The 288,358-nt window shown below is 42.0% G+C and overlaps 3 protein-coding genes across 4 annotated transcripts in view; 2 read left to right on the top strand and 1 right to left on the bottom strand.

Annotated features, from left to right (window-relative positions):
* The window catches only part of ACACA (acetyl-CoA carboxylase alpha), a 454,335-nt gene extending 401,771 nt beyond the window's left edge, over positions 1 to 52,564 (top strand). For both annotated transcript variants that reach the window (XM_075853501.1, XM_075853500.1), the window contains exons 52-55: positions 12,795 to 12,949; positions 13,041 to 13,211; positions 44,169 to 44,305; positions 46,479 to 52,564. In XM_075853501.1, coding sequence (XP_075709616.1) covers positions 12,795 to 12,949; positions 13,041 to 13,211; positions 44,169 to 44,305; positions 46,479 to 46,605 — 590 coding nt within the window. In that variant the 3' untranslated portion in view covers positions 46,606 to 52,564. The remainder of the gene's footprint in view (positions 1 to 12,794; positions 12,950 to 13,040; positions 13,212 to 44,168; positions 44,306 to 46,478) is intronic.
* A 42,770-nt stretch (positions 52,565 to 95,334) lies between these two features.
* AATF (apoptosis antagonizing transcription factor) lies at positions 95,335 to 224,177 on the bottom strand. The gene is made up of 12 exons (XM_075853499.1): positions 224,072 to 224,177; positions 205,242 to 205,430; positions 204,375 to 204,671; positions 185,541 to 185,678; positions 153,939 to 154,053; positions 151,906 to 152,113; positions 149,349 to 149,516; positions 148,147 to 148,230; positions 131,653 to 131,720; positions 129,127 to 129,207; positions 123,642 to 123,713; positions 95,335 to 98,423 (listed from the first exon to the last, which is right to left on the bottom strand). The coding sequence occupies exons 1-12, from the start codon at positions 224,154 to 224,156 to the stop codon at positions 98,360 to 98,362; spliced, it is 1,569 nt and encodes a 522-aa protein (XP_075709614.1). The 5' UTR covers positions 224,157 to 224,177; the 3' UTR covers positions 95,335 to 98,359.
* A 20,522-nt stretch (positions 224,178 to 244,699) lies between these two features.
* Positions 244,700 to 246,437, top strand: LOC142741209 (uncharacterized). Its single transcript, XM_075850602.1, has 2 exons — positions 244,700 to 245,520; positions 245,636 to 246,437. The coding sequence occupies exons 1-2, from the start codon at positions 245,345 to 245,347 to the stop codon at positions 246,297 to 246,299; spliced, it is 840 nt and encodes a 279-aa protein (XP_075706717.1). The 5' UTR covers positions 244,700 to 245,344; the 3' UTR covers positions 246,300 to 246,437.
* Positions 246,438 to 288,358: the final 41,921 nt, after the last annotated feature.

Here is a 288,358-nt window from a genome sequence, read left to right as displayed (position 1 = left end):
ACGTACAGTTACTGCACAGTTCCCGGTGCACACTGTCGGCGATAGTGTGCACCGGGAACCGGGAGGCCAGCTGTCCCTGACAGCTGACACTCCACTGTATGCCGATCAGCGGCTTATTTCTGCTGACTTTGGCAATTAACCCCTTAATTGGGGTGATAGATTGCAATCGCCGCATTTTAGGGGTTTCTAGCACATCGGCAGACCTCACATTGAAATCGTGAGATTTGCAGATGGCTAGCATGGCGACCGGAGGCCAAGTAATCACCTCCGTGTCTGCCATGTACGGAAGCCTATCAGGACCAGCCTCCTGACAGGCTTCCTGTCAGAGTGACAGGACGTCACTGCTGTTCGCGATGCACACTGTCGGTGACAGTGTCTGTGACAGCTAACACTCCACTGTGTGCCGATCAGCGGCTCATTGACGCTGATTTCGGCAATTAACCCGTTAAATGCAGAGCTCAATTGCAATCTCTGGATGTAGGGGTTTGTAGCACATCAGCAGCCCCCATGCAATTGTGGGGGCTGCTGATGCTTGTGATGGCACCCGGGCACCAGATAACGGCCTCCGGGTCTGCCATGTATTCAAGCCTATGAAGACCAGCCTCTGGCTGGTCCTCGTAGACTGTCAGAGTATGACATCACACTGACAGTTGGAACACATTACACTACCTAGGTAGTATAATGTATTCTAGCAGCGATCAGAGCTGCAGGTAAAAAAAGAAAGTGTAAAAAGTAAAAAAAAAAGTGAATAAAAATGTTTTACAAAAGTGTAAAAATAAAATATATTTTTTTTCCTATAATAAGTCTCTTATTATAGTAAAAAAATGAAACCGTTAATAAACAGTACACATATTTGGTATCACCGCGTTCGTAACGACCCAATCTATAAAACTATAATGTTATTTTTACCGCACGGTGAACGCCGCAAAAAAAAACAAAACTAAAAAAAATACCAGAATCACTATTTTTTGGTCACCACCCCTCCCAAAATAAAGAATAAAAAGTGATAAAAATGTCGCATGTACCCCAAAATAGTACCAATAAAAACTACAACCCGTCCCGCAAAAAACAAGCCCTTACACCGCTTTTTTAAACTGAAAAATAATTAGGTCCGAAAATAAGCCGTGTGAACATACCCTTAAAGTTCTAAGCCATGTAACGTCCTAGAAAAATAAAAGGAGGTTCAAAAAACGATGCAAATATAATGTAGACATATGGGAAATGGTAACTAGTGACTATTTTGTGTAGTATTACTATCTGTTTTACAAGCAGATACATTTAAATTTAGAAAAATGCAAATTTTTGCAAATTTTCTCAAAATGTTGGTGTTTTTCACGAATAAATATTGAATTTATCGACCACATTTTTCCACTATCATAAAGTTCAATATGTCACGAGAAAACAATCTCCGAATCGCTTGGATAGGTAAAAGCATTCCCAAGTTATTACCACATAAATTGACACATCCCCGATTTGAAAAAATCTGCTGTGCCACAAGGCCAAAACAGGCTGCGTCCTGAAGGTGTTAACCACTTCCTGACTAGAGGCTTTACCCCCCTTCCTGACAAGGCCCATTTTCAAGTTTTAGCCATGTGCCAATTTAAAAGTGAATTGTTCTTCTGTTACTCTTCCAACCTACATGTATTTGGTCTCGTTTTTTTCAGAACATATTGGGCTTACATATTTTGTAAAAAAAAATAATAGCTATATTTTAGTTTTTTAAAAACGTAAAAGGAAAAAAAGGGAAATAAATGTAAAAAAAAGTTTGAATATGTGAATTTAGATGATGTTTTTTGACATCTGGTGCATGCCACTGGGTAAACACACACCTGAATACATATTTGGCAACTTCTGCCGACTTTAGTGATACTAAATGTGTACTCGTTTCTTACACACTGGGCGCAAGGCTGAGCTCACAATGAAGGGTGCGCAAACTGGCTTTTGGAGAGCAAATTTTCCAAAGTCAGTTTCAAAGATATCTTTGTGTATGGGACCAGAGTCACGGCCAAAGTCAAAGGGAGAAAAATCTCCAGCTCACCCGTCCAACGCCTGACACTCCGACCTCGCACGGATCTCTGCAACGGTCGACGGTGGATAGTAGAAAAAATGGAGAAAATGATCCAGCGCTGCAGGAGTGTATTTAAAAAGGAACGTATTCCTAAATTTATTAGCAAACAAATGTTAAAAAAGTATGGCAGGCAGACTTGGTAGCAAGGCAGCAACAGGTAGGTATATTGAGCCTACGCGTTTCAAGCATGTCAAGTGCTCTTACTCATGGCTATCATTCATTCAAAGTCGCCATGTATCCCCAGCCTAAGGCCCCCTGCTCACGGCCGTGCCCGTAATCCGGGTCGGTGATTACAGGCACGGCCGGCCCCGGACAGACATTCGCGTTTGCGGACCGTAAAATCAGGAGCACGGTCCGTAAAATCAAAAAATAGGACATGTCTTTTTTTTATATGTGGGTCATTTCTACGGCCTGGACACCTTCCTGTAAATATACGGGAAGGCGTTCGTGGGCAATAGAGTGAATTGGTCCGTACTTTGATCCGCAATTATGTTGATCCGCATATGATATATATATATATACATGTGATATGAAAGATATAAAGAGATAGGTAGATAGAAATAATAATCTTTATTTGCAATTTAGATATTTATATAAAGATATTATAATCATCTATCTATCTGTGTGTGTATCTATCTATCTATCTCATATCCAGGGCCGGCCCTAGAATAGATGGCGCCCTTTGCGAAATGATCTTTCGGCGCCCCACCCCATCGTTAAAAAAAAATGCCCCATAAAAAAATTATAATGCCCTTTTAGTGCCCCCATACAGTAATTCTAATTATTAATTATAATAATATTTAATAATATATTACAACCCCTTCAAGGACACCATATTTTGTCCTCTAATTGTGCCCACAGTATTATGCCACCTGTAGTACCCCTACACAGTATAATGTCCGCTTAGTGGCCCCCACACAGTATAGTGCCCCCCTGTAGATTTTGCCATATAGTCTCCCTGTAGACCAGAGGCGTAGCTAGGTTCTCCAGCACCCGGGGAAAAGGTTCAGTTTGGCGCCCCGCCCCCCCCAACCTCTTTCCCGACATCTCCTTCTCCCTCGCCGTGTTTGTTTTCTCTACCAATCAATGACATGTCATCTCTTTTCCACTTTTCTTTTTATGTAACTCGAGCATAAAAACATTTGCACATTTTACAAGCAATATAGTTCTATACACAACACCAGAACAAAGCTCAGTACATCTATACAGCACCAGAGCCAAGCTCAGTACATATATGCAACACCAGCACAAATACAGCTCAATTTAGTGCAACCCCTGCCGTATAGGTATGTACGGCGTAAAACTACAGCTCCCAGCATGGCCCGAACAACGATAAGGTTATGATGGGAGTTGATATTTCACAAAAAATAAATCATATCATAATCATACCACCCATCATCTCGCTGCAGATCATACAGTGACTACAGTGCTGATTAGAGGCAGAATAAACATTTACATTAAGTGGCTCACCGGTGACGTCTCAGATTCTAGTTCTTTTTCTCCATCCGGTCCAGACCTCTATGACGACTTCTCCCGGTCACAGCCCATTTCGTGCTGTTTGCTGCTCAGATGTCTTCAGCTTCTCACTTTTCCAACATTTCTACACCTATAAATAAAGATAAAGTTCTCATTATACCACACACTACGCCCCTAAATGTAATAGCGCCTTACACTGCACCTCTAATTATAATAGCACCATACATCGTGACCCACACACACTGTGCCCCCTGTGGATAGTGCCTGCCATAGAGACCCCTGTATATAGTGCCCCCATATAGCCCACCCTTGTATATAGTGTCCCACAAATAGCTCCCCCTATAGTGCTCCACAGATAGCCCACCCCTGTATATAGCCCCCCTGTAGATATAATCCACCCCTGTATATAGTGCTCCACATAAAGCCCACCCCTGTATATAGTGCTCCACATATAGTCCACCCCTGTATATAGTGCTCCACAGGTAGCCCACCCCTGTATATAGCCCCCCCGAATATAGTGCCTGCCATAGAGCCCCCTGTAGATAGTGCCCCCCATAGATAGTGCCCCCATATAGCCCACCCCTGTATATAGTGTCCCACAAATAGCTCCCCCTATAGTGCTCCACAGGTAGCCCACCCCTGTATATAGCCCCCCTGTAGATATAGCCCACCCCTGTATATAGTGCTCCACATATAGTCCACCCCTGTATATAGTGCTCCACAGATAGCCCACCCCTGTATATAGCTCCCTGGTAGATATAGCCCACCCCTTTATATAGTGCTCCATAGATAGCCCACCCCTGTATATAGCCCCCCTGTAGATATAGCCCATGCCTGTATATGGTGCTCTATAGATAGCCCACCCCTGTATATAGCCCACCCCTGTATATGGTGCTCATAGATAGCCCACCCCTGTATATAGCCCCCCTGTAGATATAGCCCACCCCTATATATGGTGCTCCATAGATAGCCCCCCCTGTAGATAAAGCCCCCCTTGTAGATAAAGCCACCCCCGTAGATAAAGCCACACTTTTTTATTACAATAAAATAACAAACAATTCAAACTCACCTTAATCCCGCTCCCACGCCAAGCCGGCAGCAATGGAGACCTGCTCTCTTCTTTTACGCAGGTCTCCTGGGGTTTGAACGAAGCGTCTATGAAAGGCGCTGATTGGCTGGGCAGGATGACTTTCCCTGTCAGTCAGCGCCTTTCATCGCTTCACTGGTACAAAAGAGCTGAATAGCCGGGCACGGAACGTACCCAGCCATTCATTGCTTCTAATTGTACCTGTGTCCTATAGACACAGGTACAATTATAGTGCAGGAGGAGGTGGCGCTGGCGCCCCCCTCTAAGTTGCACCCGGGGAACATGCCCTGCCTGGCCCCCCAGTTATGCCCCTGCTGTAGACAGTGCCATAATCCCCCACCTCCTACTTGTAGATCGTGCCATACAGCCCCTCCACCTCCCCCTTGTAGACAGTGCCATACAGTCCCCCACCTCCCCCTTGTAGACAGTGCCCCCAAACAAAAACAAAAATTGTACTCCCCTAGGCCCCATTCCCATGACGAACTGAGTTGCTCCACGGCGTGATCCTGTAGCCCAGTACAGAGTTTCCCAACCTTTTCAGACTCGAGGCAGCACTAGAAAAATTTAATTTCCTCAGGGCCCCCCTACCAAAAATAGTTTTGAGAAAGACAGAAAACGGCTAAGAACAAGCACTACACTCGTAGGGTATGTTCACACACGTTTTTTGTAAGGCAAAAAAAAATCTGCTTCAAAATTCCTTCAGCAACTGACAGCGTTGTTTGACCTTTTTTTTGTGTTTTTTCTTAAGCTGTTGAAGCGAATGCAAAAGAAGCAGGCAAAAAAGCTCCAAACGGGCGCCGCAGGTATTTTCTGCCTCCTGTTAATTTCAATTGGAGGTAGTGCTCCACATATAGTGCTCCACATATAGTCCACCCCTGTATATAGTGCTCCACAGATAGCCCACCCCTGTATATAGCCCCCTGGTAGATATAGCACACCCCTGTATATAGTGCTCCATAGATAGCCCCCCCTGTAGATATAGCCCATGCCTGTATATGGTGCTCTATAGATAGCCAGCCCCTGTATATAGCCCCCCTGTAGATATGGCGCTCCATAGATAGCCCCCCCTGTAGATAAAGCCCCCCCCGTAGATAAAGCCCCCCCGTAGATAAAGCCCCCCCTGTAGATAAAGCCCCCTTGTAGATAAAGCCACCCCCGTAGATAAAGCCACACACTTTTTTATTACAATAAAATAACAAACAATTCAAACTCCCCTTAATCCCGCTCCCACGCCAAGCCGGCAGCAATGGAGACCTGCTCTCTTCTTCTACGCAGGTCTCCTGGGGTTTGAACGAAGCGTCTATGAAAGGCGCTGATTGGCTGGGCAGGATGACTTTCCCTGTCAATCAGCGCCTTTCATCGCTTCACTGGTACAAAAGAGCTGAATAGCCGGGCACGGAAGGTACCCGGCCATTCATTGCTTCTAATTGTACCTGTGTCCTATAGACACAGGTGATATAGTGCAAGAGGAGGTGGCGCTGGCGCCCCCCTCTAAGTTGCGCTCGGGGAACATGCCCTGCCTGCCCCTCCCCTAGTTATGCCCCTGCTGTAGACCGTGCCATAATCCCCCACCTCCTACTTGTAGATTGTGCCATACAGTCCCCCACCTCCCCCTTGTAGACAGTGCCCCCAAACAAAAACAAAAATTGTACTCCCCTAGGCTCCGTTCCTATGACGAACTGAGCTGCTCCACGGCGTGATCCTGTAGCCCAGTACAGAGTTTCCCAACCTTTTCAGACTCGAGGCAGCACTGGAAAAATTGAATTTCCTCAGGGCCCCCTACCAAAAATTGTTTGGAGAAAGACAGAAAACAGCTAAGAACAAAACAAGCACTACACTCGTAGGGTATGTTCACACACGTTTTTTGTAAGGCAAAAAAAATCTACCTCAAAATTCCTTCATCAACTGACAGCGTTGTTTGACCTTTTTTTGTGTTTTTTTCTTAAGCTGTTGAAGCGAATGCAAAAGACGCAGGCAAAAAAGCTCCAAACGGGCGCCGCAGGTATTTTCTGCCTCCTGTTAATTTCAATTGGAGGTCAGAGGCGGAAACCACTTGAAGACCATCAGCCCCCACTCACAGTAAAATGACCATCAGCCCCCCACTCACAGTAAAACGACCATCAGCCCACCACTCACAGTAAAATGACCATCAGCCCACCACTCACAGATTCCCCCTGTAGGTAGCGCCACACAGCCCCTTGTAGGTAGCGCCACACAGCCCCTTGTGGGTAGCGCCACACAGCCCCCTTATGGGTAGCACCACACAGCCCCCTTGTAGGTAGCACCACACAGCCCCCTTGTAGGTAGCGCCACACAGCCCCCTTGTAGGTAGCGCCAGACAGCCTCCTTGTAGGTAGCGCCAGACAGCCCCCTTGTAGGTAGCGCCAGACAGCCCCCTTGTAGGTAGCGCCGGACAGCCCCCTTGTAGGTAGCGCCGGACAGCCCCCTTGTAGGTAGCGCCGGACAGCCCCCTTGTAGGTAGCGCCGGACAGCCCCCTTGTAGGTAGCGCCAGACAGCCCCCTTGTAGGTAGCGCCGGACAGCCCCCTTGTAGGTAGCGCCGGACAGCCCCCTTGGAGGTAGCGCCGGACAGCCCCCTTGGAGGTAGCGCCAGACAGCCCCCTTGGAGGTAGCGCCAGACAGCCCCCTTGGAGGTAGCGCCAGACAGCCCCCTTGGAGGTAGCGCCGCACAGCCCCCTTGGAGGTAGCGCCGCACAGCCCCCTTGGAGGTAGCGCCGCACAGCCCCCTTGGAGGTAGCGCCGCACAGCCCCCTTGTAGGTAGCGCCGCACAGCCCCCTTGTAGGTAGCGCCGCACAGCCCCCTTGTAGGTAGCGCCGCACAGCCCCCTTGTAGGTAGCGCCGCACAGCCCCCTTGTAGGTAGCGCCGCACAGCCCCCTTGTAGGTAGCGCCACACAGCCCCCTTGTAGGTATTGCCCCCTCGTTGGTAGTGCCACACAGCCCACCACCCCCTGGTTGGTAGTGCCTCACAGCCCACCACCCCCTGGTTGGTAGTGCCACACAGCCCACCACCCCCTGGTTGGTAGTGCCACACAGCCCACAGCCCCCTGGTTGGTAGTGCCACACAGCCACCCTGGTTGGTAGTGCCACACAGCCCCCTTGTAGGTAGTGCAAGTACTGCGAAATGACCCTGATAGCTGGCGGGCAATCGACATTCAAATAAGGACAACTGTGCAGGAGCACACAAAATACCCAGCTTTCCCAGCAATCAAATAAATTTCTGGAAATAAACTAAGATTTAACTATTATTTAGTCTAGCTAAAGGATTAATCCTTTTAGCTAGATTAAATAAAAGTTATATCTTAGTTTATTTCCACACATTTATTTGATAGCCGGGAAAGCTGGGTATTTTGTGTGCTCCTGCACAGTTGTCCTTTTTTGTAGGTAGTGCCACACAGCCCACAGCCCCCTTGTAGATAGCAACCCCCCCCCCCTTCCAGTATAGATAGCGCCACTGTAGATCCCTGAAGGAGCGTAATCCCCGTGTGGCCGGGGATTCCGCTCCTGGAGCGTTGCTTGATGTCTCTATCCATATATGTGACCGTCGATTCCACTCCAGGAGAAGCTCCTGTCGTCTGTGTCCATGACATCAAGCAGCGCTCCAGCAGCGGAATCCCCGGCCACACGGGATTCCGCTCCTTCAGGGAGCTACAGTGGCGCTAGTAGATAGCAGAGCAGGGAGATACCTCCCTGCTCTGCTATAGTGCCGTCACTATAGCAGCGGCTGATAGCGGCGCCACCGCCCTCATGCCCAGTGTCACCGCTAGCAGCCGCTATGGCTGCTACAGCGGTAGCGACGGCCACTAAGTGAAGAAGCACCCGGGCGGAAAGGCGACTGCCTAAGGCCGGCCCTAGGTGCAGTTAGCGAGTGCCACCTGGCCCGCTGGTAGTTGCAACGGCGCGGGGATAGACACACCCGCTGGCGCCACTTTTGCAGTGTGGAGGCTGGCGCCCTGTGCGACTGCACTGGTCGAATGTATCTAAGGCAGGCCATGCTCATATCTATCTATCTATTATCTCATATCTAACTATCAATCTCATATCTATCTATCTATCTCATATCGATCGATCGATCGATCTATCTCATAACTATCTATCTAAAAAGAAAAAATAAGAACAGCACTAAAGATATTGAAATAAATATAATTGTGTGTGCACAAGCCTTAGGACCTCAGACTCCAGTCCCACATTTGTATTTCCAAATGAATAGGCAGCACAACACAGGTTCCAATTCGGTGAAAAAAGGTTTTATTCACCCATACGACAGTGCAACGTTTCAGCCCCCATGGGCCTTTCTCAATCATGAAACGTTGCACTGTCGTATGGGTGAATGAAACCTTTTTTCACCGAATTGGAACCTGTGTTGTGCTGCCTACTCTTTTGGAAATATCTGTATGTCTGTCTCTGTCTGTCTGTCTGTCCGTCCATCCGCCTCACATCTGTCAGTCTCATATCTATTGCTAGATAGATAGATTGATAGATAGATAGATGGATGGATTTATTATTATTATTCTCCTTCCCTGACAGCCTGCCAGGAGAGGGAGAAGTTACGGGGGGGGGGGGGATGGAGGGTTGCCGCGGGGGTTTGCTGCGAGTATGGGGAGTAGTATTGTTCCCCTTTGACTGGGATAATATTGTGACAGGTTGTCACAATGATCACATGCCCAGAGACCACGCTGATTAGTCTCTGGGCAGAGCTCCGTGATGTCAGCTGTCCAGAGACCATTGTAAATTGCGGACCGCCCGGACGTTTATAGTCTATGGGCAGTCCGCAAGTGGTTAAACCACCTGCCTAATATTGTGTAGCTCCCCCTCTTGTCGCCAAAGCAGCTTTGACCTGTCAATTCACGGACTCCACAAGACCTTTGAATGTGATCTGACACCAAAACGTTAGCAGCAGATCCTATGTAAGTTGCGAGGTAGGGCCTCCATGATTTGCACTTTTTTTTCTCCAGCACATGCCAAAGGTGCTCAATTGGATTGGTATCTGGAGAATTTGGAAGCCAAATCAACACCTTGAGCTCTTTGTCATGTTCCTTAAACCATTCCTTAACCATTTTCGCAGTGTGGCAGAGCGCATTATCTCGCTAAATGGGGCACTGCCATTAAAGAATACCAATGTCATGAATGGGTGTAATTGGTCTTCAACAATATTTAGGTAGGTGATATGTGTCAAAGTAACATCCGCATTAATATCAGAACCCAAGGGGTTCCAGCAGAACATTTTCCAGAGCATCACACTGCCTTCGCCAGCTTGCCTAGTTCATCATGGTGCCATCTCTTCTCCAGGTAAGCAACGTACGCGCACCTGGCCATCCATATAATGTAAAACTTGATTCAACAGACCAGACCATCTTCTTCCATTTCCCCAAGCTCTAGTTGTGATGCTCATATGCCCATTGTAGGCGCTTTTGGCGGTTAACAGGGGTCAGCATGGGCACTCTGACCGGTCTGCCGCTACAGCCCCAAAAGCAGCAAGTTGCAATGTACTGTGTGTTTTAACACCAACTCTATCGTAGCCTTTTTTAGCAATTTGTGCTACAGTATTCCTTCTGTTGGATTGGGCCAGACAAGCTAGCCTTCGCTCCCCACACACATATCAATGAGCCTTGGGCGCACAGAACTCTTTTGCCGGTTTACCGTTTGTCCTTCCTTGGACCAATTTTAATAGGTACTAACCACTGCATACGGAAACACCTCACCAGACCGGCTATTGTGGAGATGCTCTGACCTAGTTATCTAGGACAATTTGGCCCTTGTCATAGCTGCTCAGATCCTTACGCTTTCCTTTTTCTCCTGCTTCAAACACATTAACTTCAAGAATTGACACTTGCTACCTAATATATCCCACTCCTTGACAAGTGCCATTGTAACAGAATAATCAATTTTATTCACTTCTCCTGTCAGTGATTTTAATGTTAAATCTTTTCAATAAAGCTGGATTTTTGTTTAAATATCACAAAATTACTTATCTTTCAAATCCCCCTCCGCTCCCACGCTAATGGTTAGGACAATACGTGACTGTGGCAGCCAATCACTGGCCACAGCAGTGACATCAGTAAGGTCAACACATAAATCCATTTTTCAAACATGGCAATTTGGTGTTGGTCAACTTTTCCCCTTCAATAAATTAGATGGTCACAGGATAGGTGATAAATATCTGATCGCTGGGGGCCCCGTCGCCGGGACCCCACCAATCACTAGAACAGTACAGCGCTTGGAGGTTTCCGTCAGTCCCATAGACATTAGAGCGTCAGGGGACAGCCCCTTTAAGATCTGAAAACAACTAAGTGTGACAAATTTGCAAGCAAAAAAGTTATCCGAATAGGGCGCTTTCTCTAGGCACTGCACATACTCATTTAGGTCTGTGCAAGGTACTGGCATGGTAGTGTGGTTCATTTGTTGTTGTTTTTTTTTGTCTGACCACTTTTTACATGACACATATCATTGACCACACTCACCAATCCGAAGTATGCTGTACCCCCAAAAAAAGCTATTTGCCTATACAATTACTAGCAGTTATGGAGACGGAAGCTAATGGGAGAGTAAACCTTACTTGATATTATTTTTTTTATACGTTTTAGTGTGGATTCACACGTGGCGTAATTTTATGCCACTAATTTGGCCGCAGTGAATACAGCATAAAATCTTCATGTTTACAGCGGATTTAGTTGCGGATTTGCCGTGGACATCTACCTTTCTATTGCGCAGTCACAGCCTCACTTGAGATAAACTTTGGCTTAATCCCTATAATCTTTGATATTTTACCTAACGCATTACATAGTTATCATTAACGGTAAATGACACCTTAATGCATAATTTCAATTAGCTTGTATTATCAACTTGCTTCACTGTCTATTAATATTTGTATAATGCAAGGAATAATGTACTTAAATGTGTAATGAGTTCTTTAATCCATATAAAAGATTATAGTTCTGTAAACCGTATAAATAACAATATATTTTATGGAAGGAGGTACGATATTCCCATTATATCACCTGCTATACCTCAGGCATCATCACTAGTTTTAGACTGCAGCTCATTCATTTGATCTAAGACTCCAAACTTATTAACCTGCTAGCTGTTTACTGCTATTGTATCTGACATTATTCTGCTGTACCAGCTATAGCATTGGCTTACTTTCCTAATATCAAATTCAATGCATGTGATGCTACATAAAAACTCCCCTGGAAGGGGGCAGGTTTTTTATGTAGAGCACCTCCTTATGTCTTAATAGAGGTCAACCCTACAGGCATATACCTGACCATTGAAGTTTACAGCACTGAACTCTGGCACCTGTCCTCGCTCGTCCGACACGATGAAGTTCCTGTGGGAGGAAGTGAGTGACGTCACAGCGTGATCTCTCGAGAACACGCTGTGTGTCTGTGCACTGCCAGAAGCTGGGTGGTAACGAAGAGAAGTGAATGATGCGGATTCGTCAGCATCATACACTTCTATTCACAACGCCCAGCTAGTAAAACAAGTAAAAACGCCCAGATGTACGCACACAATACACGCCCAGTTGTACTTTAACGTTAAACACGCCCAGTTGTACTTTAGAAAGCCTCATTTACATAAATATAAAAACGGTCATAACTTGGCCAAAAATGCTCGTTTTAAAAAAAACAAAACGTTACTCTTATCTACATTGCAGCGCCGATCTGCTGCAATAGGAGATAGGGGTTGCAAAATCTGGTGACAGAGACTCTTTAACACATTACTATAGTTACATTGAGTACATATACTGTGTGTTCCACCTGTTGTGTAGTAATTAAAACATGAACTCCTTAATGACCGTATAGTGTTTTTACGGCAGCCACTCTGGGTAGTTGTTCTGAAGCGCCACCTTTTCACGGTGCCATTTCAGAAGATGTAACCCCCGAATTTGGCGCTCTGCTCCTGATGCCCAGGCTGTTGCTAACAGCCTGGGGCTTCAGGGCAACGATCAGAGGCCAATAGCAGTGGTCTCCAGTCATGTGAGCCCGTTTAACCCCTCAGATGCTGCGGTCAATAGCGACTGCTGCATGTGAGTGGTTTTAGAGGGAGGGGGCTCCCTCTCTCACCCCATTATACCAGTGTTTAGAAAACTAGAATGCATAACCCCCTGCTGCTTTTATTCATGGATGTATATTTGCTCATCCTAGGAACACCAGAACTTAGTCCTGCTGACTGCAAAGAGTTGGAAAATAAGCTTAAGGAAAGAGAAGAATTTCTGATCCCTATTTACCACCAAGTTGCAGTGCAGTTTGCAGATCTGCATGATACACCAGGTAGAATGCAGGAAAAGGGAGTTATAACCGTAAGTACAACCTCATCATTTTCACCTGTAACGCTTAATATTTTCCTATTTCCTTCTCATAAGATTTTTTTTGCTGATTCATTCAATACAGGATATCCTGGAATGGAAAACATCAAGGACATTTTTTTACTGGAGGTTACGGAGACTACTTTTGGAAGATGTAGCAAAGCAGAAGATCCATGCTGCAAATCCAGAGTTAACAGATGGGCAGATTCAAGCTATGCTAAGGCGATGGTTTGTGGAAGTAGAAGGAACTGTCAAGGTAAGTGAGTAATCTGCAAATATTCCTTGCAATTTAAGCACACTCTTGAATACAGGTCTGAACCATACAACATGATGTCTTAGAGAGCAAAGAAGATATTCCTGTTCCGAATTTAATGAATTTGTGTACTGTACTAAATCATGGGTATGAAGCAAGTCTCCAGGAAGTATCTGTTCTATCAGGGAAAGCTGGATGAGATAGGAGGAAACCAGGAAAGCTGAATATCCCCAGCAAGGAGTAGTATTCTAAGGACTTTATATTTCAATCATTTTTATTGAAGGTTTACAAGAAAAGGAAAACTTCACATCAAACCATGCAAATAACAGTTGGGGGCATTCCCCGAAAATCGAATTATGACATACAAATATATGCCAAGAATTACCACTTGTTGTAAAAGCAGAGAGAGAATAAAAAAAAAAAAAAAAAGATAATAAGGAAGGGAGAGAGAGAGAGGGAAAAGAGGGGGGGGGGGAAGGATAGGAAAATGAGGGTCAGGTGTCCTCTAGGCAACATGAACCTAAGAGTTCGTCCCAAGGTATCTGAGCCATGGTTGCCAAACTTGAAGAAAGAGCTCCTCCTTGTCTGAGACCATACAGTGTAAATGGTCATTGACCATGATCCAATTCAGTTTAGTCTTTACCAGATAAAGAGGAATCACAGGGCTCTTCCAGGACGTAGCTATAGCTATTTTGGCTGCCAGGAAAAGAAAGGATACAAATTTATGAGAGGCTTTAGGTAATCCAGGGACGGTCTCATTAATCTGGGTTACAGAAAATAACATATTGATTCGTCGCCAAAACCGGCGTACCTTCAGGCAACCTTACCACGTATGCAGAGGGTCTCCCACACAACCACAGTGTCTAAAGCAAGAAGATGAGGTAGAAGGGAACATCTTGGCCAACCTAGAGGGAACTAAGTACCATCGTAAGAATACTTTATAATTGGCTTTTTAGTGGCTAAATTTTCGCCGTACGTTCTGCCATATCTTGCCATTCCCTAACCGTAAAGGATGTGTGTAAGTCCCTCTCCCACATAGACATATATGAGAGCTTGTCCGTCGGAGAAACAAAAAATGAGTAAATATTAGACAAAAGATGATGACCACTAGAATTATTCAAACATAGATGCTCAAATACTGAAGTATTCTGCAGAACCAAAGCAGGTTTAAATGAGGACATAAAATGGTGAATCTGGTGAAAGCTAAATATTTCAGAGTCAGGCATGTGGTGGATGGACTGGTAAAAATGACAGGGTTTTACGCCTAATCTATCACAAAAGTGTCCAAGTCGGTATAGACCTTTATGCTAAGGTAAGTTCAAATTTAGGGCCTGTATTTTTATAGAATGATAGGCAGGTTGGTAGTGGGGCCTTATCCTTCCTGTCCAGTACAGGATTTCTCTGCAGCTCTGAGCTGTTGCTACTCAGTTCAACACTGATCTATAAAGGTGTGCACTTTTATAACCTGTCTATCTGTCTAGTAATACTGATCTCTGCTAGCCTCCTGTTGGACATTTGTGGTTTGTGTAAGGTAACAGACAATTTTAATCTGGTTTTTGGGTGGTTTGTAGTATGCAACTCGTATAGTCAGGGAAAATCATGTTCAGTTAGTGCTCAGCCAAGCAGAGGTTAATTTGTGGGGGGTTTATATAGTGTGTATGTATGTCATGCCCTCCATTACTGTGCCCCTTTCTTGGTCATATTGTATATGAAATCTGTGACAAATCTATAAATAATTTTTCTATAAGTGTCGCAGGTGATCATCTATTCCCCCCGTTATTCTCATAAGCCTGCGTCTGGTTGTGAGGTAACTGGCTGCAGAAAGAGCCTTATCCTACTGCTCTGTTTGCAATAGGAGTCCAAGAATGCTAAGCCCTACCTTCTTAGCTAGGCCACACCCCTCAGCCGGAAGTGGATGAGAATCGGGAGGAAATGAACACCTGTGTTCTCTGAAAGCTTTCTTAAAGAATGTTTTAGGGTTATCCTGTAGACTGACAATACTGTGAACAAGTTTTTTTTATTTACTTTTCTCATGAATTTTTATGTTTAGTGTTCCCCTTTGCATCATATCATCCGCCATGTCCGCTACATGAAAAGTGCACAGGCTCAGGAGCTGCGCCTGCACTATACGCGGCGGGTTCTGACTGTTTTAAATAGCTGCCACTCACCTGTAACAGCCAGGATTGGAAATAACTCCGATCCCAGCCATATAACCCCTCAGATGCTGTGGTCAATAGTGACCACAGCATCTCGCGATTAGACAAAAAAAGAGAGCGTTCTCTGCCCCCCAGCGTTATGAAATCGCAAAGATACGATCAGTTGCCATGGTAGCCGGAGGCCTCCAGGTCTGTCATTAATGCTCTATTATTAAGTCTTGCCAGAGGCAATGCTTCATAGTAGAGCACAAATAAAGGCAATATATAAGTACATCAGTAGGGGGTCTAAAAAATTAATAATTAAAATATATACAAAAAAAATAATAACTTTTTTCCCATTTCTCCAGAAAATTATGTAAGCAATGAAAAAGTTAATACAATTGGTATTGCTGCATACATATAAAATTCTGAATGATTAAAACATCAAGTTTTTTAACCCGCAGGGTGAACAGCATAGGAAAAAAAATGTCAATGCCAGGATAGCTTTTTTGGTCCCCTCGATAAAAAGTTGTATGTACCCCAAAATGGTACCAATAAAAACTACAGCTCACGCCTCAGAAAACAAGCCCTAACACAGCTCCTTCAACAACAAAAAAGAAAAAATGGGCGATACAAAACAAATTCTTTTAACAGTGGTTTTGCTTTGTAAAAGATTATTAAAAACTCTAACAATTTGGTGTCGCCCTAATTGTATTGACCCGCAGAATAAAGTTAACCTGTCGTTCTTTACCGCACAGTGAATTCTTGTGGTTCCCATTTGACCTCACAAACTAATTTTACACATTTTCTCAGTACCTTATATGGTGCCTTAAAAAAATAGAACTCGTCCTGCTAAAAAACAAGCCCTCCTACCGCTATCTTGACGGAAAAATAAAAAAATGATTGCTCTTGGAATGCAACGAAATTGATAAAACAAAAATTGCCTGTGTCTCCAAGGGGTTAAGGTAAGCTGATGTTATCCCTATGGAGAATGAGAAGGATTTCTGCTTTAGAAAGTGAATTTCACTTTAGGCTCGTTCACATCTGCGTCGGAGGCTCGTTAGGAGCCTCCATCGCAGATTGTTGTTTTTGACGAGAAAAATAGAGCTGCATGCAATGCTATTTAACCCTGTCCAAACCGACATCTCAGCGGAACCTGATGTACCCCATTATAAGTAAATCGGGTCTATCGGGCGCCGCTGGTGTCTGTCATGCGACAGATCTGTTACTGCATTTTTCTTTCCTAGCAGTATTATTTTTGTAGTGAAGCAAATGTAATGGAGATTGAGATATAGTCAGTATAGGCATAGTTTTATTTAGTTAAGCCCCTATAATCCGGGTAGCAAAATAAATTTGAAACTAGTTGGTTTTTGTGGGCATGCTGCATAACAAACAGCACAGCAGCAATCAGATTGAAAGGTGTCTAAGGCCTCGTTCACATCTGCGTCGAGCTTCCATTCATGGGTAAAGCTTCCCATAGCTTCCATAGAGACCATAGCTTCCGTTTGTATTACCATTGATTTCAATAGTAATGCTTCCGTTGCAAATGGTTTCCGTTTGTCTCCGTTCTGTAAGGTTTCCCTTTTTTTAGCGGAAACAATAGCGCAGTCGACTACGCTATTGTTTCCGCTAAATAAAAGTAAGCCTTACAGAACAGAGACAAATGAAAACCATTTGCAACGGAAGCATTACTATTGAAATCAATGGTAATACAAACTGAAGATATGGTTTATGTTTGGCTTTCTGTTCATGGGTTCCCCTAACGGAAAGGTCGAACGGAACCCATGAACAGAAGCCCGAAAATCTAAAATAAGGAGAAGCAGCTCACCAAAATGAAAAAAACATGCTGCTTCTTATTTCTTTTTTAAAAATTAAAATAAAAAAAACAAACAACTAAATAGGGTATTTTATTATTTTTAATACTTTAACAAGTCATGTACAATCCATTTTTTTATGTGCTGTAAACCTCCTTATATGCAACAATTTTGGATTTAAGCTTTAGTGCCAGTTGGTATTTCCTTTTATAACATTTCACGAGATTCACAATGGTGTTTTTTCTTGCAGAATGTTTGTGTCCTGTAATTGTTCATCGTTGGCAGACCCCTTCAACATTTCACAATGACCATTCTCAAGCTAGCTGCTAGGCATTTCCAACAATTTAAGATAGATGTGGCTGAAAAGGTTGGGGTGGGGGCATGGCTGCTGGGGGAGTGCGTGAGCATTTACGGGCGATGCTTGCATGTGTTTAGGAGCTTGTGCCTTGTTAGCTAATACATTACACCAATCAAGGCAAGTTATCTTAAGCTACAATTAATCTGCTCCCTGGCATATGTTGATAGGAAAGCATCATGCTGTTTCTTAATTAAAAGCAAACGGATTAAAAATGATTAATAACAGTATTAAATATTCACCCAAACTAAAAGCTTTGGGATTCCTGGTTAAATCTTGCTTTGTGTAGGATTTTACAGCAAGTGTAATTTCTATCCAGATATTTAGCTTTTTTATTTAATTCTTTCTCTTCTTTTGCAATCTGTTTAGTGTAACTGCTTTTACATAAGATATATTTGAAATCAGAATTTTCCGGTATTAGTGCATAGCCTGTCCCTAGACTGATAAGGAAAGATGTGAGATATATATATGTGTGTGTGTGTGTGTGTGTGTGTGTGTGTGTGTATATATATGTGTGTGTGTGTGTGTGTGTGTGTGTGTATATATATATATATATGTATCACATAAACACAACAAAAATTTGAACAGCACATTCCAACAATGATACAAAACGTGTATGCAGGTCTCTTTCTGCTGTATATATATATATATATGTGTATATATATATATTTATATATATGTATGTGTGTATATATATGTATGTGTATATGTATATATGTGTATATGTATATATATGTATGTGCATATATGTGTATATGTATGTGTGTGTATATGTATGTATGCATATATGTATGTATGTGTATATATATATGTATGTGTATATGTATGTGTATATATATATATGTATGTGTGTGTGTGTATATATATATATATATATATATGTATATACACTACCGTTCAAAAGTTTAGGGTCACTTAGAAATTTCCTTATTTTTTAAAGAAAAGCACAGTTTTTTTCAATGAAGATAACATTAAATTAATCAGAATTACATTCTATACATTGTTAATGTGCTAAATGACTATTCTAGCTGCAAACGTCTGGTTTTTAATGCAATATCTACATAGGTGTATAGAGGCCCATTTCCAGCAACCATCACTCCAGTGTTCTAATGGTACATTGTGTTTGCTAATTGTGTTAGAAGGCTAATGGATGATTAGAAAACACTTGAAAACCCTTGTGCAATTATGTTAGCACCGCTGTAAACAGTTTTGCTGTTTAGAGGAACTATAAAACTGACCTTCCTTTGAGCTAGTTGAGAATCTGGAGCATTACATTTGTGGGTTCGATTAAACTCTCCAAATGGTTAGAAAAAGAGAGCTTTCATGTGAAACTCGACAGTCTATTCTTGTTCTTAGAAATGAAGGCTATTCCATGCGAGAAATTGCCAAGAAACTGAAGATTTCCTACAACGGTGTGTACTACTCCCTTCAGAGGACAGCACAAACAGGCTCTAACCAGAGTAGAAAGAGAAGTGGGAGGCCCCGCTGCAGAACTGAGCAACAAGACAAGTACAAGTCTCTAGTTTGAGAAATATACGCCTCACAGGTCCTCAACTGGCAGCTTAATTAAATAGTACCTGCAAAAGCCAGTGTCAACGTCTACAGTGAAGAGGCGACTCCGGGATGCTGGCCTTCAGGGCAGAGTGGCAAAGAAAAAGCCATATCTGAGATTGGCTAATAAAAGGAAAAGATTAATATGGGCAAAAGCACACAGACATTGGACAGAGGAAGATTGAAAAAAAGTGTTATGGACAGACGAATCGAAGTTTGAGGTGTTTGGATCACACAGAAGAACATTTGTGAGACGCAGAACAACTGAAAAGATGCTGGAAGAGTGCCTGACGCCATCTGTCAAGCATGGTGGAGGTAATGTGATGGTCTGGGGTTGCTTTGATGCTGGTAAAGTGGGAGATTTGTACAAGGTAAAAGGGCTTTTGAATAAGGAAGGCTATCACTCCATTTTGCAGCGCCATGCCATACCCTGTGGACAGCGCTTGATTGGAGCCAATTTCATCCTACAACAGGACAATGACCCAAAGCACACCTCCAAATTATGCAAGAACTATTTAGGGAAGAAGCAGGCAGCTGGTATTCTATCTGTAATGGTGTGGCCAGCGCAGTCACCAGATCTCAACCCCATAGAACTGTTGTGGGAGCAGCTTGACCGTATGGTACGCAAGAAGTGCCCATCAAGCCAATCCAACTTGTGGGAGGGTTTCTGGAAGCATGGGGTGAAATTTCTCCCGATTACCTCAGCAAATTAACAGCTAGAATGCCAAAGGTCTGCAATGCTGTAATTGCTGCAAATGGAGCATTCTTTGACGAAAGCAAAGTTTGAAGGAGAAAATTATTATTTCAAATAAAAATCATTATTTCTAACCTTGTCAATGTCTTGACTATATTTTCTAGTCATTTTGCAACTCATTTGATAAATATAAGTTTCATGGAAAACACAAAATTGTCTGGGTGACCGCAAACTTTTGAACGGTAGTGTATATATAATTTTTATATTTTTTTTTTTAATGTAATGTGCAATATTTAGCTTTTTTCATTCCCATATTCACAGTTAGCAGTGATATTGTTGATAAAAAAAATTCCGCAAATAATACAGTATTTGTATGAAATTTGTAATACCTGTTAAGCCGTAATGCAGCTGAATTTATCAACCGTGTTTTATATTGGAGTGTTAACCCCTTAACGACCGCCCACCGTCTTTTGACGTCAGGCGGTGCATGTACTCAGTCTACAGCGACGCCTTTTGGCGTCGCTGTAGTAGAGGGGGTTTATCGGCACCCTGGTGACATCTGCACTAAAAACCGGCTGTAAGTAACAGGTCCGGTTCTTAGTGCAGCCATCAGGACCTGCCGATTTCGTCGTAACAGCATGTGACCGCTGTGACAGCCAATCACAGCGGTCATATGCTGTTACTGCGTACAGAGCCGCCGGGAGTGTCTAAATGACAGCTCCTGCTCTAAGAACGAGCTGTTGCTAGAAGCTCTGTTCTTAGAGCAGTGATCAGGAGCCAATAGTATTGGTTCCTGATCTTTTGTGATTACTATGAGATCCAATCATAGTGATCACTACTGTAAAATAAAAGTAAAAACATGTATCTGTTTCTCCTCACTGTTCTAGCTGTGGAGAGAAACAGATACAAGTGTGTCAGTGTCCCCACACAAAATCACTTGTCCCTTACACAGTTTATTAAAAAAAATAACACATTTTTTTCAGTATTTTATAGTATATAGTATATACATATATATATAAATATATTTACTGTATATACTAAGAATCGTACTATAAACTACTTTCTTTTTAGGGTACGCTGTTAGACGGCATGTACGCTGTTAGGCCTCATGCACACGACCGTAGCCGTGTGCACGGCTGTGATTTTCGGGTCGGCCGGCTGCGGACTGTCCGCAGGCCGCCCGCAAATCGCGGGACATGCACATGGCCGCCACCATTGTTTTCAATGAGAAACAGGGCCGTAATAAGACATGCCCGTTCTTTCTGCGGTCCGGGCTCCCGGGCCGTGCAAGGACCGCAAAAACTACGGTCGTGTGCATGGCCCCATAGAAAAGAATGGGGCCGCAATTCTCCCGTGGATTTTCGGGGGAATTGCGGCCGCAAAAACACGTTCATGTGCATGGGGCCTTAGACGGCGTAGGGTGCTGTTCTGGGCTTGGGTTTACGGTTTGTGTTAGGCGTAGGGTTTAGGTTTAGGTTTTAAAAAAAAAAAACAATAAAAAAATTTAAAAAAAAGTCTAATTCTTTTAGTGTTCTTAGTTGATTAGGCTTCATGCACACGACCATGCTCGTAATTACGACTCGTAATTACGAGCACGGCCGGCCGCGGGCAGCCGGCCGCTTTTGCGAGCCGTGCTGTCATTATAAAGTATAGCAGCACGGCCCGTAAAATAGAAAAATAGAACATGTTCTATTTTTTTTAACGGCACGGGCACCTTCCCGTGAGAAAACGGGAAGGTACCCGTGGGCAACAGAAGTCTATGAGCCCGTTATTGCAGGTCGTAATTACGACCCGCAATAACGGGTGTTTTTACGGTCGTGTGCATGAGGCCTTAGTTTGATAAAAAAAATAATTTAAACCGCTAGTTCCATTTATTATTTGCGGTTTAGACTGTATTATCATTATGGCTGCCAGAAGATACAGCGTTGAGGAAGCCTATCAGATGCTATGCTCAGATACGGATTCTGCATCTGAAGTTGAGCTTTTAGGGTATGTGCACACGTAGTGACCAAAAACGTCTGAAAATACGGAGCTGTTTTCAAGGGAAAACAGACCCTGACTTTCAGAAATTTTTTGAGCAACTCACGGTTTTCGCTGCGTTTTTTACGTCCGTTTTTGGAGCTGTTTTCATTGGAGTCTATGAGAAAACAGCTCCAAAAACGTCCAAAGAAGTGTCCTGCACTTCTTTTGACGAGGCTGTATTTTTACGCGTCGTCGTTTGACAGCTGTCAAACGACGACGCGTAAATGACAGGTTGTCTGCACAGTACGTCGGCAAACCCATTCAAATGAATGGGCAGATGTTTGCCGACGTATTGTAGCCCTATTTTCAGACGAAAAACGAGGCATAATACGCCTCGTTTACGTCTGAAAATAGGTCGTGTGAACCCAGCCTTACTTGAAAGCGACAGCGAAAGTGTCACTTCAAGGGATTCAAGTTGCGATGCAGAACGCATTTGTCCTGTACAAAAAATCAGCGGGCAGGGCGACATTCTTTTAATTTCAGGAGAAAGTGATTGAAGATCTCATATTTCAATCTGCAGAGCAGAGAGTAGTCCATGAGTCAGAGGATGTACACCGACTTGTTGAAAAATATTTTTTACACCCCATCCCTTCAACATCTAACCAAAAATACCCCAAAAAACTGTGTCGGGTCTGCAGCAAACGAGGACAGCGAAGTGAGTCACGATATTATTGTTCCGCTTGTCCTTCCAACCCTGGTCTATGCATAAGTCCCTGTTTTGTCCTTATCAATACACTATGGGCTTTATTACAGTTTTGTTCGGGTTTTTGGTGGACCTCTTACACCCGACAATACTTCTAGAAATAGCGACATTAATTTGGGGAGTAGTGGTCCTTTACTGTATCTATACATACGGTGTGGGACACTGCCCCTTTATATATTCTACAGGTGATTGGTTGTTTTGTGCACATGGTGGTTCCTACCTTGCCGGGCAGGGGCTTGTTATGGTGTACCGCGTCACTTGGCACATTCGTCCCTTATATAGGGATTGATGGAGCTAAAGAGACGTTGTATGACCAGTCACTTTGAATAATAAAGTCATTACAGCCCTACAAATTTTCTTTCATCCTGTGAACATGCTCTAGTTTTCCACATAGCTGGATACATTCTTCCTCCTTTTTTTTTGATATATTGCCTTTTTCCGCCAACAGTTTAATACATTTTCCCACTCTAACTTACTATATATCAGAGCGGGTTGATATACATAATGTCTATGGACTGACATGATTTCAGGACAGCTGCTTTCTTAGCACGACATAGTCATAGGGTGTAGAAACTGTTAGGGACATATATTTCTCAATCTAGAAAAGTAGAATCCTCCCATTTTCAAAGCAAAATGTGTGCCCTGAAAGCCTCCGGGTGCTCCCTTCCTTTTGGGTCCTGCCGTGTGTCCAGAAAACACATTAGGGCCACAATGGGGATATTTTTGAACACAGGAGAAACAGGGTGATACATTTTCTGGTGCATTTCCTTATTCTCATGTCCTCTGTACAAGAAATCTGACCTTAAAATGACACATTTGTGAAAAAGAGTGAAATAAAATTTTCTTTCCACCTGCTGTGCATTAATTCCTGCGAAAACTGTGGGGTCAAAATACTTAGTACACACCTAGATGAATACCTAAAGCGGTCTAGTTTTCAAAATGGGGTCATTTATGGGGAGTTTCTATCTTTTTGGCCGCTCTGTGCCACTATAAATGTGTAATGGGACCTGAAACATTTTCAAGCAAAATGTGTGTCCTGAAAGTCTTCGGGCGCTACCTCCCTTTCGGGCCCTGCCGTGTGTCCAGGCAACGCATTAGGGTCACAATGGGGGCATTTTTGAAAATGGGAGAAACAGGGTGATAGATTTTGGGGTGTGTTTCTTCATTCTCATGGTCGCTTTACAAAGAAATCGGTCTTCAAAGTGATACTTTTATATAAAAAGTGTTTTTTTTTTTATTTCACCTGCTATGCATTCAATTTAGCAAAAAACTGTGGGGTCAAAATACTCACTACAGCCCTAGATTAATACCTTAAGGGGTCTAGTTTTCTAAATGGGGTCGTTTATGGGGAGTTTCTATCGTTCTGGTAGTTCAAAACCTCTCCAAATGTACAGTGGGGCCTAAAACATTTTCAAGCAAAAATGAGACCTGAATGCCTCCGGTTGCTCCCTTCCTTTCGGGCCCTGCCGTGTGTCCAGGCAACGCATTAGGGTCACAATGTGGGCATTTTTGAAAACAGGAGAAACAGGGTGATAGATTTTGGGGTGCATTTCTTCATTCTCATGGTCGCTTTACAAAGAAATCGGTCTTCAAAGTGATAATTTTATGAAAAAAGTGAAATTATATGTTTTTACGCCTGCTTTGCATGAATTCTTACAAAAAAACTGTGGGGTCAAAATACTTACAACACCCCTTAATAAATACCTTAAGGGGTGTAGTTTTCAAAATGGTGTCACTTGTGGGGGTTTCCACCATTCTGACACCTATGAGCCTCTGAAAACCTGGCTTGGTGCAGGAAAACAAAATGTATAAAATCATTACTAAACTTGTAAGTCTTCTAAATTGCTCAAAAAAAAATGTTTTCTTTTCAAAAGTGCTGCCAAAATAGAGTAAAGCGATGGAAATATATATTTAATAAAAAAAATTGTACAGTATGTATGTACATATGTGACATATTGCAGTTAAAAATAGGGAAAAATGATAATTTTTACAAAATTTCTTCAATTTTTCTATTTTTTCATTAATTTCCGCAAATCGTATCAGTCTACTTTTACCACTAAAATAAAGTACAACATGTGACGAAAAAACAATGTCAGAATTACTTGGATATTCAAAACTTTCGCACAGTTATTCTCTGATAAAGTCAGACATACCAGATTTAACAAATCTGGCTTGGTCATTAAGGTCTTTTCAGGCCCGGTCATTAAGGGGTTAATGTAACAATAGTGCAGTGAGATGTAATACATTATGACTGTTGTCATAATACAGTGCCTTGTACAAGTCTTCACCCCCCCCACGCCCCTTTGAGTTTCTCCTGTTTTGTTGCATTGAAACATTAAATTAAAATGGATTGTTGGGGGTTTGTACAATTTGATTTACACAACATGCCTTCTACTTTGATGGTGCAAAGTCAATACTGTGTGGAGCCCCCATTTGCTGCAATTACAGATACAAGTCTCTTGGGGAATGTCGCTATTAGCTTTGCACATGTAGAAACTGGGATTATTGCCCATTCTTCCAAGCAAAACTGCTCAAACTCCTTCAGGTTGGATGGGTTGGGTTGGTGTACAGCAGTCTTCAAGTCATACCACAGATTCTCAATTGGATTGAGGTCTGCGCTTAGACTCGGCCATTCCAAGACATTTAAATGTTGCCCTTGAATCACGCCAGTGTAGCTTTAGCAGTATGTTAAAGAGGCTCTGTCACCAGATTTTGCAACCCCTATCTCGTATTGCAGCAGATCGGCGCTGCAATGGAGATAAGAGTAACGTTTTTTGTTTTTTTTAAAACGAGCATTTTTGGCCAAGTTATGACCATTTTTATATTTATGTAAATGAGGCTTTCTAAAGTACAACTGGGCGTGTTTAAAGTAAAAGTACAACTGGGCGTGTATTATGTGCGTACATCTGGGCGTGTTTACTTCTTTTACTAGCTGGGCGTTGTGAATAGAAGTATCATCCACTTCTCTTCACAACACCCAGCTTCTGGCAGTGCAGACACACAGCGTGTTCTAGAGAGATCACGCTATGACGTCACTCACTTCCTGCCCCAGGTCCTGCATCGTGTCGGACGAGCGAGCACACATCGACACCAGAGGCCACAGTTGATTCTGCAGCAGCATCGGTGTTTGCAGGTAAGTAGCTACATCGACTTACCTGCAAACGCTGATGCTGCTGCAGAATCAACTGTAGCCTCTGGTGCCGATGTGTCCTCGCTCGTCCGACACGATGCAGGACCTGGGGCAGGAAGTGAGTGACGTCACAGCGTGATCTCTCGAGAACACGCTGTGTGTCTGTGCACTGCCAGAAGCTGGGCGTTGTGTGAGAAGTGGATGATACTTCTATTAGTAAAAGAAGTAAAAACGCCCAGATGTAACACACATAATACACGCCCAGTTGTACATAACTTTAAACACGCCCAGTTGGACTTTTGCAAGCCTCATTTGCATAAATACAAAAATGGTCATAACTTGGCCAAAAATGCTCGTTTTTTTAAAAAAAAAACGTCACTCTTATCTACATTGCAGCACCGATCTGTTGCAATAGGAGATAGGGGTTGCAAAATCTGGTGACATAGCCTCTTTAAGGAGGCTCTGTCACCAGATTAAAAATGCCCTATCTCCTACATCATTTTATAGGCGCTGGAATGTAGTTAACAGCAGTGTTTTTTATTTTGAGAAACAATCTTTTTTCAGCAAGTTATGACCTTTATTACATCTATGCAAATTTGTTTCTTAATGCCCAAGTGGGCGTTTTTTAACTTTTAACCAAGTGGGCGTATTACAAAGAACTGTATGACGCTGACCAATCAGCATCATACACGTCTCTCCATTACACCCAAGAAATGCACAAAAATAGCAGTCTAAGGCCTTATTCACACGAACGTATAATACGTCCGTGCTATGCGCGTGCAAATCACGCGCGTCGCACGGACCTATATTACTGAATGGGGCCGTTCAGACTGTCAGTGAATGTCACGCAGCGTATGTGCGCTGCGTGAAACGCACGACATGTCCTATATTTGGCCGTGTTTCGAGCTGCACGCACCCATTGAAGTCAATGGGTGCGTGCAAATCGCGCTCGGCACACAGAAGCACGTCCGTGTGACGCGCGTGATTCGCGCAACAGCAGTAAAAACAATGAATGAAAACAGAAAAGCATCACTTGCTTTTCTGTTTGTAAACATAAAACCAGAGTTTCATCAAGATGCCGGCTGCGCAAAAATCACGCAGCCGCGCACCATATGCTGATGACACAGGGACCTTTTGCGCGTGCAATACGCAGCATTTTTTGCGCGCGCAAAGCGGACACGTCCGTGTGAATAAGGCCTAAGAATGTAAACAAACGGCGCACAGGGTAAGTGAGAGCTGTAAAATATATATTTTCTTACATGTAATGGTCACTTAGGCTTCATGCACACGAACGTGTTTTTGCGTCCACAAGTCATCTGCAAAAATGCGGATGAATTGCGGACCCATTCATTTCTATGGGCCCATGTACCCGACCGTGGTTTACACGGTCCGTGCATTGGCCGGGAACCCAGACCGCCAAAAAATAGGACAAAGCATTTGCGGTCCAGGCTCATTGAAATCAATGTCTGCACGGTCCATGATTTGCGGACGTGCCATAATCACGGACCGTGCACACGGCTACAGGTGTGTGCATGAGGCCTTAGTGTATAGTGCAGTATGGGAATCACTTTGCCTGTGTTTGTTTGTTTTTTTGTTGTTTCTTTTACATAACTCGGAAAATGGGGTAAGGCCACAGACACTGAGACCAATTTCATAGGAATACAGTTAACTTATCAAAATTTTTCTGAAGTGACGGAGTATAATCAGAGTATCTGGAGAAAACAAAACCACTCACCGTTGGCGGTCTTGTATCCATTTCAATATAAGACTGCCCACTGTTGACTTGCATCATTCAATTTTTTATCTTTACTATTCTAATGTTATGTCACTGTTCTCACTTGTGCCGTTCCATGGTCCACCATTAGCTTTTTAGGCCTTATTCACACCTTGAAGGTGTTGCGAACATAAGATGGGCACAACTTGCATAGCTGCTGGGGGAAACCACGTTCAGCATTTCCTGTAGTGGGGTAAGTGCATCATTATTCCATTATTCTGTAAAAACTACACAAGGGAAATGGGATTCTATTTCTCGCGGCCCACCGTGTATTGACTGCATGTACTAATGTTATCCCCATATTAAGTGTCGCTGATGCATCATTACCCCATTTAATAAACCAATAAAGCAACGAAACCTGTTTCTTGGAGAATGTGGGAATGGCCACAGCTTTATTTAACACAACCAAACATTTTTGTATCACATGGCCCTGAAGTAACCACTTAATTTATTCACATCTCCTGTGATGCCGCCCACTGTGAAGCGGCGCGCATGTAGGTTCTTCTCCGGATTTTACTCTTCAGAGCCTATCTCCGCCAAGGAGGATACCGCGAACACCTACGCGGTACTCCGACCACCCCCACCACACAATGCCAAACCAGCCTCCACTCCATCTTGCAGACCCGACAGCATGATGTCGATCCCAATGTCATTTAAATGAACGCCGTCAGATAACAATAAGTCCCCATTGTCACCTTCCAACATCAAATGACGAATTGCTACCCCCCCAATGGAACGAACAAACCTGGAGATACGAACATTCAACAGCCGTCTTGACCGCTCGATGGCCACAGCACTTCTAGCTCCTCGCCAATGAGTTCGTGCAATCACCTCAGACCAGACAATCACACAATCAGAAAAAAGCTGTTTGAAATGACCTAAATCAGCCTTGATAAGGGACAACAACTCCGACAATTTCACATTTCCCAAATCATTTCCCCCAACATGTATAACGAGAACAATTGGACCACGGCATTCCCGACTAACTTCAACTATTAACGGCAACAGCTGAACCCACCTCAGCCCTCTGATACCTTTCCAGTGCACCTCGGCCGATGACACCCCAAGACTGAGGCCTAAAGGCCGATATTCAGCCCGAAGAGCTGCCCAGAAAATAAAAGAATGGCCAACTATCCATACTTCCGGCCGATGTTCTGAAATGACAAGGAAAATCAAAACAACACCAGATCCGGACGCACATAGGACCTATAACAAGTTGAACTCCACCTACCCAGACGTTTAATATCTTCCTCCCCCATACCTAAAGCATTAGCCTCCGTGGCTGCCCCTATTCTAAACGAATGAGTCCCAAGCTCAGCAGGATCAACGCCCAAATGCTCCAAACAAGACTTAAGAACGGCTCCAAATTGTAATCGAGTAAGCGGCAAAGAATTAGAATGTACCAAGAAAGGAACCCCATCAGCTCGAAAAGACAAAAACTCACGCACCAAATGAACTGGACAGAATTCACCACCCAATGAATTCACACACAACCAAACACCAACGCCCATCTGATCAGTCTTGGACCGTCTCACACATACCCGGACCACTTTTTCCTCCAATAAAACATCCGCAAACAGAAGACCCCCAAACCGCTTTGCGCTCGGTGACACCAATTCGCTCACCCGCAATGCTGCGAAAAAGGCCAAAGAAAAAGCAGTACGCAGCAAAACAGACTCATAAGGATTAAAGCAGCCGGAACAACCATCAGCATCCTTAGTAATAAAGCATATGTAATAGGCCTCCTAGCATCCTTCACAATATGCTCCTTCTTCCACCCCTTCAATGCCTGTCTAATAACAAACATTTTCGTCACATCAGTACAACCCCACAACTTCAACATAAACGCAATACCAGTCAAACCTTTTGAAACCGTGTACACCGAAGAACCATTAGTACGCATCCGAGACAAATACTCCAACGTGACCTCATAATGCCGCTCATCATTTGTAGGAAAAACCCCGCCAGATAATTCCAACCACTCCGCCCAAAACTTATTATGGCTCCGCCATGTACCTGGTACCACAGAACCTTGAACTAGCCGGGCAAGTTCCCCTCGACCAGGGCCCATAAGTGATTCGGGCAACGCTCCCCTTCAAGCCGTGCTCCCGGGTGAAGCTCCCGAAAAACCCCCATCTGCAAACGAGATAAGGCATCTGCGATTTTATTCTCAACACCCGGCACATGTGTAGCCCGAAACCAAATGTTACATTGCATGCAACGTAGAACTAGATGCCTAAGTAACGCCAAAACCGGCAATGATCCAGAAGACAAATTGTTAACAGCCTGCACCACTGCCATATTGTCCGTCCAAAAACGTATGCGACTATTCAACATCTTTGAACCCCACAACTCCACTGCAACCACAATGGGAAAGAGTTCTAAAAGTGTCAAATTCAATGTCAGACCCATACTACTCCAGCCCACAGGCCAACGTGCAAAACACCACTCCGCTCCAAAAACCGCACCGCAACTGACACTGCCAGCAGCATCCGTAAACAGCTGTAACTCAAAACTGGAAACCTCCTCCGACTGACAAATCGCCCTACCATTAAAAGATCGCAAAAAATTCTGCCACACGCGCAAATCATCTTTCATTTGCCTAGTGACACGAATGAAATGATTTGAGCGCGAAATACCCCTAGTCGCCAATGATAGGCGTCTAGAGAAAACGCGACCCATGGGAACGATCCTGCAAGCAAAAACCAGCAACCCTAACAGTGACTGAAGATGCTTCAGGGTAACCTTTTTTGATAAAACAAATTCGTCAATGGTACAAAGCAGACGCGCAAGCTTGTCGTCAGGTAATTTGAAAACCATCTCTTGCGTATCAATTTCAATACCCAGAAACGACAAAATCGTAGCCGGACCAACCGTCTTCTCTTCTGCTATCGGGACACCAAATTCGGACATTAAAACTCGAAAGGTTTTCAGCAAATAACCACATATTCCTGAATCACTTGGACCTACAAATAAAAAGTCGTCTAGATAATGAATGGCTGAAGAAATACCTGTCTTGAAACGAACCGTCCATTCCAGAAAGGAACCAAAAACTTCAAAATAGTAACATGAGATGGCACAACCCATAGGCAAACACATGTCTACAAAAAACTGCTCATCTAACCGACATCCCAACAAATGGAAACAGGCAGGATCCACAGGCAACAAACGAAAAGCTGACTCTATGTCCGATTTAGCAAGCAAGGCACCTACGCCTGCCTCCCGTACCAACCGCACAGCCACATCAAAAGACGTGTAAGACACTGCAGCCTCATCTCTGGAAATCCCATCGTTGACCGAATCCCCACGAGGGAAGGAAAGGTGATGAATCAACCTAAACTTCCTCGGTTCCTTTTTGGGGACCAAGCCAAGAGGAGAAACCCGTAAATTCGTATAAGGTGGCTCCCCAAAGGGGCCCGCCATCCTGCCTAAAGACACCTCATTCAGCACTTTTTCCCGTGCCAAACACATGTTTTCTTTCACCGATTTTAAATTATCTGACATCAAAACCGAAGAAAAAACATGCGGAATGAAAAAACCTTCACTGAAGCCCCGACCTAACAAGTCTGCTTCCTGTCTCTTGGGATACCTGGCGAGCCACGGTTCCATCGCGAGAGCGCTCACCGGAGTTCTCCGCTGCACCGGCAGGACCCACCTTGGAAGGTTGTTTTGCCCGTTGGAAACAGCGAAGCGCGGAATGGGCACCCCCGCAGATGGAGCACTCATGACGAAACTTGCAGGAAGAATAGAACCTGCAATGTCCCTCATTGTAGAGCCAACATGCTCCTGTTGGGCGCTGCGCCGCAATCCCGGGTGCTGAACCCGAAACTGCGACTCCTGCCTGAAAGGGCCGAGCCTGCTTTAGAGCCAAAATTAGCTGTAACCACACATCCGTCGCCTTCGACGCCCAACCAATGTCAGGCGTCATCGCCAACCGACGGCGAAATTCCTCGTCATATCTCCACCAAGCTGCACCTCCGTGCAATTTGTGGGCACTGAATATAGTGTCTACATACACAAACAGCTCGGCCCCTTTTTCCGGAAAACGTTGACAGATGACATGAGCCAAGGTAGAAAAACCCTGGAGCCAATTGCCAAAAGTTTTCGCGACTTTTACCTTTTTCTCCGAACCTCTTTCGAAAACACGCTCCTTATCTATCGTCACATGATCGACCGACACCAAGGACCAAACATCCACAAAGTCATGTGCCCATATCTTGTCCTTGCTCTCAGCAGACAGGTGAGTACCTAAAGGAGCAACACCACAAAACAGCGAATCACGGAATGCCAAGCCAGACATACTGGCCGCCCGCTCAGGCGGAGGCTGAGCCCCCCCTGGCAAAACCAACGGAACCGAAGCTCCGCCTTTTGTACCCAAACCATCCAACAAGCTTTTTAATGCCGAAACTAAATCAATAGCAGATAAATCACCCTTAGGTAGCCATGCGTTCCCACATGGAGACTCACCGGAGAAGGGCGTCCTCGTCACTTCCGAGGGTGCATCAACTCTCCCAGATACCGGAACCACAGACAGATCCCCACCAGGTGGACAGGCTGAGGCGACTTCTGGAACTGGAACCAGCGAAGACTAATGACGATCCCTGTGCTCCCGCCGATGACTCCTCGTGTATCTCCTTCCCGTGCGGCTGGGTGTACTAGCTCCCGACGACGACTGGGACGGCGAAGAAGATGCTGTACTGGAAGACACACTCCTACTCCGGGAACGGCGACGTCTCTCAACCTGATGGCGTGGACGCCCGTGACCACCACGACGATGTCCTCTTCCATGCCGTCTCCTTCGCCGTCTGCGTCTCGCCGACACCGCACCTGGAAGAGAAAACTCCGAAAGAGAAACTGGCAAATCACGTTGCTCCGCAGACTGCCTGCACGGCAACAGATCACTGCTACCGCACGACAATCCACCCAGCGCACTCCTCTCATTCACAGTGCCTGTGCCTGGAAAAAACAGGCCACTCACCAGCTCTCTCCCCAGCTCTGTGTCATTTTCAGAACCACCAGCAGGTGGCAGCAACTGCACACCTAACCTGCTGGTGCCTGAGGCCTGCGTCTCTGCTCTCCTGAGACCGCCCCCTCCAGCTCCCCTCTCAACCATGGCCTGCTGTGAGAGGGAAAAAGCTGTCGGGCCGGGAAGAAGAACCAGCGGTGCACTAATCACGGCCCCGGCTTCTGCGGCTGCTTGCGGCCTTGCACTGCCTGCAGCCCGGATGGGGAGAACTGCAGAAGCTCCCCCAGCCAGGGGAGTGGGTGGCACGACGTCGGGACCGGGTGAAGGGGAGAGCAGGCGACGGCGCCTCCGTCCCGCTCCTGAAGAGCGAACGGTGCCGGCCCGCCTCTGGGTGGCTGAAGGTGGACTGGGGCTCAAACGGGGAGGAGGCCGAGAAACCCGGCGCGGCCTACCTCTAACTGCCGACGCCGACGGGACTCCACCGCTGCTGACACCGACGACCGCCGCAGGTAACACCTCTTGCCTGCGATCCCCTGCCAGGAACACCTCCAGCCAGCTTGTACCCTCCGTGGCAACCCGCTGTGCCACCTGCCTCATCAGCTCATCAGCTCATCCGCCATCTGTACTCCGGAAAACGCCCTGGACCGCAGAGGAAGATCTCTCACAGGACCAGACGTCTGACGTTTGCAGCTCCAGCAGGTAAGATAGTGAACTGCCCTTGACCTCAACTATTTATCTGCTCCTAACCCCTCCTCTATCCCCTTGTCCCACCAATCCCTGCTCCTGATTTTTTCCCGCACTTTTTTCCCCCCTTCCATCCCCCTATCACATACAGTCCCAGGCACTTTCTCTATTTGATTTAGTGCCTCAAAACTAGTAGTTTTTTGTTGTTCTTATGTAAATTTATTTTATTAGTTGAAAAGTCCTGCAACTTTGTAATATACTTTGTTTTTTTCATTTCTCACCATCTTCCTAATCTCTGCTTCATGTCAGTGGATGGAAACCAGAGAGAGTACTCATACACTTAATGAGCCACCAATATATTTGCAAGTAGAGCAGTACAAGTGTATCCTTTTCTAATATGATAGCTCAGGGACTAGGCACACTTGACCTTAAAGAGGCTCTGTCACCAGATTTTGCAACCCCTATCTGCTATTGCAGCAGATAGGCGCTGCAATGTAGATTACAGTAACGTTTTTATTTTTAAAAAACGAGCATTTTTGGCCAAGTTATGACCATTTTCGTATTTATGCAAATGAGGCTTGCAAAAGTACAACTGGGCGTGTTGAAAAGTAAAAGTACAACTGGGCGTGTATTATGTGCGTACATCGGGGCGTGTTTACTACTTTTACTAGCTGGGCGTTGTGTATAGAAGTGTCATCCACTTCTCTTCACAACGCCCAGCTTCTGGCAGTGCAGACACAGCCGTGTTCTCCAGAGATCACGCTGTGACGTCACTCACAGGTCCTGCATCGTGTCGGCACCAGAGGCTACAGATGATTCTGCAGCAGCATCGGCGTTTGCAGGTAAGTCGATGTAGCTACTTACCTGCAAATGCTGATGCTGCTGCAGAATCAACTGTAGCCTCTGGTGCCGACACGATGCAGGACCTGTGAGTGACGTCACAGATCTGCACTGCCAGAAGCTGGGCGTTCTGAAGAGAAGTGGATGATACTTCTCATCAGAGCGCCCAGCTAGTAAAAGTAGTAAACACGCCCCGATGTACGCACATAATACACGCCCAGTTGTACTTTTACTTTTCAACACGCCCAGTTGTACTTTTGCAAGCCTCATTTGCATAAATACGAAAATGGTCATAACTTGGCCAAAAATGCTCGTTTTTTAAAAATAAAAACGTTACTGTAATCTACATTGCAGCGCCTATCTGCTGCAATAGCAGATAGGGGCTGCAAAATCTGGTGACAGAGCCTCTTTAAAGAACTGGATAATGTAGCAAAAAAGGACCATTGGAGTTGTGTGTTATCTGTATTTTATACTGGCACTGGACTTCCCCATTCATGGCACCAGGCATTTCAAATGGCACCAGGCATTTAAAAATATATTCTGGTGGAATTGAGTTTTACCTTTCAGTGTATGTTTGCCCACCATCTTTTACATCTATATTCAGTAAACCACTCTCCTGCATGTTGGAATATATCAATATCTTGGGCATCCTTATTTATAAAGATTACATACTCTGATATATTCACACAGTAAACAGAATATTTCGCACTCAAATTCTGTGTTAAGTAAAGCATATTCTCTTCTTTTACAGCAGTCTTGTGTCCTGTTTTATATCACATAGGATAATGTATGCAAAGCTCCCCAGGCTGCACTTTTCTGCATTACAATAGGTTTATGATGTAGTTAATCATAGCAGCTCACTATGGGATTTTACTGTATGAATGGTAAAGCATCACTTTCACATCTCGGCACAAACATTTTCTTAGTTGGGGTGGATTTGCTAGCTGTTATAAACAGTAGATTCCTCTGGTATTAATAAAAATGAATATACTTCGCAAGGGATAGCAGAGCTTTCTGCAATGTTTTTCCATTTTTGTTTTTGTATGGAAGATGTTCTGCAATTTCTTCAAAAATTTAAAGCATTTTAAAGCAATTAATACAAAGTATGTTGCTTGTTTTTCCTTTGAACATATAAAGGTGGTGTCCCTAAGGAATATCGAACACTTTAAGACATTATATAGAGAATAAAGAATCGGTACAGGACTGGACAAATCTAAGGTGCCAGGGTAGCATGTTCCTAGAAATTTGCTTCTTGCCCCTAACGGTTTGGGTTGTTTTCTACTGATTTCCATGGGAGTTGGTGTTGACTACTTCATTGGCTCTCTAGTCAGAAAATTGAAAATATATATTTTCATGGCCCTTTAAGCGGTTTTTACTTGTTGTCCGCCCATCTGTGCAGTGTATAAAAGATACATTTCCTGCTCCTGTCTGGAAATTGTGACAAGTTGCTGTTGATGGATCTCCTATTCTTACTTTGTGTCTATACTTTAAATGCATAATGGTGTGGTGCTGTCAATAACCTGTGGGTCTTATTCCCTAGTTAAAACCTTAAGGCTAGGATCACACATTGTTTTGGTGCATTTTTTGTCTAGTTTTTTTTTTAAGACAAAGCCAGAAGTGGATTCAAAAGTTAGGAAACATATTAAGAAAATACTGATCTCCTTTCTTTATTGTCCACTCCTGTGTTTGGCTCAAAAAACTAAGAATATTTATACACATGGCAGATATTTTGCAGAAATTTCTGCATGTGAAAATCCGTTTGATTAATCTGAATGGGGTTGCTTATGCAGCAGGCAGGTGGGTCTCTGCAAGCCCCATTCAGTTAAATGGGACCATCGCAGAAATGTCCACAATAAATCTGTCATGTATGAATTTACCCTAATACCTCTGTAACTAAGTTCAACTATTCGGTATTTATTGTTACTAAAAGTATAACATAGGCATCCGTTATTCATATGTAAATCAGCCCGGGTATTCAGACAAGCCAATGTTGGACTAGAAATAAACCCATAGATCTGATTTTCTTAACATCAGCTAGGCTATTTATGGACTATTTCCAGCTGGTCTGTACGCTGTAACATTATCTAAGTGTTGATCCAGAGGAGGAAAAACATCCCCCATGAGACAGAAGCCAATTTTCATAATCTTCAGGTAATAATAAAATCTTTCTGGACTCTAAATATGGATAAATGCATGAATATCAGAAAAAATCCTTGGATCAACAGCCCATCTCCAGTGATCTAATACACATAACGTGTAATATTTTTTCTTCTAAGAAAGGCATCTAGGCCCCTTTTAAAATCTTTCAACTAGATTTTTATTTTTCCTGATAAAGAGCTTCAATTATCATAGAGTAGTTTGATAAAATTCTGTCTGCCTACAGCCATAACTAAGAGGAGCTCAATGCTTACAGATTTATATAATGACATCATTGACCAGGGAACCCTCCCTCGCTTACCTCTCTGATTTACAGGTAGCAGTAGATTATACTTACACTACACACCGTAACTATGACTGGTGAAAACATCAAAAAATGGAGTGGAGATATATAGCAACATGCTGCATTTTACATTTATAGCTACAGTGAAGGAAATAAGTATTTGATCCCTTGCTGATTTTGTAAGCTTGCCCACTGTCAAAGACATAAACAGTCTAGAATTTTTAGGCTAGGTTCATTTTACCAGTGAGAAATAGATGATATAAAAAAAAAACCATATCATTTTGATAATGTGATTTTCTATTTATTTGCATTTTGCACAGAGAAATAAGTATTTGATCCCCTACCAACCATTAAGAGTTCAGCCTCCTCCAGACCAGTTACACGCTCCAAATCAACTTGGTGCCTGCATTAAAGACAGCTGTCTTAAATGGTCACCTGTATAAAAGACTCCTGTCCACAGACTCAATTAATCAGTCTGACTCTAACCTCTACAACATGGGCAAGACCAAAGAGCTTTCTAAGGATGTCAGGGACAAGATCATAGACCTGCACAAGGCTGGAATGGGCTACAAAACCATAAGTAATACGCTGGGTGAGAAGGAGACAACTGTTGGTGCAATAGTAAGAAAATGGAAGACATACAAAATGACTGTCAATCGACATCGATCTGGGGCTCCATGCAAAATCTCACTTCGTGGGGTATCCTTGATCCTGAGGAAGGTGAGAGCTCAGCCGAAAACTACACGGGGGGAACTCGGTAATGTTCTCAAGGCAACTGGCACCACAGTCACCAAGAAAACCATTGGTAACCCATTACGCCGAAATGGATTAAAATCCTGCAGTGCCCGCAAGGTCCCCCTGCTCAAGAAGGCACATGTACAGGCCCGTCTGAAGTTTGCAAATGAACATCTGGATGATTCTGAGAGTGATTGGGAGAAGGTGCTGTGGTCAGATGAGACTAAAATAGAGCTCTTTGGCATTAACTCAACTCGCCGTGTTTGGAGGAAGAGAAATGCTGCCTATGACCCAAAGAACACCGTCCGCACTGTCAAGCATGGAGGTGGAAACATTATGTTTTGGGGGTGTTTCTCTGCTAAGGGCACAGGACTACTTCACTGCATCAATGGGAGAATGGATGGAGCCATGTACCGTCAAATCCTGAGTGACAACCTCCTTCCCTCCACCAGGACATTAAAAATGGCTCGTGGTTGGGTCTTCGAGCACGACAATGACCCGAAACATACAGCCAAGGCAACAAAGGAGTGGCTCAAAAAGAAGCACATTAAGGTCATGGAGTGGCCTAGCCAGTCTCCAGACCTTAATCCCATCGAAAACTTATGGAGGGAGCTGAAGATCCGAGTTGCCAAGCTACAGCCTCGAAATCTTAATGATTTACAGATGATCTGCAAAGAGGAGTGGGCCAAAATTCCATCTAACATGTGTGCAAACATCATCCACTACAAAAAAAGTCTGACTGCTGTGCTTGCCAACAAGGGTTTTGCCACCAAGTATTAAGTCTTGTTTGCCAAAGGGATCAAATACTTATTTCCCTGTGCACAATGCAAATAAATATATATAATTTTGACAATGTTATTTTCTGTTTGTTTTTTTTATATAATCTATCTCTCACTGGTAAAATTAACCTAGCCTAAAAATTCTAGACTGTTCATGTCTTTGACAGTGAGCAAACTTACAAAATCAGCAAGGGATCAAATACTTATTTCCTTCACTGTATATAGCCACTGTTAATCTTAGACCTATGCTTAGAAGTGGGGTTGTCTACAGTAAAGTTCCATCCGTCTAATAACCAGGTATTTTCTTTGGTTTTCTGCGCGATACTACAGGTGCAGTCATCTGTTTGATATAGGTAAATAAAAATAGCAAAAGACAAAATATCCTCAAATGACTCTAAAGCTGGCAAAACAAATTACATTTTGGCAGGATCAGCCAACTATCTATTTGGTATGGGAACCTCTTGACTCTCTCCCCCGATGGCAGATGATGTGGAAAAGAAGGGTCTTGTATGTTGGATTTGTTCCAGCGGTAGATAAGCCGGTGCAACAGGGGGTCTAGCAGCGTATTTCAATCTCCCCATCTGAAAACAATATGCACGCTTAAAGAGGCTCTGTCACCAGATTTTGCAGCCCCTATCTGCTATTGCAGCAGATAGGCGCTGCAATGTAGATTACAGTAACGTTTTTATTTTTAAAAAACGAGCATTTTTGGCCAAGTTACGACCATTTTCGTATTTATGCAAATGAGGCTTGCAAAAGTACAACTGGGCGTGTTGAAAAGTAAAAGTACAACTGGGCGTGTATTATGTGCGTACATCGGGGCGTGTTTACTACTTTTACTAGCTGGGCGTTCTGATGAGAAGTATCATCCACTTCTCTTCAGAACGCCCAGCTTCTGGCAGTGCAGCACTGTGACGTCACTCACAGGTCCTGCATCGTGTCGGCCACATCGGCACCAGAGGCTACAGTTGATTCTGCAGCAGCATCAGCATTTGCAGGTAAGTAGCTACATCGACTTACCTGCAAACGCCGATGCTGCTGCAGAATCATCTGTAGCCTCTGGTGCCGACACGATGCAGGACCTGTGAGTGACGTCACAGCGTTATCTCTCGAGAACACGGCTGTGTCTGCACTGCCAGAAGCTGGGCGTTGTGAAGAGAAGTGGATGACACTTCTATACACAACGCCCAGCTAGTAAAAGTAGTAAACACGCCCCGATGTACGCACATAATACACGCCAAGTTGTACTTTTACTTTTCAACACGCCCAGTTGTACTTTTGCAAGCCTCATTTGCATAAATACAAAAATGGTCATAACTTGGCCAAAAATGCTCGTTTTTTAAAAATAAAAACGTTACTGTAATCTACATTGCAGCGCCTATCTGCTGCAATAGCAGATAGGGGCTGCAAAATCTGGTGACAGAGCCTCTTTAAGAGTACATGCTTATGGTGGAGGTATATAGCTGTCACCTGACAGCTATCCTGTGTATGGCCAGCTTAAGTGGTAAGTATAATATCCTATATGAAGAAGCCTAAAAATCTGTTTGCCTTATCAAGCTGATAAAAAAATGTGATCTCAGTTTGTTCTGCTTAAAATGTTAATTTTCCCGTTCTATTTGCATGTGCTCCGTGCAGCTAATACATGAATAGATGTCCTTTTCTTTACTGGCAGATCATGTATATGTAAATATAAGTGTAGAGTATGTGAGGGACTGAAAGAGGTTGGTTAATATTTGATGATTTGACAAAGAATGACTGGTTTCATTGTAGAGGCAGGATTAAGAGCAGCCAGAGGAAATCAACTCCGTGATACTAATAAAAGCCAAGGCATGATTCTCTGTCAGTCATTTGTATGAAAAGGAGAATGGTTGTTACTATTAATAGCTGAAATACAGTACGTATTGGTATAGTATGGATGGTGGAAATGTGAATCTTCTCAAGATCTGCTCAAAATGTAGAATGTCTGCAGAGATCAACCAGTAATACGTTTTATAATAAAAACTAATATGATAGAAAATATGTTGTTGTGACTGAACACTCGAAAAAGGTCAGAATAACATTTACAGAAAGTTTCAGTTAGACATAGTGGGTTTGCTGAATTATACTAGTGGAATATTTGTCCTGAAACCATAGTTCCTATGTATCCTAAATTTTCCATTATAGTAATGGTTTTGTGGTTTTTCTTTTCTACCCCAATCGTTACCTGTAACCAAATATAACATAACCAGATCCTATTATCAATATTACTATGTTCTATATCTGTAAGTTGCATTTATGACCTGAGCTGTACTATCACTAGCTCTTACACTGGAGTTCAGCGAATTAGTGGATTTCCAGTGTTGGGTGAGCAGGCAGACGGTGGTGAATGACGTTCCCATCCTCCCCTTAGAGGAGGCTGTGCTAATTTTGGGCATCAGCACAGTTTCTGGAGGTGATTTCAGGCTAGCACTTCCCCCTATATCCCATAGATGGAAACTAGTCTAAGGTTATGTTGACATCCATCACCATGACTACCACAGACATAAAATATGCCTTTTTTTTTTTTTTTTTTAAACGAACAATGACAAGCTACTGTATGAATATGTATAATTATTGTCTTTCAAAATTATGCACCATATCACATTTAAACATTTTTAGGCAGATAAAGTTTGCGTGTTTTTGTCCATGTTTTTGTTTGGGTGTTTTTGTTTGGGTTGATGCTGCCCTGTGACATCGTATGCAAAGGCCAAAATCCTTTTAAATAACTGGAAATGCATTACAATCTCAGTGGCATTCATCCAGTAGCTGGTGCAAGTGAGCCTACAACTGCCAGTAGACGGCACCAGGGATTCCCAGCTAGCCTTCCACACTGGTTCTCACCAGGCTTGAAGCTGGGCAACGTCTCCAATCTGAGTAGGACAGCATACTCCAATTTCACTATAGAATGACCATTGACAACATTGACCATGTCAACTGCCATTCTTAACTAAATTTGTCTGCTATGATCAAATCGCAGATGTCATTCAGCTACAAGTACTATAATGGTAGACTGGCTTGGAATCCCAGGTGGCGCTGACTTACAGTAGGGATAAAAATGTCTATTCATTTTTGGAAGTTTGATGTCCTGTATTCTTTTAAAAGTAGCAATAATGATGATCATAAGTTGTGGGCAAGAACAGGGTTTTAAATGGGATATCCAACTGCTTGATACTTCAGAAAGCCTTCTATGTAATGTTTGGGTGCAAAATGAGAGAGGTTTATAAAAACTTTCAACGTGGTGAAGTTTTTAAAAATAACCATATTCCAGCAATCATTTTGATTAGTAGCAATGGGCAACATATAAAAAAATGTTTCCTTGCTTCAGCTTTTATAAATCTCCCCCAATGTCAGTTCTGTGTAATTTATGTACATAAATTGATTTTATTACAACATTCCCTGTCCATATGCTCCACTAGGCCAGCACTGGGGTCATGGATTCAAATCCAACCAAGAGCAACATTTCATGGCGTTTGTAGGTTCTCCCCATGTTTGCGTAGGTTTCCTCCAGGTACTCCGGTTTCCTCCCACACCCCAAATCATACAGATAGAGAATTGAGATTCCCAGCTCCAATGGGGACAGTGAGTGAGGACAACCTCAGTACAGCGCTGCGAAATATGTTGGCGCTATATAAATAACATAAATAAATACCCTCTCTATGAGCTACCAACTCTCATTCAGAAAGACCCAGCCTGCCCATGTATTACATAGATGGCCATTCATTGAATTGGCTAACAATACGTTGGCCAATTAAATCAATTTCCATCTTTTCATCTTCATTTCCCCTGCAGCAGCTGCTTCAGGAAGAATGTATGGCCAGCTGGATTGCCGGGGTCTCTGAAGCCAGTTCCGGCATCTGATCCCTGGGCCTACTTGAGTATAGAAAGAGCTCATCACCAGACAACGTCTTTAACATTTACCACATTTCATTAAAAAAAATGCCATAACTTTTTAATTTTCCGTTGATGTAGTAATATGTGTGCTCGTTTTTTGCAGTCATACTTTTGAATAGAACCATTTATGGGTTCATATACATTATTGGTTACTTTTATTATAATTTTGGGGGAGGGGAATAGAATAAAAGTGATTCCATCGTTTGTTGGTTTTGCAGGTTTTTTTTTTACGCCGTTCAACTTGTGATTTAAATGATATGATCATTTTATTATTCCGTTCGTGTACATTAGCAGTGCGCATTACTCTTCCTCTACCCATGAAAACTCTATTCATCACACACAAACACTTTTTCAAAGATTGAGGTTTCAGATTGTTCATAGATTCTTATTCAATACGGAGCGTTGATCTATTTTTCCTTTTCACTACCTTACTAATGCTAATAGGTTGAAACTATTAAGTGCGGTCCCCTTGTATGGCTTAATAACCTGGAACAAGCAGAAGCAAATCTTATTTTCATTGTCAGTCATCTCTTCAGTGCCTAAATTCACCCCCAAAAAAAAAATGTTGTTCTTTTTTGGAATGATATTGTATTCTAAACTCAATGACATAAAGATTTCCATTTACAAATACCAGAGACTTCTGCTCTTAAAGCCCGAGCTTTGTGTTTAATTACCCAAACAAAATTGCATAAATATGAATGAGCGCTAATGGTAGTAACTTGGCTTGGTGGTAGGCAAAACAAACTGATTTCTAAATGATTTGTAAAGAAGTGAGAGCAGCTATTAGGTTTTAAACACTCTTAAATGATAATGTGGTCATCCATCCGTCAAGATAGAAAGTTGGAAACTGAGAGATAACTGCACAAAATGCCTTGCCTGTCGATGTAAATGAGCTTAATGTTTTAACTAGGTATTGCAGACATTGTTACATTGTGTCCTAAGTGGTTCATGTATAAATGTAACACGTCTCCGTTTATAATTCGAGAATTTTTCTGTGCAAGATGATCAAGCTCTATTTCTTAGGCTCTGTTCACATTTGCGTAAAGAGCCCCCATCTAGGGTTTTGTCTACCTTTCCAGGTTTTTTGACGGCAAGAATAGTGCAGCTTGCAGCACTATTCTTGCAATCAAAAAAAACGGAAGCCCCAACGGACCCTATTAAAGTCAATAGGTTTTTTTTCCAAACGAATCTGGCATTGCTGTTGGCTCCATTATAAATGGGAAAAAGTGACACTAGTCTGAACAGAGCCTAATATACATGTATGATGCTGCATTTTTTTATTAATATTTCTGCGATGATGAATTATCTGGTAACAAACTTTGAAAGTTTTAAGTATCATTCTGGCTCTAGACTAAAGATTTATTTACACAGCCATATTAAGACTGTGAATTTTATTCCATCATGGCAAAGTGGGAAGGTCTATCCCAGAAAACTTCAATAATTTAAACTTTTCATCATAGCACCGCCCACCTGATTGTCTATCAAACTTCTAAGTCAGAAATACTATCTATATTTCAGCTTTCATTGACTTATATATGGTCCTGTAGTTCACAACCACCTTTCCCCCACTGTTGAAACACAGACAAGGCAGATGTTCAAAGATTTGCTCATCTCAGCCCTTTTACACGGTCCAACTATCGGGAAAACAAGAGTTCACAGAATGCTCATTCCCAATCATTGACCTGTGTAAACAGGGCAACGATCAGCCGATTAATGAGCAAATGCTTGATCATCGGCTGAATGTATCGTTTATGCAGCCGAAAATAATATCGTTATCAGCAGCACATCTCCCTGTGTAAACAGGGAGACGTGTTACCAAAATAATAAAATGTTTGGGGACGAGCAATCGTACTAGGAGCGCTCGTCCCTATGCATAGTTTCTTCTGAAAGGAGCAAACGATTGCCGATCAACCAGCTGTCTCGTTAATTGTCGCTCGTTTACACGGCCCACGTCGGGCCGTATAAGCGGACCCTAAGAAAATCTAGCACCAGAGAGGCTGAACTGTGATCTTTATTATAAATGTGTGACAGGAATCTGTCTAATCATCATCAGTAACTGTGATAGGAGATTGTGTCCCCGTGTGGAGAGTCTTTGTAGAACATTCCATGTGAGAAAACGGCTAGAGCTTGTATTTACATCATACAGAAAGTTCTGAGGCCTGTAGGAGTGACACAGATGTGTCCCTATTGACTTATGGAAGTGTCACTGAAGCCTGCACAAGCTAGAAGAAATGTCATGGTCCAAATTGGTTTCCATTCTTGTTAAACAAATTACACCACTTCCAAAAATAGAACAAAAAACTGTATTTTTAGTAAAACAAAAAATAACTTCATCCCATAATCACACTAACCAGACTCAACAGTGGAATATTGTAATATGTCACCGAAGGAAAGCCTGAGACATAATAGAAATATTTTTGTATTTACAGGCTTACCTATGGGATAATAATAAGGATGTGGTGGAATGGCTGGAGAAACAATTGACTGAAGAAGAGGGGAGCCGTTCTGTTGTTGATGAAAATATCAAATACATTTCTAGAGATTATATCCTCAAACAAATTCGCAGGTAACATAATTCAGTTACTTTTATTACAAATTATTATACAGTCTGCGGTTGTGTATAGTTCTGATAGGAATGAAAGCTTAAACACAGCTCGAATAACTGAACAATGAATGTACTTCAACTTTGTAATATACTATATGTCAAAATTGAATCCCATAGTTTAGAATTGTAGGGCTACATCTGTAGTTGTGTAATCTAAATGCTCACGTACTTGTAGCAGACTGTATGGACGCAGATGCATGCATTATTTTCTGTGCACATTGTCCATAAATAATAACCATAGCCAATACTTGCAGCTGCGTTTACCAAGGTCCTCATTTTTGGACCAGTTTGTGGTACAAATTACGATCTAATATTTAGGAAGATATACATTCTCATAGTTGTAGACTACCAGTTATGACATTTTATTTAAAAAATTTCAGTGAGTGTTCCAGCATTATTATTTATTTCTAAATTATTTATTCCTCTTCCTCCTTCATTTAAATACATAAATAGAGGTGTATATACTAGTCCTTCTCAATAAATTAGAATATCATCAAAAAGCCTGTGTCACTGCTGAGGTGTTATGGAAGCCCAGGTTGTATGATAGCAGCCTTCAGCTCGTCTGCATTGTTGGGCCTGGTGTTATATCATGTCCAGAGTCAACGCTGCCGTCTACCAGGAAATTTTCGAGCACTTCATGCTTCCCTGCTGACCAGCTTTATGGAGATGCGGATTTCATTTCCAGCAGGACTTGGCATCTGCCCACACTGCCAAAAGTACTATTACCTGGTTTAATAACCACAGTATCACTGCGCTTGATTGGCCAGCAAACTCACCTGACCTAAACCCCATAGAGAATCTATGGAGTATTGTCAAGAGGAAGATGAGACACCAGACCCAAGAATGCAGACGAGCTGAAGGCCGCTATCAAAGCAACCTGGGCTTCCATAACACCTCAGCAGTGCCACAGGCTGATCGCCTCCATGCCACGCAGCATTGATGTGGTAATTCATGCAAAAGGAGCCCCGACCAAGTATTGAGGGCATATACTGTACACACTTTTCAGTAAGCCAACATTTCGGTATTAAAAATAATTCTTGAAATTGGACTTATATAATAATCTAATTTTCTGAGACTCTAAATTTGTGGTTTTCATTAACTGTTAACCATAATCTTCAACATTAAAAGAAAAAAATGCTGGAAATAGATCACTCTGTGTGTAGTGAATCTATATAATATATGAGTTTCGCTTTTTGAAATAAATTACTGAAATAAATTTTTGGATGATATTCTAATTCATTGAGAAGGACTAGTATGTCACACAGAAATATTTGTGCTATAAATATTCTTATAGTTATAGTATTTTTTAAACTGCTTTTAGTAAAGCATTTTGACATTTTTATGTAGCCCTCTACGAAGGTAGTAAAAATCGATGGGTGAAGGAGAAGATGATAGGTGCGGAGGACCCAATGTCCGGTGTTGATGGTTTTTGTATTGTCTGACCCTTCTCAGGCAAGGGATTATTGTAGCCAGGTGCTGGAGTATAGTTTTAGTATCTCCTATGTCAATATATCAGTTCTGATAATTCATTTTTCATCTCGTTTATCTTTGTTATTGGATCATTAGTTGAAGTTTTTTGCCCCTTTTTAAGTGTAGTTTTATTCTCCCTTAGGGGGAGTTCACACTGAGCTTTTTGACAAGCTTTTTTTTACACGGAAACTGCGCCGCAAAACGCTCCAAAAAACGGCTGAAAATGCCTCCCATTGATTTCAATGGGAAACGGAGACGTTTTTTTCCGCGAGCGGAAAAACCGGCTCGCGGGAAAAAGTACGGTCATGCCCTATCTCCGGATGTTTACGCCTCTGACCTCCCAATGACCTCAATGGGAGGCAGAGAAAGCGTATTTCGTGGCGTTTTATGCCCGCGGCGCTCAATGGCCGTGGGCGAAAAACGCAGCAGGCAGAGGAAAATTCAAAACAAAATTTTGAGGCAGATTTTCCTCCTGCAAAAAACTCTGTGTGAACCCAGCCTTAGATTTGCTGCATTCTATTTCAAATTCTGTCAATTGCTTCTCATTGTCTCCTTACCAACAGACTACAGACTGTTACTTTGTTAGCGTTCTCTGCTAAAACCACTTTGTTTTTCTTTTAATAAAATAGTTTCATACATTTATAATATTTGGTTATCCTTACAGCTTGGTGCAAGAAAACCCAGAAGTTGCCATGGATTCTATTGTTCATATGACACAACACATTTCACCAACACAAAGAGCAGAAATTGTACGAATTCTGTCAACCATGGACTCCCCGACATCTACATAAAGCTCCTATAGCATGAAGTTCAATCTTCACATATGAAACCATACTATTGAGGAACTAAAACACACAGCCCAAAATTATGTATGAATATATAGCGCCTTGCCATATTTTTATTTCTTCTAAAGTTTTTTTTATGTACGTTGGTTATGTGATGCAAAAGTGTAAAATGACAACACACCTCCAGTATATAGTGTAGCTTGAAAGAGAAAAAAAAACGCAGAGCTGCCATCCTTTAGTCCTGATTTCCATTTTTCAAAGAGGTATAGTCTACTAGAGGTGTAACCAGAGGCGCAAGCTTTCTAGACATAGGATATGATTGACTCATTGCCTGAGATTTATCTCCATAATTCAGTCTGGAATGCTGGGAGGTTAGTTTTTAGCTATGGATGTCTGTGGGGGTATCCAAACTGGGTTTCAAATTCATGACTTGTCCTGCGAATATGAAAACCGGGAGACAAAGGAGAGGTTTTTTTTGGTATTCACAGAGGTCTTGTTGTAATTTCCTCTATTTTTTTTTAGTTATTTTTCTTTGTCCCCAAAAGTACTTACACTACAAGCTATTTGCATGTATTTAAACATGGTTCCCCATTAAAACATATATCTACAACTTTTCTTAAAGCACCCTTAGTCCAATGCATACATCCCGAGTCAATATTAGTCTTATAGTGTATTGGAGTGTGCGTCTCATGCTATATATGTAATAGTAAGCTACAAATGTATGAGTACCGTCAGTGAGGACCATGTATCTTGTCATCTGACTGCTACGGAGTGTTAACTGACAAACGGGACTTGAGGTGAGATGTTTGTGTTGGTAGTAGTGTAGGTTGTGTGTGTGGAAAAAGACAGTAGACTATGCCATGGCCACTTAGGAGTGCTGAAAATCTCATAGTTACCTTGGAATTTATGGTTATACTAAAATTCTTCTTTAAAAGTAAAAGGATAGTCAGGATGCTGCCTCACTGTATAACACCAACTGACCAAACCTGATAAAGATAGGGATCAACTTTTGCTTGTATGTGGTCTGCTTTTCTCTTCACACAAAAACAAGTAAAATGAGATTCAAACTACTAAACAGTAGATATAGGATGAGTAATACGAATAAGATAAGAGGTAACAAAAAATTGGAATATAAATGATATATAATAGAGCCTTTCATGTAACATTGTTTTTTTAGGGGCTAAACTGACAAATGAAAATAATATACATAATAATAAAATTGTACTCCTGGAGAAAACATCTGACCGTGTTCTAAGGAAAAAAGCACTTATATGTATTCACAATAGAGTATAAAAAATAACCTCATATGACCAACTTCTATAATTGTGTTCCTGAACATCAGCAAAAAAGGCTACTAGAAGAGTAGCCTGTAGTGCCAGCCTGAAACAATAAGCATATTTGCAAATCATCCAAGTTATAAAATAGGATATATCCTCCTTCCCAGAATCTCATGTCCCAGCATCTCATTACTAGAAATAACAATTGTATAATATTCATTGACCTTTGTAAAATAACACTCCTACACATCAAATTATACAAATGCATAGGGAGAAATGTGTCAGTGCCTGTCTGCGCCGTGTCAGCACTAAATTAAAGGACACTTCAAATGTTTAAAATGTATCAAATCCATCTCTCCATGGAGTATTAAACACAATTTATTTTCATTTGCTCAGGTGACTGCATCTCTTGTCAGTGGTTTCTGTGTCTCGCTGCCACTCATAAGTATCGGTAGCCACAGCAACAATGAAATAAAAATGTATTTAATAGTGTGGAGAGGGAAGCAGCCTCACATTCAGCACATTTGTATTTCGGAAAATATATATCACGGATAGGTTATAAGACGTTTTTAAAGTGGAGCATGACAATTCTTCGCAATAAATCGTCAGCCTTCTATCTGGTAGAGACGGCAGAGATGGAACAAAGTATGAATAGAATGACATTTCATAAATGCATGCTAAATCCTCAACATAGACTTAGCAAAGCAGGAAAAAGTGTTAATGATGTATTGAATGAAGACAATGTGGTATTAGATTTCAATCATGACTGCCGAGGAACTGTTAGCAGAAGCCGGCAAAGCACTACAATAATAGACCGCCACATACACGCTGCTATAAGAAGTACACACACAATCGAATTTAGAACCAGGTTATTTGCCAGTAATTTTTTCTGCATTTTAAGAAAACTTTTTAGCAGATTTGTTTTAATAATGTTTTAATATTTCAGTATTCTTAGAAATTTATTTATTGTATATGTGTTTGTATTTTACATTTGGATTTGTAGTTGAAGATTTGCTCTCCTTCATCCTTATGTCTTTAGAAACCAGGTACTTTCCATTGTTTATTTTCTTCTCCGCTTCTTCTCAATATTTCTTCCTATTGCTTTTATCACCCCCCAGTCTTGCAGTATATCATTTTTTCTTATCTCCTCTTCTCACACCAGTTGACCTATAGTGAAACCACTCAGCCTGTTTTTTTTCAGCCCCATTACAAAACAATGTAGTGGATTGCCAGTTTTGTTGTTTTTTTGTTTTGTTTTTTACTTCAGTGCTTGAAATGTTACATTAATTGCAGTTTACATATAAAGATGCGGCCACAGTTCTGCTCTTCTATCTGTCATAAGAATCTTACAGGAACAGTACTAGCTGGATAGCACAAATTTCAGTAAGTTCAGAAAAAAAAAATCCTTATTGCAGAATGAACTTTCCTGGCTTTATTTATTTAAAAAATGTTTGTATTGTTAGTTTACACCTTTGCAGTAATAATTAGTATTTATATTGAAACCTATCTGTCACTTACTACACAATTGCTGTTACCAGACAAGTTGCATTCTTCTACTAAATACAACATTTAATAAAGATACTGTCCCGGATATGCTGGTCAGATCTGAGGTTTGATGGCCTGTTATACTACCTGTCACATTCCATTCTGGGTTATGATGTGATTCGATGCACTGATATTTAGTTTTGTGTGACATGTACGTGTAGGTCTATTTTCGAGTATAGGTCATTTGTGATGAAGTTGTAACTTGTATTCATTTCATTTTGATATACTGTGCCAGCTGGATTGTAGGACCACACAACAAGCAGATCCTGGAAGTTAGGCCTTAGCCAAATGTTGCCGATTTGGTCAGTATTTATCATCCGTAATTTGAAGCCAAAATCAGGAGTAGAAGAGAAGTCTTTCTATTATATTTCCCCTGTGTTTTGTATCTATTCCTGGTTTTGGCTTCCAAATGCTGATGCAAAACGGTGACCAAATCTGCAATGTGTGAATAAACTTTAACTGTGCCTGGCCCGCCAGCAGCATAGGATGGTTAACAATGCATTCAGAGGTCTCAAAGTCAAGAAGTAGGCCATCACTAAATAAATATGAAAGACTATGAATACCTTTAAATCCATTTTTTATAATGTATGGGTTTGGGCATTTTAACTATTTTTTTAAAATATAGTTTTATTAAAAATGTTACTATACATAGAAACTGCATAATGCCATTGTAAGCCTGAATCTGTTAGTAAGCTGGACTGACGGCTTGACTGACAGGTGCTCCTGTGCGCCCCTGACACCACATCTAACCCTAAAACCGATCAATAGATTTGATCTTTTTTAGGGTTATATTGTGTGTTAGAGGCACATAGGAGCTTGTCTGCGGAGCCGTCAGTCCAGCTTACAGCGGCGTTATGCAGCTTCTGTGCATAGTGGATACATAGAAGCTGCAGAGCAAAAACGAAATCACATTTATAATAAAACCGTATTATAAAAATGTTTTAAATGGCAAAACACATACATTACACAAAAAAATAGCTTTGAAAGTTTTCATAGCATTTAATGTGTTCTTAATCAAGTCCGCCAGAAACAAAGATTATTGATTATTTGACACACAAGAGAAGAGGGAATAAGCATTAAACATGGACCTGCTTATTATAATAGTTATTTGTCATACATAAAATTGCCCGATCATGGCCATCTTTATAATTCCTGGCAGAGTAGTGCTACATATTATGCTTTTTTTTGTAAATTTAGTTTGTATTGACTTTTTTTTACGTTTTTTAAGCATGTTTGAATAGTTCACTAAATGTATGGTATAATAAAGTAATGGAATAAAGCTTAGGATTTTTGTATTGACCTGATAGTAAAGGTTGTTTGAAATATCCTGATGTGACAATAATTGCATTGATGAGTCTTAATATGATGCTGAGCATTAGACTGACATCACTGAGTATATATAGATGGGCCTGTGTAGGATAGCAGTAAATACCTGTTTATTTTGTGTGACACTATTCTTGTTCATAGCCTATACTAATTTACAGTAAATTATTAACTATCTTTTCCATAAGGGTAACACACTACTGGTACCTTATATCAGCAGCTACAGGTATGTTAAGTGGGGTACGGTAGTAGAAACTAGCAGTATGGTTTTTACTGAATACGACAATGTATTTTACTAATTTAGTGGGTACAAATGAAGCAATAGTTGTCTCAGAGAACTGGATTGAATGCATTCTGTATTCCTAGGTGGTAGCTAGAGTAAAACCGTTCCTGAGAAGATAAGTTGTGTCTCTGGAACATTTTTTTCAATTTCATTGTTTTAAGGTTGTTGTTTAAAAAAATCTATTTATGTCAACTTAAATATTCAATAAACACACAATTTAAATATCTCATCCCTCTAACCTGGAGATTAAATGCTGACACCTACTAGACTAATGTATCTTAATGGTCTTGTTCACACATTGGACACCAAAGACGTTAAGAGTTCAGCACTTCTGCACCAAAAAAAAGTTAAAAATGTTTGGCCAATTGTGTTGTTATTCGTTTTGTTTTTCATTTCAAGAAATAAGAAACTTCCTAGAATTGTTTCATTGGAAATATTCATTGGGTCACACTGCATAAAACAAATGTATTTGCCATTTTTTCCCCATTGAACTTGTTGTGTGACCAGAACATTTTTTCCCATTCACTTGCAGTTAACATCTGCCCGCTGAGGTTTTTCACATTGAAACGCCCAAAAAATTAAAATAAAAACCCAACCCATGTGAATCAGACATATAGGAAAACTCCACTTTTGAAAAACACTTTTAATTTCTCAGCTTAAATGTACAAAAATGTCAAGTAAGATTGCAAGCGTTTTCTCCTCTTCTTTTCAGGCCTCATTGCCACAAGCATATTTTATGGGGCTTAAGTTGGTCAAGGACCTATTCACACTGAGTTATTTTTTACATTATTAGAATGGTCAATTAAGCCTAAATATTATGTTACCTCGTATTTTGTTATGTATTTGCAGTTGGGCAGAAGGTGAAATGTAGCTGAGATATAAAGCAATTCCATATTTTGTGTCTGTATTTAGGTCTGTACTTCAATCATAAATGTTATCCTCTTCATTCACATACAAAGCCTTCCTGTTACCAGGGTGCAAAGCATCATGTGATTAGATGACAGTAAGGGTGCTTTTACACTGGCCGGCCAAGACTGGGCGCCGATCGATGATACAGCATGTTGATCGTTGCTCCATTCACAAAGAGCAGAGATCGTTAATGTATGGGGACGAACAATCACTAATACGATCGTTCGTCACCTTGCATTTGTATCATGTCTGCAGCACATCTCCCTCTTTACACAGGGAGATGTACTGCTGACTAGCCGATAAATGAGCGTTTGCTCGTTCATAGGCTGATCATTGCCCTGCTTACACACAGCAAAGTACAAAGCTCTCTTTTGCCCAATCATTGGCTCGGGAAAAAGGCCTTCAGGTCTCGAGAGCAGAATTTTTACTTTGCATGTGAATAGAGGACTACATAATATAACTCGAAGACAGTATGAAACAACTAGAGCTGCATACTTTTTTTGAGTGCACTTGTGAACTAAAATGTTTTAAAAATTGTAGATTATTATATCTGGAAATACTGGAATGCCATATATTACTGTATTTGTAAATACCTCAACAAACAATAAAAGACAGTTTACCTACTGAATTTGCATTATTTATTCCAAAAAAGAACTTCAAAAATATTCTATTTGTTTGCTCTGCATCAATGCCTCCTCAAATGTCTTCTACTCTTCGTCTACATCACATTACACATTTTTACAGTTTTACATAACGTGTACCTATAGATCACTTTTTGACCGAATTAAATTTAAAAAAAACACTGAACTAAAACAAATTCATATGTTTGATAAATTTATGTTCATTTTGGTCAGATGACTTGATTTGTCATTTCCAGAAGCCATTTTAACAGGAATTATGACCTGGCCAAAAAACTGCTGCTGACATATTCTGATGTATTTTAAAATTCCTAACCTCCATGGTTCCTGAGGTATTAGTTTTGGCACCCGATATACTAATGAGGCCTTTCACTGTTGAGAGGGCGGTTAACACCACTTGTGTGCCATGGGGGAGTGAACCTTGTCGCTCTGATGCCATCCAATCAGAGCAAACAGCGTCAGAGCCGCTCTAACGCTGTCTGCTCTGATTGGATGAAGTCAGCAAGGTTCACTCCCTCTTGGCAAGTGAGCAATCAAAGGCCTCATTTGCTTGTCATACGCCAAAACTAATGGCACCAATATCTCAGTAAAGGTGGGGCTAGAGGAAAGAAATAACGCCAGAATCTGTGAGGCGCCGGTAATCTAACGGAGATGTCAGCTGCAGTTTTTTGTTCAGGTGAAAATCCCCCTTCAAGAAATCTGCTGAATCGCGACTGTATGCCCCAGACAAATGACACTTATACAGGAAAAACAATTAAGTAGGATCACCAGTCCCCTAAACTGGAGTTAATTTTAGACTGAATATACCATGAACAACTCCGCTCAGGATGTCATAGTTCTAGAGGGGATATTGTACAAACTGGTTGTATGGGCAACAAAATGGCATATTAGGTTTAGGGGTTAAGTGTAAAGTTAATACATTTTGGTGTAAAAAAAATATACATGACATGCCCATTGAATGGAGTAGGATTCAGGTGTAGCCATTGATCAGAAAATAAAGTCTAGCACCAAATGCCAGTCTGCTGCGTCAAAAATTAATATGATATTGCCTTGTATTAGAAAGGCAAGTTGAAGGTTTTATTATATCCGTTTATTATTATATCCGTTTATAAAGCACTGGTCCAGGTGAACTTGCCGCATCATCGCAATGGGTTTCAAGTCAGGATATTCACTTGGCCACTCCAAAACCTTAATTTGGTTTCTTTTGAGCTATTCAGAGGTAGACTTGCTTATGTCCTTTGGATCCTTGTCCTGCTACATAACCCAACTGCGCTTGAGCTTTAGTCACGAGCTGACGGGCAAACCCTAACTTTCAGGATTTTCTATTAGAGAGCAGAATTTATGATTCCATCAGTTAGCACAAGTTGTCCGGGCAAGCAGAAGCAAAGCAACCCCAGACCATCACACTACCACCATCATGTTTGACTGTTGCTATGATGCTTTTATCGTGCAATGTGGTGTTAGCTATTCACCAGATTTAACAAAACCCATGTCTTCCAAAAACTTCCACCTTTGACTCTTCAGTCCAGAGAATATTATACCAAAAGTCATGGGGGTCATCTAGATGTTTTTTGCCAAAGCGAGACGAACCTTTATGTTCTTTTTGGTCAGCAGTGGTTTGAGCCTTGCAACTCTAGCATGGATGGCATTTTTGCCCAGTGTATTTCTCATTGTGGAATCGTGTACATTGACCTTTGACTTTGTTTTGCATCTGTATTTGAATTTCTTTAGAAAGTGGCATCATGTGCTTCTTTTTGAGACCTCCTAGCCTGCTTCACATTGCCAGACAGGTTTTATTTAAAGAGGCTCTGTCACCACATTATAAGTGTCCTATCTCCTACGTAAGGAGATCGGTGCTATAATGTAGGTGACAGCAGTGCTTTTTATTTAAAAAAACAATCTGTTTTCACCACTTTATTAGCGATTTTAGATTTATGCTAATGAGTTGCTTAATGCCCAAGTGGGCGTGTTTTTACTTCAGACCAAGTGGGCGTTGTACAGAGGAGTGTATGACGCTGCCCAATCGGCGTCATGCACTCCTCTCCATTCATTTAGTCAGCGCATAGGGATCCTGCTATATCCTTATGTGCTGTCTTATACTAACACATTAACAATACTGAAGTGTTTAGACAGTGAATAGACATTCCACGGGATGTCGATTCACAATCTCTGCACTTCGTTACTGTTTCTGTGGTAGTTACAGCAGATCAAGCGTAATCTCGCGAGATTACGCTGTAGATGACAGATTACAATGAGATTACACTTGGCTTTACATGAAATATCCAAACGACAAATGTCGGGAAGGGGTTTACGAACACTGATTATTTAGTGGAACTAGTCGGATGCAATAGTTTATGTTGACTCTCAGTGGGTGAAAATGTATTTTCTGACTGATGGAAATCTATTCCATCCATCAGAAATGTTTTAGACATTCCACTCTAGTGATAATCATTATTGCTATGACTGTAGTGTGTAATAGGTATTTCTAGAGAAGTGGTCTAAGAAGAAAGCTCAAACCACTGTATAGAGGCCATGCTGCACTACTGCAGCTCTGCTCCTATTGAGTTAAATTTCAATAGCCACAACCAGGCATGATTAATGCGAGACCAGTTAGAGCCTCTTTAAGTGACTTTTAGATTTAACTGGTCTCGCATTAATCATGCCTGGTTGTGGCTATGGAAATTTAACTCAATTGTCAATTGAATTTGGTTAACTTGTTCATTTAGTGGCTGAGGGGGCAATTACTTTTTTACGTAGGGCCAGGATTGTCTGAACAGCATTTTTCTTTCAATAAATAAAATCATCATTTAAAAACAGCATTTTGTTTTTAGTTTGGGTATCTTTGTCTAATATTAATAGTAGTTTGATGATCAGAAACATTTAAAGGGGTTCTCCAGGCTGGGGGCTGGTTTTTATACTGATTACCTATGCACATGATAGGTCAACAGTATATGACCGGTGGGGAGTCTGTATATCCAGAACCCGAACCGATCAGCTGTTCTTGTTGCCCCTGAGCGCCGGAAGCAGTGCAGAGGTCGGTGCCTGAAGAAGAAGGGTCCGACCACTGTATAGTGGCTGTGCTAGGTTACTGCAGCTCTGCTCCTATTTACTCGAATAGGAGCAGAGCTGCAGTAGTGCAGCATGGCCTCTATACAGTGGTTTGAGCTTTCTCCTTAGACCACTTCTCTAGAAATACCTATTACACACTACAGTCATAGCAATGATGATTATCACTAGAGTGGAATGTCTAAAACATTTCTGATGGATGGAATAGATTTCCATCAGTCAGAAAATAAATTTTCACCCACTGAGAGTCACCATAAACACTTGTATCCGACTAGTTCCACTAAATAATCAGTGTTCGTAAACCCCTTCCCGACATTTGTCGTTTGGATATGTCATGGAAAGCCAGTGCTTCCCGCATTTTGCCGTATCCATTCGACAAATGGTGGACACCGGCTCAGAAGATGAGTTTGTGCCACCATCCCGGGTGTCAGCTGCATGTTCGCTTCGATCACCGCCATTAACCCCTTAAATGCAGCGGTCAAAAGCAATCGCTGCATTTAAGCGGTTTGCAGCTCATCGGCATCCCGGCAAATTCAGTCGGTGGCTGCAGTGGCAAATGGAGGCCTAATACTGGCTTCCCGGGCTGCCTATTATGGGGCCTAAAAGGCTTCCGTAGCCGGCGGCAAGGTGGCGCCAGCTCAGAAGCTGAGCTAGCGTCCTCAGCGGTTGATGTCAGCTGTATGTTACAGCTAACATCAACCTGTAATGGCAGGAACCGCAGCTAGCTCCGATCCCTGACATTAAGGCCTCATTTACACGAGCGTAATATACGCGCGTGTGACGCGCGTGCTTTTCACGCGTGTCGTACGCACCTATATTACTCTATGGGGCAGTTTAGACGATGCGTGAATTTTGCGCAGCGTGAGTGCGTTGCGTAAAACTCACGACATGTTCTATAATCGTGCGTTTTTCACGCAACACGCACCCATTGAAGTCAATGGGTGCGTGAAAATAACGCATGCCACACGGACGCTACTGCGTTGCATGCGCGAAAATCACGCAAGAGCTGTCAAAAGGATGAATGTAAACAGAAAAGCACCACGTGCTTTTCTGTTTACAAACATCCAAACGGAGTGTCAAATTAGAGATGAGCGCACCGAACTTCACCGGGTTCGGCCGAACTCGTTTTGACCGAACCCGGCAAAAAATGTTCGGGTACGCGACGTCTGGAGACAGTCACTGCCCACGGTGCTGAAAGACTTAAACTGTTTCAGCACCATGGACAGTGACTTTCGATCGCCATATACATATACGTGTAAAAAAAAACAGAAGTTCGGACTTACCGATAAGTCCCGGCTCCTTCCTCCAGTCCGACCTCCCGGGATGACAATTCAGGCCAAGTGACAGCTGCAGCCAATCACAGGCCAAGCACAGGCTGCAGCCAATCACAGGCTGCAGCGGTCTCATGGACTGCCGCGTCATCCTGGGAGGTGGGGCCGGATGACAAGAGAGGGACGCGTCACCAAGGCAACGGCCGGGAGACCGGACTGGAGGAAGCAGGCAGTTCCTGGTAAGTTTGAACGTCTTTTTTTATTCACAGGTTGCTGTATATTGTGATCGGCATTCACTGTCGAGGGTGCTGAAAGAGTTACTGCCGATCAGTTAGCTCTTTCAGCACCTTGGACAGTGACGGGCGTCGACTAGCCTCATCTCTATGATGGCGGCTGCGCGAAAATCACGCAGCCGCGCATCATACACGGATGACACACGGAGCTGTCAAATGCATTTTGCGCGCGCAAAACGCAGCGTTTTTTGCGCGCGCAAAACGCACACGCTCGTGTAAATCAGGCCTAACTCTGATCGCTGCATCTTAGATGTTGGTAGCAGATCGGCAGCCCAGCTATGCGATCGCAGGGTTGCCAACTTCTACCATGGCAACAGGATGCCTAACAATGTCCTCCTGCTCTGCCGTTACAGAAGCCGATTAGGCCCCGCCTGGAGGCGAAGCCTAATCGGCTTGCTGTCAGTGAACGACTGACAGATCTAATACATTGCATTACATAGGTAGTGCAATGTATTTTAAAAAAAAGGACAGTTGGACCTTCAAGTCCCCTAGTGGGACTAAAAAAAAATGTAAAAAAGAAAAAGCTCTAAAACATATAATAAAAGTTAAAACACTTATCAAGTCCTTTTATTATTGAAAAAAAATTAACAAACCATACATATTTCGTATCACCGCTACTGTAACTAGCTTGAACTATAAAAATATTGTTATTTATTTCACGCGGAGAACAGCGAAAAAAAAACCCACAAAAACACAATGCCAGAATTTCTGTTTTTTGGTCACTTTGCCCTATAAAAATTTGAATAAAATGTGATCAAAAAGTCGCATGTATCCAAAAATGGTACCTATATAAACTATAGCTCGTCTCGCAAAAAACAAGCCCCCATACAGCACCGTCGAAAAAGTTATGGTTCTCACAAAATGGCGACAGAAAAAATACGTTCTTTTTAGAAAAGTAATTTTATTGTTCAAAATGTTGTAAAACGTAGAAAAGTTCTATAAATTAGGTATCGCCGGAATCGTACTGACCCGCAGAATAAAGTTAACATGTTGTTTATAACGCATGGTGAACGCTGTATAAAAAAAACCTAAGAAATCTATGCCAAAATTGCTGTTTTTTGGTCACCTTGCCTCACAAAAAATAGGATAAAAAGTGATCAAAAAGCCGCATGTACCCCAAAATTATACCAATAATAACTACAGCTCATTCCACAAAAAATACAGCCCTCATACCACTACATCTATCGAAAAATAAAATTTGTTAAGGCTCCAATAAGTCAGGAAAGAAAGAATATGCAGTTGTGCAGGGGAACATTTCTTCTATTTCAAGAGGTGATTTATCAAGGCCCTAAAAATTAGGGAACCAGGAAGGGGAGGGCGCCCGTATTATACCAGGACAACACTTCCCAGCGAAAGTCTCCAAACTGCAAAGGTGCGGACTGTGGACCAAAAGGGGGATAAGAAACGTCCATTTATCAATGGAACACTGGCCTGTGCAGAAAGGATTGCTTCACAGCGTAACACACATCTATGGATTATTTTATTGTTTTTTTTTTTACCCCATTATTATACCACCTGACTATGCCCCTGATGTACTTTTCCCAGCTTACATGTACCCCCACATTATAAACTAAAATATCAGTAAAACTCCAAACAAAACTACTAGCAAGCAAAATCCAAATGGCGCTCTCTCCCCTCTGAGCCCTACAGTGTTCCCAAACAGCTGTTTACTTCCACATATATGACATTGCAATACCAGGGAGAACTCTTTTAACAATTTTTGGGATGTGTGGCAAAAGCTGGGCACGACATATTTTCCCCTGAAATGGCATATCTAGGGAAAAATTTAAATTTTTACTTTGCACCATCCGCAGCGCATTCATTTATGGAATAGACCTGTGGGGTGAAAATGCTGTATATAACCCCATCATCCCTGTATATAAACCCCATCATCCGTGTTTATACTATTAGGGCGGGCACTGCCTGCTCACAGTAGCACATGGGCATTGAGACTAAAGGAGAAGTAAATGGGGCAGGCATTGAGGCAGAAATAAAAAGTAAATGGGGTGGACATTGAGGACACCGTGGACCAATAAGATGCCTGAAACACCGTTCTATGGCAGAAGTCCAGTGGAATCTGAAAATATGCGCTGAGCCACACAGACCAGAGGAGCAGAGGGATCTCTTCCACTCTTCGTTGCAACGGGTTTAGTTGAGTATTTTATGATCTTTATTAGGCACTATTGGGGCTGTATGGAAGCATTATACTGCATAGTTATAGGGGCATTATAATGTGTGGGGGCATTATACGGTGAGGGGCAATGTTGGGGGTATATTATATACAGTAGTATACAACAGGCTTAGGGGATATTAATTCAATGGCATGGCATATGAATAGTGGGTGTGGCATGCAAAAATGGGTGTGACCTAAAAATTGTTTATTAATTGTAATGGAGATTACATGTTCAATTAATCGTGATTTTGATTTAATTGAAAAATGGGCAAATGGAAAGATCTGAGCGACTTTGACAAGGGCTAAATTGTGATGGCTAGATGACTGGGTCTGATTTTCTCCAAAGCAGCAGGTCTTGTGTAGCGTTCCAGGTATGCAGTGGTTAGTACCTACCAAAAGTGCTACAAGGAACAACAACTGGTGAACCAGCTACAGAGTCATGGGCACCCAAGGCTCATTGATGCACATGGGGAGCAAAAGCTAGCCTATGTGGTCCAATCCAACAGAAGAGCTACTGTAGTACAAATTTCAAAAAAAAAAAGTTAATGCTGGTTATGATAGAAAGGTGTCAGAACACCTTATGCATAGTGGTTTTGGGCGGCGTAGCCAATGCTGACCCCTGTCTACTGGTGAAGCCATGGAGCAATGGAAGAAGGTAGAATGGTCGGATGAATCACGTTTTCTTTTACATCATGTGGATGGCCAGGACCGTTTGTGTCACTCATCTGGGGCAGAAATGGCACCAGAATGCAAGATGGGAAGAAGGCAAGTCAGTTGAGGCAGTATGATGCTGTCCGCAATGTTCAACTGGGAAACCTTGGGTCCTGGCATTCATGTGGATAATTAACAATGTTTAGGTAGGTGATACGTGTCAGAACAAGTACACCCAATCATGGCGATGGAATTACTTAATGGCAGTGGCCTCTTTTAGCAAGATAATGCACCCTGCCACATTGCAAAGATTGTTCAGGAATGGTTTGAGGAACATAAGAGTTCAAGGTGTTGACATGGCCTGCAAATTTCCTAGATTTTAATCAGATTGAGTATCTGTGGGATATGGTGGAAAAACAAGTCTGATCCATGCTAATGACACCAGGACACCTTCAGAGGTCTTGTAAAGTCCATACCTCAATGGTTCATAGCTGTTTTGGCAGCACGAGGGGAACCTAGACAATATTAGGCAGGCGGTTTTAATGTTTTAGCTGATCAGTGTATCTCTGTATATCAGTACATTATGCCTATGAATGATAATATATTATTTCATACATTGGATGCAGTGCGACATGTGGTTCACTGCCAATTTTTCTGCCTCCCATACGGCAGGTCCTGATTTTGAGGTCCTGGTAGAAACGAGGCAAAGAGAGTTTAAAGTGTACCTCGGGTTATAAATAACTTTAATCAATAGTACAAGTGAATCTAAGAAACTTTGTAATATATATCTTATTAGAGGAAAATGCCTCTCTCTCTACTTCTCAGGCTCCTTTCCTACCACCTCTTCCCCCGTCTACAGCTACACTTCTCCTGACTGCTGTTTAATCGCCACCATGCTCCTGTTGTATGACGGATCTTGTCTACATGCTGTGTATAGGAGAATGTTGACTAGTCTCCTGTGTCGTCCTCCACCTCCATTATCCATAGACTTTTATGGGCAGCTGTAACCTGATCTCTCAGTGAAGCTTCAAATCAGTGTCCTCTCTGCAGAATTTTCAGATTATATGATTGAATCCCGAGTGAGTAAACATTTAAGAAAAAGGGGTGCGCGAGATTACGGATCTAAACGAGATTTGGTTTCACTTGCCGGAATCTCACAAAGAAAGAGTCAGAAGTGTCAGGATTCTGAGTACACATGACGTCCAGGCTGGATGGTCATGTGTATTCATTATCAGGACACTGTAGTAATGTTAGGGCTTGTGTATGTGGCTGCACATAGTGATATAACTATATCGCTAGTGCAGTGTAAATGAATGGAGAGGAGTGCATGATGCCGATTGGTCAGCGTCATGCACTCCTCTGTACAACGCCCACTTGGTCGAAAGTAAAAGTACGCCCACTTGGGCATTAATAAAGCTCATTAGCATAAACCAAAATTGCTCCTAGCGTTGTGAAAAAAGTTAGTTTTTTTAAATAAAAAGCATTACTGTCACCTACATTATAGCGCCGATCTCCTTATGTAGGAGATAGGCCACTTATAATGTGGTGACAGAGCCTCTTTAAGTGTAAACAGCAGTTTGCCCGAACTTACCGGGTACTGATGTTGGCCCTACTGACATATATAGCACCAGATCTTCCTCTTGTTGGGTTCTGACACTATTGGAATGTCTGTGCTGTCCACTCGTAGCCAGTGTCTCCTCCTCTTCAACGATTTCTTAACCTTATTCCTCTTTGCCTCCTCATTTTCCTCACTCTTTCCATAGGGCAACCATCACCCTCTCTGGGGACCCCGAAGTGGCCAGGCCATCCACCATCCTTTTTAAACAACCCCACCTCTACAGAATCTAAACCTAACTCACTGGTTCCCAGAAGTCTTTTTACCATTGCATTAGGACTAATTGTTATTAATCTAACATCGGTTTTGTTTTTCCTTCTGGATAACCACAGTTGGTTACAATATATTTCTATTTTGCTTGGTATGGCTGTATTTAGATAGTTTGTAATTTTTGACTAGTGCATTCTATGAAAGTGAATAATGAAATAAAGAAAAACTTTTAGGTAAAAAATTCTGTGCTAAAATATTCTTATAGGGGTCCGAACTCCAAACACCCAGCTTTCCTTCACACAGCCATAGAGTTAGATAACATTTTACTATCTGCAACCACCAATAAAGCAAGCTAACTAAATATGTGCATGGTTAGAAATAAATGAAATAATTCTAAGACCAAACAGGGAATTTGGAGCTCCAACCCTCATAAAGATCTGTTACAAAAATTCTGAGCATACATTTTTAAACTTAGATTTAAGAAAAAAAAATCCGAATGATGTTCAAGAGTGAAATTCATGTTAAATTCTAAAGAATACACAAAAAAAGATGTAATGTGAATGAAGCATTCTTGAGCCCCTTCTGCTTTGAATAATAATGCTTTATTCCTGACATTTTGATGATATAAATTTTCATACATATTATGCATGAAGCTTGCATTACTATTTATTGTCCCCATATTTATCATCACTCGGTCGAATATCTTGATTATTCTCTCACACACACCAAAACCTTGCTCCAATATGGAACCTTTTCCCTTTCCCACCTACACATGCATATTGAGATTTGTTTCAGAGTAGTGCTGACATTGCCATTGCCTGCTAAGGTTAGCTTTTCAACATTGACTTTGTTCCATTTTCCATTAGCATTTTCAAAAAGAATGGTAAGCTTACATCAGTTTTGTCCTGTTCTGAGCAGAATTACGGGATGTTTCTACCTCCCTGGAAATATAATGAATTTAGCTAATTCCAGTGGTTTTCAAGTCCCACTCGCTAATCCATTATTATTTGCTGTAAGTAATGCTTAAGAAACCCAGAATCCTAATTACCAGTATTTATTTCATTTTGAATTCTGCTGAAGTGTTTAAAACAGAAATATATGCCAGAAATAAAGACTTGCTGGATTCCCCTGGCACCATGATGGTTAAAAATAAGGAATACCTAAAAAAATGTTATAAAATATTATAAAAATAGATTTATATTGCAAATGGAGTTAAAAAGAATGGAGCGCTTTCAATGGACTTTATTTGTAGCTATCTATTTGTTCTAGTGCTTAGGAAGGGTGAATGAAGCTGTAGCATTCAAATGCAGAAGATCAAAGTAGCTTCTTTTTAATTTAAACCTTTTGTTAAATTACAGTAAAAAAAAGGGACCGGAGATCAAAAAATAAAAATGGCAACAAACTGAAGCTTTGTAGCTGTTTGTGTTTTGCTGCACTCTCTCAATTTGAGACACAAAATAGGTCAGCTGCATAACAGATCAATCTCCCAACAAATATTTAAAAACAAATTGAATTGCACACCCAATACCCATCACAATTAGACCAGGCACAATAACTAAATTAGCAATTCAGCAAAATAATTGGAAATGCGATTCCGCTTGTTCTACCACTCTCCCTCGAGGCTTTATCCCATCTATAGGAGGAGGGGATTGAGGGAGAAACTCGGCTTCACTAATTCTGCAACTAATTAGACACATACTTGTAAATGAAGTTGTTTGTTGGAAAGTTGAAAATTTTCGACTACAGAAGTGGAGAAGTAATTTCATTTTGCCACTGTGGTTATTTGTTGCTAAAACCGTTTTTGTATGATTTCACAATGTTCATATCTCAGAATGACAGTCATCACATAGAAAACATTAATTGCACTTGATTTATTCTATCTGTCCATCAAATTTGGACAAAAGTGTTGGGACACCTGCACATTACACCTATAGGAGCTTTTATATCATCCCAGTCTAAAGCCATAGGCATTAATATGGAGTTGGTCCCCCCCTTTGCAGCTAAAATAGCTTACACTCTTTTGGGAAGGCTTTCTACAAGATTTTGGAGCGTTTCTGTGTGAATCTTTGCCCATTCATCCAGAAGAGCATTTATTAATTCAGACACTGATGTTGGATGAGAGGGCCTGACTCGCAATCTCTGTTCTAGTTCATCCCAAAAGTGTTCGATAGGGTTGAGGTCAGGGCTCTGTGCAGGCCAGTCAAGTACTTTTTTACAAAATTCATCCAATCATGCCTTTATGGACCTTGCTTTGTGCACTGGGACACAGTTCTGCTGGAACAGAAAAGGGCCAAATCCTGAACTGTTCCCACCAAGTTGGAAGCAGACAATTGTCCAAAATGTTATGGTATGCTGAAGCATCAAGAACTCCCTTCACTGGCACTAAGAGGCCTTCGATAACCCGTGAAGAACAACCCCATAGCATTGTCCCTCCACAAAAACTTCACAGTTGGCACAATTCAGTAAGGCAGGAAACATTCTCTTGGTATTCATCCATCAGACCATGCCATGAAGTGCCCGGCGCAGTTTTTGTGCTGATGTTGATGTTAGAGAAGTTTTGGAACTCTGCAGTTATTGAGTCAGCAGAGCGTTGACAGCTTTTATGCACTATGTGTCTCAGCATTGGGCGAGCCCGCTCTGTAACTTTACGTGGTCTTCCACTTCGTGGCTGAGTTGTTGTGGTTCCTAAACGCTTCCACTTTACAACAATACCAATCACAATTGATCCTGGAATATCTAGGAGGGAAGAAATTTCACAAACGAACGGGTTGGAATGGTTGTATCCTATTGCAGTACCACACTTGAATCCACTGAGCTCTTTAGAACGACCCATCCTTTCACAAATGTTTGTAAAGGCAGGTGCTTGATTTTATACACCAGTGGCAATGGGACTGAATAAAACATCTGAATTAAATGATTAAGAGTTGTGTCCCTATACTTTTATCCATATATTGTATCTATCTATTTTCTTACGGTAGGCCAGTGGGTTAAGATTCTTCTGTCGGCACATAAAGCTTCCATTAGTAATGCCTACGAGAAGACTTTTTTTGCAGCGTTTCAAAACTTATGTAAAAAGTTATTTTGCGAATTTTTTTACAGGTGTTTTTCCTGGTATTTCTTAACTTCTATAGAGAAGATTATGGAAAAAGTGGCAGAAAAAAAAACCATTTTACAATAGACTAATAACATCTGCATTTTGTGGGCCAATAAAAAAACGTACAAAAAATACCATGAAGAAAATGCTACCAAAAATCCAGCCTTACGCTTCTCAAACTCTTTTGTATACTGATCGGCAATGATGAATTCCTACTGTGTAGGCTGCAAAAGTATAAATACTTAGCATTATCTGTATAAAGATACATTAATCAAAGCAGCATGTTCAGTGAGTTGGGTACAGCAAATCATATGTCTTCTTCCAGGCAAATTTTCGACAGTTACATGCTTTGCAGCATTTTTTAAAGAGGATCTGTCACTAATTTATTAATTCCCTATCTCCTAACTAATCTAATAGGCGCTATGATGCTGATAAGTACAGTGTGATTTGTTTTAAAAAACATTTATTATTTGCAAAGTTATGAGCATTTTTCTAAATATGTTAATGTGGCTCTAATAGCCAAATAGGAGGTGACTCTTTCATTTTGTAATGTTTTCTGTATAACGCTGTCCAATCGGCATACAGCTTTTCCCCCTTCCCTGCCCAGCAACACAGCGTGATCATATAGTATACTGCTTCCATTCCCGACTGTGTATTCAACTGGTAATATCTCCGGTTGTATCACGGCTAGAACTGCGATCCTGGTGTCATATGAAATATTAGAATCTCCTCATTCAACCACTGTTCTAGGTGGTCCACAGCCAGAGATATGGCTGTTTGAAGTGATCCCCCTTCCTTCCAGCCTCAGTCTCTCACACTGTGTGAAGAAGCTTCATGCTGATAGGACAGCGTCCCAGTTGTCCAATGAAGGCTCATTTACATATTTAGAAAAAAGCTCATAACTTTTAAAATAATAAACATTTTGGGACACAATTTTCACTAGAGTGATCAGTGTGACAGCGCCTATTAGATTAGCTAGGAGATAGGGCATTACTAAACTAGTGACATATCCTCTTTTAATATGATCCTAATTGGGCTTAATGGTAATTTTAACTGACTACTATTTGACTGACCTTGTTATATTATTGAGCATTTGTCAGGTGAATTGTTACTATGCTTTAATTAAAATGCACTATGGCTCTGAATTTGCAAAGCTCACTAGACGGAGGAAACAATGCACTGTGTGCACAAATATCAGGCAAGTGAGTATTTTGACCATATCATAATTTTTATGCATATTTTCCAAATCCAAGTAGTATAAACTTGACTGCTTATTGGATTGAAGCATATCAGGTGATGTGTATTTGTGTAATGAGGGAGGGTGTAGCCTAAAGGAGATCAAGACCCTATATCATGGTGTGCAGAATTATTAGGCAGCTTGTTTTCCTCTGGCAAAATGGGCCAAAATTATTTTTTTTCTGACTCTGAAAAGTCAAAATTTTTTAAAAGTCTTTCAGAGGGATGCAGCACTCTTGAAATTGCTAAGATATTGGGGCGTGATCACAGAACCATCAAACGTTTTGTTGCAAACAGTCAACAGGGTCGCAAGAAATGTGTTGAGAAAAAAAACACTCAAATTAACTGCAAAAGATTTGAGAAGAATCAAACGTGAAGCGACCAGGAACCCATTATCCTCCAGTGCTGTCATATTCCAGAACTGCAACCACCCCGGAGTGCCCAGAAGTACAAGGTGTTCAGTGCTCAGAGACATGGCCAAGGTAAGGAAGCCTGAAACCCGACCACCACTGAACAAGACACATAAGTTGAAACATCAAGACTGGGAAATATCTGAAGACAGATTTTGCGGTTCAACAAGTTTTATTGAGAGTTTACAATGAAAATGGATAAATGCAAATCTTTTACGCAAAAGATTAATAAGTACCAAGCATCAAATGATACAGCAATGAATCAGAACAGGTATCACATAGTCTGCAAGATTAACAACTACAAATAATAGCCATATGCATTAAAAGGAGAGAGGGGGAGGAAGAGAGGGAAGGGAAACAGGAAAGGGAATAGGAATGGGTCGGTCAGAGGTAAAAAAAAAAAAAAACAACAATATTACAATTCAGTAGTCATGGTGATGGGTAGATGAGGGTAGGCGTAACTGATCCAGGGCTGACAACGTTTCTCAAACCTAGTAATCTTGTTGAGTAAAATGTTTGTGAGCTTTTCGTTAATAAAGATTTGATCTATTCTGGATTTGACATCTGCAAATGTAACAGAGCTTTTTTTCCAGGAGCGAGCGATAGTCATTTTGGCATCCAAAAGAATGTAGGAAAATAGCTGGAATTGTGCATATGTAAGCTCGGGGGGTTTGAGATGAAGGAGAGCTAACTTGGGATCCTTACGGAGAATTATACAAAATAGTCTCTGGATGAGGCCAAAAACTCTGCTCCAGAATCTAGTGAGCTTAGGACAGGACCACCATATGTGGAGCATGTCGCCGGGTGAGGGGCAACCACGAAAGCAGGAGGCAGAATAAGTAGAAAATGCATGTGCAATTCGGCTAGGGACTAAGTACCACCGCATCATGACTTTATAAGCCGATTCCATAATAGTCGTGTTAATGGAGCAATGTGAGACTGTGCTCCAAATAGCACGCCAATCTGCTAGTTCAATCGTCCCCAAATCCCATTGCCATCTATCAACATATGAATGAGCAGTTGGCATGTTTCGCAGATTCTCTCGATCTGAGAATAAGAATCAGATTCAGCTTTATTACTGAGGAGAGAATTGATCCAGCTCTTGAGCTGTAGATAGGGAAACAACTCACGACTGGGGATCTGTCTAGAGGTCTGAAGATCACAGAACGAGAGAATCCGAGAATGAGAGGGTTTATTACCTTCTCTCACCCAAAGTATACCATGAGACCACCACCATTTAAAGGCCTGATAATTGTCTGCTCCCAGGGAGAACAGGGGATTATGCCATGAGTTGAGGGGTAGGTGGGGGGAGATTAATCTTCTAGAATATTTAATAGAGTCCCAAACCAATAATATATGCGTGAGGGAGGGGGTAAGAAGGGTAGAGCGTAAGGGGGGAGGCATCCATGGCAAAGAATGGATGGGGGTGGGCAACACCTCCGGAATATCCAGGTACACCCTTAGAAGCATGTTCGCGGTTACATGTAATCTAGTTAACCCCTTCCCGACCTTGACGTTAATGCAGTGAGCAGTCACTTTGCGCACCTCGACGCGCAGTTATGTCTGTGCTTTGACAGTTAACCGCCGCGCGGCGCTACACCGCAGCGGCAGTTAACTCTGCAGGTTGTCTGCCCTGCATTCCCTGTTGCCGATCAGCGGCCCATCGCCGCTGATTTCGGCAGTTAACCCCTTCGATGCGGCGGTCAATTCCGATCGCCACATCTAAGGAGTTTAGCAGAGATCGGAAGCCCCCTCGTGAAATCACGGGGGCTGGCGATGGTACCCATGGCAACCGGAAGTCAGACAATGGCTTCCGGGCTGCCATGTACAGAAGCCTATGAGGACCACCCGGAGGGTGGTCGTCATAGGCTTCCTGTCAGTGCGACTGTCACGTCACAATAACAGTTGTAATGCATTACACTACGTAGGTAGTGTAATGTATTCCAGCAGCGATCAGAGCTGCAAGTCTAAGTGTCCCCTAGTGGGACATGTAAAGAAAGTAAAAAAACTAAAATATTTTAAAAAAAGTGTAAAAATAAAAGTTATAAGTGACATAAACAAGAACTGCTTTTTTTCCTATAATAAGTCTTTTATTATAGGAAAAAAATGAACACGTAAAAAAAAAGTACACATATTTGGTATCACCGCGTTCGTAACAACCCCAACTATAAAACTATAATATTAGTTATCCCACACGGTGAACACCGCAAATAAAATAAACTAAAAACAATACCAGAATCACTATTTTTTGGTCACACCCCTCCCAAAATATACAATAAAAAGTGATCAAAAAGTCGCATGTACGCCAAAATGGTACCAATACAAACTACATCCCGTCCCGCAAAAAACAAGCCCTTACACAGCTTTTTTAACTGAAAAATAAAAAAGTTATGGCTCTCAGAATATGGTGACACAAAAAATAGTTTATATAAGTTCTTTTATTGCGCAAACGCTACAAAATGTAAAAATAATGATATACATATGGTATCGCCGTAATCGTATCGACCCGCAGAATAAAGTATAATGGTATTTTAAAGCCCAGGGTGAAACCTTTCGCGCACCATGGCATAATAGCATGTCGTGGTGTGGGGGGTGATGTATGGAGCGTCTCACGCACTGAGCCCGCGCCATACGCTGCGGGTGTCAGCTGTGTATTACAGCTGACACCCGGGACTAACGGACAGAAACAGCGATCGCGCTGTTACAGGAGCATGTAAAAATGACAATATACTGCAATACATTAGTATTGCAGTGTATTCTACCAGTGATCTAACGATCGCTGTTTCAAGTCTACTAGGGGGACTAATAAAATATGTAAAAACAAAAGTAAATAGTTATTATTAGTGGAAAAAATTTAATAAATATTTAAAGTCCAAAAAAACAACCTTTTCACATTTTTTCTCTAAAGTAATGTAAAAAAATACACAAAATTGGTATCGCTGCGTCCATAAAAGTCCAAACTATTACAATATAGCATTATTTAACTCGCACGGTGAACGCCGTGAAAAATAAAGAATTTAAAACGGCAAATTCGCTGTTTTTTAGTCACCTTGGCTCTACCAAAAAATGTAATAAAAAGTGCTAAAAAATATGTATGTACCAAAAAATGGTACCAATAAAAACTACAACTCGTCCCGCAAAAAATAAGCCCTCACACCGCTCTATTGATGGAAAAATAAAAAAGTTATGGCTCTCGGAATGCGGGGAGGGAAAAATTAAAAAGAAAAAGCAAAACATGGATCAGTCCGGAAAGGGTTAATTACTTTCTAATGAAAAAGCATTTATGACCACATGTGGGGTATTTCTGTACTCGGGAGAAATTGCTTTACAAATATTGGGGTGCTTTTTCTCCTTTATCCTTCGTAAAATTGAAAAGATTCTACATTTTAGTGGAAATAATGTTGATATTAATTTTCACAGCCTAATTCTAATAAATTCTGCAAAAGACGTGTGGGGTCTAAATGCTCACTATACCCCTAGATAGATTCCTTAAGTGGTGTCGTTTTCCAAATGGGGTTACTTTTGGGGGGGCGTCCACTGTTTTGGTCCATCGGGGGCTTTGCAAATTCGACATGACACCCAAAAACTATTCCAGCTAAATTTGAGCACCAAAAGCCAAATAGCTCACCTTGCCTTCTAAGCCCCGTTGTGGGTCCAAAAAGCACTTTATTACCACATATGGGGTATTTGCGTAATCAGGAGAAATTGTTTTACAAATGTTGGGGTGCTTGTTCTCCTTTATTCCTTGTAAAAATTAAAAATGTCTACGTTTTTTCAGCAAAAAAGTAGATTTTTACCTTTATAGACTAATTCCAATGAATTCAGCAAAACAACTGTTTGGTCAAAATGCTAACTTTAGCCCTAAAAAATTCCTTGAGGGGTGTAGTTTCCAAAATGGGGTCACTTTTGGGGGGTTTCCACTACTTTGGTTCCTCCAGTGCATTGTAAACGCGACACGGCACTGAAAACGATTCCAGCAAAATCAGAAATCCAAAATCCAAATGGCGCGCTCCTTCCCTTCTGAGTTTTGCTGAGGGTCCAAACAGCAGTTTATTACCACATATGGGATATTGCTATAATCGGAAGAAATTGCTTTAAATATGTTGGGGTGTTTTTTCTACTTTATTACTTGTAAAAATTTAAAATTTGTATGTTTTTTCAGAAAAAAATTAGATTTTCATCTTCACATACTAATTCAAATAAATTTAGCAAAAAAACTGTGGGTTCAAAATGCTAACTATACCCATAGATAAATTCCTTGAGGGGTGTAGTTTCCAAAATGGGGTCACTTTTGGGGGGTCTTTACTGTTTTGGTACCACAAGACCTATTCAAACCTAACATGGGGCCTAAAATATATTCTAAAAAAAGGAGGCCCCAAAATCCTCTAGGTGCTTCTTTGCTTCTGAGGCCTGTGTTTAAGTCCATTACCGCTGTAGGACCACATGTGGGATATTTCTAAAAATTGATCTGGTCAATAAATATTGAGTTGCATTTCTTGGGTAAAACCTTCTGTGTTAGGCTGGGTTCACACGTGGCGGAATTTCACTTAAATTCCGCTGCGGACACTCCGCAGCGTTAATCCGCAGCGGTGCCGTTTGTCCATTGACTTACACTTTAATTTAGCAGTGTTCGTTTAGACGAGGCGTAAAATTCCGCTGCGGAGCATAGGCTGCGGAGCGGAATTTGGTGTCCGCAGCATGCTCTGTCTGTTGCGGAGCAGTGGCGGACTCATGGCGGAATTTCTCCATTGACTTCAATGGTGAGTCAAAATTCCGCAATGAAGTCCGCAGATCTTATGTGTGCTGCGGAGCGTATTGGTTTTACTACCATGACATTTCTTCATTCTGGCTGGACCTATGTATTTCTAGGTCTACAGCCAGACTGAGGAAGTCAATAGGGCTCCCGTAATGACGGGAGCGTTGCTAGGAGACGTCTGTAAATAGTCACTGTCCAGGGTGCTGAAAGAGTTAAGCGATCGGCAGTAACTGTTTCTGCACCCGGGACAGTGACTACCGATCTCAATATACATGTATCTGTAAAAAAACATATAAGTTCATACTTACCGAGAACTCCCTGCGTCTGTCTCCAGTCCGGCCTCCCAGGATGACGTTTCAGTGTAAGTGACGGCTGCAGCCAATCACAGGCCAAGCACAGGCTGCAGCGGTCACATGGACTGGCGCGTCATCCAGGGAGGTCGGGCTGGATGCCGAAAGAGGGACGCGTCACCAAGACAACGGCCGGTAAGTATGAAATTCTTTTACTTTCACTAGGGAAAGTGCTGTCCCTTCTCTCTATCCTGCACTGATAGGGAGAAGGGAAGCACTTTTCCCGCAGTCCGCAGCAGCTAGTCCGCATCAATTTTCTGCACATTTTGTGCAGATCCGCAGCAGAATCTGCGACGCAGATTCTGTGCGGCATTGATGCGGACAGTTGCGGAGGAAATCCGCCACGTGTGGTCATGCCCTTACAGAAAAAATTTATTACAAATGAATTTTCAAAATAATGAAATTTGTAAATTTCACATCTATTTTGCTTTAATTCCTGTGAAACGCCTAAAGGGTTAAAACACTTTCTGAATGCTGTTTTGAATACTTTGAGGGGTGCAGTTTTCAAAATGGGGTGATTTATGGGGATTTTCTAAAATATAAGGCCCTCAAAGCCACTTCAGAACTCAACTGGTCCCTGAAAAAATAGGCTTTTGAAATTATCTTAAAATATGAGAAATTTCTGCTAAAGTGCTAAGTCTTGTAACGTCGTAGAAAAATAAAAGAATGTTCAAAAATCTATGCAAACATAAAGTAGACATATGGGAAATGTAAACTAGTAAGTATTTTGTGTGGTATTACTATCTGTTTTACAAGTAGATACATTTAAATTTAGAAAAATGCAAATTTTTGCTAATTTTCGCGAAATCTTGGTGTTTTTTACAAATAAATATTGAATTTATCGACCAAATTTTTTCCCTAACATAAAGTACAATATGTCACGAGAAAACATTCTCAGAATCACTTGGATAGGTAAAAGCATTCCGGAGTTATTACCACATAAAGTGACACATGTTAGATTTGAAAAATTGGCTTCGTCCTGAAGGCCAAAACAGGCTCAGTCCTGAAGAGGTTAAGGGTGCTATCATAGCTGCTTGATAATATTTAGAAATATTTGGAACACTCAATCCCCCGTCAGGTTTCAACGAGTAGAGGGTGGACCTGGATATCCTAGGACGCACACCACGCCAAATAAATGAAAAAAATACGATTTTACGTAATATGTGTGGTGGGACTTTAATTGGCAGGATCTGGAACAGATATAACTGTTTGGGAAGGATAGTCATTTTAACCCCTTAAGGACACGGCCAATTTTGGCCTTGAGGACAGAGCAATTTTTTTTTACATTTCCCCTCTTTGCATCCCGACGCTCATAACGCTTTTATTTTTTGTACGACGTAGTTGTATGAGACTTTGTTTTTTGCGGGACGAGTTGTACTCTATGTAGGTACCATTTTTTGGTACAAATACATTATCGTTTCATTTCTATAAATTTTTATTTTGGCAAAAATGCAGAAAAAAAGCAGTTCTGCTGCAGTTTTATTTTTTTATTTTTTTAACACCATACACCGATCATCATAAATAATGTTATACATTTGTTGTACAGGTTGTTACGGTCGTGGCGATACCAAATATGTCTATATTATTTCATGTTTTGGGACTTATATTTTAAAAAGTTTATTTATTATAAAAAAATGTGTGTTTCTGTGTATTTTTTTTACTTTTTATTTATTTATTTATCATAAAAAATTTTTTACATTCATTTAACTTTTTTTTTTAATCCCATAAAGGGATTTATCATTTTGATTTTTATTTTGTAACTGCAATGTACTGGAATAGATCTATATGCCAGTACATTAGCCTGTGTACTGATAGTGCACAGGCAGTTGTTAGGGCATACCTTAGTATGCCCTAACAACAGGAAATATGTTCAGACAGCCCTGGGGTCCTTCAATGGACCCTGGGCTGTCTGGCCATACGAGTTGTGGGCTTTGATCGCGTCACAGTTATTTTCTGTGACGCGATCAATGTGCAGTCTCCCCTCTTTGAACGCCGCGATCTGCTTTCATCGCGGCGTTCAAAGGGTTAACGGCGGAGAGAAGATGTTTCTCTTCTCTCCGCTGTCAGAGCGGGGACGTGGCTGTGTATTACAGCCGTTGCCCCGCTCTCGATAGCGCGCACAGACGCGCGCAGGGACGGCTGTCACACAGGACGAGTATGCTCGTCCTAATGCGCGAAGTGCTCGCCGCTCAGGACGAGCATACTCGTCCTGTGTTGGCAACCAGTTAACAGCATGTATTTGCCCAATCCAGGAAAGATATGTAGATTGACATGACACCGGAGAAGAGGTGAGAGTATGAATAAGGGAACGATAGTTGGCAGAATATAGTTGGTCGTAGGAGGGGGTTGGATGGATGCCCAGGTATTCCAGTGATTTTTTTTGGCCCATTGAAAGGGGAAGTAACTACGAAGGGAATTCATGGCTTCAGGGGAAAGGTTAATATTCAATGCTATAGATTTTGAGGGATTTATAGTGAGGCCAGATATTGAGGCAAATCAGATAGTGTTCAGTAAGTTAGGAAGGGCAATATGGGGTTGGGAGAGTATTATCAGCATATCATCAGCAAAAAGGGATAATTTATGGTGCATGCCCGCTAGCTCCAATCCCCCAATGTTCGGATTTTGGTGAATCATCATGGCCAGGGGCTCAAGAGCCAGAATGAATAAGATGGGAGAGAGAGGACATACCTGTCTCGTGCCTCGTTCGATAATAAAAGGATCAGAATGATAACCGGCATAACAAACCTTGGCTGTAGGGGTAGAATAGAGGGCATGCACCCAGGACATAAAATGGCGCTGGAAACCCCACTTCCCCAAGGCAAAATCCATGTAGGACCAGGAAACCGTATCAATGGCCTTTTGTATATCAAGAGAAAGAACCATCGATGCCACATTTCTTTTATGAGCCATATGGATCAAGGATATAACTCGTTTGGTGCAGTCACTAGTCTGTCTGCTCGGGACAAAGCCAACCTGGTCCCCATGGATAATCGCGTCAAGGAAGCGATTAATCCGGGTCGCTAATATTTTGGCCAGAAATTTAATGTTGGTAATTAATAGGGATATGGGCCTGTAGTTGGCAATATGGAGGGAATCCTTTTGGGGTTTGAGAATCATCGCTATGTGGGCATGAAGGGTGGGCGGAAGAGGGATAGTACCAGATCTAAGGGCATTAAAGAGTTGGATTAAATATGGAGTTAATAATGGGGAGAGTTTTTTTTATAATATAATGGGCAGAAACCATCTGGGCCAGGAGATTTGGAGGGTTTCAAGTCCTTGATGGCTTCCTGAACCTTTGATTCAGATATCGCGGCCTCCAAGGAGTCAAGGTTGAAAGGCGAGATCTCCGTAAAGTGCAGGTTGGCAAATAGGCTTTCCGCCTTCAAAGAGTCAAATGGTGGAGGAGAGGAGTACAAGTTGGAGAGGAAGGTTTGAAAAAGAGAGGTTATTTTATTAGGATCAGCTGTTATAGTGCCCGCGTTGGTCCTCAATCTAATATGCTCTTTTGGTGAGACAGGAATCCTCAATTGATGAGCTAGGAGTTTACCTGGTTTGTTGCTTTGTGAGTAATAACGTTGTTTAGACCATCTAAGTTTTCTTTCAGCCTGCTCTGTCAAAAGAAGATTCAATTCTAACTTAGTGGCATGTATAGAATTCTTGTTAGCTTGTGAGGGGTTCTATTTCCATACTTGTTCTCGTTGTTCCAAGGTTTTATATAAATCCGAAATTTTCCGTTCTCTATTTTTCTTTTTAATTGACCCTAAGCGCATAAGAGCACCCCGCAATGTGGCTTTATGAGCTTCCCACAATATAATTGGGGAAGATGTAGACCCTTCATTAAGTTCAAAGTATTCTTTCACAGCTACTTCAACTTGTGCAAAGGTTTCTTTAGATGACAATAGGGAATCATTGAGACGCCAATTAAAGGAGAGCCCCCGCGGGACTAGGGAAGAAAAGTGAAACTTCTACAGGCTTATAGTCAGACCAGGGGTGCTTAAAATCTTAGCTTTAGAGCAAAGTGGTAATGATCCTTGGGCTGTGAATATGTGGTCAATACAGCTAAAGGAGGAGTGAGGGCTGGAGTAAAAGGTAAAATCTTTCGTTGAGGGATTGAATTCACGCCAGATATCATGGAGGTCATGGAGATGCAGCATATCTTAAAACTCAGTATAGGGCATTTGGGGCGTAGATGAAGTAAGAGAGCCTGGCGATGAGCCTCTATGAGCTTAAATAAGTGGGAAAAAAATAAGTCATTAGGGCCATAATAACCTACTAGTCACATCAACATCATACAGCAAACCTACTAATATCATATAACGACCAGTATGGTCAATTATTTCCTTGGTACAGATGAATGGGAGATTCTTTCGAAAGGCAATATACAACTCTTCTTCTCTTCTCATGAGCATATGCACCATGGAAGATGATGGGAAAGTGCGAGCTTAAGTATTGTGGCCTAGAGGTGGCAGAATGTCAGCATGACTAGCTTTGTAGAAATGGAAGACCTTTGAGCGTTTATGTGGAGAGTTAAAACCTTGGACATTATGAGAGATTTTTTCAAGATAGGTGGAGCCATAACAAGGCCCTAACAGTACTGATATTGATCCCTGACCGACAGTGGGAAAAGGGAAGAAGGGAAGGAAAGGGGAGGAAGGGAAAGAAAAAACAAACAGAAAAAAAACACACACGTAGAAATCGAGGAACTGGGTGAGCCTGAAGTGGCTAGGAAAGTTCCGGTAGTACGGGAAGTACTACTTGTGGATACCGGTGCGGAAACAACATTGTGGTTGAGGCGAACTATAAAGTGTAACAGAGGCAGCAAGGGGAGGGAAGGGGCATAGTTGTTATCAGCAAGAAATGTAAACTAGAGATGAACAATATCATGTACAATAATATAGCGGGCCAAACACATAGTGCCACCAATCGCCAAAGCAAAACGTGTCTGGCAGGCTGGACAAATAATAGAAAGGAAGATCATACTGTAGGCAAGATAGAAAGCATAAAGCATACAATGAGTATAAGTAACAGAGGTAGCAGTAGCAGGGGCATATTAGAGAAGGCTAACAGCACGAACGTTAATACAGCGGGCCAGACATATAGTGCTACCAAGTGGCAAAGCAAAACACGTCTGGCAGGCAGGACCATAAAACGTCAAACTAATGAGAAGTTGGAAGCCCATAGTCTGTCCATTAGGAAAAGGGAAAGAACATAGTGTACAGAGAGTACGTGGCAGGTATGCGGCAGTAGCCGGTATGAACTAGAAACGAACAGTATCATAGACAGTAACACAGCGGGCCATACACGCAATGCTATCAAGTGGTAAAGCAGAACGCATCTGGCAAGTGTTTGAAAGGAAGAAGGATAAAGGAGAAGGTCAATGGAAGTTACACATTACATTCACTGGAATACAATCGAAACATCGATGTCAGTAGGCCAGAGGAACATAGCATAAAATCATACAGAAAAAAGTAAATACAGAATAATACTTTCAAAACAAAGAAATATAACTAACATAAGGAGAGAAACAATCCACATAAGGCAAATGCTCAGCCGAAGTCCAAAAAGGCTATAAAGCCCGATATAGGGAACAGTCCCTATGTTGTGGAGACGGCATTAGACAGGATGCCAGAGGTCTCCCGGATGGTTTGCGAGGAGGCACTTTATCCAAGATGGGGCGTAGGCGAGACCCTTCACGATAGGACTGAGAATGTTGACTCGAACGATCAGCATCAGCAGGCAGGAGTTGCAGAGCGATTAAAGTTTGCAGAGCTGGATGAGTAAGATTTATTGTCCAGGGAGAATTGGAGCTTAAAGGGATGTCCCCTGCGGTATCTGATCTGGCATTGTTGAAGGACGGCCAGGAGAGGTTTCATGTTCCGTTGTTTTTGAATGGTAATAGGAGAAATGTCGGCAAATATTTGATACTCATGTCCCTGGAATAATAGGTTGGAAGCAGCCCTGGCCTTTTGAGTCAGGGTTTCTTTAGTGGCATAGTATGTAAGTTTCACCACAATGTCTCGTGGCTTACTATCCGATCTTTTAGGGCCAAGAGATCTGTGAACGCGGTCCATCTCCAACCTGTCAATAGGGAGATTTGGCACCAGTTCTTGGAAGAGCGCTGTAATGGAGGAGTTCAGGTCCTCATAAGTTTCAGGCAGGCCTCTGATTCGAAGGTTTTCCCGTCGTGCGTGATTTTAAAAGTCCTCTAAGTGTATCATAGCAGAATCTAAGTCCGCTCTCAGCGAGTGAAATTCATCGTCGTGCGCATTTAGGACTTCAATGGCGTCGTCCATTTTAGTTTCCATGACATTCGTCCTGGCTCCCAACTCACGTATCTCCTTTGTGAGGTCCCTGGATAGCTTAGAAGAGGTAAGTTGCAGTTCCTGTTGAAGTAACAGTTTAAATTTCTGGAGCAGAGAGGCATCCCTGGTGGTAATCTGCTGCTCGGCTAGCGGTGATCCCTCCTCATGGGAATCAGTAATAAGCTCAGGTGAGGCTTGCAGTTCATCCTCCGATATGGCGGGAGAGTCTGCGTTCTCTGATGTGAGGGCAGGGGCAGAGGACTCAGATGGTTTTAAATCCTTTCGCCCCGCTGCCCTCTTCCAGACCATGGACAAGCGAGTCAGGGGGTCTTCAGGAGTGAAAAATGATGTATAGTAATGATATAATTCGCCTCAAAAGTTCGCTATAGATAGCTGTTGTGCCCAGGAGTCGCGGAGATACTTCAACATGTGACCATCTTGGTTAGCTGCTCGCGAGCGCCCCCTGAAGACAGATTTTTCAAAGGTTTTATGGACCGATGAGATGAGAGTGACTCTTGACGGACCAGACGGATGGGCCCGTGGCTGGATCAGTGACGGGCACAGAACTCCACTTCAACTCAGACGCCAGCAAGGTGGAGGTGGGTTAGAACTATGAGCTGGTATTATTAAAGATGAGCTAGTTGTATCTTTTTGTGTTGAAGATGGACTAAAAATAAACTCCCAAACCTACTGACAGTTTTTAGAAGACACTTTGATCAAGCAGTGGTACAGGAGAAAGTCTGCATCTTTCAAGAAAACTATGCTTTTTATGCAGGCCAATGCTCCATCGCATGCATTGAAGTACTCCACTGCATGGCTAGCCAGTAAAGGCCTTGAAGATGAAAGATTAATGACATGGCCCCCTTCCTCACCTGACTTACCGTACACCTCTCTGAACAGTGTCTGGGAGGCTGTGGTTGCTGCTGCACAAAGAGTTGATAGTCAACAGATTAAGAAACTGACAGACTCCATGGATGCAAGGCTTTGGCTGGGTTCACACAACCTATTTTGAGGCGTAAACGAGGCGTTTTACGCCTCGAATTACGCCTGAAAACACGGCTCAAATACGAGCTGTCAAAAGACGGCGCGTAAAATAACAGCGTCGTCAAAGAAGTGCAGGACACTTCTTTGGACGTAATTTGAGCCGTTTTCTATTGACTTCAATGAAGAACAGCTCCAAATTATGGCCGTAATTGACGCCTCGCAAAACGCGAGTACGAGCAATTACGTCTGAAATTCAGGAGCTGTCTTCTCCTGAAAACAGCTCCGTAATTTCAGCCGTAATTGACGTTATCGTGTGCATATACCCCTAGGCTGGGTTCACACGACCTATTTTCAGGCGTAAACGAGGCGTTTTACGCCTCGAATTACGCCTGAAAACACGGCTCCAATACGTCGGCAAACATCTGCCTATTCATTTCAATGGGTTTGCCGATGTACTGTGCCGACGACCTGTAATTTTACACGTCGCTGTCAAAAGACGCCGCGTAAAATAACAGCCTCATCAAAGAAGTGCAGGACACTTCTTGGGATGTAATTTGAGCCATTTTTCATTGACTTTAATGAAGAACAGCTCCAAATTACGTCCGTAATGGACGCCTCGCAAAACGCGAGTACGAGCAATTACGTCTGAAATTCAGGAGCTGTTTTCTCCTGAAAACGGCTCCGTAATTTCAGCCGTAATTGACGTTATCGTGTGCACATACCTTTATTATGACTGTTCTTGAAAAGAAGGGTGGCTATATTGGTCACTAATTATTATTTTTTGGAAATGTCAAATGTTTATTTGTAAGTTTTGAGTTGTTTATTATTCTCACTTTAACAGATGAAAAAAAACAAGTGAGATGGGAAAATTTTCGATTTTCATTTCGTTACATAATAATTCAGCACGCTAATAGTTGCCTAATAATTATGCACACATAGATATTCTCCTAAGAAAGCCAAAACTCCCCTTTTACTTAAATATTCAGGTTTGAGGTAACTTGCCTAATAATTGTGCACACAGTGTACAGTGATATAAGATGCTACTTATGTTGTGTGCTGCTATTTTGCAGGATGTGGGACATGTGAGAGTGTAAAATTTACCGCCTGGCCATATACTTTAGTTTAAGATTAAATGTATCATAAAGACAACCCCTTTCCATATACCCGATAAAGTATATGTGTAGCGTCCATGGCCGCGGGCTGTCGGGTTTAGGGTATGTGCACACGTAGTGACCAAAAACGTCTGAAAATACGGAGCTGTTTTCAAGGGAAAACAGCCCCTGATTTTCAGACGTTTTTTGAGCAACTCGCGTTTTCGCGGCGTTTTTTACGTCCGTTTTTGGAGCTGTTTTCTTTGGAGTCTATGAGAAAACGGCTCCAAAAACGTCCAAAGAAGTGTCCTGCACTTCTTTGCCGAGGCAGTCATTTTACGCGTCGTCGTTTGACAGCTGGTCTATAAGAAGGCCCCAGGCCTTCTGATCCTTGCCTGAGCGTTGTTAGTTTTTTCAGTCTGTCTTGCAAATGGTCCCTTAGTGTTTCCCGTTCCAGTTGTTTCCCGTGCCTTGTTACCTGTTCCTGTTTCCCGTTCTGTGCCTCTAGTATCAAGTCGTGCCACATCCTGTGTCATTTGCCATGACCTGTGTCATCTGCCACGTCCTGTGTCATCTGCCACGTCCAGAGGAATCCGCCACGTCCTGTGTCATCTGCCACGTCCGGAGGAATCTGCCACGTCCTGTGTCATCTGCCTTGTCCAGAGGAATCCGCCACATCCCGTGTCATCTGCCACGTCCGGAGGAATCCGCCACGTCTGGCGCAACCTGCGGCACCTGTGTCATCCGCCACGTTTGCCGTTATCTGCAACACCCGTCTCCATCAGTGCCAGAGCTGCGGCCACTGTCTGGACTATCCAGGTACCTTTGTGCGGGACATTGTATTACTGGGGTTTCCTGTTGTTTGGCCAGCTGCCTCCCCGCTACGGTGGTACGGCCTAGTGGGTCCACTAACCCGCTCCGTGACAATATGTACATCATAGAAGAGGAGGTCCTCCCTTCTATGAGCCGTAGTAGATAGCCGCTAAGTCGGTGTGCCCGACCCATCCGTGTATTACATGGTAGCCTATTCATTTGGATGGCTGGTATGTAATATTACATTTTCCCTGTAGTGGCCATTGCAGGTGAAGAGTCTGGCTTTCTGCGGCATCCCTCAGTAATAACAGCTGATCACTGCAGATTCAAGGAGCCAGACCCATGGCTATCAGCTGATCGGGGCTGCTAGCTTTAGGGGCTTTATCCGGAAAACCGATGTATCGGAGTCCGGGCTTATAGACTTTCTATTGAGCCCATACTCTGATATATTGATTTCCGGAAAAAGCCGAACAGACCCGAAGCAGATGAGCGCTCACACGAGCGCTTCTGCTGCTTCGTTTTAGCGATTGGCGGCGTCTCAGTGCTCGGACTCCCAGCAATTAAAACTTCTGACATGTCACTATGACATGTCAGAAGTTTGTCAAATGTTTAGTTACCCTGCTATCACCTTTTGGTTTACTCAATTCTTCTAGGTACACTTGCACAAAATCATGGATTTTGTAGGATTATAGTCAGGTGTATGATTAACCAATTATACTAAACAGGTGATAATGATCATCATTTTCATATGTAGGTTGAAATACAGCTATGAACCATACCAGAAACAGCTGTGTAGGAGGCTTAAAACTGGATGAGGAATAGCCAAACTCTACTACAAAGGTGGGGTTGTGGAAGACCGTTTCATGTCACAGGTCCACCATGGCAAGACTGGGCACAGCACCGATACACAAGGAAGTTATACTGAATCAGCTAGGTCTCTCCTTGGCAAAGATTTCAAAGCAGACTGGGGTTTCAAGATGTGCTGTTCAAGCTCTTTTTAAGAAGCACAAATAAACGGGCCATGTTGAGGACAGTAGACGCAGTGGTCGACCAAGGAAGCTTAGTGCAGCAGGTTAAAGACACATCATGCTTACTTCACTTCAAAATCGGAAGATGTCCAGCAGTGCCATCAACTCCAAACTGACAGAAACCAGCGTGGACCCAGGTTCACTCATCTACTGTTCGGAGAAGTCTAGCCAGAAGTGGTCTTCGTGGAAGAACTGCGGGCCAAAACGCCATACTTTCGACGCAGAAACAAGGCCAAGAGACTCAACTATGCACGAAAACGTAGGAACTGGGATGCTGAAAAATAACAGCAGGTACTCTGGACTGATGAGTCAAAATTTTAAATATTTGGCTTAAACAGAAGGCAGTTTGTTTGCTGAAGGGCTGTAGACTGGTACAATAACGAGTATCTGCAGGCAATAGTGAAGCATGGTGGATGTTACTTCCAAGTTTGGGGCTGCATTTCAGCAAATGGAGTTGGGAAATTGGTCAGGATAAATGGTGTCCTCAATGCTGAGAAATACAGGCAGATACATATCCATCATGCACTACCATCGGAGAGGCGTCTAATTTGCTCCAAATTTATTCTGCCGCAGGAGAATGATCCCAAACATACAGTCAAGCTCATAAAGAACTATCTTCAGCGTAAAGAAGAACAAGGAGACCTGGAAGTGATGATATGGCCCCCCTGATCTGAAATATCATTGAGTCTGTCTGGGGTTACATGAAGAGACAAAAGGATTTGAGGAAGACTTCATCCACATCTGTGGTTAGTTCTCCCAGATGTTTGGAACAACCTCCATGCCGAGTTTCTTCAAAAACTGTGTGCAAGTGTACCTGGAAGAATTGATGCTGTTTTGAAGGCAAAGGGTGGCCACACCAAACATTGATTTGATTTAGATTTCTCTTCTGTTCATTCACTTTGCATTTTTTTTAATTGATAAAAAAAACAAAAAACTATTAACATTTTTATTTTTGAAAGCATTTTTACTTTGCAGCATTTTTCCACAACTGCCTAAAACTTTTGCACAGTGCTGTGTGTATACCGTATTTTTCGGACTATAAGATGCACCTGACTATAATTTTCCCCCGAGGTTTTAGACAACAGAAATTAGGAAAAAATGTTAAAGAAAAAACTATTGGTTAAAAAAAATAATTTGTTCAGTTTCACCACATTCTGAAACTCATAACTTTTATATTTTTCCATCATTTTAGCGGTGTGAGGGCATATTTTTTGCGGGACGAGCTGTAGTTTTTATTAGCACCATTTTTTTTGGTACATACTATTTTTTTTATCACTTTTTATTTCATTATTTATAGTGCTATGGTGACCGAAAGACAACGATTCTGGGGGTTTAAATTATTATTTTTTTTACACCATTCACTGTGTGAGTCAAATAATGCTATATTGTAATAGTTTTGGACTTTTACGGATGCAGCAATACCAATTTTTGTATTTTTTATTTTTACATTGTGCTTGGGGAAAAATGGGAAAAGGGTTGTTTAATTTTAACTTTGTAATTTTTTTAACACTCCTTTTTTTTTTTTACACATTTTATTAGTTCCCCTAGGGGACTTGAAGGAGCGATCATTAGATCGCTGGTACAATACACTGCAATACATGGATGAGTTATGGAAACAGCGTAACTCGCTGAGCTTCGCGGTTTCTGTAACTCCCATTGGAGTGAATGAGCCCGCTCCATACATCATCCCCTCCCCGCTCCATTATGTGCCGGCGGATCTGGAAGGGGTTAAGTAAGGAGCGGTCAGGGGGCCGGGCACTGCCGGGTCCCCTGACTGCCGACTGTAAGACGCAGGGACTTTATAGCAAGATTTATTCTTTATAAAAACTGCGTCTTATAGTCAAAAAAATACGGTCTGTAAATATAAATATATATATATATATATTATTTTTAAAACAAAATATTTTGTGGCACATAAGTAAATTACTCGCTTCCATAGGTTTAGACTGGGTTTTTAGGACCTACCATTCTTGACATATTCGCAAAAGCAAATATGACACCACTGGCTTCTACATCAAGGACCTTCATATCGCATCAGATGACCTGTATTAGCCAATAGAAGCCCGCAGTTCCTTCATTCTTCGCCTCACTCATATACCCACAGTTTTAGATGAGGTTTCCATAACAACCAAGCCATTTTTCTTTACTCGACGTGTTACTCGCTGTAAACGAACTGTACCTATACTGGATTTGAGCATTCTCATAAATTGAAACCCTTTCATACCAGTCATGCCTCCAAAAAGGAACCCTGCACTTTGCCACAGGAGTCTTTCTTCTAAGTGCAGGGTTCCTTTTTGGAGGCATACCTGATTTATGAGAATGCTGAGATCCACGGGCTTGATTCTCTTGGGAGATTTCCATAGGAGTGCTTTGCCACAGGAGTCTTTCTTCTAACCACATGGCTGCTACCCGAGCTGCTGAAAACCAAGCCTGTGGATTTCAGCATTCTCATTAATTGAAACCCTTTCAGACCAGTCATGGCTCTGAAAATGAACCCTGCGCTTAGAATTTATCGGATATATTGGCTTCCTATCAGTAGGAAATGAAGTTTTTAACCACACACACACACAAACAACAAACAAATAGACCTGTGCAAATCCGGGTAACTCTGCTATTCTTTATTATAAAAGTGATTGTCGGTTTGTCTATCCTCTTTAGGCATCCAAACGCCTGAACCATTTGACCCCAAATTTGGCACATAGGTACATCAGGTGTTCACGAAGGTTTTCGTAATTGTCCCAACCTTACCGTTATTCTCAGTTATCAGCCATTATAGCAAATGTCTGGATGCCTGTAGAGGACTTCAAACAAACACCTGAACTATTTGACCCCAAGTTTGGCACATCGGGTATTCAGGAAGGTTATTGTAAAGGTCCAAACCTTGCTGTTGTTCTCGGTTATCAGCCATTATAGCTAATGTCTGTTTGTCGTCGTCTATAGGCATCCAAACACCTGAACTATTTGACCCCAAATTTGGCACATCGGGTGTCAGGAAGTTTTTTGTAAAGGTCTCAACCTTGCTGTTGTTCTCTATTATCAGCCATTATCACAGGAACACGTTCCAATATTATGAAAGCGAATACTGACATTCGCCTTTATAGTAAAGATTTTTTTATCTGGCAGTAGCAGGTAGTGCACTTTACAAGATAATCCTAGATGGTAAGGTACAGGGGAATGGTTACCCTTTGCAACCAATAGGATTACTGATGGCCAGAAGGAAAGCTGCATTACTAGCTGTAGAGACTCCTCTTGCCCAACTGCAAGCTGATCAAATGCGTCATACTGCAGCTCGAGCTGCTGAAACTCCACAGCAAACTCTGGCTTTCTCAGCAACAGCTCAGACAGGTGACTCTCAGAAGTGCAGAGACTCCTGCCCGAACCCAGGCCAGTCAGCAAGCTGATAGAGCACATCATGTTCAGCGTGCTAATGAGTGGCTTTCATGCATGATGCGGTTTTCAATTATGATCCAACCATAGTCTATGGCCAACTGGTAATAAAACTGCCAATGTTGTTAATCAACAGGCTCTGTCATAGTCTTATGACTCAATTTCCTAGAAGTTTAGCTGTTAGGTATTTAGGAAGTTAAAGTTGAAATAAACTGTGTAACTGCCGGGGTATATAGGGCTACTAGCGATCTCCCCGTAAACCAAGAAAATACGAGGCATGGATTAGCCTCCTGGGCACCCTTGGAACAAATCCAATGAACACACAAACAGAGAGACATGTTATACCTGGGCAGCTCCGGGTACTCTTTCTAGTTTAATATAGAGGAGAATTAGAATATATCACTACTGGCCCAGATAAATATGACCGGACACACAGCTTGTTAAAAATATGAATTTTATTTATGATTGTGGTAAATTTCATCAAAAGGTTTTTTCTATGCACAGGAGGAAGGTAACATGGCACTCATAGCTTTTTAGCGTTCATTTCTTATATTCAAACATTCAGCAGGATACACATTGTGATGAAACACAATTGGCCAATGGCCGTTTCATGTCACCTGATGCTTTGTCAAGGCCTTAACTCTGTTTTTAACCCACTCCCTATTTTGTCTAGAAAGGGAACAAGGCCTAAATTATGCTGTAAAAAACCTGCAATATGGCAGTGTGGAACATACTGTCATTAATAAAATAATAATAAAATACCCCTGCAGCGCCATCACATGTCCTTATGAACTGACCAGTGGGGTAGCTATAGGGGGTCGCAGCGGTCACAATTTCGACCGGGCCCCTGAGCCTGGGGGGCCCACAGGGCTCCCGTTGCCACACAGCGCGCTAATGCTAATTTTGTATGTGCCATGACACCAGCACTTCCTGGTTACTGGCAGGGCTCCTTTAAACATCACGGTCACATGGTACACGCAGTGTCGCGACCTACTCACTGAGGTCCTGGTTCCAACTGCATATCCGTCCTCAGGACTCAGATACAGTTGAATTTAATGCTGGAGCAAGGAGTTGACAGCTCCTTGCTACAGCATACACTGTGCCGTGAGCCATTAGCGGCTCGGCGCAGACAGGCGCGATTTAGTGACATCATCGCTCCTGTCTGCTCCGAGTCACTCATAGTGCAGGGCAAAGAAGAAGGATCTCCTCCTTCACCCGTTGTGGGACCGGGGATAGGTAATTTTATTATTTTTCGATTATCCACATATGGAGGCATTATACTCTATAGGGGGGCTAATATGGTGGGAGCTATGGGGGCATTACACTGTGAGGGGACAGCTATTATACTTTATGGGGGGCTGATATATTGGCATTATACTGTGGGGGCATTATACTGTATGGTGGCATCTATGGGGGGCATTATACTGTGTGGGGGAAGCTAAGTGGGGCAGTATACTGTGGGGGCAGTATACTGTGTGGGGGCAGCTATGAGAGGCATTATACTGTAAGGGGGCTGCTATGGGGGCATTATACTGTATGGGGAAGCTATGGGGAGCATTATACTGTGTGGGGGCTGTGTGGGGAGCATTATACTGTGTGGGGAGCATTATACATTCATGGGGGCTGTTGCGCAACGCGGCTCAACATACACGTGGGCAGGGCTGTTGGGGAGGGGTAGGGGGGCCCAAGCTGAATTCTCTTACCAGGGCCCATAAGCCTTTAGCTATGCCCCTGGAACTGACTATTGTGACCACAGCGTCTGTTTGATTGCACAACATTTTGTTATCACCTCAGACTATAGGTTTCTGTTTTGAGAATCATCTGTAGGATGTTGAAGCCTAAAGCGGGCAAAATGTATACTCTTCACTAGTAATGAATTGCTTATACATTAATGATTCAAAAACTCCCTTTCCCACAAATTCTTCAGGATACAGACTGAAGGGAGGTTAAATACATAGTAGCCCTGAATAAAATTATTGCTTCAATAGCAATTTTTATTTTTTGCCCGGGTTTGTCTTATTTTTTTGCCTGGCATTAAAATCTCATGAAAGTTGCCTAAGGAAACCCTGAATGTTGCTTCAGTAGAGTTACAACAAAAGAAGCAACCGCCATTGCGGTCCAAGGTAAGAATCTCTCTTTTGTGTGTGTTCCTGCTTTGTGCAAATATCAATAGCAGTAGACGCTCAAGGTTGAATATTGAGTTTTCTTCATACAAATATGTGTCTCATGCCTGTTCCTCTGGTTCAGCTAAACAACAATTTCTGAATGCCCCTTATCGAAGTATTGATTTTTGTGTTCTGCTCTGTAAGTGTCCAGATCCAGTCATGCAGAAAGTTACTAAATGTCACAGTCCCTGGATTTCTGCTTCTATATCAAATGAATGACGTGGACTCATTTATATTTATCATTATTTCTAGTCCAGGACAGCAGGTAACAAGTTTCCTAATATTAATTTATACAGGTGAAAAAAACGCATAGAATCTTATTAATAATGGTAGAAAATTGGTTTTGGGAAAATTATATGAATATATAACAATATATTATAATATATAACACACTTTTTACAACAGATTTCATTCTTAGTATATTACTACCTATGTGTGGATGACCTCTAGGGCCAATATTAATTGCTCTGCTGAATGAGCTTAAAGTCTTATGTAAATTAAGCTAATCATTGGATACCTTTTTAAGGCGCTGTTCACACTAGCTTTTAAATACTTTACAGTATTTTAATGCTGGTGACCTAGAATTAATGGAACCCAGTAGCAAAGTCAGCAATGGGCCTCTAGCTTGTTGCCAGTAAACTGAACTGTAATAACGCTTAAGTTTACATTTAATTTACTTACAAGATTCATTGCGGATTAATAATAATAATAATAATAATAAAAAACATAATATCTTATGTAGGGGTCCCTATACACGAGCAGTCACCACTAGGGGGAGCTCACTGCATTATGGTTTTATACAATTGGCATTGAACTACATACTAGCTGCATAAAACCATATACGCTGAATGGCCACTTTATTAGAGACACCGGCCCTTTCACGATTGGCGCTTCCCTGTATGGAAATTAGACACGTGACCCCAGAGTGCAGCATAAAATCAAGTGAGCAAGTTTTGGATCAGTTTCAGTGTGAATCCACTTTAGACTGAGACAATCAAGTGATCTGATTGACTTTGAACGCGGCATGGTCATTGGTGCTAGATTAGCCTAGCCGGGCCAGTATTTTTAAAAAAACTGCAGCCATTTAGGGTTTTCTCAATGGTGTCGAGAGTATACGGAGAATGGTGTGGTCAAGGAAAAACATCTAGTAAAAGGGGATCCTAAGGATATAGACGGCTTGTCAATAACTGGGGTCAGAGGAGTGTGTCAAGAATTGTTCTGACAAATAGGCGGTACATGGTCAAGCAAATCGCACCCGTGTACATAATTGATGCTCTAACTACTGTGACCGAATGCACAACTCTTAGTTCCTTAGAATGGATAGGCTATAACAGCATAAACAGAAAGTCAAGACTCCAGTGGCACGCTATCTACAGGGGGCTGTGTGTGGCGCCATCTACAGGGGGCTGTGTGGCGCCATCTACAGGGGAGTCTATGTCTGGCGCCATCTACAGGGGAGTCTGTGTCTGGCGCCATCTACAGGGGATTCTGTGTCTGGCGCCATCTACAGGGGATTCTGTGTCTGGCGCCATCTACAGGGGATTCTGTGTCTGGCGCCATCTACAGGGGATTCTGTTGCTGGCGCCATCTACAGGAGATTCTGTGGCTGATGCCATCTGTAGGGGATTCTGTGGCTATCTACAGGGGGCACAAAGGGGGCATTATTAGTGTGTGGGGGCACGGTTACGGAGGGGGCACTTTTATTGTGTCAAGCACTAAAGGATCATTATTACTATCTGGGGCACTGTGGATTACGAGGATGGGGTGTAGGTGGAGAGGATGCTGGAAAAGCAAGAAACCAACATGTCTGTGTGTCAAATTCTGCAGAGACGAGTCGTGGCTGGAATAAGTCGTCAGAGGTCTGGGCCGGATGGAGAAAAAAAATGGAAAGTGAACGACTAATCAGAGAAAACATCACCTGTGAGTCACTAGATATAAATGTGCTGTAATCACTTATATGGTCTGCAGAGTTCCTGTGTTTAACTGGCATCTACCACAATATGGTCACTACATGGTAGTAATATTGGTCTTTGTATAGAGCTTTTTATTCAGTAACAGTATGGGGGTATTCAGTTACTATGTGGTTATGGTGTGACGGTATTATTCAGTAACAGTATGGGGGTATTATTCAGTCACTATATGGTTATGGTGTGGCGGTATTATTCAGTAACAGTATGGGGGTATTATTCAGTCACTACGTGGTTATGGTGTGGCGGTATTATTCAGTAACAGTATGGGGGTATTATTCAGTCACTATATGGTTATGGTGTGGCGGTATTATTCAATAACAGTATGGGGGTATTATTCAGTCACTATGTGGTTATGGTGTGGCGGTATTATTCAGTAGCACTATGGGGGTATTATTCAGTCACTATGTGGTTATGGTGTGGCGGTATTATTTGGATCTGATATTGTGTTATTACTGGTAATATTGGTCTTCTAATACGGAGTTGTGTTTAGTAACAGTTTGCAGGTAATATTTAATCTGGTATAGTGGTATGATTTAATAACTGTATATGTATATAGATAATTTTTGCGTGAGAGGGGGGACATATGCCTTGGGGCTTGCAACACTTCGGGACGCGCTAGAAATCAGCGCACAGCGCCTTCTGAATTGACTGCATTATTGATACAATAATCCAGCATTTGCGGCTCCACTTTTAACTTTGCCCAGGGACAGACTTTGTCTAAAACCGACCCTGCATTCTGTGTATGTTTGGCTCCCTCTCCCAAGTGACTGTTACAGCCATGCTAGTGAATATTACAATATTCATACCATCTTGTATGGACAATATTAATGTGCCGCAGCTAACTCGGACAAAAAAAACCCAACATGCTAGACAAAGCCACTGCTGTTTTAATCACAATTGTCACTAAATTAGTATATGTGATAGGGAATACGTTTTAAGGAAATAAATAAAAGTTACGTTTCAATACACCAGCAGTTAGTGGGGATTCCATATTTTTGGACTGCTGGATGTAGTCTATAGGTGTTTACAAAATTAGTTATACCAAACAGTTCTTTTAGGTGACAGCAGTTTTCACCCAGACCAATAGGGGCATCGTCAATTGCATTACATCGTCTATTGCATACACAGTGCTCACTGAAGGGCTGTGTATATAATGATCAAGAAGGAAGAAATAGCAGAAAATAAAAAGTCCAGTTGTCTTTGACAGTTTTGTACCTGACTTGTGGATATACAATATTCTGTGCAGCTACAATTTAGGAGTGCCTCCTTTATTTTTTACTGCGCTTGAGAAAACCTGCGGCTTTATCCCTTATAAAGTTGTAGTATTAAGTCATTCCTGCAGATGTACGGAACTGTAAATCCAAACTGCAGGTGCATTTCCGCAAATGGTTGTACAGTTATGTCCAGTGGATGGCACTGGCTCAGGAGCACCCATCAGCAGTTGGTGCCGGTTTGTAATATACAACCAACATCCGGCTGCAACAGCAGGTATCGGCATCTAAGTGTTTAGACAGAGTGAGAGGTGGCTCCAGGGAGCGTAACAAAAGCCTCTAGGCCTGCAAAGGCTATGTACCTAGACGGCCTTGCCAAAGTTTATGACTGACCGAAATTAATGCTCTTCAGTATAGCAAAGCATTATATAAGCATTTAGCAGATGGCATTGTAAAGTGAGCCAAAAAACATAATTAAAGTTTATTTTAAAAAAAAACACGAACCCCAAGAAACAATGGAGAAATCACAATTTATTTTTTTTCTGTTCTACCCAATATTTTGTTTTTCAGTTCTTTTGTACAGTATATGGCTCTTGGAATTTGGGGAGGTGGGGGGCCAGGGGGGTGAAAAAAGGAAAAAAAACAACAAAACTTAATAAAAAAAGGATTAAGGGGTGAAATATATTAGAGCAGATTTTTGGACCTAATCATAGGCCTCATTCACATTTATGTATTGAAGATCCATATATACTATTCCAGAGTTATTTTTGCTATGGAATTAGAAACAGACAATGGTGACCGTGATGTACAGCATTTTATTAGTTTCCAGGCACTGAACTTGGGTTTGGTTGCTTTAGCTTAGACTTCAGACATGCGACTCTATTACAGTCGTACAACTTCCAATTCACATGGAGCCGTAAAAAAACAAAACAAAAAAAGGCACCCTTAGACATTTGTAGGACCCTATTATACCTTCATACGCCTCTGATTTACGAAACATATCATTTTTTTTCTTTCGGATTACATATGAATCCAAAATAAAAATTCACATTCTCTATTGGATGCTGTAGTATGGAGCTGCAGCGGACTTTGTGTGCCGTACTAGGACTAGACAATCTGATGGCGGAGATGAGTAGATACTCGATATTGTCCAATTTCAAGATTAACTACCAGAAGTCGGAGGCTCTCAATGTCTCGTTGTCACAGTCTTTGGTGGAGGATCTGTCTGAGTCCTTCTCCTTCAAATGGGCGAGAGATTCGCTCAAATATTTGGGGGTCCGGCTTTCCAGTGATCTGTCTCGCCTTTATGCAGTGAACTACCCTCCGCTTCTTCAACGTGTGAAGAGCGATTTGGATTCCTGGAAGTCGGGCACCTTTACCTGGTTTGGTCAGTGTGCAATATTTAAAATGAATATTTTACCGCAGATTTTGTACCTCTTCCAAGCCCTGCCCATTCACATCCCCCGCCCTTTCTTTCAAGCCCTGCTGTCCTTACTCCATAGATTCATATGGGTAGGGAAACCAACTCGTATTGCCCGCTGCATGTGGTTTCATGCTAAGGCTGGGTTCACACGAGCACATTAACGTCCGTAATGGACGGACGTATTTCGGCCGGAAGTCCCGGACCGAACTCAGTGCAGGGAGCCGGGCTCCTAGCATCATAGTTATGTACGACGCTAGGAGTCCCTGCCTCTCTGCAGGACAACTGTCCCGTACTGTAATCATGTTTTCAGTACAGGACAGTAGTTCCACAGAGAGGCGGGGACTCCTAGCGTCGTACATAACTACGATGCTAGGAGCCCGGCTCCCTGCACTGAGTTCGGTCCGGGACTTCCGGCCGAAATACGTCCGTCCATTACGGACGTTAATGTGCTCGTGTAAACCCAGCCTAAGTGTGAGGGCGGTGTTGGCCTTCCGGATTTTGTCTCCTATCAGCGTCATACACTTCTCATTGTTCCAGCCCAGCTTCTTTCACTGCACAATCACACTGTGCTGTGGATCATGCTGGGCTGCAACAATGAGAAATGTAGGACACTGATTGGTCAGCCTCATACACTTCTCTGTACAACACCCAGTTGGTAAAAAGTAAAAACACGCCCAGTTGTCCATTGAGAAACTCATTAGCATAAATCTAAACTAGCTCATAACTTGCATATTAATAGAAATAGGACTGAGCAGGGATACCAAACACAGCCTGTGGACAGGTGTGGCACGGTTAGAAAAGCAGGTGTCCTTCCAAAAACAATGTACAACCCCTTTAACTACAAAACTGTTTATCCCAACATTTGTAATGAGACAGACTCATAAAATAGGCACATGGTCAATTTAGCATAATCAATATTTGAAAATACAAGCAATAAGAACTTAAAGCGGCTCTGTCACCAGATTATCAAATCCCTATCTCCTATTGAATGTGATCGGCGCTGCAATGTAGTTAACAGCAAAGTTTTGTTTTTTTTTGTTTTTTTGAAAAACGATCATTTTTGCCCAAGTTATGAGCAATTTATGCAAATGAGCTTTTCAATGGACAACTGGGCGTGTTTTCTTGTTTTACCAACTGGGCGTGTATTGTGTTTTTACCAACTGGGCGTTGTGAATAGAAGTGTATGACGCTGACAAATCAGCCTCATACACTTCTCATCATTCCCACCCAGCTTCTTTCACTGCAGACACACAGCGTGACGTCACCCACAGGTCCTTCAACCTTGGCGTCGGACAAAGAAGATACATCGGCTCTAGGCGTCCAAAAGGTTAATATGCTCGTCTCTAGGGGGTTTCCTATGCTTACCTGCACATGGTGATGCTGCTGCAGATTCAACTGTACCCTCTGACGCCTGGAAATGATGTCTTCTCTCTTCCGACACCAAGGTTGAAGGACCTGTGGGTGACGTCACGCTGTGTGTCTGCAGTGAAAGAAGCTGGGTGGGAACGATGAGGTCACGCCCAGTTGGTAAAAATACAATTCATGCCCAGTTGGTAAAATGAGAAAACACGCCCAGTTGTCCATTGAAAAGTTCATTTGCATAAATATAAAATTGCTTAAAAAAAAACAAAACTTTGCTGTTATCTACATTGCAGCGCCAATCACATTCAAAAGCAGATAGGGATTTGATAATCTGGTGACAGAGCCTCTTTAAATACACTTTGTAGTCACTGAATGTGAGTTTCACTAAGGACTAGGCCACAATCTACTGTAAGCCCCCTCAGTACATTGACCTAACTTTTAAGGCTAGGTGCATATGTCACGGTCAAAATGTGTTCTTTGCTGCGATTGTAGTAAAAGCACGCAATTTTTCTGCGATATTTGCAAAACAGCAAGGAAATGCATTTTAAATGCGATGTGAGTACTCAGTCTAAAAGATCACTAAGCAATTTAACTTTGTGTATTAGATTCTAGTTACGAATGGAATTTCAGTCTGTTTAGATAAAGGCCTCGTATCCATATGGCCGAGCAGTGCACAATGGGGCACAGATCCCCAGACAAGGGGAGCAGATACAGTTAGAACTTTGAGGCAAATTTTCCTCTCCCTGCACGCCGATTTTCGCGCCGTTTTTCGCCCGCGGCCATAAAACAGGAGTCAATGGGAGGTCAGAGGCGGAAGCGCCCGAAGATAGGGCATGTCGCTTTTTCCCGCGAGGCAGTTTTACTGCTCGCGGGAAAAAGACGCCGACGCCTCCCATTGAAAATAATGGGAGGCGTTCTCGGGCCGTTTTTGCCGAGTTTTGCGACACGATTTCCGCGTCAAAAAACTCGGCAAAATACTCAGTGTGAACATAGCCTAATAAAGCAGAAAGCTATAGGCTACCTGCCCTGCCATGCCATTCTCTGTCTTGTAGCCACATGCCGCTATAGGACATCCGTGTTCCAGCACATATGGCACGATGAAGTCACTGCATCACGTGCTAGCAGCGGAGTCCAGAGGATGCCTCAGGTACTTAGCTCGTCATGTGATCGGCTGGTTTGGTTGAGAAAAAGGTTTTTCTTTTTTTTTTTCATTATCACAGGGGACACTACTTCCAATTGGGACACAAAGGTGGGAAAGTTTGAGGGGGGAAAATCATTACTGTTTGTTTATTACTGTCATGGGGCAGTATTACTATCTAGAGGGCACACAATTACTAATTTGGGAGGTACAACGGTGAACATTTTTACTATAAGGGGAAACTAAAGAGTCATTATTGCTGTGTCGGAGCACAAACTGGGCAATAAGAGGAGCACTATTATGGTTTGTGGCGTAAATGGGGCACTATTACTGTTTGGGGACATTGATAACATCACTATTACTGTGTGGGGTACAAAATATGACACTATTATATATTATGACTTATTTAGTGTCTGGTGTGTGAAATAATGCAGGGGTTTAGGTTTGAATTAATTTAGGTGTATGGGGACCCTTAGCAGCAAAATCTGCAGCGGTCATAATTAGTCATAGTGGTCTCGGCCGGATAAAGAAGAAAAGTAAAGCGAACAACTACAATCACAGAAGATGTCCCCTGTGAGTAACTGGATTTATAGCGGCTCTGTCACCTCTCCTGACATGTCTGTTTCAGTAAATCCTTGTATTCCCCATGTGATAACAATTCTGGATTTCCCTGTATTGTGACGTTCTTCTGTTATTCCTCCTGGAAATATAAGAATAAGACCTGGCCTACATGGAGACTATTTTTTTTTTAAATTCTTTTATTTTCCATTTTCAAAACACATGAAAGGTAATATAGTGCAGACATGAGTAGCACAAACATCCGCTCACAGGCCAGTATATGCAAGTACAGTAAATGCAAAAAAACAGCATCGAGCAACTGAAAACATTACCAGAGAAACCATCCTATGCATCCTGATCCAGCAACCATGCATAGCGACCTGTAAGAAAAGAGGACATAAAGAGAGAGAGAAGCAAAGAAGAGGGAAAAGAGGAAGGGTAGAGGACTGACATAACACACCAGACCAAAGAATTAAACTCAAGAGGCAATAATGGTCCTAAATTCCACAGAATATTGAAATCTGATCCAATGCCGCCAAGTTTTGAGGAATTTAGCATGGGTCCCTCTCATGGATGCCGTGAGATCCTCCATTCTCATAATCTCCTGGATCTTGCCGAACCACATACCCACCGACGGAGGACAATATTGTCTCCACAGCGTGGGAACGCATGCTCTGGCTGCATTCACCAGATGACGAACCGCTGAGCGTCTGTACGTGGATAATGGAACATCACACAGATGGAGCAAGAAGAAGGCCGGAGAACACGGAAGGGGTAAATCCATAAATTTGGAGATGTGCCACACCTCAGACCAGAAGTCTGTCAACTGAGGGCAGTCCCAAAAGATGTGTAAAATTGTGCCCACATAATCTCCACATCTCCAACACAACGGCGAAACTGCAGGGATTAATGCGTGCAATCTGGAAGGCACCCTATACCAGCGCGACAAAATCTTAAATCCCGCCTCCTGAAATCTGCTAGTCATGGAGGATTTATGTGTCATTGTAAACAATCGATCCTTATGTTCCGCAGTAAATGTGAGACCCAGGTCCCTCTCCCATCCAAATAAGAAGGTGTAGAAAGATTGGATGGAGAAATCAGAAGAGCATAAATTTGGGACAGCGAATGACGCACTGTGCCCAAGCCGGTGCAAAGAAGCTCAAAAGGGGAACTATCCCGAGATTATGCCGACGGATTATGTAAGGACGTGAGGAAATGTCGAAACTGAGTAACCTGCCAGAAGGTAAAGGAGTGAGGGTCTGTCAGAGACTAACTGAGGGCTAGACATCCAATTCCCACCCTGTAAGAAATTAACAGTGTCCCCTACCCGCCCTCAACCAGTACTGGAAGGGACCCTGTTCTTGTCCAGGGGGAATGCAGGATTGCCCAGAATAGGAAACAAGGGGGAGGGAGAAGGGGAGATCTCCTTCCGGGGAAAGAGCTGGGACGCAACTGCCAAGGTGGGCCCAATAGTCGGATGTGTCTGCACCGATAGGAGAATGTGTTTGCCCAACCAAGGCAGCGCCTGCAGTGGGACAGTCAGGAAAGTCTTCCATAGACATCCACTGTTTAACCTCATTATGTCTAAACCAGTCCAAAATCCGTGATAAATGTGAAGCCTGATGTCCATTGAGAAACTCATTAGCATAAATCTAAACTAGCTCATAACTTGCTCAAAAATGATCGTTTTTCAAAATAAAAAGCACTGCTGTTATCTACATTACAGCGCCAATCAGATTATGTAGGAGATAGGGCACTTATAATCTGGTGACAGAGCCTCTTTAAAGCCCTATTACACGGGCCAATGATCGGGCAAACGACCGTTCATATAAACGCTCGATGCCGACCATTACCCTGTGTAAACAGGGAAACCATTTGCCGATGAACGAGCAAACACTCGTTCATTGGCTGATCTGCACTTTTATGCAGAATAAAAAAAGATAATCGTTCTCGGCAGCACATCTCCCTGTGTAATCTCCAGGGAGATGCGCTGCCGACATGATAAAAATGTATGGGGACAAGCGATCGGAGTAACAAGCACTCACCCCTATACATAAGCAATCATTGCTCTGTGTGAAAGGAGAAACTAGCGCCGATCAACAAGACGACTTGTTGATCGGTGCTGGTTTACACGGCCCAGGCCGGGCCGCGTAATAGGACCCTTACCTATATAACGTCCATATGCTCCAATAGGATGAGACAAGTAATGAGACTAATTTATGACAACCTCTTTAATGGAAACACTATGGGGAAATTTATCAACCTTTCTAGGCCAGAGTTGCGACTTTTCGGCTTTTTAAACTCTTTAGCTCTTTTGAAGAAAAATAAAAAAGGGGTGTGGCTTAACAAAGGCCACCGCACCTTAGCAAATTTATGCCAGAAAACTAGAACCACCTAATGGTGGTAATCTTCTTCACTTTGTGGTGCGTAACAAGGTAAAGGGCCCGTGCTGGGCTTGCACAGCATGTGTCAGTACATTACATGTGATGCAGCACTCAGGGCATTGAGTGCTGTATCACATATAAATCCCTGACGCTGCATGATATTAGTATATTGTATTAGCCAGAGCATGAGGGAGCCTGAAGGGCCCTGGATTGGAGAAGTGAAAAGGAGTGGAGCGATGAGAATACAATTTTTGGATTTCATCTTCGATGGGGGGATTGGGAGTGAGAAACGGCCGTGGTCATTATGCTAAAATTGTGGCACATTGCCAGTCAATAAATGTGTTGTCTTTTTTAAGAGGCGAATCGTTTATTAGGACTGGCGTATGAAACGCCCAGTTTTAATTAATCTTTCCCTATATTTTTCTGTGAAAATAATGGAACACCATGTAGAGGAAATAGCTAGTGAGAAAAGAGCCGAACATAGTTTCATCCTTTAAAAATATCTTTCAGTTACAAATATTCTTAAACCAAAAAAGTATACGTTATTTCCTTATTACTAAACTTCGTGTCAGCCCATACATACGGTTTTTACATTGCAAATCTTGACAAAGAAAATTCGAATTCACTTTGAAGCTGTAGACAACAAACATCAACAAATTAGTTTGCGTAACGGCAGAAAAGCCATATGAGAAAAGATCATTGTGATATCAATTTACTTTACACAGTCTGTAGCATATTTTACACCAGTGGTTGGGGGCTGGGCAATGTAATAAAAAGTCTATTATTGTGACACGTCCATTTTGGTTTTAGAAGAAACATCAGGCCACCAATGATTATCTTCTGCTCATATTTTCCTTTCAGCTTCCAAAGGCTTTATCTGTCCAAATAATGACTGGTACAGTTCATTCCTGTTAAAAAAACAAAAAAAAAACCAACACATAAAAATACAGAATAAGATTTTACTTCCGGTTTCTATAATGAGTAGTAACTAATGATTGGTCCATTTTATGTGGCGCGGAAATACACAAAATACAGTGGATAATAAAGGGTCTCATGGCTGTATAAACTATTTGGCACCCAGATCTTTTACATCATAGAAATATAAAATGAACATATAAAAGCAGCTTAGCACCTCAATGTGGTGTACGATAAACCGTGTACCATATATTTACGGTTAGCCGATTCCTTCATTTTTTTATTTCAATATAAAAATAACGTCAAATAACTTCTAAAATTGTCCAGTCTTCAGGAAATAGCTGTGTTATCCAGTGACGTGATCCCTTCCTCCCAGTGATCCTATATACCACATACTAATACATACAAGTGAAACATTGCACTTACAATGGTGTGCGGAAATGTATTTATCTTGCAAATATTTTCTATGTCTTACAAAGTGACATGTCCTGGCAGTCATTCTATTCTGAGCAGAGAAGGTGGGCACTGAAGTGTTATTATTATATAGTACATTTTACTGTACTTCACCATTTCCCTCAATATTGATTAACGGTCATAAAAGAAAACAATTAGCGGACAGAGAATATGTTATTTCATAGCCATTTGGACTCTCTACTTCTGATTTGCACATCTTGCTTTCAAGCAAATGTTCTCCTTGCACTGCAATGCCAATTCATGGGTAGTAAGCAGCACTTACTGTCCGCAGCAGGGTTCACATGTCAGCAGCTGCCACTGAAACGCTGAAACCAGTCTTTTCGCAGAGCATCATTTCACACGCAGGTGGGCAAGGCTGATGAACATGCAGTTTCTCTCATGTCAAGCCACACTCAAAGGCTGATGACATTCAAACCCATAGAACTCCTCTGGGTAAGTGCGTATACCATGAAAAGCAAAATTATAGCACTTGATTCTAGTTTTACATTATAAGAAAGAACAGGGAGTATTTAAAGATATATTACATGAATCGTGTAGTAAGTTTATACCCACTGGTAACAAAATGTCCAGGAATAAAAGGAGACCAGTATGGATGAATAGGGAATTACTGAATCTAGTAAGACAAAAAAGCATTTCCAATATTGAGGGCTGAGGGTTCAGAAAAAGCATTTCCAATATTGAGGGCTGAGGGTTCAGAAAAAGCATTTCCAATATTGAGGGCTGAGGGTTCAGAAAAAGCATTTCCGGCTTCCAAAGATCTCAATAGAAAATGTAAAAATGAAATTAAGTTAGCCACAGAAAAACAAATAACTAATGACTTTATATATTTATTTTAAAAAATTATTATTTAATAACAGGAAAAAACCTGATAATATCCTCCCACTAAAAGAGGACCACGGGAATTTAATTGTAGTCCGATATTAAACACATATGGACAGATTTACCAAGACCGGTGTTTCATACGCCAGCTTAAGGCCCCATGCACACGACCGTAAAAATGCTCCATAATTGCGGACCGTAATATGGTCCGGAATTACGGACCCATTCAGTTCTATTGGCCGGGGACAACTTTCCGTATCGCTGCGGATAGGCGTCCGTGCCGTAGAACTGTACTGCAAAAGATAGAACATGTCCTATCTTTTGCATTTTACGGACCATGCTCCCATACTTAGTATGGGAGCACGGGCTGAATATCCGGGTGGCTGTCCGCGGCCGTGTGATTACGGGCACGGCCGTGTGCATGAGGCCTTAGTCTGAAGCCCGTAGGAGTAAGATGCAACAAATTTATTAAGAGGCGCATGCATCTTGCGCTATCCGTGCGCCACAAAGAGCTATAAATTGGCATAATTTTCTGCTATGACCTATAGCAGTTCCGGGCGTAGATTTGCATGGCAGTGGTAGCCCCACCTGCTTTTTAAAAGTGACATAAGACAAAAAAAAAAAAAACTAAGACACAAATTTTTGCAACGTGCAACTTTTTTACGGCAGAAAATTGGCATAGATCATTTGTTAAATTGGCCCCATACATTTCATCTGTTTTCACGGATGAGCTGCCAGTGCCAGATATTCAGGAGGACAATATTTAAGGCTCTGCACCTAATATTACCTGCTTAACACAGCTGTGTCTGAGCAAGCTAAATATATATTTTTAAAAAAAGCCCTGGCCAAAACGGCATTCATCCACATGTATTAAAGGAATCTGTGAGCAGTTTTGCGCCCTCAAGCTGCTGACTGCGCTATATAAAGGGTGGGGAGACTGTAGCATAACGATAACAGTGGTGTTGGTCAGGCAAGTTGCATGACCGTGGCGCAACGATGTGAATGGATGCCATGATTAAGAGCACTAGTCGTGCTTGAAACGCGTAGGCGCTGAATACCTACAAAATACTGCCTTGATGCCTGAATGCACCTGATATCGAATTTTAAATTTTTGATACAAATAAAAGTGGGACCGAGATCCTTTTTAAATCACATACCTGCAGCGCTGGATCAAATTCTTTCCTAATCCATTATATACGATGCTAGGAGTCCCTGCCTCTCTGCAGGACAACTGTCCTGTACTGTAATCATGTTTTCAGTACGGGACAGTAGTTCCACGGAGAGGCAGGGACTCCTAGCATCGTACATAACTATGATGCTAGGGGCCCGGCTCCTTGCACTGTGTTCGGTCCGGTACTTGCGGCCGAAATACGTCCGTCAATTACAGACGTAATTAGTGTGTGTGCACATACCCTTAGACTCTCTTGTAACAGAATCAGTACAGGATTGGAGAATGGCTGATGTTGTACCAATATTTAAGAAGGGTAAAAAAAGGTGAAGCCAGTTAACTCTGACATCTGTGGTATGTAAATTATTTGAAGGTATTCTAAGAGATGAACTGCAAAAGTATATAGCTGAGAAAAGTCTAATAACTCATAACCAGCATGGCTTCATGAAAAACGGGTCATGCCTAACTAACACGCTGGGTTTCTATAAAGGAGGTAAGTGCAAATCTGGATGTGGTCACATTTGTGATATATTTGGATTTTGCAAACGCATTTTATACTGTTCCACAAAACAGCTTTGTATTAAAGCTACAGACACAGGGACTGGGGAAACATACGTGGATGGGTCAAGAATTAGTTAATAGACAGAAAACAAAGTTGTTGTAAATAATCAAAATGGGTTGAAGTCAGCAGCGAGGTACCACAAGGATCGGTGTTAGGCCCAATTCTTTTTAATCTCTTTAATAATGACCTTGTGGATGGGATTGATAGTAAGATGTCCAATTTTGCTGATACAAAATGGTGTAGGATACTTAAAACTCAGCTAGATTATAAAATATTACAAAAAGACCTAGATAAGCTGGCAACCTGGGCAAAAACATGGCAGATGAAATGTTGATAAATGTAAAGTAATGCACCTAGGTTACAGTAATAGTATTAATGCATACACATTAAATGGAATAAAACTGGCAACAACAGAACCTGAATACTCAGGTCCTTCTTTTGTTCTAAGTAAGCTAAGCAACAGCAGTACTCCATATCAAGCAGCAGATGCAAAAGATAGTAAGATTTTAGGGTGTATAAAAAGAGAAATTAAAAAAACAGCGATCCCAATGTAATATTACCCCTACATAAATTCCTTTTAAGACCACTTCTCAAATACTGCATTCCATTTTGGGCTCCAAATTGTAAAAAGGAAATAGGAGCGCTGGAGAGAGCTCAAAGGTGCGCGTCTAGATTAGTTTCTCCAACCATGAAAGGCTAGAAAAATTGGACATGTTCAGCTTGGAAATAAAGACGTCTTAGAGGTGATTTTATTAACATGTATAAATATTTGTGTGGCCAATACAAAGAACTCGCACATGATCTGTTCCTTCCAAAGACTTTACATGTGGTGGAAAGGCGATTTAAACAATATAGGACAGGGTTCTTTACAGTTAGAGTAGTTCGTATTTGCCATTACTACCTCTTGGGGTAGGGCATTCCAAAGCTTATGTCAGCATTCAAAAAAGGTCTGGATGCTTATCGAATATTAAAATGGCATTGAGTTATAAATAATTTTGCCATAAATTATGTAAAATTGATCTGAGAATGGTTGAACTCAACGTGTCCATTTTCAACCTAATTTAGTCTGGATTCGTGCACAGAGTTTTGCTGTGTCTTTTATGGCAGTTTTAGTACGGCCAGATCTTACATGAAAAAGTCTAAAGTGAGATATAAAATTCACTACATGCAACTGCTTTTTGGTATGGGGAGTTTTTAAGGCAAGTTTGTAGTTCGTGGCATATTTTTTTTCCCCCAAAAGCAGCATGTTCTAAATATAGCTTTTTTTCAGGCGTTTTTTTCCATAGACTTTTCTAAAGTACTTCAAAAACACCAAAATCGTAAAAAGCATGTACAGAATGATACTAAATAAAACAAATCCATTAAAAAAAGAAGGTTTAATTTTAATAACGCATGCGTTTTAGAAGCATTCTTTTGAAGCAGTTTAAATTGTCAGGGAAAAAAAATCTGTTTGTGACGGAGGCCTAAGAACAAGAATGTTCCGCCAATAATCGCTGTAAACTAAACCTACGTGTGTGTTTTCTTAATTTTATTTATATTTTAAAAAAAAATTCAGCCGCAGCGCGGGACTTCATAACCCAGTATACATCATATGCGAATACATACGGCCTTAACTGGTAATGCCCTGTGCAACTACAAGGTATATATATATGTCCACTATAGCACTTTAATGGCAGAGTGCTATCCATCTGCCATTAAAGGCATCAAATTGAGCCAATAGAAGGGTGGAAGACACACTACAATTTTTTTTATGAGGACCTTTGTTCTCGGGTATTACAAAAGTACGCATACAGGTTCTGTGCGTATGAAGATATTCTCCCCTACAAGCAATGCTGGAGAATGTTGTCAGACAAAAAAAACCTCCATATGAAATACGGAGGTACGGTAGAGGGCTGCCTTGGCATTCAGAGGACCTATATGGCAAAATAGAGCTGTAATATAGCTGTTTACATGAACCCTTGTTCCAGAAGATGGAATTTTGCTGGGGATATTTAGGCATTGAAGGCTTTAGCTATTAAAGGGTAAATATTTTTTTTTTTTTTTACTATAATGTAATTTTAATAAAGACTAAGTTCTACTATTTATTCATCACACAGCACTATGTTTTTCTTCGCGAACACACTTATTTTCCATAGTTTCATACATTTAAATTGGTTAATGCAGCAAGTTTCCCCTATTAATAGCAGACCGTGCAGTGACAATCTTCTGTTTTATAGTAACCGAGCAAATATATTAGATTTTCAGCCGCGCAGTCACAAGGTGGCACTGCAACATTCATTTCCAGAAGGGTTAGAAAACTATATGTTTGCAACTTAAGGCCATAAATTACACAGTAAGCCAGCCATCATCATCACCATCATCCAAGCGCTTGGAAGAGATTCAGAAAGGTCTGCTTCAATTCCCTCTCTTTTGGTCAGGTCAGGATTGGGTACTTTAAGCCTGTGCAAATGCTTTTAGCCCCACGGCTTTAAATTACAAAAGATGACATGTGACCTGTGCCTTGCCTCTCATGAGATCAGCTGGAAGATTTATAAATATTTAAGGAGGTCAGTATTGGCCTAAACAACAGGACACACTGAAAGAATGATGGCAGGTAAAAGAGAAGCTGAAATACTCGTTTTTAGAATAAAGAAAACCCTAAATATTCATTGGAATGGAAGTGAGAAAAGCTTAGCCCAATATTAATCAGTAAAATATTATGTTTCATAGGGAAATATGAATGTCCGCAACCATGACGAACATTTACTACAACACGCTCCAGTCTGTTTTAGGTCAGTTTTTGTCAAATTCTTTAAAAAAAATAAAAAAAAATAAAAATAAAAAACACAGAAAAGTCTCAAAACATTTACATTAGAAATCCACTAGAAAGAAAAAAAAAAAAAAAAAGGGACCCTTCAATATGACACACTGAAGCATTTGCCCTTGAAGGGGAAAAGACTTGCGGACAGAAAGATATATAAAATATATAACATATAATAATATAGGTGGCTAGTAATTGCGGAACAAATACTGATGGCCTCTTACCCACCACTATTTGTTTGTGGACTGTTCGCTACTTAAAGGGACAGTAAAAGTATAAAATACACAAAAATGTTTACAAAATCTCAAACTATATTTTACAAACCTATTTAACTTTCTATTAACGCTAAAATTAGGAGTTTAGTAAATCAGATTAAATTAGCAACTCCTATGCCTCAAATTGAGGATGTGTTCACAAGTTGCAGTCAAAGTGTTTTTTGCTACAATTGTTGCAAAATGACAGCAAAATAATAAAAATGAATTGACTGCAATGTGTGGAAACACCCTAAGGCTGAGTTCACACGGAGCAGATACGCTGCGTAATAGAACCCATCGTATCCGCCCTGTGCGCTGCCAGAAATTACGGGCGGAAAACTGCACCAAACTGTGGTGCAGTTTTCGCCCAGAATGACCGCTGCAGAAAACTGCAGCACTTAACCGACCTGCTAGCAGGCCGGACTCCTCGGATGACTTTTCACCCCAGGCGACTGCTGAAGTCTGTGATTGGCTGCAGCGGAGGTCACATGGGAAGAAAAGTCATCCCAGTAGGCCGGTCCACTGGCGTCCTCCAGGCCAGCCTCCTGGGATGTTTCATCCCATGTGACCGCCACTACAGCCTGTGATTGGCTGCAGCAGTGACATGGGATAGTCATCCCAGGAGGCCGTGCTGGAAGGAGGTACACAGACTTCTGGGAAAGTATGAGATTTGTCTTTTCTCCGAGTTGCGTTTTTGCGGCGGAATCGCTGCGAACCCGCCAAAAAAAACCAAAACTGCTATTTGTTGCAGGATTTACCTCCCATTGAATTCAATGAGGAAATCCCGCAACAGATAAGCAGCGTTTATGCAAACACAATTGCCATGTAGTGGAATAAAATTCCGCACCGCTGGTCAGTTTGAGTGTTTTTTCCACTCCGTATTCACGCAGCATGTGGATGAGATTTGTTTGATCTCATCCTCTTTGCTGCTACTGAATTTGCTGCAGATTTTTCGCAACTAATCCTGTTGCGGAAAAAGCACAGTATTTACACAACGTGTGAACTGACCCTAACAATGAAGAACCACATTAGTAACCTCATGTTAGTTATATTAATAAACAGATTGCTCAGCTTTTGACAGAATATCTCCCAGATCTCTAACTACTCTGCTCAGCAGCAGTTTTAGAGGGAACAATGGTCTATGGCCCCTACCAAAACTAATGCACATCCCAGAGAAAATGTGGCCAATGCTGGCAGCTAGGGGAAGAGCAAGTTAATCTTCAAATTAGAAAGCATTACATCAACTGAACCATAAAGGTATGAAAAAATGCTCAAACATGACATGGTAATGGCTGGATAAAATGAAGAAAGGGTTCAATATCTTCCTTTAGAAATATACTGTACAGGTTACCGGTAGTATTGTAGAATGTTGATCCTGGGATTTGTCCGATTCCCTGCAAGGGGCAGTAAGGAATTTCTCCACATGGTAAATCTACTATGTAACTGATGTTCTCTGCAAAATTTCTACAAGATTCTGTTTTTGGATTATGTAGAAAATACCTCACGGATAATATTGTGGACACGTTTTTTTTCTTCTTACTATTGTCATTCATTGCTAGGTTTAGTGTTCCTTAAAGATTTCCTTTTCAAGATTGGCAAAAATCAGACCAAATCGGGAAATGCCATATAAGAACAAAAGACCCATTACTCACGCAACAAATCTCCCGGCGTTTCAGCGCAGCCGATCCGGTCTTCCCACCGCTCTCTGTTGAAAAGTGCTGCAGTGATGACGTGTACCACCACTAAGGTCGGTGATTGGCTGCAGCGATACTGGCACGTCATCGCTGCAGCACTGTCAACACAGAGTGGTATGGAGCCTCGGAGCAGCTGCACTGGAATGTTTCCCACGTGAGTAATAGCTCTTATTGTTTTATTGGCCTGTTTTCTGTCTATCTAAAAAAAAAAAAACTTTAATTGAGAACGGTTGTACTTGATGGAACTGTGTTTTTATTAAACCTGTGTAACAATTAATATAAAACTGAAAAACCTGAGATTCCACTTTATAATCTGAAATATTTATCATTGTATAATGAAGATTTATGCAACTATACACAATATACTTTGTTTTTCAGATCCTTGACATTTTCAAGATCTTCTGTTTAAACCTTTATACAGCTACAAATGTATTCAGTGGAGGCAATTTATGAGTGATTGTGTGTTAAGCTACCTGGCTGATCCATTTTACAGAGTGTTGTCGCCCTGCTGGGCCCCCAGCAACGAGTTGTAGGGAGGAACCTGGCAGCCTGTGTTCTGCAGCAATTACAAGGGAAGTGGAGCATTAAAACATTTGAAATCGGTGGACTGCACGTTTAATGCACATCAAGGCCACGTCCTCCATATTAAGACACGCTCTTAGTAGCTGCTCCCTTGCCCTGGCTCATAGATGAAGGTCTATAACAGGGGACCCCCCTCATAACTAACCTGATTTGTTTTTATGAAGAGGTGAGCAGAAGCCTAGACAGAGGGGCTGCTGTGGATATAGTGTTTTTGGACTTTGCAAAGGCATTTGACACTAATTGGATTGAGAATTGGCTCAAGGACCCTATCCAGAGAGTTGTGGTCAATGATTCCTACTCTGAATGGTCCCCGGTTATAAGTGGTGTACCCCAGGGTTCAGTGCTGGGACCACTATTATTCAACTTATTTATTAATGATATAGAGGATGGGATTCATAGCATTATTTCTATTTTTGCAGAGGACACCAAGCTATGTAATATAGTTCAGACTATGGAAGATGTTTGTGAATTGCAAGTGGATTTAAACAAACTAAGTGTTTGGACGTCCAGTTGGCAAATGAAGTTTAGTGTAGATAAATGTAAAGTTATGCATCTGGCTACCAACAACCTGCATGCATCATATGTCCTAGGGGGAGCTAAACTGGGGGAGTCACTTATTGAGAAGGATCTGGGTGTACTTGTAAATCATAAACTAAATAACAGCATGCAATGTCAATCAGCTGCTTCAAAAGGCCAGCAGGATATTGTTGTGTATTAAAAGAGGCATGGACTCGCAGGACAGGGATGTAATATTACCACTTTACAAAGCATTAGTGAGGCCTCATCTAGAATATGCAGTTCAGTTCTGGGCTCCAGTTCATAGAAAGGATGCCCTGGAGTTGGAAAAAATACAAAGAAGAGCAATGAAGCTAATAAGGGGCATGGAGAATCTAAGTTATGAGGAAAGATTAAAAGAACTAAACCTATTTAGCCTTGATAAAAGACTAATAAGGGGGGACATGATTATCTTATATAAATATATGAATGGCACATACAAAAAATATGGTGAAATCCTGTTCCATGTAAAACCCCCTCAAAAAACAAGGGGGCACTCCCTCCGTCTGGAGAAAAAAAGGTTCAACCTGCAGAGGCGACAAGGCTTCTTTACAGTGAGAACTGTGAATCTATGGAATAGCCTACCGCAGGAGCTGGTCACAGCAGGGACAGTAGATGGCTTTAAAAATGGGTTTGATAATTTCCTAGAACAAAAAAATATTAGCTCCTATGTGTAGACATTTTTACCTTCCCTTTTCCCATCCCTTGGTTGAACTTGATGGAAATGTGTCTTTTTTTTCAACCGTACTAACTATGTAACTCAGAATTCCCTATTGTATTGTTTTTGCGTAATTTCCATGCACTACTTCAAGTTTGCCTATAGAAGAGCAATGACCTTTATTAAGCAACTACAAACTGGACACTTATTGTGCTACTTTTAAATGGGCAAGAAAAGGCTTGGTACATAGCTAAAGATTAGTGTACTTTTAACGTTAAAGAGTTACTAAACATCATTTTACTAAAGAAAACAGATTAATCTTTGTAAGACGCTTGAGTAACGGATGATTTTCAAATGACTTTTTATTGTTATTGTGATCATGGGAATAACTGCTTTGCTAGGCTCAACTGGGAAATACTATAAAGAAAAATCTCAAAATCAATTCTGATTATTTAAAATGTAGCTCTTTAGAGGATCAAAGAGTTAATAGAGACACTACACATTGGTGTGTCTATTTTGTCATGGTATTTTTTGTCAAAAAGGTTTTAATAAAGCGGAAAACACCAGTACAGTCAACAATGAGCAGGGGGTGTGAGAAAGAAAGCTGATAGGACCGAACCAATATAATCAAACATTAAAAACAGTATATTGTGGCAGCAAAAAAAAAAAAAAAAAAAGGCGGCCAAAAAAACAGGTATTAGGTATACAAGTCAACTAAACATCTCAGTTTCATAGGAAATAAATAGTGGGACAAGATAGGGAATCAAAATAAAATTGGCTAACGTTTCCCAGAGAATGGTGCACAAAGTCAAGAGGAGAGTTGGACTAGCCTCAAAAAAGGGGGCATATGTAGGGATCCAGGGCAATTTTTTGTTTTAGTTGTGTGTTTTTGTTTTACTATTTACCCATCAGATTACAATAGGTTTCCCTACTGGTTTGTGAAAAATGTATCGTTTAAACAACTCCAAAGAGATACATATAAGTAATTTACTCTGCTCCCTGTCCAAGTAGCGCTGACAATCTTATTTACTTAAATGGGGTTGTACAGTGTCACTAACAACTGATGCCAAAGGAAGCTCAGTGCAGCCACTCATTTAGTGTGGTATTGCATAGAATCCACTCAAATGAATGAGAGACTATGTAATAAGTGGTTGCACCAAGGCCGCAAAGAGCTGGAGCTGCTATTTACAGCGGCTTTCTGCTCTGGCTCATAGTGGAGGGATCTCAAGCGGGGGATATCCATATGCTCGAAGGCAAAACTGTGTTCTACCTAGTGCAGGGCCTGAAGAGGTAGTGAATGCCACAGGGATTCAAAGACCACTAAGCGACAATTCCCTGTGTCATGCACTGCCCCTTTGGCTCTGCACCAGACATAACAGCGTAAGGGTAAGTGAACACGTGGCAGATTTGCTGTAGAAATTATTGCAAATTAAATTTCGTTCTGTACATCTGAATGTAGGTCCTTTTTGGTGTTAGGATTTCTTTAAGACCTGCCAGGTAGTTTATGCTGCCCTGTCTGAGAGCAACATATGGTATATGAGGGATAGAAGTGGAAATTAATATGATTTAGTATATATTCACTATATAAGGGGATTACATTTAAAAGAATATATATATTACTGCTATATGAACTAATAATATTAACATTGCACGTGGTAGACTGAACTGCACTCTTGACAAGAAGGCTAGATAGATGCTTTACAGGGCTTTAGCAGGCTGTCCTAAACTCCTCTCTCGCTCTTTATAGGTCCAACACATACCACCAATGTGCTCAGCCTACCATGAGCAATAATACAGTTTCTTAATGCATGTCAGTAAAAGTTATATTTTAAATGTAATCCACTTACATAGTGTTTTCTAAGTAATTTGGTATATATTTACTGACTGCTATCCTGGTATCATATGTGTATATGATTTGGGGAATAAATTCTCAGTAAAAGCAGAGGAAATCCTGACAGGACTCCAAGAAAAGACAGTGAGATTACTGCTTACTCTGCCCACACAGTGATCGACAGCCTTCGCTGTACACACTAATAGACGGAAAGCTGTCAGTCAATCAGTGTGTGTGTGTGTGTGGACAGAGTAAGTATCATTTTCTTAGCCTTTTAGGCCCAGTTCAAGCGGAAACTGCAACTAAATCTAACTAAAAAAATGCCACAAATCTTACTCTATTGATTTCAACGAGAGGTAAAGGCATTTCCCCTCCCCCAGGGTATTTTTTCCCAGTTGCGGCAAAAAAAAATAAAAAATAAATAAAAAAAAATAAAAAATGGTGTCCTGTCTTGAAGCGGCTTATACTTCAGAACCTCCAATGAATATCAATGCAAGGCGTGAAAAAAACACGCCGCTGGTATAAAACGGTTTTGACACGGTTTTTACATTTGCGGAATTAAAAAAAAGAAAAAAGTGCATCAAACAATGTGCATTTCAAAATCTGCCTCAAAAATCCGGAAAGGAAAAAACACTGAACTAGGCCTAACTTAGTAATAGTTCTTCTAATCATATAAACTTTTTTTTCCATTGTGTACAAGGTCATTCACCTGTTCACCCAAATAAGAGTGAGAATAAGGGTATAGGTGCAAACCCAGAAGCGAGTAACTTTTGGGCAGGTCCACCAGGTGTGGAACTTCTCGCCCTGGGTTTGACAGCACCGAAAACTACATGGAAAATAGCCAAGAACCGCTCATGCCACCCAAAAGGGAGTTAGATACCAAAGCATTAGTACTTTGTAGTTTTCAATTAAAAGGATATTCAGGAGGGATATAGGGGCAGCATCCCACATCTGTGACCATTGTTCAGATATGGCGTTAGAGCCCAAATCTGCCTCCCAGCATTGAATGTATGGTAATATTCAGATCGGATAGGTATGGTGTAGATATAATACCAGTGGGTTGTTCCTGAAAATGAAGAAACCGCCCTGGAATACTGTACTGTATTAAGAAGTTTATTTCCAGTCTAAAGATTTTGGAGGTCAGTTTATAAACATCAACATTTAGGCCTCATGCACACGACCGTAGCCATGTGCGCGGCCGTGATTTTCGGGTCGGCCAGCCGTGGAGTGTCACCTGCGAGCCGCCCGCAAATCGCGGGCCATGCTCATGACAGCGTCCATTATTTCCTAGGAGCCTGGACCGCAGAACACGGCCGTAATAAGAAAAGGCCGTTCTTTCTGTGGTCCAGGCTCCTGGGCCATGCACGGACCGTGAAAACCACTATCGTGTGAATGGGCCCATAGGAATGGATGGGGCCGCAATCCTCCCGTGGATTTTCGGGGGGGGGGGGGGGGGGTGTTAGATTGCGGCCGCAAAAGCACGTTCGTGTGCAGTTAAAACTATTATTACTGATTACTACAAAATTTCTGTTAAATGTGCATATCCTGGATGGTAATGGTTATATAAAATGTTTTGTATTTCCTATTATAGAACAAGTGTTTTTTTTGTCCCCTCAGTAATTCCTGCAGAATGAACCTCTCATGCCTCCTGCCCGAGTGTTGCATGCAATCTTTAATGATGATATATGGCTGTCCTTCTCTATAGCTCAACTGGGAGGAGGTGTAGGGGGTCAAATATGTGACAGTGCTAGGCTGGGTATCAACAATCGAATTATAAACCGTGTCAATCTGAGTTAATGCAAAGCTGTAATCCTCTTTAACAAGAGATCAAATCAGTGCCATGAGTTATGTGCAGTCTGTAATCAGATAAGAAACCTTGCAAGCCTCTAATAAAAGAGTAATGAGAGGCCTTAATGATGCTGTTAAAAGGTATCCGAAGTTAAAATATCACTCTTGTTCTAACCGATTAAATCAATGTTGCATATTTACAGTCTTGTCTTACCTGTCAGACTAACCTGTAACTTCAGAAGATAACACTCCTTGACGCTTCAACAAATTTAACCCATTAATTCCAGAAAAAGTAGATGGTGATAAGGAATACCCACTGACTTAAGTCCTTTTTACACGGGCACAGGATCAGCCGAACAAGCTTTCTTGATCATTTCCCTGAGTATATATGGAAACGATCAGCCGACAAACAAGCAAATGCTCGTATGTTGGCCGATTGCATCTATTATGTGGGCAAAAAAAAACAAAAACGCTTAGTTGCCCACACATCTCCCCATGTAAATCAAATGTGCTGCCGACAATATACAAAGGTGGACAAACGATCGCATTAACAAACATTTGTCCCCACACTCACGACGATTGCTACATTATAATGTACTAAACGAGCGCTGATTGACATGCTTTTATCGTCGATCGGCGCTACGGGTAGGAAATTGTTTTTTTTCACATTTTGGGACATAAGCAGATTTAGAATTTATTTTTTCAAGCCAAAACCAGAATTGGATCCAGGAGAGCAGACCTATAAGGACTTCCTTTATTAACCTGTTTAGGTTCCGTTCCTAGTTTTGGCTTATAAAATACATATAAAATCTGCAGCAAATTTGCTCTAGTGGTGGCTTCAGGCTGCCAGTTTTAGCATTTAGGGCCCATGCACATGTGTGCCCGTAATTACAGGCACAGACAGCTGTCCGTATTTACGGGCCGTGCTCACGTTATAAAGTAAGGGAGCACGGTCTGTAAGATAAAAAAAAAATAGGGCAGGTCCTATTTTTTTCGGAAAGTTTCTACGGCACGGACGCCTTCCCATAAACGAACGGGCCCGTAATTACGGGCGATTTTACGGTCGTGTGATTGGGGACTTACTGAGGTGAAGCAGGGGATTTGGCATGGGGGAGATTTAACAATGTATTTATATCAGTTATCTAGTGTAAATATTGAAAGATATGGTGTTCAGACTGAGCCCTGTTTTGGGTAAAGTTTGCAAAGCTTCAGAGTCGTGCGGTCCCAACTTTCTTATTAAACAATCCCTCCACTTATCTACTTTAAAAAAAAAAGTGTTGGAAAAGCTCCAGCCTGGAGTATTTAGCTTAAGCCATATCCATCAACAGGGAGTGCACCCCAATCTGTTAGACGCTGCACAGGGGAGGGATACCGGTGCATTGCTCACATGCTGCATCAGAGCTCCCCTATAAAGATCTGACATAACATTAACTGAACCCCTTAGCGACATCCGCCCTACACGTACGAGGTGCGCTACCCGAATATACGTAGGGGGTGCCGGATGCCAGCTGATACCTGCCTACAACTGCCAGAATCGGAGAGAACTCAGATTCTGTCCGTTTAACCCCTCAGATGTCGCAGTCAATAGCGACCTCGGCAGCTAAGCGGTTAGGCAGATGGAGGGGTTTTTCTCTGCTCCCTGATCGGCTGCCATGGTGGCCAGAGGCCTATTGAAGGTCTCCAGGTCTGCAATCAGGGCTCCATAATTAAGCCTTGCCAGAGGCAATGCCTAATGGTAGAGCACAGATAAAAGGCAATTACTGCAATACATAAGTATTGCCATGTATAGCATAAGCGATCTATAACGATCGCATGGGAAAGTCCCCTAGGGGGACTAAAAGGAAAAGAATAATGTTTAAATAACAATTTTAAAAAAATCAATAAAAAAAATAACTATGGGTTCATAAAAATAAATTCCGTCAGGAATTTTGAGGCAGATTTTGGCCTGCCTGCACACTATTTGCAGCTTTTTTCAGGGTAGTTTTTTGGCCACGTCCATTAAGCGAAAAAACATTGCGAAAACAGCTTTCTTTGCCTCCCAATGATGTCAATGTGAGGTAAGAGATAAAACCGCCGAAAATAGGGCATATCGCTGGCAGAAAAAAACACCTCCGCCTCTCATTGAAATCAAAGGGAGGCGAATTTCAGGCTTTTTTTTTGGTGCGATTTTGGACGCGGGGTCCACGTCAAAAACAGCGCCAAAGTACTCTGCGTGAACACCCCCTTAAAATATCACGATATTTAACCAGCCAGGTGAGTGCCGCAAGAAAACACAAATTCACAATTACAGAAATGCAGTTTTTTTGGTCACCTAGCTTCCCACAAAAAAACTAATTGAATAAAGCGTGATAAAAAAGTCGCATGTACCCCAACATGGTACCAATAAAAACGGCGACAGCTTGCCCCACAAAAAACAAGCCCTTCTACTGCACTATCAATGCATAAAAAAAAGGTCTTAAAATATTGTGTTTTATATAATTAATTTTTTTACCACTTTTTACCTCACCTTAAAATCGTATTGACCCGCAGAATAAAGAGAACATGTCATTTTTACCGCATAGTGAACGCAATTAAAACTAAACAAAAAAATTGAGGAATGGCTGTTTTTTCTCCCCTTCCACCTTAGAAAAGTCCCAGCACATTATATGGTACATTAAATTGACGCAAAAGTAAAAAAAAAAAAAAGTTATGGCTCTTAGAATGTGATGACGGAAAAAACGAAAATAAAAAAAATTAAAAATGTGTATGTGGGGATGGGGAACATATTAAGTTTTGCTATAGGGCCATATGTTTTCTGTATACGCCGATGCCTCCCAAGGAGCAGACTTCTTGTCCGTGATATAATAAAGGTGCCTTAATACAATAAGGATGCATTCACATGTTTAGGTCCGATCATGGCTTTTGCAAAAATCGGTTTGGCTGTGATTTTGAAAAAATCGTGGAAAAAAACTTTAATATAACCACAACTTATTACAGGCCTTCTTCAGAGAAGGCAGATTCGATCAAGGTTTTTAAGCCAAAACGAGGATTTATGCAAAAGAGACAGTAGTAGAGAGAAGTGATTTAGAACCTTTTCCTGATCTTACCTGAAAATGTCCCGAGGTAGGCGTGGACCAATTTAGCCACATTTTGGAACTCAAATTGTAGCTAAACGTTTAACAAACTTCTGACATGTCATAGTGACATGTCAGAAGTTTTGATTGGTGGGGGTCCGAGCACTGAGACCACCACGAATCTCTAGAACGAAGCAGCTGAAGCGCTCGGCCGCTTCGTGTCTGTTCGATTTTTCCCAAAATTTATGCATCGGTGTACGGACTTATAGACTTTCTATTGAGCCCGTACTTCGATACATTAATTTCCGGAAAAAGCAGAACAGGCACGAAGCAGCCGAGCGCTTCAGCAGCTTTGTTTTAGCGATTGGTGGGGGTCTCAGTGCTCGGATTCCCACCAATCAAAACTTCTGACATGTCAGAAGTTTGTTAATGGTTTATCTACACTCTACCAAGTGCAGCTGTTTACCTATTTAGGTAAAAAAAAAAAAAATGATGGATATTCACATTGAATTCTATTTTAGATGATTGCAGCAGACATACCATTGATTTTAAGTAAGCCTCTGGATGCAATATAAAAAAGGGAAATCAGCTGCATTTATTTAATGTAATGACAGAAATCAACGAAGAAAGAGGAAATGTGCTGTACCAAATTTGAATGCGTAACAAATATGCAACACTGACTAGTAGTATTCTATGAATAATACAATAAAACAAGTAAAAATTACACGTGAATGGCTCTTGTAAATTACTTTAGTCCAGTATTAAAGTGCTGTATTTCATAAAAACTTCCTGTTCCCCAAGGTATTGATCTTGGTCCAAAAATACAACTTGGGATAAATCCAGACGCATTACAACAAAGGAAAGGGAGAGAAATTAACTTGGATAATGCTGACAGCTGCAATAACCATTTGTACAGGACTCTGGAAATTGGAATCATTTAGGGAAGTGGAGGCTTGATGGACGGAGCTAAGGACATACTGCAGTATAATAGAGTTATGTCTCGACAAGGAAAAAGAAAAAGAACTTGGACAACTGATACAAAGCTTTTTTTTTTTGCCAACATAGATGTTACACAATTAATTTTTAGTTTACAGGCAAGTTTAAGCTATCGTTATCCTTTATGTGAATAGCGCCAATATATTTTGTAGCACTAAACAAAGAATATTATAAATACCAGCTGAAACAGGTGTATATACAGGGTTATTCAAAAAGGATGGTGCAAAATTATAGCCCCGGTATTCATAACAGAGAGAACATAAACACAAAATTATTAACCTGAGAAGACACACTCCAATTTTTATCTATACACTACAAATGTTCAAAGTGATTTTCATCAGTGACACGGCAGATGTGTAGGTGATAGTACAGTTCTGTCCAGACGCGTGCTATTGTATCCTCGGATATGGACTTCACTGCTTTAGTGATGTGTTGGCACAGGTCGTCCAGATCCTGTGGGTGGTGGGGGGGGGGGGGGGGTCGGATAGTCGGATTCCTTGATGTAGCTCCACAGAAAGAAGTCGCAGGGGGACGCCGCGGGGGGGCCCAATCTACAGGGGACGCAGCAGGGGGCCCCAATCTACAGGGGACGCCGCAGGGGGCCCCAATCTACAGGGGACGCCGCAGGGGGCCCCAATCTACAGGGGACGCCGCAGGGGGCCCCAATCTACAGGGGACGCCGCAGGGGGCCCCAATCTACAGGGGACGCCACAGGTGGCCCCAATCTACAGGGCTTGGTTCTGGCACCGTATCTGTGCATTAGCCAGGAGATTTGTCGCGGCTTACTGCACACGTTACACTGTCCTTCACCTTTCTCACAGAGCACAGTGTAACTAAATGGGCTTAGCACACTTAGGATATTGAATGTGCACATAATATAACAGTGATCCTTTAAATAAGCGTTATACAATAATTCAATTTAAATAGTGCTTTGTACAATTTAGAGGAACAGCAATGGGGTCAAAAGTGGCCCCCTACATACGCCAACATAGTTATGGCAGACATGGAGACGTCGGTCTATGTATCCCACCACTTTACCTCGGTTCTGGGGTGGTGGCGATACATAGACGACGTCTTCCTCATTTGGACGGGTGACCTACCCAGTTTGGACTGGTTTTTTTACTTCTTGAATAATATTGACCCTGACATTAAGTTCACCAAGGTAGTTTCTAGTACCAATATCCAATTCTTGGACACTATGGTCTTTGTACAGAACAACAGACTTAGAACTAATTTATACGTCAAACAGACAGACTGCAATAATTTATGTTATGTTATGACAGTCATCATCCTAAGGGGATGATAAAGTCCATACCGTATAGCCAGCTATTAAGGGTTAAGAGGATAGTGGAGGACCCGAACAGTTTGAATGATAAATTGAACCTAATGACTAAAGTTTTTGGCGAGAGGATATCCAAAAAAGATTTTACATAGTCAATTTTACTTTCTCTAAATGTTTGACAGGAATGAACTATTATCAGGGTAAAAATAATAAAAATAAAAAGTCATAGACTTCCTATGGTTTCCACCTACAATATATGTAGCCCAAACATAGCAGGGATTATTAAAAGACATTGGAGGATTCTTGGTAACCTATGATAAAATAGTGGAGTTTCAATCTCCGCCATTATTTTCTTATAGAAGGCTCCGTAATCTTAGGGACAGATTAGTTATGACGGATGTCAGTAAAAATAAAGGGCTTAATAGAGGTGGACAGTCCGATATGACACGTAGGGGCTGTTTTCCGTGTCGGTCATGTGAGAACTTGTGCCTTAACCCCTTAATGACCAGGCCATTTTGCACGTTAATGACCAAGGATTATTTTTTGTATTTTCATGGTCGCATTCCAAGAGTCTTAATTTTTTTTTTTCATTCTGTCGACATAGCCTTATAAGGGCTTGTTTTTTGCGGGACGAGTTGTATTTTGTAATAGCACCATTTAACTTTTTTTTTAACTTTATTTTAGGAGAGAATTGAAAATAAGCAGCTATTCCAGCATTGATTTTCACGTTATAAATTTACGTCATTTACTATGCAGCGTAAATAACATCGTTAACTTTATTCTATGGGTCGGCAGTACCCACGCGATCAGACGACACATATATCCATCCTTTTGCGGGAACTAACTCCTGCACAGGACGGATATATCCGTCCTTCGTCGTAAAGGGGTTAATGTTCAAGGGCAATGCGTTTGTACTTTGATTTATGTGGGTGAAACTACAACGGAGTGCCGATTAAGGTTGAATAACCACAAGTCCAGCATACGGACTAAGAAAAGTGAAATCCCTGTGTCACAACATTTCAAGGAGGCAAGACATACTGCCCAACAACTTAGGTTCACCATTATTGACAGTGTTCCTCCATTAAAGCGTGGTGGCAACAGGGAACGGATTCTAAAACAACGTAAAGTACAATGGATTAATAGACTGACTTCACTATATCCTAATGGTTTGAATGTAGATTATCCCCTGAAAGTATTCAAACAATGATCATGATTTTGCTCCCGATATAGGATTTCTGACCCATATATGTTGATTTATTTAGTTTATGCAGCTTTTGATGTGACTAGTGTCGGTTCATGTGGGGATGTTCTCTTGCCCTGTGGTATCTGTTCATATTCCATCCATCTCCTATTAGGCCGTGATTAAAAGGGAATTGAGAGTAATGATTATACTGTAAGGGTATGTGCACATGATAACTGGCTTTTACGTCTGAAATTACAGACTGTTTTCAGGAGAAAACAGCTGTGTTGTTTCAGACGTAAAAGCTCTTCCTCGCATTTTGCGAGGCATCATTGACGCCCGTAATCTTGAGCTGTTCTTCATTGACTTCAATGAAGAACGGCTCAAATTACGTTTCAAAGAAGTGTCCTGCACTTCTTTGACGAGGCAGTCATTTTACGCGTCTGCGTTTGACAGCTGTCAAACGACGACGCGTAAATGACAGGTCGTTGGCACAGTACGTCGGCAAACCCATTCAAATGAATGGGCAGATGTTGGCCGACGTATTGGAGCCATATTTTAAGACGTAAAACAAGGCATAATACGCCTCGTTTACGTCTGAAAATAGGTCGTGTGTACCCAGCCTTACAGATGAGCAGTTTTGATTGTATTTGTCTTGACTTTTTTTTCTCTCTTTTTAGATAGAATGATGCTTCTTTCTGATATAACTACTGGATACTCACAATCTGAACTAAAAAACACAGGACCCATATGATATAATTTTCTGTCTTTATGTTTATTCTTTAGTAATGTTATTATTTATATTTTTTTGTATCGGTTTGTGAGGTCAAGAGGTACTTCGGTAACACAATACAACTGTGTTGCATGTATGCATTGTAGTAAAAGATAGGATAATTTATTAACCTTTTTTACCTGATCTAGTTATATTATTTTGAGTTCACGTATGTATTTCCTGTGTATAGGAGTTATGGTTGGAATAACATAGGGTTTCTTTCTTATAGCCATTGATCCCGGATTGGTCTTCACCGTATACCTCTGTGTGATGTGGGATATATCTCGTCCCTAGGACGTAAGGCATTAAAGATGATACCGTTGGTTGCAAAGACGATAAGGATCGGTTTTTAACTGCGAGTTAAACAACCATTATATACTCCGTTACTAATACAGAATAAACAATCTGTGATCAGGCTGCAACACCTATATAATTAATATATCTTTTACTATTCTATACACGTTTGATTAAAGATGTGCTCACAATCCTTAGTGTCGATAGCCTATTCCCTAGCTAAAGATGGTGCTATAATGCATACTACATTAAAAAGAGCGCTTACGCAGCAAGTACACTTCCTTGCCCTAATGTGATGACGTCAGCCATTACATTGTTGTATTGTGTCCAAGTAACCATTGACCACGTGATCTGGACAGACATTGTTTGGGCATGCGCAACTCGGTGCTTGGGACGCCGAGAATATTTTTCATTTGATACATATGGAGTTCTCAAGGGAAATATATGTTTGGATTGGTGAGTGTCTGCTTTTCTTGATATTAATAATGGTCACTGTTTAAATTTCATTATTGTATAACACTTATTTAAAGGATCACTGCTATATTATGGTCTAATAATTTTTGATATTATATATCATGACTTGACTCTTAGCACGGTTTTAATGTACTTCAATACACATTGATTTTTTTTTGTATAATTGCCAATATATTTATAGCACTTATTAATTGAGCTATGCTCTCTATATATATACCTGTTTGTTCTCAACACAATTTGCTTGAAAATGCTTTCTCGGCCTCCTGTTGATGTCAATGGGAGGTCAGAGACGTAAACGCCCCAAGATAGGGCATGTCGCTTCTTTTTCCCGCGAGATGTTTTTTCCGCTTGCGATAAATAAACGCCTCCGCCTCCTATTGGAATCAATAGGAGCGATTTTCGGCGCGGTTTCCGCGTCAAAAAGACTCCGTGTGAACTGGCCCTAAGAAAACAGCACGCAAAAGAATTGGGGCAGCACTCCGAATAGTGGATGAAAAAAGAGTATTTATTCACCCCACAGGCAGGCAACGTTTCGATCTGGTTTACTGGGATCTTTCTCAATTCTTGAGAAAGATCCCAGTAAGCCGGATTGAAACATTACCTGCCTGTGGGGTGAATAAACACTCCTCTTTTTTCATCCACTATTCTGGGTGCTGCCCCAATTCTTTTGCTTGCTATATACATTTATATATATATATATATATATATATATATATATATATATATATATATATATATATATATATATATACACACACACACACACATATACATACATACATACATACCTAGATACATACATTTATATATGTATAGCTAGATATATATACACATACATATATACACACACACACACACACACACACACATACCCCCCGTCAATTACATTATAGTGCAATATTTAATACTGTATGCACACACACACACACACACACACACACACACACACACACACACATATATCGAAGATGCAATTTAATAACTACAAAATATAAAAGACAACTTAAAAAAATAAAATAAAATAAGCATATCCTAAAAACGTCTCGAAGTGCAAACTGTAAGTGAGAATAAAGAATAAATCATAATACCAAAAAAATGAAAATACCTACAGCGTATGGTTTGTAACTTCATTAATGCCATCAACTTATTATGCTAGGTCCAGACCATGTTTGGGGTGCACGGTTGGCAGGACACTTTGAAACTGAACAGATGTTATACAGTTGATTACATTTGCCATTTAGTCCCATTAAAACATTGATATCATGTGATGCATGCTTTTTCTTTTGCATACAGCTGTAATGACTGCAATTTTCAATACAGTTAAAGCAACCCTCCGGTCTCAGGATAAAATAAAAAATTTGATGGGGTATATGGAGTAACATTACCTGGCTCCCTCCAGTTGTGCCCCTCTGCCGTGTTTGTGCCGTTTTAGGGTCCCTTCGGTGTTGTCTCAAAATGGCCACAGCCCTTTACAGACGGTCTAAGACACTCCCTCTATTAATGGATTTCATAGAATTTCTCACGCGAGCAACTCTGGCCAATCAAAGAACAGTCTCAGACTCGTAGTCTAAAAAGTGCTTAAGTCATTTTTGGACAGCAGAGGGGGGACCCTAACACGACAGACTCATGGCACCGGGGCAGCAGGTAATATTACTCCATATACCCAATCATATTTAAATTCTTGTCCCGGAACAGGAGGGTCACTTTAAGGCAACTGCATTCCGACATTAACCAGCCAAACGCATGCCACAATAAAACTCTTTTGCCATATGTTCGACAACTGAAGTCTTAGGGCACATTAAATGTATGTGTCGGGTGATCTTCATGATACATATTACTAAAGCTGCTTTGTCACACTGTTTGACGACCCCATATAATTTCTGATTCTGCATTGTAATAATATATTTTATATATTGCAGGTTAATGTTTTATTTATTAGAAAAACACTTTCTCAGAAAATATATAAAACTAGTTTATTTTATAAAGGACTAGGTGTATCCATATGTTTCTGTAATAAGGACAGGACTGTATAAAATGTTTGGCTAGTAAATGCACTCTTGCAAGCCTTATCTTGACTTTTTAATTTCCATCTCCAATACCTCTGTGAAAGCTGTCGGGTTAGCGAGAGCTGTGTCTCCCTGACTGTATAATGATTGTAGCTTCCGGGTGAGTGAGAAGGCTGCACGCAGCTATAAAGAACAGAGATCATTAGCACCTCAGTGACTCTATACTGCAGTGGAATGTTGGCTCTCAGTTATGCTGACAACGCTGGAAGAAGCAATTGGACCATTTGTGGTATATCGCAAAAACCATTCAAAGAATGAGCTGCTCTAACAAAGCAACAGATAAAACATTTTGACTGAACTGTACATTGGGAAATTAGATGATATCCATATAAAACAAGCAACAGAAATTAAAAAAACCAAACAAAAAAATAACCCTTACAGTATATATACTCTTTAGCTCTACATGCACGACACTTCAATTACAAAAAATACATCTAAATAAATAAGGATTACCACATTTTAATTTTCCTTAAACCTGAATTAATGTACAATGGAAATAGGCTTTCAAGAGAAATTTGTGTATGTACACACATATGTGCAAGGCGGATGCCTCTATGCATTCCTGCAGTTATACGTTTTAGATCTATACACAGGCAATTGCATAGAGGATAGCCATGGGGTACTTAAATGGACCCTGGGCTGTCTGATCATATAAAGTATGGGACCAATTGTGTCACAGGGATGCACCATAATATGATCAAAGGGGAATCTTCCCTTTTGCCGATTTCCTTGTATGCCGCAATAAACTTTGATTGTTGCATACCAAGGTTTTAAATGGCAGAGACCAGCTCTCTCTCACTTCTGTCCATGACAAGCACTATGGGTAAATTACAACAGATTCTTTAAAATAGCATTCTGGCAATTCCCCCCATTTGAAAACATGCTTAAGTAAAAGGAAGTGAGGTGTATTGCCTTACCAGGCGCTTTATTTTACCGTTAGCCACTTCGTTCCGCCATTCGGTTATGTGATTCCCACCGACATCCTACAGCACATCATGTAGAGACCAGAGGTCAGTCTCTCAATGCAAGTCTATAATTAAACGCTCTCTTAACTTGAATTAAGAGACTGACTTCTTGTCCCTAAAGCAGACCTTGTAGGATTCAGAGCGATTTAGAGTGGGGATGACGTGATCCAACGTTGTACCGGCTAACCGTAAGCTTCAGATGAATCTAGGAATTGTATGTCTCTCCATTTTCACATAAATAGCGGTTAGAAATGCGGTGAGCAACCATACTCAGGTAGTCTGCATTACTGGAATTAAGGTGCCTAACGCCAAGAAAACATTCCCTCACCATTATACCACCACCAGCTAGAACCATTGACAAATGGATCCATGTGGTTTATGACAACAACCCTATTTTATTTATTTATTTCAGTTATTTATATAGCGCCAACCAGAGGTCCTCTTTTACTGTCCCCATTGGGTCTCACAATTTAAATTCCCTATTGGTATGTTTTTGGGGTGTGGGAGGAAACCGGAGTACCCGGAGGAAACCCACACAAACACAGGGAGAACATACAAACAGATGTGTCACCGTGCTCTGCACACAACTCAGAGGCAGATCAGGCTATGTTCTTTTGAATGATCCTATTACATCAACATGGAACAGAATATGTAGATCTACCTGCATTTGGTGCAAATGTTTCACTGTTTTTAGAAGTCCATTTTCTATGCTTTTGGGTTAAAGATAACCATGTAAAGATGTTGAAGGGTTTTACGCAATGCTATTTATTATGAGAATATTAACAGGGCAAAAGGACCAAGGCTGATGTACAGACCAAGTCTTGCTATGACAGTTGTGACAAATGCTGAACTGATAAGAAAAAAACAGGACAGCAGAATGAAGAACAAGTCAATGTCACGCTGTCATGGAGCCATTTGATAAACATTATTAGTCTATTACTCACCTGGCCTCATTATTCATTGTGCTGTGGCCAATAGGAGCCATGAAGCTCACCAATTTGCTATGTACATGATACCTGCATGAAGCCAAAAAAAAAAACAAAAAAAAAACAAGGTTATCTATTAAGCATTAACAGTACAAGCCTCTAATGCATTTATAAAAACACGAGAGAAACACACATAGCAACCCCTCCTGCTTTCAATAAGATCAAGGGACAAATGAACGTCTGCTAAACTCAAAAATACATGCTTGTAATCTATCTGTAAATTAGGAATAAATTGCTTGATGCAGAAAAACTAGCTATTTCACTGGAAAAAAAAAAAATGCTGAAAATTTACACATCAATCTATTTCTTCAAGAAGAAACCCCGATGCGGAGAGGAAACAACTAACAGCGACCTAGAGCATAACTTGCATGGTAACGTGTAGCCATATAATGGATTTCCACATTGGCAGTATCGGATCACCTTCAAACTTTAGATGCATGAATACTTTTATGGTGCCCTGTGTGACTTTAGAATACTGAACGCTAATTCTATTCATAAGTGTTCAGAAACCTTTTACTAGAAGGACAAAGAAAGTAGCATGCAGATTTTCACTGTTAAAAGGGGCACGATTGCATCTATTATATCAGGGGTCAATGTTTACCAATTAAAACAAAGCCTTTTCTTGAAATCAAGAATACAAGCAGTTTACGGTCCAACACCATAATGAGAACTAGACTGAAATGACGAGACTGCTCCACTGTCATTTTGTTCTTAGGCATGGATACCAATTGTATAGAACGTAATATTTTTGACCAATAACTTCAGTTCTGTGTTACGGTTCTATTTAAAAACCGTATTCACTGAATTGTATTGCTTATAATTCCATAAATATTATAAAGAAAAATACATTAGTGTAGTTATTGCAGGAGTAGGGAATGTGAGAGGGGTTGTAGAGATCCAGTTATTAACCCTTTCATGACCAAGGGTCATTGATGCCCCTGTGTCCAGGTCAAATTTCCCATTTCTGATATGCACTTCTTTAAACGATAAGATCTTTGCAACCGCTTTGAATATCACAACTGTTTTTACTTTGTTTTTTTACAAGATGTATGAGGCTTTCATTTTCTCTATTAGTTACATTAATTCCATGTTTTAAACTTTTATTATGAGCAGACAAATCACAAAAAATGTGATGTACCCACACTGTCACCCTGGATCTCTGCGAGCGGACAAGAGGGCTATAAGGCTATATTCACACAACGTGAAAAAAAGGGCAGTTAACAACGGATCAACTATCAGTTTTTCATGGCATCAATGTGTCTCAAAATTAGAATCCATTTCCCGGCCGTCGGACAGTTTTCACCGACATTTGCCAAACGTTTTTCATGGACGTTAAAAAAAATAAGAAAAAAATGGATGAATTTTATTCATTCAGGTTTTTTTTGTCCCAGCCACCCGAAAGCACTACAAGTGCCCATGTAGATAGTAATGCAATACCACTGTAGATAGTGTCAGTGGCCACAGATAGTGCCCACAAAGTGCCACAGATCGCACCATCCCCCACGTAGATCGCATCAGCATCCCCCCTAATTGGCACCCCTTCCTGTAAATAGCACCACTGTAGCTCCCTGTAGGAGCGGAATCCATCTGGCTGGGGATTCGGCTCCTAGAGGGAGCCCCTGATGTCTCTGTCCATATACGGACAGTGACGTTCGGGGCTAACTCTAAAAGTGCAATCCCCTGCCTCAGCGTTGGTAGCGCTGTGGCCGGGGGTTCCACTCCAGGAGTTGCCCATGACGTCATTGTCCATATATGGATAGTGGCGCCCGGGGCTTCTCCAGTAGCGGAATCCCTTGTCAGAGTGTTGATCGGGGATTCCGCTCCTAGAAAGAACCTCTGACGTCACGGCTCCTAGTGGGGGTTCAAGTGGCGCTATCTACAGGGGTGGGGGTTGTTATCTACAGGGGGGGGCACTATTTACAGCGGGGCTGAAGAAACATCTGGGGCTCACTCAAGGAGGAGACTCCGCTCCTGGAGGGAGCTTAGGTGGCGCTATCTACAGGGGGTTGTGTGTGGCGCTATCTACAGTAGGGGGTGTAATCTGGGGCTCTTAAAGCCCCGACAGAAATGAGAGTGCAGCACTGCTCACACCAAAGCAGCACTGCACTCATTAAACCCTGTTCAAGGCTGTCAACGTTTATAAATGTGACAACTGCACGGGGCATTGGCATTTGGAACGTATATAGCCATATGGCAGTCGTGAAGGGGTTAATCTAGTATAGGTCTTGTTCATGCTAAACATATTTAGATTAGGTAATCTTCGGTGACAGTCACCAGTGAACCACTTTGTGCAATAGTGCTCAATAAGACGGACTCTTGACTAATAGGTCAACACTCCTCTCTAGGTCACATCTCTGTATTCTAGACTGCTCATGTGAAATCCACATTTGTCAACTCAAACATCTTGTTTTCAACTTAATTGTTAAAAAAAATCACCTTTAAAACTCCTCTCCAAGGTTCCTAGTTATCCCAACGGCTGCTACATCTAATTGTACAACCAGGGAGGTTCCAATTATTATTATTATTATTTTTTTTACCACAAATACTCAGCGCTGGCATTTTCCACTGTGGGTTTCGTGTTTTTTGTTTTTTTTGGCGATACAATCTCCCTTATTTGTTGTTTTAGAAATAGCATATAGTGTAGATTTTGTACTTTTGCATAGAAATAAACAGCGTAATGCAATTTCATGTATATAGGCCACAGAATGAGATCTGTAAATCCATGACAATCTCACTCTAAATGCTTTATTTGCATCTTTCTGGATATAAAGTACAACATGCTTAAACTTTTCACATAGGAAGGATGTTTCGCTCAAATTGTAATTGAACATTTTGTTCACCTCTCTGCTACTGTAGATCTGGCCCAGACTGTTCAATTGTTATCTAGAGCTGGGTAATAAGATTGCCATGGTCGGGCCTTGATCTCACGGTGAACGAGTACAGTCCGTGTCGCACACACTGAAATCGCCTGCATTATTTCAAAAGCTTTGAGAGTGTGACTCAGTTGTGTGATGTTGTCAGCGGCTTTTGACTGAATCATGAATACATCCAATTATGTGTGATGCTGACAGAAAAGAATATTGATAGCCAATAATTACAGGCTTCTCAGGCCAACAAAGCAGCTCTTTCCTCTTTTAATAAATTATCCGAGAACATCAATCTTAAAAATTGCTATGCCACAACTGACCCAGACTGACTTGCATGACTCTCTATCTGATGTGTTTGCAACCAAGGATGATTGTGGACACATTCAAGCTTTATATTATGGCGTTTATAAGAAATAGCCTCTAAATGTGTTCTATGCAAATTAAACAACAGTTTAACAGAAAGTACTCTGCTGGATTATATGCATCAACACTGCGTTAAAGTTGCATATTGCAACATTTAGTGGCATCACAGCGGTACTGCATAGAGTTCAAGAGAAGTGCGGCAATGTCTAAGAAAATTTATTAGTGATGGTGGCTGCCGACAGAAGAGTCAAAACCACCCTTCTGCAGACCAAATTCGAAGACGGAGGCTCTGCTGAAAAGCCTCAGCTTGAATGAGCTGTAGAGACTTTGACATTGCCTGTCATCATTTTTATCAGAGACATCTCCGTGATTAGTGCTACTAGAAGGCTGTCTGGACGCAGTATGAGACGTGTTAACATATTTTAGTGGGAAAATGTCTTGTGTAAATTATCCATTCTATTTTTCAAATAATGAAGGAAAGAATAATGCAGCTTATTGAGGGAACAAAAAAAAAACCTCAGAATTTCTCCAAATTGAATTTAGAGAACAGAAACGGGAGAGCATCTAGTACATTTCATGCACCCTCCATAGACTGCTGGTGACATTTAGATTTACACGCCGCAGATTTTGTTAGAGGTACAGAGGTCATGCGCACTCACTGTCCCCATTGAAGTCACATTATAAAATGCCCTATTTGTTTGTTTTTGGGGTGTGGGAGAAAAGCTACGCAAAATAAGTTATGAGGAAAGATTAAAAGAATTAAACCTATTTAGCCTTGAGAAAAGACGACTAAGGGGGGACATGATTAATTTATATAAATATATGAATGGCACATACAAAAAATATGGTGAAATCCTGTTCCATGTAAAACCCCCTCCAAAGACAAGGGGGCTCCCTACGTCTGGAGAAAGAAAGATTCAACCTGCAGAGGCGACAAGCCTTCTTTATAGTGAGAACTGTGAATCTATGGAATAGCCTACCGCAGGAGCTGGTCACAGCAGGGACAGAGTAGATGGCTTTAAAAAAGGCTTAGATCATTTCCTAGTACAAAAAAATATCAGCTCCTATGTCAATGTGTAGAATTCTTGTTTCATCCCATCCCTTGGTTGAACTTGATGGACTTGTCTTTTTTCAACCATATTAACTATGTAACATAGGGAGAACATACAAACTCTATGCAGATAATGTCCTTGTCCAGGACCCCAGCGCTACAAGGCAACAGTGCTAAACACTGAGCCACCATGCAATCTCTGTTCTACTACTACCCAAAGGTGTTTAACCCCTTTCCCACCACCCCACGTAGATTAACTGGCTGCAGTGCTGGTCAGTGTGCCTGCAGCCCGTTAATCTATGTGTGCTGGTTGTAAGGCTGGCATGCAGCTACTCAGCCATGGAAACCCATGCCATAAAGCTGCCGCGGGACCGTTTTTGTGCAGATGCTAATGCCAGAGGTTTGGAATTCGGCAGTTATTGAGTCAGCAGAGTTTTAGCGACTTTTATGTACTATGCACCTCAGCACTTGGCAACCCCGCTCTAAATTTATGTGGTGATCTACTTTGTGGCTGAGTTGCTGTGGTTCCTAAACGCTTCCACTTTACAATAATACCACTAGCAGAAATGTCACTAACGGACTTGTCTGCAGAGTAAAGGAGATCACAACAGGGGAGAGATCAAACATGCACAGAAAGCATCAGTGTGTGCGTCAGCACAGGAGGCGGTATATTAGAAAGGGTCAGTACGGGAATGAAGTTGTGCTGAAACATGAGGGCTAGTGAGGGCAGCAGCATCCTGGATAAACAGACCTCACATCCAGCATGTAATACTGGGAGAGAAACGCCCACATAAAAAAAAGCGTGAAAAGGGTCTGAAAATAAATGAAGGAATGGAGATTGCAGCCTGAAACTTTGTGCAACTGTTTTAATCCCAGGTAACTAATAAGATATGTAAAAAAAAAACAAAAAACATTTTTTTTCCCCCACTTATGGTATGTAAAAAAAAAAAAAAAAAAAAAAAAGTTTATTTCCATAGTTAAATGACCACATATTTAAAAAGTTCAATGAGCTGCACCCTGGTAAACCCTTAGACACTACTCATCTTTCTAATTATCTATAATCCTTTTCTGTAAATCCTTCTATAGTTAATGGTGTGTGGCGTGCTACCTGAATCATTTGTGATTTGCACAAACCTTCCCATAGCAGTAAGCTTACACTTACCTCACTTTTCTCCCTTTGCTCGCTTTGGTGTCCACTTTCTTCTTGATCTTGCTTCGCAACTTCTGAATGGCAAGCCACTGCCTAGAAGACATGGGCAAGAGGGGTAAGCTCAGTAAAACACAGGAAACCTTAAGTCTAGTAGTACGAGTCTAGTTTTAAAGAAAACAAAAAGCAAGGCATTCTAGTATAATCCCGCAAGTTAATTGCCAAATCTATTTACATCAGGACTTTTGTTAACATATAGCACCATTGCTCAATTTTTACATGCCCGGTAAGGTTTTCCGCACTAAATACAAAAAAAAAAAGCGTTGTTTATTGGAAGAGTCTGTGTATGCTAGAAAAAAAAAATTATCTAAATTACTTTTTAGCAAATGTCCCTATCTACTAACCAGCCCGTTTCGGACGTAAGTACTAAATACTGCAATATTCTATCTTTGATTTAGGCAGGTGTCAGTGACAAGATTACTGGTATTGGAAATCCCATATATGTGAATATTTTCCATATTTGTAGATATTATTCCAAGTATACAGTAAACTGCACTGTTTTACAATAAAATGAACACATTGTAAAAACGTAGCCAACGCTACGTTTCACTATAAACAAGTGATCTTCATCTCAGCAATAATTGACTTTCGTCTAGGGAGTTTAGCCGTACAGTTGAAGCTAGAGAGTTAAATAATAATTATGGAGATGATCAATGGTTAATCAATAAAGGGTATTGCTACCTGCCCTGGGAAAGAGCAAGAGGTTTCAAAAGCTACTTCAACATGTGACCCAAACACTATTATAAATACATATTTTAACCGTGGTTGCAGAGCAGATTAAATGGAAAAACAAGTAATGAAAATGTTTTTCCACAATTCCAGTTTTTGCAAAAAATTTCCCACATCACATCATTAAATAATAGAACAGAAATTATGTGTTCTGTAAATGTGTACCTAGAAATTCCATTAGCATACATATGATTTTGTAAGATATTGTCAGGTGCATTAAATATACAAACAAAATACCTTAAAGGGGTTGTCTGGGACTATAAAAGTCTAGCTGAACGGAGGGAATATGATAAAATAAGTGTTATTAACCTGGTAAATACCCCAGCAGTGATGAGGTTACGTCTACCTGCACGTGACTGCTGCAGGCAATCCGGGTCCTCAGCGGGGATGGTAGCGCGATGGGCACTTGACTGCTGAAGACAGTGATTAGCTGCAGCAGTCATAAGCGGGTAGTCTGTACATCATCAAGTAACATATGAGAATTCGCAGTGGCGTTGCGGTGTAATCCACAGTGTAAGTTTATCCTATATTGGCAATTCAAATCTGTGGAGGCTTATTCATATTAACTTCCACTACCTTCTAGTGTAGAATTTTTAAAAGGGCAGTACAGAGACTCTGTGGTTATCACTGTTGCCATAGTGCCACAGAGTCCTGCGATTGAATGTGACCAGGGGCAACATCTGAATGGATTTTGGAGGAAACAGATGCAACCATAGAAAGAACAAACATAACTCAAAAACGGAATGTGTCTCTAGTGTGTGTGCGCCCGAGACGGGAAAAATCTTTGTATAACATCGAGGAATGTGTTGGTGCTATATATAAATGAGGAAAGAACCAGAATGGATAGAGAAACTATATGGAAGATAACCTGAAGGGCACTGCAGCTGTTTGTACTACAGGTCAACACATCCTTTACAATACTATAGAAAAAAAAGAAAACACTACAAAGTTGATGCTCAGAACTGATCTAAACCGTTACACTACGCAATTGCCTTTCAGCTGCATCTATCACAGAATGTTTAATATAAGAGATTAAGGCCGTATTCACATCTGCGTCTGAGGCTCTGTTAGGAGACCCATCGTAGATCTAGTCAAAAATGGTGGACAAATAAGCGCAGCATGCACTGCTTTTTTTGTCCGGTAAAAGGATTGCCACTATTCCGGAAATCCAATGGACCCCATTATAGTCAATGACGTCCATTGGGTGCCTGTGGTTTCCATCATGCGACGGGTCACTTCCGTTGTTCCGCTCCTACGATGGAGCAGAACAATGGAAATGACCAACGCAGATGTGAATACAGTCTCATTCACAACCCAAACAACAATATCCTATACATTATAGGATCTCAGCTTGATCATTTTCTACCAGCCTTTTAAATTCAGTAAGGTATGCAGTAAATGGCCATGCTTTAATGGAAGCCATATATCCTAAATAGTGTAAGATGAGTATTATATTAATGATGACTTTGTGCCTCCATGTATCAGCACCATACAACAGGAGGGTAGGAAAAGGGGCAATGAAGTTATTGCACATTTCAAGGAGGAGGGGCAGAATGAGATTTCTCATGAAAAATAATGGCTGTGATCTCATTGGAAAATTTTACTGCCCATGATTAATGTCAAGAAAAATGGTTTTATCCAGTCTTTATGGCTCATATAATTGTGCTTGACCTTTGAGCTTTCCTACTTTTTTCTTTTGAACAGACAGCTCTGATGGTACCATTTAACAGATTGTTAATTCCTTACACTTACCTGCCCATGGCCACTTGGTCATTGGGATCCAGGGAGGTTGTCTTGCGCTCTATCAATTCCCGCAGTAACTGAAAAGATTGAAACACTGAATCATGAATTATCACAAATAAAACCACTCTATACTAATTAGATATAAAAGTTCAGTAAGCCCAAAGGATACTACAATCCCCCCTCTAACAGTTCCATTAAGTCCTGTAAAGCACTCAACCCAAAAACAAATAAAAATAGTTCTGTATTTCTAAAACTACCTTGCCATTTCAGAAATAATTAACTATACCCATTATTGTATTTTCTTTATAAAAAATAAAAAAAAGAGACCACATGGTTTTTCATCTTAGTACATAGCACAAGACCTCATGTACTATAAATGGATTCTGTATTTATTTTTTTAAAAAGCTGTCCCTTAAAGAGACTCTGTCACCACATTATAAGTGCCCTATCTACTGTATAAGACGATCGGCGCTATAATGTAGGTGAACGTAATGCTTTTTATTTTCGAAAAACGATCTATTTTAAACCACTTTATGAGCGATTTTTAGCTTTATGCTAATGATGTCTTAATGCCCAAGTGGGCGTGTTTTTACTTTAGACCAAGTGGGCGTTGTACAGAGGAGTGTATGACGCTGACCAATCCGCATCATGCACTTCTCTCCATTCATTTACACTGCACTAGCGATATAGTTATATAGTTATGTGCAGCTACATACACAAACACTAACACTACTGTAGTGTCCTGATAATGAATATACATCACTACCAGCCTGGATGTGATGTTTATTCAGAATCCTAACACTTCTGAATCTTTTGTGAAATTCCAGCAAGGCAAGCGTAATCTTGCGAGATTACAATGTAACCTGTCATTTCAAACGAGATTACGCTTGCCTTGCTGGAATCTCACAGAAAAGATTCAGAAGTGTCAGGATTCCGAATAAACATCACGTCCAGGCTGGTAGTGATGTATATTCATTATCAGTACACTACAGCAATGTTAGTGTTTGTGTATGTGGCTGCACATAGCGCTATAACTATATCGCTAGTGCAGTGTAAATGAATGGAGAGAAGTGTATGACGCTGATTGGTCAGCGTCATACACTCCTCTATACAATGCCCACTTGGGCATTAATAAACTCATTAGCATAAAGCTAAAAAGCGCTCATAAAGTGATTTAAAATAGATTGTTTTTCGAAATAAAAAGCATTACTGTCATCTACATTATAGCGCCCATCTCCTTATGTAGGAGATAGGGCACTTATAATGTGGTGACAGAGCCTCTTTAAAGAGGCTGTGTCACCACATTATAAGTGCCCTATCTTGTACATAATGAGATCAGCGCTGTAATGTAGATTACAGCACTGTTTTTTATTTAGAAAAATTATCTATTTTCACCAAGTTATGAGCGATTTTAGCTTTATGCTAATGACTTTAATAGACAACTGGCCGTGTTTTTACTTTTGACCAAGTGGGCGTTGTAAAGAGAAGTGTATGACGCTGACCAATCAGCGTCATACACTTCTCTCCATTCATTTACTCAGCACATAGTGATCTTGCTAGATCATGATTTGCAGTCACATACTCACACATTAACGTTACTGTTGTCTTGACAGTAAATACACATCGCGTCCAACCAGGACGGGATGTCTATTCACAATCCCGACACTTCGGTAACGTTTGTGTGGGACTTACTCACACAGCACATCGAGATCACGCTGAGCTGTCATTTACAGCGAGATCGTTTGCTGTGCTGTAAGTCCCACACAAACATTACCGAAGTGTCGGGATTGTGAATAGACATCCCGTCCTGTTTCGACGCGATGTCTATTTGCGGTCAAGACACTTCAGTAACGTTAATTTGTGTGTATGTGACTGCACATAGTGAACAATGCAGGATCACTATGTGCAGAGTAAATGAATGGGGAGAAGTGTATGACGCTGATTGGTCAGCGTCATACACTTCTCTTTGCAATGCCCACTTGGTCAAAAGTAAAAACACACCCAGTTGTCTATTAAGAAAGTCATTAGGATAAAGCTAAAATAGGTCATAACTTGGTGAAAATAGATCGTTTTTCTAAATAAAAAACACTGCTGTTACCTACATTACAGCGCCGATCACATTATGTAGGAGATAGGGCACTTATAATGTGGTGACAGAGCCTCTTTAAAAAATCAAGTCACTTTGCAATATTTGTATTCTATTTAAAGGGAATGTGTTGCCAGCAAAACATGTTTTTTTTTTTTAGTTAAACAGTTAGTGTATAGGTGATTAACCCCTTTAGGACACAGCCTGTTTTGGCCTTGTGGACACAGCCTATTTTTTCAAATCTGAATGTGTCACTTTATGTGGTAATAACTCCGGAATGCTTTTACCTATCCAAGCGATTCTGAGATTGTTTTCTCGTGACATATTGTACTTTAGGTTAGTGAAAAAATTTGGCCGATAAATTCAATATTTATTTGTGAAAAACTTCAAATTCTAGCAAAAATTTGCATTTTTCTAAATTTAAATGTATTTGCTTGTGAAACATAGAAATACCACACAAAATAGTTACTAGTTAACATCCCCTATATGTCTACTTTATGTTTGCATCATTTTTTTTCACGTACTTTTATTTTTCTAGGACGTTACGAGGCTTAGAACTTTAGCAGCAATTTCTCATATTTTCAAGAAAATTTCAAAAGGCTATTTTTTCAGGGACCAGTTCAGTTCTGAAGTGGCTTTGAGGGCCTTATATATTAGAAAGTCCCCATAAATCACCCCATTTTGAAAACTGTACCCCTCAAGGTATTCAAAACCACATTCAGAAAATATTTTAACCCTTTAGGCGTTTCACAGGAATTAAGGCAAAGTAGAGGTGAAATTTACAAATTTCATTTTTTTTGCCGAAATTCATTTGTAATAAAAAAAAATCTGTAACACAGAAGGTTTTACCAGGGAAATGCAACTCAATATTTATTGCCCAGATTCTGCAGATTTTAGAAATATCCAACATGTGGCCCTAGTGTCCTAATGGACTGAAACACAGGCCTCAGAAGCAAAGGAGCAGCTAGTGGATTTCGGGGCCTCCTTTTTTTAGGAATATATTTTAGGCACCATGTCAGGTTTGAGGAGGTCTTGTGGTACCTAAACAGCCGAAAACCCCCCCCCAAGTGACCACATTTTGGAAACTACACCCCTCAAGGCATTTTTCTAGGGGTATAGTTAGCATATTGACCCCACAGTTTTTTTGCAGAATTTAGTGGAATTAGTCTGTGAAGATGAAAATCACCTATTTTTCTGTGGAAACATAGAATTTTTTCATTTTTACAAGGAATAAAGGAGAAAAAGCACCCCAAAATTTGTAAAGCAATTTCTCCCGATTACGGCAATACCCCATATGTGGTCGTAAACTGATGTTTGGACCCACAGCAGGGCTCAGAAGGAAGGGAGCGCCTTTTGGATTTTGGAGCGCAGATTTTGCTGGATTGGTTTTCAGTGCCATGTCGGGTTTGCAACGCCCCGGAGGGACCAAAACAGTGGAAACCCGCCAAAAGTGACCCCATTTTGTAATCTACACCCCTCAAGGAATTTTTCTAGTGGTATAGTGAGCATTTTGGCCCCTCAGGATCTTTTTTAGAGCTAGGGTGACCAAAAAACAGCGACTTTGGCGCTTTAAATTCTTTATTTATTACAGCGTTCACCGTGCGCAATAAATTACGTTTTAATTTATTCTGCCGGTCGGTACGATTACGCCGATACCATATGTGTATAGATTTTTTTTAAGTTTTGCAGCGTTTGCACAATAAAATTAAGTTTCTATAAAAGAATTTATTTTCTGGGACACGCTATTTTGAGCCGTAACTTTTTTATTTTTTCGTCAAAAAAGCTGTGGGAGGTCTTGTTTTTTGCGGGACGGGTTGTAGTTTTTATTGGTACAATTTTGGGGTAAATGCGACTTTTTGATCACTTTTTATTCTATATCTTGGGAGGGGTGGTGACCAAAAAATAGCGATGCTGACAGTTTTCCGTTTATTTTATTTGCGGCGTTCACCGTGCGGAAAAATTAACATTATAGTTTCATAGATTGGGTCGTTACGAACGCGGTGATACCAAATATGTGTACTTTTTTTTAACGTTTTCATTTTTTCCCTATAATAAATGACTTATAGGAAAACAAAACCTTTTATTTTTACACTTTTATAAAACATTTTTATTAACTTTTCCTTTACTTTTTACACTTTCTTTTTTTGACCTGCAGCTCTGATCGCTGCTAGAATACATTACACTACCTGGGTAGTGCAATGTATTCCAACTGTCAGTGTGACGTCACAGTCACTCTGACAGTTGGTCTACGAGGATCAGCAGAGGCTGATCCTCATAGGCTGACATACATGGCAGACCTGGGGGCCGTTGTCTGGCCCCCGGGTGCCATCACAAGCATCAGAAGCCCCCACGATTGCATGGGGGCTGCTGATGCTCTACAAACCCGCTACATGCGGAGATCGCAATCGAGCCCCGCATGTAACGGGTTAATTGCCGAAATCAGCGGCGATGAGCCGCTGATCGGCAACACTGGAGAGTGTCAGCTGTCGGGGACAGCTGATCTCCAAGTTCCCGATGCACACTGTCGCCGACAGTGTGCATCGGGAACGGCACAGTAACTTTCTGTCAGTCTGACAGGAAGCCTATCAGGACCAGCCGAAGGTTGGTCCTGATGGGCTTCTGTCCATGGCAGACCCGGAAGCCATTGTTTGGCTTCCGTTTGCCATACTAACTATCGGCAGACCCCGCGATTTCGGACGGGGGTCTGCCGATATGTTAGAAACCACTAAAATTCGGCGATTGCACCCGATCGCTGAATTTAAGGGGTTAATGCGCCGAAATCAGCGGCAAAGGACCGCTGGCTGGCAAGAGGGGAGTGTCAGCTTCGGCGACAGCTGACCTCCTGGTTCCCGGTGCACACTGTCGCCGACAGTGTGCACCGGGATTAACTCAGTAACTGTACGTCCTCGTGCGGGAAGTAACTTCCCGCAACGACGGACAGTTACGTCCTGGTGCGGATAGGGGTTAAACATTGTTCTAATTTTATTTATTTTTTCTCACGAGTCAGGAAATATTATAAATTGGATTCAATTTATAATATTTCCCAGCACTGGTCACTAGATGGAGCCATTCCAAAAATTGCAGCATTGCATGTGGTAAAGCAATCAAATTGCTTTATGCTGCAAAATTGGGTAAAAATCCCTCGCTCTAGTGAGCTCTCAGAATCCCCCCCTCCTTTATCCTGGCTAGTGCCGGGAGAAACGAGGGGTTTTAACGGTCTAACCTCCTACACTGTGTGTCGCCATTTTTTGAGCTAACACACACAGTGTAGAAGGTTAACATACAGTAGTAAACACACTGAAACACGAACATACATAGAAATAACTTACCTGCTCCAGTCGCCGCCGCTCCCTCCGGTCCATCCGCTCCGTCTGCTGCCGCTGCTCCAAGTGCACAAGTCCGGAAGCCGCGACCGGTAGTAATCTTACTGTCCGGCCGCGACTTCCGGTCCACAGGAAAATGGCGCCGGACGGCGCGCATTTCAAATTGAACTGTGTGGGAGCGGCGCATGCGCCGTTCCCACACAGCGGCGTACACAATAGTGGATGGAACGGGCCCCGTTCGCAGTCCCTATGGGACTGGAGCTGCCGTATTCCATGTCTGTATGTGTCGTTAATCGACACATACAGAAATGGAAAAAAAAATGGCAGCCCCCATAGGGAAGAAAAAGTGTAAAAATAAAAAAAAGTAACACACAAACACACAAATGAATCCAAACGTTTTTAATAAAGCACTAACATCTTTAACTTATTAAAAAAAAAAAATTTGGGTGACACGGTTCCTTTAAGAAAGGTTTCTGAATGCAATGGATGTTTTATTATGTCCCAGAAAATGCATACAATTTATTGTAATTCTGATTTATTTATATTTTGTTATACGTAAAAACAAAAAAAACATAAGCTAGTAAATGAGCATATCACAATTTTTAGGGCTATTTATGATTATATACATGTCCCTGAATGCAGTCATGGTGACTGGAGTCAATGGCTTGTTTGACCGATAGCTATTCCTCCCCATGCACATGCACTCTTGGTACGACCAAGTGTGCATGTGTTCTTGTTGTGGAGAAGGGAACAATCTGGTGACAAGTCGGCCATGTTAAAGCTCCATTCTTTTTACCCGAACGAACGCTGGCCAAAATGTGTATGTGTGAGTGTGAGTGTGTGTACACTCCTCAACATTGAAATTGCAATGCCAAGGAGGAAAAGTTTTGTAATGGTGGAAATCACAGGATCAATAGACATGTTAATGATATGCAAATGAGAAAAAGAATGGAAACAAAATATTCCAAACATCTTAAATGTATTCAATATAGAGTATGAGCGCCACACGCAGAAAGATATGCACTTACATGCCTTGGCATGCTATCAATGAGGTTATTAATAGTTGTCTAAGCAAACCATCAAAATTGGCTGTTGGCAGCTCCCTTTGCAATTGCCGACCAATGACGTCCCAGATGTGCTCGATGGGACACAAGTCCAGATGCGTTGCAGGCCATGGTAGCACGATTAGGGTACGCAGTCGGCTCACAGCAGAATGCGCAACATGCGGCCTGGCATGGACCGGTTGAAAAACGGCGTCTGGGATACTTTGGAGAAATGGCCGTACCACTGGTTCCACGACCAAATCAATATAACACCGAGCTGTTCATGTACCTGAAATAAAGACTAGAGGGGTCCGGCTACCGTACATTATGCCACCCCACACCATAATCCTGGGAGTAGGACTGATGCGACATTCCCTTATGAAGGCCTCTTCATGACGTTGCCCACACGGTCTCCAAACCAATCTCCGTATATTATAGTGTCCGACAAAAAAGCGTCACTTATCCATGAAGCGCATAGACCTCTATTGTCATCTTACTGTGCACAATGATCGCATTTGAAAGCAGTGGCATGTGGTAAATGGAGCACCTGTAGCTGGACGTCTGGCTCGTAGCCCAGATGCTTTGTGTCAACACTGGTTGCTGCCCTAGGCTTGGGACGTGATGTCCAATTTCTCTTGCAGTACAGTATGGATCACTACAAGCCTTTCTTCCAATCAGATGATCCGTCCATGCAGAGTTTCACCTCTGCGCATATCTTGCTGTTCTCCCAACCTCCAGGACACGCAACGTTGAACAGTGCGGACATCTAAGCCTAAGCACGTAGTGATCTGCTGAAGTGATAAACCAAGGTCTCTTGGTTCAAGGATTCTGTCCCTTTCAGTTTGCGACAAGTGGCGATAACTGGTACGTCGACGAACCGGAGGCATCACACAATCATCCCACACCACTTGGTTTTATGTGGCTAAAAAAACAAAACTTTGCTTTCAATCTGGCTTTTATGCCCCTCTCACATGCCACAGATTGGAGCTAGGTGTTTGAATATTTGGTCATTTGTTGATCTTCGCGACACCTGCTACTTCCTCGATTTGCATAACCTTACGTCTTGTCCCGCTTGGTGTTGCAATTTCGATAAGTAGTGTATATATATATATATATATATATATATATATATATATATATATATATACACACACACATATATATATATATATACACAAACACACACACACACACACACATACACTCATATACACACACACACACACAATACTGTTAAAAAATTTGGGGTCACCGAGACAATTTTGTGTTTTCCATGAAAACTCACTTCTATTTATCAAATGAGTTGCAAAATGACTAGAAAATATAGTCAAGACATTGACAAGGTTAGAAATAATGATTTTTATTTCAAATAATAATTTTCTCCTTCAAACTTTGCTTTAGTCAAAGAATGCTCCATTTGCAGCAATTACAGCATTGCAGACCTTTGGCATTCTAGCTGTTAATTTGCTCAGATAAATCGGGAGAAATTTCACCCCATGCTTCCAGAACTTGGTTTGGCTTGATGGGCACTTCTTGCGTACCATACGGTCAAGCTGCTCCCACAACAGCTCTATGGGGTTGTGATCTGGTGACTGCGCTGGCCACTCCATTACAGATAGAATACCAGCTGCCTGCTTCTTCCCTAAATAGTTCTTGCATAATTTGGAGGTGTGCTTTGGGTCATTGTCCTGTTGTAGGATGAAATTGGCTCCAATCAAGCGCTGTCCACAGTGTATGGCATGGCGTTGCAAAATGGAGTGATAGCCTTCCTTATTCAAAATCCCTTTTACCTTGTACAAATCTCCCACTTTACCAGCACCAAAGCAACCCCAGACCATCACATTACCTCCACTATGCTTGACAGATGGCGTCAGGCACTCTTCCAGCATCTTTTCAGTTGTTCTGCGTCTCACAAATGTTCTTCTGTGTGATCCAAACACCTCAAACTTCGATTCGTCTGTCCATAACACTTTTATCCAATCTTCCTCTGTCCAATGTCTGTGTGCTTTTGCCCATATTAATCTTTTCCTTTTATTAGCCAGTCTCAGACATGGCTTTTTCTTTGCCACTCTGCCCTGAAGGCCAGCATCCCGGAGTCGCCTCTTCACTGTAGACGCTGACATTGGCGTTTTGCGGGTACTATTTAATGAAGCTGCCAGTTGAGGACCTGTGAGGCGTCTATTTCTCAAACTAGAGACTAATGTACTTGTCTTGTTGCGCAGTTGTGCAGCGGGGCCTTCCACTTCTTTCTACTCTGGTTAGAGCCTGTTTGTGCTGTCCTCTGAAGGGAGTAGTACACACCGTTGTAGGAAATCTTCAGTTTCTTGGCAATTTCTCGCATGGAATAGCCTTAATTTCTAAGAACAAGAATAGACTGTCGAGTTTCACATGAAAGCTCTCTTTTTCTAGCCATTTTGAGAGTTTAACCGAACCCACAAATGTAATGCTCCAGATTCTCAACTAGCTCAAAGGAAGTTCAGTTTTATAGCTCCTCTAAACAGCAAAACTGTTTACAGCGGTGCTAACATAATTGCACAAGGGTTTTCTAATCAACCATTAGCCTTCTAACACAGTTAGCAAACACAATGTACCATTAGAACACTGGAGTGATGGTTGCTGGAAATGGGCCTCTATAAACCTATGTAGATATTGCATTAAAAACCAGACGTTTGCAGCTAGAATAGTCATTTAGCACATTAACAATGTATAGAGTGTATTTCTGATTAATTTAATGTTATCTTCATTGGAAAAAAAAACTGCTTTTCTTGCAAAAATAAGGAAATTTCTAAGTGACCCTAAACTTTTGAACGATAGTGTATGTGTATATATATATATATATATATATATATATATATATTTATTTATTTATTTATTTTGGAGTGGGGCTCGCAGACAGGCGGCTAGTTTACAGGTTTAAGGAAAGAGCATTGTGAGTGATTGTACACAGTATTACGGGTTCGGAGACTGATCAGGACTCTTGGATAGTTCATTACCATCAGGCACTGTGCGCCTGAGAGTTTGAGAGCCTCATAGCAGCTAGTCTCCCGCCCATTTTGGAGCTCAGAAAAAAAAATGACATGGGAGAAGACAGAGGGGAAGAATTGCTAAGAGTAGAAATTGTGGTTATGAATACTTGTTATTACTCACGTGAAGGCGTATTCTGAAAATTCATCTGAAATGATAGGTACACTAAGGCCTGAAGAAATCCTTTCAAATTAGTTTTCCCACTGACAACATGTATCACCTATCCACAGATTAGGTCATTAATTTATGATCGCTGGGGGCCCCACTGATCACTAGGCTCTATGGGGCTGATGTAAACACATGAGCGCTGCACTCAGCTGTCTTTCAACCCCAAAGACATTGAATGGGGAGTGGCAGGGGACATGCGCGAAAAAATTCTTACTGCGAGTGAGACGGAACGGGGGCTTTCGCCCCTCATTCTAGTGATTGGTGGAGGTCCCAGTGGTGAGGCCCTCAAGCGATCATACATATATTACCTACCCTGTGGATAGGTGAAAAACTTTCTCAGTCGGAAACCCCCTTTAAGGCAATACATAGCAACAATACAACCTAAACTGTGGTACATTTTGTGAAAAAAGCCTATAACAAGTAAAACTGTACTTCAGTGTCCCACCATGTAGAATTTATAATATATATATATATATATATATATATATATATATATATATATATATATATATATACACACACACACACACACACACACACACACATCTGTGATAGAGACTGTGTCATGAGGAGATGGAGGAAAACAGGTAGATGCACTACAATTTACATGGACAGCTCTACATATAATAAAATCTGACATGAGGACATTTTTAAAATGTCTTTATTTTATTACATTTTATTTCAAACATTTATTATGTACTAAATATGTTTACTTTGTGCATTTTCATCTGATAGGCATGTGTCAGCAAAAAGCTCAGACACCTTGAGTGTCCTATACCTCAGTTAAATACTTTTGGAAACTATACAAGAATAAATGGTACTTGCACCAAATTTATAGATGTATTTTCTGTATGACATACATCCAACAAAATCTGCACTAATTTCAGGCAACAAAAAACTAACGGAGGTCACGTGAACCCTCAGGGCTTTCAGTGATTGCAGAAGAATCCCTAGCTTATTGTTATTAGGACATTGAAAAGATGTTCTAATTTCCAGAGATCTGTCTGGTGAAATATTCTGTGTAACAGACCTCAAATACATCACAAGTCTCTGCTACGAAGTGGAGCACGCTGTGTGCAGTATGGCTGTAGCATCTATAGAAACTAAAGAATGCCACACAAGAATAAAACAAGTTTATACATTTGTTATTTGTTTAAAAAAAACAACAACAAAAAAAACAGATTGTAAGATATAAAATACTGCGTAAGTGTTTCCATTCAGGTGTACAGTGTTTATCAATATATAATTCTTGTATTAAAACATGTACTGGGGCATGGGACCATCACAGCAGCCAGTCACGTAGCCCTCTAAACCAGTGTTATCTGCCCTTCAAACATTTAGATAATGACAAAGAGCAGACCGATGAGCTCATAAATATGTAATTATATCCAGTGTACAAGACTGAAGGAGAACGTACATATTAAGTGACCGCCGCATCTTCAGCTCCAAGAAAGAGGAACCAGAACAAAAGCCGAGTTATAAAATAATGTGCTTTCACCTACCATTTTTCTCCAAGCCTGCAAAAATGACAAATCCCTGCATCCCACAATCAAATGTGAGACATGTTTATGCAAAGAAAGCATCTAAAAGAGGCTTATACTGGATTTTAGCAGAACCCGTATTAAAAGGTTAAAATCCCATCCTCCTCCTTACCTAGACGCTCCATTTATCATCCTGTTTTATGCACTGAATTTATTAGTCAAAACAGAAATATCTCTCGTCAAAACTCAATATATTCTTTTGAGAATGATCTATGATGTCTCCCTATGTCTAATAATTAACTAGGAAGTGTGAGTAAATCATGCTGAGCATTAAGCTCCGATGTGTGAACACTGAACAGAGCCATTTTAACTCATAAATGGCCAGTGCCAGCCGCACATCGAATCAAGTTTCCCACTGACAACCACAAAATACGTTAATTGCTGAATTTTTAGGTCAAAATATCCTGAAAAGAGAATTTTATCGGTTTGTTTTTCCCTCGTTTTACAAAACAAACAAAAAAAAAACATAAAAAATAAATGTTACATAGTAACACCACAAAGATCTAGAGCAGAGAAAACGTATGAAATGTTGTAAAATTATAAACTGTAATAAAAAATGTGATTCCAAAATACTCATGAAGGAGTAGAGTCTCCGATACATATGAGAGAGCTCCCTGTTACACAACATAGGGACGTGAAATGTACATTTTCCCATCTTTCAAAACAAAAGCTTTGTATGTTAATAAAACACTCATCATAGGCAGACTGTCCTGACATATAAAGGAAGCACAATCCGTTTCATGTAGGAGGTGACAGAAAACATAAAGCAATTTTCTTTATCCTTATTGTGGAATTGGCTTCAACTTGAATCTCTGTCTAATCCCACTCAGCACAAGAAATGAAGCCGGTCAGCTGAACAGGTGCTATAGTGCGGCTGTCAGGGCCCCCTCTCCCTACAATTACAGGCACACATTTAAGTGGTAATCTTTACAGATCATCTATCCCAAGAAATATTCTTGTGGGAGAAGGAGGAGCTGGTCAAAAGGGGAAAGTGGTGGTGGGGGTGGCTGTAAAAGAAAGGGGGTTGGGAGGCAGCAAAAGAAAATGAATGTGTAGCTGCCTTACGGCTCAGCAGATGTCCACATGTGATGAACGAGGCTGGAATATGCTGTTGCCGGCTGCCAAGGAGCGGTAAGTGATTAAAGCCTCCACAGCTTCAAGCACCATACTTAGAATCTGCAGGGTTCCCCAGCCTTGCACCCATTGCTTGCTGTGCTGCCAGATGTTGACAACTGCTCCTATGCTCATTTACCCTATACGGATGGCAGCAGTTGGCACGGAAGTTCTGCAATCTGGAACATTTGCGAAGACGCTGTGTGCTGACAAGTGTCGCCCATTATTCACCTTTACAGAACGCCAGAGCGGCTTTAATTCTCTGCCAATCGCCTTCTGGGAGCCAGCCAAGATAAAGTTGCGGCTGGCAGCCTCATTTGTTTTACTCAGGTGTTTCTGTTGCCTTACTGACCTCTATTAGTTTAAGTTTTAATTTAGATTAACCCCGCCACCCCAATTAACCAGTCACTGAGAAAAGAGATAAGATGAGACTACTCATAACTCTGAATTTATCAGAGTTAAAATTATGAAGCAGCATAAGAGACTGGTCACTCAGTGCTATCTGGCTCTGCACTCATCACTTTAGGGTGAATTAAAAATAAAAATTCCCTACTTATGTGTGAGCTTAAAAATTAAACTTACACCTGTAATAGGAGAGTGAAGCCCAGCTCTAGACACAAACATACCATGTGTACATGATATATTTACACAGTCCTAAACCGTACCAGTATATATAGAGAGGAAAGTATAGAAGCAATATAACTGGTAGGAAGTAGAAATCATCTTGCCAAATGTTGGAAATGATATACTATAAATTATTCTAAGATGGTCCTGGTGAGTTTATTTTTTTTTTACTGTACTTAATGCGATAATTTACGTTTAATCTATTTTTAAAAGATTACTGCGCAAAACAAATAGAATACAATAAAGGACTTCTCAAATGTAAAAATGAGCTAAAGCTGGAAATAAGTACAGATGGTACAAGAAAACCATAAGGACGCAGGTACATATACATAACCAAGTTTGATAAACACGGACAACGTCTTAAAGAGATTGATGTGGAGCGTCTACGGGGTGGGAATATGGGAGGACATGTACTCTGTGGGAAACTAAAAACGAAGACTATTGGGAGAAGTGTGGCAAGTAAAAACCAAAATAGAAGGAAAAAAATAGTGGTGGGGGTGGTTAGCCCAGTCCTGAATGACAATTGTTCATTCTTCCTTGCAATTGATCCCTATTGTAAGAAAAAAAAAACAAGAAAAAAAAAACAGTAAAACACTGATTGGACAGTGTCAGACTATGTAGGGACACACCCCTTTGACAAGTGTAACGGTAACACCCAGCGAGTTCTTAGAAAAGATGCTCCAGAATTGTTCGTTTTGAGGAATACACGTACTCAAGGAGACATGTCAGGAGAGCTGGCGGGTCCCCTTTTAAGATTGCCAAAGTTACAATAAAAATATTTAGTTGTGTCAGCAATTTGAAGAGGGCTGTGTAATAAGGAACCTGTTAAGTACATTATAATGGGTACAATTGGGGTAAAATTTGCAAAACATTTTTCACAAAGCTCTTGTTCGGTGTTCTTGGTATCCGTAATCATACAAGGGCTCCTTGATTTATGGCAACTATTGATACTTCGTCTTGGGAGGAAATACTTCTGCCAAAGTTTCACATCAAAGTTGCACTTGTGACTTGCACATTTTTTCCCCTCAAAATGTATTTATACACTGGACGTATTGACAAGTCGCACATATCTCTCAAGGAAAATAATGTGAGTGACAGTCGCACAACTTTGGTGCAATTCGACATTGCAGACACTATATTTGGGAATTTATCATAGCCTTTATGCGCATGTTAAAGCGTTTAGGTGTGATCGGTATGAGGCCATGTTCACACGGCATGTGTTTTAGCTGAAAAATACGAGGCTGCTTTCAAGGGAAAACAGCCTCTGAATCCAGGTATTTTTCTGAAGCATATTTAAAATTTTTTTTTTTTTTAAGTGTCAAAGGGAAATGGAAAAAATAAACTTGCAAAACGCAATTTTTTACGAAGTGTATTATTACGAGGCGTTTTTTCAGCAGCGTAAAAATCTGCTTTGTATGAATGACAGAGAAATTAATGGGAAGCTGTTAGCGGTCTTATTTCGGGAGCATAATACGTGCGTTTTACGCACCGAAATACACAAGAAAATAAGCCATCTGAAAACGACCGTAGAGATTTCCTGTATGTTCGAGACACACAAGAACCACTGTCAGCCGAGCTGTCGATCCGGCAGACTGATACGGCTTACAGCGAAGTTATGCAGCTAGAAGCTGCACCGCAAAAAGTAAAGAAAATGTTTATTGAAATACAATTAAAATAAGGTGTTGTCCCGTCCATAAAAATTGATGGCCTATCCCCAGTACCAAAAAATTGAGGATAGCCCATCAATATCTGATCGGTCCAGGTCCGACTCCCGAGACTACCACCGATCAGCTGTTTTGAAGGGGCCGTAGCAATCGTACGAGAACGGCTTCCCCCTTAATTTCTTATCTGCTCGTACTGTGAATCACCGACACACTCTTAGGTACAGCCTTCGCCCATTGAGAAAGCTGTAGTACTGTGAACCACCGCTACAAGCGTGTCAGCAAATCACAGTACGAGCAGATAAGAAATGAAGGGGAAGCAGTGCTCGTACGATTGCTACGGCCCCTTCAAAAACAGCTGATCGGCGGGGGTCCCGGACCGATCAGATATTGATGAGCTATCCTCAATTTTCAGGTACTGAGGATAGGCCTTCAATTTTTATGGACTGGACAACCCCTTCAAGTGACACTAAGTATTATGGAACAACATCTATTTCTCCTGCCTAGCCTAGGAGGAGAAAAAGTCAAATTTCAAGCTCAGTATGACAGAAAACTCACCTCCATGTTGACACACCATGGGGCAGACTTACGAAGACTGACGTTTCATGCAGCCAGTTTTAGCTTTCTGCTTTGCTGGTGTAAGATGCAACAGATTTATTAAGCGATGCACGCCTTTTAAGAAATGTGATGCATCTTTTTGTTGGCGTAACAATTGTTGTCGCATTGAACGGCCCCATCCCCATCATCTTAAACGGATGTAAAGTAAAAAAAAAAATACTCACCTTACCTCCCCCCCCCAATTTTCTCCGGCTCCCATATGAGGCTATGACACTTACAAGGTCCTGATGCACATCAGCAACAGGACGTCACATCCGAAGCAGGCACGCAGCACACAATGTCCACTTTCAAGATGATGTATGCTACATCACATATAAACGCCACGGCCTGATGTGGGAGCCTGAGAAAACCCAGGGGGGGGGGGGGGGTGAAGCAGAGCATTGAGGGTGGAGTACATTTTTTTACACAATTTTATTTTAATATTCGATCATGAGGGGTACATGCCCTGCCTGTACCCGGTAGTTCTTTGCCCATAGAGTAAAATCTATGCCAGCTGGGAACCAGCGTCTGATGTAAATTATAATAATTTTGTCGGGCTGTGGGTGGCCCTGCCCTTTTTACTAGGCCCGCCAACTTTAGAGCAACTTAAAAAGGCCAAGAGTCAAAAATGTTCCTGCAAATTGCGACTTTTGAGTCTTTTCTTTGGGACAAAACAGACGAAGAAAAGTTCATAAATTCAACCTCATATGTTCTGGCTTATAGGTTCTCTGCTATCTCCGGCAGCCCCATATAAAGTGAATGGAACAGCGGTCAAGCATGCGCAGTACTGCTCCATTCACATAGGGCACTCCGGGCCCCCCTTTCTTGGGATCCCCACCGATCAGACATTTATCACCTATTCTGTAGATAGCTGATAAATCATCATTTTAAGAAAACCCCTTTAAGTCAGCATATCCATAACATCATGAAACAACCAATAGTTAGGTACACAGGCAGTTTGCCCTAAAAATAGGAAATATGGTCAGACCACTGGGGTCCTTTAATGAACCCTGGGCTGTCTGTTCATATAAGATATGGGAATCCCTGTGACACAATAAAAGGTGCCCCCCCTCCCACACGCTTTCCCTGCTCCGATCTGCGTTGATTGTGGAATTCAAATGGTTAACAGCGAAGATCAGGTCCTCTGATCTCCACCATTAAAGCAGTGCTGCAGCTGTGTATTACAGCCATTGTCCCCGTCCTGATCGCACGGGCACACTTGCTATTCCCGCGCGATCAGCAAGACTAGTTGGTCTGATGCGGAAACGTCCTGCAGTCCATGAAGAACAGACTTGTTATTATTCATCAACCAGTTAAACTTACCTGGTGATAAAAATCATCATCATCAAAAATCTCTTGATCAAGTACTTTCAGCTGAGAGTTAGACTTCCCTTCAGTCTGGACTGCCTGTAGAAAAGACATAAAACATTTCATATATATTGAAAAGACATAAAACATTTCATATATATTGAAAAGAATAAACAAGTGACAGTTGTATAAAAAAAAAACTGCATAAAATTCTTCTGGTAAATCCTTGCCCCAACTATTAAGTGAAAACACCAGAAAATTGGAGGAGAGCAACCCCTCGTCATGCAAGCACGGTATCAATTCTTGCAAACATCTTCGTTCAATAAACCAATGTAAAGTTAGGCTAACCCATCCTAGTGTAATATGCTGCCCTCTCCACCCTTACAATTTAATGTCCATTATAGTGCAATGGTTTCTGCAATATAAAACGTAGTGCAAATTCGAACAGTTGCAGGATGTACACTTGCATCCAGCTTGTACTGTACGACAGAAACGTGGTGTGAATCCAGCTACATTTAAGTGCTGTATAAATGCCTGTTCACAACTTATTTTTTAAGGGGTGGCTTCCGATTGTATTTTGTAAGGAAAAAGGAAGGAATGTATACCTTTGAGGAAACCTCTATTCGGACAATACGCAGAACGTGTACCACAGCGAACAGCTTTTTTTTGGTGCGTTTTTTGCACCCAGATGTTACATTAAAGCCTATACTATAAAATCCACTACATACACTTCGTTTGTTATTATGGCGTTTTCAAAATACAGCATGGTATAGGTGTACAATTTTTTCCCATAGGATCCTCTATAGGACTTCAAAAACGGCATTAAAAAAAAAAACATGTACATAATGATACTAAAAAAAAAAACGCAGCCACTAGAAACTCCATTAAAACCGCTGCTACATTTGAAAAACCGCTGCCGTTTTGAAATGGGTTTTTTCATGCATCTTAAAACGCCAGGAAAAAAATAAAATAAAATAGATGTGTAAAGAAAGCGTATTATCTTTCCTTTGCCAGGGTTTCAGCAGATAAATATTACTATTGGTCCATACTCATGGTCCAATGGCGATCCACTTTGTAGATGTTGTAGGCCTCACCCTCAAGACATGAATGTTAAATAGATTCACCATTTTTATCATACATTTATAGTTTACTTCCTTTGAAAACCGAGAATTCTTAAAGTAAACCTCTAAAGAAGTAAGCAAGTATAAGATCAGTACCATTGTTTCATCAGGAACAAGCTCCGGTTCAGGTGCTGAATCCTGTATCGATTTTCCTAAGGTCCTATACAGTGAGCGTTTAGTCTGCGTGCGTATCCGTAATCTTTCCTTGTCCATCATAATCTGCTCTACTTGCATCAATATAGGACGCTCGGAGACAGCAAATCCCTTAAAAGGAACAGAAACATTAAAATGTTACATTGGTGACCAGTTTAAAAAAACAACTTGGCAATGAAGGCCAACCTATAATGCTACAGATTTGCTCTAAAGGAAGGCAAAAAACCCCATGAGGTTGATGCCAATGGCCCCATATTAGGGAAAGAAATTCCTCCCCGACTCCAAATATAACAATCAGAACAAATCCCTGGATCAACGTCCCATCTCCGGAATCTAGTACTCATAACCTGTAATATTATATTTTTCAAGAAAGGCATCAAGGCCCTTCATGAACTTGTGATGGTTGATTCTTTGAACAACATCAGTCCGATGTGGGAAAATCCAAGCTTTTCGTATCTTTTTGGCTTATTGGGGATGAATTATTGGACCTCTAGAGATGTACATACTCTATCACAAATGCTTACAGTAGATAACGCTCACATGCCGGTGAGTGAGATTCAAGCGGCTTTTAATATGCCACCGGGGGATGAGATATACTGTCTACAGCTTCACCATGCTCTGGCCGAGCAATTTCTGCCGAATTCCACCATCTTCTCTAGCTATGACTTGGTGGCACGGTTGGGTACCCACTCTACGAGTGGATTCGTATCTCAGATTTACTCTTTATTGGACGCTGAACTGCGACTTGAACCACTAGCGATTGAGGATAGATGGCAGGAAATTATTCCACAACTCACCGATGAGGATTGGAGGGAGGCTCAGAGGTCCCACTTGCTGGTTTCGCCTGCTGCGAATAATAAACTGGTACAACTATTTATCATACATCAATGTTATTTAACGCCCATAAGATTACACCGTATGGGATGGATGACATCCTCACAATGCCATAGATGTGGGGCGGATGGGGCTGATTTTCTACATTTGATGTGGGGGTGTCGGTGAATTCTCAGCTTTTGGGAGGCGGTAGTCGTATTATTAACAGCAGTAATGGGGAGGGAGGTACCTCGCAGGCCGGAGGTGTGTTTGCAGGGACTGATCTCCGAGGAGCAGTGGTCGGTACATGAGAGGATCTTTCTTAGGGAGTCACTCTTTATGGCAAGGAAGGCGGTGGCTATACGTTGGATGGCGGATAGGAAACAGACAGTGGCACAGCGGCGTAAACTGATTGACATTATTCCGTTTGAAAAAGTGGTGTATACATATCGTGGACGGCCGGCTAAATTTGACCTGATTTGGGGTGGTTGGTGCTCATCGAATCTCACTCACTGTACGGTCCAAGGTTTAACTGATGCTTTGACACAAAGGGCATTGGTGGATAGCATGTATCCATGTGTTTGGTTCCTATCTGAGAGCTATTTGGAATGCAGGCACCTATATCTTTTATTCAACTGCACAATTAATAATATTGTTCTGATTTATTTTGTATTGCGATTAAGTGGTCTGCGTACCACTGACAGGCCAAGTGTGGTTATGCATGTTCTATTGTTATCAATTTTTACTGTATTTGGACTGCTGGATGTATACGGTTATCCTGATGTATATGAACGTTTGACTGTCCGTTTATTTTCAATAAAACGAGTTTTAAAAAAAACCAAAACATCACAACCTCCTGTGGTAGAGAGATCCACAGTCTCACTGCTCTCAGTAAAAAATCCCCGTCTGTGATGGTGGTGAAACCTTTTCTCCTCTAGATGTAGAGAATGCCCCATTGTACTGGTTACAGGCCTAGGTGTAAAAAGATCATTAGAAAGATCTCTGTACTGTCCAATTATATATTTGTTCATTGTAATTAGATCGCCCCTAAGACCTCATGCGCACACGACCGTAGCCACGTGCAGAACCATGATTTTCGGGTCGGTCGGCCTCTGAGTGTCATCCGCGGGCCGCGTCCATTATTTTCTATGAGCCGGGACCGCAGAACACGGCCGTAAGAAGACATGTCCGTTCTTTTTGCGGTCCAGGCTCCTGGGCCATGCACGAACCGTGGAAACCACGGTCGTGTGAATGGGCCCATAGAAATTAATGGGGCCGCAATTCTCCCATGGATTTTCAGGGGGAATTGCGGCCGCAAAAGTACGTTCATGTGCATGGGACCTAAGCAGTCTTTATTCTGAACTGAATAGCCCCAAGTTTGATACTTAGTTTCTTGGTACTGTAATCCGCCCATGACCTTAAAATCCTTGGTCGCCCTTCTTTGCACCCGTTCTAGTGCAGCCATGTCCTTCCTATAAACCAATGCCGGAAAATTTACACAATATTACATATGTGGTCTGACTAATGATTTGTATAGAGGCAAAACTATGTTCTTGTCATGAGCATCAATGCCTCTGTCCACCAAGATCAGCAAGCAGTTTCAGTGCCAGTTTTACCCAGTTGGTGTTAAGCATAATATTCAGATCTGATGGAAACCAATGTAAAATTGGTGGAGCAAATAACTTACCTTGCCTATTTTACCAGACAGCTTTGTCTTGTCATGCCATTTTTGTAAAGTGTTATTTCTGTACGTCTGAAAATCTGCAAAACGTTTTGCCATAAATTCTGGATAATCTTTAACTTCCAGCTTTCGCTTAGGAGGGCGGTTATTTTTTCCCATTTCCAAATCTTCCTTTTCCAGCTCATCATCATCATCACTTGGGATTTCCTCATCACTAGAGAGAAATCATTACATACATAAGATTATATAGCGCATCAACAGTTTTAAAAAAACCTTATTAATCTGCTAAATTTTTCTCTAGAAATTTAGATCGCAAGCCCAAAGATGAAAATCAATACAGGTCACCATAATATGCTGCATGATCATGACAGGATAACAACACTCTGTAGTAATCAATACCGCCTTACAACCAAGTAGAAACATGGCTAATACTTCTAAAATTGGGCGACGTTCATGGGCAAGCTCACACTGCCTATTTTCAGCTGTTTTTTGGGCTGCAAACGCCCGAAAAAAGGCTAAAAATATGGAAGCTGAATGCCTCCAAACATCTGCCCATTAATTTCAATGGGAAAAGCGGTGTTCCATTCCCTCGGGGCGGTTTTTACGCTGCCATTTTTAAACGCGGCACGTAAAAAAACGCCCCGTAAAAAAGACATGTATGTCACTTCTTGAGCCGTTTTTCATTGTTTCAATAGAAAAACAGCTCCAAAAGCGGCCGTAAAAAATGCATCAAAAAACGTCTGATGCATAAAAAACGGCTGTAAATCAGAAACTGTTTTCCCTTGAAAACCGCTCCGTATTTTACAGCCGCTTTTTGTTAAGCAGTGAACATACCCTAACAGATTAGTAAACTACCTTCTCTTTCACACCGAAAAACTTCCGTTAAAGAATTCATTGTAATATGTAGTAGTAAACATTTTACCCATTCAAAACATTGGAGGGGGTGCAAATTCGCAGCGGAGTTGGTTAGCTAAGGGTATGGTGTGAGCAATCTCCAAGTATTCAGCGGACATTGAGGCTTCAGGGATTCTCACAGTGCAGGGACTACTCATCCACTATCTGGTAGGCAGAAGTGTACAGCCCCAAACTCTGGTGAGCGCGTTTAGCAGCGACTAGTTTAACCGTTCATGGACATCTTAGACGTCCCTGTGTAACATGCAAATACATACAGAAATAGAAAGGAAGAGAAATCTATTTAACTGTACATTGTAATCAGACTGATGTATCATATGCATCTTTGATCCCATTTATTATCTAGTTTGATTGTGCCATTGGTATATGTCAATTTCTCTGGCAGTAACATTTACCATCCTGGGATCTTTTGCTAGGCAGCAATGCCGCTGTCAGCCCAACGAGAAGAACTCTCCTCCCAGTAGACCTCTAAGGATCGCTGGCTTGTAAATGGCATCAGCGATCCACAATACTGATCTTTCAAACCCTGATGGTTTGAATAATCTTTACTTGTAATATATTTCAGTTTTTCATTTTTAGCACAACCACATTTTGAAAAATTGTCCCAATGAATTAAACAAAAACTGAAGAAACTGATTAAATGTCCTATTGTTTTCGATGAACAGCTCCTATGCAGTTGTGTGTGTCTAGGTTAGTAAGAAGTAGGGACCGATGGAAGGGAGTAGGACTACAGGATCTGATGCTTTGTTTGTGGTCTGTTACTATAAAGACACATAGGAGCTGTATAACAATAGGACATGTTTAATGACAAATTAAGCAACTCCGTCTTGATATATATGAAAATATTCTTATAGATGCATTTAGAAGCATGGATTGAAAAAAATAAAAAGGTTGTTAGGGCAGAGAATTAATGAAAAAATAGGTGTCTCTCCATCCATTTCTATATGGCTATGCCATAAATATACTATGTATATTGTAATATGGAGGGGTGTTCATCTTTTTTTATTTACAAAATTGACTATTACTACATTACAGCATTTTTTATTTTTCAAAAGATGAATACAAAGCTCTGTAGCAAAATGCAAATACCGAAATCAAAATACACCGTGAAAAAAAGTTTTATTTACCTGTCTGCTTTGCATTTCGTTCCGTCTATTAGGAATCGGGTTTCTGGAAACTGGAAGAGAAGTTCATCTTGCAACTGGATCAGAGACCTCATTAATTCCTTCAAAGCTTTGTAGCCTAAACAGGACAAAAACATTTAACAACTTGCCTAAAATGCTCGTACAAACAATCTAGTGTGAATGGGTCGATTGTTAAAAAGTGAATGTATTATGACTGGACTACAAATCAACGCTTTGGGTCTTGTGATCCAGAACAGAAGGAAGAAATCAGGCCTGAGCGTCCACTAGGCCTCAGAGACATGGCATCCACAGTAACAACGTCACGAGGTTGCATTGTCTAATCGCTGCCAAGGGACGTTATGTCACTATGAATGGAACATCAGCATGGCCTGCAGCGACTAGACTAGATGATGTGTCCGTACAATGTTATGTTATCGTGGATGTAGAGTCACTGCGACCTACTCTATATAAAAGGCCTAAGCGAACTGTGGGGTGGAACCAAAGCAGAATTACAACAGCAAGGTTTTCTTCATATATCTGAATACAAAGGTGAAGAGAAAGAATCCCAAACTTGTCCTGTTTTTTTTTTCTTGATCTTACTACTTTTTACAGGTTGTTGCTATTAGGGGCATTTGTCGGAATCTTGCACACCACCAAAGACTAAACTAGGGAACTGCATAAACAGCAATTACTAATATTACTAAATATATAAAACTGTTAAAGTGGCTACGAGAGGCTCCGTATCTAGAAATAACTGCCATTTCCCACTTATTCACAATCCTATTCACAAAAAGTAAATGAAAATCCATAAACCCATAAATTCTACTTGTGCTGGTACACTGTACAGACACTGCATTCAACTCCTCTCCCTGTAGCTGGTCTGCATGATTATCATTTATGCAGGCCAAAGCATCAGTTCAGGAAAAGCATTGCAACATGTATACACGCAGAGGCAATTTTTCTTACTCTAGTGCCACAGAAGTAGAAAGATTGCGGTTTTATTGGCTAACTTAATGGGTCGAAAATGCAAGCTATATGTTCTATAGGCAAGCCTAATGTGTTTCCAAAGCTTGCATTTTTAACCTATTTAGCTATTCAATGAAAGTAGCAAGCTCACATTTAGGCTAGATTCAACACGGACGGGAAAAACGTGATTTTTTCACGTCCGAGGTGCCCCATGTGGGTTCCGTTTTCACGGCTTCCCATAGATTTAAGCCTATGGAGGGATCCGTGAAAACGGAAGATAATAGGACAAGTTCTAATTTTGAATGGACCCTTCACACAGTACGTTGAAACAACGGCCCTATGTTTTAACGGCCATCACATGGATGTATTCAACCCTCGTGTGCATAAGGCCTGAAATCAACATCAGCTGCTTACAAAATACAACACTGCTACTGATCCCAATGTTACAAGATAATATCACCCAAAGACTATTGGAAGGAGTATGGTTTGCCGGTCTACTTCATCAGCCTAAACCTAAATGGACCGTATAATAGCAGGGGTGTCATGATCAGTAATGGAGTCTATTTCACTTTCTGACATGCCCAATGTGGAAATGATTTTCAACCATTTTTTTTTTTTTTTTAAAAGTACCTAGCTCAATACACTTTATAAGGCTGTGTTCACATTTGCGTCGGGACTCCGTTCACGGGTTCCATCGAATCTTTCCGTCAGGGGAACCCATGAACGGAACCCAAACTGAAAACATAGGCTTCTGTTTGCATCACCATTAATTTTCAATGGTGACGGATCCGGTGAAAATGGTTTCCGTTTGTCACTGTTGTTTAAATGGAATGAATAGCTCAGTCGACTACAGTATTGATTCCGTCAAAACAACGGAACCCTTACACAACGGTGACAAACGGAAACCATTTGCACCGGTTCGCTCACCATTGAAATCAATGGGGATGCAAACGGAAACCTATGGTTTCTGTTTGTTTCAGCTTGGATTCCATTCATAGGTTCCCCTGACCGAAAGGTCCGAAGATTTTTTTTACAGCACAGTTTAGAGCAGTTTTGGAGACAAAAGTAGATCCATAAAAGACTTTTAAATCAAAATAAAAAAAAGGCTTTAAAGCATATAAAGTCAGGGCTGAATAAGTGCATGCATGTATGTATGTATATATATATATTTTTATATTTATTTGATTTTTTCTTTTAATGCGCCCGCCATTCTTTTAATTTACCCCACAGGGGGGGCCAGAAAACCAAACACGCGAGCAGAATCTCACTTCTGTATTCCTTATGTATGTAGTGCTTACATAATGTGCAGAGTTGTATATGTATTATAATGATTTAAAATCATACAATAAACCACTTGCGATAAAAGCATCCACCCCTACTCAGCCTAATAAACAGCAGCTTTTCTAGGAATAACATATGTAAATCATGTAAAGAACGCCCGTCTTGCTGCACTTTCTACGTCTATTTCTTACCTCCACAACAATAATCATTTAACTCCGCGAAGACTAGCAATTGCACTGGTCATCCCCAGCAATTAATCCCCCAAGAAACACATCTGATTAAATCTTTTCAGGCAAATCCTTTGCTTTTGTTGGCTCACTTCTTGTCAACATCCATTAAAATATGCCTTTAATTCTCCCACAATCTTAAAAAAACACAGATTCCACCGTCTTCAACTTTAATCAACTCTAGGGCCGGCATTTTTCATTTCATAATAATGTGCTGCTTGGAATTCAAGAGGCAGAGCTGACATCAATCATTCGGTAAGAATTTTTCCACTGCAATAAATATGCAAATGAGGAAAGCCAGTCAGTCGTATTTCAGATCCGACTTTGCTATTTTTTTTTTTTTTTTTAAAGAAAAGACACAAATTTATTAATTGCCAGTGGCCAGAGGAATCCTATTACTGTGGGCATTGATTACAAAGCCGTGAGAGTGATTATTGTGCAACTTGCGGCCAATCCAGGCATAAGAAAAAAAAATTATTAAAGCACGACAGAGATTATAAACTCTGAATAACAATAAGCTTTTAACATTTAGTCCTTTATATTCCTTAAAATACATAAAATGGTGGGTGGAGCGTGGGACATGGAGCTTAAATGAATAAAAATGAAGCAAATCTATAAAAGTGTTCCACAAATGGGAGTGTGTGTGCAGGCCATTTAGCCAAGGATTCATGTCATACAGCTGAACTATACATACTGTCCTGCAATACAACTCAGGTCTATGCTCTCTGCATAAAAACAGTTGGAAAGGTTATTTTTTTTTTTAGAAAAGAGTCATTGTGTCATAGCTCTGGAAAAGGAAAAACTAATTTGCGTTTAAAATTCTAAAATTTTTATTAAAAGTACAAAATATTCCCAAAGTGAAATACTTCTGAGGACTTCCGCTAAGCAGATCTGCACCAAAAACCTATTCCAGGAGGCCTTCAGATTGCAGCCACATTTCGGGAAGGTGCACATTAATGAGCTTCCTAGATTAATAGAGTGCTAGAAATACAGATTTGCCAGAAGTAATGTGAGGGGTACAAATAGGAAACCGTAGGAGGGAAATTTTCCTGCAGAACAACGTACATTTATATGCCATTCAGGGTCTGTGGAAAGTTTACTGACAACCCCTATGGGCAAGTAACGGCTGCCATTAGTGATACACATCATTATTAAAAGGTAAAAGAAAAACAACAAAAAAACAAAAGGTCTGCTGTTTATCTAGAAATCGGATGTGTCTGGCATTTACATAGGAAAAATGCCATGTATTGGTTTCAGGTAGCCTTGGTACAGTCGTACTTGCATTGTTTTCATGGGCAGAATAGGTAGGCTAACACTATATTTAAAAAAAACAAAAAAAAACTAACAGATCCCAATACAGTTATTAAATTCCTCCCGGGTCTAACTTTCTGGTTTTAATCAGATGGCGAATCTCATATGTGAAAAATCCTAATAGGTGCCCATACACGTAAGGTGCCCATATACTTTTAGATAGCTCTCGACTTGTTTGGCAGACAGCCAATCCTCCCAGCCCCACCATTAACAGCACGGTTGGCCGAGTGTGCATGTTTCTTGTTGCATGTTGCTCGAATGCTGGTTCAGCTGACATCTCTCTTGTGAGTTCACCATAAACAAGCATGCCCGGGTCAGCCGAGCATGCATATTTATTTCAATGGGGAGAGGGGTATAAGCGGCTGTCAGACATCACTTGGGTATCAAAAGATTAGCATGGTAACAAGATTGATCACGTGCTTGAGAATGGTCTACGTTTAGACCGGAACGTTGCACCCTGGTATGAGAAATTAAAGAATTTTTACTTGCAAATCTATTCCAAATGGTGTGCGTTATACTTTCTACAGTGGGTTGGGCCCCTATTGATGCACACATTTCATTATAACCTGGTGCTATCTAAGCCTATCGAAGATTGATCATTATTTCCTCCCAGATGGTAGTCGTTGGGGACATTTTGGCTACACCCATACACACTCAGAAATTGATGGCTTTGGCGAACTTTAAACTAATATGTAAGGACAACCTAAGAAGGACCTTCCCTACAGTAATATACAAATATATTAATAAGAGTCTTTAAACTGTTCTAGAGTTGTAAAAAAAAAGAAAGCTATAACAAAGCATACATAGTCCTTTAGCTTCTTACAGTATACAGAGCTAAACTTTGGTCATCAAGCTTTAAACGCAGGGTCTTATCCATAAACGGCCACAAATGTACGGTCGCGTGCATGAGGCCTAAGTGTTTTGTATCACCCCAGAGCTGGATATTCAGCTACACTGCTCAATACTGCTGCATGTCTTCCATGCTGCTGCTTCTTCCTGTAGGATAGGGGGAGCAAGATATCCTCTCTAGCTGCTATGAAGTCTTACCTCCATAGGGGGGACGGGACTATGCTAAGGGAAAACTGACAATTCGAAATAAAGCCTAAAAAAGGGAAAAATGTAGGATAAAAGTCATAATGGTCAGATATAGCGTTATTCCTTATAAGGCTAGTTTCCCATGTATCAAACGCTGCAGAATTTCCACAACGGACTTCAGTGAAGAAACTTTGTAGCATTTACAGTAGCAGCAAAGTGGATGAGATTTGAAGAAATCTCATGCACATGCAGAAAAAAAATCTGCAGCAAAGACGTTGAAAAATTGACCTGCGGTACATTTTTTTAAATCACTGCTCTTTTGCTAGAGGTTTTCACCATGGAATTCAATGGGGAGGTATAACCCACAACAAACGGCATATGTCCTGATTTTTGTGGGGGAAACGCTGCAATTTCACCGCAAAAATAAATAAAACCTTTTATTTTTAATTAAAATTACTAAAGGAAGCAAATACTTACTCCCGGGCATTGTCGTAGCGACCCATTCCTGTTCGGAGTGCAGCCCGGCTTCTGGCGAGTACCCATTTGACTGCTAAAATGTCATCCCAGGAGACCAGACGGCAGTCAGAACAGAGGGACGCGACGCCTCGACAATGGGAGTATTTGCTTTTTATACGTTTCAAAAAAAAAAAAAAAAAAAAAGCTTTCTTTTTTCAGTATTTGCTATTTTTTTTTTAGCAGCAGTTTTCCGCAGCGGAGACTGACTGAAAATCTGTACCACAATTTGGTGCGGATTTCCGGATGGAATTCCCTGCAGATTTTAGGTTGGATGCGTTGCGTACTTCTATCCGACCCGTGGGAACATACCCTTAGGAGAATGCTTTAAAGAAATGAACATCTCCAGCTTAGAAGAAAGAAGGAATAGAGGTGACATGATACAAAGAGTTAAAGCATACCCAGCCTTTTAGGTGACCTTTAACAATTAGGGTATGTGCACACGTAGTGACCAAAAACATCTGAAAATACAGAGCTGTTTTCAAGGGAAAACAGCCCCTGATTTTCAGACGTTTTTGAGCAACTCGCTTTTTTCGCGCCGTTTTCGCGGCGTTTTTTACGTCCGTTTTTGGAGCTGTTTTCATTGGAGTCTATGAGAAAACAGCTCCAAAAACGTCCAAAGAAGTGTCCTGCACTTCTTTTGACGAGGCTGTATTTTTACGCGTCGTCGTTTGACAGCTGTCAAACGACGACGCGTAAATGACAGGTCGTCTGGACAGTACGTCGGCAAAACCATTCAAATGAATGGGCAGATATTTGCCGACGTATTGTAGCCCTATTTTCAGGCGTAAAACGAGGCATAATACGCCTAGTTTACGTCTGAAAATAGGCCGTGTGAACCCTGCCTGTCATAAATGTGTACATTAATTCTGGCCATTATATGACTTGTATACCGCATTTTATAGAAGTTTTACCACACTGCAGGCTCTTTCTTTAATACATTTCCATGAGCTAGTGGGTGGAGCACATCCTGCTCCCCAAGTTCAGGACGACAGTATTTTTAAGAATAACCGGATTTCTAGAAAAAGGGGGCAGACATTGAAATTGGGTCGAAAGACTGAAATGTAACAAGAAAAAGCTTCCTTTTCAGAAATGGTGATGGATCCATGGGACAATCTTCCAGCAGCCATTGGCCATTGAGCGGATAGATTATAAAATATAAATAACAATGGACCTATAGGTTCTCTTCTGCTGCCAAATTCTATTTTTCTACGAACACTCATGTTTACATTCGGTTGCAAACTTTTTTTGCTGTAAACATTAGATTACTTTAAAATATTAAAGCTATTAAAAGTATTTCAGAACTTTTGGTATAAAAATTATTCATGGGATAACCTTTCAAAAGATAGAGGGGTACGGGGAAAAGAGGGTGTCTTTCTTTGGAGCTTCCAGGTTTCCTGGATGTGGCCTCTTCATAGGTGCCACCATGGAATCATATCATTGCATTTATTTACAGTACCCTACATGAAGGAGATTATTATATGGATGCTTATCTGCAAACTGATTTTAATTTAAAAAAAAAAAAAAAAAAAAACATTTTTGCTGTGACAATTACTTGTAGGCCTACATTTCAGGCTTATGAGCTCTGCCCCTACATTCATAGCTCCTGTAAAACAAGCAGAGGGGGCAAGTTTAGTTAAAAGAGAACCTGTCACATTGAAACCAAATCAGATGCTCCAGCTGCCTCCGGGCGCCGGATGTTATGCAGGGTATGCAGTGTTTGGAAACTGAAGCAGATTGCTCCATACAGTACATAGCGGCTGTGCTGCAGAACTGCAACTCTACTCCTATTCACTTGAACAGGAGCAGAGCTGCAGTATTAACCGCTATTTTGTGGCCAGAGCCGTCTGCTTCCAACATGACATTTGGTGACGGGAGGCAGCCGGAGCAGCTGATCGGTGGGGGGTCCGGGTGTCGGACCCCCACCGATCATATACTGATCGTGCCCAGACAACCCCTTTAATCCTGTATATTCATGCCTGAACAAGTCCAATAAAACTGGGTTCTCCAGTAACAAAGTTGGACAAAAGTCGACTTTGCTATGAACCATACCTTACATATATATTACGATGCTGAAGTTGGTTTCCTATTCGTCCAGTTTCTTATTCAGGGCTGAAGTTGGTTTCCTAATCACATTTTTAGTATCTTTGTTTTTTATTAATATATAATAGGGAAAAATTATATTAAATAGTAAAATAGGTTACACTGAGCTGGCCAGAAGTGAAAACCGTTTAAAACAGCCTAAAAACTGAAAGAGCTGGCACAAAAGTGGGCACTACAAAGTGTGATTTAAAGGATTAAATAACTCAACTGACAATTTGTGGGGGCACTTGCCGTTTACATGGTATTATTTATGGGTACATAGGACTTTATTAACTTCTATTGCCTTTTTGGCCAGGGGAGGGGCAATGAACCTTGGATATTATTTTTTTACATTTCTTTTTAGTTCCACTATGAGCCTTGACCATGCGATCATTTGATTGGCATATTACACTACAATGCAGAAGTATGTAAGCAATCAGTATAGGACAGGCAGCCTATTAGGGCCGTTCTCCGGCCCTAATAGGCATACACACATGGCAGACCATCTTTAGGCCCCCCAGATGCCCTAGCAACCATAAAAATGACCATGATGTACAAAATTGCCCATTAAAAATCCCAGCATGGAAGACTTCTTATGTTCCATAACTTGGTATTCCAGATGCTAGATGGAGGTATAATTCCCAAATGTCCCTAAAAAAACAGTCCCCAATGATGGTTAAGCAGGGATACCATGTAGAAAAGGACAACCCTGCACTGGAAACTTGCGCTCCTTGTAGTTCTTCCTCTATGCTCGGATAGAAGTCAATAATCTTCCAACGTGTTTTTCTGGGTATTTGTGGTGTCCTCTTTAAATGACAACTTATTGTCGGAAGTGGTCAAACAGAATCGTGGCAAGTCAGGATGCAATGGCTTACAAAAATAATTTGAAATCGTATAAATCCCAGAAAAACCCTATTAACCCCTTGATGCATTATCACGTACATGTGATAAGCATTAAAGGGCAGTATGGAGCGCACTCACGGGCTGAGCGCACTCCATACTCAGCGGGCATCAGCTGTGTATTACAGCCGACACCGGGACGAACCGCCAGTTACAGCGATCTCGCTGTTCCTGGCCATTTAAACCCTCAAAAGCTGCGGTCAATCATGACCGCAGGATCTGAGGCATTGAAAAGAGGGGGACAACCCCTTCCCCCGACAGCTCATCGGGCTCCAAACGATCACTGGTTCAAGTCCCCTGGGGGAACTAATAAAAGGTGTAAAAAAAAAAAAAAAGTTTAATAAAGTTATTAGTAGTGAAAATAAAAATGTAAAAATTAAAAGTTAAAAAAAAAACTCCTTTTCCCTCTAAAGTAATGTGAAAAATAAAGAAATGAAACAAAATTGGTATCGCTGCGAGCGTAACAGTCCAAACTATCACAATATACCATTATTTAACTCGCACGGTGAACGCTGTAAAAAAAAACAAAAATTCAAGAAAACGCCAAAAATCACCTGTTTTTGGGTCACCTTAGCTCTAAAAGAAATAAAAAATGATCAAAAGGTTGTATGTATAAAAAAATTGTAGCATTAAAATCTACAGCTCGTCCCGCAAAAAATAAGCCACCATTTCGTCCACAAAAAAAATTAAAAAAAAAGTTATGGCTCTCAGAATATGGTGAAACCAAAAAAAAATGAATTTTTTGTAACAAATATTTTACTACTTTTACAAAGGAAAAACTAAGTAAAATATAAAGCAACCTATATAAATTTGGTATCACCATAATCGTATTGAGCCACAGAATAAAGTTAAGTTGTTGTTTCTACCGCACGGTGAAAACGGAGGAATCAGTTTTTTCCAATTTCAGCCCTCAAAAATTTTTTCCCAGTTTCCCAGTACATTACCGTATATGGTACTTTAAATGGTGCCATTATAAATCACAACTCCTCCCGCAAAAAAATAAGCCCTCACACCACTCTATTGACGGAATTTAAAAAAAAGTTATGGCTCCTGGAAGGCGGGGAGTAAAAAAAATAAAAAAATGGATCAGTCCTTAAGGGGTTAAGAATCAGACTTTTTATTAAATTTTTAAGTCTCACCATTCCAATTGTACTACTTTTTAGACCATTTTTAAATTGATGCAGCTGTATGAAGCCTTAGGGCTGAGAGCAGCTTCCATATACATAAAAGGGGATTTTATTTTGTGGGAGGCAGCTTTTGCATTTACAACCCCTTTAACGTTACATTCAGCCAGTCTCCGTTAAATTCTGTGTGTTCATGAATGCATAAGGAAATACATTTCTACACATGTAAAGGAATACAATCTTAATTATCAGTATAGGGTGGTGAAGTAAAGGTTTCAACAAAGCAGGGCTGTCTTTTTAATAGATATTTTTCCTATATAAATTATTGCCATACAGTTTTCCTGCGGAGAGCCTAATTAATTCTTGTTCCATACACAAAGGGAAATGCTGGGTGACAAATGGGTGCAAGGCTTGAAAGCTGCCAGGTCTGCAAAACATTTTCTACTTCAATTTAGAAGCAATTTTGCAGTAAATCATTAAGCTAAACTTGGGATCTCAGATTTCATCGGACAGCTAAACCTTGCAAAAAGTCACAATTGGAAAAATATATATTAATGAGCTGTCCCTTTAATACAAAGTCTACTTTCAGACATGAAATGATAAAGAAATATAAATAAGACATTAAAATGTATTGAGGTTTCATTAGGAAGGCATTTCTGCGATCATAACCATCTGTTTCCTCGAACAATGGTCAAAAACAATAGTTTTTTTGTTACTTATGGTGGAGCTGACCAGTTTAACGGTTGTGTACACCTTTGGAATCTTTTTTTGAAATCAGTGTGATGGGTGCAACTTTGTAATTACATTTTATTCAAAAATGTTTGTACTTTTTGAGATACAGCTGCTTTGTACCCTGTATACAGAGCAGCTGTATCATGCGCTGAGACCTGAATCCGTCAGGTCAGCTGCACCAACTGGTTCAGCGACAGCAGGTCCTGCGCGTCTATGACACGCAGGATCGAGTGGTTATCGATCACGTCTAAGTTCTTAAGAGTTGGACCCTCAGGACGCGGATACAGTTTAATCCAATGGTGGAGCAGGGAGTCCAATGGTGGCGAGTGGAGCGCTCACGGCACGGCGAAGACAGGCGCGATTACAACACTTTATCGGGCCTGCCTGTGCAGAGCAGTCAGCGGCTCGGCACAGACATGTGTGATGCAGGGACGTCATTGTGCCGGTCTGCGTCGAGCCGAACAGACCAGTGGAGCAGAGGGATCTCCTCCACTCATTGCAGGAACGGGGACAGTTGAGTATTTATTATTTTTATTAGGCGCTACGGGGGCATTAGACTGCGTGGGTCAGCTACGAGGGTATTATACTGTGTGGTGGTCACTATGGGGGTATTATACTGTGTGGGATGCAGTGTCAGGGGGTATATTATATACAGCAGCAGCAGGCTCAGGGGATATATAAATCAATGTCATGGCATGCAAATAGGTGAATGGCATATTAAAAAAAGGGAGTGGCCTAAATAATTATTCAATAGTTCAATAGTCGTGATCGAGCTCACATGCGATTTAGATCAAAATCACCTAGCCATACTGTGTGATGTACTGGTCTCTGAAGATGCTCCTGTCTTCATCGTAGAATGGGATTTACAGCTTCCAGCAGCTATTTCTAACGGTTATATGTAAGGATTTACTTTATTTGTATTGGCTCTTATTTTTGATTGACATTTTGCAGGCTTTGGAACCAATTACAATACTAGTTTTCCATAGTTATGGGCTTGCGTTCCAAATTTTTCAACTTACAATGGTTGTCCCGGAACCAACTAACCCATTCCCGCATTTAGACACAACAGTACGCCTGTTTTCGCAGTGCCTTACCGCTAATGGGTGTACAGTTCCGCCCATGAAATGAAATGGTGTCCGGGCACCAGAAGTTATGCAGTGGTCTGTGCCAGAAGCAGGCAGCTTCATACACTGTATGCTCAAGTGAATAGGAGCAGAGCTGCTATACTCTGACCAGAGCCGCCTTCTTCCGGCACCGTCCACTGCAAAGCTTCCGGCGCCCAAAGACAGCCGTAACAGCTAATTGGTGCGGGGTACGGGTGTTGGACCCCCACCGATCATATGCCGATGACCTAACCTGTGGACAGGTCATCAGTATAAAAACAGCCCCGAACCTAGACAACCCCTTTAATACCTGCTGTATTACTGAAATAAATGGATTAAAACGCAATATCTTCAAAAAAAGAATTAAAAAAAATTATGAAATTTGTAAATTTCCCTATCACTTTTCTTTAATTCCTGTGAAGCACCTAAAGGGTTAACAAACGTCCTAAATTCGGTTTTAATACTTTATTGGTGCAGTTTTTAAAATGGGGTGATATGTGAGAGGTTTCTAATACATAGAAAACACCATGTTTTTTTCAAATTGTTAAATATTCTGACATGTCAGAAGTTTGCATTGGTGGGGGTCCGAGCACCGAGACCCCCACCAATCGGCCGCTTCGGGTGTCTGTTCGGCTTATTCCGGAAATAAATGTATTGGTGTACGGACTCAATAGAAAGTTTATGAGCCCGTACACGATACATCTGCTTTCCGGAAAAAGCCGAAGAGACACGAAGCGTCTGAGCGCTCACACGAACGCTTCAGCTGATTCATCAAGCGATTGGTGGGGGCCTCAGTGCTCGGACCCCCCCCAATCCAAACTTCTGACATGTCCCTATGAGATGCCAGAAGTTTGTCAAATGTTTAGCTACACTTTAAAAACTGCTAGTAAACTTAGAAGTCTAGGAACATCCTAAAAAAATCGAATTACGTTAAGAAAAATTATGCCTAACTAAAGACATTTAAAAATTTGAGTTGGACCATTATCCATTTTAGAAGCAGAGAATTTCAAATGTAATTTTTCCAAATTTTCTTTACATTTCAGACAATCTTTTTAATAAAGAGTAAACATATCGACCAAATTATACCGCAAAGGTAAAGTACAAGTGTTCCAAAAAAAAAACAAGTCTCAGATTTACTTTGATAACAAAAGTATTCCAGAGTTATTACCACATAAAGGGACACGTCAGCTTTGAAAAATCGGTCTGCGTCCTGAAGGCCAAAATCGGCTCGGTCCTGAGGGGTGTTAATATTGTTTATTGGAGCAACAACTGTATACAGTAAAAACATGTTGAATTTTAAATTTTTGTGAGGAAGTTAAGTTTCTAGGGTCTTAAACACAAAAGTCGTAAAAATTTTGACTTTTTGGTCATTTACCCTGCTCGTTGTGAGAGAGGGCGTGACCGACACACTATAAATTTACATCAGAAACTGGCTTAAAAAAGTGGAAATCTCTAGATTTCATTCAGCGTTGAACAGACATTGCCTCTTAATAAGTTTGTTGCATACATGTATTTTATGCATCTCTGTGATTATGGAAAGTATTCTATACTGCTTATGTTACCTTTTATGAAAAACAATAAAAACAGTTTATAAAAAAAAAAGTTTGTTGCATATTACTTCAGTTTTGGTTTTTTTAATTAAAACTGGCAGTCTTTGTGCAGAAATTCATTTTTTATTCATTTTTTTCTGTAACACAAAAGGTTTTACAAGAGAAACTCAACTCAATATTTATTGCTCAGATTCTGCAGGTGTTTTTAAATATCCCACACGTTGCCCTAGTGTGCTAAAGAACTGAAGCACGGTACTCAGAAGCAAAGGAGCACCTAGTGGATTTTGGAGCCTTCTTTTTATTAGCTTATATTTTAGGCACCCTGTGAGTTTTGAAGAGGTCTTGTGATGCCAAAACAAAGGAAACACCCCAAAAAATACCCCATTTTGGAAACTATACCCCACAAGGAATTCATCTAGGGGTGTAGTGAGCATTTTGACCCCACAGGTGTTTCAGTTATTAGAATTGGGCAGAGAAAATTTAAAAAAACATTTTTTTTCAAAAAGCTGTAGCTTTAGCTCAAAATTTCAAATTTTTTCAACAAATACGGGGGAAAAAAAACCCCCAACATTTGTAAAGCAATTTCTCCAGAGTACGTAAATACCTCATATGCTGTCAAACTGCTGTTTGGGCACACGGCAGAGCTCAGAAGAGTAGCAGCGCCATTTGGCTTTTGGAACACAGATTTTGCTGAATTGGTTTCTCTGCAGCATGTCAATTTTTCAAAGCCCCTGTGGGACCAAAACATTGGAAACCCCACCAGAAGTGACCCCATTTTGTAAACTAGACTCCTCAAGGTATTCACCCAGGGGTGTAGTGAGCATGTTAACCCTGCATGTGTTTTACAGAATTTAGTGTACACTCAATGTTGCAGAGTGAAAATGGGAATTTTTCCATAGGTATGCCATATGTGGTGCCCATTATTATGCGGTTTCCCGGTTTTATAAACACCCTACATGTGGCCCTAATCTTTCGCCTGGACGATAGACAGGGCTCAGGAGCGAAAGTATAGAGGCCTAATTTGGCAACTTACCAAGTATTGGTTCACAATTCCAGAGGCCAAAACCCCTGAGAAGTGAACCTATTTTGGAAACTGCACCCCTCAAGGCATTTATGAAGGGGTGTAGTGAGCATTTTCACCACACAGATCTTTTCCATAAATAATTGCACTGAAGATGGTGCAAAGTAAAAATTGCAATTTTTCCCCAGACATGGTATTTCAGTGGCAAATATGTTGTGCCTAGCTTGTGCCACTGGAGACACACAACCCAAAAATTGTTAAAAGGGTTCTCCCGGGTATGGCGATGCCATATATGTGGAAGTAAACAGCTGTTTGGGCACAATGTAGCGCTCAGAAGGGAGGGAGCGCCATTTGGCTTTTGGAGCGTGAATTTTGCTTGGTAGTAGTTATGTTTGGCGTTTTACTAGTATTTCCGTTTATAATGTGGGGGCATATGTAAGCTGGGCAGAGCACATCAGGGGCATAGTCAGGTAGTATAATAATGGGGTAAAAAAAAAAATAATAATCCATAGATGTATGTTACGCTGTGAAGCAATCCTTGCTGCACAGGCCGGTATCACACTGATAAATTTCCTTTCTTATCCCCTTTTTGGTACACACTCTGCAGTATGGGGAATTTTGCTGGGAAATATTGTTCTGGTATAATACGGGCACCCTTGCTTCCAGCAGATACGTTTGGGCCCTACCCTTTCTGGCTCCCTGATTTTAGGGCCTTGATAGATCGCCGCATGAAACAGAAGAAACGCTCCCCTCGGGCCTGCACAACTGCATATTCTTCTTTCCTGAATGGGAGCCTTAACAAATTAAATTTTTTCATAGACGTAGTGGTATGGGGGCTGTTTTTTGCAGGACGAGCTATAGTTATCATTGGTACCATTTTGGAGTACATGCGACTTTTTATCCTTTTTTTTAGGAGGCAAGGTGAACAAAAAAACAGAAAACAATTGTAGCAGAGTTTAATATTTTTTATACAGCGTTCACCATGCGTTTTAAATTACATATTAACTTTATTCTACTAGTCAGTACGATTCCGGCGATACTAAATTAATAGCACTTTATGTTTTCAACTTTTTGCACAATAAAATTACATTTGTAAAAAGAATGTATTTTTTCTGTTGCCATGTTATGAGAACCGTAACTTTATTTTTTTTGTCGACGGTGCTGTATGTGGGCTTGTTTTTTGCGAGACTAGCTATAATTTTTATAGGTACCGTTTTTGGATACATGCGTCTTTTTAAATCACTTTTTATTTTATTTACATTTTTGGAAGGCAATGTGTCCAAATAAAACAATTCTGGCAGTGGTTTCTGGGTCTCACTGGGGGACTTGAAGGTAGTGCAATGTATTAGAACGGTCAGTCGTTCACTGACAGCAAGCGTATTGGGCTCCGCTTCCAGGCTGGGCCTAATCTGCTTCCGTAATGGCAGACCAGGAGGCCATTGTTCGGCCTCCTGTTGCCATAGTAGCAGTCGGCAGCCCTGTGACCGCATGGCAGGGTGGCCGATTTGTTACAAACCACTAAGATGCAGCAATCGCTGCATCTAAGGGATTAATGGCAGGGAGTGGAGCTAGCTCCGGTCCCTGCTGTTACAGGAGGGTGTCAGCTGTAAGATACAACCGACACCCACCGCTGAGAACGCAGGCTCAGCTGAGCTGGAAGCTGAGCCAGCGCCATCGGAAGCCTTTTAGGTCCTGTCTCAGAGCGGGGCATAGGAGGCTTTCGTAGCTGGCAGACCGGGAGACCAGTATTAGGCCTTTGGTTGCTATTGCAGCCACCAAGTTGCTGGGGTGCCAGCGGCTAAAAACCACTCAGATGCTGTGATCGGAGCATCTGAGGGGTTAGTCGGCTGGATCGGAGGCTAGCGCCGTTACAGCAGGGTGTCAGCTGTAACAGACCCGGCGGTGATGGTGCGGGCTCAGCTCCCGAACCTGCACTATCACCGCAATGTAATGGTACTGCGCTTTGCGGAAAACCCTGCCCGACAGCCCCGTATATGTATGTATATATATATGTATATATATATATATATATATATATATGGCGGATGTCGGGAAGGGGGTCAAAGAATAAAATAGAGGCTCTTGTGTATACCGGTTTTAGTTAATGTGTCACTTGTGTTGTCGGCCATATTGGTTTATTCTTTAGCTCTGATATGATTCCACTAATGCAGCCTACATTTCCCATGATGCTTCTGGCTTGCGAATCAGGGGAGGCAGAGTGTCATCATACTGCACTAGCTCTGCATCCTAAGTGCAGCAAGTGATAGATCAGTTATGTAGAACTTCTGTCCTCACACTGCAGAGTCTCAGTGTATCTCTATGTAGCTTCAGCCTGTCTCCCCGACCTTCCTGTAATAGGTTTCTCTGTCGTGCTTTTTTTTTTTTTTTGAGGCAGTGAGGAGCAGCATCTTATAGAAATACCACTGGAGATTCTGCACACAGTGCTCACAGATAGTATAGACAGGCAATGTGACTCAGGAGAGTTTTATAACTGCAGCTAATCATTGTATCGACACCTATTATATCACTGAACTCCTGCTGCCTTAGATAGGGCAGAAATAATATATTCAGGAGCACTATATGCAAAGGGGGGACATACAGAGGAACAAGGAGGTTGGAGCTGTGTGGGGAGGGGTCTCAATGCTGCCAGGTTGTATTTGGTTGGTGATTATGTAATCCTGTAGTTCAGACACACAGGTGAGTGTGACTGCCTGCCTACACACAGAGCACGGTCTATTTAGGTGGTCCGACTAAGCTCACATGATACAGCTGCACATAATGAAAGGTTTCAAAATGTCTATATAGATGCCACGGAGTTGGGAACAAATGACACTACTGGAATATTGCTAGTTAGCATATGTGCAAAAAAAAATAAAAATCTTTGCTGGAGTGCTTCTTTAACCCTTCCTGTCGCAGCCATTAATCAGATTTTCATTGTTGTTTTCCGTCCCCACCTTCCAAAAGCCATAGTTTTTCTATCGATATAGCCATATGAGAGCTTGCTTTTGTGTGACTAGTTGTAGTTTTTCACAGCACTATTTATTGTACCATATAATGTACTAGGAAATTGGAAAAAAATTGCGATTCCTTCATTGATTTTGGGTTTAGTTTTCAAGGCTTTTAACAGTATGAGAGCTTACTTTTTGCAGCATATGCTTTAGTTATTCGTACCATATTGGGGTACATGTGACTTTTTATTCTATTTTGTTGTGGGTGAGGAGGTGACCAAGAAACAGATTCTGGCGGTTTAATTTTTTTTTGCGGCATACAGTGTGCGGATTAAATAATGTTATATTGTAATAGTTCTGACTTTTACGGAAGCGGCGATAGCAGTTATGTTAATTTTTTATTTTGACATTGCGTTTGGGTGGGGGAATGGGAAAAGAGGCAGGTTTTGGAATATATATATATATATTTATTTATTAGGGATGCACGATGCATCGAAGCTTTGATACTGTTTTATACGAATTTGACTGTATGAGCGTGGGGCTGCGGCTGTGTAATACAGCCATTGCCCAGCTCCTGAATCCTGATAACAAGTGTGTGCCGTCAGGATGATGTGATGCTGCCGGCGGTGTACTAATGATTGCCGCCACTGAAGACAGAACATGGCGGGCGTGCTGCAAAACACCCCCATGTTCTGTCTTCAGTGCTTGAACCGCCGCTCATTAATACAGCGCTAGCGACATCACCTCATGCTGACCGCGCGCGCACTTACTGTCAGGCTGGGTTCACACGACCTATTTTCACAGAACCGTTTCACAGAACCGTCAGCACAGGTATACACTCCAGGTTTCCTGTCACCCCCTATTCCTCTATTTAAGGGCACCAGACAAGGTTGCCCGCTTTCCCCTCTTTTTAACGTTGCCCTTGAACCTTTTATTAGGACATTGGAGGCTGATGGGGATATTCATGGTATAGCGGTAGGCTCGACAGTAGTTAAGGCGTCATATTTTGCAGATGATGTATTGGTCTTTTTATCAGACCCGCTTAGGGATCTTCCTCGGGTTTTTGACCTGCTCAGAGCTTTCGAGGCCTCCTCCGTGTTTAAGGTGAATGTGGCGAAGTGTGAACTCCTAGATTTGTCTCGTACACGAACCTCATCTAACTGGTCCACTCTAAACATCCCGGTGACCAACGCCAAAAGTTCAATCAAATATCTGGGAATCCATATAGGCCGTACCCCAGACTCTATATATACTCTCAACTACCCTCCCCTGTTGTCTAAATTGGTTAATTAACGAGGTGGCGCAGCTTGCCATTATCTTTTATGGGAAAATGTCATTTACTTATGATAAGCTTTCCCAGATTGCTGTACCCGATGCAGACTATACCCCTTCTCCTTAGACACACTGATATTTTGAAACTTAATGCAGCCTTTACTTCCTTTATTTGGTCTCAAAAACGACCAAGGATAGCGCTGAGGAAGCTTATGTTACCCAAAGACCAGGGGGGCCTTAATTTCCCGGACCTCCGTAGGTACAATTTAGCATGCCTGGTTCGTCACGGGATAGACTGGTTGCAGAAATCGAACTTCTATTCCAACTATTCCCTAGAGGCAGGAGTGGTGTACCCGCTGCAGTTGTCATCATTACTGCATACTGCTTTTGGTATGCTTCCTGACAATGTGAGACGACGCATATTATTACGAGATACTAGAATGGCATGCAAGTCCCTTAGGTCTTCATTTGGGCTCCCTCAGCGTCTATCCCCACACATGAATCTATGGGGACACCCGGGTTTCTCGCAGGGGAGAGAAAACTCGGATTTTCGGCATTGGCGTGCTTTGGGCATCACAGCACTTAGGCACATTCTACACCCTTCTGAAACTCGTGTAAGGAGCTTTCAGGAATTGGTAGATACTTTTAATGTCCCTTTGCATCATCATTTAGCTTACTGTCAGCTACGCTCTTTTATACGCTCCCTAAGTCGAGATGCGACACAGGCGTGTTTGGAAAACCCCATTGATTCTATGATTGGTTCTCCTCCAGCTAAAACCTCCTTATCACTTCTGTATAAAACATTTCGGGACCAACAGGGGAGGTCTACGGCAGCACTTTTGTTTAAAGCATGGAACAGAGATTTAGCGGTCTCAGAATTATCTCAACAAATTTTGGAAGGGTGGTTAAAAGTGAGAAAAGCGGTAGTAAATGAGCAATGGCGTGAGACACATTTTAAGTTTATACATCGCGCTATGGTTTCAATATTCCCCCACACCCAAATGCGCCAGATAGATTGGACGCTTGCCCAAGATGTGCCACTCCCAAAACCGATCTTCTGCATGGATTATGGAAGTGTCCCAAACTCATTCCGTATTGGACCGAGATAGTGCAATTTATAAAGGATACTTGGGAAATCTCACTTACCCTGGACCCACTATCTCTGCTGTTCCATGTCTTTCCCGATCTCCCTTGTGTACCACAAGCCCTTCATGTATTTTTGCTGATTGCTAAAAGATGCTTATTGGCACAATGGCTTACGCCCCTTATACCTCCACTTACAGATCTAATGTACCAGATGAAGAAGGGTATACATATGAATAAGTTAGATATAGAGCGTACACCGGAAGCTAAAGCTTCCAAATTTTTCCAGAAATGGAAGACCTGTATCTGCAAGCATTATCAACAAAGCGAGATTGTGGAATTGATGGCACCATTTCATTACACGTCCTGGTATTTGACAAGAGCGGTTGCGGGGACGCTAGGTAACTTGGGGCCTCAGTGAAGGTCTATTGCAAGGAGGGGGAGTACACGAAGCTTGAACATGTAGATATATATGATTATTAGATCTGAAGTCCAGATTTCGTATATTGGTTTCTATTGAAGATTAATTGAAAACTGATGGGCCCCTGAGCTATGGTGGCGGGGGGGGGGGGGTTACGTTTGATTGTTTAGTTACTTTGGTCTAATGTTATTTGTAACAACAAGTACCTCAATGCACATCGGTGATACTGTGAATGTTGTAGAATATTGTATTCTCTGCCATATCTTATGCAATATGTTGCTGTTATTGTACATCTCCTTTTCTCATATAATATTTGATTTTCTTTTTTGTAATAATGTTCTAAAACTCAATCAAATTTGTTTACAAGAAGTGCAGGACACTTCTTGGGATGTTTTTGGAGCCGTTTTCTCATAGACTATTGAAAACGGCGCCAAAAAAACTTCGCGAAAAACGCTGCGAAAAACGTGAGTTGCTCAAAAAACGTCTGAAAATCAGGTGCTGTTTTCCCTTGAAAACAGCTCCGTATTTTCAGACTTTTTGGCTCAGCGTGTGAACATACCCTCAGGAGCGGGGCAATGGCTCAAACAGCTGTAGTCCATCTGTAACGGCGGGGATCAGAGAAACCTCTCATCACAGCCGTTATTCCCCTGAATGCTGCCATCAAAGCTGCCATCCATTGAAGGACCCCATGGCTGTCTGACCATATTTTCCTGTTAAGGCATACTTCGGTATGCCCTTACAACTGTACTAGCAGTACACAGGCTAATGTACTGCAATATAGTTATATACCAGCACATTAAAGTTTAAAATAATAAAGCAAAAAAAAACCTAAAGTAATGTTAAATTAAAAAAATAAAAATAAAAAACACATACACAAAACATTAAAATAAGTCTCGATACATAAAATACACACATTCGGTATCGTCGCGACCGTAATAACACATTTATAGCGTCATTCATGTTTAAGCGGTTATAAAATTAAATAAAAACTGCTTTCTTTCACTTATTAATGTGAGGCGCGACGTGTTATGAATTTTGAACCTCCACATGCCTCACATTAATAGTAATTAACCCCATCATGTACCTCACACATTAACCCAATGTTGTCCATTATGACTGAGGAACATAATGGGGTTAATTACTATTAATGTTAGGCACGTGGAGGTTCAAAATTCATAATATCTCGTGCCTCACATTAGAAAACAGAAGAACTTTTTTTATTATTATTGTTGGCAAATGTATTGTTTTGGTATCGAAATCGCAATACTACACATAGTATCGGTATCGAAGTCGAAATTCTGGTATCGTGACATCCCTGATATATATTTTGTGTGAAAAATGTATTAGTCCTCCTAGGAGGCTTGTACCAGCGATTGCTGGATCGCTTCAACAATATGCTGCAATACTAAAGTATTGCTATATATTGCGATTCTGACAAGCTCGTATCAAGCCTTGGCAAGGCTTAAAAGGCATACAAAAAAGGCAGACCTGGGGACCTTCATTAGGGCTCCAGGCTGCCATGCCAACCATCCGCACCCAGAGATCACGTCGTGGGGAGGGATATAGAAGGTCAGAAGGGGCCGCCTCCTGTTCCTTACAACTTAGATGCCACGGTCGCTATTGACCGTGGTATCTAAGGGGTAAAACGAGCAGTGTGTATCCACAAATGTACACCGGGTTTTCAAAAGAAAAAGTAATTGCCCAGTCTACAGAGGTATTTGCTTAAACTACCGCATGTACTTATTTAAAAGCATTAAATGTCAACTATGGTTTCTATTAAATACCTACAGTCATTATCATACCATATTTGCTAACTATAAATTAAAGTGTACTTTACGCCACTTGCAAAATATCCCATTAAACGCATTAATAGCTTGAGCTGAAAATAAAGGTCATCTTATTAAAAATGTTTTGGGGTTTATTAATCATTTCAAGTAAGGCAAACTACTGCCAGTTACAACAGCTCAGTAAAACATTTTTCTATAAAATAATTATAATATATACATATATATATATAGTTAAGGCTATGTTAATCACATATACCACACACATACCACGAGACATAAATACGAAGTTCCTGATGTAAGTAAATTTGCTTCAGAATGGTACTCCAGGAACTAAACACGGATGGCCTATCATTAACCCCTTAACGCACCAGGACGCACCGATACGTCCTGCATTGAAGTGCTTTAAGGCACCGGGACGTACCGGTGCGTCCTGGCTAAAAACGGTCACACTGTCAAAGGACAAGGTGACAGAACTGTGCCGTCAACTGTTTATGACAGTTGATCGGCACAGTAAGACGGCAGACTGACCAATCACAGCTCCATGACGTGTGTATGTGATGGCGCTGGCTCAAAAGCTGAGCCAGTGCCATCACCTCCTGTAATTAGCTGTCCGACGCCCCTCTGCAACGGCCAGGACCGGAGCTAGGCTCCGATCCGGCCGATTAACCCCTTCGATGCATCGATCAATGCATCGAAGTGTCTTGTAGCCTGTCGGCAACCACGATAGTTGCCACGGGCGCGGGTGTCAGCGGTTTGTCACAGCTGACATCGTACCCTAACGGCCAGGACCGGAGCTAAGCTCCGATCCGGCCGATTAACCCCTTAGATGCAGCTTTGGCTGCATCTAAGTGATTAGATCGTACCCTATGGTTGCTAATGACAACCATCGGCACCCGCGGGTGTTCCGATGGTTGCTATGGCAACCGTAGCCTAACAATCACTTCCTATTACGGAAGCCTATTAGGCCCCGCCGGGAGGCGAAGCCTAATAGGCTTGCTGTCAGTGAATAGCTGACAGCTCTAATACACTGCACTATGTAGGTCGTGCAGTGTATTAGAATAGTGGTCAGGGCTTCAGGCCTTCAAGTTCCCTAGTGGGACAAAAAAAAAGTTAAAACACTAAAAGTTGCATGTACCCCAAAATTATACCATTAAAAACTGCAGCCCGTCCCGCAAAAAACAAGCCCTCCTACCGCTTTTTTGACGGAAAAATAAAAAAAAGTTATCACTCTCAGAATATGGTGACACCAAAAATAAATTATTTGAAACAAAAGTGATTTTATCGTGCAGACGCTGCAAAACATAAGAGAAACTATATACATATGGTATCGTCGTAATCGTACCGACCCGCAAAATTGTCATTCATAGCGCATGGTGAACGCCGTAAAAAACAAAACAAAAAAAAAACATCAGAATTGCAGGTTTTTGGTCACCTTGCTTGCCAAAAAAATGAAATACAAAGTGATAAAAAAAATCGCATGTACCCCAAAATGGTAGCAATGAAATCTACAGATTGTACCGCAACAAATAATCCCTCACCCAGCTCCGGTAGAGAAAAATAAAGACGTTTTGGCTCTCAGAATATAGCGATGCAAAATGTGCAGTGTCCCCAAAAGCGGATAACATTTATCAGTGCGACAGCGACCACATGTCTGCGGATTATTATTTATTTACCCAATTATTTTACCCTCTTATAATACTCTGATGTTCTCCGCACAGATTACATGTACCCCCACATCATTAACTGAAATAGCAGTAATACCCCAAACAGAACAACTAGCAAGCAAAATCCACGCTCCAAAAGCCGAATGGCGCTCCCTCCCTTCTGAGCCCTGCAGCGTGCCCAAGCAGCAGTGTACGTCCACATATATGGCATCGCCATACCCGGGAGAACCCACTTAACAGTTTGAGGTATTTGTCTTCAGTGGCACGAACTGGGCACAAAATATTGTGCACTAAAATGGCACATACCTGTGGAAATTTGCAATTTTCACTTTGCACCGTCCACTGAGAATTCATTTCTAATAGAAAAAAACAACCTGTGTGGTCAAAATGCCTCCAGGGGTGCAGATTCCAAAATGGGGGTCACTACTTGGGGGTTTGTTTTACTATTTGACCCCAGAGCCCTGCGATTGTGGGCTAATGCTGCGAAAATCACCAAAATAGGCCTCACATGCGCCTTTCACTCCTAAACCCTGTCATATGTCCAGGCAAATGATATATGCCTTGTGGGGTGTAGTTTACCAAATGGGGTCACTTCTCATGGTTTTACACTCTACTCTGGTACCTAAGGGAGCTCTGCAAATGCGACATGGCGCCCGTACACCAGTCCAGCAAAATCTGCGCTCTAATAGCCCAATGGCACTCCTTCCATTTTGAGCTCTGCCATGTGCCCAAACAGCAGTTTAGGACCACACATGGGGTATTGCTGTACTCGGGAGAAATTGGGTAACAAATTATGTGTTGTTTTTAATCCTATTACCCCTTGTGGGAAAAAAAAAATGGGTGCAAAACTACATATCTTTGGGGAAAAAAATAAATTTTTAATTTTCACTGCCTCATTCTAATACAATCTATGAAACGCCTGTGGGATCAAAATGCTCAGTACACCCCTAGATGATTACCCTGAGGGGTAAAGTTTCCAAAATGGAGTCACTTTTCAGGGGTTTCTACTGAACGGGTACCTCAGGGGCGCCCAAAAAACCAAAATCTACATGCCAAGTAGCACTCCTGCCATTCTGAGCCCTGCGGTGTATCCAAGCAGCAGTTTATGACCACATATGGGGTATTGCCAGACTCGGGAGAAATTGCTTTACAATTGTTGGGGCGCTTTTTCTCTTTTATTCCTTGTGAAAATGAAAACAATTCAACATTTTAGTGGAAAGAATGTAGATTTTCATTTTCACTGCATAATCCCAAGAATTCAGCAAAAAAACTGTGGGGTCAAAATGCTCACTATACCGCTAGATAAATTCCATGAGGGTTATAGTTTCCCAAATGGGGTCACTTTTTCCGGGTTTGCACTATTTTGGCCCCTCAGTGGCTTTGCAAATGTGACATGGGGCCGCAAACCATTCCAGCAAAACTTGCGCTCCAAAAGTCAAATGGTGCTCAGTCCTTTCTAACTTCCACCGTGTGTCCAAACAGCAGTTTATTACCACATATGGGGTATTGCTGTGCTCAGAAGAGTTTGCTTTACAAATATTGGGGTGTTTTTTCACATTTATCTGTTGTAAAAATGAAAAAATCTGAGCTAAAACTACATCTTATTAGAAAAAATTTATATTTTCAATTTCACAGCATAATTCCCATAAATTCAGCAAAAACCGTGTAGGGTCAAAATGCTAACTATACCCCTAGAAAAATTCCTTGAGGGGTGTAGTTTCCAAAATGGGGTCACTTTTGGGGAGTTTCCACTGTTATGGTCCCTCCAGGGCTTTGCAAACACGACATGGCACCGAAAACCAATCCAGCAAAATCTGTGCTCCAAAATCCAAATTGCCCTCCCTCCCTTCTGAGCCCTGCCGTGGGTCCAAACAGCACTTTACCACATATGGGGTATTGCCGTAATCGGGAGACATGCTTTACAAATGTTGGGGGGCTTTTTCTCCATTATTCCTTGTAAAAACTAAAACATCGTATGTTTTTTCAGAAAAACAGTAGATTTTCATTTTCACAGACCAGTTCCTATAAATTTAGCAAAAATCCTGTGGGCTAAAAATGCTAACTATACCTCTTAAAAAGTTCCTTGAGGGGTGTAATTTCCAAAATGGGGTCACTTTTGGGGGGTTTCCACTGTTTTGGCACCACAAGACCTCATCAAACCTGACATGGTGCCTAAAATATATTCCTAAAAAAAGGAGGCCCCAAAATCCTCTAGGTGCTCCTTTGCTTCTGAGGCCTGTGTTTCAGTCCATTACCACACTAGGGCCACATGTGGGATATTTCTAAAAATCGCAGAATCTCGGCAATAAATATTGAGTGCATTTCTCTGGTAAAACCTTCTGTGTTACAGAAAAAACTGTATTACAAATGAATTTCGTAAAAAAAAAATAATTGAAATTTGTAAATTTCACCTCTACTTTGCTTTATTTCCTGTGAAATGCCTAAAGGGTTAAAATAATTTCTGAATGCTGTTTTGAATACTTTGAGGGGTGCAGTTTTTAAAATGGGGTGTTTTATTGGGACTTTCTAATATATAAGGCCCTCAAAGCCACTTCAGAACTGAACTGGTCCCTGAAAAAATAGCCTTTTGAAATTTTCTTAAAAATGCGAGAAATTGCAGCTAAAGTTCTAAGCCTTGTAAAGTCCTAGAAAAATAAAAGAATGTTCAAAAAACGATGCAAAACAAAGTAGACCTATGGGAAATATAAACTAGTAAGTATTTTGTGTGGTATTACGATCTGTTTTACAAGAAGATACATTACAATTTAGAAAAATGCAGATTTTTGCACATTTTCTGTAAATTTTGGTGTTTTTGACAAATAAATATTGAATTTAACGACGACATTTTTTCAGTATCATAAAGTTCAACATGTCACGAGAAAACAATCTCAGAATCGCTTGGATAGGCAAAAGCATTCTGGAGTTATTACCACATAAAGTGACACGTCAGATTTGCAAAAATCGGCTGTGTCCACAAGGCCAAAACAGGCTTAGACACTAAGGGGTTAAAATAGGCCATTAATGTTTTATCAATAGGGAGGGTCTTGGAGGTTGGACTCCTATCAGCAAAATGTAGGGCTTTACGGTTGTAAACAATAAAGGAGCGCTGCAGTTCCTTTTTTTCAACTGATTGTGTGGAGTCCCGGAGGTTGGACCAACACAGAACAAACGTTGATGATCTATCCTAAAGATAGTCCACAAATTTTGTCAGGTCAGCGGCACTGATTGAGCAGTTACCGATCACATATAAGTTCGATAACAGGTGGATTCTGACACACTGTCACTGAATCAATCTATTCCGCTGACCTGATGGATACAGGTTTCAGCACTAGATACAGCTGCTCCGTACACCGGATACAAAGCAGCTGTATTTTTCAAAAGGTGTACATTGCCTTTATCTCTGAGAACCGCTTCAATTATAGGCAAAAGAACTGGGTAGCCAGGTAAATGGGCCAAACATTGATTCGGACTACAGCGGGCCATAAATATCGCCAAATATATAATGTGAACGGGGAAGCCAGGCATCTGCGGTCTGTGAAAAGAAGGAACAGGCGTCATACAATCCATCACATCCGATCCTTGGTCACCCAGCAGATACACGGCTGCCAGAGGCTTATCCTCCTTTCGCTATTGAAATAAACATGCACATTTGGCAAACCTTAGTCAGATGTCTTACAAAATGTTTTTTCTGACATTTTTCTGCACAAATTTAAATGGTGAATATGAATGCTGGGAAAACAACATGTAAATGTAATCTTGGTTTTCTACAGAAAGAAATCTTTGAGCATCTATATGCTCTGTTCACATCTGTGTCAGAGGCTCCCGATGGAACCCATTAAAGTCAATGTGTTCCGTCGGGAGACATTGGTTTCCATCATGCAACGGATCCAGCGCTTCCAGTATTCTTGTTCTGCTCCTATGATGTAGCAAAATAAAGAAACACCGTTGTGAACAGAGCCATATAAAAAAATAAAATAAAATAAAAAGTAGCCACTCATGACTACAGAGATTTTGCTATACCTTTATGCTCTGTTCACACTAACATTATGTTTTCCGTTTTTACAGAATACATAACAGATCTGTCACGATAGGTTCTCTTTTACTTCCATTGACGTGTACTATTTTTTTTTGTTTTTTTGTTAATGAATAGAATAATGTAGCAAGCTACTCTATTCTGACCTTGAAAAAGCAACTGAAATATGATGGGAAAGAACGCAGGAGTGAAAATAGTCTTATATAGATGTTTATGTGATCGCAGCGTTTACGGTTTATACAGATTTCATTAATTCAGTGCTTAAAAAAAACTAAATAAATCTCGTTTTCTTTCTTTACAAGGACATAGGAAGTGAAAGTGTAATAATATAGGATTATTCAGTACCCTAGTATTACCAGAATTACAGACAGACTTCAGACAGACATATATGGCACACAAGAACGCCTTGAAAAGTGAATTATGGGTCTCCTCATGGTAAAATCAGTAAAAGCTAGTAAACTGCAGGTCAGAGACAGATTATCAAGTAGCCATGAATTTTAATAGCTGTATTTGCAGCCCCATTCACAGCCAGTGTTACTTCACCTGCATATGAAGCCATGCTACCACTGACTTGTAATAATTAGTGGATATACATTTTCATTACTCAACACAGCATGGCCACAGCGTGCGATTTCGCTCTCAGGTCTCCATCGCAAATTGGGGTTAATCTGTAGTGTCCTATCATAGTTACTTTCTAAATGTATAATTAGAACTCACCAGTGTAGTAGTGATGCGGTGTCTGCATTACAATCTAGATCTCACCTCTTTAGGGACAATTAGAGTGTATAAGAAGACTTCATCCGTCTCCGAATGCAATGGAAATTATCTTTTCAGACATTTTGCCACCATATCACAAACATTACCAATTGTAGTCTGCCAAGTTAAATTTGAACTAAAGTAATTTTCCCAATCCCATCAATACAACTCTAGAAAATACTGCTGGATGGATGGGGACGTGGCCTGACCACTGATCAGCGAATACGTGACGGATGAGCGTTCCTAAAATCGATTCAGCCCATTCAACATCATCTGCCATTGTTAACTCATACAACACAATCATAAATTGTATCAATTTCAACACCTTACATCTCAGGCGGTCAGTAGAAATCCTTCCCTGCCAACTGTAACAAGCGAAAGGAGATAATTGTGTTGAGGTCTACAACGCGGCTGGAACCTGCGGCTCACCTGGCGACCAAACCCAGAGCCTAAATGACCTACTCAGAAGTGCTGATCGGAACCTGAAGACAACGATCTGACATGCTGGAGATAAACATTTGCTGGGATATAAGTAGGGATCTATACTAGCAAAGCATACGTTCGGAGCAGCAGCCGAAACGTGCATCAATATTGTACCGCCTAGCGGCGCTCAGAAGCAACTAAATGCCACCTAATTAACACAAGAGGGTATTAAACAGGCCAGCGATCCAGTCCTGGAATCCAATAAAAGAATAAAAGAAAATACTGCTGGATACTGCGAATATTTATATAGATTTAGTGGTTTATGCTACCAGTACAGATACTGATTGTTTAAATCATCATCATCCAAAGCAGGGATAAGATCAGATTACTAAAAATAAAAAATAAATCCTGGAGACAAAAAATATTTTTTTTGTCGGTTATACCACCACTAGCATTGCGCTTAGAGACTACTATGAAAATTGTGCAAAGGCGCAGAAAGAAAGATTAGATACCGCTATCACTTGAGAGAGAAAGGCTAGATGTTAGAGGCAGCACAATCTCTATAGTTAAAATGACCAGGATCATATAACGCAATTCCCTCGAAAAAGGTATAGTAGGATATCTAAACGGTCATAACACCAGTCCAACAAGCTGCTGTAAACCTTAGCTAACCATTATATGACATAACTGTCACTACCACCCCACCCTCGTGATAATGCGGACATTAGACCAATGCAACTGAAGTACCTTTAAAGAGGCTCTGTCACCAGATTTTGCAACCCCTATCTGCTATTGCAGCAGATCGGCGCTGCAATGTAGATTACAGTAACGTTTTTATTTTAAAAAAACGAGCATTTTTGGCCAAGTTATGACCATTTTCGTATTTATGCAAATGAGGCTTGCAAAAGTACAACTGGGCGTGTTGAAAAGTAAAAGTACAACTGGGCGTGTATTATGTGCGTACATCGGGGCGTGTTTACTACTTTTACTAGCTGGGCGTTGTGTATAGAAGTGTCATCCACTTCTCTTCAGAACGCCCAGCTTCTGGCAGTGCAGACACAGCGTGTTCTCGAGAGATCACGCTGTGTCGTCACTCACAGGTCCTGCATCGTGTCAGACGAGCGAGGATACATCGGCACCAGAGGCTACAGATGATTCTGCAGCAGCATCGGCGTTTGCAGGTAAGTCGATGTAGCTACTTACCTGCAAACGCTGATGCTGCTGCAGAATCAACTGTAGCCTCTGGTGCCGACACGATGCAGGACCTGTGAGTGACGTCACAGTGCTGCACTGCCAGAAGCTGGGCGTTGTGAAGAGAAGTGGATGACACTTCTATACACAACGCCCAGCTAGTAAAAGTAGTAAACACGCCCCGATGTACGCACATAATACACACCCAGTTGTACTTTTACTTTTCAACACGCCCAGTTGTACTTTTGCAAGCCTCATTTGCATAAATACAAAAATGGCCATAACTTGGCCAAAAATGCTCATTTTCTAAAAATAAAAACGTTACTGTAATCTACATTGCAGCGCCTATCTGCTCCAATAGCAGATAGGGGTTGCAAAATCTGGTGACAGAGCCTCTTTAAATAAACAATGAAACAAAGTATTGAAGGCTTTGATATAAAGAAACACCACCCAGTAAATGCACAGTGCCTTGTGAAAGTATTCAACCCCCTTGGTGTTTTTCCTGCTATGGTGCGTTACAACCTGGATTTAACATTTTATTTTATGTAATGGACCTGCCAAAATAGTCCAAATTGTTATAGTTGAATCAAAATAAAAAACACCTTGCTTTTTTTTAATTAAAAAAAAAACAACTAAAAGTTGTGAGTACATATAGATTTACCCTTTTTGCTATGAAACCCCTAATTAAGGTCTGATCAAACCAATTAACTTCAGAAGTCACATTAGTTATATAAGGTCCCCGTGTGCATTCAAAGTGTCATATGATCGGTCACATGATGTCAGTATAAATACACCTGTTCTGAATAGACCCTGAATCTACAACACCACTAAGCAAGAAACTTGAAGATCAAGGAGCTCTGACAGAGACAGAGAACAGGTCAGAGACAAAGTTGTGGAGACGTATAGATCAGGGTTGGGTTATAAAAAAATATCCCAAACTTTGAACATCCCATGGAGCACCATTAAGTCCATTATAACAAAATGAAAAAAATATGGCACAACTACAAACCTGATAAGAGAAGGCCGCCCACCAAAATTCACACACCGGGAAAGAAATTAGAAATTCAACAAAGACATCAACGATATCACTAAAGCTCCAACGGAGATGGAAGAATCTGTCCATAGGACCACTATAAGCTGTACACGTCACAGAGTGGGGCTTTTTTGGAAGAGTGGTCAGTAAAAAGCCATTGATTAAAAAAACAAACACATAAGAAAACACACTGAGTTCGCCAAACAGCACGTGGCAGACTCCGAAAACACATAAAAGGCGGCTCTCTGGTCAAATGAGACTTGGCCTCATGGGAAACTATGTGTGTGGCGCAAACCCAACACTTCCCATCACCCCAAGAACACCATTCCGACAGTAAACAGATAAAGCTACACTGGAGTGATTTAAGGGTAACATTTAAATGTCTTGGAATGGCCGAGTCTAAGCCCAGACCTCAATCAGATTGAGAATCTGTGGTATGACTTGAAGACTGCTGTACACCAACCCAACCCATCCAACTTGAAGGAGTTGGAGCAGTTTAGCCTGGAAGAATGGGCAATAATCCCAGTGTCTAGATAATACAGACATACCCCTAGAGTCTGGCATCTGTAATTACAGCAAAAGGTGGCTCCACAAAGTATTGACTTTCAGGGAGTGAATCTTTCTGCCCAATAAAGTGCTCTGTTTTTTTGTATTGATTATTGTTTCACAAAATAAAATATTTTGCACATTCAAAGTGGTAGGCATGTTGTGTAAATCAAATCGTAAAAGCACTGTACAAAGGGTCACGAATAGTCAAACTGGTCATTTGAAAGCATGCTCTCTTCCACCAGAAAATCACAACTAACACTTTAATACGTTACTTGGGTACACAATTTACGTACGAGTTCAAGAAAAGGCTATTATATCACAAAGTCCTCGTTCCCAGAATCTTAGAGACGCGTTAATGCGACTTCCACATTGGAAAGTCACTTTGGAAATTATGTCAGGGTTGTATAGCTATATCCAATACGACTATCGAACTACAGAGTCCGTCCAGTGGCAAAATGGTATTCGGAGACACTGCTGATGCTTGTAATTGTGAATGGGAGACTAAACAGTAGATTAGTTCCCCTTAGAAATGGTTATGTGGGTTTTAACAGCAATTTCTGGAATTTATTTGAATAATTTCAGGTGTGCAAATATACTTACTGTTTGTTAGCGGAGCCAAAAGCTCAGCTCCTCCTTCTTTCTTGAACAGTGCGAGCGTGTCATGTTGGGGAAGCTGATTAGCGGAAAGAAGCGCTTTCTGTAGTTTTATTCGTCCTTCTAGAAGCTGATCCCAAATGGCTGAAAAAACAAAAAAAAGACAGATCACTAGTATAGTACAAATTTGTCAACAATACAGCAGTCCACATTCTGACCGCTGAATTTGCAATACACATTTATTTTTATAGCCAACAGCAACAGGACAATCCAAAGAGAATTCAGTCTAATGAACAGAAATGCACAAGACTGATTTTAGAGCACGAAAGAGTCTTTGCAGGTGACAATAATGCCCGTGGTGGTGTTATTGTGACCTCTGTGCACCTGCTGTAGTAAAGGTTAAATGGACACTTACTTTTCAAACAACTTATGCTAATCTAATAGTATATCTGATAACAACTTCGTAATTTACTTAAAATTCGTTTTTTTGCATGCAAATGTGTGAATTTAATGCCACTAGGTGCCTCCCTTCAGTGATCTGCTGTCGACCCCCTGTTGTCAAGCAAAATCTATCCCAAATTACAGACTGTAGATCAAATCTGTGGCACTCTGCAGGTTGTCTGGGTGCTGTAGGTAGGGTTCCCATCCCATAGATACTTGCAATGAAAAACTCAAGCACTCGTTTGGTTGAAATATGCAAAATCGGTTTACTTTAAATAAGGCAATATAAGAGAAAAAGTGTAACGTTTCGGCCACAATTCGGCCTTTATCAAACTCTATTGCCGCTGGTCAATAGAAAAAAACCTTATAGGAAATGACGCTGTGAAGATGGGTAGCTTGTTTCACGCTTACCCATGATACAAGCTACCCATCTTCACAGCTTCATTTCCTATAAGGTTTTTTCTATTGACAGGCGGCAATAGAGTTTGATAAGGCACGGAACATTACACCTTCTCTCTTATATTGCCTTATTTAAAATAAACCTATTTTGCATATTTCAACCAAAGGAGTGCTTGAGTTTTTCATTCCTAGTTACAGACTGACTGCAGAAGGTGGAGTGTGTCTCTTCACTGCCTTTCAATAAAACTCTATAGAAAGTGGAGGGGGGAGAAGAATCAGAGTGATAGACACACAGACGTGCTGCAGCTTCCTGGTGTGTTATTTTTCACTCCAGTGCTGGATTCTCTGCTACACAGCTCATTACGGCTGTACAATGTCCTCCATGCTGCTGCAGCTTCTATATACTAGTCCTCCTCAATGAATTACAATATCAAAAAGTTAATTTATGTCAGCAATTCACTTCAAAACATGAAAGTCATATATTATATAGATTCATTACACACAGAGTGATCTATTTCCAGCATTTTTTTCTTTTAATGTTGACGATTATGACTAACAGTTAATGAAAACCCAAAATTTAGTATCTCAGAAAATGTCAATATTATATAAACCCAATTTCAAAAATTATTTTTAATACCGAAATGTTGGCCTACTGAAAAGTATGTACAGTATATGCACTCAATACTTGGTCGGGGCTCCGGCTCTGCATGAATTACTGCATCAATGCGGCGTGGCATGGAGGCGATCAGCCTGTGGCACTGCTGAAGTGTTATGGAAGCCCAGGTTGTATGATAGCGGCTTTCATCTGCATTGTTTGGTCTGGTGTCTCATCTTCCTCTTGACAATACCCCATAGATTCTCTATGGGGTTTAGGTCAGGTGAGTTTGCTGGCCATTCAAGCACAGTGATACTGTGGTTATTAAACCAGGTATTGGTACATTTGGCAGTGTGAGCAGGTGCCAAGTCCTACTGGAAAATGAATTCAGCATTTTTATAAAGCTGGTCTGAGATAGGAACCAATAAGAAAATTGTGAAGAATTATCTTATAACCGTGTGTAACAATACATCTGGTGAAATCCAGTGTTGTATCTATTTATCAATAGCAAGAGCACTAGTATTATGATCAAAAATGTTCTCAGACAAGAGAGAAACCTCCATAAATATTGCAGTGGGAGTATGATCAACAAAAACTGTCTCATAACTGTTGTGAAAAATAAAATAAAAATGTAAAAAACGTTCATGAAAATCGTAAAAAAAATAAAATAAAAAAGTATCGTGAAAAAACTGGGTAATACAACAGTGTTGTAATTATGTTTTTTTCCATTGACAACTGGATCAAAAACATATGGATGCAAGTAACAATGCAGAGAGTTGATACAAATCAATAATAGTACACACACACAGATTATATATATATAGCAACAAATCCAAAAGACAAGACAGCACTCCAAATTCCGTGATAGATCGGATCACTTTAATCACCCCTTGCGACGTTTCAACCCTACTCAATGGGGTCTTTCTCAAGCAATCATTGCTTGAGAAAGACCCCATTGAGTAGGGTTGAAACGTCGCAAGGGGTGATTAAAGTGATCCTATCTATCACTGAATTTGGAGTGCTGTCTTGTCTTTTGGATTTGTTGCTGGCTATTTGGGACACTGGTCGTGTGTCTGAACAAGAACCTGTGCACCCGATACTAAAGAAAACGGTGCTGCTTCTACTTTGTTTTTATATATATATATATATATATATATATATATATATATATATATATATATATACACACACACACATACACATTATACACATATATATATATATATATATATTTATTTATTTACAAAACGATGTTATGTTACTCAGTTTTTCACAATACTTTTGTCTTTATTTTGTAAGATTTTCATATGCATTATTTTTCACATACATGCGCTAATTCCTTCCCTTCAGCTGAGAACAAGCTTTGTTCATACAATACAGAGTTGCTATTAGGGATCAAGATATTTGGACCATAAAGGGTGCTCATAGTTGGTATACAAAACTATGTTATATGTCATCTGGACCTTGTACATTGTACGAACATTGGAGATTTTAATCGTTCATTAGGCCATTAACCGCTTCCCGACCGCTCACTGTATATTCACGTCGGCACTTGCTGGGCTCTGTGCAGTGCCGACGTGAATTCACGGTGGGTGTTGAAAGCACGATCCGGGTGTCTCAGAGTAGCGCTGACACCCGGATCGTGCTGTTATCACCTGCCTCTGGTCAAGGACATATGATCGGGACCTGATTAGTTCAGGTCCCGGTCATGTGATTGCAGGGAAAGTGTGTTGTAGCAACGAACTGGAAAGTTTGTTGCTATAACAAACGAAAGTTTGTTGCTACAACAAACTTTCCCGGGGACCGATTGCGGGTGCTGCAGTCGGTTATAAGGCAGAACCGGAGGCCATACAACAGCCCCCGGGTCTGCCATGCACAACAGCCTATGAGAACCAGCCGGAGGCAGGTCCTCATAAACTTCCTGTCAGTGTGAGTCTCAGCGTCACACTGACTGTTTATAATACGTTACACTACCTAGGTAGTGTAATGTATTATAGCAGCGATCAGTGCTGCCAGTCTTCAAGTAAAAAATAAAGTAAATAAAAATGTTTTATAAAAGGTGTAAAAACAAGTTATAAAAGTTACAAAAACAAAAAATGCTTTTTTTCCTATAATAAGTCTTTTATTATAGGAAAAAAATGAAAATTTAAAAAAACAAGTACACATATTTGGTATCACCGCGTTCATAACGACCCAAACTATAAAACTATAATATTATTTTTCCCACACGGTGAACACCGCAAAAAAAATAATTAAAAAACAAATGTCAGAATCACTATTTTTTGGTCATCAACCCTCCAAAAATATACAATAAAAAGTGATCAAAAAGTCGCATGTACCCCAAAATAATACCAATAAAAACTACAACCCGTCCCGCAAAAAACAAGCCCTTACACCGCTTTTTTGATGGAAAAATAAAAAATTATGGCTCTCAGAATACGGTGTCACAAAAAATAAATAATTTTATAGAAAAGTGATTTTATTGCGCAATCGCCACAAAACATAAAAAACCTATATACATATGGTATCGCCGTAATCGTACCGACCCGCAGAATAAAGTAAAATGTCATTTATACCGCACGGTGAACACTGTAAAAAAAAAAATACAAAAAACATTGTCAGAATTTATGTTTCTTTGTCACTTTGCTTGACAAAAAAATCTAATAAAAAGTGATAAAAAAAAAAAATCACATGTACCCTAAAATGGTACCAATGAAAAGTACAGATTGTCCCGCAACAAATAAGCCCTCACACAGCTCCGTTGGAGAAAAAAATAAAACCGTTCTGGCTCTCAGAATATGGCGATGCAAAATGTGCAGTGTTCCAAAAGCAGATGAGATCGGGCGACCATTTATCAGTGCGACACCGGCCACATATCTGCGGATTATTATTTATGTACCCCATTATTATACCCTCTTATTATGTCCTGATGTTCTCCGCACAGGTTACATATACCCCCACATCATAAATTGAAATACCAGCAAAACCCCAAACAGAACAGTTACCAAGCAAAATCTGCGCTCCAAAAGCCAAATGGCGTTCCCTCCCTTCGGAGCCCCACAGCGTGCCCAAACACCAGCTTACGTCCACATATATGATATTTTATATCCGGAGAACCCGCTCAACATCGTATGAGGCATTTGTCTTCAGTGGCACAACGTATTGTGCATTAAAATGGCATATCAGTGGAAAATTTAAATTTTCAATTTGCACCATCCGCTGCGCATTAACGCCTTCGCGTACCACGACTTAATAGCATGTCGTGGTGCGAGGGGTTATATATGGAACGGGCTCACGCGCTGCGCCCGCTCCATATTCTGCAGGTGTCAGCTGTGTATTACAGCTGACACCCGGGACTAATGGACAGGAACAGCGATCGCGCTGTTACAGGAGCCTGTAAAATGACATTATACTGCAATACATTAGTATTGCAGTGTATTGTACCAGCGACCTAATGATCGCTCGTTCCAGTCCCCTAAAGGGACTTTTGGGAGGTTTCCACTGTTTTGGTACCTCAGGGGCTTTGCATATGCGACCTGACACCCGAAAACCATTCCAGCTAAATTTGAGCTCCAAAAGCCAAATATTGTTCCTTCCCTTCTGAGTCCTGCCGTGGGTCCAAACAGCCGTTTATTACCACATATGGTGTATTGCTGAAATCAGGACAAATTGCTTTACAAATTTTGGGGTGATTTTTCTACTTTATTCATTGTAAAAATTAAACATTTCTATGTTTTTTCAGAAAAAGGTAGATTTTCTATTTCACGGCCTAATTCCACTAAATTCAGCAAAAAAACTGTGGGGTCAAAATGCTAACTATACCCCTAGAAAAATTCCTTGAGGGGTGTAGTCTTCAAAATGGGGTCAGTTTTGGGGGGATTCCACTGTTTTGCTCCCTCCAGGGCGTTGCAAACGCGACATGGCACTGAAAAACAATCCAGCAAAATCTGCGCTTCAAAATCCAAATGGCGCTCCTTCCCTTCTGAGCTCTGCCGTGGGTCCAAACAGCAGTTTAGTACCACATATGGGGTATTGGCGTAATCGGGAGAAGTAGCTTTACAAGTTTTGGGGTGCTTTTTAATCTTTACCCTTGCAAATATTTTTTTTTATATTTTTTCAGAAAAAAAGTAGATTTTCACTTTCACAGACATACTCCAATAAATATAGCAAAAGACCTGTGGGATCAAGATGCTAACTATACCCCTAGATAAATTCCTTGAGGTGTGTAGTTTCCAAAACAGTCTCACTTTTGTGGGATTTCCACTGTTTTGGCACCACAAGACCTCTTCAAACCTGACATGGTGCCTAAAATATATTCTAAAAAAAAGGAGGCCCCAAAATCCACTAGGTGCTCCTTTGCTTCTGAGGCCGGTGTTTCAGTAAATTAGCGCACTAGGGCCACATGTGGGATATTTCTAAAAACTGCAGAATCTGGGCAATAAATATTGAGTTGCATTTCTTGGGAAAAACCTTCTGTGTTACAGATTTTTTTTTATTACAAATGAATTTCAGCAAAAAAATAAAATTTGTACATTTCACCTGTACTTTGCTTTAACTCCTGTGAAGCGCCTAAAGGGTTAAGAAACTTTCTGAATGCGGTTTTGAATACTTTGAGGGGTGCAGTTTTTAATATGGGGTGATTTATATGGTCTATCTAGTACATAAGGCCCTCAAAGCTACTTCAGAACTGAACTGGCCCCTGTAAAAATAGCCTTTTGAAATTTTCTTGAAAATGTGAGAAATTGCTGCTAAAGTTCTAAGCCTTGTAACGTCCTAGAAAAATAAAAGGATGTTCAAAAAACAATGCAAATATAAAGTAGACATATGGAATATGTAAAATAGTAACTATTTCGTGCGGTATTACTATCTGTTTTACAAGCAGATACATTTAAAATGAGAAAAATCATAATTTTTGCACATTTTCTCAAAATGTTGGTGTTTTTCACAAATAAGCAATGAATTTATTGATCAAATTTTTCCACTAACAGAAAGTACAATATGTCACGAGAAAACAATCTCAGAATCGCTTGGATAGGCAAAGGCATTCCAGAGTTATTAACACATAAATTGACACGTCAGATTTGAGAAAATGGGGCTCGTCATGAAGGTCAAAATGAGCTCGGTCTTGAAAGGGTTAATAAAGGTTTTTTTATTTTCATTTTTGCTCTCTACAGAACACCACATCTTTCCCCCTTCCCATTTTAAATTGTCAATTATATTGGCGGTGTACACAGAGTGCGGTTCTAAAAAAAATTTTTTTGCTCATACAATATTTGAGGGTAGCTGTCAACCGTATCTGTTAGATTGCTAAATAATGCAGAATACAAGTCATATAATGGCCAGAAATAATGTTATTCCTCATGTACACATATGACAGCTTATTCTGAAAAGTCACCTGAGAAGTTAGGTGTGCTTTAAGAAAATAGTTTCCCAACTGACAATGAAGGCAAAGTATTGGTGTTTTTATGGTACATCCGTGTGTAAAATAGGATCCATTTTAATTGCTTCAGTCCTTTTATGACAACGGTGGTCTTTGATTGTGGGTTCATGCGATCTCCTATAGCTTCAAAAGACAGTCACATCTGGGCACTAGCCAAAATTAGAAATCACATAATTAAAGAAAGTGCGTCTGAACCATGGGGCGGCGCATTATATATGGTGAGCCAGCAGGATTACTTGTCAAATCTGCCGGGATGTGTTGGCTGCAGAAAATTAATGATTTAATTCTTTAAAACAATTACCTCCCAAAGACACCTTCAAACGAACTAATAAAAAGGATTACCTTTTGAGTAACTCACATTTTCATCTATTATCTTGATCCTTACAAAAACCTTTAACTTACTCTAGATAATATAGTAGAGTTTAAGACAGCTTAGCCAATGCAACGTTCATCACACACAACTGGTACTTTAGGAGGTGAAAAATAAATCTGTTACATTGTAGCAAGACAAAATAAGGAGACACTTCATTGTACTTGAAGAAAAGGCAACACAAACTTGTTGAGACATATGGCAAAAAGCCCAGTTTCTGTACATCAGCCATTCTATGCAAGGTCATAGAGACCTGTGGCTATAACAATCTAAAAAGTCTTGGTAACCTTCAATACCTACATGCTGGCTAAATGTTTTAATACCCCCATCCTAGCTGCTGCAAGATCACTTGGCAAGACTGATTCATGGAGATCTGCAGATTGAAAGAGCACTCCATCTCAAGCACCAAGAGTACATCCTATTCAGGAGGACTCGGGAAGCAGCATTCGGCTTTGGATTTCAGGGGGCTGTAGAGCACTAGCTATTTTAAACCAGTTCAGGACCGGGCTATTTTGCGCCTTCAGGACCAGACACCGTTTAGCCCTTTTTAGCACGTGTTAGTTAAATGGCTATAACTTTTTTTATTTGTTGGGCTAAGTACTTGATTTTTGCAATGTTTTTTCCGTAGACAATGCAGGTTTCTTTTTTTATCGTTTTTATACACAGCCTTTTTGCTATTTTAGAATTTTTATTCTTAAAGTTTGAAAATAATAGTAAAAAATAAATAAATACGCTTTTTTACTTTTCAGCTATTTGTTTTTGGTAATAACATAGTTTTACCCTAAAATAGACCTTTTATTTGTGATGGTCATTGTCTACCGTAAATTTTAATATATTACATGTCTATATTAGGGTAATTGGGTCAGCGCTAGCGTTACAACAATGATTGGCGGGGGCAGGGGGGTGACGATTTTTTTTGGGGTGGGTATTTTATGTGAATGAATTAAATTTTTTTTTGCATTTTACTTTAATTTCTTTTATTACTATGGTCTGTCCCTCAAAGCTCAAAAAAGACCTTTGGGGAACTTTATATATATTTTTTTCTTTCGTTGAGGCCTCATGCACACGAACGTAAAAACACCCGTAATTACGAGCCGTAATTACGGGGCCCATAGACTTCTATTGGCCACGGGAACCTTCACGTATGCTTACAGGAAGGTGCCCGTGCCATTGAAAAATATAGAACATGTCCTATTTCAGGCCGTAATAACGGCACGGGCAGACCCATAGAAGTCTATGGGGCTCCCGTAATTACAGATGGCTACGTTTGTGCACCCGTAATTACGGGAGCGTTGCTAGGCGACGTCAAGGGATAGTCACCGTCCAGGTTGCTGAAAGAGTCAACTGATCGGCAGTAACTCTCAGCACCCGGGACAGTGACTACCGCTGGAGTGAATAGTATTAAAAGTTAACTTATCCAGAACTCCTCTTCTTCTGCCTCCAGTGCGGCCTCCCGGGAGGACGTTTCATCCCATGTGACTGCTGCAGCCAATCACTGGCCAATCACTGGCTGCAGCGGTCACATGGACTGCCGCGTCATCCAGGGATGTCGAGAGGGACTCGTCACCAAGACAACGGCCGGGTAAGTATGAATTTCTTTTACTGCGGAAAGGGCTGTCCCTTCTCTCTATCCTGCACTGATAAGAGAGAAGGGCTGCCGATCAGTGCAGTGCAATTTTGCAGCGAAAACGTGCCCGTAAATACGGGTAGAATACTGGTGACACCGGACCCGTATTTACGGGCACGGGTCCGTAAATACTGGTGCAATGCGGGTCGAATACGTGTGACCAAGGACCCTTATTTCGCCAGTATTTACGGGAGGACAAAAATAAGTTTGTGTGCATGAGGCCTTACACCATGCTTTTCCACTGTAACAGCCGCAGTTACAGGGGAAATCAGCCCTCTCATAGTGACGATTGTCACCAATAGGGCTGTGCTGGGTCTAGTAAGACCCAGCAGCAGTGTCAGTAACAGCACCCGGCGATCATGTTACCAGTCACATGAACACCGGGAGCAATAGAGACAGCGGCGCGGCCGCTGCCTCTATTCCTATACACAGCGTTCATTGAGTGCTATGTACAAGTGATCAGAGAAGACAGAATCAGCGAAAGCTGCTTCTATCTTCTACTCAGGGTCCCCGGCAGTCACTGACAGCCGGAGACCCGACATTCAGCTGCCTGATCGCTCAGGCAGCAAGTTAAAACCCGAGCCGTAAAAAGTCTATGGCGCGGGTTTTAAGGACCCTGACCGCTGGCCGTAAAAACACAGCCAGCGGTCGGGAACCAGTTAACCCATCATGGAGATGTATTTCGCAGATGACAACATTTAACCGTTTAACCCCTTTAGGACACAGCCTGTTTTTGCCTTGTGGACACAGATGATTTTTGCAAATCTGACATGTGTCACTTTATGTGGTAATAACTGCGGAATGCTTTTGCCTATCCAAGCGATTCTGAGATTGTTTTCACGTGACATATTGTACTTTATGTTAGTGAAAAAATTTGGTCGATAAATTCAATATTTGTGAAAAACTTCAAATTGTAGCAAAAATTTGCATTTTTATAAATTTAAAGGGAATGTGTCACGGAATTTTTTTTTATATATATATATATATATATATATATATAATATTGCTTTTAGTTTGATTTTAAAATACATTTTATTTATTTGTGTTCTTGTGTTGTACTTTTTACTTTATTCTTACTTCTCTATGGGGGCTGACATTTTTTTTTTTTCATCTCTGTATGTGTATCGATTAACAACACATACAGGGATGGAATACGGAACATACATCCCCATAGAGAATGCGAACGGGAGCCGTTCCATTCACTATAGCGTACGCAGTCTGTGTGGGAACGGCGCATGCGCCGCTCCCACACAGACCAAAAGGAAGGTCTTCGGCAGAGCGAAATCCGGCACCATTTTCATGTGGACCGGAAGCCGCGGCCGGAAAGTAAGATGACGACTTCCGGTCGCAGCTTCCGGCCATATGTTCAAGGCAGCGAAGACACAAGGAATAGGAGTGGAGGCGGCAGGAGCAGGTAAGTTATGTTTGTGTATGTGATGTGTGTTTTACGTTCGTGTATGTTTGTGTTATACTGTCTGATTACCACTATCTAATCCTCATACACTGTGCATTCGCTCAGAAAATGGCGGCACACAGTGTAGAAGGTTTGAAGATTCAACCCCCTCCTTCTCTTGGCACGAGCCAGGATAAGGGAAGGGGGATTGTGTGAGGACACTAGAGCAAGTGTGTCTACCCCAAATTTGCAGCATAAAGCAATGAGGTTGCTTTACCACATTGCCAATGCTGCAATTTTGGGAATTGCTCCCTCTAATGACCAGCACATGGAAAGGTTATAAATTAAAATCTAATTTATAATATTTCCTGACTTGTGAGAAAATTAAAACAATGTGTAATCACTTATATACTGTTTAACTGAAAAAAAAATTAAAAAAAAATACAATTTCTAGCCACACATTCCCTTTAAATGTATTTGCTTGTAAAACAGATATTAATACCACACAAAATAGTTACTAGTTAACATCCCCCATATGTCTACTTATTGTTTGCATCATTTTTTTTCACGTCCTTTTATTTTTCTGGGACGTTACAAAACTTAGAACTTTAGCAGCAATTTCTCATATTTTCAAGAAAATTTCAATAGCCCATTTTTTCAGGGACCAGTTCAGTTCTGAAGTGGCTTTGAGGGCCTTCTATATTAGAAAGTCCCCATAAATCACCCCATTTTGAAAACTGCACCCCTCAAGGTATTCAAAACCACATTCAGAAAGTATTTTAACCCTTTAGGTGTTTCACAGGAATTAAGGCAAAGTAGAGGTGAAATTTACAAATTTCATTTTTATTGCCGAAATTAATTTGTAATAAAAATAAAATAAAATAAAAAATCTTTAAGAGAAGGTTTTACCAGAGAAACACAACTCAATATTTATTGCCCAGATTCTGCAGATTTTAGAAATATCCCACATGTGGCCCTAGTGCGGTAATGGACTGAAACACAGGCCTCAGAAGCAAAGGAGCAACTCGTGGATTTTGGGGCCTCCTTTTTTTAGGAATATATTTTAGGCACCATGTCAGATTTGAAGAGGTCTTGTGGTACCTAAACAGTTGAAACCCCCCAAAAGTGACCCCATTTTTCTAGGGGTATAGTTAGCATTTTGACCCCAGTTTTTTTTTTTGCAGAATTTAGTGGAATTAGTCTGTGAAGATGAAAATCACCTTTTTTTCCCTTTAGAAAGATAGAATTTTTTTAATTTTTACAAGGCATAAAGGAGAAAAAGCATCCCAACATTTGGAAAGCAATTTCTCCCGATTACAGCAATACCTAATATGTGGTCATAAACTAATGTTTCGACCCACAGCAGGGCTCAGGAGGGAAGGAGTGCCTTTTGGATTTTGGAGCGCAGATTTTGCTGGATTGGTTTTCAGTGCCATGTCGGGTTTGCAACACCCCGGAGGGACCAAAACAGTGGAAACCCCCCAAAAGTGACCCTATTTTGGAAACTACACCCCTCAAGGAATTTATCTAGGAGTATAGTGAGCATTTTGACCCCAAATGATCTTTTTTAGAGCGAAGGTGACCAAAAAAAAAAGCGATTTTGGCAGTCATCGTGAGCAATAAATGACGTTTCACTTTATTCTGCCGGTCGGTCCGATTACGGCGATACCATATGTGTAGTTTTTTTTTACGCTTTGCAGCGTTTGCACAATAAAATGACGTTTCTATAAAATAATTTATTTTCTGAGACACCCTATTCTGAGTTGTAACTTTATTTTTTCGTCAAAAAAAGCTGTGGGAGGTCTTGCTTTTTGCGGGACGGGTTGTAGTTTTTATTGGTACTATTTTGGATTAAATGCGACTTTTTGATTACTTTTTATTCTATATTCTGGGAGGGGTTGTGACCAAAAAATAGCGATGCTGATATAGTTTTCCATTTAGTTTGCGGCGTTCACCGTGCGGAAAAATAACATAGTTTGGGTCGTTTACGAACACGGCGATACCAAATGTGTACTTTTTTTTACCTGCAGCTTTGATCGCTGCTAGAATACATTACACTACCTATGTAGTGTAACGTATTCCAACTGTCAGTGTGACGTCACAGTCACTCTTACAGTAAGTCTACGAGGGCCAGCCAGAGGTGGGTCCTCATAGGCTTCCATACATGGCAGACCCGGAGGCTGTTGCCTGGCCTCCGGATGCCATCACAAGCATCAGCAGCCCCCACAATTTCATGGGGGCTGCTGATGTGCTACAAACCTCCTAAATGTGGTGATCGCAATCGAGCACATTTAAAATCGGGTTGATTGCCGAAATCAGCGGCGATGAGCCGCTGATCGGCAACACTGGAGTGTCAGCTGTCGGGGACAGCTGACCTCCCAGCTCCCGATGCACACCTTGTCGCCAACAGTGTGCATCGGGAACGACACAGTGACTTCCTGTCACTCTGACAAGAAGCCTATCAGGACCAGCCGAAGGTTGGTCCTGATGGGCTTCCGTCCATGGCAGACCCAGAAGCCATTGTTTGGCTTCTGTTTGCCATACTATCGGCAAACCCTGCGATTTCGGACCGGGGTCTGCCGATATGCTAGAAACCCCTAAAATTTGGCGATTGCAACCGATCGCCGAATTTATGGGGTTAATTCACCGAAATCAGCGGCAAAGGACCGCTGGTCGGCAAGAGTGGAGTGTCAGCTGTCGGCGACAGCTGACCTCCCGGTTTCCGGTGTACACTGTCGCCGACAGTGTGTACCGGAAAAAACTCAGTAACTGTACGTCCTCGTGCGGGAAGTAACCTCCCGCAACGATGTACAGTTACTTACTCGTGTGGGTAGGGGTTAATAACCAGGCCTGAAAAGAAAAGCTAAATTTTTTCAGTTTTTGCCTTTCAGCAGCAAGAGCACTTATTTATTTTTTCATTGAAGTGGCCGTATGAGGCCTTGTTTTATGCGGTAGAAATTGTATGGTTTTTTTTTTTCGTGATTTTGTTTGGGGGGGGGGGTAGAAAAAAGTAACGGAACTTAAACAATGTAGAAAATCTATATAAGTTATATCTTTTTTTATCCTGTTCATGTTTCAAGCTAAATACCCTGTTAAATTAATTCGTCAGGTTATTTTGATCGTGTAGACATCTAATATGTATACATTTTTTGTTTTGATGTAATGTATGGGCAATGAAATTTGACAAATTATATATATATATATATATATATATATATATATATATATATAATGTGCAGCTGAGTGCAGCATGTAATGGGTAGGGCTGAACAAACTCTGCCACTTTAAAAAAATCCCAACCTCCCTCTGTTATTTAGAGATCGGTGCCGTTATATTTGGCGCCCGATATTTAAATAAACCCCTGAACAGTCAATGGGGCGTGTAATGTCAAGGGGGCGTGTTACTATGGCTGTGACAATCAGATAAGGACATTGTTACATCAAAAGTGAGGAGAGAGTGTGCGCGCACACGTGCAGGCTCTCTCACACTTCAGCTTTGAAGATCAGTCTTCTGCCGAACTGGCAAAGGGACATGTCTCTGCTATGGACAGTGCATATTTATTTATATTTAGTGGTTTAGGTGGCATTAGTGTTCGCAGGGTGCTGTCGCCATTTTTTGTCTGCTGTATTTCTGCAGTCACAGGTGTTCTTGCACCTGCATACATTTTGTATCATTTAGTTGGAATGTGCTGTTCAACTTTTTGTTGTGTTTATGTGATCCATATATGTGGGGTTAGTGACTGCCTCCACTTGTTGTTCTTGCACTCCTCCCATTCTGCCCTGGGTGATTTTAATCAGTTCAATGCTGGATCCTACCATCCCCAGGTATACATGTAGGCTTAGTCCCAGTTCTGGGTGTATGTGCAGCGTAGGTTCCCACCTTACAGAGGTCGCCTTGTCGTGGCAGGTGGGCTAACACTTTTTGATCAAAATGTGCACTAAGAACCTCCCTATTTGTAAGTAGATTTAGCTTTAGTGCATATTTATTTATATTTAGTGGTTTAGGTGGCATTAGTGTTCGCAGGGTGCTGTCGCCATTTTTTGTCTGCTATATATATATAATGTGCAGCTGAGTGCAGCATGTAATGGGTAGGGCTGAACAAACTCTGCCACTTTAAAAAAATCCCAACCTCCCTCTGTTATTTAGAGATCGGTGCCGTTATATTTGGCGCCCGATATTTAAATAAACCCCTGAACAGTCAATGGGGCGTGTAATGTCAAGGGGGCGTGTTACTATGGCTGTGACAATCAGATAAGGACATTGTTACATCAAAAGTGAGGAGAGAGTGTACGCGCACACGTGCAGGCTCTCTCACACTTCAGCTTTGAAGATCAGTCTTCTGCCGAACTGGCAAAGGGACATGTCTCTGCTATGGACAGTGCAAGCGCTCCCCAGCTCTTTTAACACTGTCCATAGCAGCGACACACCCCCTTGCCAGTTCGGCAGAAGACTGATCTTCAAAGTTAAAGAGTGAGAGCGCGTGCGCACGCACACTCTCTCTCCTCGCTTTTGCTGTAACTGTCCATATCTGATTGGACAGTGTCACAGCCATAGTAACACGCACCCTTGACAGTACACGCCCCATTGACTGTTCAGGGGATTATTTAAATATCGGGTGCCAAACATAATGGCACCGATATCTAAATAACGGAGGGAGGTAGAAACATTTTTAAAGTGCCCCAGAGTTTGTGCAGTCCTCCCTATTTTATGCTGCACATGTATGGGGAGGTGAAAGCTCTCCTTTAAAGGACACCGCCTGTTTTGGCCTTGTGGACACAGACGATTTTTTCAAATATGACGTGTTACTTTATGTGGTAATAACTTTGGAATGCTTTTACCCATCCAAACGATTCTAAAAATTGTTTTCTCGTGACATATTAGGTTAGTGGAAAAATTTGGTCGATTAATTTAAAAAAGTGATTTGTGAAAAATACCTAAATTGAGAAAATTTGCAAACATTGGTGAAATTTAAATGTATCCGCTTGTAAAACAGATAGTAATACCATACAAAATAGTTACTAATTAACACTTCCTATTTCTCTACTTTATGTTGGCATTGTTTTTTTGAACACTCTTATTTTTCTAGGACATTACAAGGCTTAGAACTACAGCAGCAATTTCTCACATTTTCAAGAAAATTTCCAAAACCTATTTTTTTTAGGGACCAGTTCAGAAGTGGCTTTGAGGGCATTATATATTAGAAAATACATTTTAATCGTATACATTTTTTACAAGACATAAAGGAGAAAAAAACAACAACAAAAAAAACATTTGAAAAGCAATTTCTCCTGATCACGGTAATATTTGGCAATAAACTGCTGTTTGGACCCACGGCAGGGCTTAGAAGGGAAGGAGTGCTCTTTGGCTTTTGGAGCTCCACTTTAGCTTGAATGGTTTTCGGGGCTCATGTCGCATTTGCAAAGCCCCTGAGGAACCAAAACGGTAGAAACACCCAAAAAATTACAGCATTTGGGAAACTACACCCCTTAACCCTTTCAGGACCAAGGGTCATTGATGCCTCAATGACCAGGCCTAAATGTAAAAGTATTGGCATACATTCTTTTAAACGGTCATAACTTCTGAACTACTTCGGATAACAACTTTTTTTAGGGTTTTTTTTCGCAACAAATAACACTTTCAAAAAATATATATTTTTACTACATATGCAACACATATTTTATATTACAAAGAAACAATTGATCAAAAAAGTGCCAGATTTAGTGTAATTTATTAAAATTACGCTAAATAGTTAATCTATGACTTAATTAACTAACAATTCATGATCACGCTAACTAACTTACTATTCCTGCCTGTCTATTTGAACACTAAAGGGGCACAGGGAATACAAAGTATATACTTTCTATATACTTTGTAAATGTATATATATTTGTGTGTGTGTGTGTGTGTGTGTGTGTGTGTGTGTGTGTGTGTGTGTGTGTATGTGTGTGTATGTATGTATGTATATATATATATATATATACACACACACACACACACACACATTATAGATCTCATAACCTACTGTAGTGTTTGCGGGAGCTGTTGCTATTTGGAAGGCGTATAGCAGTACAATTTGAAATATTGTAACCTGCTATATGTGCAAGTTCTTTACAGCCCCCTCACTGTCCCCTCGTCCACTGTGCGATAACCGGCAGTAGCAGAGCGCAGGGAGGACAATGACATCTCTGCTACTGTCCGGACTATAGTGTGCGAGAGGCGCTCCAGTAGCGGAAGCGCAGGTCTAGCGAGGGAGCCGCCGCTAGACCTGCGCATCTGCTACTGGAGCGCCTCTCACACACACACTATAGTGCGGACAGTAGCAGAGCTGTCATTGTCCTCCCTGCGCTCTGCTACTACCGGTTATAGCACAGTGGACAGGGAGGGGGCGCCAGATCTGCGCTTCAGCTACTGAAGCGCCTCTCACACACACTATAGTCTGGACAGCAGCAGAGCTCATCACAGTCTCTTCCATGCGCTCTGCTGCTGCAGGTTACACTTAGGGCTTGTTTACACAAACGTGTATTACGTCCGTGCAACGCGCGTGATTTTCACGCGTGTTGTACGGACCTATGTTAGTCTATGGGGCAGTGCAGACAGTCCGTGAGTTTTGCGCAGCATGAGTCCGCTGCGAAAAACTCACGACATGTCCTATATTTGTGCGTTGTTCGCCCATCACGCACCCATTGAAGCAGTTCCGTGGGACAAGTGTGATTCGCGCAACAGCACTGAAAAGGATGAAGGAAAACAGAAAAGCACAACGTGCTTTTCGGTTTACAAACATCCAAACAGAGTGTGATAATGATGGCGGCTGCGTGGAAATCACGCAGCCGCGCATCATATGGTGATTACACACGAAGCTGTTAAGTGCCTTTTGCGCACGTAAAACGCCGTGTTTTTTGCGTGCGCAAAATGCACACGCTAGTGTAAACCAGGCCTAAAGAAAACTGTGTAGTTTATAGAGACCTTCTTGACCTCACGATGGGGGCGTGCACATCTGACGTCCGGATGGGGCCACCACCCACCTGTACTCATAGGCAGCAGAATCCGTATACCGATACATTCAAACAGTGTACGGATTTCTGCTAGCAACAGGTGAAATACAAGAAATAAAATGTACTAAAAAAGTGTCAGAGTGGCCATTTAAAACACAACACAAAAAGTAGACCAAATTCATTAATAAAGTATATTACAAAATATATTTATATTACACATGCTAATAGAAAATAAAAAGTTGATCAAACGTTTAGTTACGCTTTAAGTTAATGTCCATTTAACAGCATTTAGACATATGCTATATACAGCAGCCACATGTGACTATTGGAACCTGTGAACAAGAGGGGACTCATTGACTTCTATGGGAGAGTTTCCTAGGCATGGTCTGTGACCTGTGCAGTGGTCATTGAGCAGGAAGGTGTAGGACGGGTGCTGTGTCCACTTACTGTGAATGGTGGAATATGAATAAAATGTGTGTATAATATATATATATATATGATTTTTTTCTTGTTTTTAATTTAGATATATTTTTTATGGATAATAAAAAAAAAAAAAAACTTGATTAAAAAAAAATAAAATATGTAAAGAGAAGTCACTTACTAATAGACTTTAATCAAAAATTCGGCACTAAATGGTGCCGTTCAAACCCGGTAAACTGTTCCCGATGTCGTGGAGCTTTTCTAATAATGATGACACGCTGACACGGCTCCACGTGACTGAGTGCTTGCTTCCTGTGCTGTTCGTGTAAATGTGTTATCAATGGCATGACCGCAAGGGGCTATCACACTGCCCATTGCTGGAGTATATGGACAGTGATGTCGGCAGCAGTACGGGAGTCCCCAGGCAGAGAATCAGCTGAAGCTCTCCCGGGGACTCCACTACTGCTGCCGACGTCACTGCCCATATATGGACAGTGAATTCAGGGGTTTCCCATCGCTGGATTCCCCGAGCAGAGCATCAGCTGATGCTCTGCTCGGGAACTACAGCTATAGAAAACCCCTGAAGTCACTGACCAAATGTCGGGAGTAGTGCTGGAGTCTCGAGCAAAGCGCTAGCTGATGCACTGCTCAGGGACTCCAGCACTGCTCCCGACATTTGGTCAGTGACTTCAGGGGTTTACGGGAACAGTTCACCGTATTTGAACGGCACCATTTAGTACCGAATTTTTAATTTAGTCGATTAGTAAAGGACTTTTTACATAAAAATATGAATGCAAAGCAATTTTTTTTTTTATTGTTTGGTCCCCGGATAAGCCCTTTAAGCAGTGGTCGGTGCCGGAAGCAAAAGGCTCCGATCACATCACAGCGGTCATGCTGCAGCTCTGCTCCTATTCAATTGAATAGGAGCAGCGCTGCAATAGACCAGCACGGCAGCTATACAGTGACCGGAGCCATCTGCTTCCGGCACCGAATACTGCATAACTTCTCGTGCCTGGAGGCAGCCTGAACTGCTGATCAGTACAGGGTCCAGGTGTCGCAACCCCATCGATCATATACTGATGACCTATCCCTTTGGATATGTCATCCGTATGAAAAACTGCCCCATGCTTTGACAACCCCTTTAAGATAAAATGATGGCTCACCTATTTGGTTCTTAATTCCTTGTCCTTTAGCAACATCTGCTGACACCTTTCCTTTAGAGAATGTCTGTACAGAATCATCTGGAAATTCTGATCCTTCTACGTCATTCTCTCCTGCAGTTTCATCTTCATCAGTATCCTGCTGTGCGCTGTAAATACCCCCATCATCATCATCATCATCATCCTCCTCCCCTTTTTCTTCCTCAAAGTTGGCCTCTTCTTCATCTGTCACAACATCTTCATTACTTCTTAATTGTTCAGCAATGTAATCATACTCTTCCCCAAGTGATAAATCTTCATCTAAAATAAATACAAAAAATTAAAGCTTCATTTAGAGACTACAAATTCGTGACCAAAAAATAAAATCTGAAAAACAAACATTTGTTAGGCCCCATGTACACGACCGTAAAAAATCTCCGTTATTGTGGACCGCAATCATGGACCCGTTCAGCTCTATTGGCCGCGGACACCTTTCTGTATCGCTACGGAAGGGTGTCTGTGCTGAACTGTGCCATGAATTATGGAGAACGTCCTACTTTTTGTATTTTACGGGTCGTGCTCCCATACATTGTATGGGACAACGCCCCGAAAATGCGGCCGCAGCCGTGATTACGAGCACGGCCGTGTGAATGAGGCCCAAGTCTGTAATTTGATTTCGGTAAGCTCCCGAAAAAATCCTGGCAAAGAATTTAACACCCTATTTTTTCCATGTTTCAGCTAATGTTGGGCTTCACTAAATGAGTTTGTCTTAGTTTGCTTAGTACTTACACCATGAACCTGTATGACATTGGTGTGACTGAAAAGCAATAAATTAGGAGGTGTGTCCACATAGTGCAAACAATCAACAAAAAACACAAAACTAAAACTCACCAGAATTTTCTGAAAGAGAGTTCTCTCCCAATTCTGCTTTTAAGTCTTTGCGAGATGTAGCTTTCCCCAAGTACTTTTTATCGGTATCAGATAGGAAGGTTACAGTGCTTTTCTTTAAGTTTCCTAGTATTACTGCATCGTCATCAATTTCACCTTCATCAAATTTGTCGATAACCTTAGCAGCAGTAACTACAATAAAAAAAAACAAAACACAAAAAAGTGTTATTTAAATAAACACAAATAAATGAACAGTGTTTAGGAAATACACGTAAGTGACAAATACAAAATAGGTAAAAATATTCTCTGATCCCTTACCGAACACCGTATAGCCTTTTTACGGCGGCCATTTGGGGTAGTTCTTCTGAAGCGCCGCCTTTTCACGGCAGCACTTCAGAAGAGCTTTTTCCGCATCAGGCGGGGAGCTCCTGAAACCCGGGCTGTTGAACAGCCTCGGGCTTCAGGGAAACGATCGGAGACCACTAGCGGTGGTCTCCGATCATATTTAACCCCTCAGATGCGGCGCTCAATAACGAGCGCCACATCTGAGTAGCTTTAGAGGGAGGGGGCCCCTCTCTCAGCCCACTGGCATCCTGCAATGCAATCGTGGGGTGTCAATTGTTTCTATGGCAGCCGGGGGCCTAACAAAGGCCACCTGGTCTGCCTCTAGTGATTGCCTGTTAGGCCAGAGTCATGGCCTAACAGATGCCTGTCAGTTTTACACCGACAGGCAATACAATACAGGAGTATTGCAGTATTATAAGGCTGGGTTCACACAGAGTTTTTTTTGCAGGCAGAAAATCTGCATCAAAATTCCATTTGTAATTTTGAGGCAGATTTAGCTCTGCCTGCATGCCGTTTTTCGCCCGCGGCCGCTGAGCATTGCGGGCAAAAAATGCTGCAAAATATGCACTCTCTGCCTCCCATTGATGACAATGGGAGGTCAGAGGCGTAAACGCCCAAAGATAGGGCATGTACCTTTTTCCCACGAGTCGTTTTTTCCACTCGCAAGAAAAAAATGCCTTGAAATCAATTGGAGGCATTTTCGGCCACAAAAAAACTCCCTTTGAACTCCCCCTAAAAGTGATCAAAATATCGCAAAGTAAAGTCCCCTAGTGGGACTAAAAAAAAAAAAAAAGTTAAAGAGGCTCTGTCACCAGATTAAAAATGCGCCATCTCCTACATCATTTTATCGGCGCTGGAATGTAGTTAACAGCAGTTTTTTATTTTGAGAAACGATCTTTCTTCAGCAAGTTATGACCTTTATTACATTTATGCAAATTCGTTTCTTAATGCCCAAGTGGGCGTTTTTTTAACTTTTAACCAAGTGGGCGTATTACAAAGAAGTGTATGACGCTGACCAATCAGCATCATACACTTCTCTCTATTACACCCAAGCTTGTTTCACTGAACAGCATGATCTCGTGACACGTCACTTCCGCCCACAGGTCCTTCGTCTCTAGGGAGTTCTATATGCTTACCTGCACTGTGTGATGCTGCCTCCTCCGCTGCTGCAGATCCGACGACTGTAACTTCTCATACGCCTGGAGACGATCTATGTTCAGTCTTCAGACGCAGGGATGAAGGACCTGTGGGCGGAAGTGACGTCACAGCGTGGTCTCGCGAGATCACGCTGTTCAGTGAAACAAGCTTGGGTGTAATAGAGAGAAGTGTATGATGCGGATTGGTCAGCGCCATACACTTCTTTGTAATATGCCCTCTTTGTTAAAAGTAAAAAAACGCCCACTTGGGCATTAAGAAACTAATTTGCATGTAATAAACTTGCTGAAAAAAGATTGTTTCTCAAAATAAAAAACACTGCTGTTAACTACATTCCAGTGCCGATAAAATGATGTAGGAGATAGGGCATTTTTAATCTGGTGACAGAGCCTCTAACAGTTCAATAAAGTTTTAAATAAATAATGAAAGTCCAAAGTTAAAAAAAAAAAAATTAAAAGTTACAAAAAGTTACACATATTTGGTATCGCCACGTCCGTAACGACCCCAACTATAAAACAATTACATTATTTAACCTGCACGGTGTAAAAAATTTAATGAAAAACAAATGGCAGAATTGCTGTTTTCTGTTCATCCTGCCTTCAAAAAAATGTGATAAAAAGCGACCAAAAAGTCGCATGTACTCTAAAATGATGCCAATAAAAACTACAAGTCGTCCCGCAAAAAAAAAAAAAAAAAAAAAAAGCCCTCATACAGCTGCATCTGCAAAAAAAAAAAAAAGTTATGACTTTTGTGGCGACACAAAAACAAATATTTTTTTTTATTTTTTAAATTAAGTGTTTTTACTGTGTAGGCCGGATTCACACGAGCGTGTGCATTTTGCGGCCGCAAAAAATGCGGCGTTTTGCGTGCGCAAAAGGCACTTAACAGCTCCGTGTGTCATCAGCGTATGATGCCGCCATCATTATGACACTCCGTTTGGATGTTTGTAAACAGAAAAGCACGTGGTGCTTTTCTGTTTACATTCATAGTTTGACAGCTGTTGCGCGAATCACGCTCATCCCACGGAAGCGCTTCCGTGTGGTGTGCGTGATTTTCACGCACCCATTGACTTCAATGGGTGCGTGATGCGCGAAATACGCACAAAGAACGGACATGTCGTGAGTTTTTCGCAGCGGAATGAAGCTGCGTAAAAATCACGCAACTGTCTGCACGGTCCCATAGAGTAATATAGGTCTGTGCGACGCGCGTGAAAGTCACGCACATTGCACGGACGTATATCCAGTTCGTCTGAATAAGCCCTAAAGGTAGTAAAAAAAAAATATATATATATATATATATAAATATAGTATCGCCACAATCGTAACGACCCGCTGAATAAAGTGTAAGTTATTTATACCACACGGTAAAAGGTGTAAATTTAAGACGCAAAAAGGAATAGTGAAATTTCCATTTTTTTTACACTACCCCACCAAAAAAAGTTAATAAAAAGTTAATCAATAAATTGTATGTACCCCAAAATGGTGCGATAAGAAAAATACGACTTGTCATAAAAAAAAAAATAAAAAAAATAAAACCCCTATACAGCTATGTCGACAGAAAAAAAACAAGTTAGAGACGATGGAAAACGTAAAAAATTGCTTGGTCATTAAGGTTTAAAATACCTTCGGTATTAATGGGCTAGAGATGGTTTAGGCTTTGTTTACAGTGGCGCTGTATTCCATCATGGCTTCTGCGTTTTTGATAGCAAGAACAGCGTATGCAGCACCGTTCTTGTAGTCAAAAACAAAGGAACCTTAATGGAAACCCAATTAGAGGTCAAATTATTTAAAATAAGGATTTTTAGGGTGTATTCACATAGTGCAATTCTGCCATGCTTTTTGCCGCGAGCCCGAAAACCGCAACGAAACACATGCGTTTTACCGCAATTGGCAAAACCGCGGCAAATAACATGAAAACACATGCTTTTTTTTGTCTAGTTTTTGGCAGCGCGGCTAAACCGCAGAATGTCAATACAGCCTTGGGATTAGTTTGAAAACGCATTTGTCACACCTCTCATGGCTTCGTAAGGGACAGAAGCAACATCGCTAGTGTGAACAGAGCCTTAGACACAGTCCCATAATAATAATTCCTCTTCTCTACAATTACAATAATGGTGCTCATTAAAGAAAAAAAAAATAAGCAGGTTGTCATGATCTGATCACTTAAAAGTACATCTCCAGATTTTATGTTGGTCATACACATAAGAAATGTCCCAAACCTAGACAAACACGCATGTTTTGACAGGCTGACAATGCATTTTTATTTCAAAGGGAAGAGGTAGATTACACACTGCATGACACCTCTTACATGCCCGACACTTAGGCAGCCCCCCAGAGCTGTGGCCAAACTTTCGACTCTGACCCCTCTATTTTCCCACAGTCCGACTCCAGCTCCTTCATAAACGGTTTATGAATAATAATTAAAAAAACAATGTAAATATTTACGGATATAAAATGGTAAGATCAGGCTTTTTATCCCAATTATGTAAATAATGAAGCTAGGGTTGTCACGATACCAGAATTTGGACTTCGATACCGATATTTCGTGTAGTATTGCGATACTCGATACCAAAACGATACTTTTGTCCAAAAAAAAGAAGTTCTTCCATTTTCTGATGTGAGGCACCTGGTATTATGAATTTTGTATCTCCATGTGCCTCACATTAATAGGAATTACCCCATCATGTTTGTCATAATGGACAACATTGGGTTAATGTATGAGGCACATTATTGGGTTAATTACTATTAATGGGAGGCAGACGGAGGTTCAAAATTCATAATACCTCGTGCCTCACACTAATAGTGAAAGAAAGCAGTTTTTCTTTTCTAAACATCATAAATTATGCTAGAAATTTATTACGGTCACAACGATACCGAATGTGTGTATATCTTACGTGTTGAGACTTAATGTTCATTGCAAAAAAATATATTTTTATTTCACATTACTTTATTTTTACTTTTTATTTTTAAACTTTAATGTACTGGCATATATCTATGTACTGATAGTACACAGGCAGTTGTTTAGACATACCTCAGTATGCCCTAACAGGAAATATGGTTAGACAGCCTTGGGGTCCTTCAATGGACACTGGACTGTCTGGCCATATATGGTAAGTCGCTCGAAGGCGTCACAGGGATTCCCTGTGATGCGATCTAAAGGTCACCCCCCCCCCCCTTCTCATTTACCGCTTGAATGCTGTGGTCAGCTTTGATCGCAGCATTCAGGGGAATAACGACGGAGATGAGAGGTTTCTCTGACCTCCGCCGCGGGGCTGCGGCTGTATAATACAGCCATTGCCCCGCTCCTGACAAATGTGTGCACGATTTTAGTAGAAGGTGATGCGGCTGGCGCTGCACTAATGAGTGGTGGTGTCAGCCGCCATGTCCGCTAGCTTCAGCACCAGTAATCATTAATGCAGTGCCGTCCGCATCATATCATGCTGAACGAACACACACACACACACACACACACACACACACACACACACACACACACACACACACACACACACACACACACCACCCCCCCCCCCTAGTATCTGAATACATGAAATAACGGTATTGAACCGTTTGAGGGTGCACAGTATCAAAGTTTTGATGCACCATGCAACCCTAAATGAGGCTGCTTGGATAGACCTTAAAAAGTGTGTGTGTGTGTGTGTGTGTATGTGTATATATATATATATATATATATATATATTGGAATACAATTGGAGTAAACATGCAATAATGGCCCAGTCGGCATCGGAGTCAGCGGTAAAAGAAGTATGAAACCACATCCTATTGATTTCAATGGGAGGCGGAGGTATTTTTTCCGGAGGTTTTTAGCCGCTCACGGTAAAAAAAAAAAAAAAAAAGAAGAAAGGAGCGGCATGCTATTTGGCCCTGTCCGCATTGAGTTTTTTTGCAGCCAGAAAAATCTGCCTCAAAATTCCTTCCTTTACTATGCGTTTGATAAATAAATAATACAATATTAAAAGAGGCGGAGTTCTTACAATTTGTTTTACTTATGGCTACAAATGTCCTAGAATTAAAAAAAAACAAAAAAGTACTCATTATTCTTTACCCCAGCAATGCAGCGTGGACACTGCAGCGGTCTTTGGCTGTGTTCACACAGTTTTTTGTAGGAGGAAAATTCCTCCTGCAAAAACTGCTCCAGACGTTTTTTTGCACAGTGGTTTGACAAAAACTCGTCAAAACACCCGTCGAGGTGTTTTATTACCCTTTCTGACTGATTGGGTTTTGGAGGTGGAAACCGCTTCAAGATGGGTAATGTCGCTTCTTATTACCGCGACACTTTTTTTGCTCGCGGTAAAAAAAACTCGTCCAACTCCCATTGAAATCAATGGGAGGCATTTTCCGGCGTTTTGCGGAGCGGTTTCCGCTCCAAAAAACTCAGTGTGAACAGGGCCTTTATGGTGTTTGTTTACACGTGGGCAGTATTCATGGCGTAAACTAGGCTTTTTTTTATTTTTTGTTTTTATAACGAATATTGCTTTATGGTTTGTGTAAGGCTTCGTTCACATCTGTGTCAGGGTCCCGTTCTGTCAGAACGGGACAATGACTGAAACAAACAAAAACCATAGGTCTCTGTTTGCTCCACCAGATCACGGACCCGTCACCATTGAAATCAATCAATGGTGATGGAAGTGGAAACCTATGGTTTCCGTTTGTGTCAGTCTGGGCACCGTTCCGACGGAAATCTCAGACGGAACGGAGCCCTGATGCAGATGTAAACAAAGCCTAAGGCCTCATGCACACGACAGTAGCCATGTGCACGGCCGTGGTTTTCGGGTCGGACGGCCGCAGAGTGTCACCCGCAAATCGTGTGCATTAACTTCTATGAGCCTGGACTGCAAAACACGGCCGTAATAAGACATGTCCGTTCTTTTTGCGGTCCAGGCTCCTGGGCCACATACGGACCGTGAAAACCACGGTCGTGTGCATGGGCCCATTGAAATTAATGGGGTCGCAATTCACGCGCAGATTTGTGGGTGAATTGCGGCTGCAAAAATCAGTTCGTGTGCGTGGGGCCTAAGGCCACATCTTGAATAATAAATTCAGTTTTGGGTTCCACATTGTAAAAAGGACATAGGAGAACTGTAGAGGGTTCAAAGGCGGGCAACAAGATTATTAAATGGGATGGGAGGTGTCACTTATAATGGAAGGCTAGAACAATTGGGCTTGTTCAGCTTGGAAAAAAAAGACGTCTTAGGCCTCATGCACACGATCGTAAAAACTCCCATTATTACGGGTCATAATTACGACCCGTAATAACGGACTCATGGACTTCTATTGGCGACGGGTGCCTTCCCGTTTTCTCACGGGAAGGTGCCCGTGCCGTTGAAAAAGATAGAACATGTCCTATTTCAGGCCGTAATAACGGCACGGAGAGTCCATAGAAGTCTATGGAGCTCTCGTAATGACGGGTGGCTACATGTGTGCACCCGTCATTACGGCAGCGTTGCTAAGCGACGTCAGTAAATAGTCACTGTCCAGGGAGCTGAAAGAGTTAACTGATCGGCAGTAACTCTTTCAGCACCCTGGACAGTGACTACCGATCAGAATAAACCTGTAAAAAATAATAAAAGACTTTCATACTTACCGAGAACTTCCTGCTTCCTCCAGTCCGGTCTCCCGCCCGTTGCCTTGGTGACGCGTCCCTCTCGACATCCGGCCCGACGTCCTGGATGACGTTTCAGGCCGTGTGACCGCTGCAGCCAATCACAGGTCAATCACAGGCTGCAGCGGTCACATGGACTGCCGCGTCATCCAGGGATGTCGGGCTGGATGTGAAGAGAGGGACGCGTCACCAAGACAACGGCCGGGTAAGTATGAATTTCTTTAACTTTTATTACAGAAAGGGCTGTCCCTTCTCTCTATCCTGCACTGAGAGAGAAGGGGCTGCCGATTAGTGCAGTGCTATTTTGCCGCCAAAAACGTGCCTGTAAATACGGGTGACACCGGACCCATATTTACGGGCACGGGTTCGTAAATACTGGTGCAAAACAGGTCGAATACGTGTGACACCGGACCCGTATTTACGTCAGTATTTACGGGTGGGAAAAAATACGGTCGTGTGCATGAGGCCTTAGAGGGGATCTTATTAACATGTATAAGTATATGTGTGGTCAATACAGAGAACAAGCACATGATCTGTTCCTTCCAAGGACTCTACAAAGGACCAGGGGACCCCCATTGCGTGTGGAAGAAAGACGTTTCAGACATCACTATAGGAAAGGCTTCTTTACAGTCAGAGTATGGAATGCTTTACCCCAAGAGGTAGTGATGGCAGATACTATGTCAGAATTTAAAAAAGTCTAGATGATTATTTAGTGACAAATGGCATTGAGGGTTATAATTAATCAAGCATTGAATGACTGGTAAATTTATTGAGGAAATACTTGATGGACCTGTGTTTTTTTTTTTCAACCTATGTAGCTATGATGTCAGTGGCCATTTGTCATCCGTTTACTATCCGCTTTTCATGGCCATTATAAAAAACGGATGTTTTTCATTTGTCAGAGGTTTTTTTCTGTCCCAACCCCCTGGAAACACAACAGTGTCCATCTGGATAGCGCCACACACACACACACACACACACACACACACACACACACACACACACTACCCTGTAGATGGCGCCACACACACACACACACACACACTACCCTGTAGATGGCGCCACACACACAATACCCTGTAGATGGTGCCACACACACACACCCTACCCTGTAGATGGCGCCACACACACACACCCTACTCTGTAGATGGCGCAACACACACACACCCTACCCTGTAGATGGCGCCAAACACACACTACCCTGTAGATGGCGCCAAACACACACTACCCTGTAGATGGCGCCAAACACACACACACCCTACCCTGTAGATGGCGCCACACACACACACCCTACCCTGTAGATGGCGCCACACACACACACCCTACCCTGTAGATGGCGCCACACACACACACCCTACCCTGTAGATGGCGCCACACACACACACCCTACCCTGTAGATGGCGCCACACACACACCCTACCCTGTAGATGGCGCCACACACACAGCCTACCCTGTAGATGGCGCCACACACACACCCTACCCTGTAGATGGCGCCACACACACACCCTACCCTGTAAATGGCGCCACACACACACCCTACCCTGTAGACGGCGCCACACACACAACCTACCCTGTAGACGGCGCCACACACACAACCTACCCTGTAGACGGCGCCACACACACACAACCTACCCTGTAGACGGCGCCCCACACACAACCTACCCTGTAGACGGCGCCCCACACACAACCTACCCTGTAGACGGCGCCACACACACAACCAACCCTGTAGACGGCGCCACACACACAACCTACCCTGTAGACGGCGCCACACACACAACCTACCCAGTAGACGGCGCCACACACACAACCTACCCTGTAGACGGCGCCACACACACAACCTACCCTGTAGACGGCGCCACACACACAACCTACCCTGTAGACGGCGCCACACACACAACCTACCCTGTAGACGGCGCCACACACACAACCTACCCTGTAGACGGCGCCACACACACACAACCTACCCTGTAGACGGCGCCACACACACACAACCTACCCTGTAGACGGCGCCACACACACAACCTACCCTGTAGACCGCGCCACACACACAACCTACCCTGTAGACGGCGCCACACACACAACCTACCCTATAGACGGCGCCACACACACAACCTACCCTGTAGACGGCGCCACACACACAACCTACCCTGTAGACGGCGCCACACACACAACTTACCCTGTAGACGGCGCCACACACACAACCTACCCTGTAGACGGAGCCACACACACAACCTACCCTGTAGACGGCGCCACACACACACACACCCCACCCTACCCTGCAGACAGCGCTACACATACAACCCACCTTGCAGACAGTGCCACATACACAACCCACCCTGCAGACAGCGCCACACACACACAACCCACCCTGCAGACAGCGCCACACACACACAACCCACCCTGCAGACAGCGCCACACACACACACAACGCACCCTGCAGACAGCGACACACACACACAAAAACGGATCCATTGAGTTCTATGGGGGCTGTTAGGCCGTGAAAACGGCCAAAAATAGGACATGTCCTTTTTTTTGATGGCCAATATTCATGGGCCTTTAAAAAAAATGGCCGTGTGAATACAGTCATAGAACTACAATGTTCTGAAAACAGCCGTGTGACGGCCGTTAAAACGGTCATCACACAGCCATTTTTCCCTGTAGGCTTAGGCCGGGTTTCCACGGGTTGGTCAATTTATTAACATTTACGCTGCTTTTTTTCTGCAGCATGGGCATGAGATTTTCTAAATCTCATGCACTTTGCCACCACTGTAAACGCTGCGGAATATCTGCACAGAATTCGCTACCTGGGGACTCTGCCTTAGGCATCATTTACACGAGCGTAATATACGTGCGTGCGACGCGCGTGCTTTTCACGCGTGTCGTACGCACCTATAATAGGCTATGTCCTTTCTTTGTGCGCTGTTCGCGCATCACGTACCCATTGAAGTCAATGGGTGCGTGAAAACCACACAGGTCGCACGAAAGCACTTCCGTGCGAACTGCGTGATTCGCGCAACAGCTGTCAAACTCTGAATGTAAACAGAAAAGCACCACGCACCATCTGCGCAGGATCGCCAGTAGAAAGAATAGTACTGTTTTTTTTTTGTTTTTTTTAAATTCCAGGACATTTGGAGCCGCTAGTAAAATATTTTAAGAACCCGGATAACCCCTTTGATTATATAATAATAATAATTTCCAATTTATATTTCTACCAACCCCAACCAGAACTGACTCCAGAGCCCTGCAGACCCATCAGTCATTTTAATATTGAGTAGTTTCCAGCACTACCATTCAATTAAACCTAATTATGACCAGACGTTACTGTTCAAATTACTTTTGCGACATACTTCTGACATAGATATTGTCATGTTCTTATTTTTTTTCACAATAAAATTTCAATAGAATGTAATTTAACTTTTTTTCTTTCAATAGAAGTCAATTGACTACATGTGGAATCTAAAAAAACAACTCACGTTTTGCGAACGGTTATATTACGTAAACAAAGCCTTATGCATTCATACACAATATGAACAGTTGTGTGTCGAATATATAACCACTAAGTAAAATCCGCACGTAGGATAATGTGTGCATACTATTGTGTATTAAAAAAAAAATACAACAAATTGTCAAGGATTTGCTGGATTACTACCTTATGTCTGCACGGCGGTTACAAATCTCAGCAACATGTGCATATCTGTCATTGTAGACTGTCTAATACTGTGATGCACGATATTTAGGTCATCATGCTGTCTCCCCAACAAATCACACTGTCTGGAAAACCTAGACCTCCATTTTACACAAAAATATAAAAATTAAAATGACAGAATGAAAGATATGCCGAAATCCAATTCATTTTTTGTAACACAAGTGTTTAGCAACCTCTATATTAATGCCACGCTGCATTAGATATAAGCACATAGCTTTTGGGTAAAAACAAAAAAAAAAACTTATAATGGAAATATTTATACGTCACATTTACTGTCTTTTCTGCATCCTGTTTTTTACTTCGGCCTCGTTCACATCAGTGTCAGGTTCCGTTCGACCTTTCCGTTGGAGAAACCCATAGCTTCCATTTGCATTACCATTGATTTCAATGTTAATGCTTCCATTGCAATTACTTTCCGTTTGTCTCCGTTCCGTAATGTATCAGGGTTTTTTTTGCGGAAACAATAGCGTAGTCGACTACGCTATTCTTTCCACTAAAAGAACAGAAAGCTTACGGAACACAAACAAATGGAAGCCAATTGCAACAGAAGCATTAACATTGAAATCAATGAAGCAACACTGAGGAGGATAGACAATTTTGAACGGAGCTTGCTGCTCACAGAGCATGCAGTTAGTGGGTTACAACTGGAGGGTGAAGACATGGGTGAGCAGGATCAGGTAAGTAGCTGGGTTAATGTAGTTAGGGGCAGTAGAAAGGGGTCAAAGACAAGGAAGGCCGATCCGGTTTCTGACATTCCAGGCAAAATTGCCAAGTTGGGTGATGATGCGAGGGTGTCAGTCTCAGAAATGGCAGCCCTAGTGGATACTGATCTCCCTAACAGCCGGGAGAACAGCCCAGCTAGTAGTTGGCGGGATGGTAATGCAGGTAAGCCAAGACAATTGATAGTCGTAGGGGATTCTATAATCAGGAAGACTGATAGAATTATTTGTCGCCAAGACCACCTCAACCGAATGGTTTGCTGTCTCCCTGGTGCCAGGGTTCGGCATGTGGTGGAACGGGTGGACAAATTGCTGGGAGGGGCTGGTGATGATCCAGCTGTCGTGGTCCATGTCGGTACCAACGACAGAATAAATGGTAGGTGGAGGAGCCTTAAGAATAATTTTAAAGAACTAGGCTACAAGCTGAAGGGAAGGACCTCCAAGGTTGTATTCTCAGGAATACTGCCTGTGCCATGCGCATCACAGGAAAGACAGCGGGAGCTCAGGGAGTTAAATGCATGGCTGAAGTCTTGGTGTAGAGGAGAAGGATTTGGGTTCCTGGAGCACTGGGCTGACTTTTCATTGGGGTACAAACTGTATTCTGCAGATGATTTGCACCTAAATGGAAGGGGGTCCGCTGTGCTGGGGGAGAGAATTCTAGCTGGGGTGGCGGAGTATTTAAACTAGGGCTGAGGAGGGAGGCCAATGTAGAAAAAAAAGGGGTAGCCAGGTTAGAGAGGGGTCAGACTATATTGGTGGGGGGAGAAACAGAATGTGGGGAGAGGATAAACAACAAGATAAGGAGATCCTTTCGTTACAAAACATAAGTGTAAATAAAAAGGACCGATTAATGTCAAATCACATTTCTGATAATAAAAGTGAAAAACTGACAGGCAAGTTAAAGTGTATGTTCACAAATGCCAGAAGTCTAGCAAGCAAAATGGGCCTTGATACTGGAAGAAAATATAGATATAGTTGGTGTTGCTGAAACATGGCTGGAGTCTTCACATGACTGGGCTGTAAATCTACAGGGTTTTACACTTTTTCGTAAAGACAGGACAAATAGGAAAGGTGGTGGTGTATGTCTGTATGTGAGAAGTGATATGAAGGCGAGTGTGAAAGAGCCAATAGTGGGTGAAGACTGTGAGGAGGTTGAAACCTTGTGGGTGAAACTAGAAAGGGAGGTAAACACTGAAAAAATTACTTTTGGTGTAATCTATAGACCCCCCAATATAACTGAGGAGATGGAAGTTCAGCTATATAAACAGATGGAGCGGGCTGCACAGGCGGGTACTGTAGTGATAATGGGAGATGTTAATTTCCGGGATATTAATTGGTGTCATGGTTCGGCTTCAACTGCAAAGGGGAGACATTTCCTCAACCTGTTGCAGGAAAATTTTATGGGCCAGTTTGTGGAAGACCCGACTAGAGGTGAAGCTCTGTTGGATCTGGTCATTTCTAATAATGCAGATCTTGTTGGGAATGTCAATGTTCGTGAAAACCTCGGTAAAAGTGATCACAATATAGTTACATTTTACCTATACTGTAAAAAACAAACGCAGGCTGGGAGGGCAAAAACATTTAATTTTAAGAAAGCCAATTTCCCCAGGATGAGGGCTGCAATTCAGGATATAGACTGGGAAGAACTAATGTCAAATAATGGAACAAATGATAAATGGGAGATTTTCAAATCTACTTTGAGTTATTATAGTGCAAAATTTATTCCTACAGGTAATAAGTATAAACGACTCAAATTAAACCCCACATGGCTTACACCTTCTGTGAAAGGGGCAATACATGACAAAAAAAGGGCATTTAAAAAATACAAATCTGAGGGTACAGCTGTAGCCTTTGTAAAATATAAAGAGCTTAATAAAATCTGTAAAAATGTAATAAAATCAGCAAAAATACAAAATGAAAGGCAGGTGGCCAAGGATAGTAAAACAAATCCCCAAAAATTCTTCAAGTATATAAATGCTAAAAAGCCAAGGTCTGAACATGTAGGACCCCTAGATAATGGTAATGGGGAGTTGATCACAGGGGATCAAGAGAAGGCAGAGTTACTAAATGGGTTCTTTAGCTCTGTATATACAACAGAAGAAAGAGCAGCTGATGTAGCCGGTGCCAGTGCTGTTAATAGATCAGTTGATATACTGAATTGGATGAATGTAGAGATGGTCCAAGCTAAATTAAATAAAATAAATGTGCACAAGGCCCCGGGACCAGATGGGTTACACCCTAGAATTCTTAAAAGAGCTTAGTTCAGTTATTTCTGTCCCCCTTTTCATAATATTCAGAGATTCTCTAGTGACTGGTATAGTGCCAAGGGACTGGTGCAGGGCAAATGTGGTGCCTATTTTCAAAAAGGGCTCTAGGTCTTCCCCGGGTAATTATAGACCAGTAAGCTTAACATCAAACATTTTCCCCACGATGGAGGGGCTATTGAGGGACTATATACAGGATTATGTGACAATAAATAGCATTATAAGTGACAGCCAGCACAGTTTTACTAAGGACAGAAGCTGTCAAACCAACCTAATCTGTTTTTATGAAGAGGTGAGCAGAAGTCTAGACAGAGGGGCCGCTGTGGATTTAGTGTTTTTGGACTTTGCAAAGGCATTTGACACTGTCCCCCATAGACGCCTAATGGGTAAATTAAGGACTATAGGTTTAGAAAATATAGTTTGTAATTGGATTGAGAATTGGCTCAAGGACCGTATCCAGAGAGTTGTGGTCAATGATTCCTACTCTGAATGGTCCCCGGTAATAAGTGGTGTACCCCAGGGTTCAGTGCTGGGACCACTATTATTCAACTTATTTATTAATGATATAGAGGAAGGGATTAATAGCACTATTTCTATTTTTGCAGATGACACCAAGCTATGTAATATAGTTCAGACTATGGAAGATGTTCATGAATTACAGGCAGATTTAAACAAACTAAGTGTTTGGGCGTCCACTTGGCAGATGAAGTTTAATGTAGATAAATGTAAAGTTATGCATCTGGGTACCAACAACCTGCATGCATCATATGTCCTAGGGGGAGCTACACTGGCGGATTCACTTGTTGAGAAGGATCTGGGTGTACTTGTAAATCATAAACTCAATAACAGCATGCAGTGTCAATCAGCTGCTTCAAAGGCCAGCAGGATATTGTCGTGTATTAAAAGAGGCATGGACTCACGGGACAGGGATGTAATAATGCCACTTTACAAAGCATTAGTGAGGCCTCATCTAGAATATGCAGTTCAGTTCTGGGCTCCAGTTCATAGAAAGGATGCCCTGGAGTTGGAAAAAATACAAAGAAGAGCAACGAAGCTAATAAGGGGCATGGAGAATCTAAGATATTAGGGAAGATTGAAAGAATTAAACCTATTTAGCCTTGAAAAAAGACGACTAAGGGGGGACATGATTAACTTATATAAATATATTAATGGCACATACAAAAAATATGGTGAAATCCTTTTCCTTGTAAAACCACCTCAAAAAACAAGGGGGCACTCCCTCCGTCTGGAGACAAAAAGGTTCAACCTGCAGAGGCGACAAGGCTTCTTTACAGTAAGAACGGTGAATTTATGGAATAGCCTACCGCAGGAGCTGGTCACAGCAGGGACAGTAGATGGCTTTAAAAAAGGGTTAGATAATTTCCTAGAACAAAAAAATATTAGCTCCTATGTGTAGAAATTTTTCCTTCCCTTTTCCCTTCCTTTGGTTGAACTTGATGGACATGTGTCTTTTTTCAGCCGTACTAACTATGTAACTATGAAGCAATGGCTTCCATTTGTCTTTCCGTTCATGGGTTTCTCCAACGGAAAGGTTGAACAGAACCGACGCTGATGTGAACGAGGCCTTAGAAAACTTGTCGTCCTTAATTTCCACAAGCGCTGCCATATTGCTTACTACTATTCGTAGCTACTAACAATGTGAAAAAGCCCGAAAGACCAGCTATTGCCCCTAAGAAACATAAAAAGATGTTTTCTGGTCTAAACTCATTGAAAAGGCTGGCATTTGGGACGAACATTATATTTTTGAAGCTTCTGAACCATTTTTTCTAGAAAAGTAGAGAGGGTTTCAGAATCACCCTAAGCGCGACTCAATTATCAAAGATTTATTCCACTTTTCCTGGTGACAGAAAACGCCAGGTCCGACCTAAAATAGTTTTTAGACTATAATATAAGTGCGCTAATTTCCGTTTCTCAGACACAGGCAGACAATACTACCAATATCTTTTACTGCTGTTATCAGGTGTGCAATATTAATAAAAAGGATATTTTGAAACGGCAACATTCTCTGCAAAATGAACATTTTTCGGCTCTTCTTGGAGAACAGTCTCGTTCTGCTTCGAGTCTACACGTTACGAAAGTACTGCCATTTTTCAGCAACGTATTTTGTTGCAGAAAATCTGCAGCATAATACAGTAGAAGCAGAGTGGGTCAGATTTGAAGAAATCTCATCCACATGCCGCGTAAATGATAAGCGGAAAAAAAATGCTCAAAAATTGACCTGCGGTGGTTGTTTAATCCGCAGCGTGCCAATTATATTTGCGTAATCGCTGCTTTTTTGCGGACTTCAATGGGAGGCAAAGCCGCAACAAATAGCAGATGTTGCAATTTTTGTGGTGGAAAAGCTGCGATACTGCCGCAAAAATCGCAACTCAGGGGAAAAAAAATCTTATACTTACCCAGAGTTCTGTGCTTCTTTGCCCCGGTCGACCTCCTGGGATGACGTTTCATCCCATGTGACCTCTGCAGCCTATGATTTAAACATCATCCCAGGGCTGCAGAACGTCAGGATGTCGGAGCAACGCGTCGCCATGGTAAGTATAGCGGGGTTTTTTTTTTTCATTGCATGATTTCCACAGCAGACATTCCAGGCGAAAAACTGCACCACAATTTGGTGGGGTTTTTCGTCCGGAATTCCCTGCAGGCAACATGGCGGATACGATGTGTACCTTTACGCAGCATATCCACCCTGTGTGAACTTACCCAATAAGAGTCGAATAGTGCTTCCGCTCCTTAGTTCTAGTGATAGCTGTGGCTCTCAGATTCCGAACAATATGAACTTTATCACGTCATAAGTTTATTTAAATTATAGGCGCCATTTAATTGATAAGTCTGTCTGCCTGCAGCGGCCAGTAGGTGGAGATTAGAAATCGAATGCATACAGATTTATACAGCTCAATAATAAATACATATGCAGCATGATTCCCCTAGTTGTAGCTGCGGGCAGCAAAGAGCTTACCTTTCATGCAAAGATAGATATATGGAAACAGATATACAAAAGAAGCTGAATAGCCCAAAATGCAAACAAAACAATTAAAAACCTCCATTAATGCTGGCGTGAAGAACGATACACGTGTGGCTATTTGCTTCTGTCACATGCCTTTGCCACGGATTTGTCATGGCAGATTTCTCAAATATGACAGACTACACCCGAGCAGCAAAATATCCAACATAATGTATTGCGTTTTTCACCAACATCTGCCTTGGGTTGGCATATTATACGATCTTTCGTGTCACGATAAGGGGGACGTCCAAAGGCAACACTTGGTCTAAATCTGTAGCTGCGGACAACTACAATCCCTAGTATAAGACCGGCTTACTCCCTATAGTAGAGTATAAGGGTATCTGCAAACGTAGTGTTTTCAGGAATTCACGCCTCAAAAACACCTTGAAAAAAAAAAGGAAGCAGAACGCCTACAAACATCTGCCCATTCATTTCAATGGGAAATACAGCGTTCTGTTAAGACTGGGCATTTTTTACACCTGATTTTTAAAAAAAATGGCACGTAAAAAGACGCCCACGAAAAAATGCATGTCACCTCGAGACGTTTTTCATTGACTCTATAGAAAAACAGCTCCAAAAATGGCTGTGAAAAACGCGAATTGCTTAAAAAACGGCTGAAAATCAGGAGCGGTTTTCCCTTGAAACCAGTTCCGTTTTTTCAGACTTTTTTGATAAGTGTGTGAATATACCCTAAGGGGCATGAGAATGCAGGAAACAGTAGGTTTCTGTGGTTGCTGGCACGTGATGCAGGGAAACTGTTCCTCATCATATTCACATTAACATCATGGTTTCCGCTGTGACATCTATGATGGACCTTTATTTTTTGCATGGATCCCAACAAAACTCTGACAGATCTTCTTGACTTAGGCCTCATGCACACGACCGTAGCCATGCACACGGCCGTGATTTTCGGGTCAGCTGGCGAATGTCACCTGCGAGCCGCGCGCAAATCGTGTGTCGTGCACATGGCCGCATACATTATTTCCTATGAACCTGGACCGCAGAACTCGGCCGTAATAAGACATGTCCGTTCTTTCTGCGGTCCGGGCTCCTGGGCCATGCACGGACCGTGGAAACCACAGCCGGGTGCATGGGCCCATAGAAATGAATGGGGCCGCAATTCTCCCGTGGATTTTCGGGGGAATTGCGGCCGCAAAAGCACGTTCGTGTGCATGGGGCCTAAGAATGGGGTCAGTCAGATTTCCACGGGGACTGTGGGATTTTTTTAATGCATGAAAAGCACTGCATAAGGTTCTATTCTTGCGGTCTAAAATACCAGAACCCTTCAATGGCATTCTGAACAGACCCTTATGTGAGTGCCATGAATATTATGCTTATGTGAATGTTCTCAATCAAGTTTGGCTATAAGCACCACCACACATTGGGAGATTTGCAGGAGTTTTGATCAACGAAAAATTAAGTAGCTGCACATGGCAACCAATTAGATTCCACCTCTCAATTTTCAGAGGGACTTTAGAAAAAGAAAGCAGGGACCTGACTGGTTTCTGCGAGCGACTACTCACCCTTTGGACACGTTACACGCGCATCAATATATGGGGAACCATAGACCACAAAAAACGACAATGTAGATGAGACATGTGTCCCCTAAACACTACGTACACAGCTCCCATGAAATCTAGGGCTACACTACAGGCTCCCAGGTTGAGCACCACTGCATTAGACAAAAGCCAGAATAGCAAATTGCATTATTACTTGGTAGAAAATATATTACCCCAAGTATGCGATGTGTGGAAGGCTGAGCTTGTTTGGGTTTGTCATATACAAAAATTATCTGAGGTATCTCCAGTAAACACTTATCACTGCATGGGCAGCTCTACACGATCAGACGACGAGGAAAAGTTTGTACCCATCACAAGTCACACAGACAGGGACTTAGGCACACGTGGGTCGCACCCTGCCTAACCGCTTTATTGCGCTGCTTCCACAAGTACACTTTTCTTTTGCACAGTTATATATAATCCAAATGTCGCCCCTCGTACCTTCATCAGGATCATCTTCGGGATCCCAAAACCGGGGCTGTGGATTTAATAAACTCTCCAGCTCCTGAGACAAGGGCGCCGCCATCTTCCCGAAGCACGCTGTTAAACACCACGCCCCCTTTAAGATGACGTCATGGACTGTAAAACAGACTTCCGTGGAGATTTTTTTAACTGTGACTCACGGAAGAGGTCAATGTGAGGCTACGCTTTGATGGTGGCTGGTATAGCCTGTGCCGGATGTAAATGTAGTAAGTTTTTTTTGTCACTATATCTATAGCTAGTACAGAGGGGGTTGAGTCTAGAATGTATGGGTTCTGTTGAGTTTCTCCCTGCAGCCCATACATTGTATCCTGTTCAGTACTGAAGTGCCTACAATGTATGGGCTCCTGGGAGTTTCTTCCAGCATCACATATAGATTCCTTTAACCCCTTCCCGCCGCTGCTCTTTTTCAGATTTTCATTTTCGTTTTTTCCTCCCCACCTTCCAAAATCCATAACGTCTTTATTTTTTGTCGATATAGTCCTATGAGGGCTTGATTTTTGCGGGACGAGTTGTAGTTTTTCGTAGCACCATTTATTGTGCCATATAATGTACTAGGAAACGGGGAAAAAATTATTTGTGGGGTAGAAAATGAAAAAAACAGCGATTCTTCCATGGTTTTTTGCGCTTCGTTTTTACGGAATTCACTGTGCAATTAAAACAACATGTTAACTTTATTCTGTGGGTTAATACGATTACGGTGATACCAAATATATATAGTTTTTTTCTATATTTTACTACTTTTACAAGTAAAAACCTAAGTGTAAAAAAAAGAACATTTATTTTGTGTCGCCAAATTCCGAGAGCTGTAACTTTTACATTTTTTCGTCGATTAAGTGGTATGAGGGCTTATTTTTTGCAGGATAAGCTGTGGTTTTTAATAATACCATTTTTTGGTACATGCGACGTTTTGATCACTTTTTATTACATTTTTTGTGGGAGATCAGGTGACCAAAAAATAGAGATTCTGGCGTTTACAATTTTTTTTTTTTACGGCGTTCACCGTGCGGCCATACAAAATATGTTTATTTTTTTACTATGCTCTAGGGGGAAAATGGGAAAAGGGTTTTTTTTTGAGCATTTTTTTTTTACATAAAAAAAACTCATTTACTTTTTTTATTAGTCCCCCTAGTTAGATCGCTTGCACGATATACTGTAATACTAATGTATTGCAGTATATCGTGATTCTGGCAGGCATCTATTAAGCCCTGGCAGGGCTTAATAGATGCACAAAGATAGCGGACATGGGGGCCTTCATTAGGCCCCAAGGCAGCCATATCAACCATCGCCCCCCCTGCACGATTGCGTTGCGGGGTGGCGCGATGAGCTGTTAGAGGGGGTCACCCCCTCTTTCTAACTACTTAAATGCTGCAGTCGGTATTGACCGCAGCATTTAACGATTTAATCAAGCGGGATCGCGCTCGAGCGTGATGCTGCTCGTTACTCTGAAGTGTCGGCTGTAACATACAGCCAACACCGGCATCGTATGGAGCAGGTTCACTCCGTGAGCCCGTTCAATACTTCTCCTACCCGTCTTTGGCGTATGTATATGTCAAATGTCGGGAAGGGTTTAAGGCCAGTTTAGACTGAGTTTTTTGGCGCTGATTTTTGACGCAGCAACCGTGTCGGAGTCAGCGCCAAACAACATCCAAAACCGCCTCCCATTGATTTCAAAGTGAGGAGGAGGCATTTTTTCCTGGAGCGGCTTTCAGCCGCTCGCAGGAAGGAGGTCGACACGCTTTTTCTTTCTGCGATTCCATCTCTGACCTCCCATTGAAACCTATGGAAGGCAGAGAAAGCGTTTTTCGCTGTGTTTTTTTGCCCGCATTGCTCAATGGCCGTGGTCGAAAAACGACACAATAACCGCGGCAAGGAAGTGCAGGCATGTCAAAATCTGCCTCAAATTTCCTGCAGGCCCTGTTCTCATGGAGTTTTTTTGCAGGCATAAAATTCTGCCTGGAAAAATCAGTTCCGTTTTTTTTTAAGTGGTTTTGTGCCTCTCGTGTTTTTTGCCGCGATTCATCTACAAAGTAAAAAAAAACATGAGAATCTTTTGCCAAAAACACAGCGGCCATTTCGCTGTGTTTTTTCCATCTCCCATTGATTTCTCAAAAAATGCCTCAGCCTTCCATTGAAATCAATGGTAGGTGATTTGAGGGGCGTTTTTCACAGTGGTTTTTGACGTGGGTTTTCGTTCCCAAAAACCCTGTTACATAGGCCTTAGGCCCTGTTCACACAGAGTTTTTTTACAGGCAGAAAAATCTGTCTCAAAATTTCCATCTGGCATGTCGCTTCTTTTTTCCCGTGATCGGTTCTTAGCGCTCGCGGGAATAAAACACCTCCGCCTGGGAGACATTTTCTGATGCGGTTTCCGCGTCAATAAACGTGTCAAAAAACTCAGTGTGAACTCCTAGCATAAAATATATTTTAGCGTTCACTACAGAAGTGCCTAGAATGTATGGACTCCTGTGAGGTTCTCCCAGCATACAATACATTGTAACGTTCACTACTGAAGTGCCTAGAATGTATGGACTCCTGTGAGGTTCTCCCAGTATACAATACATTGTAACATTCACTACAGAAGTGCCTAGAATGTACGGACTCCTGTGAGTTTCTCCCAGCATACAATACATTGTAACATTCACTACAGAAGTGCCTAGAATGTATGGACTCCTGTGAGGTTCTCCCAGCATACAATACATTGTAACGTTCACTACAGAAGTGCCTAGAATGTATGGACTCCTGTGAGGTTCTCCCAGCATACAATATATTGTAACGTTCACTACTGAAGTGCCTAGAATGTACGGACTCCTGTGAGGTTCTCCCAGCATACAATACGTTGTAACGTTCACTACAGAAGTGTCTAGAATGTATGGACTCCTGTGAGGTTCTCCCAGCATACAATACATTGTAACATTCACTACAGAAGTGCCTAGAATGTACGGACTCCTGTGAGTTTCTCCCAGCATACAATACATTGTAACATTCACTACAGAAGTGCCTAGAATGTATGGACTCCTGTGAGGTTCTCCCAGCATACAATACATTGTAACATTCACTACAGAAGTGCCTAGAATGTATGGACTCCTGTGAGGTTCTCCCAGCATAAAATATATTTTAGCGTTCACTACAGAAGTGCCTAGAATGTACGGACTCCTGTGAGGTTCTCCCAGCATACAATACATTGTAACGTTCACTACTGAAGTGCCTAGAATGTATGGACTCCTGTGAGGTTCTCCCAGCATACAATACATTGTAACATTCACTACAGAAGTGCCTAGAATGTACGGACTCCTGTGAGTTTCTCCCAGCATACAATACATTGTAACATTCACTACTGAAGTGCCTAGAATGTACGGACTCCTGTGAGGTTCTCCCAGCATACAATACATTGTAACGTTCACTACTGAAGTGCCTAGAATGTATGGACTCCTGTGAGGTTCTCCCAGCATACAATATATTGTAACGTTCACTACTGAAGTGCCTAGAATGTACGGACTCCTGTGAGGTTCTCCCAGCATACAATACATTGTAACATTCACTACAGAAGTGCCTAGAATGTATGGACTCCTGTGAGGTTCTCCCAGCATACAATACGTTGTAACGTTCACTACAGAAGTGCCTAGAATGTATGGACTCCTGTGAGGTTCTCCCAGCATACAATACATTGTAACATTCACTACAGAAGTGCCTAGAATGTATGGACTCCTGTGAGGTTCTCCCAGCATACAATACGTTGTAACGTTCACTACAGAAGTGCCTAGAATGTATGGACTCCTGTGAGGTTCTCCCAGCATACAATACATTGTAACATTCACTACAGAAGTGCCTAGAATGTATGGACTCCTGTGAGGTTCTCCCAGCATACAATACATTGTAACATTCACTACAGAAGTGCCTAGAATGTACGGACTCCTGTGAGGTTCTCCCAGCATACAATACATTGTAACGTTCACTACAGAAGTGCCTAGAATGTATGGACTCCTGTGAGGTTCTCCCAGCATACAATACATTGTAACATTCACTACAGAAGTGCCTAGAATGTATGGACTCCTGTGAGGTTCTCCCAGCATACAATACATTGTAACATTCACTACAGAAGTGCCTAGAATGTATGGACTCCTGTGAGGTTCTCCCAGCATACAATACGTTGTAACGTTCACTACAGAAGTGCCTAGAATGTATGGACTCCTGTGAGGTTCTCCCAGCATACAATACATTGTAACATTCACTACAGAAGTGCCTAGAATGTATGGACTCCTGTGAGGTTCTCCCAGCATACAATACATTGTAACATTCACTACAGAAGTGCCTAGAATGTATGGACTCCTGTGAGGTTCTCCCAGCATACAATACATTGTAACGTTCACTACAGAAGTGTCTAGAATGTACAGACTCCAGTGAGGTTCTCCCAGCATACAATACATTGAAACGTTCACTACATAAGTGCCTAGAATGTATGGACTCCTGTGAGGTTCTCCCAGCATACAATATATTGTAACGTTCACTACAGAAGTGTCTAGAATGTATGGACTCCTGTGAGGTTCTGCCAGCATACAATACATTGTAACGTTCACTACAGAAGTGCCTAGAATGTATGGACTCCTGTGAGGTTCTCCCAGCATACAATATATTGTAACGTTCACTACAGAAGTGTCTAGAATGTATGGACTCCTGTGAGGTTCTCCCAGCATACAATACATTGTAACGTTCACTACAGAAGTGCCTAGAATGTATGGACTCCTGTGAGGTTCTCCCAGCATACAATACATTGTAACGTTCACTACAGAAGTGCCTAGAATGTACAAACTCCTGTGAGGTTCTCCCAGCATACAATACGTTGTAACGTTCACTACAGAAGTGCCTAGAATGTACGGACTCCTGTGAGGTTCTCCCAGCATACAATACATTGTAACATTCACTACTGAAGTGTCTAGAATGTATGGACTCCTGTGAGTTTCTCCCAGCACACAATACATTGTAACATTCACTACAGAAGTGCCTAGAATGTATGGACTCCTGTGAGTTTCTCCCAGCACACAATACATTGTAACATTCACTACAGAAGTGCCTAGAATGTACGGACTCCTGTGAGGTTCTCCCAGCATACAATACGTTGTAACGTTCACTACAGAAGTGTCTAGAATGTATGGACTCCTGTGAGGTTCTCCCAGCATACAATACATTGAAACGTTCACTACATAAGTGCCTAGAATGTATGGACTCCTGTGAGGTTCTCCCAGCATACAATACATTGTAACATTCACTACAGAAGTGCCTAGAATGTATGGACTCCTGTGAGGTTCTCCCAGCATACAATACGTTGTAACGTTCACTACAGAAGTGCCTAGAATGTATGGACTCCTGTGAGGTTCTCCCAGCATACAATACATTGTAACATTCACTACAGAAGTGCCTAGAATGTATGGACTCCTGTGAGGTTCTCCCAGCATACAATACATTGTAACATTCACTACAGAAGTGCCTAGAATGTATGGACTCCTGTGAGGTTCTCCCAGCATACAATATATTGTAACGTTCACTACAGAAGTGTCTAGAATGTATGGACTCCTGTGAGGTTCTCCCAGCATACAATACATTGTAACGTTCACTACAGAAGTGTCTAGAATGTACAGACTCCAGTGAGGTTCTCCCAGCATACAATACATTGAAACGTTCACTACATAAGTGCCTAGAATGTATGGACTCCTGTGAGGTTCTCCCAGCATACAATATATTGTAACGTTCACTACAGAAGTGTCTAGAATGTATGGACTCCTGTGAGGTTCTCCCAGCATACAATACATTGTAACGTTCACTACAGAAGTGCCTAGAATGTATGGACTCCTGTGAGGTTCTCCCAGCATACAATATATTGTAACGTTCACTACAGAAGTGTCTAGAATGTATGGACTCCTGTGAGGTTCTCCCAGCATACAATACATTGTAACGTTCACTACAGAAGTGCCTAGAATGTATGGACTCCTGTGAGGTTCTCCCAGCATACAATACATTGTAACGTTCACTACAGAAGTGCCTAGAATGTACAAACTCCTGTGAGGTTCTCCCAGCATACAATACGTTGTAACGTTCACTACAGAAGTGCCTAGAATGTACGGACTCCTGTGAGGTTCTCCCAGCATACAATACATTGTAACATTCACTACTGAAGTGTCTAGAATGTATGGACTCCTGTGAGTTTCTCCCAGCACACAATACATTGTAACATTCACTACAGAAGTGCCTAGAATGTATGGACTCCTGTGAGTTTCTCCCAGCACACAATACATTGTAACATTCACTACAGAAGTGCCTAGAATGTACGGACTCCTGTGAGGTTCTCCCAGCATACAATACGTTGTAACGTTCACTACAGAAGTGTCTAGAATGTATGGACTCCTGTGAGGTTCTCCCAGCATACAATACATTGTAACGTTCACTACAGAAGTGTCTAGAATGTACAGACTCCTGTGAGGTTCTCCCAGCATACAATACATTGAAACGTTCACTACGTAAGTGCCTAGAATGTATGGACTCCTGTGAGGTTCTCCCAGCATACAATATATTGTAACGTTCACTACAGAAGTGTCTAGAATGTATGGACTCCTGTGAGGTTCTCCCAGCATACAATACATTGTAACGTTCACTACAGAAGTGCCTAGAATGTACGGACTCCTGTGAGGTTCTCCCAGCATACAATACGTTGTAACGTTCACTACAGAAGTGCCTAGAATATATGGACTCCTGTGAGTTTCTCCCAGCACACAATACATTGTAACATTCACTACAGAAGTGCCTAGAATGTATGGACTCCTGTGAGGTTCTCCCAGTATACAATACGTTGTAACGTTCACTACAGAAGTGCCTAGAATGTATGGACTCCTGTGAGGTTCTCCCAGCATACAATACATTGTAACATTCACTACAGAAGTGCCTAGAATGTACGGACTCCTGTGAGGTTCTCCCAGTATACAATACGTTGTAACGTTCACTACAGAAGTGCCTAGAATGTATGGACTCCTGTGAGGTTCTCCCAGCATACAATACATTGTAACGTTCACTACAGTAGTGCCTAGAATGTATGGACTCCTGTGAGGTTCTCCCAGCATACAATACATTGTAACGTTCACTACAGAAGTGTCTAGAATGTACAGACTCCTATGAGGTTCTCCCAGCATACAATACATTCTAACGTTCACTACAGAAGTGTCTAGAATGTATGGACTCCTGTGAGGTCCTCCCAGCATACAAAACATTGTAACGTTCACTACTGAAGTGCCTAGAATGTACGGACTCCTGTGAGGTTCTCCCACCAATACATGTCCCCCTAAAAAAAAATGTGTGTGTACTTTTTCGCGGCAGTTTTTTAACGTGGCCGTTTTCAAAACTGCCCGTCGTAACAGAACGCAGTTTTTCCCTTTGCAATCAATGGGCAGATATTTGGAGGCGTTCTGCTTCCGATTTTTCCGGGGTTTACGGCCTGTAAATAGGCCATGTGAACATATCCTTATAGCCCAGGAAATCATGTGAGTTGATGATGATGATTGTTTTCATGTGCGCGTGCTGGCCCTTTAAGAGCAGACCCGAGCGTGCGCGCGCGCACCCTACGTGACACAGCGGACCGGAGTGGAAGTGAGCGCTGGCGTCTCCTAGGAAGGAGACGGGGACCAGCACTCACGGATCCATGGCGTCGGGAGGAGAGTAAACCCGACGGCCCGCGGCCATGGACGCTACAGGTATGACTATAGCTTCCGTTTGCAATACTATTGATTTCAATGGTAATGCTTCTGTTCCATTTGTTTTCTGCAATCTACGCTATTGTTTATTATAAAAAAACGGTAACCTTACTGAACGGAAACCAATTGCAACAGAAGCATTACCATTGAAATCAATGGTAATGCAAACGGAAGCTATTGTTTCCGTATGGCTTTCTGTTCATCGGTTCCTCCGACGGAAAGGTCGAATGGAGCCGATGAACGGAAGGCCGACGCTGATTTAAACACACCCGATTAGCTGTACTTTAACATTAAAAGTAGTGCGCCTGTCCTGGTGTGTGGTGATTGACCAGTAAAGCCATACCTCTGAAGTTTTAATGATCTTATCAAGGGGCAACTCATGCAGCCCGCCGCGGAAATTTTTATTTTAATGTTGAGCTACACCTCTAGTCCCGCTCAATCCCTGTCCATGGTCATCCTTTGTGTCTCCACACATTAATAGTGCCCTTCTTTGTGTTCCAAACAGTAATAGTGCTCCAATGTTTTTGCCGGCATGAATTATGCTAAGTTTACATCTCGTTTTTACTGTACGTCTGACGTGCATGTTTTGGCATGAAAAAACAGTGTCAAAAGTTGTACCACAGCGTGTATATTGATTTCTATGTTCAGGACGGATGCCCTAATGGTGTCGTTTGTGCATATGTTTTGTGTGCTTACGTTCTATCCTTTTTTTCTTTTTTTTTTTCATGTCCTGAAAACCAAGAATATACAGCTTTCATGAAAAACAATACAAATCACAGAGGCAAAAAAGTCCACAGTTGAAGAAAAATAAAACGTAACTTTTATTATTAGTAGATCTGGGCAATTAATCTCAAAATTATCGAAATTGAAATTCAGCGCAATTTTTCAAGGTCATCTTGCGGATTTTGGTTTTATCAATTATTTTCTCCCGTTTTAAACTGTATCTGCATCTTCAGGACGCAGATACAGTTAAATTCAATGGTAGAGCAGGGGACCGTAAGGTCCCTGCTCTACCTTTTCACTATGTATCACCAGACGCAAGGCACAAAGGAGCAGAGGATCTCCTCCACTCGTCATTGGACCGGGTTTAGGAGAGTATGTATATTATTATTTTTACTATTGGAGGCAGCCGTGCGGGCCTTATACAGCATGGGTCAGCTCTGGGGGACTTTATACTCTGAGGTGCATATAAGGGGGCAGTTATGGGGGCATTATACTGTGTACGGGCAGCTATAGGGGCATTATACTGCGTGGAAGTCAGTTATAGGGGCATTATACTATGTAGAGGCAGCCATGGGGGCATTATACTGTGTGGAGGGCAGTTATTGGGGCATTATACTATGAGGAAGGCAGTTATGGGAGGCATTATACTCTGTGAGGGCAGCTATGGGGGGAATTATACTGTGTGTGGGGAGCTATTGGGGATTATACTGTGTGGGGAGCACTATGGGGGCAATATACTGTGTGTGGGCAGTGTCAGGTGTATATTATATACAGCAGGCTCAGGGGATAAATATTAATTCAATAACGTAGCATGCAAATATGGGACGTGGCATACAAAAGGGGTGTGGCCTAAATAATCGTTCAATAATGGTAATCGAGGTTACATGTTCAATTAATCATGATTTTCATTTAGGTCATAATTGCCCAGCCCTAATTGTTAGTATATTCTAAGATTCTCAATATGAAAAACAAACCTACCCAGAATTCTTACAAAACACCCAATTAAAATCTTGCCCAGTCAGAGCACCAGTCACGAAAGGGGCGAGCCCGAACTACACCATGAACCTGATAAGGCTCTAGTGTACACCAACAACCTACTTGATGCCAGATGGGGCCACATAAAAAAGACATGACAAGGACCGAGCAGTAGGTGGAGTAAACAAAAAGGACACATACAAAAAAACGCAAACACAACTGTAGCCATACACAATAACCACAGAAATGTGTAAGAAACACAGCTGCACTTCAATACAAAAGCAAGTTGTGAGTATTTATTCACTTCACAACATGACAGCAGCATTTCAACCCCTAAAAATCTCATAATTATAATGTTAGGCATTTAACTTCGGGCCATCGCAAGCCTGTATTAGTGTACTCACGATGGCTGGCGCCTCCTACTTACCAGCAACCACAGTTGTAATACATAAAGAGTATTAAAATACTGCAACGATCTGATAACGGAGACTAAACTATATAGACAAACCACAATTTCGTCTGCCGATATGGAGGTTCATTAGGGGAAAAGTCTTATGGTCAGATTTTGACACGGAAATCAAATCAGTGCCAAAAAAACGTCAGAAATAACCCCCCATTGTTTTCAAGGGGAGGCAGAGGTGGGTTTTTTCCCGGGCAAATTTTGGCCGCCCACGAAAAAAAAAGCAGCATGTCGTTTCCGCCTCTGACCTCCCATTGATGGGGCAAAAAAAACCTGCAGTGCTGGTTTCTTTATGTTTTTCGCTGTGTTTTTTTTTGCACGCAGTCCTTGCATTAGCTACAATCGCCGTGGGAGAAAAACGTACCCAAAAAACGCAGAAAAATATATGCAGGTAGTTCAAAATCTGCCTCAAAATTCTTGGAGGAATTCCACCTGCAAAAAACAAATAGTTGTTGGGTAAACAAAAATGCAATAAGTAAACCAATATTGCAATGATGCAAAACAGTGATATAGTGGGCAAAACAACGCTACAATGATGCAAAAGAATATGCTGTTGCTCATTCAAAATAAAGTTCAGATTTGGATCAACATTAGTAGTATGTTGTTATTCAGTAGAGCATTCATTGTTTACTTCTAGTGGACACAATTCTGTCCATGATCATGTGATGGAAATAGAGGTGCACAGGTTAGAAGACAGAACTCTGATACACATACTGTAATGTATCCATCACATGACCATGGACAGAATTGTATCCACTGGAAGTATACAAAGAATGTTCCTACTAAACAACAAGCAGAAATCTTGAAAACCCGTGAGGAATTAACCCCTTCAGGACTAGACCCATTTTTTTAAATCAGACGTGTCACTTTATGTGGTAATAACTTTGGAATGCTTATACCTATCCAAGCGATTATGAGATTATTTTCTCATGACATATTGTAATTTATGTTAGTGAAAAAATGTGGTCGATAAATTCATTGCTTATTTGTAAAATTTACAGAAATTGGAAGACATTATGATTTTAAATGTATCTGTTTGTAAAGCAGATCGTAATACCACACAAAATAGTTACTAATTAACATATCCATATGTCTACTTTATGTTTACATCGTTTTTTGAACATCCTTTTATTTTTCTAGGACGTTACAAGGCTTAGAACTTTAGCAGCAATTTCTCACATTAAGAAAATTTCAAAAGGCTATATTTTCAGGGACGATTTCAGTACTGAAGTGGTTTTGAGGGCCCATATATATTAGAAACCTCCACAAACACCCCATTTTGAAAACTGCACCCCTCAAAGTATTCAAAACAGCATTCAGAAAGTGTTTCAACCCTTTAGGCATTTTACAGGAATTGAAGGAATGTAGAGGTGAAATTTTCAAATACATTTTTTTTTGCCAAAATTTATTTGTAATGCATTTTTTTCTGTAACACAGAAGGTTTTACACGAGAAATGCATCTCAATATTTATAGCCCAGATTCCGCAGTTTTTAGAAATATTCCTCATGTGGCCCTAGTGCGCTAATGGACTGAAACACAGGCCTCAGAAGCAAAGGAGCACCTAGAGGATTTTGGGGCCTTCATTTTATTAGAATATATTTTAGGCACCATGTCAGGTTTGAAGAGGTCTTGTGGTGCCAAAACAGTGGAAACCCCCAAAAGTGACCCCATTTTGAAAACTATACCCCTCAAGGAATTTTTCTAGTGGTATAGTTTTTATTTTGACCCCACAGGTTTTTTTTGCTGAATTTATTGGAATTAGTCTGTAAAGATGAAAATAGACTTTTTTTTTCTGAAAAAACATAGAATTTTCTAACTTGTATAAAGAATAAAGGAGAAAAAGCACCCCAACATTTGTAAAGCAATTTTTCTTGATTACGGCAATACCCCATATGTGGTAATAAACTGCTGTTTGGACCCACGGCTGGACTCAGAAGGGACGGAGCACCTTTGGATTTTGCAGCTCAGGTTTTGCTGAATTGGTTTCTGGGGGCAATGTCGCATTTGCAGGGCCCCTGAAGTACCAGTACAGTATAAATTCCCCAGGTGTGATCCCATTTTGGAGACTATGCCCCTCAAAGAATTACATTTATAGGTGTAGTTGGCATTTTGATCCGTCAGGTGTTAAAGATTTTATTCTAATTGTGCCGTAAAAATTAAAAAATATTTTTTTCCCAATAACATGTAGATTTAGCTCATAATTTTTCATTTCCACAAGGAATACAGGAGAAAAGACACCTCAAAATGTGTTACACAATTTCTCCTGAGTAGGGAAATACCCCATATGTGGTTGTACACTGCTATTTGGACACACGGCAAGGGTCTAAAGGGAAAAACTGCAATTTTATTTTTAGAGTGGAAATTTTACAAAATAGTTTTTAAGCACCATGTTGCATTGCGCTGAGGTACCAGTACAGTGAAAACCCCCAAGAAGTGACCCCATTTAGGAAGCTACATCCCAGAAGGAATTTATTTAGAGGTGTAGTGAGCATTTTGACCACAAAGGTTTTTCAGAAATTAGTACACAATAGATGTTGCTGGTTGAAAATTGCTATTTTCCACAGATATGCTATTTCAGTGTCCAATGTGTTGTGCCCAGCTTGTACCACTGGAGACACACACCCCATAAATTGTTAAGCGGTTCTCCAGAATACAGTAATACCCCATATGTGATCATAAACTACTGTTTGGACACACTGCCACCCCCATAAGGACCGCCTTTTGACTTTTGTAGCGCAGAGTTTGCTTGGTAGTAGTTTTGTTTAGTGTTTTACTGGTGTTTCAGTTTATAACGTGGAGGCATATGTAAGCTGTCCGGAGTACATCAGGGTATATGTAAGCTGTGAGGAGTACATCAGGGTATATGTAATATGTGCGGGTACATCAGGATATATGTAAGCTGTGCGGAGTGTATCAGGGTATATGTAAGCTGGGCGGAGTACATCAGGGTATATGTAAGCTGTGCGGAGTACATCAGGGTATATGTAAGCTGTGCGGAGTACATCAGGGTATATGTAAGCTGTGCGGAGTACATCAGGGTATATGTAAGCTGTGCGGAGTACATCAGGGTATATGTAAGCTGTGCAGAGTACATCAGGGTATATGTAGGCTGGGCGGAGTACATCAGGGTATATGTAGGCTGGGCGGAGTACATCAGGGTATATGTAATCTGGGCGGAGTAAATCAGGGTATATGTAAGCTGGGCGGAGTACATCAGGGTATATGTAAGCTAGGCGGAGTACATCGGGGCATAATAAGATGATGTAATAATGGGGTGGAATGAATAATAAAATTAATAATCCATGAATTATTGGGGTACGCTTTGAACCAATCATGCACAGGCCGGGTTTTTGGGGTATTGTACAAATTATCTGCGGTGTCCTCCTGTGGGGTCTTGCAAATTATGATGTGGGTTTTTTAGTGGAAAACTACTGGGCCTAAAAAATTAGTCTGGGCCGTCATTTTGCATCATTGCGTTTTGAGAGTCATAAGGTGTTATTTGGGCAGGACCTAATGGGCTTCCGTACCTTGCCAACCAGGAAGCCATTGCAAGGAAAATTGCAGAAAAATTACAGAACTTTTAATTACACAAAAATAAAAAAAATTCTGAAAATTCAGGAAAATTCAAGAAAACGATACATAATAGAGTTAAGCCCCCTTCACACCACGTTAATTTACTATGTTTAGTGTGTATGTCGGGAAAGCTCCTGGTGTAGCCGCTAAAGGGCTCAATTAGCAGAGACGCTAAAGGGCTCCACACGTCAGTATACCCTTTTTAGAGGTATGGAATAGCGTAGTAATCTAGGCTGTTCTTCCCCACAGGATCTCGCAAAAAAAGTTTTTATATTGCCGTTTACGTTTTTATAATTTGGGAGTTTTTAATAGCTTTTCATGACATATACGTTAAAGGAGGAGCAGAACAAGGAAATAACAGGAAGCGCCGTTTCCGTTGCACCACGAACACAACCAGTGGCCGACGGAACACCCGCGGCCGATGGGGTGTCCATGCTTTTACGTACATGTGGTTTCTGCGGTATTGTTTTTTAGTTGATCTTGGCCTGATCTGCGACGGAGGCCCCTAACTGAGCCTCCAACGCAGGTATGAATGGCCCTTAACGGATTAGTTGTGAACTCTCTTGACCCCAGTTCATGACGTTTTTGTATAAAAGATTCCACTATAGTCTGTGGCAGCGGTTGCCACTGCTATGACTTCAAAAAGAAAAAGTGAGTAGAGCAGCACAAGTCCCAGTATACGAGATAGTCTCAAGCTGTCCTGACAAACCCTAGCTGATCATCTACAACATCTTTATTCCAATTCGGACCACAGCAATGTTTGGACCCGTAAAACATCTAGTGTCAGACTTGAGAAAGACCCTAAATGTTTTACAGGTCAAAACGTTGCTGTATTATAAAAAAAAAAGAAGAAAACCTAATGAGGGACAACACAACCTTTTGGCATGAAGATTAAAAATAGACTTTATTACAAAGCATAATCAAATGAAATAAAAAGGTCAAATGGAGCGTACAACCTTCACAAAAAGAGGGAGGAAAAAAAAGGCACGGTGGGTGAAATGGGTATAGAGACTGTGTCAAGGGCTTTCATATAGGGCATGTTATGCCCGCAATCGCCTACCACTGACACGTGCCACTTGCCGGCAGCCCGATCCCAGGACTGTATCTTCATGTCTCCCTCCCAGAGACGCCGACACACACGGCTGCAGCGCTCTCCTGTGTCCCGTAGGGTGCACTCTCACTCCTGGCCTTAAAGGGCCAGCGAGCGCACCTGTGTAAAGTTTCCTAATCAACCCAGTGACACTCGACTTTATAAAGGGCTCTGCCCCTCTTCTTCTTGCCTGAGTGTTGTTTTTATTCCTCTGTTTGTTTATGAAAATGGTCCCTTAGTTGTATCCTGTTCCCAGTGTTCCCGTATCCTGCTTCCTGTATCCTGTTGCTGTGTTTGTTCCTGAACATAAGCCTACTGTTGGAGTCGTGTGTGCCTCATCTCCCACGTCTGTTGCCATCTGCCACGTCTGTTGCTATCTGCCATGTCCGGTGTCATCTGCTACGCCAAGCATCATCTGTGCCTCCTTCACCATGTGTCTGCTACTCTGAGTATCTGCCTGATCATCTACCCAGGTACTCATATCCGAGAGACTGTTATTGACTGTTGTTTGGCCAGCTGCTTTTCTACTACGGAGGAGCGGCCTAGTGATTTCACATCCCCTACAGCCGTGACCGGGCATACAGTGATATAATTTGTTTATGCATCCTAACAGAGGTAAGTCACAGTAAATACAGACAATTGGGATAGTAACCAAGTCTCATGGTACACGGGTACAAATGCACAGTGTAATAATTAGGTACATATAGTTAGCCCTGAATGGAAAATACATACATAGTGCAATAGGGAAATAACCGTGCCAGAGAAGGGCCAGACCAGACTCCCTGGCGAAACCTCGGCGAAACGCGCGTCGCGTGCATAGCGGTGTACGGGGTCTGGTTGTTTGCAAATATACGTTGTTTGGAAATATCGGAGGACTAACTAGTTCCACACAAAATTATACCTATATTCTATTAAGCATGCAGCCAGACTGTGATGCCAGGTCATAGTAAATAGCCCATAAAAAGAAAGAGTACTATATGTTAGATACGTATAAATGGTACAATACACGTACTGAGCTGAGCACAGGTAGAAGAAAGAGAAGTAAAAAACCTATGGCTATAGCGAAAACTAGCAACATTCCATTGGCCATGAAGGAAGTCTGGGATAGAGCAGGGGAGTACATTACAAAGTACCCCTCGACGCACGTTTCGCCTATGGCTACGTCCTGACAACCTACAACTTAATCCCGGCCTCATGACCGAAACTAGCAGCATCATAGGGATTTAATTTAGGTCATAAAACCTTCAGTCTCACTAAGATTTGCAGTCATAATATGGGCGCAGTAGTGCACCTGTATTATATCCGTGTTAAAGTATTCTATTGTTGAGATTAGTTTGAGTCACACATGTTCAGTACAAATGCTGGCAGTGTGTGTTGCTGCACATTGCCAACAATTTCAGTCCAGCACCACACAGGGAGCAAAATAGCTACAGCTCCCGAGTGCTGATATTTGCTAAGTAACCCTAAGTAAATATGTGTATATATACAAAGTCCACCAAAATGATAAACACTGCACACCTAAAAACACTCTAAATCAGGCCATGTGCACGTTACCGCAAAGGATGAATCAACTCCTCGACTTGAATGAATAGAAGAAACCGTAGGAAAGGTAACCGCATCAGGACTCCAGGATTGAAGAAAAATGTTGGTTGAATCACCAAAAAGTGAGCAACGTTTTGGTACACATCTGAACCTCTCTCATTATATAATATATACAGTGAAGGAAATAAGTATTTGATCCCTTGTTGATTTTGTAAGTTTGCCCACTGTCAAAGACATGAACAGTCTAGAATTTTTAGGCTAGGTTAATTTTACCAGTGAGAGATAAATTATATATAAAAAAAAAAAAACAGAAAATCACATTGTCACAATTATATATATTTATTTGCATTGTGAACAGAGAAATAAGTATTTGATCCTTTTGGCAAACAAGACTTAATACTTGGTGGCAAAACCCTTGTTGGCAAGCACAGCAGTCAGACGTTTTTTTGTAGTTGATGATGAGGTTTGCACACATGTTAGATGGAATTTTGGCCCACTCTTTGCAGATCATCTGTAAATCATTAAGATTTCGAGGCTGTCGCTTGGCAACTCGGATCTTCAGCTCCCTCCATAAGTTTTCGATGGGATTAAGGGCTGGAGACTGGCTAGGCCACTCCATGACCTTAATGTGCTTCTTTTTGAGCCACTCATTTGTTGCCTTGGCTGTATGTTTCGGGTCATTGTTGTGCTGGAAGACCCAGCCACGAGCCATTTTTAATGTCCTGGTGGAGGGAAGGAGGTTGTCACTCAGGATTTGACGGTACATGGCTCCATCCATTCTCCCATTTATGCGGTGAAGTAGTCCTCTGCCCTTAGCAGAGAAACACCCCCAAAACATAATGTTTCCACCTCCATGCTTGACAGTGGGGACGGTGTTCTTTGGGTCATAGGCAGCATTTCTCTTCCTCCAAACACGGCGAGTTGAGTTAATGCCAAAGAGCTAAATTTTAGTCTCATCTGACCACAGCACCTTCTCCCAATCACTCTCAGAATCATCCAGATGTTCATTTGCAAACTTCAGACGGGCCTGTACATGTGCCTTCTTGAGCAGGGGGACCTTGCGAGCACTGCAGGATTTTAATCCATTACGGCGTAATGTGTTACCAATGGTTTTCTTGGTGACTGTGGTCCCAGCTGCCTTGAGATCATTAACAAGTTCCCCCCGTGTAGTTTTCGGCTGAGCTCTCACCTTCCTCAGGATCAAGGATACACCACGAGGTGAGATTTTGCATGGAGCCCCAGATCGATGTCGATTGACAGTCATTTTGTGTGTCTTCCATTTTCTTACTATTGCACCAACAGTTGTCTCCTTCTCACCCAGCGTCTTACTTATGGTTTTGTAGCCCATTCCAGCCTTGTGGAGGTCTATGATCTTGTCCCTGACATCCTTAGAAAGCTCTTTGGTCTTGCCCATGTTGTAGAGGTTAGAGTCAGACTGATTGAGTCTGTGGACAGGAGTCTTTTATACAGGTGACCATTTAAGACAGCTGTCTTTAATGCAGGCACCAAGTTGATTTGGAGCGTGTAACTGGTCTGGAGGAGGCTGAACTCTTAATGGTTGGTAGGGGATCAAATACTTATTTCTCTGTGCACAATGCAAATAAATATATATAATTGTGACAATGTGATTTTCTGTTTTTTTAAAAATATAATCTATCTCTCACTGGTAAAATTAACCTAGCCTAAAAATTCTAGACTGTTCATGTCTTTGACAGTGGGCAAACTTACAAAATCAGCAAGGGATCAAATGCTTATTTCCTTCACTATATATATATATCAGAAAAAGAAATGGTGACAGCACACTGCGAACACTAATGCCACCTAAGCCACTAAATATAAATAAATATGCATTACTGCTAAATCTACTCACAATAGGGAGGTTCTTAGTGCACATTTTGATCAGAAAGTGTTTGCCCACCTGCCACGACTAGCGACCTCTGTAAGGTGGGAACCTACGCTGCACATACACCCAGAACTGGGACTAAGCCTACATATATACCTGGGGATGGTAGGAACCAGCATTAAACTAATTAAAATCACCCAGGGCAGAATGGGAGGAGTGCAAGAACAAAAATGGAGGCGGTCACTAACCCCACATATATGAATTACATAAACACAACAAAAGTGTTCGCAGTGTGCTGTCGCCATTTCTTTTTCTGCTGTATATTTGCATTCACAGGTGTTCTTGCACCTGCATACATGTTTTGTATCATTTTGTTGGAATGTGCTGTTCAAACTTTTGTTGTGTTTATGTGATTCATATATATATATATATATATATATATATATAATATAAAATGCCGCAATTCGGTGTGGAGGAATAGGATCTAACTGGGGACTTGGCTTTAGTTTTTCTCATCACCGTTTTGGCTACAAATTTCCCGGCATACTAGCTGAGAATTATTACACAGCTAGGAATACGAGTCTGGAAGGAGACTACCAACACTCCTGCTAAGCTAAGCAAACACAGGTGGTGCTGAATTCAGATATAAGGATTAATTTTGACATCATCTGGTTGTGTATGGTCAATCCATTGTAGTCTCCGTCGTTATGAATGATACTTGCAACCAGGGCCGCCATCAGGAATTTCTGGGCCTTATACAGTCAAGATTTCTGGGCCCCCTCCATTACCAGGGGTGGACAATAGAAAGTGTCGTGCTCATGTTTGTACATTATAAGCGTTAACCGATTTTGGTGCTGATGTCAATTACAGTGAACGAAACCATGGAGCAGGCAGTGACCAGTTAATGCCCTGGATTTTGTTCCATTTAGCCAAAACGTATACCACTGTAAGCCCTTATTCACACGACAGGGTTTCCCGGCCGGGTGACGGCCGTTCATAAAACGGCCGTCACCCGGCTGCAGTAGGAACAATAGGCCCCTAATGGGGCTATTCACACGACCGATTTTTTGACGGCCCGGGAAACCTGGCCGTCTGGGACATGTCCTATTTTCGGCCGTTTACCCGGCCACCCGGCTCCCATAGAAGTCTATGGGGCTGGGTAATACACGGCTATCACCGGAATGTGTCCCGAGTGATGGCCATGTATTCCGTCGCTCGCTCCCTCCTCACAGCGCAGAGTGCATGTGAGGAGGAGGAGGAGTTGATGCCATTCGGACGAATGGCTATGCTGAAGGTAAGTTTATGCACTGTGTGGCAGGGCCGGGGTGTACAGCAGGTGGAAGGGAGCACTGCGCTGCCTCCCTTCCCCTGCTTGTTTTAAAAGCGCCCTGGCCCGGCGACACCTTCGATGGCGCCGCTAGCAGCTGCTGCGGCTGCTACTATTGTAGCGACGCCACTATAGCAGAGCTGGGAGGTATCTCCCTGCTCTGCTATGTGCGAGCCCCACTTTAGCTCCCTGAAGGAGCGGAATCCCCGTGTGTTCGGGGATTCCGCTCCTGGACAGAGCGCTTGATGTCTGTCCATATCTGGGCAGTGACATCAGGGGAAACTCCTGAAGCGGAATCCCCGAACACATGGGGATTCCCCTTCAGGAGTTACCCCTGATGTCACTGTCCAGATATGCCCGGCCTGGAACGGATGCAAAACAAATGCAAACCGGCTGGGAAAAACGGGCGATTTTATCGGCCGACACTCAGGCTCGGGCGGGACCCTGTCGTGTGAATAAGGCATTAGGCATATAGTGGGATATGTCGCCTTGGGAGTGGAGCTTTTCCAGGGTGGAGTCCCCAGAAATGTCTTCTACTAGCGCTCTGCCCAGGGACTCTGGGGCTGATCCTTATGTCCATATATGTTAGGCTTCGTTCACATCTGCGTCGGGACTCCATTCACGGGTTCCGTCTGACTATTCTGTCAGGGGAACCCATGAATGGAAACAAACGGAAACCATAGCTTTCCATTTGCATTACCATTGATTTCAATGGTAACGTATCAGTTGCAAATGGTTTCTGTTTGTCTCTGTTCTATAAGGTTTCCGTTGTTTTGACGGAATCAATAGCGCAGTTGACTGCGCGGTTTTGATGCATTTTTATTTAACTGCACCTCAAACGCTACATGTGAATATACCCTCCCCCGCACAAAAACTATAACTAAACTTCATTTGTGTATGGTAGGAGGGCATAAACGCCCCACTACCCTACACAAATGAACTACAAGTGTCTCTTCACACATCGAGGTCAAATCACGTTTTTTGCAACAGTTTTTGTAAAATTGCTTTACAACCATGTCATTTGCCTGGGTTTTGCGAATATCTCAGCAAAAAAACCAAAAACACAATATGACCGTAACCTGTGAGTATATGCTAAATAAGTTCCAACACACGGCATTTACAGTCAAATCCCCCCTCCCCACAAAAATTATTTAAAGGCTACAGACGCTACACCTTTTGAAAACTTTTTTTTTTTAAATAAAAATGTCTATCAGGCCTCATTTACACGAGCGTAATATACGCGCATGCTTTTCACGCGTGTCGTACGCACCTATATTAGTCTATGGGGCAGTGTAGACGATGCGTGAGTGCGTTGCGTAAAACTCACGACATGTTCTATAATCGTGCGTTTTTCGCGCAACACGCACCCATTGAAGTCAATGGATGCGTGAAAACAACGCATGCCACACGGACGCTCCTGCGTTGCATGCGCGAAAATCACGCAAGAGCTGTTATGTCCATGCAAAAGAGTCTATAAAGCTAGACAAAGCAAACCCAAACCAGGAAGTGCCTGCGTTTCCAGTGCGAGGGGGCAAGCCTAGTCAGTGCCTGGAGACTCTGTCAAGGTTGCTTGCTGTTTGTGAACTAATCTACTGCCATGCCGCGCGGGATGGACGTAGAGCACCTCATCCTCTTTGTCCAGGACCATCCTGCAATCTGGGACACGCGCTCAGAGGAGTACCACAACAGGACGGTCAAGGAGGACGCCTGGGAGGTCGTCGCCCAGAACCTTTTTGAGCAGGAGTGGGAGAGTGGCCAAACCCGGGACCGCACTCGGTTGGGTGAGTACCACGCATTTTCTGTCAATGCCTGTCATCCCTATAGAAGACCTGGGGCCCTGTATGTGTATTCCGCGCATTAGCACGAGGAACTTTGGTGGAGCAGGCGCATCACCGTGTCCCATGTCATTGGCACTGCAGGGCCCTTCAGTTAGAAGTGAGAGGTGATAGTTCTGATGGCGTGTTATGTGTTTGTTAAATCCAACAGTCCAAGATATCAAAACACGGTGGCGGAGCTGCCGTGATCAATTTCGCAGAGAGATGGGTGACAGGGGACGCAGCGGAGATGGCGCTTCTCGCAAACGCCCCTATATCTACACAAAGCAGCTGATGTTCTTGAAGACCATCATGGAGATGCGCAAGTAAGAGTTTATGCCTTTGCATGTGTCTAATGTGTGTTTGCCCATGTCCTGTTTGCCAACGTGTTGGTGTGGGCATTGTTCAATATTCTATTCTTACGTTTTTTTCTCCTTGTAGAACCACCGACAATTTGGAGGACACCGCCGAGGAGACTGACGTCGGCGAGTCTCAGCAAGAACCTCCTGCTCCCAATGTCCTGCCGCCCAGCCCAGAGCCGACACCCCAGGAGCCGGCACCTGGCCCGTCTGCAGGGGCCGTCGCCTCTCCAACAGAGGAGCGCCCCGTGCGTGCCCGCAATCGCAGTGTCCGTGCTCCACAGCCCTCCACAGCTGCCCAGGTAGATACTCGTGTCCTCGAGTATCTAAGGCGAGCCGCTGAAGAGGACGGGAATGACGCTTTTGGCCGAAGCATAGTGCCCCTCCTACGGCTGGTGCCCATGGACCGTATGGGCCGTCTGCAGGCGTTGATAGTCACATTGATCGACGCTTCCAGACCGCCCCACAATCCTAACATCTGCTTCACGGCCATAGAGCAATGGCGCAGTTCATACATGCCGGCTACCACGCCCCAGGTGCCTGCCCCATTCCACCCTGTCCCACAGATGCCACGCCCGCATCCGTACATGCGCCCTATGGCTCCCCACTTCCCTGGCCCAACATTCCACCCCCAACATCAGCACCACTATGCTGGCGAGGAACAACCTAGCCAGCTCCTGGTCCAGCATAGTGGTGCTGAAATGCAGGCGTATGCCTCCCCGGGACAACAATACCAACACCTATGAGTGTGTTGGTGCCAAGAGTTTAGGACGCCACAGTTGTGTGTGGTGCAGGCCTGCCAACGTTTATTTCGGTATCATTTGTTGGATGTGTATTAATATACACCATGTTGGTGTTTTTCTTTGGTAGAAAAAAGTTTGTGTTGTGCCCAAACACAGCATTAAAAAATGTCATGGTTTATGGTTGGCTTTCGTGTTGTTATTCATTGATACCACACAACACAAGGTTTGACACACATTTCCTTTGCCTACACTCACACACTTCGGGCCTTTTGGTCCAATGCATACACACGTGATATGAGGTTTTAGTTAATCTCTCGGGGTTTGACATGGATTGCAAGCAGTGGCAACATTTAGGTGCTGCCATGGGCCCCGAAGCAACCTAAGTACACTTGCAATTGGACTTTCCGAACTTTAGGCCGCACAACATGATATCTCGGGAAAGTAAGTCGCCAACTGTCTAAAGTCCTGCTCAAACCCCGACAGATGTAAGCTCGCAACCCGCGTCAAGGGTCCTCATGTTTTGCGAGTCCCTAACCCAACACCAACCCCAAATAAACACGAAATAACTGGTCACATGTGACGTGTGTAGTGAAGCCGCCAAACAACAGACACCCCTTCAAAGGTCATCAACCCCCCACGGTGCGGTTCCAGATGGGCACTCAAAATATGCCGCCAAAGTATCCCACACTCGAAGGCCGGAAGAGACAGATCGGCTGAGAGGAATCACAGGGCCAATGTCACTGGTGCCTGCATGTGTTAGGATATATTCTGCATCAAAGGTAGCATCATTAATGCGGCAGAAGTTATGCAGAACGACACACGCTTCTATAACACGTGTGACATTCTGCATGGACAATTGCATTGTTGACAGAAAAACACGCCACCTGTTCGACATTATGCCAAAGGCACATTCCACAAATCACCGAGCACGGCCAAGGCGGAGATTGAACATGCGCCGACGGTCATCCAAACACCTTCTTGCAAAGGGACGCATGACTTGCCTTGTGAGTGCAAACCCCTCATCCGCCACGATGACATACGGGATTGGGGGGCCGCTGGAGCCCGGGAGGATGGAAGGTTCCGGCACCGCCAGTCGATTATTCACGAGACGCTTCCCCATTCTTGATGAACGGAATATGCGTGCATCTGCCGAGCTTCCATACGAGCCAATGTCAACAATAGTGAAACAATAATTGGTGTCCGCCAAGGCTAACAATACCATCGAAAAATACTGCTTGTAGTTATAGTATTGCGAGCCACTGCGTGGGGGCTTTCTCACACGAATGTGTTTGCCGTCTAGGGCACCAATGCAATTTGGAAATTCAGTAGCTCTAAGAAATCCCTCTGAAATACTTAGCCACTGTTCTGTCGTGGGCTGAGGCATGACCGTGCTCTTTAACCTCTGCCACAACACGACACAGGTGGATGTGACAATGAACGAAATGGTGGTCACTCCCAAAAGAAATTCAAAATGCAACGAATGATAACTATTGCCTGTGGCCAGAAATCTAGAAAACAACGAGAAAGAAAAAGAAAGGCAGAACACATGTTAGGGGGGGCTGGTGAAGCAGACAGCGTCATGGACTAAGTAATAGCAGCTGCACACATACCTCAAGGTCACAAGCAGCCGTTCCTCGGCCGAAATGCAGCGTCTCATGTTGGTATTCTGGTAGGTGAGACCAGAGCGCGTTTGCTCAAGCAGAAGGTCAAATGTGGCCACAGACATGCGGCAGAAGGCTCTAAATTTTTCTGGATGCCGGTGTAAGTCCTCATACAGGGTATGGAAATGGCCTTTTATTGTACGTTGGGCCACAAGTGGATGAACCCAAATGCGACTTCTTACAGGCGTCTGGTGCTGCAGCATGTGTCGGCGCTCCCCAAACCGACGTGAGATCATCCAGAGAAGAAGCACACGCGACAGCGATGGCGAAGGCATAATTGTGGCGTGTCAAGGCGATTCCAACGTGAAGGGAGAAACACACACTGTGGTTTCTGCAGAGGCGGAAATAAGGTTCGAAACAGGCTTCTCCCAGCAAGCAGGGGTTGGGCCAGCTGGCCTATTTGTAGGCTGGCGTCCCAGTAATCCCCTCTGCGTTTTTTACGCGCGATGCAAACGCTAGTCGTGCGCGCGTTTAAAACGCAACAACGCTGTGTATACGCAGTGCCTACGCAATACCAACGCGCGCAAAACGCAGCGTTTTTTGCACACGCTCGTGTAAATCAGGCCTCAGTGTGTTTTGTGCAACTTCGCAATTTACATTTTATTCAAAATAATTTTTACATTTTGAGATACAACTGCTTTATATATCTTGCATACAGAGCAGCTGTATAGTGCGCTCAAACCTGTATCCTTCAGGTCAGCGGGACTGGCGGGTTCAGTGACAGCGGATCCTGCGTGTCTCTGATACGCAGGATCGAGCTGTAAGGGTATGTGCACACACAAAATAAAAACCGTCTGAAAATACGGAGCTGTTTTCAAGGGAAATGGGCGAATTACTCCGTGTGAACATAACCTAAGGGTAAGGCCACACAGAGCGGCCCTGACACGGTCGCAATGCGGCTAACAACCGAGCCGGCACCATGTTCGGTGCGGCTGTCAAACAGCCTGTTAGTGGCCGCATGTTACATAGTTACATAGTTAGTACGGCTGAAAAAAGACACATGTCCATCAAGTTCAACCAAGGGAAGGGAAAAGGGAAGGAAAAATTTCTACACATAGGAGCTAATATTTTTTTGTTCTAGGAAATTATCTAACCCTTTTTTAAAGCCATCTACTGTCCCTGCTGTGACCAGCTCCTGCGGTAGACTATTCCATAGATTCACAGTTCTCACTGTAAAGAAGCCTTGTCGCCTCTGCAGCTTGAACCTTTTTTTCTCCAGACGGAGGGAGTGCCCCCTTGTTTTTTGAGGGGGTTTTACAAGGAACAGGATTTCACCATATTTTTTGTATGTGCTATTAATATATTTATATAAGTTAATCATGTCCCCCCTTAGTCGTCTTTTTTCAAGGCTAAATAGGTTTAATTCTTTCAATCTTTCCTCATAACTTAAATTCTCCATGCCCCTAATTAGCTTCGTTGCTCTTCTTTGTATTTTTTCCAACTCCAGGGCATCCTTTCTATGAACTGGAGCCCAGAACTGGACTGCATATTCTAGATGAGGCCTCACTAATGCTTTGTAAAGTGGTAATATTACATCCCTGTCCCGCGAGTCCATGCCTCTTTTAATACACCACAATATCCTGCTGGCCTTTGAAGCAGCTGATTGACACTGCATGCTGTTATTGAGTTTATAATTTACAAGTACACCCAGATCCTTCTCAACAAGTGATTCCGCCAGTGTAGCTCCCCCTAGGACATATGATGCATGCAGGTTGTTGGTACCCAGATGCATAACTTTACATTTATCTACATTAAACTTCATCTGCCAAGTGGACGCCCAAACACTTAGTTTGTTTAAATCTGCCTGTAATTCATGAACATCTTCCATAGACTGAACTATATTACATAGCTTGGTGTCATCTGCAAAAATAGAAATAGTGCTATTAATCCCTTCCTCTATATCATTAATAAATAAGTTGAATAATAGTGGTCCCAGCACTGAACCCTGGGGTACACCACTTATTACCGGGGACCATTCAGAGTAGGAATCATTGATCACAACTCTCTGGATACGGTCCTTGAGCCAATTCTCAATCCAATTACAAACTATATTTTCTAAACCTATAGTCCTTAATTTACCCATTAGGCGTCTATGGGGGACAGTGTCAAATGCCTTTGCAAAGTCCAAAAACACTAAATCCACAGCGGCCCCTCTGTCTAGACTTCTGCTCACCTCTTCATAAAAACAGATTAGGTTAGTTTGACAACTTCTGTCCTTAGTAAAACCGTGCTGGCTGTCACTTATAATGCTATTTATTGTCACATAATCCTGTATATAGTCCCTCAATAGCCCCTCAAACATTTTCCCCACGATGGATGTTAAGCTTACTGGTCTATAATTACCTGGGGAAGACCTAGAGCCCTTTTTGAAAATAGGCACCACATTTGCCCTGCGCCAGTCCCTTGGCACTATACCAGTCACTAGAGATTCTCTGAATATTATGAAAAGGGGGACAGAAATAACTGAACTAAGCTCTTTAAGAACTCTAGGGTGTAACCCATCTGGTCCCGGGGCCTTGTGTACATTTATTTTATTTAATTTAGCTTGGACCATCTCTACATTCATCCAATTCACGTGGATGAATTCAGTTAATTCAGTTAACGTGGGTAAACCGCCCCTTTATCTGCAAAATCATGCGGCCATGAATTAATACACCCTTTATGGCCGCACGATTTTGCAAATTACAACAACTTACCCCCTATTCGTTCTCTATGGCAGCGCTGGAAAAAGCCGAACACTGCACTCGGCTATCTCCGGCGCTCCCATAGAGAATGAATGGAGCGGCAGTGCACATGCGCATGTAACTGGAATTCTCCTTAACGAGGTATTTAACAGCCGCTCCTACATAGTGCCAGCGCGGTTATTGGCCGCGTTGCGACCGTGTCACGGCCGCTCCGTGTGGCCTTACACTTAGGCCGGGTTCCCACGGGTCGGTTATGCTGCATAAAAATCATGCAGCGTGTCCGACCTGGAACCCGCAGGGTGGTGCGGCTTTGTCGGTCGGTAATTCCTCTGTGCAAAAAAAGCTTATACTTACCCCCTCCTCTGACGTCCGCTCCGGCCTCCCTGGATGTCGTTGCAGGCCATGTGACGCTGCAGCTTGTGATTTGCTGCAGCGGTCACATGGGATGCAACATTTTCCCTGGAGGCCGGACTGCAGGTAGAAGGACATGATTTAAATTGCGCACCGAAGGTCAATTTATTAACGTTTATGCTACGTTTAAATGCTGCAGAATTTCCACAAAGAATTCCGTTGCGGAAATTCTGCATCGTTTAGCTACGTGAGAACCCGGCCTTACTGATCACATCTAAATTATAAACAAAGATGAGACCGATAACAGCTTGATCCGACCGCTGTCACTGAACATGTCAGTCCCACTGACCTGATGAATTCAGGTCTCAGAACTAGATACAGCTGCTCTGTATACAGGATATAAAGCAGCTGTATCTCAAATAGTAAAAATAATTTTTAATAAAATGTAATTGCACAGTTGCACCAAACACACTCATAGACATTTTTTTAAAAAAGTTTTCAAAGGTTTACATTGCCTTTAAAGGACGAGTGTCGCGATTTTTTTTTTTTTTATATCAATTTGCTTTTAGTGTTTTATTAAAACAATTTTTATTTATTTGTGTGTTTGTGTTTAACTTTTTTTTATTTTTTAACTTTTTCTTGTCTATGGGGGCTGCCATTTTTTTTTCCATCTCTGTATGTGTCGATTAACGACACATACAGACATGGAATACGGCACATACAGCCCCATAGTGAATGCGAATGGGGCCCGTTCCATCCACTATGCTGTACGCCGTCTGTGTGGGACTCCCACACAGTCCAAATTGAAGGTCTTCGGCCGAGCGACGTCTGGCGCCATTTTCTTGTGGAACGGAAGCCGCGGCCGGACAGTAAGATTACTACACTGTAAACCTACTACACTGTGTGTTAGCCCAAAAAATGGCGACACACAGTGTAGGAGGTTTGACCGTTCAATCCCCTCCTTTCTCCTGGCACTAGCCAGGATAAAGGAGGGGGGATTCTGTGAGCTTTACTAGAGCGAGTGTGTATTCTCAAATTTTGCAGCATAAAGCAATGTGGTTGCTTTACCACATACCAATGCTGCAATTTTGGTAATTGCTCCATCTAGTGACCAGCACTGGGAAATGTTATAAATTAGAATCTAATTTATAATATTTCCTGACTCGTGAAAAAATAAAAAAAAATTAGAACAATGTTTAATCACTTATACACTAACTGTTTAACTAAAAAAAATAAAAAAAAATTTCTAGCGACACATTACCTTTAAACAGAATCCCCTATTATGTCGGCCGCTTTTCCCAGGCCGAACACAGTGCTGGGAGCCGGGCTCCTAGCATCATAGTTATGTACTATGCCAGGAGTCTCTGCCTCGCTGTGGGAAAACTGTCCTGTGCTGTAATCATGTTTTCAGCAAGGGACAAGGGAGGCAGGGACTCCTGGCATCGTACATAACTATGATGCTAGGAGCCCGGCTCCCTGCACTGTGTTCGGTCCGGTAAATGCGGCCGACATGCGGTCCATATATCACGGACCGAACACGGTCGTGTGAATTAGGCCTTCGGGTTAGTTCACACGTAGCGTAAATACTGTAGTTTTTCCGCAATGGAATTCGTTGCAAGAAATGTGCAGCAAAAACAGTAGCAGCAGAATGTCATCCACATGCCTTGGAAATACTGATCGAAAATAACGCTTAGAAATTGACTTGCGGTGCAGAATTTTATCCCGCAGCATGTCAATTGTATTTGCGGAATCACTGCTTATTTGTTGCGGGTTTTCTCCATTGAAGTTTAAAAAAATGCAACTCATAAAAAATAAAATAATATTATAGTTACACAGGAGTCTGGGTTTCTTCCTCCCTCCAGCGCGGCCTCCTGGGATGACGTTTCATCCCATGTGACTGCTGGCAGGCCGGCTAAATGCTGCAGTTTCTGCAGCGGATATTCCGGGCGAAAAACTGCACCACAGTTTGGTGTGGATTTTCGGCCAGAATTCCTTGCGGCGCACAGGGCGGATATGCTGAGTGCTTTTAAGCAGCGTATCCGCTCCATGTGAACAGTTAAGTTCCCCCTCCCCAAGAAAAATTCATAATGAATCCCTTCCCCCACACATAGCATTCACAGCCAAGTCCCACCCTCCCCCAGAAAAAGTTTTACACAAAATCCCCTCCCCCACATATATCATTTACAGTTAGGTCCCCTTCCCCCACATAAACGGTTTATGCAAAATCCCCTTCCCCACATTTAGCATTTACAGTTTGGTACCGCTCCCCCACAAAAACGTTTTACACAAAATTCCTTCCCCCACATATAGCGTTTGCAGTCCCCCCTCCCCCACAAAAACGATTTGTAAAGAATACCCCACTCATAACATTATAGTTCCCTCTTACCTGTCGTGGAGGAATCTTCCTCAGCAGTTACAAGTTGCAGGCAGGAGGGGGGGGGGGGAGCTGTGTGGCACTGCCCCTCTCCAGCTCTTCCTCCGTCCTCCCTGTCTGGTGGGCGGCTCCCTCCACACGTGAACACAGAGTTCTGTATCCAGCTCATGCAGCATCTTCCTCTCAGGGCCCCAGCGTAAGTTACTTCAGAGTAAAGAACGGCCTGTTACGTTGCAGAGTCCATCCTTTCTCCAAGTAACCAACGCTGGGGCCCTCAATGAAGTGTTTAAAGTAGCGGACAGGCCCCTTTTCATCCATGTTGCCCGGCCCCTGACCGGAGTAACAGCAGTACTGCCCTGATTGCAACAGTTGGAAAGATTTTACACATAGAATTTTCCCTTTTATGGCCTGCTAGAAATTATTTTTTACACTATTAAAAGTGATGGCTATCATTGCTATATGCAATTACCTCCTGATCGGTAGTGGTCAACTGCCAGGAATGCTGAGAATGTAGGTGCTGCAGCATGTTCACGGTTTCTCCCTGGAAATGAATGGGGCTGTGTTGCCGGACGAAAATGTATTTCTCTGGATTAGCAGAGATCTTCGAGGTTGGATCCCCACGATCATAATGTTATGCCATAACATTATAGGATGGAAATACACTTTTCAGCAAAAGTATCAATAGAGCAACTAAGTAATTACGCACCTGTAAGATCTCAATTGCAACATGTGTGTCTGTTCTTCGATTCCCCTTTAGCTTATTTTGCCTTCCAACAGCTCCAGCAACGTTGTCGTTTCTTCATCAAATATTATGGCGCCGCCACTGTTACTATGTGACCTGATCTCCTACATTTACCATCATACCCCACTGCACAGATCAGTCTGTTTGCATGTTCACGAGGTTCTCTGCTCACTCATCGGTTGGGAGCAGAGAGTATCGTGACCTAAACAGTTATCGTCATCCACAGCATCTCCTGCATGACGTTTTAAAGATTCACTCAACCCGCATGCTCGAGCCTAGGTCGTAGCTATTAGTAACAGGTCAAACAACAAGATCAGGGTACTATATAGATCATTTTGTACTAAGAGATCGATGCAAAATTGCTTATTTAAAAAAATTTGAGACTTTTTTTTTATTGTGTAGAGATGTATGACAAAGGTCAATATTCAAGTGTCACTCTGGCCGTTTTGACAGAACATATGATTAACCCCCTTGGACCAAAGTATGCATTGATTTTTCTTTGTTTTCATCTCTGCATTCCGTAAGCCATCATTTTTTTATTTTTCCACCAAGGTAGCCATATAAGGGCTTGTTCTTTTAAGGACAACATGTATTTTCTAATATCACCAATTTGGGGTACAATAATATATTGTATATTATTGTATAGAAAGAAATGTGCATTAACACTGACATCAACAACTGATGCCACATCTAGCCTTATACTTGTTATGGTTCAGGGGCATAACAAGTAATCATGTTGCCCCATAGCAAAACCTGAAGTGGGGCTCCACCCACCATGACCACCTTTAGCAACAAGTTCAGAACATGAAGAGCTAATGATTATTTTGGTCTCCACTCTGACTTGTGTCTTTCACCAATGTACACGAATAATGCACTCAGTGAAGTCACTTAGAGATAATACACATGGTAATATCAGAGCAGGGCCGGCCTTAGGTTGGATGGCGCCCTGTGCGGGATTCTGTATTGCTGCCTTACCCAACCCAAAAAATGAAACACAATATATATATATATATATATATATATATATACACACATATATACACACACACACACACACACACACACACACACACACACACACACACACACACACACACACACACACACACACATAATGGGTCATATACAGATACATATAGGTAAATATATGGACATACAGGCCCAAATATACCCACGCAGGCACATATATACACAGAACAGATAGTTACCTGTAGTCCTATGTAACACCACAGATAACAGTGATAACTCTCGGAGTACAGATAATGTAGTAGTGTTAGCTGCAGTCCTATGTAACACCACAGATATCACAGTGATAGCTCTCTGATTACAGATAATGTAGTAGTGTTACCTGTAGTCCTATGTAACACCACAGATAACACAGTGATAACTCTCGGAGTACAGATAATGCAGTAGATGTTACCTGCAGTCCTATGTAACACCACATATAACAGTGATAACTGAGTACAGATAATGTAGTAGATGTTACCTGCAGTCCTATGTAACACCACAGATAACACAGTGATAACTGAGTACAGATAATGTAGTATATGCACACACAAAAATATATACAGATACATATCTATGCACTTAGACACACAAATACACACACACCTGCAGTCCTATGTAACACTACAGATAACACAGTGATAACTCTCTGATTACAGATAATGTATTAGTGTTACCTGCATTCCTACGTAACACCACAGATCACACACAGTGGCACATGCAATATTGTTGGAATGCACATCCGCCATACATACGTGGATAGTGTTAAGCAGTTAAAGGGATTGTCCGTGTTTAAACTTTTTATGTGGCAGCAGGAGAGGAGGGTTTCAAATAAAAAAGCAGCCCATACTTACCAGGGCCGGCGTCAGCACCCGGCGAACCCAGGGGAGTGCCGGGGCCCACTACCCTTGGGGGGCCCACTCGGCCGCCGGGTGCTGACGCTGACGTCGAAACGGCATCACTGTCCATATATGGACAGTGATGTCAGGAGCAGAGCAGGAGTCCCGGGGCAGAGTGCTAGTAGTGGAGTAAGGGGGTATTCACACGAGCGTGTATTCGGTCCGTGCGGGCCGCGTGGTTTTCACGCGGCACGCATGGACCAATACAAGTCTATGGGGCAGTACAGACAGTCCGTGCTTTTTGCGCAGCGTTTGTCTGCTGCGCAAAAAGCGCGACAGGTTCAATAACTCTGCGTATTTCGCGCATCACGCACCCATTGAAGTCAATGGGTGCATGAAAACCACGCAGGTTGCACGGAAGCACTTCCGTGCGAACCGACTGAAACAGCGCACCAGCTGTCAAAAGGATGAATGTAAACAGAAAAGCACCACGTGCTTTTCTGTTTCCGAACATCCAAACGGAGTGTCTTTGCGATGAGCGAAGCCGGACAAGCGAACCGAACTTCACCGGGTTCGGCCGAACTCGTTTTGGCCGAACCCGGCAAAAAAATTATCGGTACGCGACGTCAGGAGATAGTCACTGTCCATGGTGCTGAAAGAGTTAAACTGTTTCAGCACCATGGACAGTGACTTCCGATCCCAATATACATGAACCTGTAGAAAAAAAAACAAAGTTCTGACTTACCGATAACTCCCGGCTTCTTCCTCCAGTCTGACCTCCCGGGATGACAATTCAGTCCAAGTGACAGCTCCAGCCAATCACAGGCCAAGCACAGGCTGCAGCGGTCACATGGACTTGCGCGTCATCCAGGGAGGTGGGGCCCGATGTCGAGAGGCGCGTCACCAAGGACGCGTCACCAAGGCAACGGCCGGGAAGTTCTCGGTAAGTACGAACTTTTTCTTTTTTTTCAACAGGTTTTTCGATATTGTGTTCGGCATTCACTGTCGAGGGTGCTGAAAGAGTTAGCCCTTTCAGCACCTTGGACAGTGACGGGCGTCGACTAGCCTCATCTCTATGATGGCGGCTGCGCGAAAATCACGCAGCCGCGCATCATACACGGATGACACACGCAGCTGTCAAATGGTTTTTGCACGCGCAAAACGCTGCGTTGTTTGCGCGCGCAAAAACGCAACGTCCGTCTGTATCTGCCCTAAGGCTGGGTTCACACGACCTATTTTCAAACGTAAACGAGGCGTATTATGCCTCGTTTTACGTCTGAAAATAGGGCTCCAATACGTCGGCAAACATCTGCCCATTCATTTGAATGGGTTTGCCGACGTACTGTGCCGACGACCTGTCATTTACGCGTCGTCATTTGACAGCTGTCAAACGACGACGCGTAAAATGACTGCCTTGCCAAAGAAGTGTAGGACACTTCTTTGAAATGTAATTTGAGCCGTTCTTCATTGAATTCAATGAAGAACAGCTCAAATGATCGGCCGTCAAAGACGCCTCGCAAAATGCGAGGAGGAGCTTTTCCATCTGAAACGACGCAGCTGTTTTCTTCTGAAAACAGTCTGTTTTTCAGACGTAAAAGCCAGTTCTCGTATGCACATACCCAAAAGGATCTGCCAGACACAGCTTCTGTGTCGACGCCCGAGGTTAATCAGTCTGCATCTGCTCCTAGGTCTGTTAGGCTGGGTTCACACAACCTATTTTCAGACGTAATGGAGGCATTTTACGCCTCGAATTACGTCTGAAAAAACGGCTCCAATACGTCGGCAAACATCTGCCCATTACTTTCAATGGGCTTTACAATGTACTGTGCCGACGACCTGTCATTTTACGCGTCGCTGTCAAAAGACGGCTCGTAAAATTTACAGCCTCGTCAAAAGAAGTGCAGGACATTTCTTGGGACGTTTTTGGAGCCGTTTTCTCATAGAAAACAGCTCCAAAAATGAAACACTCTACTCATCACCAGAACCAAGTGTCTCTCATATATTATATAGATTCATTACACACAGAGTGATCTATTTCCAGCATTTTTTCCTTGTAATGTTGATGATTATGGTAACAGTTTGTCACGGTTTGTGGGTATGTGGACCCACTAGGCCGCACCGCCATAGCAGGGAGGCAGCTGGCCAAACAACAGGGAACCCCAGCAATACAAAGTCCCCAAGGGTAACTTGTTAGTCCAGACAGCCTTCACCTCGTCTGCATTGTTGGGTCTGGTGCCTCTCATCTTCCTCTTGACAATACCCCATAGATTCTCTATGGGGTTTAGGTCAGGGGAGTTTGCTGGCCAATCAAGCACAGTAATACTGTGGTTATTAAACCAGGTATTGGTACTTTTGGCAGTGTGGGCAGGTGCCAAGCCCTGCTGGAAAATGAAATCAGCATCTCCATAAGGCTGGATTCACACGAGCATGTTCGGTCCGTATAGGACGGAACGTATTTCGCCCGCAAGTCCCGGACCAAACACACTGCAGGGAGCCGGGCTCCTAGCATCATAGTTATGTACGACGCTAGGAGTCCCTGCCTCTCCGTGGAACTACTGTCCCGTACTGTAATCATGTTTTCAGAACGGGACAATTGTCCCGCAGCAAGGCAGGGACTCCTAGCGCCGTACATAACTATGATGCTAGGAGCCCGGCTCCCTGCACTGTGTTCGGTCCGGGACTTGCGGCCAAAATACGTTCCGTCCTTTACGGACCGAACATGCTCGTGTGAATCCAGCCTCAAGATTGTCAGCAGAGGGAAGCATGAAGTGCTGGAAAATGTCCTGCTAGACGCTGCGCTGACTCTGGACTTTATATAACACAGTGGACCAACACCAGCAGATGACATGGCTCCCCAAACCATCACTGACTGGAAACTTCATACTGGACCGCAAGCAACTTGGATTGATGCCTCTCCACTCTTCCTCCAGACTCTGTTACCGAGATTTCCAAATGAGATGCAAAATTTACTTTGTGAAGTTTCCGCAGTCAGTGTGTAATGTCGGGGTAGGGAAACAGACAAGTGAGCCCTAATCTACCCGCCACTCAGTCCCTGCCTACTTGCAACGACCCACCCTAGGCGACGGGGTACAACTGGGCGACGGTCCCTACACTCAATAGGTGCACGACAGACAAACAGACAAGGGTACAAAGAAGCCAGGGAAATGGGGAAGTTGCCCACGGGAACACCGTGAGCAACAAGCGAGGTGAACGAGCCGAGTCAAACCAGGAGATGAGCGAGGTACAAAAACGCAGAGCAGAAGAGTGGTCAGAAAAGCCAAGGTCAATCACAAGCAGAGGATCAGTGGTTCAAGAAGCTGCAGCAGGGCCAGGAAACAAACAGAGAAGAATCACAAGCAAAGGAGGAACAGGAAAGGCAGGTATAAATAGACAGAGGGCGGGAGCTAGCTCCATTTGGCCAGGTTGTGATAGGCTCTCCCACTCCTAAGCCTGCCATCCTGGGTGGTGGAAGATGGAGTCAGTCTCACAGACATAGAAGCAGGTGCAGACTGATTACCTATGGGCGTCGACACAGAAGTTGTGTCTGGCAGATCCTTTACAGTACCCCCCCTTTTATGAGGGGCCACCAGACCCTTTTTAGGTGGACCTGGTTTTTTGGGGAAACGAAGGTGGAACCTCCTGAGCAATATCCCAGCGTGAACATCCCGGGCAGGTACCCAAGTCCTCTCCTCAGGCCCGTATCCCCTCCAATGGACCAGGTACTGGAGGGAGCCTTGGACCATCCTGCTGTCCACAATCTTGGCCACCTCGAATTCTACCCCCTCAGGGGTGAGAACAGGGACCGGAGGTTTCCTCGAGGGAGCCAAGGACGGGGAGCAGCGTTTAAGGAGGGAGGCATGAAACACGTCGTGTACTCGAAAAGACGGGGGCAACTCCAGTCGGAAGGAGACAGGGTTAAGGACTTCAATGACCTTGTATGGCCCTATAAACCGGGGAGCAAACTTCTTGGACGGGACTTTAAGGCGCAAATTCTTTGACGATAGCCACACCAGATCCCCGACCACAAACGAGGGGTTAGCAGAACGTCTTCTATCTGCCTGAGTTTTTTGTATGCTCTGGGACTCCTCTAAGTTCTTCTGAACCTGGGCCCAGACTGTGCACAGTTCCCGATGAACGACATCTACCTCGGGATTGTTGGAACTACCAGGTGAAACGGAGGAGAATCGTGGATTAAACCCAAAATTACAGAAAAAGGGGGAGACCCCTGACGAGTTACTGACCCGGTTATTAAGGGAAAATTCGGCGAGGGGAATGAATGAGACCCAATCATATTGACAGTCAGAGATAAAACACCTTAAATATTGTTCTAGAGACTGATTAGTCCTCTCAGTTTGGCCATTAGTTTCAGGATGGAAGGCAGAGGAGATGGACAGATCAATCTCCAACTTTTTACAGAAGGCTCTCCAAAACAATGAAACAAATTGTACCCCTCTGTCAGAAACAATATTGACAGGGACCCCATGGAGACGCAGGATGTGTTTGACAAACAATGTAGCTAACGTCTTAGCATTGGGTAGTTTCTTGAGGGGCACAAAGTGGCACATCTTACTGAAGCGGTCTACTACAACCCACACCACCGACTTGCCTTGAGATGGAGGCAAATCGGTGATGAAATCCATGGAGATATGTGTCCAAGGTCTCTGGGGAACGGGCAAAGAACATAGTAAGCCCGCTGGTCGGGACCTGGGAGTCTTGGACCTAGCACAAACTTCACAAGCGGCGACGTAGGCCTTAACGTCTTTGAGCAACCCAGGCCACTAATAGTTTCTGGCAATGAGGTGCTTGGTACCCAGGATGCCTGGATGGCCAGATAGTGCAGAGTCATGATTTTCCCTAAGTACCCTTAGCCGGAATTGCAGGGGAACAAACAGCTTGTTCTCAGGAAGGTTCCCGTGAGCTAAACCTTGATCAGCCGCAATTTCAGAGACTAAATCAGAATCAATAGAGGAAATCATTATACCTGAAGGCAAAACACAAGCAGGATCTTCCTCCGAAGGAGGGCTGGCCATGAAGCTACGCGACAGTGCATCAGCCTTAATATTTTTAGACCCAGCCCTATAGGTGACCAAAAAGTTGAATCTGGTAAAAAATAACGCCCATCGAGCTTGTCTCGGGTTTAGCCTCCGGGCAGATTCTAGGAAAACCAGATTCTTGTGGTCGGTAAGGACCGTAACCTGGTGCCTAGCCCCCTCCAGGAAGTGGCGCCACTCTTCAAATGCCCATTTAATGGCTAAGAGTTCGCGGTTGCCAATATCATAGTTACTCTCAGTGGGCGAAAACTTCCTGGAGAAGTAGGCACAGGGGCGGAGATGGGTGAGGGACCTGGTACCCTGGGACAAGACAGCCCCCACTCCCACCTCGGACGCGTCAACCTCCACGATAAATGGCTCCATTTGGTTGGGCTGAACCAGCACTGGGGCCGAGATAAAGCACTTCTTAAGGACCTCAAAAGCCTGGACAGCCTCAGGAGGACAGTGGAGGAGATCAGCACCTTTGCGAGTGAGATCCGTAAGAGGCTTAGCGATGACCGAGAAGTTAGCAATAAATCTCCTGTAATAATTAGCGAACCCCAGGAAGCACTGTAACGCCTTCAGGGAGGCAGGTTGGACCCATTCCGCCACAGCCTGGACCTTGGCGGGGTCCATGCGGAATTCATGAGGAGTGAGGATTTGATCCAAAAACGGTATCTCCTGCACCCCAAACACACATTTTTCGGTCTTAGCAAACAATTTGTTTTCCCGAAGGGCCTGGAGCACTTTCCTGACATGCTCAATGTGGGAGGACCAGTCCTTGGAAAACACAAGTATGTCATCAAGGTACACTACAAGAAATACCCCCAGGTAGTCTCTTAAAACCTCATTTATGAAATTCTGGAAGACCGCGGGAGCATTACACAACCCAAAGGGCATGACGAGGTATTCGAAATGACCTTCGGGCGTGTTAAACGCAGTCTTCCACTCATCCCCCTCTTTGATGCGGATAAGGTTATAAGCCCCCCGTAGATCAAACTTAGAGAACCATTGGGCCCCCTGAACCTGATTGAAGAGATCAGGAATCAAAGGAAGGGGATACTGGTTCCTTACAGTGACCTTATTCAAGTTACGGTAGTCAATGTATGGCCTAAGACCACCATCCTTCTTCCCTACGAAGAAGAAGCCAGCACCTACCGGAGAAGTAGAGGGGCGAATGTAACCCTTGGCCAGGCATTCCTGGATATACTCTCTCATGGCTTCACGTTCGGGACAAGAGAGATTAAATATCCTACCCTTAAGGAGCTTAGCTCCTGGTACCAATTCAATTGCGCAATCATATTCTCTATGAGGTGGTAACACTTTGGAGGCCTCTTTAGAGAAAACATCAGCGAAGTCCTGAACAAACTCAGGTAGAGTGTTCACCTCCTCAGGGTTGAGAAATAGAATTAACAGGAAAACATGACGTCATGCATTCATTACCCCATTTGGTAAGATCCCCAGTATTCCAGTTAAAAGTGTGATTATGCAACTGCAACCAGGGAAGGCCTAAAACCAAATCGGACGATAATCCCTGCATCACCAGTACAGAGCACTGCTCCAAATGCATGGAGCCCACAAGGAGTTCAAAAACAGGGGTATGCTGTGTAAAATAACCATTAGCAAGAGGAGTGGAGTCGATACCCACTACCGGGACAGGTTTAGGCAAATCAATCAATGGCATAGCTAGAGACATAGCAAATTCCACAGACATAATATTAGCAGAAGACCCTGAATCCACGAAGGCACTGCCAGTAGCAGACCTACCACCAAAAGAGACCTGAAAGGGAAGCAAGATTTTATTACGTTTCATATTTACAGGAAATACCTGTGCGCCCAAGTGACCTCCCCGATGGTCACTTAGGCGCGGAAGTTCTTCCGGCTGCTTATTCTTATGCCTAGGACAGTTGTTCACTTGATGCTTGTCATCTCCACAGTAGAAGCAGAGACCATTCTTCCTGCGGAACTCTCTACGCTTTTGGGGGGACACAGAGGCCCCGAGTTGCATAGGTACCTCCGAGTCTTCCGTGGAAGAACGAAGCAACGGAACCTCGGGAGGCATCATGGGGGAGTCAGAGGAGAAAACATAAACACGTTCAAGTCGTCGTTCCCTGAGACGTCGGTCAAGTCGTACCGCTAAAGCCATAACCTGATCTAGGGAGTCAGAAGAGGGATAGCTAACTAGCAGGTCTTTCAGGGCGTTCGACAGACCCAATCTAAACTGGCACCTTAAGGCAGGGTCATTCCACCGAGAAGCTACGCACCACTTCCTAAAGTCAGAACAATACTCCTCAACAGGTCTCTTACCCTGACGTAAGGTCACTAGCTGACTCTCGGCAAAGGCAGTCTTGTCAGTCTCGTCATAAATGAGCCCGAGAGCAGAAAAGAAAAGATCAACGGAGGAAAGTTCAGGGGCGTCAGGAGCCAAGGAGAAGGCCCATTCTTGGGGCCCGTCCTGGAGCCGGGACATAATTATACCCACCCGCTGTCTCTCAGAACCAGAGGAGTGGGGCTTTAAGCGAAAATAGAGCCTACAACTCTCCCGGAAGGAGAAAAAAGTCTTCCGGTCCCCTGAGAACCGGTCAGGCAACTTGAGGTGGGGTTCAAGAGGTGAGGTGAGGGGCACTACCAGGGTAGCATCAGGCTGGTTGTCCCTCTGAGCCAGGGCCTGGACCTGTAGGGAGAGGCCCTGCATTTGCTGAGCCAGAGTCTCAAGGGGGTCCATAGTAGTGTCAGGGACCAGGGTAGACTAGGTATATGGGCTTGTGATTATGTAATGTCGGGGTAGGGAAACAGACAAGTGAGCCCTAATCTACCCGCCACTCAGTCCCTGCCTACTTTCAACGACCCGCCCTAGGCGACGGGGTACAACTGGGTGACGGTCCCTACACTCAATAGGTGCACGACAGACAAGGGTACAAAGAAGCCAGGGAAATGGGGAAGTTGCCCACGGGAACACCGTGAGCAACAAGCGAGGTGAACGAGCCGAGTCAAACCAGGAGATGAGCGAGGTACAAAAACGCAGAGCAGAAGAGTGGTCAGAAAAGCCAAGGTCAATCACAAGCAGAGGATCAGTGGTTCAAGAAGCTGCATCAGATTTTTTAAATAACAACAAGTTTGGTCTTATTTTTACGCACACATTTTCGGCGAACAGCATCGACTTTTTAGATTTAACAATAGAGAATAAGGGGAGTCATTTTTCTACCAAAACTCATTTTAAAAGTGTTGACGTAAACAGTTATTTGGATTTTAAAAGTGCGCACTACACTCCTTGGCTAAAGAATGTCCCTTTTGGCCAGTACCGCAGAATAAGGAAGAATTGTTCAGATGATATCAATTTTAATAGAGAGTGTGGTATCCTTAATAAAAGGTTTGTAGAGAAAGGTTTCCCTAGGAGCCTGATTAAGGGGGCAGAACTAAAGGCTAGGGGTTTGACACAACTAGAATGCATTCAAGCATTAGCACCTAGTGATATTAACGATAAAAAAGTAAAATCAAGTGAGCATAAAGCAAATTTTATCACGTCTTTTAATAAAGGTAGTAAACATATTAGGACTATTTTTATGAAACATTGGCATATTTTAACTAGTGATCCTTTTCTTAAATCATTACTTCCAGTGAAACCGTTAATAACGTTTCGAAGATCAAAAACATTGAGGAATTTATTGGCACCTAGTAAATTGTCTAATATTAAAAAGAAAATTTTAGATCCTCTAATAGAAAAAAGGGGATCTTTCTCCTGTGGGCATAAAAGATGCCTTTGTTGTGACAACATCTCTAATAAAGTTATGGAATTCTCCTCATTTAAAACCAGAGTCAAATTTCCTATTAAAAACCACATAGACTGTGGAAGCTCTTACGTGGTTTATGTGCTACACTGTGCGTGCAATTTACAATATGTGGGTCGGACCACCCAAACACTGAGAAATCGGGTTAATAAACATCGTTTTAATGTCAGGCAGGGTTTTCTTAAGCATAGTGTGTCCCGCCATTGTGCACTCAAACATAAGTGTAATTTTGAAAATATAGTTGTTACACCAATTGAACAAATTCCATGCGATGTGCCCAATAGGTTTAATAGGCTGAAACAAAGAGAACATTTTTGGATCTTTAAACTTGAGACTTTATACCCTGGGGGTCTAAATGACCTCACTGAAACGTCACTAGAATAATATAAAAATTTTGCTTATTAATTGCTATGTGCTATTTCTTAGATTTTATTCTAAATTACTTGCTTATTACTGCTTATTACTATTTATTATGAACTATTTATTTATTACTAATCAGGTGTTTATTTAATACCCTTATATATGCTATCTGGGTTTTTTTCGATATGCGGTCCTTTCCTTTCTTTTGATATAAAGAATGAATTTTTATTGTAATTACATATTTTGCAAGTATTAACTTTGTATTACTAAGTTTTTTTCCCACTCACATTTTAGTAGTGACCGCCATTCGACTGTTGTGGGTACTCTGCGGTGAAGTCCTTGTTGTTTTGTTTGTCGCCTGTGGCTTCCTTGCCCGTGTGATTTTGTCGGTCTGGCGTTGCGGTCCACCGTGCGGTCCATTGGTCCTGTGTCCCCACTCGGCCGCCGTAACTTTTTGCTTTACCTGGTTACCTAGTGACGCTATATCTGTTGCGGTCCACCGTGCGGTCCATTGGTCCTGTGTCCCCACTCGGCCGCCGTAATTTTTTGCGTTGCCTGGTTACCTAGTGCGCTATGTTATTTTCTTTGTGCTCAATGAATTCCTCATTTTGGATATATATTTATTTATTTAATTACTTCCCTTTCTTCTTACATCCATCTTTTAGTGTGCGCAATGTGTGTCCATTAATACTAACAATTGTATCTCTTTTTCTATAGGATTTATTTTCTTATACACGCCATCGGTTGTTCTTTTATTTACTGTTTCATGTATCATGTTAAATTTATGTCTTTTAAGTATAATTCTCTATATATATATATATATATATATATATATATATATGTGTATATATATATTTTTTAAAAATGTTTTATATACTTCTGTTGATTCTTGTTATGCAAAAGACGCTTATGTAAGCTGTATCGTCTGACCCCTGACCCGCCCGTATTGGCGGTTCTTTTTTTCCCTCCCTTCCGTGTTGAATGCCAATCATCTTTCACTTCACTTGTGTATTTAAACGTGCGTGCATCGCACAATGTGTACTGGCCTGATGAAGACGCTAGTCCGGCGTCGAAACGCGTAGCCCTTTCCTTGCCAATAAATATTTATTAATCTCATAATTTCTGGTTCGTACTTCATTCATAGCAGCGCCGGCGGTCCTTTTTCCATTCTATTATCCTTATATCATTGACAGCAAAGTATTTTGCTTGTGCACGGACCTGGCTGCAGCTTTTTGCTTGTGTGATACCTTGGTATCCATACTCTCAGGTGAGCAGTTTTCGTAATACCATTATTGCTCACAATCTCCCTCGTTTATTGCACTATGTGGCGCCGTGTCTCCTTTTTTCTTTTCATTTAGGAAACAAACAGAGAAGAATCACAAGCAAAGGAGGAACAGGAAAGGCAGGTATAAATAGACAGAGGGCGGGAGCTAGCTCCGTCTGGCCAGGCTGTGATAGGCTCTCCCACTCCTAAGCCTGCCATCCTGGGTGGTGGAAGATGGAGTCAGTCTCACAGACATAGAAGCAGGTGCAGACTGATTACCTATGGGCGTCGACACAGAAGTTGTGTCTGGCAGATCCTTTACACAGTGATGAAGCAACCTGGGCTTCCATAACAGCTCAACAGTGCCACAGGCTGATTGCCTCCATGCCACGCCGCATTGATAACACCTCAGCAGTGCCACAGGCTGATCACCTCCATGCCACGCCGCATTGATTCTGTATTTCATGCAGAATCGGAGCCCCGACCAAGTATTGAGGGCAGATACTGCACATACTTTTTAGTAGGACGACATTTTGGTATTAAAAATCATTTTTTAAATTGGGTTTATATAATATTCTCATTTTCTGAGACACTAAATTTTGGGTTTTCATTAACTGTTCCCATAATCATTAACATTAAAATAAAAAAATGCTGGAAATAGATCACTCTGTGTGTAATGAATCTATGGAATATATGAGTTTCACTTTTTGAATTGAATTACTGAAATAAATTAACTTTTTGATGATATTCTAATTTATTGAGAGGGACTAGTATACAATACCAGAACTAAGCTCAGTATATATATATATATATATATATATATATATATATATATATATATATATATATATAAAATTTGTGTTTTGAGCTCAGTTGTTCCGATGCATATGTACTGAGTTTTCTTCTAGTGCTGTATATATGTAGTGAGCTTGGTTCTGGGGCTGTATTTGTGTACTGAGCTTTGTTCTGGTGCTGTATTTATGTACTGAGCTTTGTTCTGGTGCTGTATATATGTACTGAGCTTGCTCCTGGCACCGTATCTGTGCATTAGCCGAGAGAGTTTTTCGCAGCTTACTGCGCACACCGCACTGTCCTCCACCCTTCTCATGTGCACAGCCTAGTATGCAGCACCAGAACCAAGCTCAGTATATATATATATATATATATATATATATATATATACACATATATACATATATACTTTCTCAAGCCAAAGAGGAAGGTTCCTCTTGAACCGAAACGTTGCTGTGTTGAGGTGAATAAATCCACCCTGCTTTCATCTACCCTGAAGTCCTGGTGCCGTTACTGTGTTCTATGCTCCTCTCTATTGTGTTTTGGGGAATTGATTCACCCCCAGGTAATGAGCACATGGCCTGATTTTTTGGAACCATTGGAGTGCTGTGTTCATCTACCTTTGGACTATATATATATATATATATATATATATATATACATATATATATACATATATATATATATATATATATATATATATATATATATATATATATATATACTACCGTTCAAAAGTTTGGGGTCACCCAGACAATTTTGTGTTTTCCATGAAAACTCACACTTTTATATTTATCAAATGAGTTGCAAAATGACTAGAAAATATAGTCACGACATTGACAAGGTTAGAAATAATGATTTTTATTTGAAATAATAATTTTCTCCTTCAAACTTTGCTTTCGTCAAAGAATGCTCCATTTGCAGCAATTACAGCATTGCAGACCTTTGGCATTCTAGCTCTTCATTTGCTGAGGTAATCGGGAGAAATTTCACCCAATGCTTCCAGAAGCCCCTCCCACAAGTTGGATTGGCTTGATGGGCACTTCTTGCGTACCATACGGTCAAGCTGCTCCCACAACAGCTCTATGGGGTTGAGATCTGGTGACTGCGCTGGCCACTCCATTACAGATAGAATACCAGCTGCCTGCTTCTTCCCTAAATAGTTCTTGCATAATTTCGAGGTGTGCTTTGGGTAATTGTCCTGTTGTAGGATGAAATTGGCTCTAATCAAGCGCTGTCCACAGGGTATGGCATGGCGTTGCAAAATGGAGTGATAGCCTTCCTTATTCAAAATCCCTTTTACCTTGTACAAATCTCCCACTTTACCAGCACCAAAGCAACCCCAGACCATCACATTACCTCCACCATGCTTAACAGATGGCGTCAGGCACTCTTCCAGCATCTTTTCAGTTGTTCTGCGTCTCACAAATGTCCTTATGTGTAATCCAAACACCTCAAACTTCGATTCGTCTGTCCATAACACTTTTTTCCAATCTTCCAATGTCTGTGTGCTTTTGCCCATATTAATCTTTTCCTTTTATTAGCCAGTCTCAGATATGACTTTTTCTTTGCTGAAGGTCAGCATCCCGGAGTCGCCTCTTCACTGTAGACGTTGACACTGGCGTTTTGCGGGTACTATTTAATGAAGCTGCCAGTGGAGGATCTGTGAGGCGTCTATTTCTCAAACTAGAGACTCTAATGTACTTGTCTTGTTGCTCAGTTGTGCAGCGGGGCCTCCCACTTCTCTTTCTACTCTGGTTAGAGCCTGTGTGTTCTGTCCTCTGAAGGGAGTAGTACACACTGTTGTCGGAAATCTTCAGTTTCTTGGCAATTTCTTGCATGGAATAGCCTTCATTTCTAAGAACAAGAATAGACTGTCGAGTTTCACATGAAAGCTCTCTTTTTCTAGCCATTTTGAGAGTTTAATCGCACCCACAAATGTAATGCTCCAGATTCTCAACTAGCTCAAAGAAAGGTCAGTTTTATAGCTCCTCTAAACAGCAAAACTGTTTATAGCGGTGCTAACATAATTGCTCAAGTGTTTTCTAATCATCCATTAGCCTTCTAACACAGTTAGCAAACACAATGTACCATTAGAACACTGGAGTGATGGTTGCTGGAAATGGGCCTCTATACACCTATGTAGATAATGCATTAAAAACCAGAAGTTTGCAGCTAGAATAGTCATTTAGCACATTAACAATGTATAGAGTGTATTTCTGATTAATTTAATGTTATCTTCATTGAAAAAAACTGCTTTTCTTTCAAAAATAAGGAAATTTCTAAGTGACCCTAAACTTTTGAACGGTAGTGTAGTCCCCTGTAGTTACTGTTCCCTATATAGTCCCCTGTAGTTAGTGTTACCTATGTATTGTCCCCTGTACTTACTGTTCCCTATATAGTCCCCTGTAGTTAGTGTTCCCTATAGTCCCCTGTAGTTACTGTTCCCTATATAGTCCCCTGTAGTTAGTTACCTATGTATTGTCCCCTGTACTTACTGTTCCCTATATAGTCCCCTGTAGTTAGTGTTCCCTATAGTCCCCTGTAGTTACTGTTCCCTATATAGTCCCCTGTAGTTACTGTTCCCTATAGTCACCTATAGTTACTGTTCCCTATATAGTCCCCTGTAGTTACTGTTCCCTATATAGTCCCTTGTAGCTACTGTTCCCTATATAGTCCCCTGTAGTTACTCTTACCTATGTATTGTCCCCTGTAGTTTATGTTCCCTATATAGTCCTCTGTAGTTACTGTTCCCTGTATAGTCCCCTATAGAAAAGGCCCCAACGCTGCCCACGGTAGAAAGGAAAAAAAACAACATTATATTCTTACCTGTCCCGTTCCCGCTCCATCCTCCAGTGGCGCCAGTCCTCCTCCAGCGGAACGATGCAGCGGCACGATGACGTCATCGCCGACTGCATCATCACTAAAGCGCCGAACGGCGAGGCATCATGTGCCTCGCCAGGGCAGCGCTAGTGAAGTCAATTGTATCCGCGTCCTAAGGACACGAATACAATTGAGTGCAGGGGACCGGTTCCGGCTTCCCGCTTCACCCTGTTCTGCGAACCGGCTGTACTTTTAACAACCGGTTCGAGAGAACCGGGGCGAACCGGCCGGATCCCACCCCTGCTAATGTCACAGTACAGGCATAATGCAGTGATGTCACAACACAACCATAATACAAAAAGTGCTGCCACAGTAGAGGGATAATTCACACAGTAGCAATGCAACCAGCAGGGTCGCCATCAGCAATTTTAGTGCCCCATACTGCCATCAGCCTCCCCCTCCCTCTAGTCGCCCATTATAATTTTTTTTTAAACTCTATGCCAACTACTATTTCTCCCCACCCCTTCCCTACAGTGCCAATACCAGGGTAGTGGTTTTGTCCTCCCTTTACCCTTCTCTATAACAGAGTACCTGTGCCCCCCAAACAGTCCCTGTCAAAGTGTGTGTCCTCCCCTGCCTCATTCCTCCAGGGAGCTACTGCAATCTTTTGTTTCCCCCATGCTGTTGCTCCCTTACAGGGGCCTTGCTACTTTGTCTGCATCTCCCCTACCCTACTTCTTTGTGCCGTCCTTCTGCTGCTTCCTTCCCTACACAAAGACCCCGCTTTGTTGCACCTCCTATGTGCCTCCCTACTTAGCCTCTGCCACCTTTTAACACTTCCCCGCAACCCTACCCCACATAGATTGGGCCCCCTTGCTTCCACAGAGGGTTGATCCCTGGTAGTTTGTCCTAAACTGGTAGCCCAAACTACAGTACCATCAAGCCTCTGTAAGGCTCATACACATCAGATCAATTTACATGGAGGCACACTCACCACATACATGGACACGCTCATGACTCGCTCATTTCTATAGGACATACCCCCAACCTACTGCATTTGAAACCCAAATAGTTCATATGTCTTCCTTCATCTCACCTTAAAATGAATAAAGACCCCTTAAACAAATATAGACCCCAGACTTCCATTAATGAAGACCCCCTAAATAAATACCAACCCCAGACCAAACTCCTCCCTTAAGCCGGCCATACATTTAAGATAATTATCGGCCGCAATGCATTTGTACAAACGATCCCACCAGCAACAGAACTAGCTGACTAGAGAGAAATTGCACAAGCCCCAGGGAGGCCAAAGCCACAAATAATTGCCCGATCATGTCATACACATGTAGTCTCAAAACTTTCCAACCTGATTAATCATGTTATTAGCCTACTTTTATTTCATGTCTAAGGGCAGCTTTAATACAGACCCCAGACCCGCCATCCTAGGTAAATACAGTCCCCAGACCATCCCCCAATATAAATACAGACCCCCTTAATACATAACACAGACCAGAGTCCCCTATTAATATAGTGCCCCTAAATAAATACAGAACCAAGACCAGACCCCCTAAATACAGACCTCAGACCAGACCCCTAAATAAATAAAGATTCCCATTAATACGGACCCCAGACCAGATCCCCCATAATACAGACCACAGATCAGACTCCCTAAATACAGACCCCAGACCAGACCCCTAAATAAATACAGACCCCAGACCAGACCCCATTATTACAGACCCCCATAAATACAGACCCCAGACTAGGAAAGGATGTCACCTGAAGAGACACACAAAGAAATGAATGGCCTCTTACCTTACTGTGAGGCCAGCAGCAAGGGAGGAGGCTAAACATAGGACACCATCTCTAAACGGGCGGGCCATGGAAGGAGCGATGATGCGATGTACTGCATTTTTATTCAGGCACAGTTAGACGTCACCAGCACAGGCGCTCATTGGCTGGTTGTGTTAGTGATGTCTAAATGCTGCTGCTACCTAGCTGACACTATACCGGCAATTGTTTTGTTATGCTTGGGGGTGGGCCCGATTATTTTACTTTCGTAGAGAGAATAGGTCTCGCAATGGAGCCTGTTCTTTCCACCAAAGTCAAAACATAGGCGGGTTGCGGCAACGACGGGGCAAATGCAGGATTTTTAAAGGGATTTCCAAACAAATACTTTGCAAACCAAGTTATTTACGCTCCCGCTACCCTTTGGTTTTTACGCTATGAGTATTGGTCTGCACTTATTCACCAGCCTAGCCCTTTATATTACAAGCTGTAATTAAAAAAAAAAAGGCTAGGCTAGTGGATATGTGCTGACCACTACCGGTAGTTTAAAAAACAGTGAATATACTCAGCGCCCCTAGAAGATCGTGCCCCATAATGCTCCATAGTGTCTTTTCTAGTTAGTGCCACACAAAGATAGTGCCACTGTGTCCCTTGGGGATAGTGCCACACACTGCCCCCTGTGAATAGTACCACAAACTGCCCTCTATAAATAGTGCCATACACTGCCCCCTGTAAAGAGTGCCACAGTGCCCATGTAGAAGGTAACACACACTGCCAATTTAGGTAGTGACACACACACCGCAAATGTATGTAGTGCCTCACAGTGCCCATGCAGCTAGTGTCACAGTGTGCCCTGTACATAGTGCCAGAGGGCCCATGTAAGTAGTGTCACAGTTTCCCCTGTACATAGTGCCCATGTAAGTAGTGTCACTGTTTTTACTAGATAGTACCACAGTGTCTCCTGCAGATAGTGCCACTAACTGCACCTTTAATTCTCTGTGGAAATGGACATTTCCAAGGGGAGCACTGTGGCTGGTAGCACTATCTAGGAGCACTATTACTGTCACTGTTATGGGATCCCTGTTTTATTTAAAACAACTTAAAGGAGTACTCTGGGCAAAATGTGCACCATGCACACGGAGACATCACAGCATAGGAAAACAGAACCTACACACGCAGGGATAATGCACATACTGATGCCACAGTAGAGGGATAATGCTCAGCAGGATTGCAATAAGTAAACATTGTGGCTCCATAGCAAAACTTAGAACTTTCCAATGGGCACTGTGGCTGTGACTGTTATGGGGGCACTGTGTCAGTTACTGCTTTGTTGGACACTGTTTCTGTCACTGTTACTATTTTAATCATCTTACAACAGTACTGTGGGCAAAATATGTTATGTCTAGTACAGGGCCTTATGAGGTGGTGCTAGAAACAGGGATTGCTCCTTGAATTCCTGTGTCATGCACAGGCTCCTCAGGGCCAGTTTTGGCCAAAGTACTTGTTTAAAGGGGTATTCCGGAACTAAAAAATTACATTTATTTAAATAAAACAATGAAAATGATATAACTTTACAATGTACTTACGTTTCATCAGATGGCTGTAGCGTCGTATATCCTCCTCCGTCACCGCCCCCTTAGTGAAGCAAAATCTGCACTTCCTGTGCAGACCCGTCCATTTAGTCTTCTGCCTTGCTTCCGGTTTCCGGCTTTCACACTGTACGGTTACGTCACAAATGACGTAACCGTACCACGTGCTTCTTTATCTCAGAGCATGCGTGGTTAACACACTCCACCGCGCATGCTCTGTTAAATTATAACCCCTTATAAATTACCGACGGAATACGAAGTTGCGGGAATAACGGCCATTTCGGCCGTCTTCCCGACAGGTGCAGGAGCTGTGACAGCTGCTGTCTCGTACAGCAGCTGCCGCAGCTCCTACAGCGGGGACCGATCGCTGTGTCCCCGCTGTCTAACCCCTTAAAAGCCGCGTTCAATAGAGATCGCGGCTTTTTAGGGGTTAAGTTACCATCGCCGGCCTGCTACACGATAGCGGCCGGCGATGGTTACTATGGCAACCGGACACCAAACAATGGCGTCCGGCTATGCCATCGACGGAAGCCTAATGGGTCCTGACAAAGTCAGGACCCACTATGCTTGCTGTCAGTGAATAGCTGACAGTTCTAATACACTGCACTACGCATGTAGTGCATTGTATTAGAATAGCGATCAGAGCCTCCTGCCCTCAAGTCCCCTAGTGGGACAAAGTAATAAAGTAAAAAAAAAAGATGTGTAAAAATAAGAAAATAAAAGTTAAAAAAAATCCCCTTTTTTTCCCTTATCAGTCCTTTTTTATTAATAAAAATATATAAATAAATAAAATATACATAATTGGTATCGCCGCGTCCGTAACGGCCTGAACTACAAAATTATTTAGTTATTTATCCCGCGCGGTGAACGGCGTAAAAGAAAATAATAATAAACCGTACCAAAATCACAATTGTTTGGTCACTTCACCTCCCAAAAAATTTATTAAAAATAGATCAAAAAGTCGCATGTACCGAAAAATGGTACTGATCGAAACTACAGTTCGTTACGCAAAAAATAAGTCCTCGCACGGCTTTATTGATGGAAAAATAATAAAGTTCTTGCTCTTAGAATAAGGGAACACAAAAAGTGAATGATTTTTTACAAAACGTATTTTATTGTGCAAACGCCATAAGACATAAAAGAACTATAAACATCTGGTGTCACCGTAAGGCCGAGTTTACACGAGCGTGTGCATTTTGTGCAAGCAAAAAGCGCGGCGTTTTGCGTGCGCAAAAGGCAATTAACAGCTCCGTGTGTCAGCCCTTTATGATGCGCGGCTGCCTGGTTTTCGCGCAGCCGCCATCATTATGACACTCCGTTTGGATGTTTGTAAACAGAAAAGAACGTGGTGCTTTTCTGTTTTCATTCATCCTTTACAGTGCTGTTGCGCGAATCACGCGCGTCCCACGGAATTGCTTCCGTGCCACATGCGTGGTTTTCACGCACCCATTGACTTCAATGGGTGCGTGATGTGCGAACAGCGCACAAATATAGGACGTCGTGCGCTTCACGCAGCGGACATACGCTGCGTGAAAATCACGCACCTGGCTGCACGGCCCCATAGACTAACATAGGTCCCTGCGACGCGTGTTGCACGGATGTATAACACGCTCGTGTAAATGAGCCCTAATCGTATCGCCCCGCAGAATAAAGTGAATATGTCATTTATAGCGCACGGTGAACGCTGTAACAAAAATAGAATAAAAAAACAATAGTAGAATTGCTGTTTTTTTAGTCACCACGCCACTTAAAAATAGAATAAAAACTGATCAAAAAGCCGCGTGCACCCCAAGAAAACTACAATGAATTCCTCAAGGGGTCTAGTTTCCAAAATGGGGGCACCTTTTGGGGGTTTCCACTGTTTTGGTACCACAAGACCTCTTCAAACCGTTTAACCCCTTAATGACCGGGCCATTTTGCACGTTAATGACCAAGGATTATTTTTGTTTTTTTCACGGTCGCATTCCAAGAGTCGTAACTTTTTTTTTATTCCGTCGACATAGCCGTATAAGGGCTTGTTTTTTGCGGGACGAGTTGTATTTTGTAATTGTACCATTTTTAGATGCATATAATATATTAACTTTTATTAACTTTATTTTAGGAGAGAATTGAAAATAAGCAGCTATTCCAGTATTGATTTTCACGTTATAAATTTACGCCGTTTACTATGCAGCGTAAATAACATGTTAACTTTATTCTATGGCTCGGCACGGTTACGGGGATACCAAATATGTAAAGGTTTTATGTTTTCCTACGTTTGCACAATAAAAACCCTTTTAGAAAAAAATTACTTGTTTTTGCATCACCACATTCCAAGAGCCGTAACAGTTTTATTTTTCCGTCTATGTGGCCGTACGTGGGCTTGATTTTTGCGGGACAATGTGTAGTTTTCATTAGTACTATTTTGGGGTACATAGGACTTAGATTAATTTTTATTTAATTTTTTATGGTGGGAATGGGAGAAAAGAGCGAATTTTGCCGTTGTTTTTTTGGACGCCGTTCATCCAGCGGTTTAATTAATGTGTTAATTTTATTGTTCAAGTGGTTACGATTGCGGGGATACCATATATGTGTATGTGTTATTTGTTTTGACACTTTTACTTTAAAAAAGTATTTCACTGTAATTTTTTTTTTGTTTTTTCACCAACTTTATTTAACGGATTGACATTTTTTTTTTAGTCCCACCATGGGACTTCACTATGCGATGTGCCGATCGCATATATAATGCTTTGGTATACTTCGTATACCAAAGCATTATTGCCTGTCAGTATAAAACAGAGGGAGCTCCCTCCCTCTGTTAAAAACATTAGATGCCGCTGTCACTATTGACAGCGGCATTTAATGGGTTAAACTGCAGGAATCGGAGCGCGCTTCGATTCCCGCAGTTGCAGCAGGAGCCAGGCTGTGTATAACAGCCGTGCTCCTGCCGCTGATCGTGTGGGTACACTGGCAGTACCCGCGCGATCACAGGACGGATATATCCCTCCTCCTGCGCGAACTAGCAGCTGCAGAGGACTGATATATCCGCCCTTCGGCGTTAAGAGGTTAAAAACGCAGATATCCAGTGATTTCAGCTTGTGCTATCAGTAATAGAATGAGAGCACCAAAATGAAGACTGAGATTGCAGAAGTTAGTAGAGCTGGGTGTAGTAGGCGGAGCAAGTGCACTGCTGCATGCACATTGCATGCTGGGACTAGAGCAGTGCATGCAGGGAGGAGAAACACAGGAAGAGAAGAGGTATGAACTTACTGAGCAAAACAAACCTCTCAAGGTAAACAATAGGGAGTTATGTTACTAAAACCATTTATTATCAAGAAAAAGATAGTCAGAGCGCACTAATATATTAATAGAGGAACATTGCATTGATTTAAAAAAAAAAAAAAAGGATTGGAAAACCCCTTTAAGTTTTATTGTGGACCTTGGAAGAAGTATAATTTGGAATTTCGGACCAGAAAAGGTTGTTCATCCATGCCCTAGAATCTCCCTAAGGTCACTGCTAGATATTCAGTAAATCTAAAACATTCAAGAGGTGGGACAATTGTTCTACAAAACAAATGTAAAGCCTATTTAAAGAGGCTCTGTCACCACATTATAAGGGGGGGTTCACACGAGCGTGTATTCGGTCCGTGCGGGCCGCGTGGTTTTCACGCGGCACGCATGGACCAATACAAGTCTATGGGGCAGTACAGACAGTCCGTGCTTTTTGCGCAGCGTTTGTCTGCTGCGCAAAAAGCGCGACAGGTTCAATAACTCTGCGTATTTCGCGCATCACGCACCCATTGAAGTCAATGGGTGCGTGAAAACCACGCAGGTTGCACGGAAGCACTTCCGTGCGAACCGACTGAAACAGCGCACTGTCAAAAGGATGAATGTAAACAGAAAAGCACCACGTGCTTTTCTGTTTCCGACCATCCAAACGGAGTGTCTTTGCGATGAGCGAAGCCGGACAAGCGAACCGAACTTCACCGGGTTCGGCCGAACACGTTTTGGCCGAACCCGGCAAAAAAATTATCGGTATGCGACGTCAGAAGATAGTCACTGTCCATGGTGCTGAAAGAGTTAAACTGTTTCAGCACCATGGACAGTGACTTCCGATCCCAATATACATGAACCTGTAGAAAAAAAAACGAAGTTCTGACTTACCGCTAACTCCCGACTTCTTCCTCCAGTCTGACCTCCCGGGATGACAATTCAGTCCAAGTGACAGCTCCAGCCAATCACAGGCCAAGCACAGGCTGCAGCGGTCACATGGACTGGCGCGTCATCCAGGGAGGTGGGGCCCGATGTCGAGAGGCGCGTCACCAAGGACGCGTCACCAAGGCAACGGCCGGGAAGTTCTCGGTAAGTATGAACTTTTTCTTTTTTTTCAACAGGTTTTTCGATAGGATGTGTTCGGCATTCACTGTCGAGGGTGCTGAAAGAGTTAGCTCTTTCAGCACCTTGGACAGTGACGGCCGTCGACTAGCCTCATCTCTATGATGGCGGCTGCGCGAAAATCACGCAGCCGCGCATCAGACACGGATGACACACGCAGCTGTCAAATGTTTTTTTTGCGCGCAAAACGCAGCATTGTTTGCGCGCGCAAAAACGCAACGTCCGTCTGTATCTGCCCTAAGTGGCCCACCCCTGTATATAGTGCTCCACATATAGCCCGCCCCAGTATATAGCCCACCTGTAGATAGAGCCCCCCATAGATAAAGCCCCCCCGTAGATAAAGCCCCCCCCTGGTAGATAAAGCCACCCCCCGTAGATAATGGCACACACTTTTTTATTAGGCTAAAAAAAAAAAATTACAAACTCAACTTAATCCAGTTCCCGCGTCGTCCGGTGGCAATGGAGACTTGCTCTCTTCTGCGCAGGACTCCTGGGGTTGAACGACGCAAGCAGTATACCCATGTCAAGTAGTGCGATTGAAGTGGTATTATCGAAGCAGTGAAGTAACATGTCCTGGTATAATATAAGTGACAAAGTGTAGCCATATGCCAGCATTAGGATAAGTGCATGATTACACTGAGCACATATTTGTCTGTTTTTGTTGTTATTTCTGTGGGTCTGGTGTTTGTCATTTGTGTCTTTGCCTCATTAGTTTGCATTGGTTTCCATTGGCTTCTGTCAGCTTCACTTGGAAATTTACATGAATGCAGCTGATGGGGCATTACAGTTCCATTGATTTCAGTGGTACGCTGTCAGCTTTGCTCGGAAAATCAGAAATCTCTGAAGCCAAAGGGCCATGGCATTATCTAGCCCCTTCGTTCTAGTGTTCAGTAGGCTAGTTACAGACCAGCTAAAGTATATAAATGTCAGACTGGACCATATATAACACTTAAATGCTGCAGGGTTTTTAGCTGCACCAGAATGTGCAGGAGGAGAGAGCTAGCTGTCAGACACAGGGGCAGTTTTATGAGCGCAGTGTAATACAGTTAGGCGCTGGAACCAATTTAAGTCAAAGGGATTAGTCAGAAAACTACATCCCAGCATCATGGCATCCATTTTAAATGGAAGCCATGACGTTAGTGTGAACAGAGCCAAGTGTGCAATTCTGCTTACAATATTAGTCCCGGGAATCCCATGAAAAATCACGTATTCAATGGGTGCCCTAATTGGCTAGAGTTGAGAGGTGCTGGAGTTTATTAGAATTAAATTAGCTCTAAAATTTTAGGCCAGTATTTAACCTTGTAATTGGGCATGCAATGACAAACACAGTTATAAGGGAAAACAATGTAAAATTTAAATATAAAGTTACAATAGCCAAAGTTCTACTACGACTTTATGTGGGACCCAATAAGTAAAATAAATACTGTAAAATTAAATTATTAAGGCTGTATTCACATCTGCGTTGCCCTTCCGTTGAGGGGTTCCGTCTGAGGTTTCCGTCAGGTTAACCCCTCAACGGAAAGGCAAACGGAAACCTTAGCTTCCGTTTCCCTCACCATTGATCTCAATGGTGATGGAAACCTTTAGCAAGGTTTCTGTTTGTCACCGTTGTGACAGGGTTCCGTTGTTTTGACGGAATCAATAGCGCAGTAATCAATAATAAAATGAAAAAGATTTACCTCCCCTTTTCCCCACCCTTCCTGCCTTTGATAGTATGTGGTAAACAGGTTACTACCTCTTTATGATTCTGTGTCACTATTGGATATCTATATGCTGTGACCACTTGATATGTTATACTTGCAATTTTTTTTCAATACACACATTTGAAAAAAAAGCTTTTGAAAAATGTTTATTTTTTTGTTGCTTTAGTGGAGAAATGGGAAAATTTTTTTTTTTTACTTTTTAACATTTAATTTTTTTTGCTCATTACTAAAAACGTTCTTTTTATGTGTCTCTTTTTTTAAAAAAAAATGTAGTCGTTTGATCGCCAGTACAGTACATTGCAGTACCTATGTTTTGTGTTGTATTGTAAATTTACTGGCTCCTATTAAGCCCTGCCTCTGCACAAAGATGGCAACCTGGCCCCTAGACATGACAACCATCCGCACCCCACGATTGCTTTGCAGGGGGAACGATGGGGTAACGGAGTCTTTGCTCTCTTTCTAACAGCTTAGATACTGCGTTTGCTATTGACCACAGCATCTAAGTGGTTAAATGGACAAGATCTTAATTATCTCTGATTCCAAGCCGTTAAAGTGAAGTGTCGGCTGTCACATGCAGCCGACATCAGCTGAGTATGGAGTGGGCTGAGCCAGTGATGCCATATTTCATTAACCCCTTGGCAACACGTGATGCAGCTGTACATCACAGCGGCTAAGGGGGAGTATGGTGGGGGATTATGGGCTAACCCGCTCTATACTCAGTGGGTAATGGCTGTATGTTACAGCCGACCCCTCTCTTCAACGGCCGGGATCAGAGATAACTTAGATGCCGCGGTAAACTGCAACCACGGCATCTAAGCTTTTTGGAAGAGTAAGGCAGCCCTGTCCATTAGCCCACAGCAATGGGATTTCAGGGTGTTGATGATTGTCATGGCAACCTCAGAGCCTAATGAAGGCCCCCAGGTCTGCCATCTTTATAAGGCCTTCTTTTTAAGCCCTTCTAGAGGGAGGGCTTTACCCCTTCCTGCACCTTGATGTAACTGCATGTCAAGGTGAGCAGTAACTTCGCGCACCTTGACGTTCAGTTATGTATGTACTTTTTTTTTTCTTTATCAACAATTTTATTAGTAAATAAAAATAGAGCATACAAACATCACAGAATAAGTCAAAATATTACATTCAATGTAATGAAATAAAAAAAAAATTATGTTTACAATACGTTCTTGTAAGGACATAAAGAAATAATTTAGGAGGTATCCTCCCATACACATGGAAAACAGCAAATACAAACAAATAGAAATAAAAAGGTACAGCCAATAGTAAATATCAGCACTATAATCCATACAAAAGTAGTGTAACCTGTAGGGAGCCAGTCCCCACATACTATTTCCATGGGTATATTAAATTGTGAAAGTACAACAAACAAAGGTACATAAAAAAAAACCAAAAAAAACCAGAAGACATAAAACATAAAGACGAGACAACAAAAGGGAAACACAAGCATAAGAAGCAGCAGAAAATAGCAGAAATTAGGCCGTCTGAGTATTCAAAATTCAAAAAAGGCCATCTAACCATAGAGACAAGTCAGCGCCATCCCGAAACAATGACCACACTGTCCAATTTCGAACAAAGCTATCGAGCTTACCCCGATCGGCAGACATCAACTCCTCCATTCTCATAATATTGTTCATCTCATTTACCAACTCCTGCAAAGAAGGTACATTAACAGACTTCCAATGACGTGGAATTACAATCCTGGCCGCAGTCAGAAAATGTCTAAAAATGCCCCCTTTGAGATGTGGGAGTGATCCAGGAACCATGGAAAGCAATCCTATAGAAGGAGAAGCAGGAACCGCAGTATCAAAGAGCTTGTTTCCAAGATCAAAATTTTTTTCCCAAAAGGGACAGAGCTTAGGGCAATCCCACCAAATATGTAACTAAGTTCCAGGAGCAGCCCCGCACCTCCAACAAGCTGCAGACACATCAGGAAATATTTGATGTAGAAAGGAAGGGCAACGGTACCAGAGACTAAGAATTTTATAATTTTTTTCCTGAGCAAAGCAGGATGTCGGCAGTTTATGTGCTAAGAGGAACGAAGTCTGCCAATCCTCTTCAGAGTTTTGCACGCCCAATTCCTCATCCCAAGCCTTGGGAGCAATTGAGAGCAAGAGTAACCCGGTTGGAGGATCCCATGTAGATAGGAGAGCATATGAAATGGGGCAGAAAACAAGGATAAATATAATTCCAAAGGAGTCTTATCCTGAAGCAATGCAAGACAGTCTCCCTGTAAAGGATCTGCCAGGCACAGCTTCGGGGTTAACTCCCTTAATTAATCAGTCAGCACCTGAATCTACATCCCTGAGACTGACTCCAGCTTCCACCACTCAGGCTGGCAGGCTTAGGAGTGGGAGAGCCTATCGCAGCCTGGCCAGACTCAGCTAGCTCCCGCCCTCTGTCTATTTATACCTGCATTTCCTGTTCTTCCTTGCTTGTTATTCTTTTTCGTGTGGTTTCCTGGCCCAGCTACAGCTCCTTCTATTTTGTTCCTGCTCCATACAGACCCTGGCTTACTGACTACTCTTCTGCTCTTCGTTTGGTACCTCGCACACTCCTGGCTTGACTCGGCTCGTTCACCACTCTGGTTGCTCACGGTGTTGCCGTGGGCAACTGCCCCTTTCCCTTGCTTGTATTCCCTTGTATGTTTGTCGTGTTTGTCGTGCACTTACTGAGTGCAGGGACCGCCGCCCAGTTGTACCCCGTCGCCTAGGGCGGGTCGTTGCAAGTAGGCAGGGACAAAGTGGCGGGTAGATTAGGGCTCACTTGTCTGTTTCCCTACCCCCCGGTCATTACACTCCCATGGAAGAAAGATAAGACCTTAGTTGAAAGTAGGACCACCAAATTGAGCGTCTTCCCGGGCAGGCCTCAGAAACAGCAGCCTGTGACAAAACTTCACCCTCAGATGTAATGGTCTGAGCTAAGTACACCCCGTCTTGTCTCCCCCAGTATAGGAAAGTGTCCACACCCATGGCCGGAGGGAAAGAGGGGTTATCAACAAGAGGAGTCAAGGGACCCGGACGATTTACAAGGTCCGAAGCACCTATGACCCGTTGCCAAACAACAAGAAACTGACGTGTGAGGAAAGGCAGAGAAGACATTGGTCGCTGTGAACTAGGTAACCAAGGCAAAGAGGACAATGCAAGATAGGACATACTTTTCTCAATGTGCACCCATTGCTTACCAGCATGTGATTGGAACCAATCTACTAATCTCATGAGGATCGCAGCTTGGTGGTAATGTTTGAAGTCCAGCAAACCCACTCCCCCCTCTACTTTAGGCCGACTAAGAACAGTGAATCGAATGCGAGACCTAGAGGAGCCCCACACAAATTTGGTTATGGCCCTATGCAATGTCTTAAAGAAGGCAGCGGGCACAACAATAGGGACAGTCTGAAATATGTACAGAAATTTCGGCAATATATCCATTTTAACCGCGTTGATACGCCCAAACCACGACATGCGCCCACTTCCATACGCCGCTAAATCTCACAAGGTACGCTGTAAAATGGGTGTGTAATTCAATTTAAACAACTCAGATAGTTGAGTAGGAATCTGTACCCCCAAGTATGTCAAGGACGTGGTCTGCCGCGGAAAAACCTGAGCGAGATGACCAGCAAGGGGAGCAGCTAAAGAGATATTCAACGCCAACGATTTAGAGTAATTGACTTTAAAATTACTCAAATGGCCAAATCGCTCAAACTCCCCAGTCAAGGACGGCAATGAAAAGCCTTTTCGGTATCAACTGAAAGCAAACACAGCGCAATCTTGCGCGTCTGTCAATAAGATGTTAAAAGAAGAGTCTTATTAGTATTATCCCGGGCCTCTCTGCCCCGCACAAAAGTCACCTGGTCATCCATGACCAAGCCAGGCAAAAACGGAGAGAGGCAAGAGGCAATCAACTTCGCAAAAAGTTTCACATCTACATTTATCAACTAAATGGGTCTAAAATTAGCGCATGCCGTGGGGTCTTTACCCGGTTTTGTTAGAAGGGTAATGTGGGCCTCCAAAGACTGAGGCGCAAAGGGACAAGAGGAAGACACGGAATTAAAGACTTTAGTCAAAAATGGAGCGAGTTGATCCTTAAATGTCTTATAAAATCTGTTGTTAAACCCATCAGGTCCCGGGCTTTTGCCCAAGGGGAGTCCCCAATTGCACACTCCACTTCCGAATCAAAAAAATCCTCCTAGAGTCCCAAAGCATCCCCCGTCCCTAAAGACGGCAAGGCAGTGTCCTGTACATAGTGATCAATTTTTTCCCACAATGCATCAGCCTGCATATCGTGAAAGTGTCCCTTAATATTGTATATTATATAAGTAGAATAATAGTGTCTGAAACATTCAGTGATGCCAACAGGGTCATGAATCTCACCACCAGTGGCAGAAGTAATTTTAGGAATGTAAGACGCTTGTGTACGGGGATGTAAAATCCGAGCCAAGGACCTGCCGCATTTGTCTGCAAATTCGTACGAGCATTTGCGCATCCGATCCCGATATCTAGTATGGGATTGGTCAAGCAGACAACGCAATGATTCTCTTGCTGTGGTCAATTCCGAAAAAACCTGCGAAGAAGGAATACGTTTATGGCTAGATTCTAAATCCCGTATCTGGGTGAGGAGTCGGTCAATAGCTACCCCTTTTTCCCTCTTTAAGCGAGCCCCATGTTGGATAGACACCCCTAACCACTCACTTCAAAGCCTCCCACTGTAGCGGTAAAGGAGTAGTATCATGAGCGTGCACATCAAAGAAGGTAGTAAGCGTATCCCTAAAAGCAGACACATACCGCATCGCGTAAGAGATTATCATTAAGTTTCCAAGATTGGAAATTGGGCACCGAATCAGGAAATGTAAGTGTTAAAAAGACCGGAGCATGATCCGACCAAAACATGGGAACCAACTCAGAAACAGGGTCCCAGGTAAGCAAGTGGTGGCTAACGATAAAAGCATCCAATCGACTGTACATATTATGTAAGGGAGAGAATTAAGTATACTCTCGTACCTTAGGACGAAGAATCCGCCACACGTCAATCAATTGCTTGGAGTGCATCGTAGTCTTCAAGGCCGCCAATTGTGACTTAGGAACAGAAGACCTGCCCGAGGAGGTATCAATCCTGAAATCAAAGGTCAAGTTAAAATCACCTCCTACAATCAAGACCCCTTCCGAAAACTCCTCTAGTCTCCTCAGAAACAGTCGGCACACACGAGCCTGATCTTGATTAGGAAGATATAAATTGGCCAGAGTGAAGATCTTATTTCTAATGGAAAGTTTAAGAAATACATAACGACCCTCTGGATCAATCAATACATCGAGTATATTATGAGAAAGCGATTTATGTATGCAAATACTAGCACCCTTCAACTTGGAGTCCGGGTTGGCACTATGAAACCAGACCGGATAATAACGGTTAGTAAATTTTGGGGTATGGCCCACCTGAAAATGAGTCTCCTGTAAAAACAATATATGCACCCGCTCTTTATGAATATTGTACAGCAACTGTGATCTTTTTTCAGGGACATTAAGTCCCCTAACATTAAAGGTGCATACTTTCAGCTGCGCCATTTTCCACACCGCTTAAGAATCAGGTCAAATAGTATGAGAAAAATCAATGAAGACAAAGACGAACCAGACAAGACAAACGAGGAAGGGAAACACGACGAACAAAGACAAACAATCGGGTGAAACTATCACCCACTCCTTAATACTAATCAAGGAGAAACAAACCAATACACACTGGACAGTAACCAGTGATTCCCTAAGAGGAGAAGTGTCAGGACAGGCCTTGCCAGCGCCCCACACTCCCCAACCCTATCAATAATAGAAAACCTATCTGTATCAAATAAGGAAGAAAACAGGTTTGATTAGATATATCATAAGGCATCTGACATGGTCAGGAACAGAAAGGAGTGCAATAAAGAACCATCCGAAATACATTCATCGTCATCATAAATGTAAGTATGGACATTTAAAGATCTGGAAAAAAAGACACCGTCATGGTATAACAATTCCTCCAGCCCATGAGCAGCAAACAGCCACAAGTAAAGTGCTAAACCTCCCCCCAAAAAAAACTAATTAAAAAAAACAAAAAAAAACAGTAACCTCAAATAACAGAGAAAGGGAAGAAACATATGAAAGTCTCAACAGATTAATTCAGCAGCCGACATCCTCAGGCGAATAAAGCAAAATAAAGTTCCAGCAGGAAACCTAAGAGCAGACATCAGGAAGGAATCACACCGGATCCGCATCACGGCCTCTATGACGTTACGTCTGTACTTTGACAGTTAACAGCCACGCGGCACTACACCGCAGTGGCGGTTAACTGTGCAGGGTGTCTGCCCTGCATTCCCTGTTGCTGATCAACGGCCAATCGCTGCTAATTTCGGCAGTTAACCCCTTAAATGCGGCTCTCGATTGCGATAAATGCATTTACGGAGTTTAGAGCAGATCGGCAGCTCCCACATGAAATCACGGTGGCTGGCAATGGTTGCCATGGAACCGGAGGCCAGACAATGGCCTCCAGGCTGCCGAGTACGGAAGCCGGTCCTCATAGGCTTCCTGTCAGATTGACTGTCACGTCACAATGACAGTTAGAATACATTACACTACCTAGGTAATGTAATGTATTATAGCAGCGATCAGAGCTGCAAGTCTCGTAGTCAAGGGCTTTGCAAATGCGACATGATACCCAAAAACCATTTCAGCTTAATTTGAGCTCCAAAAGCCAAATAGCTCTCCTTCCCTTCTAAGCACGGCTGTGGGTCTAAACAGCAGTTTATTACCACATATGGGGTATTTCCGTAATTGGTAGAAATTGCTTTACAAATGCTGGGGTGTTTTTTCTCCTTGATTCCTTTTTAAAAATTTCTACTTTTTTTTCAGAAAAAAAGTAGATTTTCATCTTCACAGACTAATTCAAATATATTTAGCAAAAAAACTGTGGCCTCAAAATGCTAACTATACCCCTAGATAAGTTCCTTAAGGGGTGTAGTTTCCAAACTGGGGTCACTTTTGGGGGATTTCCACTGTTTTGGTTCCTCCAGTTCATTGCAAATGCGACATGGTACTGAAAACTATTCCAGCAAAATCAGTGCTCCAAAATCCAAATGACGCTTCTTCTCTTCTGAGCCCTGCTGTGGGTCCAAACAGCAGTTTATTATTACATATGGGGTATTGCCTTTATCGGGAGAAATTGCTTTAGAAATGCTGGGGTGTTTTTTCTCCTTTATTCCTTGTGAAAATTAAAAATTCTTACGTTTCAACTTCACAGACTAATTTAAATACATTTAGCAAAAAAACTGTCGGGTCAAAATGCAAACTATACCCCTAGATAAAGTCATTGAGGGTGTAGTTTCAAAAATGATGTCACTTTTGTATTTGTTTTTTTTTACTGTTTTGGCACCACAAGACCTCTCACAACCTGACATGGTGCCTAAAATATAATTTAAAAAACAGGAGGCCCCAAAATCCACTAGGTGCTCCTTTGCTTCTGAGGCCTGTGTTTTAGTCCATTAGGACACTAGGGCCACATATGGGATATTTCTAAAAACTGCACAATCTGGGCAATAAATATGGAGTTGTATTTCTCATGTAAAACCTTCTGTGTTACAGAAAAAACTGAATTACAAATTAATTTTGGCAAAAAAAATTACATTTGTAAATTTCACCTCTACGTTACTTTAATTCCTGAGAAACGCCTAAAGGGTTAAAACACTTTCTGAATGCTGTTTTGGATACTTTGAGGGGTGCAGTTTTCAAAATGGGGTAATTTATGGGGATTTTCTAATATATAAGGCACTCAAAGCCACTACAGAACTGAACTGGTCCTTGAAAAAATAGCCTTTTGAAATTTTCTTGAAAATATGAGAAATTGCTGCTAAAGTTCTAGGCCTTGTAACGTCCTGGAAAAATAAAAGAATGTTCAAAAAACAATGCAAACATAAAGTACACATATGGGTTATATGAAATAGTAACTGTTTTGTATGGTATTACTATCTGTCTTACAAGCAGATACATCCAAATTTAGAAAATGCAAATTTTTGCAAATTTTCTCTTTATTTTGGTATTTTTCACACATAAATATTGAATTTATCGACCAAAGTTTTTTGACTAACATAAAGTACAATATGTCACGAGAAAACTCAGAATCACTTGGATAGGTAAAAGCATTCCCAAATTATTACTACATAAGGTAACACATGTCAGATTTGAAAAAATCGGCTTTGTCATCAAGGCCAAAACGGGCTCAGTCCTGAAGGGGTTAATAGGACCCGGTAAACAGCACAAACAATCGTTTGTTCAAGACCCCTAGGTGGGCTAATAAAACCTGTTAAAGACAATTTTTATTAATGTACAAAAACTATATACCGTACATTTGTTGTTTTTGTTTTTTTTAAAAACCCTCTTTTCCTATTTTCCAATTTTCCAATTATTGTAAAAATTAAAAACATAATTGGTATTGCCGCGCCCATAAAAAGTACAAACTATTAAAATATAACATTATTTAACTCTCCGGATGAACGCCATAGGGAAAACATACAATGCCAGAATTGCTGCTTTTTGGTCAGCTCACTTTCTGAAAAAAAATAATTGAATAAAAAGTGATCAAGTCATATGTACCTCAAAATGGTACAAATAAGAACTACAGCTCTTCCTGCAAAAAACAAGCCCTCACACCTATACATTTATGTTTTTTAAAAAATATTTTTTTCTTTGTAAAAGTAGTACATCATCAAAAAAACGACATAACTTTGGTATCGCTGTAATCGTATTAAGCCACACAATATAGGTAACATGTCATTTTTGTAAATTCTTTATTTAAGGGTTTTCCAACAAAAAAGGAAGGGGGTAACAGTTCATCTTCACAATGCGAAATATCTATTGATATAAGAAT

This window comes from Rhinoderma darwinii, chromosome 2, assembly GCF_050947455.1.
Source record: "Rhinoderma darwinii isolate aRhiDar2 chromosome 2, aRhiDar2.hap1, whole genome shotgun sequence".
In the NCBI taxonomy this organism is placed as follows: domain Eukaryota; kingdom Metazoa; phylum Chordata; class Amphibia; order Anura; family Rhinodermatidae; genus Rhinoderma; species Rhinoderma darwinii.
This window is presented reverse-complemented; position numbering and strand designations above follow the sequence as displayed.

Coding starts and splice junctions, on each gene's coding strand:
- AATF (XM_075853499.1), bottom strand. CDS start 224,156: ATGGCGGCGCCCTTGTCTCAGGAGCTGGAGAGTTTATTAAATCCACAG. Junction 205,431..224,071: donor CGAAGATGATCCTGATGAAG/GTACGAGGGGCG, acceptor TTTTTATTGTAG/TTACTGCTGCTAAGGTTATC. Junction 152,114..153,938: donor ACGAAATGCAAAGCAGACAG/GTAAATAAAACT, acceptor ATTTCTCTCTAG/TGATGAGGAAATCCCAAGTG.
- LOC142741209 (XM_075850602.1), top strand. CDS start 245,345: ATGTGTTTGTTAAATCCAACAGTCCAAGATATCAAAACACGGTGGCGG. Junction 245,521..245,635: donor ACCATCATGGAGATGCGCAA/GTAAGAGTTTAT, acceptor TTCTCCTTGTAG/AACCACCGACAATTTGGAGG.